The sequence below is a fragment of the Eurosta solidaginis genome, chromosome 3 (assembly GCF_040869045.1).
Source record: "Eurosta solidaginis isolate ZX-2024a chromosome 3, ASM4086904v1, whole genome shotgun sequence".
Taxonomy (NCBI): domain Eukaryota; kingdom Metazoa; phylum Arthropoda; class Insecta; order Diptera; family Tephritidae; genus Eurosta; species Eurosta solidaginis.
The window spans coordinates 287,328,537-287,561,492 of record NC_090321.1 but is presented as its reverse complement, the minus strand read 5'-3'; the positions used below and the strand labels follow the sequence as shown (position 1 = coordinate 287,561,492).

General features: G+C 36.5%; 4 protein-coding genes across 9 annotated transcripts; 3 read left to right on the top strand and 1 right to left on the bottom strand.

The window, feature by feature from the left end:
* Positions 1-27,894: 27,894 nt before the first annotated feature.
* Gmer (GDP-L-fucose synthase-like protein) lies at positions 27,895-33,072 on the top strand. 3 transcript variants are annotated; one of them, XM_067777004.1, is made up of 5 exons: positions 27,895-28,080; positions 28,132-28,246; positions 28,352-28,909; positions 29,286-29,472; positions 32,718-33,072. In XM_067777004.1, the coding sequence occupies exons 1-4, from the start codon at positions 27,899-27,901 to the stop codon at positions 29,451-29,453; spliced, it is 1,023 nt and encodes a 340-aa protein (XP_067633105.1). In that variant the 5' UTR covers positions 27,895-27,898; the 3' UTR covers positions 29,454-29,472; positions 32,718-33,072. The 3 variants fall into 3 exon arrangements, with proteins under 3 accessions (XP_067633105.1, XP_067633106.1, XP_067633107.1); XM_067777005.1 differs by lacking the exon at positions 32,718-33,072 and adding an exon at positions 31,075-32,528; XM_067777006.1 differs by lacking the exon at positions 29,286-29,472.
* scaf (scarface) lies at positions 31,723-126,382 on the bottom strand. 4 transcript variants are annotated; one of them, XM_067777001.1, is made up of 8 exons: positions 126,184-126,382; positions 125,445-126,130; positions 75,691-76,059; positions 64,373-64,546; positions 34,646-35,395; positions 34,416-34,570; positions 34,075-34,343; positions 31,723-32,974 (listed from the first exon to the last, which is right to left on the bottom strand). In XM_067777001.1, the coding sequence occupies exons 2-8, from the start codon at positions 125,586-125,588 to the stop codon at positions 32,676-32,678; spliced, it is 2,160 nt and encodes a 719-aa protein (XP_067633102.1). In that variant the 5' UTR covers positions 125,589-126,130; positions 126,184-126,382; the 3' UTR covers positions 31,723-32,675. The 4 variants fall into 4 exon arrangements, with proteins under 4 accessions (XP_067633102.1, XP_067633101.1, XP_067633103.1 ...); XM_067777000.1 differs by having other exon boundaries at positions 126,188-126,382; XM_067777002.1 differs by having other exon boundaries at positions 126,213-126,382.
* LOC137245806 (uncharacterized) lies at positions 118,623-122,370 on the top strand. Its single transcript, XM_067777008.1, has 3 exons — positions 118,623-118,719; positions 118,785-119,122; positions 122,244-122,370. Exons 2-3 carry the CDS (start codon positions 118,830-118,832, stop codon positions 122,359-122,361), a joined length of 411 nt encoding a protein of 136 aa, XP_067633109.1. The 5' UTR covers positions 118,623-118,719; positions 118,785-118,829; the 3' UTR covers positions 122,362-122,370.
* Positions 126,383-129,156: 2,774 nt separating the features above from the next.
* LOC137245802 (uncharacterized) lies at positions 129,157-223,474 on the top strand. The gene is made up of 13 exons (XM_067776999.1): positions 129,157-129,786; positions 133,517-133,599; positions 133,670-133,816; positions 133,871-133,963; positions 134,039-134,247; positions 134,317-134,482; positions 147,824-147,986; positions 148,105-148,162; positions 148,225-148,308; positions 148,379-148,511; positions 205,149-205,248; positions 219,685-220,468; positions 222,348-223,474. The coding sequence occupies exons 1-13, from the start codon at positions 129,577-129,579 to the stop codon at positions 222,992-222,994; spliced, it is 2,877 nt and encodes a 958-aa protein (XP_067633100.1). The 5' UTR covers positions 129,157-129,576; the 3' UTR covers positions 222,995-223,474.
* The last annotated feature ends 9,482 nt before the right edge of the window (positions 223,475-232,956 follow it).

The window sequence follows — 232,956 nt, the reverse complement described above, 5'->3', positions numbered from 1 at the left end:
ATTGACGAATTACATTGATTTCCATAAGATTGGTTGGATCAGCTGTTTTATATGGATATGGCTACGTCAAGTTTAAACGGCCCTTATATTAAAGGGAGGTAACAAAACAACTAGGTTTACTCACAGATTCTAAAAGAACAAAACGTTTGCTGCTTCATTGTCACTAAGAAGATGAACAAATCGACGAAGCACCGAGTTCATGACTGGCGTTAACTGTTGGGACTAACCAAATAAACGGCTACCACTCTTCGATTCAGCAGGTACAATGGAGTTAAGTTGATGACGCCGAGCAATATAGGCACTTTGGAATAGGTGAAGGGACTTTTTCCAACCTTCGAAGGCAAGGCCTGAATCCAATGTGTGGTGAAATTTAAGGACACGCCAAACCGGTAGCAGAATCAGAACAGTAGTATACCGATTCTGCATTTAAAGGTGCGTCGCATACATCCGTCCTCTAAATTAACAAGAAGGCGAAGAAAATGTTGTACTGCATGTTGCATTGTAAGATTAATGCCCTTCAAAGTAGCGTCGAGCTATGTAACTCCTCTTTACAATTGAGGAGGGTTCGGTGTGGTTTTAATACACCATCCAAGGCTCTGATCCAAAAAAAAGGTGTCTGGAAATTTTTAAAATGTATTGTTACATCTATACAAACAAAGATTTTCCATTCTATTGGTATCTGCGGATAATCTTCGTACCCATCCCCAGGCTTTTTCAGCATTTAATAAATTGTATTTCTGACAACTAACGCAGTTTATGTCAAATACGTCAAAGTGGAACTACCTTGTTTTTTTTGCATTATGGTTTCCACTGATCGAGTTTCGTGTGAATTTTTAAAAATTGAAGAGTGTAAACAGAAGTGTGATAGTTGCATAAAATTGGTAGACTGCACACTTTCGAAACGACTAAATTTTTGTTTTTTTGCGTCACTGCATTCGTTTACATTTCGATACTTATAAAATCTATTCTATCAATTTAATTAGATTTAAGTTGTTTCCAAGGTTTTCAATATAAACTTTGATTAAAGCATAGCACATCCGGAAAATAGGAGACCTTGTGAATTGCCTATATGTTTATGTGAAAATGCGATCTAATACTATTTCTGGCAGGCAAAATTAGATTAATTTGAAAAATTGTTGTGCCTGAAGAAATTTAAGACCCCCAGCAGGTTAGGGGGTCAGAATATACCAGCGGTTGGTATGCTTGTTGTAAGAGGCGACTAAAATACCAAATAGATTCAAGGGGTTGTGTAGCGCAACCCTTTCAGGTTGCCAGCGCAATATATAATAGCTTCTCCAAACCCAATTGTCAACCTCACCTATCCGTGGCGAATCCTGTTTCACTAACAACCGAGGCTCTGACGACCCCGAATTCATCATGGATCTAGGGGGTGGAAGGGCGGTATGGCCTAGAAGGTCGTATGTCGTCATAACAAATCGTTCCCGAGATGGTCGGGCTCGGTACCGGAACGTACCGGATCTGCATCCGGCGAAGGACCATCAACATCGATAACACTCCCCAAGACCTTCGGGAAGTGTCCTATCGCTACAACAACAACGACAAATTTAAGTACAAATTTTTGTTCATTAAAATTTTGTTTAAAATGTTATTAATTTCCTTCCTTTTAAGTGACGTTTCGTTCGTTCAGATAATATTAAAAAATAACGATGGAACGGCTGAATCCATGATAAAAACACCTACGAGGTATATCCGTTATCTCTTCTAGTAGGCCATAATTTTTTACTGAAGTTTTTGTGCAATTTAATATTTACAAATAAACAATGTTAAATGTTCAAATTTGTTTTTGTTTGAGAAATAAACCCATATATGTAATTATTCTATATTGCTAATAGAAAATGCTCGCAATGAGTTTTGAATTCGAAATCAAAACAAGCTACCCTACAAAATTTTTGTGATTGTAGCAGCATAAGTGTGACAAGAAAAAATCTTAATTTAGGGATATTCGATTATTGAATACAAAAACAAAAACATTTAAACAACAATTTATCGGCACTCTGATGTTTGTGAGTGTACCTAGGCTGTAGTAGCAATATTAGAGTATTACATATACATATGAAGAAATAATAATATAGATATGTATGTGTACAATTGAGAAATTTAAAATTTTTCATTGCGGTAAAAGTTAGTAATGTCAGAAACGGGTTTATCTTGTAGGTGTTTTTATCATGGGTGAATCAATGGTATAAATATTACAACCCAGCCAGCATTTTTTGAAAATTTTGATCAAAAAATATTTAAATATCATACCCCAAGATGACTAAAAATGTTCAAACTTAAAAGGATTTTTTACTCGAAAATTAATATAACGTCGGGATAAAAATGTACCATAAATGTGATTATTCTTGAATAAACATTTACGATTCCTATTTCGAAACGCTTTTCATTCATACTTGATATCATTGTAAAATTGAGCTTTAATAGTTTTAGAGTAATATTTGATTGCTTTTCACAGTCATTTTCTGATCATATTTCAATCGGTTTTGGTTGAGATTTTTGAATCATTTTTGAATGCGATTGTCATGCATTTATTTTTCATATATTATTCAAAATAAGGTAAATAAATAAAAAAATTAAATTTAAGGCGCGATAACCTCCGAAGAGACCTAAGGCCGAGCTTCTCTTCCAATTTGCGTCGTGCTCCTCTTGATTTTCCCTACAAATTGGCCGGACGGGACCTACGTGTTTTATACCGACTCCGAACGGCATCTGCAAGGCAGATGAGATTTTCACTGAGAGCTTTTCATGGCAGAAACACACCCGGAGCGCTTTTCAAGCACTGCCGAGGGGCGACCCCGCTTAGAAAAATTACCTTCTAATTGAAAAACCTTATTTCTAAAATTTTGATGTTGCTTTGCCCTCAATTTTTGAGATATCTTGATAAAATTTGGTGAGCGGGTGTATTTGGGTGTCCGATTAGACATTTGTCGGAACCGGCCGGATCGGACCACTATAGCATATATCCTTCATCCAACCGATTTTTCAGAAAAAGAGGATTTTTGTCATATCTTACTCAATTTAACAGATCGAAGCTTCAAACTTCACCATATAATTTCGTATATTGCACATATTGTAGCCTGAAAAAATTGATGAGATCGGTCGTATATATATAGTATATATCCCCCACAACCGATTGTTCAGATAAGAAACTTTTCGTAATTACTGCCCTATTTTAAGAGCTAGAGGCTTCAAATTTCAACGAATGCTTACGTATATAGCATATATTGTTGTCTGAAGAAATCATAAAGATCGGTGGTATATATAGTATATATATGGTGGTATATATAGTATATATATTAGTCCGGATTGATTTGTGGGGAGGCAAAAAATCGCCCATTGCTCTATGAAAATTATATTCTAGGGATCAAAATAAGAAACTTTGCCGAAGGAACCATACCTTTAAAACGAATTCTGATGTCACCCTTTTGGGTCGTAGGGGCAAATTTTGAAAAATCCCACTTTGAAATGCCTATGTTTTTTTTCTTTTTGGAGTTTATTTTTCTCTTTAGAAATTTATTTAGTCCATTATATTGGTAACTCATTTTTTTGCCATATACATAAAAACCGATTTCAAAACTTTTCGAAATATTTTTTCACTTATTTCATAAGCATTTTATTTTTTTGGTATTAAAAAAAAATGAAAATGTCAAACCAACAATTTTTTTTGTTTTTACTTTGGTGTGGTATTTCCACAAAGTTTAAGAGAGTGATTTTAAAATGTTTTTTTCAAAAAACCATTATGGCCGCCAAGAAGAGTAAATGGTTTTACCTGGTAATATTTATACCATGGGTGAATCAATTGTTTGCCACAAATTTTACTTCTGCCACTGAAATTGATTATGAAAAATTTTAGTTACATTTCCTACTTGATACAATTTTTATGCCAAATGCACAAAACTGAAAATTCACCCTATTTAAATTATTTCACTCAATATTGATCGGATATGCATATTTGAAGAAAAAAATTTAGTATTAATAAATTGATAGATTAGAGGCGAATATAAAATATTTGATTAAGTGTCCTCGTTAGTAATCCGAGTCGAGGCACATAAAACTACGTGGTGATATTCGAAGTATCATGTAGCTCAAAATATATTTATTGAGATAATATCTCATAGTTAATTTGTATTTGAGTCCTTTCCTAATTAAAGTTTTGTTTAAACTTATAACAGAATTAAAAATTTGTTTTAAACGTAAATTTATATCACTTAAAATTTAGTACATAATTACACAACTTAAAATTTTTGTATTATTATTGATTTAATATAATCTTTATCGGTTTTATATTATTGCTATTAAAAGAATAATATTTTTACCGATCAGCCCTTGCGTAACACTTTTTATTTGGGTCACACCTAAAGTACTAATATTCAAACTGTTAAACTAATAATGACTCGAACTGTGGTCTCAAGCATTTTTGTTCAAAAGTGCACACGAAGGCGATACGATGGCAACTGCGGTCAAACCTGTTGCGCGGTGTTACTTATTTAATAAGGACAACATTGCAAGGAAACACACTCGAACAACGGTGCATATCGCGAAGAAGAAAAATGTGTACATTGTAGGTGGATAGGAGTTTCTGTTGATAGTGAAAGGGGAGTAGAAAGGAATATCCCATGTGCATAATATAATAATCTACTAGTATGTATTGCTAATACTACCAAGCATAATGCCAAATGGAATGGGGGAGGGCAAACATATTTTTGTTTTAAACAACCATAAGCATTCCAAATCCCTAACCTAATCCAGAGTTGAGGGTAGTGCATTAAATCGCGCAGGTTACGGGCGGAAAACGGGCAAAAACCGGAAGGTCGTGCTTCAAATTGCTACACTCGTCATGACTATCCACTCATATCTTTTGATTGATGAGAGTAAGGCCGGCTTAACTTACAACTGTTAACACGCTGTAAGTTAAAAATATCTGAAATTGTTGCTTCGCTTTATATTCCACAAAATTTGTGAAGCAATATGTTTGTGCGGCCATACATTGAACTGATACTGATCCTTCTCCGTGGGACGAGATACATGAGTTTTTTTTTTTTCAGTTAAATAAATAAAAAGTGCCGTCTTTAGCTTTAACATTAAAGTACGTGTATTTAGAATATGATATGAAAAAGGTTACATTAAAAACTTAAGCGCATGCGTCGGCGTTTCTTTGCCATTTCATCTAAAACTTCATCAATGGTAACAATTTGATCACGGTGGATGCTTAGTGATGCACAGCCATTCAATCGATTTTCACTTATCGTGTTTCTCAAATAGTTTTTAATCAGCCTAAGAGTTGAAAAAGATCTCTCGTTCGTTGCCATTGTTACTGGAAGCGTACACAAGATTTTCAACAACATGTGAACATTAGGAAAAGCCACAGAATCGCATTCCTGTAATATTAATCAAAGATAAATTGATAAAAAAAAACCGAAGTACCTCCTTCAGGAATAAGTAGAATTCATGCTTTTTGAACCTGTGCAAGAGATCTAACGTATAGGTACATATATAGAATTCAAAAGAAAGAAAATGATCAAAAAGAAAAAAATTGAATTTAAAAAAGTCATATCTACACGGAAAAAACACTAATGTGTTTTTTAAATTTTAAAATGTGAAAAACACATTATTTTTCATTTATCTAATAATTTGAATTTTACATTTTTGAAATGCGTCTTTGACATGCAAAAAAATGTAGATATTACATTAGAATAATGTGTTTTCCACATGGAAAATAATATAAAATTTGCATTATATTTCAAAATAGGAAATGTGTTCTTCAAAAAAATGCTGTAAATTTAACATTCTTTAAATGTTAAAAATATTTGCCTTTTCATTCCGATGAATGTAATCGCTGTTGAGGCAAACGAGCCAACGCCTGAATTGATTATATTCACGCATGCAATAAGTTGGTTGATTTTAAATCAATGTCGATTATGTTCGTTTAAGCGAGTTGGATCATTGAACACGATCATGTTGCCGAACTTAGTTGTGTTCGATTTTTGCTGTTCTCTGATATGTATGAAGATGGTCGTTAGGCAAATTTACAAGGAAACTTCTTTATGAAATTATAGTAAAAGTTGACATGTACATTTGTATATTTAATAAATTGCAGAATTATTATGAAACAGAATATGATTAAAATATTGTAACGAATTTACTGAAATTCCGCTTATTCCCAATCCTCTGCTAACGTTCGAATCGCTAAACTGTTGAATAAATAACTACAATATTGAATAATGCAAAAATGGCCTTTATTAAAGTACTTCACAATAACACTTATACTTCGCAACCAATAGCGTGCTTAAACAAAACTGATTCTCGTGACTCTACTGTTGCTGCCTTTTATACTCTGTGATTTCTTGTTCGGATACTTCTAGGCGCTTCCATTTCTAGAATTTACTAGGTGTATGTGTGAGTGATACTAGCACAATTATCATTGCCTACTTTTGGGAGCATCTCAGATAAGATATGTGCATGTGTTTGTGCGTCTCTTCTCCGCTGCGTGTACGTATATATGTGTAGATATAATGATTAATTTGGGTATGTGCATGCAAGTCACTGCTTAGCATCGGCTTAGAGATGATAGTGTCCCTTAGTGTTGCTAATATTCGTCACAATATATAAGTGTTCACTTCGTACATACATATAAAAAATATAATATCACCAACAAAGTAAATTTTTTTTCGATTAGATTTATTCATTCTTTCAATAAGTTTTTTACATATATGTATACAATAGGAACTTAACTTAAAAAATTATTAAAAAATGAAAGAAAGTTAAGGCATTCAGTAAAATAGTATGCAATTTTAGTATTGAATGCCGTCACAAATTAAGATTAATGAACATGTACGATATGTGTGAGTTGAAGGTAAAGATAATCCATAAGTTCAATGAGTTAAATAATGAAAAAAATAAAGCATTTAAAATAACAATTTTGGTTTCAGTTCACTAAGTGACAGGGTTCAGCAAAGTTTTGATCTCGTCGTGTGACAGCTCTAATAAAAATGATTTAACATTTTTTAAAAATTCTCGCAAATTCCTAATGGCACGCATAGTCGCAGGTATCTTATTGAAGACTTTACAAGAAACGATAGTAAAGAAGTTATTAAAATGAGTAGTACGAGAAGTGGGAACAACAACAAGTCCCAGTGAGTTTTGCCTTAAGTTATAATTATCAGAGACGAGGCTGTGTAAATACCCACAGCGAATAAAAAATATTTTTAACGTTTTATAATAGTACATGTGTTTTACCGGAAGAATTTTCATTTCCCTGAATAAGTCCATCCTGTGGTGAAAACGGTTAACGTTGCATATCTTCCTTATGAAAAATTTTTGAGTAATAAGAAGTTGCTGGATATTATTGTGAGAAGCACCCCCCAACAGCATATGCCATATTGAAGCCTTGAGTGTACCAACACGTAGTAGATTGTTCTAAGCGTTGCGTTTGAACATATCTTCCTCAGACTATAAAAATAGCGAACTGTGGATCGCATGTAGGACTTCAGGCGAGAAATATGTGTTGACCAACTTAAGGATTGGTCCACATAAATTCCCAGATATTGGAAGACTTTAACTCTTTCAATTGGAAAACACTTGTCGCTACAAGTTGTTCCAGAATTATACCACATTCCAGAGCACAACAAATTGTTTAGAGCAAAATGTTCGCAGTCAGTGGCGTGGAATATAATATCAATATCGGGAGAGGTTTTTGAATGTAAATCGAAATACATCATCTGTGTTTTCCTGCTAACAATCATTTTATGTGTAGCAAACCACACTCTCAACAGATGAACATCATAGTTGACACCTGCTACCAAATCTAGATAGTTCGTTGAACTATAGGCTATAGCAAGGTCATCTGCAAACGCGGTAACCTTCCCAAAAAAGGGCAAGGAAAATAAGGAATTCAAATAAACTAAGAACAATGTCGGACCTAAGACAGAACCTTGGGGTACTCCCAGGTTAATAGTAACAGAATCACTGAAACAACTGCCAACCTTAACTTTTTGCGCTCTTCCTGATAAGTAAGATTTCAACCAGTTATACATAAAGCCACGAAAGCCCACGCAATGTAATTTATTTAACAAGATTTGGTGATCTACCATATCAAATGCTTTCGTGATATCTACGAATAGGCCAGCACAGTTCTTTTTATACTCAGTTGAGCAGCGCTCACAGAGTATATTAAGTTTGATTGGGTAACGGTTGGTTGTACATATATAAAGGAATCGAGATAGATATAGACTTCCATATATCAAAATAATCAGGATCGAAAAAAAATTTGATTGAGCCATGTCCGTCCGTCCGTCCGTCCGTTAACACGATAACTTGAGTAAATTTTGAGGTATCTTGATGAAATTTGGTATGTAGGTTTCTGAGCACTCATCTCAGATCGCTATTTAAAATGAATGATATCGGACTATAACCACGCCCACTTTTTCGATATCGAAAATTTCGAAAAACCGAAAAAGTGCGATAATTCATTACAAAAGACAGATAAAGCGACGAAACTTGGTAGATGGGTTGAACTTATGACGCAGAATAGAAAATTAGTAAAATTTTGGACAATGGGCGTGGCACCTCCCACTTTTAAAAGAAGATAATTTAAAATTTTGCAAGCTGTAATTTGGCAGTCGTTGAAGATATCATGATGAAATTTGGCAGGAACGTTACTCCTATTACTATATGTACGCTTAATAAAAATTAGCAAAATCTGAGAAGGACCACGCCCACTTTTAAAAAAAAATTTTTTTTTAAGTAAAATTTTAACAAAAAATTTTATATCTTTACAGTATATAAGTAAATTATGTCAACATTCAACTCCAGTAATGATATGGTGCAACAAAATACAAAAATAAAAGAAAATTTCAAAATGGGCGTGGCTCCGCCCTTTTTCATTTAATTTGTCTAGGATACTTTTAACGCCATAAGTCGAACAAAAATTAACCAATCCTTTTGAAATTTGGTGGGTGCATAGATTTTATGACGTTAACTGCTTTCTGTGAAAATGGGCGAAATCGGTTGATGCCACGCCCAGTTTTTATACACAGTCGTTCGTCTGTCCTTCCGCATGGCCGTTAACACGATAGGTTAGGTTAGGTTGGGTGGTAGCTTCCCTGATAGAGGAAGCTCACTTGGACAACATGACGGACCGTTGTGATACCACATATAATAAACTAAACTAACGGTGACGTAGATATAACTACTTAGAGAATCGTTGGGTAGCAACGATAAAGTTCCGAATGATCCCGATCTCAACCTTGGATAGCTCCTCGGGAGATCCAAGTGAGTCACGACCGAAATACTTTCGCCTAGTTCTGGCAAAAGCTGGGCAGTCAAGCATAAAGTGATTTGGTGATTCCACCTCATCATCCTCCATACAGCTGCAGCAGGATGGGGTTTCCAATATATTGAGACGTACCGCATGGATACCCATGGGACAGTGCCCTGTCAAAGCCCCAATGACCATTGATAGGTGAGCCTTAGTGAACCCAATTATTTCAGCAGACCTCCTGCCATCCACTTTCGGCCAGAAAGATCTTGATATCCTACAAGACGTAGTGTCCGCCCAACGTTTGCTGAGCTGACTCGAGGCCCAGCTATGGAAGAGCAATCCACAGGTGGCTAGCGGAATCCCGAAATCCCTACAGCCATCTTCATCCGGTTCAGTTGTACCGATTCGGGCTAAGAGATCCGCTTGACAGTTACCCGGAATATCACTATGGCCCGGGACCCAGATAATCTTAATTGTAAAATAATTCGATGCAATCGCAAGTGTGGTCAGGCACTCCCAGACCACCCTCGATCGCACTGTAGTTGAGCTCAAGGCCTTTATAGCCGCTTCGCTATCAGAGTAGATGTTAAATTCCCTAACCGTAGTAGCGCTGGATAGCATTTCATCCACCGCATCCTTAATCGCAGCAACTTCCGCTTGGAATACACTGCAGTGATCAGCCAACTTAAACTTGCGGCTTACATTTAGCTCTTGACAAAAGACCCCCCCGCCAACCTTTCCGTCCAACTTCGACCCATCCGTGAACAAGTTAACCGGTCCCATGCCCCAGATAATTCCTCTACTCCACTCCTCCCTCGGGGGAATGACTGGGGTGAAGGTTGTATAGGGAGCGGCCACCGGCATGCAATAGTCCGTCCTGTCCGGGATAAAGTCGAAACTAGTAAGAAGGCTAGAGTGTCCGAAATCAGAAAGCATATAACCAATATCACGAAGCCTGACCAACGACCGGGCCGCGGCTGCCTTTCCCGCAATATCTACTGGATGTATATTCAGCATGACATTCAGTGCCAAGGTAGGTGTTGTTCTCATAGCGCCGTTAACACGATAACTTGAGCAAAAATCGACATATCTTTAATGAACTTATTTCACGTGATTACTTGAACTCGCTTTATCTTGGTATGAAAAATGAACGAAATCCGACTATGACCACGCCCACTTTTTCGATATCGAAAATTACGAAAAATGAAAAAAATGCCATAATTCTATACCAAATACGAAAAAAGGGATGAAACATGGTAAGGTAATTGGATTGTTTTATTGACGCGAAATATAACTTTAGAAAAAACTTTATAAAATGGTTGTAACACCTACCATATTAAGTAGAAGAAAATGAAAAGTTCTGCAGGGCGAAATAAAAAACCCTTAAAATCTTGGCAGATATTACATATATAAATAAATTAGCGGTATCCAACAGATGATGTTCTGGGTCACCCTGGTCCACATTTTGGTTGAAATCTCGAAAACGCCTACACATATACAACTACCACCAATCCCTTTTAAAACTCTCATTAATACCTTTAATTTGATACCCATATCGTACAAACATATTCCCAAGTCACCCCTGGTCCACCTTTATGGCGATATCTCGAAAAGGCGAACACCTATAGAACGAAAGCCCACTCCCTTTTAAAATACTCATTAACTTCTTTCGTTTGATACCCATATTGCACAAACGAATTCTGGAGTCACCCCTGGCCCACCTTTATGGCGATATCTCGAAACGGCGTCCACCTATGGAACTTAGGATTACTCCCTTTTAGAATACTCATTAACACCTTTCATTTGATACCCATATCGTACAAACGCATTCTAGAGTCACCCCTGGTCCACCTTTATGGCGATATCTCGAAAATGCGACCACCTATACAACAACCACCACTCCCTTTTAAGACCCTCATTAATACCTTTAATTTGATACCCGTATCGTACAAACAAAGTTTAGTCACCCCTGGTCCACCTTTAATGCGATACCTCGAAAAGACGTCCACCTATAGAACTAAGGCCCACTCCCTTTTAAAATACTCATTAACTTCTTTCGTTTGATACCCATATTGCACAAACGAATTCTGGAGTCACCCCTGGCCCACCTTTATGGCGATATCTCGAAACGGAGTCCACCTATGGAACTAAGGATTACTCCCTTTTAAGATACTCATTAACACCTTTCTTTTGATACCCATATTGTACAAACAAATTCTAGGGTCACCCCTGGTCCACCTTTATGGCGATATCTCGAAACGGCGTCCACCTATGGAACTAATGATTACTCCCTTTTAGAATACTCATTAACACCTTTCATTTGATACCCATATCGTACAAACGCATTCTAGAGTCACCCCTGGTCAACCTTTATGGCGATATCTCGAAAATGCGACCACCTATACAACAACCACCACTCCCTTTTAAAACCCTCATTAATACCTTTAATTTGATACCCATATCGTACAAACACATTCTAAAGTCACCCCTGGTCCACCTTTATGGCGATATTTCGAAACGGCATCCACCTATAGGACTAAGGCCCACTCCCTTTAAAAATACTCATTAACACCATTCGTTTGATGCCCATATTGTACAAACAAATTCTAGGGTCACCCCTGGTCCACCTTTGTGGCAATATCTCGAAACGGCGTCCACCTATGGAACTAAGGATTACTCCCTTTTAAAATACTCATTAACACCTTTCATTTGATACCCATATCGTACAAACGCATTCTAGAGTCACCCCTGGTCCCCTTTATGGCGATATCACGAAACGGCATCCACCTATAGGACTAAGGCCCACTCCCTTTTAAAATACTCATTAACACCATTCGTTTGATGCCCATATCGTACAAACAAATTCTAGAGTCAACGCTGATCCACCTTTATGGCTATATCCCTAAATGGCGTCCACCTATAGAACTATGGCCCACTCCCTCATAAAATACTCATTAGTGCCTTTCATTTGATACACATGTCATATAAACACATTCCAGGGTTTCCCTCGGTTCATTTTCCTACATGGTTATTTTCCCTTATGTTGTCACCATAGCTCTCAACTGAGTATGTAATGTTCGGTTACACCCGAACTTAACCTTCCTTACTTGTTTTTGTCTAACTCGCTATATATAAAGGAACAAAAGTTCAAGAGGGCATCTTCGTTGGAAAGTCCACATCGGAAACCAAATTGCATCGGGCTGAAAAAATTTTTGTTGTTAAGAATTTCAAGAATTCTACGTTTAACAAGCTTTTCAAAAGTTTTCGAGATGGAAGAGAGTAAAGAAATTGGTCGGTAATTATTTATATATTTTTTGTCACCCTTTTTAAATAAGGGAATGACTACAGCACATTTCAAGTCAGTAGGAAAAATTCCAGAAAAGATGCTTTTGTTAAATACGTAGCAGAATTATAAAGAAATTTATTAACATATACATAAAACATCAAATATTTGAATTGTAATGACCTAAAAAATCAAATGATCCGTAGACAAACCCCCGCCCCCCGTCTCTACGCCCCTTGTCACACCTATTCGATGGGGCGAAGCACTGCTACAACAACAACAACTCCGAGTGTTTGCCATATGACTGCCGAGGGGCGACTTCGCATAGAAAACCTTATTTTACTTGAAAAAACTTGTTTCTAAATTTTTGATGTTGGTTTGCCCGAGTCGTGAACCCGAACCACGTCGGCCGCCAAGCTCTTAATTAATGGTAATTACCCAACTCCATAACTCGTTATTTGAGTGCGAATGTACATATTTTTGCCATGAGAAGCTTATCAGTGAAAAAGTTTGGAGTCGGCGTAAAACAATTTGTACGAAAAATTAAAAGGAGTATATTCGAGTTCTGATACTACAGCAGAGCATCCTCCGACTTGTATTGTTGCGATATTATTGCACGCTATGAACTTAATCCCACTGAACCAAAACCTAAATCCTTTGGCGTTCATACTCTCTCTAATAAGGCAAATTGCCCTTAGCTTCTTTCCTTTCTGACTTACAGCTTCGCAATTGTTGCTTTCTCGTTTTTAGGGTAACTCTGCCTTCCATAGTGGATTTATATTACCCTGAGAATGAATGCTCTTCGCTTCTTAAAAGCAGGCTGATAGCCTTAAATTCTGCTCGTAGCTTGTTGCTCATACCGATTGCCGTAGCGACGACTCCTCAGTGTTTTTGTCAGCGTCTTCATGCTCACCCTCACGGTCTGTGGAGTAGACTGCCGATGCTAAGTGCGGACCACTTCTTAATGCTGCCCAGTACTGTAGGAGGGTCTATTTACTCTGGGTCTGGTTCTTATGCCCGGTTTTTCAGTGTGAGGTTAAACTACAGTTAAAGTTAGAAGGAAAAAAAATCGAGATAAGAATGAAAAATGGGAATTTTTAGGGACATATTTCAGCCCATGACCGCCGCCGTGCTGTGATCCTACCGTGACCCACTTACCACACCGAAGATCCTTAGAAACAAGTTTTTTCAATTAGAAGAAGGTTTTTCCAAGCGGGGTCGCCCCTTGACATTGATTGGAAGCTCTCCGAGTATATTTCTGCAATGAAAAGCTGCTCAGTGAAAACTCCTCTGCCTAGCAGATGCCGTTCGGAGTCGGCATAAAACAAGTAAGTCTCGTCCTGCCAATTTGTAGGAAAATTAAAAGGAGCACGACACAAGTTGGAAGAAACGCTCGGCCTAAAATTTCTTCGGAGGTTATCGCGCCTTACATTTATTTATTTTTTTATTTGCAGCCCATTTGCTGTTACATTTGTAGAAAAATGTAAAATCTAATCAATGTTTTGGTCCTTAATTTCTCTTTGTCCCCCAAGTTTGAGGTCCGACGAAAATTCGCTCTTTTATTTTGGCGTCGCTTAAATGTGAAATTTTACTTCGCAAGTATTTGAAGTCTGGTCCATCTTCGTTGAGAGGCTTAACAAAGTTCTTCATTAACCCCAATTTAATATGCAATTGAGGGAGAAGGATTTTATGAGGATCGACTATAGGCAGATATTTAACGTTCCTTTCTCCAGGAAATACTTCAGAGTAGTCTACAAGTGACTAACAGGGGTAGCGTCCCTAAATATGTTGGTCCAATTTTAAGCAATGGTGCTTGATATCACATTGAGTTCTGAGCATGATATATCGGGCTATGAATGGAGGGTACACCATGACAGGCCATCCTTCTCAGACCAGTTCATAGCATAAAGAGGGTAGAGAAGGGGAAACCTTCAGAAACCCTAGAGCAACGGACTGGTACAAATTTCAGAAAGATGTATCAGGAAGGCTGGGGCAGCCTAAAGAGGTTGCCAGCGTAGAGGAGTTGGAGGAGTGCAATAACTTCTTATCAAAGGCGTTGACAACTGCATACAACAGAGCTTGTCCTTTGAGAAGATTCAAGGGGAGAGCAAAGCATCCATGGTGGAGTAAGGAGCTGAGTCTTCTTAGCGGGCAGGTAAAAAAGATTTTTAAGCTGGAAAAAGTTACGGAAAGCGAGGAGTGCTGGGACGAATGCAGAGATCTGGTGAGGATCTATAAGCGTGAAATCAACAGGTCAAAGCGGTTTTCATTGAAGAATTTCTGTGCCGACATGGATCGCTCCAGCGGAACCGCTAGACTGAAAAAAGTATTCAAGGTTCGAATCGAGCTCAAGGCCAGAACAATAATTTTTTTCTAATGATAATTATTGTTATTTTTTAATTTTTCTAAATTTGAAAAATTGTATTTTGTTTTTGGAATAGTAAGTAGAAAATTTTTCGGACAACCTGCCATAGCTGCGCAGATAGATCCATTTCGAAGGGTGCTAAGCCTTCATCAAAGGAAATGAATAATAGAATGAGAAAATACATATAGAAGAAAAGAAAAAGTTTATTGAGCATTTTCTTATGATCATGATACCTTTCTTAAAGGTTAAGTTGTGTGAGAAGTTGTCGCTTTTTGGTGGCAATTTCGTAATTCAGCTACAAATTTATATATTATACGTTATGCTAAGATGTAAGTTAAATTTTTATTATCGAAATAATAATTAAATTCAAAACATAAAAAAAAATCTTTTCATTCAATGGTTACCTATAAGTTTTGTAGTAAGTATACAATTTCTTCAAGTTTAGCAAAATGCAACCTAAATTACAAATGGAAACACATTCATATACCTACATATGTACATACACCTAACTAAACTCATATTGACTTATCAAAAAATATCCAAACTACAAAATCGTTAACAAAGGCAAAACCAACAAACATTTGCACATATTTGTACAAATGTCGTTTAATATACATATGTACCTCTACCGCACTAACCCCTCTTCTAACATGCAACATACATACATACATTCCTTCAACCAACCACTAAAATCTGTATCATTTTTACTTATTTGCAAATGAAATAAATTCGTGAGGAAGAAAGAAATGTTGCAACATAGCTTCTTGCAAAAGTCCAAACATTTCATTCATAAAGATGCTTCCTCTTGAATGTTGATTCATAAAAATGCTTCTTCTTTACTTCCAAAAACTTCATGATGAAATTTTGCAACACAGCATTCTTACAAAGTCATCAAAAGTCCAATTTTGTGATTTTTATAATTTCCAACTTGACTTCATATTAGGGGCTTTCACTAAACCGCGCATATGAAGCTAAGTTACTTTATTTCAGATATTTATTTAGAAATATGCAAGCAAGGTTTAGCTGAGATGTTCACTTTACCAAGTGAATGCAATGTATGGTTTAGGTGCGGTGTTACTACACAAAGCTTTCCAAATGTAAAACGAAGGAAAAAGGTAAAGTATTTTAATATAAAACAAAGTTATCTTTAAAAATTAAAGATTTTTGCAAAGCAATAATGATTAAACGGTCATACGGCTGTGTGGAAGTAAGTATTTCGGAAAAGGTGTATCACCCAAAGAAGCATAGCTATCGCACAGCAAAGATGTATAAAAAATAATACATAAATTACCCCCTATTATGCGAATAAATTAAAATAAATTTTTTTTTTTTTAATATTTATGTAAAGTGCATAATTTCGCGGGTTCACCGCTTCATATTTTTCATCTTTTATATGGATACGCTTATTATATTCTTGCCATGATTTTATGCGGCAATGTTGCTGTTGCGGTTGAAGATTTCTAGTTTGCCCTCTTATGGCACAAATTCGCACTGACACGTCGATGTCAAAATTTGCATTTGTTGCTATTTTTCTTTCTTTAACGAGCATATTTGCGCTAATTTTATAATGTAATATACAAAAGAAGGTTGCGAACAGTCTTTCCAGAATAGTATGGATGAATTAAATAGCCTTATTGCTAAAAGCAGCTAGAATTTAGTTAATTGTAGCAATTATTTAATTCCCTTTTTTGTCTCCCGTTTTCTGAAAGCTGTAAAAGGGCAGCACTTTTGACACCCGACAACTTTGCCAGCCCTTCGTATTCGATTGTATTCGCCATTCGTATACGTAAATTTGTATTTATAAATATTATAAATAGATATATGTATATGTTCAATGGCAGCTGACACATGTCCATATGTACATATATTTAAATGCAGCCATGCAACCACCCCCAAATCCCAATGAAAACGCTTAATTCGTATTGTTGCGAATAAAATAATTACATTTTTATTTATTATAAGTACATACATACATATGTACTTTATGCAATGTATGTCAATTTTAGTGACCAATAATATGGTTTGCCGTCGGCAAATGCAACACCTCCCCTTGATTAAGTAAATTGTAATATGGTATAATTTATTTATTTAAGTTAAAATTTTCAATATTGCATAAATATTGAACATAAATTGTGCATAAATATTTTAGTAATTTGTAAAAAAATATTAACATGCTATTTTGCATGAAATCGCATTTTGTAAGCATTTGGACAAAGTTAACAAAACTTCAAAAAGCTCAAATGCAGAAAATAACTCAATGTCTAAATGTCACTCATTTTGACTTATTCTCTACTTAATTTTCGTCAGGCGAAACAAAAAATATGAGACAAGAAATTACGAAAAATAGGAAGAGACGGAATGGCCGAGCCCATGAAATAGGTACATTGGGAAATTGCAATTCTGCCCGACATTGTCATCTGGTGTCTCTTATTATCTATCCTCTTTGTCAGTACGCTTTAGGCATGCTGCGCTAACCATTTAGCTATACAGCGGTGGTTTGTTTGACTGGCAAATTTGCTACTTCTATTCCTTTTTACCAATTATATTTATTCAGTGTTGCGCCATCTGGTGCAAATCACTGGTAATGCTGGATTTTTGTTTATTGTCAATTACTTTGTTTGACATTCCCAAGTGCTCATGGTTTATTAACAATTTTTTTTTGTTTTTATCGGCCTATTGATAAATCATTCAAGGTTCGAATCGAGCTGCAGTCAAACAAACCACCGCTGTATAGCTAAATGGTTAGCGCAGCATGCCTAAAGCGTACTGATGATGAAGGCTTAGCACCCTTCGAAATGGATCTATCTGCGCAGCTATGGCAGGTTGTCTGAAAAATTTTCTACTTACTATTCCAAAAACAAAATGCAATTTTTCAAATTTAGAAAAATTAAAAAATAACAATAATTATCATTAGAAAAAAATTATTGTTCTGGACTTGAGCTCGATTCGAACCTTGAATGATTTATCAATAGGCCGATAAAAACAAAACCAATTGAAAAAGTATTATCTAAAGGAGATGCATTCCAGGGACTGATGGACGACGGGGAATGGTCACACAGTAGTGAAGAGTCCCTTGAGGTACTACTTAACACACACTTCCCATCAGGAGACGATGCGGAAGAGTTATGTAATGTATGACAAAAGACCAAAATTGAATGGGCAATAAAAACGTTTGATATGTTCAAATCGCCGGGCCCAGATGGGATATTTCCTGCTATACTGCAGAAGCCGGTGAATGATTATAGAATAATCTTTGAGGGTTGCATAAACCTGAACCACGGCCGGCAATCTTGGAGAACGGCTCGAGTAGTCTTCATACCGAAAGCGGGAAACGCCAGTCATCTGCACCCGAAAGACTACTGGACTATTAGTTTGACATCTTTTCTACTCAAAACTCTAGAGAGATTAATACTCTTAGATGTGTATATAAAATCAAAAATGAGCGAGGAATTATTCTCTTCAGCACAATATGCTTGATACTGCATTGCATAGGGTGGTTATGAATATAGAGAAGGCCCTGGAACACCTGGAATATACCCTAGGTGTTTTTCTGGACATTGCCGGAGCTTTCAACAATGTCTCGAAATCGAGGCAACGAAATCTGTAAACAGAGGAACGCCACAGGATGGGGGATTGGGGATCGGGATTCCCGGGACTCGATGCCATAGGTTAAGTTCATGATCGAGCGTAATCGCATCGCGCGATGCGACGAGAATCGCTGTTAGCGATCAATTATATTAGTGCATATGGAGATGTTTATGACAAAGCGATTTAGCGTAAAGCGAATTGAGCGATTACAAGCGACAAAAGCGACGAAAATTTGCAACCAAAATATTTTGATTTAGTTGAGCGAAATTAGCGAAACAATATGGATGTTTTTATTGAAAAGATACGTGACAAGCAGTGTTTGTGGAATTTGCGTCATGCAGTTTACCACAATCGCGATTGGATGCACTTCATATTTTTTTCTTATGTATGTATACTTTTTAAATATTTTTTTCGTAACAAATAGCCATTTTCTAATAATGAAATTTTACGAGTTAATGTACACTGCCACAACGTGAATAAAAAGATGTTGAGTTATATTGTTGGGCGTTCCATCGCTTGCGATTTCGCTCTACTATAAACACTCAATCGCCAGCGATAACGCTAGCGAAAATGTAACAAGCGATGGAGAGTTTCTCGTCGCATCGTGCGATGCGATTACGCTCGATCATAAACTTAGCCTTAGTGGGTATCCACCAATCTATTGATCATATGATTTTCTTTGAGCATTTTACAAATAGATGGTTGAATTTAAATAAATGCAATTTAATAAATATACGAGAGTTTGTTTATTTCATAACGTCTCTTTTAATTTTTCATATAGGGATGATGAAGTCGACACCATGCTCCTAGCATCTTCGAAGTAGGTAATAAAGGGCACAAGAGATTTGAATGTATGGTTTGATAAACCTTAAAAGACATGCATGTCTCTTCTATTCTCTTTATAAATAAATAAATGCAAAGTGCGATAATCTCCGAAAGGATTTTAGGCCGAGCTTTTATTGGAATTTGCGTCGTGCTCCTTTTCAAGTTTTCCTACAAATTGGCTGGACGGGACCCACATGTTTTACGCCGACTACGAACGATTTAATCAAATTTTATATTGGAAATCATAGAAACAACTCAAATCTTTAAATTTTACGTGAGTGCGAGACCATTGTGAGTTTGCCAATTGTTTTAATGTTTGTTTTTTATACTCAGCTGAGCAGAGCTCACAGAAAATATTAACTTTGTTCGCATAACGGTAACCCGTAACGGCATAAACTAATCGAGATAGATATAGACTTCTATATATCAAAATAATCTGGGTGAAAAAAGAAATTCATTTAGCCATGTCCGTCCGTCCGTCCGTCTGTAAACACGATAACTTGAGTAAATTTTGAGGTATCTTGATGAAATTTGGTATGTAGGTTCCTGGACGCTCATCTCAGATCGCTTTTTAAAATGAACGAAATCGGACTACAACCACGCCCACTTTTTCGATATGGAAAATTTCGAAAAACCGAAAAAGTGCGATAATTCATTACCAAAGACGGAGAACGCGATAAAACTTAGTAGGTGCGTTGACCTTATGACGCAAAATAGAAAATTAGAAAAATTTTGGACAATGGGCGAGGCACCGCCCACTTTTAAAAGATGGTTATTTAAAAGATTTGCAAGGTGTAATTTGGCAGTCGTTGAAGATATCATGATGAACTTTGGTAGGCACGTTACTCCTATTACTACATGTGTGCTAAATAAAAATTAGCGAAAACGGATGACGAACACGCCCACTTTTAAACAAAATTTTTTTTAAAGTAAAATTTTAACAAAAAATTTAATATCTTTACAGTATAAAAGTAAATTATGTCAACATTCGACTCCAGTAATGATATGGTGCAACAAAATACAAACATAAAAGAAAATTTCAAAATGGGCGTAACTCCGCCCTTTTTCATTTAATTCGTCTAGAATACTTTTAATGCCATAAGTCGAACAAAAATGTACCAATCCTTGTGAAATTTGGTAGGGACATAGATTCTATGACGATAACTGTTTTCTGTGAAAATACGCGAAATCGGTTGAAGCCACGCCCAGTTTTTATACACAATCGACCGCCTGCCCTTCCACTCGGCCGTTAACACGATAACTTGCGAAAAAAACGATATATCTTAACTAAACTTAGTTCACCTACTTATCTGAAGTCACTTTATCTCGGTGTAAAATATGGCCGAAATCCGACGATGATCACGCCCATTTTTCTGATATCGAAAATTACGAAAAATTAAAAAAATGCCATAATTCTGTACCAAATATGAAAAAAGAGATGAAGCATGGTAATTGGATTGGTTTATTGACGCAAAATATAACTTTAGAAAAAACTTTGTAAAATGGGTGTGACACCTGCCATATTAAGTAGAAGAAAATGAAAAAGTTCTTCAGGGCGAAATCAAAAGCCCTTGGAATCTTGGCAGGAATACTGTTCGTGGTATGACATATATAAATAAATTAGCGGTACTTGACAGAAGATGTTCTGGGTCACCCTGGTCCACATTTTGGTCGATATCTCGAAAACGCCTTCACATATACAACTAAGGGCTACTCCCTTTTAAAACCCTCATTAATACTTTTAATTTGATACCCATATCGTACAAACACATTCTAGAGTCACCCCTGGTCCAACCTTATTGCGATATCTCGAAATGGCGTCCACCTATAGAACTAAGGCCCACTACGTTTTAAATAATCATTAACATCTTTCATTTGATACACATGTCATACAAACACATTCCAGGGTTACCCTAGGTTCATTTTGCTAAATGGTGATTTTCCCTTATTTTGTCTCCAAAGCTCTAAGCTGAGTATGTAATGTTCGGTTACACCCGAACTTAGCCTTCCTTACTTCTTTTTCTTAATATCATTGGGCGCTTTCAACAAACCCAATCGTTTGGGCAATCGTTGAATGATAATTTTGGGAACGTTGAGTATATTTGATCGACTCAAAGGTTGGGATATTACGTCATTCGTAATTTTGCTACATTCGCTGAGGGTGTTTATTTGGTTATGTGACAGTTCTTTGGCATTTTTAAGTGTTGGTTATGAATAAAATTGTTTCCCTTAAAATTATAGTGAAGTTTGAAAAAGAATAGGGGGTCTCATTAAAGCATATAAATTTATAAGGTGTACAATTATATCCATTTACACACGCTGTTATATGAACGCACCTAGTAATATTATTCATAAACTTAATTGTCGATCAGCTGTATTATTGCCAAAAAAAAAAGTTTTTGATTGTTATACAAATTAAAAAATGGCAAGATTAAGTGAAAAATCGAAACTAAAATGTCTTTACTAAGATATTCCTGCAAATGACTTGCTGATGTAGAAGATTTCTGATGAAAATGACGACTGTTATGTTTGCAAGGTTGCATTCTTTGAGTTTATCGCGTTTACACCATGAAGTGTGCGTGTAAATTTATACAAATTGTGTAAATGATTTTTCATACAAAATTTTACAGTTCGTTTACGCACTGTATAAATTTATACGTTTACACACTTTATAACGCATTTATAAGGTTAAATGAGTCCCCCTAATTTAAGAGGTCCTTTTCCTTAAAATTTGGGGATAATTATACCAAATTTTCTATCACTTAACTAGCGGGAACATGTTTGCAAATTGTGTCCGCGCATACTGAAAATCCTATGAAATTTGTGGCTTACAAAATGACGAATGTGCCGGGCTACACTAAAATGTATGTAATCATCTCAATATTCAACGCGGTAATAAAATGCATTTATGATTGGACGACGAAATGTGTAGAGGCCCTTAGACCTAGTTAAATTATAACGAAATTGCCTTAATTTTAGTATCTAACTCCTAATCGTTAGTTATATAACTAAATTTTCCACATACATTTTTCCATTCGATAATCGGTAATTATGAACAAATTTTAGAATTGCAGCTTATTCTTTCATAGAAAAAGTTCCACCTCTAGGATGTAATGCCTTGTCGCTGGCGAGGGGGCTTAAACGACTGCCTGAGGAATCTCTCTATTAGAGAACCTCAGATGGTAGTGAACTAAGAGGAAAGCCTCTCGTGGCTTGCAACCGTGGGATTGTAAACAGATCTCAACAGGTCAGTTTACGTCTCCTGCGACTGTAAGCGATGGGAGGATTGCCGCACCAGCACCACCACAATCCGATGGATGAATGGTCAGCGGGTGGGTTAATACAATTGCTGATCCCTAACGGTCCCCTCCGACGCCCGGGCAAGGTCGGTTGTATAAGTGCCTTCTCAACGCATACCGGCTCTGCGGACGAGTGACCAACCTTTTCCGTCTTACTCGTGGGACCAACATGAACCAAAACACAAATTATCAAACAAACAAAAAAAAAAAAAACAAAACTCGGACGAAACGACACTGGACGCAAACGACTCTACAATGGACGTTACCCTGACGAAGACGGAGACGGCGACGCCGATAAGGAGAACGACTACGGACATTATTTCGCACAGGGCCCCGTTGCCACATGCGACGGAGTCTGAAGAGGAGACGCGTCTCGCCTCCAGTCAGGAGACGATTACCAGCGCTGGCGGTAGTACCATCCACAGTACACCAAAGGCTCAATCAGTACCAACAACAACAGTAAAAAAGGTCCAGATGGGTACCAACCACAGCACCCAGGGACCAACTTCCAACCCTAAAGAGGCTGGTGGTACCAACCATAGTACACAGGCCTCCAAAGGAAAGAAGAGGAAAAAAAGTCAAGGACAGATTAGGCGTAACAGGTACCAACGAGCGCTGTATACAGCATCTGACTCCTCAACAAACTAGACAAACAAGCTCGGCTGGGGACGTTTCTCAAAAGAGAAACAGATCCGGCCTTGAAATTAGCAGTGAGGCTGTTTCCAAAAAGCCCAAACAGGCGGACACGGAACAGACATCCAGGAGACACTTCAGTGAAGTCGCCAGAGACCACCTTCAAGTGGCCATAGTGGATGCTGACAGTCGATCGCCAGCAACAATTCAGCGGGCGAGGTCGGGCTGTCGAAACTTGCCATGCGGCACGTGCGCGACAATCCGACTGGACCTCTCCCAGTCTTTGACTCCTCCGAGACCCTGCGAGGATACAGGATAATCAGGTGTGCGGACCAGGTCTCGTTGGAATTTCTGACAAGGTGTGTAGCACAAATTAGCGGAGAGGTAAACAACCTCCAGCTAAGGCTAATACCTGCCTCAGAGGTTCCGAAGACCTCGTACGCGCATTTGGCTTCCCCCTGAAGGACTCGGGAGAGGAGTTGCTTGATTGCATCAAGCTTTACAACAGCAACATTCCGGCCATTGAGGAATGGCAGCTAATAAAAGAGGAAACGCCGTCGAAAAACATCAAACCAATCCTGGTGGCCATTTGCGAGGAGTCCCTAAGCACTCTAAAAGTGCTACAGATAATCTTAAAATCCTTCTCGGTGAAGAGGACATCCACATCACCTTAATCCAAGAGCCCTGGGTCCACAATCAGGAAATCAGGGGGCTAAACATCATCACACACAATCTGTTCTTCAAAACGGATGCAGGTAAGCCAAGAGCAGGCAATTTAATAAAAAAAGGTATAAATGCTTTCTTATGTTCAAATTACAGCACAGAGACCTAACAGTGGTAAAGCTAGAGTGCGTGTCCAACCAGGCCATCTACGTGGTCTCGGCCTACATGACCCATGACAGGATGGCCCCAACTCCAGAGCTGGCACACTTTATAAATAATAGCGGCGGGTGCAGCATAATTATCGGCTGCGACGCGAATGCAAGAAACACGATATGGGGCAGCTCCTCAACCAACGAGAGAGGTGAGTCCCTTCTACACTTTATTCTTAATTCTAACCTCAGTATTTGCAACAGCGGCCACAAGCCCACTTTTATATTCCCTAGTTCAGACAGGTTTCAGGGCTGGGAGGAAGTCATATATCTAACTTTGACAACCGACGATGATCCGGCGCTAGTGGAAAACTGCAGAGTGTCAGACAAAGCCTCTCTCTCGGACCACCGCTGGATCTTCTTCGACATCAAATTTGGATCTGGCGAGACTCACCGCTACAGAAACCCAAGAAGAACAAAGTGGGATAAATTTGTAAGGCTAACTACGCCAGCTTTAGAAATACGCGAACCTAACATAAACTGCCCGCAAAAGCTTGATGAGCTAGTCGGCAAGGTAGAGCTCGCGTTAACTACCTCTCACAACAAGTGCACCCCATTTAGTATTCGTAAAAAGAAGTCCCCCCCCACCCCCGGGTGGAGCGGGGACCTTAGGAAACTTAGAACGACAGTACGGAAGGCATTTAATGAGTGCCTCATAACCAAGGAGTGGCAGCCATATAGGGAGGCGCTCAAAGCATACAAAAAAGCTATAAGTGTAGCGAAGGCTGTGTCCTGGCAATCCTTCTGCTCCTCAATAGAGAACACTCGTGAGTCCTCCAGACTGAGTAAACTTCTGTCCAAAGAACACCACAACAATCACCTCGTAAGAAGTGAGGCAGGCCTATGAACAAACTCAGCAGAGGACTCCCTGGGCACACTCATGAATACTCACTTCCCTGGATGCGATCTAGCACCAGTAAAAGAATCTCTCTGCAGGGACTCTCAGCCCCAGAAGGCTTACTGGACAGGATAATAGACAGCGAAAAGGTCAGGTTTGCCATAAATGGCTTCTCTCCATTCAAATCGCCCTGTCTTGATGGCATTATCCCGGTAATGCTATAAAAGCTAGGTAATCCAATAATCCTCTTGCTTGAAGTGGTATACAGAGCGAGTATCGCCCTGACCTATATCCCACAAAGCTGGAGAAAAACAAAAGTAATCTTTCTGCCAAAAGCGGCCAGACGCACACACGAAAATGCCAAAGAATACAGACCAATAAGCCTCACATCCTTCATGCTCAAAATCCATGAGGGGCTTCTGGATATATATATTAGATCAATAATAACAGGACCAAACCTTTCAAAGGCACATTACGCCTACATGAAGGGAATATGTACGGATACCGCCCTCCGTGAGCTAAGGGCTTTGTGGAAAGATCACTACACTACAAACAATTCACACTAGCAGCTTTCCTAGATATAGAAGGCGCCTTCAACAACATCGAAACCGGCACAGTTGTGAAAGCCCTGCAAAGGGCCGGAGTTGACAACCACATTTGTGGATGGACTCAATCAATGCTGGAAAACAGAACCATACAAGCGGATATGGGCTCAGTGACAATGACCCGCAAAGTTGGTAGAAGTGCACCCCAGGGCGGGGTCCTCTCGCCACTACTCTGGGTCATTGCACTGAACGAGAGACTACTCGAACTCGACAAGAATGGTGTTAAAGCAGTAGCATACGCAGACGACGTGGTCATTGCAGTCTCGGGGGATTTTCCCTCCACGCTAAGCGACATCCTTCAGGGTGCGCTAAGCAGGCTACACACCTGGGCGGCATCGTCCGACCTCAACATCAACCCTAGCAAAACAGAACTGATACTGTTCAGTAACAGAACGAAAATACCAACATTTCGACTGCCCTCACTAGATGGTACGGAACTCTTGCTCTCAACTTGAGTTAAGTACCTAGGCGTCGTAATAGACAACAAGTTAAATTGGAAAAGCAATATCGAAAAAAGAATAGAGAAGGCGTATATCGCATACTACTTGTGCAAGAGAATAGTCAGCAGAAATTTGGGGCTAAAGCCAAAACTCATGATGTGGCTCTATACGGCAGTGATAAGGACCATCCTGACGTACGGAGCCATATCACGGTGGCCTGCCCTGAACAAGCAGCACAACACTAAAAAACTAGACAAAATACAAAGGGCAGCATGCGTAGGGGTAACAGGTCCACTTAGATCGTGCCCGACGGACGCACTAAATGTCATACTTAACCTGCTGCCACTGGCGCTCCACATCAGATATACAGCGATCAGCACAGCCATCGCGCTAAGGGAGTCTGGATGCTGGACAGAAAAAAGATATGGCCACAGTGACATCCTAATAAGGCTCGCCGATGTGGATTCGACAACAGATTACCTATCAAAAATTCTGATCTTTGACAGAAATTACAAGATGCAGATACCTTCTAGAACATATTGGTCGGCCGACAAAGTTGACAGGGAGGGGTCACCTCACTCTACACTGACGGACCTAAAATGGACTGCGGCGTCGGCGCAGGTGTCTTCTCCAACCAACTAAATGTCGCAATCCCCATCCGCCTTCCAAACACAGCTAGCATCTTCCAAGCAGAGCTGCAAGGAATAGAGGGGGCCTGCATCTTCGGCTGCAGAGCCGGAGAGACGGTGAGGTAGTCATATACTCCGACAGTCAAGCGGCGCTCAAAGCGCTAGAATCACCGTACACATCCTCAAAAGCCGTCGATAACTGTAAGAGGGTGCTACGTGAAGCAGCTAACCAGGCAGCTATCACACACAGCTGGGTACCCGGCCACAGGAACATTGACGGCAACGAAAAAGCGGATAAAATAGCAAAGGCGGGAGTATCGTTAGACATCACGGAAGCAGTCGCGGTGCATCGACCACTCAAATCAATTAAAAGAGACATTCTCACCTATCTTAGGAAAATAGCAATCCATGTTTGGTACTCTACGGACACCTGTAGAACCCCCAAACTAATCTGGGCAGAGTACAACCAGAAAAGAACCGATGATCTACTAAATAGGTCTAGGCAGGAAATATACAGAACCACGGCCACTATTACAGAGCACTGGCCGTTTGGCCCGCACGCTAGTAGAATGGGTATCCCCTACAATGAGAGGTGTAGGAGCTGTAGACAGGAGGGTGCCGAGGAATCGGTTATCCACTTCCTCTGCGAGTGCCCAGCCCTCGCGAACTTTCGGTCCCGAACTCTAGGCAACTATGTGTTTCCCGACTTAAGGGCGGTGTCAAGCATCAGTAAGTTTATAGTTTTAACCAAGTGATTTGAGTAAAGCAATACGCAGGGTACATCAGCCCACATATAATTGGTTCCAGGAGAAAAACATCAAAATGGCGCCTAGAGCACTACTTGGGCCCGGCTCCATAGCCGGGCAGCACAGCAACCATTGTAAATTTTACCAAGTAGCGCAACTAACAGCTGATCGGTGAAAATTCTCACATTCACACGCACAGTTCTCGACTCAGTTTCAAAAAAAAACTTTAGATTATTTAATTCAAATTTTAAAGTGAGATAATCCTTACAAATTTATGTATACAGAATATATATGGCGTTTTTGTTGTTATTAAAGCAATAGTTTTATTTATATTAAAGCTTTTATCATTTTTTTTTTGTAACTTTGAAAAATCTCCGAACACTTTCCTTCATTATATGACATTCGACTGCCTAGTCCACTGCTTTCCACTCTATTCGCAACATAACCTCAATTTAAGCTGCCAAACTATATAGTATACAATGCTTCTATAATTCCATCATGGTTCCTCATCATTTTATGTCGATTAAGCAATTTTTTGTTTTGTTTTTTCTAAGCGGCATGAAGAAAGTTTTGGTAACAGGTGGGACTGGATTAGTGGGAAATGCGTTAAAGATCGCTATTAATGAGACTTCACCTGAAAATGAATGGGTTTTTGTGGGCTCACGAGACGCGGATCTAACGTGAGTGATAACAAACTTTGGTATGAACAACTATAATGCTAAACATTTTAGAAATGAAGAGGCTACAAAGGCTCTGTTTGACCTAGTTAAACCAACTCATGTAGTACATTTGGCAGCCATGGTCGGCGGCCTTTTCCACAACATGAACAACAATTTGGATTTTTTGGTAACTATTTGAATATACAATTTCCGCCTTAATGGGTTTAATCATGACCACCTTTGTACGTATGTTTATATGTATGCTATAAGACATGGCTAATTATTGTTTCAGCGAAAAAATTTACAAATCAATGATAACGTTTTACAAAGTGCATACGAGCATGGTTGTCTCAAAGTAATTTCTTGCCTGTCCACATGCATTTTTCCGGACAAAACCACTTACCCAATTGACGAGACAATGGTTCATAATGGCCCACCACACCCTTCCAATTATGGATACTCGTATGCAAAGAGATTAATTGATGTGCAAAATCGGGCTTATCATGAAAAATATGGATGCATATTTACTTCAGTAATTCCTTGCAATATTTTCGGACCACACGACAATTATAAACCAGAAGTTAGTCACGTTATTCCTGGAATGATTAATCGAATGTATAAGCTCATACACGAAAATGCGGATATACAAGAGAAAGAAAAAATGTTCGTTGTCTACGGAAGTGGGAAACCTTTACGTCAATTCATATATTCGTTAGATATGGCCAGGTTATTAATTTGGGCCGTTGATTGTTACAAAAGCATTGACCCCTTGATTTTAAGCGTAGATGAAGAAAATGAAGTAACTATTTTAGAAGCTGCGGAAGCTGTTGCAAAAGCGTTTGATTTCAAGGTAAAGTCTACATATCGCTCATTTGCGAAAATATTGTCATAATAAAACAATTTTTGTTAGTTTTGTATGCAAACATGACATGTCTTAACAAATGTTATTCCATTAAAAAGTCTGAGCTAAGAAATGTGAAACCTTTGAAATAGTCTGTCTGTTGCTATAACTAAAAAACTATTCGCCAAAGGTTTAAGGTCAGCCTTAGCATCAGGAAACTCTTTTGCGTCAGTGGTGATTTTTTAACTTTCAAACGCATAGTTCTGTGGATTTTAGTAGTCTCTTAGGCAAGCCTGAAACCGGATTGAATTATGGACCTCTTGCACATATGAGCGATATTTGCATATTTCATTATTCTATCTATTTTATTCTTTCTGTTTTTAAGGGAAAATTAATTTGTGATACTAGTAAAGCTGATGGACAATACAAAAAAACTGCTTCCAATCGAAAGTTGCGCAGCCTCCTGCCGAATTTCCAGTTCACTTCATTTCAAGATGCTATTAATGATTCTGTAAAGTGGTTCATTGAAAATATGAAGAATGCCAGAGTGTAGTTGAAATAGTTCATTTTGTGTAAGTTATTTTTTTTTTTACATGATATATACGAATATAGTGCCTGTTCATGCCAGTATATTAGGTCAAAAGTGGTGTAAATATTTGAATGCACAAAGCTTCTCGTATGATACATAAGTATAGCCTTTTAATCACAACCTCTTCTGTGTTTGAAAAGAAATTAACTTTAGTCGAACATTTATTTAATAATTTATTTAATAGTCTACAAATTCATTAATTAATCAGACTAAATATGATTAAAAATAGAATGTTCAAAGCGATCGAAATTTATACTATAGAATTGTGATGCTGACCAACCAGAACTGATTATTACTAATGCTGTCGGAATTCACTTTGTTGCTGTTGTAGCGATAAGTACACCCCCCCCGAAGGCATTGGGGACACTCCCCGAAGACATTGGGGAGTGTATCGATGTTGATGGTACTTTGCCGGATGCAGATCCGGCACGTTCCGGTAACAAGCACCATAAAGGTATTACCCCGACCATCTCGAGAACGATTTGGTGTGACCATATGCAACCTTCTAGGCCATCCCCCGCTCCCACCCCCTAAATCCACCAGGAGTTCGGGGTCGCCAGAGCCTCGGCTATTAATGAAACAGGATTCGCCACGGGTAGGTGAGGTTGAAAATTGGGTTGGAGAAGCTATATATTGCGCTGACAACCCGTTGAGAGGGTTGCGCTACACAACCCATTGAATCAATTTGGTATTTTAGTCGCCTCTTACGACAGGCATACCTACCGCGGGTATATTCTAAGCCCCCCAACCCGCTGGACGTAATTTCGATAAGCTAGTTGATTTCTATTTATCTCACAATAATTAGGGCTGCATTGTCTGGAGGTAAGAAGGGACGCGATTCCAAGCCACCCGCCCAATTGGTTGGAGCAGGGAATTAGTGCGGGACGTTGGAAAGGTCGTGATTCCAAGCCACCCACCCAATTCACCACGTATTTAAGGTGGTCAGTAAATTTTTTTTTATTGCCAACAGCGAATTGCAGGTGTCAACAATTTTACAGTACTTATTGAAATTAGTACACAGATAACGAACAGGTCCGTGCGTTTCGAAATTCGATCTGCACGTGCTTATATGAAGTGGTTGAAAATTTTTCGATGGTCTAAGGGAACATTAATTATAATTTCACGAAGCAGAAACGGCCTATTTACCAACATTCTAATAAGTTGTACAAAAAATAAAACACCTAACATTTCTCTACGACTCTGTAACGTAGGAAGCTGTAGAAGTTTTAAGCGGTTGGAGTAGGACCACACGATAAGTCCCTTTGCGCGAAACCGCTTCTGAACCGATTCTAATTTGTAGAAGTGGCTCTGATTATCGGACCATATTCCAGTATTGGCCTCCCAAAGGTATAGTTTTAGTAATATATGGATCATTGAATTCTTTAGAGCAACGTTTGACGAACGCCAAAGTGCCTTTGAGTTTAGGGTCCATTGTAACGCCTAAGCCTACAAAGCTAATGACTTGCTTAATGGTATAATCATCAATTATATACTCCTGGGATTGGTAGGATTTTATTATGAAGCACATGAACTTGCATTTCGGCAGGTTTAGAAATATTACATTTACGTTACACCATTCAACTAGGCTATTCAGATATGCTTGAAGACTTGATCTATCCTCTGGTGAGCGGATCGCCATAACAACTTTGACATCATCAGCGTACATTAGCGGCTTGCAGTACTTAAAAAAAACATTTGAAAGGTCATTAATGAATAGCGGAAACAACACGACCAAGGTGGCTACCATGAGGAACACCGGAAGTAACATCGATAGTTTCAGACCAACAAGTATTAAATATAACCGCGGGAAGCACAAACGATCGAGTATTCCAATTGTTGACATTTTGTCCACATAGAATTTAGGAATTATTATGAGGGAAATTATATGTACATATCTAGGCTTGAGTTGAATATCATCACTTCGTCCGCCTGTGCGAAAACTCCGTATCTCAGAATATTTTTCAAAAACAACACTTTTTCCATAAACGCCCTACCCGACGTGAAAAAGTATCGAATTTATGCTCAGATAGGGAGATTTAAAAATAATTCTGAGATGAGTGTCTTTCAAACAAATTCTGAAATAGGCGTTTTTTAAAAATTCTTCGAAGAAGGACGTTTTTGAAAGGACAGCGGAGCCAGCGCGATTTTCCACTCAGTAGTCGATTTGTAGCTGTAAAGTTAGTCCCTGAATATTGCATTTCTTGCTTTAATTTATAACGTAAACCAAACAATATATGTATATTTTTTTATTTAAATACATTTGACATAAAATTATAATTTAATTACATATATAATCTCATACAAAGCATACAATATTAGTTATAAATAATTTTATTTTTGGGAATAGGCGTTCTTTTAATTGCATTTAGTGAAGTCGATTATTATAAAATGTGTTTAACTCATAGACTGTAAACAAAAATGTTTTACACATCATTGAATCAGGTACATAATAGATATGTACATATGTAAGATACATCCGATTAAAGTTTTGATTTAACTCGTTACATATTTGATTTTCACTTCTTACGTGCTTTTTATGTGTTGTATTAAATTAAAATGGAAGGCGAGTGTCTAAAAACAATAAAGAATCGTTCATTAAGGAGTGCTTATTCGATTTAAGTATTTAATACACTTTTTTTTTTTTATTAAAACAGCAATTTAGCGCTTTTCGTTACACCGCTTAAATTAATTTGTAATATTCTATATTGATAGTAATATTCAATACAATACAATTTTTAACATTCAGTTAGGTCCATTTCCACAACAGCGAATTAGCAAGCGATAATTATTTAACGATTGATTTTCATGCTTAATTTCGAGTAAATTCCAGAAAGAAGTACAAAAAATACACGTTAACCTGCTGCTGTGGAAATGACTCTTCATACGTTGGTAATTGACTATAATTTAAAAGAGAAATTTACTTGTAATTACACAAAAGAAAAATGCATACCTTGCATTTCGACAGTTCATATTATACATATGTATGCATGTATGTACGTATACAAGTATGAAGTATATACATTAATTTAAAACTATTGAGATATTGTGGTTTATTTTTAAAGCCTTGCTTAATGTAGAAGATGGTGGTGGGTATGTGATACTAGCGATGTCTATATGTACGGTGTATATTGTTGATATTTGCTAAGCTAATTACATTCAACTTTCAAGTCTTTAAAATAGAGCCACTCACACCCGTCTTTTCTTAAGGACTTTATCTTTATTTTGTAGCGTAAAGAAACCGTTGACCCATTTTAAATCTGGCTTGGCAAAACGCACAGTTTGACCTTCACCACAAGCATTCTCAGCAGTGTAAACACCTTTAAGCATAACATTTGACCCTGTCCCGCATGCCAAGGCGCCACCAACATCAAACAAGCAAGGATCGCTAACAATTGAACTGCAAACACTGGTTTCATCAGCACCGCAGCTCTCTCTTGGCTGGGAAATTGTATTTGAAACATGCATAATGGCACCTTCCTCATGACCTAAATAATTATAAAAAAAGGATTTACATGAACGTCCGGTATAAGTAAAAAAATATATTTGTATGTGCATTGTTCACATGTACATAGAATCAACATTATATATATGTGTGTTTATTGGAACGCCTTACTCGCACTTAAAAGGGGCTTTGGCTAAAATATCTCGGAAGAGAGCCGAGTTCAGTAATAGTCTTAAATTTTCGAATTTTAGTTCACATTATAATAATCATAACAAATATAACTGCGTAAATTAATATATGTAGGTAGATAAATATCTGGCAGTTCATCCAATTATTATTGTTGTTGTAGCGATAACCTGTTATCGATGTGATGGTCCTTTGCCGGATACGGTACGTTCCGGTAAGACACACCATTAAGATGCTAGCCCGACCATCTCGCGAACGATTTATATGGCCACATTAAACCTTCAGGCCATCCCTCCGTCCCCACCCCCAAGTAAGTCTATAGGAAAACCACTATAGAGTTTAAAATGATAAGGTTGCATTTGCAAGCATATAATAAACAAGAAACAAAATTAAAAAAATCTTCCGAGACCCTTTTAGCATAAGCTTTGTATTTGTATTTGTATTATAAAATTTTTCCTAGCAAAATAATTTGGCAATTTGGATTTACGGGCGGTTGTTGTTGTTGTTGTTGTTGTAGCGATTAGGTTACTCCCCGAAGGCTTTGGGGAGTGTTATCGATGTGATGGTCCTTTGTCGGATACAGATCCGATAAGCTCCGGTAACACAGCACCATTAAGGTGCTGGCCCGACCATCTCGGGAACGATTTATATGGCCACATTAAACCTTCAGGCCATCCCTCCCTCCCCGCCACCAAGTTCCATGAGGAGCTTGGGGTCGCCAGAGCCTCGTCTGTTAGTGAAACGGGATTCGCCGCTCGAAGGTGAGGTTGACAATTGGGTTGAGAAGCTATATATTGCGCTACACAACCCCTTTAATCCCTACGGTACGAGCGGTCTTTTGCATCTTTTCCGTTTGGTATGGGAAACAATCCAGTCTTTGGGCACCCTTACGATAATTGTAATCAAGAACAAATCTGATATATGTACATACATATGACCATCAATAATGACACTTACTCTTGATAGCTTGTTTACCCCAGCCGGTAGTGATGCATTTCTCTCCTGGTTTTGGATCTTCATTAGTTACGCAAATGGGCTTAACGTGCTGTGCAAACTCTAATCTCTTGTCCAATCTCAAAACGGCCATATCGTTCGAGCCTGTAGATGGATTATATTTAGGGTGTATATCTATCGATTTTACACCAACTATTTGGAAAGGCAGAGGCTCGCTATCTCGCCCCAGTTCCCATTCGCCACCTTTCACTTTTAAGTCATTTGGTAATACTCTGAATAGAGAATAAATAATGATGAATTTTTATTAGGTTTCAGTTTTTGGAAAAATTTCAGTTAGTGTTCACCCTTTGACAACAGAAGCTGCCGTCAAAACAACTTGATCTCCAATAATTGCACCACCACCGAGTAATGTTTTTGTGGATTCCTTAAGGATCATCGCCTGCCAGGGAATTTCGCCAAAGTTTGCGTCAACATCTTGTATTCCCTGTGGTTTGGTATTCTTTATACAAAATCGAATAAAACAAAAAACGTTAATAATTTTTATAAACTAAAACCTGTTTAATGTTTTACAAACCGAATTTCTGGTTGCACAAACTCCAGCTAAGTTAATGGGCCATGGATCAACATAATTTGCATCGCGACAACACTTGCCTGCTAAGCCATTCTCAAGAACGCAATCGGTGAGAGGAACGCGGAACGCTGACTCGGCTGATGATGTGTCTACGGGTTGATCAACTATTACACCAATACTGTTGCAGAAATTTTCCGGCGTGCATTCCAAAGCCGATGCACATTTAGATAAATGTTGACGATGTAAGGGAAGTGAAAGAATATCTTCACCACGTTGTGGAGGTGTGGGTTTTGCTATTTTTGGAGGAGCCGCTGTAGTTACAGTTTGGATTACTGTATTTGAGGGTTGTGTTACATGGTAATCAGATGGTTGATATTCTGGGTTGGGTGGTATATAAACATTTTCTGGTCTTAGGCCTGGTTGTGGGCGTTGTGGTATTTTATTTGATGCAGCGTCTTGATTGTAAGGAGGTTGCTGGGTGAACACTTGACGAGGTGGGGTCGCAGCTGTTGGCGGAATGTACTGATTGCTTGGAGTTATCGGTTTAGAAAATGTATTTGGAGGTAAATAATCTCGTTGTGGAATTGGTTGATGAGGTGAAGAGATCTGCTGTGACGAGGATGAGGCCTGATAGGGTCTGCCAGTTGTTGGAATTATGAATTGAACTTCTGGAGTTCGAAGGACATAACCGTCATCTGTAAGTGTAGTGGAAGGTATTCGGCAGCATATATCAGGATAATAGCACCGATCACTCTGAAAATAGACAAACCAAATCTATCAGAATCGGGGTCGTAACAACATATATACATACATATATGTACGTTCTATTATGAAATTCACTTTCTAATAATTATTTTCGATATATGTACATAGCTATTTCCCAATTTTGTATTCTTGCTTAGAAACATTCATTATTCAATTTTTTTTGGTAATAGTCTAGTTGAGGGGTCGACTTTTTTTGGTGGGTACCACACAACAACAACCACATGAAAATCGCCAACTTCAACTGCAAATATCTCCGGACAGAGATTGTTGGCAACCCTTAATTGTAGATTAAATTCCGAAAATGTTCACTTGTCAAATGTATTTGTATAAGTATCTACTATTGTATTGTGCCGTTCATTTAAATATGTATGTGACATGGCTAATGTATAAATAAGTGTCAAAGGACATAACGTGACATATTCCTTTTCTGTGCCGAACATCCAACAACTGGTAATTAAATACGCGGTAAGACTTTATGTTTTTTATGTAATTATGACCTGTAAATTGTATGTTATTTTATGTTTAATAAAGATTGAGATACGGCTAACACCCGACAAACATAACAGTGGCGACGAGATAAAAGGCTCTTAATAAAAGCAGTACCAAAATTGACAAACCCATTGGAGCAAGTGGTAGCAACACTTCTGGCGCGGCAACAAGAAACCGCAGATCAACAAACACAACTATTGGAGCGGTTGATCGCTGCAACATTTACAAATGAGCAAAATGGTAGGAATGCAACACAAAGCACAACGGGCAGTTCCGAGGCTATTATGGAAACAATTTCGAAAGGTATTCGTGAATTTTGCTATGATGCGTAAGAAGGACAAACCTTTGCCAAATGGTATGTGCGCTATGAAGATAACTTCACAGTTGATGCTGCATTATTAGACGACGCTGCTAAGGTACGTTTGCTTTTACGCAAGGTAAGCACAAATGTGTTCGATAAATACCGGGACTACATTTTGCCTGCACAGCCACGCGATTTAAATTTTGAAGACACAATTGCTACATTAAAAAAATTGTTTGGTAAGAAAGAATCACAATTTAGTACGAGAGTAAAATGTATGCGAAATGTGCGCGAAGAAAATGAAGACATTGTGACGTATGCAGCTCGAGTAAATAGGTTATGTGAAAATTTCTCGCTACAGAATTGCACGGCTGATAATTTTAAATGCTTGATGTTCGTTCAGGGTATTCAATCGACACGTGATGAAGATCTTCGCGCTCGACTTTTAAGCATGCTCGACTCTGAAACTGTAGATAGACCACTAACACTAGATAATTTAGTCGCGGAAATTCAGCGTATTAGAAATTTGAAAAGTGATGCGGTCGTAGCTGAACAGCAATCCAAGGTTCAAGCAGTTTCACAAGCTCAGCATAAACAAAGTAAATTACCTAGCAAGTCAACTCCAAGTAGACCTTGTTGGCAATGCGCAGGTATGCATTTCGTGCGTGATTGTAATTTCAGTAACCACAAATGTACTCAATGCGGTAAAATCGGACATAAAGAAGGGTATTGCACGTGCTTTTCGGAACGTAAAACGAAGAATGCTAGTACGAAGAAAAAGAGTAAGAAAACGCGTAAATCAATCAAAAGCGTATTTACAATGTGTGGTAATGGTGCTAAAAATCGACGTTTCGTGGCAATACAAATTAACAACACAACAGTTAAATTGCAACACGATACCGGGTCGGATATCACCATTATTTCCAAACAAAACTGGGCCAGCATAGGCAGTCCACAATTACGTTCGGTTAGAAAATTAATTCGCGACGCTTCAGCAAATCCACTTTCAATTGCTGGCGAATTTGATGCGAATGTCGTGGTGAATGGAAAAAACAAGCGAGCAACCATCACAGTTTCTACTAACCTAAATTTGTTAGGCACAGACATAATTTCTCTGTTTCACTTCATGCAGAAGCATCCAAACTAGCAGTCGATTAGTCGAACCGAATTTACGTCAGATGTTTCCAATTGTTTTCAGAGATGAAATAGGTCACTGTATGGCATACAAAGTTCACTTACAGCTTAAGCCTCAAGCGGTGCCGGTGTTTCGCCCAAAAAGACCAATACCTTATGCAGCAAGGGAACAAGTCGAAAGGGAATTGAAAAGATTAGAAGATGACGGTATTATTACTCCAGTCAATTTCTCCGAATGGTCATCTCCAATCGTCGTAGTCAAAAAAGCTTCAGGTAATATTCGTATCTGTGGTGACTATTCTACAGGCCTCAACGCACAGCTTGAGCCTCACACATTTCCATTGCCACTACCAGACGAAATTTTTGTTAATTTCAACGGCTGTTCATATTTTTCTATAGTCGATTTAAACAATGCTTATATGCAAATAGAAGTAGACGAGAAAAAAAAAACTTCTCGTAATCAACACACATCGCGGGTTATATACATTCAATCGTTTGTCACCAGGAGTTAAATCTGCACCCGGAGCGTTTCAGCTTGTTATGGAATCATTACTTTTGGGACTCTGGAGTATTTCCCTATTTAGATGATGTTGTAGCTACTAAAACTAAAGAAGAAAATATAAGCGCAGTAATTAAACTTTTTGAACGTTTTAAACTCCACAACATTACGGTCAATTTCAATAAATGTAAATTCTTTCAACAATATTGTACGTATTTGGGATATCACATCGATCAGAAAGGCGTAAGGCCAGATAAGAATAAAATCAGCAAAATTTTGGAACTTCCACCACCGAAAGATGTCAGCGAATTAAGATCCTTTTTAGGTGCCATAAATTATTACGGGAAGTTTATCCGAGGGATGCGCGTTCTTAGGAACCCTTTGGATAATTTACTAAAAACGAATGAAAAGTGGAACTGGTCCACACAATGCCAGAATAACTTCGATAAATTTAAAAAACTTCTTTCATCAGATCTCTTACTAACACACTACGATCCCAAACTGCCAATCAAGGTAGCAGCGTACGCTTCTAACGTGGGTCTAGGTGCATATATTTGTCACTTGTACGCAGATGGTAGTGAAAAAGCAATCGTGCATACTGCAAGAGCTCTGACACAAGCTGAGAAGAATTATTCGCAAATTGAAAAAGAAGGCTTGGCTTTAGTATTTGCAGTGGTAAAGTTTCATAAGTACCTGTATGGAAGAAAATTTTATTTACATACAGATCATAAGCCATTACTTGCCATATTTGGTAATAAGAAGGGGATTCCTGCACACTCTGCAAACCGCCTTCAGCGATGGGCCTTAACGTTGATGTCATATGATTTTATCTTAGAATACGTACCTACCAATGAATTTGGTGCAGCTGATGTACTTTCACGTCTTATTAGAAGCACATCAAAACCTAATGAAGAAACAGTTATAGCAAGTTGCCAGCTTGAACGTGATATTAAGCAAATTACAATTGATGCCATAGAATTTCTGCCAATTACTTTTCAGATGGTACAAAAAGCGACAATGCAAGACGCATTTTTACAAGATGGTACAAAACACGTGAAGACTTGTAAGTGGCCGAACACAATCAGCAACGATTTACGTAGTTTCTATACACATCGTGATAGTCTGAGTATGGTTGAACATTGCATCATGCTAAAAGATCGTCTAGTTATTCCCAAGTGTTTTCGCAATCGAATCCTAAAGCAACTGCATAAAGGTCATCAAGGAATTGAACGCACAAAAGCGCTAGCACGAAGTTATGTATACTGGCCGGGTATAGATGAGGATATAAAGCAGTATATTCAATCATGTGAAAAATGTGCAACTGTTGCTAAAACATTACCAAAAACAACTCTTTCTTCATGGCGTAATGCAGAGCATCCGATGCAACGCATTCATATTGATATTGCAGGTCCGGTTAATCAAATTTACTATTTGGTAATAATCGACGCATACTCGAAATGGCCTCAAATATATCAAATTAAGTCGATCACATCATTAAAGATTTTAGAGTGCATTTCAGATTTTACATCACAGTTTGGAAATCCTGAGCTAATTGTCAGCGATAATGGTAACAATTTTCCAGTGAAATGTTTGCGGATTTTTGCAAAAGTCATGGCATCGCTCATACATTCACAGCGCTGTATCACCCGCAGTCGAACGGTCAAGCGGAACGGTTTGTGGACACACTTAAGCAAGCTTTAAAGAAATTGGAGGACACGGGAACGCCAACCCAAATTTTACAAACGTTTTTGCAAACATATCGCACCACACCCAATCGCAATGCACCGCAAGGGAAATCGCCAGCTGAATTATTCGTTGGGAGAAGACTACGTACAGAGTTCGACATGCTTAAAATTTCGAAGCCATCCAATGAGTCACGTAACGAACACATGGAACAACAGTTTAATAAGCGACATGAAGCTAAAGAAAGAAATTATGAAGTTGGAGATCTAGTTTACGCAAAGTTATATAAACTTAACCAATCTTATTGGGCACCCGGAACAATCATAAAGGTTCTAGGCAAAGTTAACTACGAGGTTAAAATCGAAAACTCTAACATATTTAGAGCGGTAAAATCTCATTCATACCAGCTTCGACCAAGATTCGTAAAAACATCAAACAACACATTGGATACTTTCTATGATTATTTTGAGCTTCCACCTAAGCCAACAACTTCGAATTCCGATTCAACCAATTCAAGAGTTCAAGAAAGTGACATTGCCACAGGGCAAGAGTCAACGCTAAGTAATCCAGCCGAGGAACAGACACAGTCTCCGAATATAGAAATTCCTGTTAACGAATCATTAACAGCAGTTAGCAATGATACACCTACAGATGCTCGAGAGTCAACTACTGCACCACCTGCAGTTTCTCAAGAGTTAAGAAGATCAACGAGACGCAAGACACCTCCAGCTTGGACTCCAGATTACCATCTAACTAAAAGAAAAAGGGATGTTGGCAACCCTTAATTGTAGATTAAATTCCGAAAATGTTCACTTGTCAAATGTATTTGTATAAGTATCTACTATTGTATTGTGCCGTTCATTTAAATATGTATGTGACATCGCTAATGTATAAATAAGTGTCAAAGGACATAACGTGACATATTCCTTTTCTGTGCCGAACATCCAACAACTGGTAATTAAATACGCGGTAAGACTTTATATATTTATTTGTTTTTTATGTAATTATGACCTGTAAATTGTATGTTATTTTATGTTTAATAAAGATTGAGCTACGGCTAACACCCGACAAACATAACAGAGATAAAATTTTTCTTTTCCGCCTTCGGATTATTGTTCTCGAGATTAATACGCGTCTTTTGATACCTCACTCGAAAATCTTCGCCCAACTTTAGGGTGGGGCCCCTAAACTGCACTACTACCGCACAGGGTTATTTTTTATAAGCGCGGCCGAAGGCCGCCAACGCAGAAAGGTGTTCTGCGCAAAAATACTATGGATCCCACCCTCGGTTTCGGAGGTACCCGCGGGTCTTTTTTCGGTTTTTCGTTAATATCTTTTGAACGAGTTAAAATTTTTATTTTCCGCCTTCGGATTATTAATACTGATGTCAAGACGCGTCGTTTGACACCTCTGTTGATACGCGTATTAGCAGTCGACCCCTCAACTAGACTATTACCATATCTTTTGAACGAGTTAAAATTTTTGGTAGCGTATTAGCAGTCGACCCCTCAACTAGACTCCCTACAAGAAACGCTGATAGTTTTGCTAATACACTCACACTTGTAATTGACAATGCTGATCCTGTGATGATGTAAACATTGATACTCAAATTTATGTATGTTCCTTTGTTCGCTCACGCATGTCCGCATGTTCCCAACGACAGCCTATAATCATGAAAAAGGACTCAAACTGGGAAAGCTTCGGACACCTGGTACAGAACAAAAGAACATACAGCAGATGCCATTACTGTTTATCGTTACGACGGTAAACCAAAACACAATTGGTTGGCTACGATACGGTTACGACCTTAGCGGTACCAATAATCGATTGCATTGATTCTCATAAGATTGGTCGAATCAGCTGTTATAAGGTTACCGATACGGTTACCGATAAAGCACCAATGTCTCCAGCTTAACTTTTGGTCATTGTAAATTTTACCAAGTAGCGCAACTAACAGCTGATCGGTGAAAATTCGCACATTCACACGTACAGTTCTCGACTCAGTTTCAAACAAAAATTTTAGATTATTTAACTCAAATTTTAAAGTGAGATAATCCTTACGAATTTATGTCTATAGAAAATATAAGGCGTTTTTGTTGTTATTAAAACAATAGTTTTATTTATATTAAAGCTTTGTCATTTTTTTTTTTAACTTTGAAAAAACTCCGAACACCATTCCTTCATTATATGACATTCGACTGCCTAGTCCACTGCCTTCCACTCTATTCGCAACATAACCTCGAATTAAGCTGCCAAACTATATAGTAAACAATGCTTTTGGTACTATACCGTAAGCATCTTTCATATGCCCTTTTATATCTTTTCCTTTTAACGTTAATCCTCTATCCTTCATTCTCCGCTAATTGTTAGCGGGTTGCTACCGAGCAACTCTTTGTTGTTATACTCCCAATACCAACAATTTATACAAAAAATATTCGTCCGGCAACACTTCAAAAGCTCTACCTTCGGTGAGTTTACTAGTTGCCATTGTTTTGACATTCGCAACGAGTAAATTCACGACCGTACCAATTATGAGCTTTACCAAGTAGCGCAACTACCAGCTGATCGCTCACACTTTGCACACACCCCCAAGCCTCACTAATGTCTTTATTATGGAAATCTTATACTAATTTCACACAGACGGCTTATTGAATAATAAAGGCAATTTTCTACATTAAGACGCTTATTGAGCTCAATCTTCCCTACAAAATTCGAATCTATTATTATTTCATTAGTAGCTAATCGAATGCCTAATGAAGTCAAAAGCACAATGCAACTCTGTTGGCAGCGTTCCGCTTCCGTTTCCGCTTCTTAGTTTTCAAAGCAAATGTCATTGTCTGCATGGCGGAACGATACAAGGTGGCCGCATCGAACAGCTGATTATAACCTTTTTTATTTGATTTGATACATCAACTACCGGCGCAGTACGATTTTGACATTTGTCCATCGAATTTACAAGTACATGGAATTTTTTTTGTTTGTAGGTATGTCACCATGCTCCCACCTTGTATCGTTCCGCCATGATTGTCTGTCTCATCCTTCATACTAATCGAGAAGTTACTTCTGTGTGAAAGCAAAAAATTTACGATTTCATTAGCAGGTGAAATGAGATCATTAAGTTTCTGTGTGAAAACAGTATTAGGGAACTTGAAGTTAAATTATTAAACGGACGTAATATGTTATAATTTTGTAATATATATCTCTAGGACACCTTAACTGCAGTAACTGAAAGAAAATCTTTGCTTTGATTTCTTGCAAGAAAAAAATAAATGTTAATTAATAATAATTATAATTAGATTATTGGGAAGTTACCGCGTAACTAGCGCCATGGTGTCCTTTCTTATGCCCAGATACCACCACTGTTTGACCTGCAAATGCTGAAGCTGTGTCGCGCTCCATGACGAGCGGTCCCTATTAAGCTGGTAAGAATTCCCAACGAAAACATTATGCCAGCCCAACGCGGGGAACACCCACCCCTGACAATTTTCTGAATTTAAATGGAACATTCTGAACTGGAACTCTTATAAAACTATTTATTTTAAACAAATAAAAACACGTATGCTTTTATCACGTTCAAAATTAAAAACTTAATGAAATAAAGTAAATAAAAAGCAAAAATCATTGTTTCATTTTTGGCGGAATATAACAATGGTCATTTATGATAGTATAACAGTCAAACCTGATATCTACAGTAAACTATCATTTATGACACTTTTTGATAGTTACAGTGTCATCACTGATCCAGGAAAAGGAATGAGAGTGAGCAGTACGGCTATATACTTAATCAGTAGGCCATGTTGGTGTATAAGAAGGAGACAAAAACTCACACGTACATACATAGTTGTTTACATCACATTTGCGCAAGTCCCCTTAAGTTTGTGATAGAAAGTTTGTATGAGGCGCTGATCGTTAGGTTGACATTGCTGACAATCAAATGATAGTCATATGATAGTCAGTATTCTTGTAGGGCTATTACCCACTTTTCCCACAGTTTTTTTTCTGGGTATCACAAAATGATAAAAATTACAACAACCACATGAAAATTTTCATTTTAGTTGAATTTGGGCACATGATGTCCTTCGACTATGTTACAACTCTGCCATGCACAGTGTTTCGTGTAGAACAAGCTAGCTGGACAAAAACAAAGTTCTTATTCCAAGAAAAGTGTAATGAGAAATGAAAGAAAACAAACAAAATAACGGGATTTTTGCTTTTTTTTTATATTTTTTCTCATATATATTGAGTAGTGGAAGTAAGAAGGCAGGAGTGGCCGTAAAATGCATTGATTAATTTGCAAAATTCTTGTTGAATATTAAGCTTCATATTTCTTTTAGGTGAACACTTTTATATAATTTTTTTTATGGATTCTAAGCTCGACGGTAAGTAAAATTTTTTAATAGTAATTCTTTCGCAATTAGAGTATTTTCACTATATTTAACATTTCGTTATTAAGAAGAAAAGCTATTTTTTCTCTATATTTTTAACTTTAGGGACAAAAAAGTTACATACATCCGCCGACATCCGGGCTAAATTTTACATATGTTATAGTCGCAAGTATTCTCTAATAGCCTAAAGAAAAAACCATTGCGAATTCTTTGCACATCTATTTTAATTTTTTTTTTGTAGATTTAGTTATCTCTACATATAAAATAGGATGTCTGTACGTACCAGCTCCGACGAGATATTTGAACCTTTAAAGCTGATCTACAAACGGCAAAACCAATCCCCAGGTACTGGGAACAAACACGTAGCCATAAAACACACAAAAATAAACGCGCAAGGTTAACAAGAGCACACCAAAAGCAAAAAGGCGAAGATCACTGACTTCAACCTGCCACAACCTACCGCACCAGTCACCAAGGCATAAAAACAGGTACATACAAAGCAATTCTAATGCAGGTATAACCACACAGGAACGCTACACAAAACAACCCCATTTGGTAGCATCTACACCAATACCTGAATGTAACATAAATACTGCGCAACTGATAACAAATCAGATCGATCAACGACACTTAAGATGGCAGCACAACAATCATCAACTATTCACCCTGTCGGAAAATCAAAAACATAAAGCAGTTTAGTTATAACCGTACCAAGAACGGAGTTTTTTGACATTTGGGTTCAACATTCGAAGGAAATCAGATATAAAGAATTATTGAGTTTTGTTGTACTTAAGTACGATTTAAGCGAAGCAGCCGAGTATTCGATAAAAAGTTTAAGCTTACAAATATCGGCATATTCGTCGAAGCTGGATCAAAAGTGGAACACTTCTGGAAGACATAAGGAGCGATTTTTTAATAAAAACTCGGAGTGGCTTTCGGGTCCAGACTTCACATTTACAATAACGGTGGATTCAAAGTTGCCATCAGACCAACCAACCACTTCTTCAGGTAACCCCGGCCCCGGAAGACGAATGAAGGACATTGTAAGCTGCAGTGAAAAAACCAAACGGCGTCGAGTGGATGACCTCTTGCAAACTAGAAGTCCTGGTGAGTTACTTTATGCGGCAGAAGTATCAACGCGTATGTCCGGCAACAGAAATGGTGCTAACATTATAAAAAAATCACAGGAAACCACTCAAATATCCGGCAAAAAGATGACATGTGAGCCAGATGCAACATGCTTGAGCAATGTAGAAGCTTTAGCATACTACGTAGATAGCAAGTCGACTACTCATGGGTACAAAACGACTCGGAAGTGGAGCATGAAGGCAGGCCATAAGGTGTGTCCATCATTTTATAGTCTAAGAAAAGCTAAGGAAGAATGCTATCCAAATGAAATTGATGTGGGTGAAACACGTGCGGAAATTAAAGTCCAGTCCGTATTAGATAAAACTGTTGAGCGTTTAGTTTTAGCAAATCAAGAAGTTTTTGTTAGTTTATTACCTACAAACTTGACGTATACTTTAATCAGCAAGTGGGGTTGCGATGGAAGCTCTGGCCATAGCACATATAAGCAAAACTTTACATGCAGTTCTGACACTGATGAATTTTTGTTTATATTTTCCTTCGTTCCTCTTCAATTACAGGATGAAAAAGGTAACATTCTACCATGTATTGTCGTCCAATTAAATTTATTTTTTCTAAAGAAACAAAAGATTTTATTGTTTTCGAAACGAACAAAGTTTTAGAGGAGATAAATGCGTTGTTGCCAACAAAGTACATGCTCGAAGAATACGAAGTTTCCGTAAATCACAATATGCTTCTAACAATGATTGACGGAAAAGTTTGCAATGCTTTGACTGAAACTTCTTCCGCACACAAGTGTTATATTTGTGGTGCCACTCCAAAAGATATGAATAATGAGTTACGGGATTCTACGCCTAACCGAGATAATCTTGATTTTGGTTTGTCTACTCTCCATGCATGGATAAGATGTTTTGAATGCTTGCTTCATATAAGTTATCGCCTCGAAGTGAAAAAGTGGCAGCTTAGGAATGAGGCAGATAAAGAGAGTGTAAAGCTACGTTCCAACGATTTCCAGAATAAATTTAAAAGTGTACTTGGATTGATAGTAGATAAACCAAAACCAGGTTTCGGCAATACCAATGACGGCAACACTGCTCGTAGGTTTTTCGAAAATTCTGAGGCTAGTGCTGAGATTACGGGATTGGATGTAACGCTCATCAAAAGATTCGACACTCTTCTTCATTGTAAATTTTACCAAGTAGCGCAACTAACAGCTGATCGGTGAAAATTCGCACATTCACACGCACAGTTCTCGACTCAGTTTCAAAAAAAAACTTTAGATTATTTAATTCAAATTTTAAGGTGAGATAATCCTTGCCAATTAATGTATACAGAATATATATGGCGTTTTTGTTGTCATTAAAACAATAGTTTTATTTATATTAAAGCTTTTATAATTTTTTTTTTTTACTTTGAAAAATCTCCGAACACCATTCCTTCATTATATGACATTCGACTGCCTAGTCCACTGCCTTCCACTCTATTCGCAACATAACCTCTACTTAAGCTGCCAAACTATATATTAAACAATGCTCTTCTTCGCGCATTAGCATCTGGGTACAATATAAATATCCAAAGATTTGAAAAATTTGCGGTCGAGAATAAAAAGCTATACATAGATCTCTATCCATGGTTTAATATGCCTGTTACAGTTCATAAAATCTTAGTGCATAGTACTGATATAATAAAATCAGCAATCAACTTTCTGAGGAAGCACATGAAGCCCGTAACAAAGATTTGAGACGATTCAGGGATGATAACACACCAAAGCAGTCGCGTGAAGCCACGAATAGAGATCTTATGAATATGTTGCTTATAACATCGGATCCTTTAGTTAACAGTTTTAGGGAGATACCTAAGAAAAAATTTAAAAGTCTGACTTCAGAAGTCTTAAATTTATTGTCCCCCGATAATGTTGAGGAGTCAATAAATACCCCAGTTGTTTCAAGCTTTCACAGTAGTGTTGCTGATGCTCATGACTATTCCACAAGTGACTCATCGAATGAAAGTGATGATAGCGAATAATAACATAATTATAAAAGATAACCTACCCTATAACTTTTTGTTGGATCAGGTTTTATTTAATATAAATCTATTGTCTTTTCTACTTTGTATGATACTTTAATTTTAAGTTTTTGTAATAAGTTATTTTCACATAATTAATTTAATTATCTATATTGTTGTTATTATTATTGTAATTCACTTTTACATTCCTGACTGGTACTATAAAATAATTTTGTAAAAATTGTAGTGCCAGGATAAATACTCAAATAAATACAAAATATGTACATATGTACATATGTACAGTCACTCACATAAATAAGTAGACACCCCTTTTTGGACAATTCTTACAATCTTCGCTTTCGCAAATTTATTTTAACTAATTTATTATAAGAAAATTTGTCACGATCTATAACAAAAACTAAATTATATTTAAAAAAATGTTTGAAAAATTCGACAAATTTTCATAAAAAATTTTAATTTTTTTTCGGAATTTTTTAGAGTATTGAGATTTGTAGTCCATTCAATTTAAGTACAATAAAGTAATATTCTTAAGTCCTTTAATTTTTTTTTGGATCTATGTCACTTATTCACATTAGTTACTGTGTATGAAATAAGCAAATGTATGCATATGAAGTAAAATTTTGGAAAAAAAATAAAAAAAGAACATATGCCTGAAAAAAATGACGTAGTTGTAATAAATGACTGCATATGAAACGGAAAATCTCATAAAATAATTTTGTCCAGCTAGCTTGTTCTACACGAAACATGGTTACAACTTGACTAAAAATACCTTGCCACCCTTTAACTTTTAAGTGGAAATAAAAATATCGCTGAAAGGGGAATAATCCGTTTTCATAAAAAAAGGCTAATCTGGTGGCAACCGTGGTGTGATGGTAGCGTGTTCCGCCTACCACACCGAATGCCCTGAGCTCAGACCCAGGGCAAAGCATCATCAAAAATTTAGAAATAAGGTTTTTCAATTAGAAGAAAATTTGTCTAAGCGGGGTCGCCCCTCGGCACTGTTTGGCAAGCACTCCGAGTGTATTTCTGCCATGAAATGCTCTCAGTGAAAGCTCATCTGCCTCGCAGATGCCGTTCGTAGTCGGCATAAAACAAGTAAGTCCCGTCCCGCCAATTTGTTGGAAAAATTAAAAAAGGAGCACGGCGCAAATTGGAAAAGAAGCTCGGCCTTAAATCTCTTCGGACGTTATCGCGCCTTACATTTATTTATTTATTAATCGGTTCAAAAAAAAAGTTCAAATTTTGTTGTAGTTTGTTATTAAATATACATACATATTAATATTAACTTTTCATTCGTCATCACCCAACAAACAAAGTAAACGTAATGTAAGTGTACAAAAAGTTTTCTCAAACAAACATTAAGTTTAAAGGCGTTGATTTTTTGTTTACAAATTGTTTAAAAATAAGCGTGAAGTAATCGAAGCGGCTCGTTGCAGAGCCAGATAAATAATTTTGCATGTAAATGCAGCAACAACGATTTGAGCCCGATATATCTAAGATATATTCAATTTGTGAGCCAGATAATTTGTTAATTACTTATTTTTAGTTTGGCAACGCTGCCTTTAATAAACCTACTTTTTCAAAAATAGATGTCGCTGATTAGCCTTTCGCCGTATGTGTTAAATGAAAAACAGCGGCGACATCTGCCTATCACATTTCACGTGTGCGAAAATTTCACGACATCTGCTTCTCAAGTCTCTCAATGATCCAGAGCATTCCCGTGAGAATTGAGCGTGAGCCGGAACTGTAAAACTCACTGGATGACGGCAAATGAGTGCAAAGAAGTGTTTACAGGGTGCCCCACATACATAAATAAAGCGTTTTTATTTATTTATTTGTTTAAGTCTATGAATTTCAATCCTTACAGACTATGATACAATGAAAATTTAAAAAATACTTATGCCTAAAAGTAATCGGTTTACTTAGAAAGCAGACTTCAAAATATTCATAAATTCAGCTCTTTGTATAGAAAAATCAAGAGCAGCGGAATTACTTATTAGGGGGACTCATGTAACCGTATAAATGCCTTATAAAGTGTGTAAACATATAAATTTATCTAGTTTACGCACGAGCTGTCAAATTTTGTATGAAAAATCATTTACACAATTTGTATAAATTTACGCGCACATTTCATTGTGTAAACGCGGTAAACTCAAAGGAATGCAACCTTGCAGACATTACAGCCGGCATTTTCATCAGAAATCTCCAACATCAGCAAGTAAAGGCGTTTTAGTTTTGATTTTTCACTTAATCTTGGTATTTTTTAATTTCTATAACAATCAAAAAAAATTTTTTGGCAATAATACAGCTGAAAAACAATCAAGTTTATCAATAGTATTACTAGGTGCGTTCATATAACCGCGTGTATAAATGGATATAATTTTACACCTTATAAGTTTATATGCTTTTATGAGTCCCTCTATTGAGTTAAGCTCCCGAATAGCACGCGTAATGGGAGCATTGCCAGCGTAATTCGTTCTGAAATAATCGTAATAAAATGGAAAGGAATTTCTGAGAGATCTTTGGGGAACATTAAATCGAATCATTTCCAGCAAATAAGGGCAATCAATGTATCCATTAATAACATTATACATGAATGACAAGCACAGTATAGATCTACGATTTTCCAAAGACTTGAGGCTTAAAAGTAAAAGACGTGCAGAGTAGGAAAGAATCGGCTCCGAAAAGTTTAACGGGCGAAGGGCATATTTAAGGAACATTTTTTGAATTCTCTCAATTCTACAAATGGCCGTTTGGTTGCTTGGTCTCCAAATGAAGACAGCATATTCAATATGAGATCTAACGTATGACGTGTAGAGCAGCTTAAAGGTATAGGGGTCTGAGAATTTTGAAGCATTGCGCCGTACAAATCCGAGCATAGAATATACTTCCGATGCTACGTAGTTAATGTGATTAATGAAGGAAAACCTTTTGTTAAAAACGACACCCAGGTCTTTAATCTCATCAACACATTGAAGTTCATAGTTAGATATACTGTATTTTGTAGATAAATTGTTAGTTGATTTTGAATAAACAATTTGGAAGCATTTTTGCGTATTTAAAGAGAGACAGGAATTCAGGCACCATTGGTGAAGCTTATTTATATCATCCTGCAGCTTTATGGCATCTTCTTGCGATTTAATAGCTGAGAATATTTTTAAGTCATCTGCATAAAGTAAACACTTTGCAAACGAAAAACAACTACTGATGTCATTAATAAATAATATAAATAAAAGTGGGCCTAGTATACTTCCCTGGGGAACGCCAGAAGTCGCTACGAACGGACTAGACATTTTCCCATCAATGGTAACAACGCAGTGTCTATTACTTAAATAAGAACGAATCCACAAAAGAAACGTTGAATGAAAACCGATACAACTTAATTTTTTTATCAGAACTGTGTGAGGAACTCTATCAAAAGCTTTTGAAAAGTCAGTGTAAATGCAATCAACCTGTAGTCCAGCAGAGAAAGAATCTACACAGTATTCACTAAAAACAGCAAGATTTGAAACCGTGGACCTATCAGCAACAAACCCGTGCTGGTGGGGTGATATAAGGGATTTAACAGCAAAACTCAACTTGGCATTCACAGCATGCTCAAAAATTTTAGAGATTGTGGACAGCTTGGATATTGGTCTATAGTTACGCACATCGTTCTTATTTCCACATTTGAAAACGGGCGTAATCGAGGTGAGCTTCCAATCATCGATGAACGTCCCAGATGATAATGATTTATTGAAAATCAAAGTCAACGGATAGACCAAGGCTGGACAGTTTTTTAACAAGACAGAAGAAAACCCATCAACGTCAGTTTGGGATGAGGATTTAAGTATAATAATAGCCTTACTAACATCCTCACAGGAGAGAGTAAGCGTACCGAAGTTCAGGATACTAACGGCATCCAATGAAAAATCAACCGCTTTATTATTATCATCCTGAGAAAAATTTGACTTAAAAACTCAGCAAATAAGTTCGCTGCCTCACTTAGAGATCGCGCAGGTTGATCATCAAGGAAAACTCCAGAGGGTACACTGGAGCCACCTTTTTTTGACTTTATATAGTTCCAAAAAGTTTTAGGATTCGATTTAATATTCGACCCAATATTATAAATATAGTTATTGTACAGAAACTTATCTAAATGATTAAATATCTTTAAATAGTGCTTGTACTTAGTAAAGAATATATGATTCTTTGACAGTTTGAAGTTACGCAAATATTTATTTTTCAGTTTTTTTAATTCTTTCGAATACCACGGAAGTTTATACGGCCTCTTTCGATTTACCGGAATTTTATCCAAACAGTGACTAAATAGAATGGATTTGAACGTGGCGAAGCAGTTAGAGGTATCAAGTCCCTCCAGTAATTCGTCCCAGTTTATTTCCATTAAAAAATCGTTAAATCTAGGAAAATCGCACGAATTGAAGTTGAACGTTAATCTGCTATCTGAAGTATCCGACGCATAATAATAAAAACTACAAGTAATGACCAGGGGTAGGTGATGCCTATCCTTGGGAATAACTGCATTAGAGCTTTCGCTGACTTCACAATTAATGTTGTCACTTATAAATACTAGATCCAATAATCTATTTAGGGCATTAACACTTTTACTAATTTGCTTTAAATTGAGACTCAATAAATTATCAATGAAATACAGTTCGTGATTCAAAGAAAGATTATTAGGTGTGAGACCATAACTAGAATTATTTGTTGACCAGCGAATATTACAAAGGTTGAAGTCTCCAAGCACGCAGAGGTGGTCATCATTAAGGTTTCGTAAAACAAGAGAGATTATGTTATCAGCATGTGCTTTGTATACATCAAATGCGCTGCCTGGTGGAACATACGAGGCAAGCAGATATAGGGAGCCTTGCGCACCAGAACCAGAACCATTTATACACACGCAGATTTGGTCAAGTAGCGAGTCGTCATTGTTGAGCGGAAATAAAAATGAACGCAGCTGGCGCTTGACAGCAATTAAAACACCACCACCGCGAATGCAACCAGTTTTCCCAGCATCCCGATCCTTGCGATAGACATTGAAAAGATTTGGGTCAAAAAACTCACTATCAAAAAATTTTTCATTGCACAGTTGCTTACAAGCTATAATAATTCGTTTAATATTAAGTTCCAGAATTTTGCTGTCTGCAAGAAACTTGGCAAGAGAGTCCAAATTATATCCATTTAAAATAGCCATATCTAAAGTTATTTCCCCAAAATACCCTGCAAAAATTGTTGGATTACGTGTTCCATTTTCTTCATGTTGGAGTACTCTAACAATACTCCTTTGCAATACGTTTGCGGACCACCAACAGTGATCACGACACGATGACGATCGAACAGAGTTGCCAAAAGTAAAATATTGCATGCAAATAACTAATAATAAAATTTTACTTTGGCAACTCTGATAAAATGCAACAGCGCACTGGTTTTATGTATACATACTATAGTATGTATAGAGAAATATCAGTTTCTTTATTCACGCAAATGCTAAATAACATAAGAATATTCGTAGTATAAAATATAAAAGTTGTATTGCCCGTCTTCATTTACTTTCATTTTCAATTAAATTCACTCCGATAATTCTTTCCGACACAATTCCTCTTTAGTACTTTGGCATATGATCGTCTGTGGGTGCTCCATGGAGTACTACAGTGAAAGTACTTTGGAAAGTACTCTCATGTATGTACTCTATGGAATACTCACAAACAAAGGGGGTTGGGATCACCTACTCCTCTCCTAGGACATCGCAATGTTAATTGGAGCAAATTTTTTGTATGAACACAGATTAGATTTGGAGCAGTCGTATACTCCCAAAGGAGTATTCCTTACATTATTTATAGAGTATTCGCGTTTTTTGAAGGGTAGAGCAAACGGATATTGTTATATATAGGACATGAACCAATAAAGTGATAAGCGTCTTCTGCCACCTGCAAGTTACACACTGTGCAAAATGGAGACGATATGTTTTTGTAAGCTCTTGCGTTTAGGTTCAGCAAACCTCCCCTTGCACGTAGAATTAAGCTAACGGCATAAGCGGTGAAATCATCCGTGAAATATGAACTCTCTAATGGCACTAACATAGGGTACAGATCGTGGGTAGTAGACTTTTGAGCCATTTCTAGGAACATACTCGTATTACTCTCAGCAAGGCAATTTAAAAGCGAAGACGTGAAAACCTGAATATTAGCTATTGAAAATTCCGTAATGAAAGGTAAATTTACTCTGTTAGCGAGTTCTTTCCAAACGTTTGTCCAAGAGATCCCCAAATTGGCTGTCTCCAGTGCCAGGATGCGAGGTAGTCTGTCATGAGTAAGTCTGAGACAACGAGCAATATAAATCATGTGTAGACGGAGCGTGTGTAAATATAGGGGTTGCAAACCTGTTTCCAGATGCAGCATGTAATTTGGCGTGTTAGAGGGAAGGAAAATCTGTTTTTTTATAAAAAAAATCTAAAGAGTTTCTCGACTTGGTCGAAATTGGCGACTCCCCATACTTGTGCGCCATAAAACATGATGGACCTGGAAGCAGCCTCAACGATTTTTATTTTCTGGCTCAAACAGATACGGGGGTTGTTAATGTAGCTCAACCACGTTGCGTTAATAGCGGTTTTAACATCCACCAACTTTGAATCTAAGTGCTTAGTAAAAGATAACTGAAAAGTGAGGAGAACACCTTAGTACATATTTGTATTCGTTAACTATTTCAATGACTTTGCTGCCATAAGTACATTTCCAGGATCCAGGCATTCTACCACTAAATATCATGATTTTCGACTTGCTCAGGTTGACAGTTAGTACCCATTGGCAGTAGTCGCAAAGGGAGTTTATCATTTCCTGAAGCTGTTCGGGAGATTCAGCAAGTAGGACCCAATCATCCGCAGACATAAGCACCTTTTACGCTTAGAAATTTTTCTTCTCATTGAAAAACCTTATTTCTAAATTTTTGAAGTTGCTTTTTTTCCAAGTTGAAAAATATTGGCAAATAGTTTTCTCGTTTTTTTTTTTCTTGTAAACATTTATAAATTACTCTCACAGCTAAATTATTTATTAACATTTGCCTTCAAAGCTTATAAAATGTTTTTTGAAATTTAAATATATTTATATATATATATTTAATATAAATATATTGTGACGAATATTAGTAACTTAGGCATACTATCATCTCTAATCCAATACTAAGCAGTCACTTGTATCTACATAAACAAATCAATCATAATGTCTACACATATGTGCATACAGCAGCGGAGAGATACTCACAAAAGTATGCAATCAGCAGCAAAGTAGTTCTCACACACACACATGCATATATCTGAGATACTCATAAAAGTATGCAATCATCGCGCATATTGCTATGCGAGAAGCTATAAACGTGCACCTGTAGTTTATAGTTGGTGAGTTTATTAGAAGGAGAAACGCCTAGAAATATGCAAAAGAGGAAACCGAAGAGTATAAAAGCAGCACCATCTGAGGCATGTGCAATCAGTTTAATTGAGCACGCTATTGGTAGCGAAGTATAAGTGTTATTGTGAAATATTTTTAAAGTAGTCTAATAAAGACCAGTTTGCATTATTGAATATTGGAGTTATTTTGTTCAACAGTATACGCGATACGAACGTTAGCAGAAGGTTGCAAATAAGAGGAATTTCACTAAAATCGTTACAATATTTAATACTGAAAACGTTTATATAACGCTTAACACAGCAAGTTTAATTTAAATTACTTTTTAAAACATTTACAGAAATGCCTGTTGGGCACATTGAGGTATGATATGTAAATATGTATTTTATTAAATATATTAGCACTGAATATTAATCAGCAGAGCAATGAGAAAACGGGCTAAAATTGAAAATTTTCTGTGGAATGCCCTCAAAAAAATAAATCATTATTTGGTATTTATGAATGTTCATTCATTTTAGAGCAGATAACAATTGTAGCAATTAATCAATTCATGAAAGATTTTCAATTTCTTACAGTTTTTTGTTTTGTCATGACAAGCCACTGGTTTTTTGTTCACAGCAAATATGTATGCACTTTTGGCTATTTGACGTGTTTTACATATTATTTTATTCAACATTTTAGCCACTTTGTAGTGTCTGTCTCTAAATGACAAGATTGCAAAAGGCATTTGAGGTAATTTGTTAATAGGGGTTATTTTTAATGTCATTACTGAATGACATCCAGGTGCTTAATGAAGCCGTCAAGAAGGTGTACATACTACGCAGGTTCCATTTGGACATACCCAACAAAAATTGGCATACGGGATTGTAAGCAATAAGCGACGGAAGAGACGCTGACGAAAAAACTGTTTAATAAGGTAGATGGTCTAATACTGACACCTTATTTGAGCCATATTATTGTTAAACAAAAGCCTGAGAGAGAAAGAAACATCCGCCTGCCATGCCGTAAGTCCTGGGTTCAAATGCGGGGTAAAGCAACATCAAAAAATTGGAAAAAAAAGTCAGAGCTTGCATCCTTATATCCATAGGCAAAAGCAGATGGAAATCCTGAAGTTTTTCTCTTGAATTGACAAAACTATAGAATGTTTCGGCTTTAAAAAATTTAAGCTTACACCGGTTTAAGTAACATTTATAGCACTGCTGATTAAGACGATGAAAGTTTGATCTAACAACTAAATATTTAGAAAAATCGGATCATGATCCTGATATTTTAAATCGTTTGTATAGCCTAGATTTAATATTATATAGTCTCACAATATGTCTTGAGAACCACGAAGAGGCACACAGCATTCAAAGAAGCCATCGAGAGAACTGTAAAAAATAGAAGTTGCTAACTCGACATCATTACAAGCATAAAGTCATTGGTAGAAATAAGATAATTCAGCTTATTAAAATTTGCCTTATAAAAACATCTTGATTGAAAATTATATTTTACTTTTGCTGAATCAAACAAGACAGGCTGAGCATAATCAAGCATTATCTCAAGTGTAGGATGTATTGGATCCTCTGGAAGTGATAATGGAGGAATTCGCTTGAGGACAATACCCACAGGGCCATCCGCAAATACCAAATCCAGCATTTTATTTTTTCAATTTAATATATTGTTTAATTGTAGTAAATGTGTCTTAAGCTGGCTTTCACTGAGTGATGGACGTAAAAAAGTTTAATTCGCTGTTACTAATCCAATTTACTGTAGGCAAATTGAAGTCACCAAGCACCACCAGGCGGTCCCTGTCTCGCAACTGAGAGTAAACACTACGTATAGATAAGCTACGTTGAGTATAAATATGAATATCCGAACGTGGCGGTATATAGCAGCAGCAAATAAATAGACTAGCACTACGTAATGAAATCATAACTGCTATAAATTCAATGTCGCAGCCGTTGTCCAACGACAGTAATTCCGACGGTAGGCTAGAGTCTACGGCTATGAGGACACCACCCGCTCTAGATATACGATCGCGCCTATACACAACATAGTTACACGAGAAAATCTCTGAATTATAATTCTCTTCCTTAAGCCAGGTCTCAGCAAAGGCTATTACTTGCGCTGAGAACGAAAAACTGTTTAGAAATAACGAACTTAACTTGGATCGTAAGCCACGAACATTCTGATAATGAATAGATATGTATATAACACAAACCCATATTTACGTCAGTGGTATTCTTGCCGAGTCCGGTAAGTTTTTTAAATTTCTTATATTTGCCTTTTTTGTGAACAAATGTACCACCGAAAGTTTCGGCCAAAAAGACTGTTCACGAATTTTATCAAGGTATGCATCAGGCACTGGATATATTGAGAGACGAGATGTGCCTTTCATACTTAAAATTAAATTTGTAAACACTTAATTTAATAGGTCTAATTAATAATTAATTATGTCATCTTCCGTCAACGATGCGTGCAGCCGGGATACAAAGATCGACCTACGAGGCGGCATAGTAGTCACCTCTCTGGGGGCCTCAGATTACATTCCAGTATTAACATAATTAATAATATTATCAGCGTTATCAGCAGTTACAATATTAGCGTAATGAGGCTTATCATTGGTATTTACAGCATAAGAGATACTTGAAGTGGCGACGGCATCATTATTAGCATTTACATTATCATCATTATTAGTATGTACATTATCGGCGACGGTGAAATTGTTTGAATTAGCGGCGCCAGACTTTTCAACAATATAGGTCCCGTCCCGCCAGTATATATGATACGTTAATAAGGAGCAAGACCAAATTTTGGAGGAGAAGCTCGACCTAATCTGTTGCAAATCACAAAAGCTTTGGAGGTTACTGATTTGCACGCAGGCCGGGCAAAATATGAGATATTTACCATACGTACAGTAACCTGCGTGGCCAAAGGAGTTAATGTTTAGCAGTGCATCCAACACTAAGATCAATGTAATCCAGAGCCCATAAAATCTCTTAGATGTGCCTTCTTGGGCACTTCCTTTCCTTTTTTAATTTTTAAACTCAGTGTTATTTGCTTTGCAATCCCACGGAAAATTGTTCATCCTGCAATGTTGATTCTAGCTCAGAAGAAAACGAAGCTATAAGAGATTACCATGCTGTTTTCATATGAAACATACCAAGAGCGAAGAGAAGATCGCTTTGGTTTGTATATGTAACGAAACAAGTCGTTTTCAAGCAGTCAGTTTATTAAACGATATTGTTCAGCATTGAACGAGAGAACAGTGGCGATCAAATTTGACTTTAATGTACAAAATTGGTTAAATTACAAATTCTTAATTGTTTTCAAACTATTTCGATAAACAATTTTCTGCACACAATTTTTGGGGACCTGGTGTCCATGTTGCCCAAATGGAAAATTCGCTCCTGTGCATCATACAATTATATTTGCATGCATGTGGGTTAAGGCCGGGTTTTTCAGTAGTTGGTTAAGCTAAGCTTAAACTAAGTTTGCTTAAACTCTAGTCAAATTTAAACTCTTGTTAAACTTCAGAGCAACTTTTCAGGCATAGTTTAAGGCCGCCTTTGGGATAGGCCTTTTTGTACGGCAACATTTGTTTTTTATCAGCTTAATAATCTGTAGATACGAAAACAGCTGGATTTTCTTTATCCGAAAAACACGGAAAAAATTGATCCTGCCTTAGAAAAATATATATCTAGTTCTGAAGTTGATATCCAACGTCATTCTCAAATCCCCATTCAACTTTTGTTAAATTTTGTAAAATTTATAGTTCTCGAGTTGATCTTTAAGGTCATTCTTAAATAATTCTCTAACCTTTGAGAGATTAACGGTTCTAAAATGAATAGTGTGAGAAATAAACACCTGATTGGTAACAGCGTTATAAACTAAAAATAAATTATACATGATTTATTTAATAATTTGGGAAAAATTTAAACAACGTGACATCAGGACGGACAAGGCGACAGCTATTTCGATTATACCTTGTAAATCTCTTCAGAGCCTAAATTTTTCCCAAATTATCATATATATTATTTCTAATTGTTCTTTTTATGTACGGGTCCCTTTTTCGCTCTTATTTGGAATCCAAATCTATAAATAAAGTTTTGGTCGTAAAGATGGAGATTCGGGCTATTAGCGAGCTTTGGGCAATTTTGGTCGTAGCGCTTTTGTTTAGCTATATTTTATTAAAATAATTTGTTAAAAATAAACGATTGTGAGCACATAAAGAAATCTATTTGTACTATGGCACTATTGTGAATATTTGCACTGCATTACCGGCAGTTGCTACGATACGCCAGATGGCAGCGCAAGTTTTAATTGATTGATAGAACAGCTGATTTCTGTTGATATTTGATAAGAGACTTTTATATTGGTTGCGCAAGATGCGCACGGGTCCAGCTTGTTAAATAAATAATAAATTTAAAATTGCTTATAAATAAATGATTTCATACATTAAAAAAAGCAATAACGGCAACCCCCGCTCAATTCATATAAATTATACATGTTTTATCTTATTTTCGTTAAAATACTGTAGTTTTGGAATATTACATTTGAGTCCAATTAGAGAACCACACTTAAGTACAAGTTGGAAACTATTTTATTTTCAACTTAAGTTACAGCATTTTTTGCTTTATAAAAAATTCTTTTTTTGATGAGAGCGCTATGATACTCAACTTGAGTTACTGTTTCGAAACAACTCTTGAGATTTTAGAAGTATGCTAGTTATCAACATGAGCTCTTATTGTACTCAAGCCCAAATGCTTTTTGAGTTTATTGCAAACGAACGTATATAAATAACTGATGGGTAACTTTAGTTTAACTCTAACAGATCGGCCGCTTAAGCTCAGCTTGACCTTCAGTTAAAATTTACTGAAAAATCCAGAATAAGTTTAAGCGTAGTTTAACTGAAAAAGTTGAACTTTTACAGAAAAACCGGGCCTAAGTGTAACATCATCATATTACTATATTACTAGTAATTCCAATGAAATTTGAGGATCATATGCAAAGGTAAAATCCTTACTGTAAATGAGTAACTTAAGATTTATTTTGAGAAGAACAAAAGCATGGGATTTTTGTGGTTACGATTGAGAGCTCTACAGCTGACCCCTTTTATAACCACATTAATGTACGATCACTTTAGTGGCGGCTGCGGCGTAGGCCTCGTATTATACCTCTGCCTGTACTGCTACCTCTGGTTCCCCCATTAATTCAGACACACATTTTTTCAGAAAACATTAGTCTGAACCCTTTTTTAGAAAGACAAAATTCAGAAAGTAATCAGACAGCAAAAAAACATTTAATTTTGCGCAAACTTTTTTTCAGCCGTCTGGTTAATTTCCAAATTTATAGTTATAAATGTCTTTCTGTCTTCTGATTACTTTAGTGGTTGTGTTTTCTTTTTTGACATGTTTTTAGTATAAATAACTAATCCCTCAATACAACCTTTTCGAATGTATGATCATTGACCGATGAATTCGGAAATGGAATTTTATATGGATAACGACGAAAAGGAATATAATTCCGAAATATCATACTTTCTGAGTTATTTGGAGGTAACATATGTATATTGGATTACCATTTCCAGGAACACAGAAGCGTCAAAAGAAGGCGTTGTATACAATCGAATTATGGAATATGTATAATATCACCAAATTGGGTGTAGCCCGAACAAATAATTCCATTGACGGGTGGCACAACGCCATTAGAAGTGCGTTTGGGAAACACCCTAATGTATATAATTCCATAAATAAAATAAAAAACGAACAGGCAATAACAGAAAAAATATAAGGACTTCGACAAACGTTTGCTTATTATTATAAATTCATTTGAAAAAGATAAACTAGAAAACTATTAAATTAATTACATGCTTGCCATTGCACACAATTTAAAATTTTAGATTGTATTACTTTTTCTTTACACATAATACCTTCCAAATGAATAAACGTTTCTGAATTTTGAGAAAAATTAAATGTGTTTACTGCCGTCTGATTACTTTTGGAATTTTTACTTCGGAATTTTGGCCTCTGAATTTTGTCTGAAAAAATGTGTTTCTGAATTTTTTATTTTTTTGAATTTATGGGGGACAGGGCTATCTCTACCTTGAGTTAGTCAGCACCTCGACGACTAACCGACAATCTTCCCAAAAATTTGATTGAACTACTTTATATCTTGTATACCACCTCACTCCCGCCTCAAACTTGAGGTCGCTAGAGCTTTACCTGGTAACACAGATTAATGTCGTAAAAAGTCCAAAACATGGAAACGCACTGAATACAGCTGGTGGCGGCGGCTGCTATTATTGGCGGCACGAACCTCTAGTATGTACATATGTTTATGTTAACGCAGTTGGAGTCGCCAGTGATGATTACAAGCTGGTACTTTATGTCGCTTTCAACGACCTTGTCTTGCATTTTTTGAATATTTTATCAACGTACATAATGCTTCACATAAAAACGTGTTGATACATTCACACATACATCTGCACATATGTATTAACGTACAAATGTGTTTAAATCTATGTGGCCGAATCGTCCCCATGCTCCCAAATGTGGTCTGTATATTTCTTCCATAGTTTGTCTCGCTGCGACTTGGATTTCTCCAGTCATTTGACATTTACCCTCCTCGCACTTTTGTGAATAAAAATAATTTTGGATTTTTGTTTAACTCATCACCAGTTTTCATTTCTTTTCAGAGTTTCTTTGTATAGCTTTTCAACAAAACGTGTTAAGGGCACTCAATCTATATGAAACCTTCTATACCCAGGTGTACTTGTACACAGGGTATTATAACTTTGATTGGATAACGTTTGGATATCTTCACCAAATACGGTATACGGGCTTATCTGGACCCAGAATCGATTGGTATTGAAAATGAGCAACCTGCTTTTTCGATATCGAAAATTTAGAAAAATTAAATAGTTCAAAAACGAATACCGCGAAGCTAATGAAAGGTAGGTGGATTAATTTTATGACGCAAAACATCATTTCCAAAAAATTTTGGAATATGGGCGTGGCACCACCCACATTTGGAAGAAGAAAACTTGGAAGTTGTACAAGCCGAAAATCAAAAGCTGTTAATGATTTTACATTGAAATTTGACACTCCTTGCCAAATTATATAGACTGAGTCAAGATAGTCAAAATCGGTTAAAGACCTCGCTCACTATTCCTAAATGTCTAACCTTAACAAAGTTTGCAATAAATCTTTAGTATTTAACTACATTTGACTGATATTCTACTTCAGTAGTGGTATGATTGAGCCAAGAACAAAACTTGAACAAATTTTGAAATTAGGCGTGACCTGCCCCGTTTCTTGTTACTCTCTCCAAGATACTTTTAATGCCATAAGTCGAACAAAAATCTTCCAATCCGTACGAAATTTGGCATACAAATTTTTTTCATAGGTAAAACTGTATTATTGCGCAGCTTTATAACACTATTAACCACACAAAGCAAACAACAACAGCGCACAGCTGGGTATGTAATGTTCGGTTTCACCCGAACTTAGACTTTCTTACTTGTTATTATTATTATTATTATTGTTTTAATTGGAATTTTCTCTCTTCGCTTTTAATCAAACGGGTATGTGGCAAGAGCCACCAGGAGCTCCCACCGTCTCTTTTAAAAGTAAACCGAAACAACATAACAACATAATATACCTGCCAAGCCTTAAACAAAAACTGATATCAAGTCTTCTGCAATTTTTTTTACCTACACATGTATAGACATACATACATCCAATTTAGGTGCACATATGTAAGGATGTGTGTATGTTTATGCGACGAAACAGTTCCCAGTGTTTTTGTTTGATCGGAAGGCCTTTAATGTGCGGTTTGAAGTTTACATATAAGGATTTCTTTTATCCAACTTCCTCAAATCCTATTCTGCTGCCCCTTTGTCATTACAAAATATTTATTTTCATTTCAGTGCATCCATATATTCGCCAAAAATAGCGAAATGAATTGGAGATAGATGTTAGATACCTTTTTGCATATAAAATAGAAGCAATAATGGTAGATAAATCAGATATTTTGTGTCCCATTTTCTGTCCAATATGCGGAGGCATTCTGTAAGGGAGTTTGAGTATCTTATAAGATTTGTTGAAAAACAAAGGAAAAACATAGCGTAGAGCTTAACATTTTTTTGTCATGAAGTCAGTTTAAGAGATATAAAATTTATATTTGGTCTGAATATAAAACTGAGGCTGTTCTTTCTACTGAGCCGTTTTACGCACAGAGGGAGCATCGGAACGTGACCCTTTTTTGCACGCCACTTCTCATTTGTATGCATATGAACTGTTCGAATGTTATCGCCTGAGTGGTTCTGTAGTTGAGAAGGCGAAGGAAAAACCCAATTCAATTTGCAACAATTATCAGCATGTTTACCTGTCTTTGACTTCATTACAGCAAGTACATATGTATGTATGTAAGTACCATGCAGCGAAAATGGGAGATAGTCACGCCAAGCACCAGTTTCATTACAGGTTTAAAGAACGAACTGGTGCTAATCGGATACAGAGCTGGGTAGTTGTTAGCCACACTTGTACCAACAGCGCTAACGCCTTAAATATACTAATTTAAATTAATTACTCAAAATGCAGCGACTTTTTCCGAAACACCTACTACTGAACCAGTTAAGAGCGCTTTCGAAAGGTCTGCAAACGGACAACTAGCGTTTCGAAGGACACCACAATGTTAAAAATGTGAGTTGAAAGCACTGTAAGGAGCAGAGTTAGAACTAGTACCGTCTCTTAATGATATATTTTTGGGCTAGTTCGGAACTAGTGTGATTCGCTGCAGACTATACCTACACTACGTATATTCTGTTCAAGTTTATATATGTATATCTTTGTTTATATAATCGCTCAAATTTCAATCAGCTTCTAACAAAACCCTTCTGTAATTTCAGACTCGTATTGTCACAATTAAGGGATGCGGCCAACCTTTTCAACTGGGAGGTGTCCCACCACCAAACATCTTACTATAACTTGGCGGAGGCGGTGGTATGGGGATAGCAATCTTACAATTCTGTATTCCAGGGATATGTTTTGATTACTTTTTCAAAACACTTCTTATTAACGAGTAGTACAATCTTAAAAATAAAAAATGAGTATAGCCCGAATCATGAGTTCATAATGTTACCAGAAGTTTGCTTAACCACCAAACTGAAAAACTATCAAAAACTAGGTCCTATGTAACTCCATGTTCTTGGCAAATGCTATAATATATGATACACGTCGCTCTATATAGCTGTCTCACTCCGAATAGGTGGAGTCTTAGTCTGGCGAGCGCCGTAAAGAAGTTTAGACCGAGCTTCCCTCCCAATTTGAGTTGAGCTCCTTTTAAACTTTTTCTACAAATTGGCGGGACTGGACCTACATATTTTATGCCGCAATACACTCCGCACTGAAACACATTCGGAGTGTTTGCAAACCATTATCGAGGGACAATCCAGCTTCGAAAAACTTGTTTCTAAATTTTTGTGGTTGTTTTGCCTTGGACCCTGACCTACGGCGGCGGCCAAGTGGTTCGACATAGTTCGATAAAAATATAACTATCTGGATCTTGGCTATTTTACAGGTTTAGTTGTTACAAATTGTATTTACAAGGCTCCTTAAGTTTTTCCCAGCAAACATATTTGTTTGATATCAACTTGAGATAAGGCTTGCCATGTTTTTCAGCCTCAAGTGCGAGATAAATGCAAAATTTTTCATGAAAACACGAAAACTTCAGAGAGTTAGGTTAGCATATAAGGCATTCATATCGTACTAGGGGAATAAACTCTACGGACTCGAGGGTTCGGCGTGTCGAAAAACCGTATCTGGGGAGAGTACCAGACTCACACTCGGAAAAAGACTGCCAATATGTGCAATACCTAAGAGTTCGGCTTGCAATGATATTATGCAAGACCATTTGCACCTGATCGCGAACTATCCCATTGTGCTAATGTATTAGTATATCCTTATATGGCAATGAACTTACCTTTGATTTTCGAACATATTCCTCTAAATCTATTTCACCATTGCTGCATAAACGAGAAGGAACACAATCGTGATCACCTGAACAAACATCGAACGGTCTCTCGGTTGTAGTTGGCGGTGGTGATGGTGGTGGCGGGCGATATATACAGCAAGTATGCGTACTTGGCCTACAATTCTAGAAGATCAAACAATTCATTTATTATTTATATAATTTAAATTGCATTAGCTTAAAACACATAAAATATATGTCGGCATAATTGACCTAAATAAATAACAATAACAAATAGCATTAAGTGTCGGTTGAAAAGGTTAATTAAGTTTGTAAGTGGTGTTTTCACATAAGCCTGGTTCCGGTTAAATAATTTACAAAAACGCATATATAGATACTGAACTTATGTACAGAACGGAAAACAGATCCAATCCCACAAGAGAACTGGGTGCCGTCATACGGATGGAAGCATATTTGGGAGTTAATGTTGTTGTTGTTGTTGTTGTAGCGATAAGGTTGCTCCCCGAAGGCTTTGGGTAGTGTTATCGATGTGATGGCCCTTTGCCGGATACAGATCCGGTACGCTCCGGTACCGCAGCACGATTAAGGTGCTAGCCCGACCATCTCGGAAACGATTTATGTGGTCAAATTAAACCTTCAGGCCTTTACCTCCCTCCCCATGGAGGAGCTTGGGGTCGCCAGAGCCTCGTCTGTTAGTGAAACAGGATTCGCCGCGGATAGGTGAGGTTGACAAATGGGTTTGGAGAAGCTATATATTGCGCTGGCAACCTGAAGGGTTGCGCTACACAGCCCCTTGAATCTGGTATTTTAGTCGCCTCTTACGACAGGCATACCTACCGCGAGTATATTCTGACCCCCTAACCCGCTGGGGTTACTATTACTTGGGAGTGCATCGTCGTACCTGTAAAGCTGAAGAGATACATACATATGGTGCGTTAATTAAACAATGCGTATTCTGGAAAAAATATAAAACGATATTCTGAAGAAGTTGGATGCGGCCTGACGAGTTTCAAAAACTGTAAGCATCTTTTAAAAACCATAAAAGAAAACTAATACAACCAAAACATACTCAATGCCAGTCAATAGTGGAATTATTAAACAAAACTGGTTTTTATCTATGTACATAAGTGCGACAGTTATTAGACCCGCGGTGTACAAATGTTATTTGAGGGACCGAACAACCTAGGCCATGCCTCAATTATAGTTGAACCATGAGCTAGGCATTTCTATAAGCAAACTACTTTCCGATCATGATGTAGTCAGTGAGAATTAAGTTTTCGCTACTTTTAGCAAGTTTTTTCAAATCAAAAGTCAAAAATCTCTATGACTCTTTACTGATTTTTTTGGTTTTAAACCCATTTTTTGGTATAAACTTTGTTGGTAGATTTAGTATTTAAGCAGTAAATGTCAACATTCGAACGCTACAAAGTATTGTCAAGTTTCTATCATTTTTATTTTTTATTATTTGCATGTAATTAAGCAAATGAGTTACTCATATAATTCGCTCACGGCTGCCTTATATAACCAAAAATAGTCAAACACGCTAAAAATATATTTTAATGTCACTCTTATTAGCAGCCTACTGGATGAATATTTTTGCTCCGTTTGCAAATGGTGTGCGATTTACCAGGAATGTGGCGAATATTAACATCTGCCTACGTAAAGGCGAGTGGCTTGCGACAACGGCCCAAGGCTCCTTTGTTGCTAATAATATAATTAAAAGCGAATTAAGGAAGAAATTTATAACGTCAAACCACAATTTCAGAACGAGAATAAATCTTATGACTGGCTTAGAGAAACTTTTGAATATGAAATCTGGAAGATTGAAAAAACTGAAATTAAAGCAAATTGAGAGCCTATCTAAAAAAATGGATGAACACGTCAGCTAAAACTCTTCCGATTAGTCGAAAACTGAAGCAAATGGATATGGCTGGCTATTGGATAAACAAAAAATTTATAAAATTTTTTGTATCCCAATTCCCTGAACTGTCTCCAATCTACATAGACCGAAATTTAACCGTTTAAAGGAGTGAGACTACGAAAAATTGGTCACTTAACTTTTTAAGGACCACCCTAATGAACATACACTCCAGAGATGTAACGGAGGTTCGACTTCGATGAGTGGGAACTTTTGATTGATTTAAACTTACAATGAGAAAAAAAGTATTAGCCTTAGCTCATTATCATCTTATTTAGTGAAAAATATAGCCACATAAGCAGACAAACTTATTACCAGAGTCACGTGGTTACTCCAATAGAGCTTACGAAAACGTGTGTAAGTAATTCAAATAGTTGTTTGCCTGACATGTAAATTTTTTTATGTTGGTTAGCAGGGGCCGAATCGTTACATGCGATAACGGGTAGAACCCCCACCGAGTTAGGGGGTTAGAATATACCCGCGGTAGGTATGCCTGTCGTAGGAGGCTTCTAAAATACCAAATAGGCTCAAGGGGTTGTTTAGCGCAACCCTTTCAGGTTGCCAGCGAAATATATAGCTTCTCCAAACCCATTTTTGTCAACCTCAACTATCTGTGACGAATCCTGTTTCATTAACAGCCGCGGTTCTGGCGACCCCGATCTCCTCATGGATCTAGGGGGTGGGAGGAAAGTTGGCATTGAAGATCGCATGTGGTCATAACAAATCGTGCCCGAGATGATCGGGCTTGGTACCGGAACGTACCGGATCTGCATCCGGCAAAGGAGATTCAACATCGGTAACACTCCACGAGGCCTTCGGGGAGTGTCCTTATCGCTACAACAACAACAAAAACATGACGGGTAGAACACGACAAGAAAGAAAATTATGTAAATGGGATTATAGGACAATGTTTTTACGTGACGAGCTATACGATCACGGATGTTACGATTCCATAGCAGATTTGCACTCTAAGCTGATGATATGATATTCAGATGTATACAATTTTATGGTATTATTTTATTTGTCGTCCTTTTCAATTAACCACATATGTTTTAATTTGTCTCTTGCATCTTGCATTCACTTTCGAGTAGCATCTTGTAAGATTCGATTCCGGTTCCGGTTAAGTCACATCCGTTACATTCATATAAGCAGGAGTATGCAAGCATATCTTTATTTGAATACTTTGGCTGATGCAAAAATTATGTATGTACATACATATGTATGCAAGTATTGATATAATGCTATTTGCTCATATATGTACATACTGGACAAGTTATGTAAATAAATTAACCAAAATCACATTGACCCCAGAAACTTTTTATGCAGCAACGATGACCAGAAATGTTGTCAAAATGCAATAGAATCAGCAGCGATTAATATTCAATTGCCATTGGTGTTGGCATATGTCAGATTTTCTTGAAAAAGCCATTACTTCTAAATTCTAGAAGTGCTAAGCACGTAACCATGATATTCACATATAAATACTACATACATACATACATTTATATGGATGTGTACATATTTGAAATCCCCTTCAGGATTATCTTCTGCATTACGGATAAACGTCATTTCAGTGTGCATATACATACATATGTACATATGTGTCTAATCTTCATAGATACGAATGTGTACAAAAACACTATTTAATATAATACCTAGTATGTGTGTATGTAGATTAGGGTGGGCATTATTAAAAAAAAAAATAGCATTTTTCAGTATCACCCCTTTAAACAGTAATACCAAGGTCAAAAATGTCACATACAGGTTTTGGTTCTGATTGGAAGATTAAGCTTTCTCCATGGGGACTCAAAAATCTATAATACTATATTTGGCGGTAAGACATACATATTTGGGTCCCCATTGGAATGGGTTAAGACGTGTTGCAGAGGCTTTGAAGTACAGGCTAAGCTATGAATACATTAAAATATGAATTTTAAGCACTGTGCGATAACCTAAACCGGTACGTTCCTATAACAAGCACGATTAAGGTACAATACCGTCCATCTCGGCAACGCTGTATTTGCATAGGTAACTGGCAGCAGCTCCCCCTACAGGGTTCTAAAATCACCATAGAACTGCGATAGTGAAAAATGTATGCAAATAATTTCCCAAGCGGCCAAAGTCTCATCAGTATTTTAAATATCAGGCGGCCACCGTGGTGTGATGTTAGCGTGCTCCGCCTACCACACCGTATGCCCTGGGTTCACACCCCGGGCAAAGCAACATCAAAAATTTTAGAAATAAGGGTTTTCAATTAGAAGAAAATTTTTCTAAGCGGGGTCGCCCCTTGGCAGTGTTTGGCAAACGCTCCGAGTGTATTTCTGCCATGAAAAGCTCTCAGTGAAAACTCATCTGCTTTGTAGATGCCGTTCGGAGTCGACATAAAACATGTAGGTCCCGTCCGGCCAATTTGTAGGCAAAATCAAGAGGAGCACGACACAAATTGGAAGAGAAGCTCGGCCTAAAATCTCTTCGGAGGTTATCGCGCCTTACATTTATTTTTTTATTGGAATTGACTTACATTGGCGCCAACATTTTTAATAAAAAGTTTCTCAAGAAAAATCCTTTACTTAAGTAAATAAATACATACGTCTATAGGTATATGTGGATGCAAGTTTTGCTGTGAAATCTTAAATAATGTACTGTTATCACCCATCTGAAAAGGGATCATTTGTAATTTTCCTATTTAGTATGAAGATTATTGCATCTTTTTGATATTGTTTAAAGAATTCCTTCCAACGTTGGTTTTCAAATATATTATATTAATACACATACATACGCGCATACATATGTACTTACATATAGTGCCTACTTATTTATATAGATAGATATGTATGTAATATATGCGCCGTCTGTCAATTACCAACAAGTTTTTGTTGTCAAGTCACTGCATTTCTACATACATAAAAGAGCTTTTGGCTTTTGAAACGGCTATTGAAAATGCTTATTAGCTGGAAATTATGCCCCACTGGCTTTGTGGAGTAACATCAAGTTATAGCCACATCGATATGTATATATGTACATATATAAAAGCGTTTAAAAATAAATCGTTTGTTTTTCCTTGGAGTAACGCACAAAACTTTTGTTTAGATGTCTCAATATACACTTAAACCAATGTGCCCCTAATATTGATATTGAGATGGTCTGGGCTTTTCAAAAAAACTTGGTGCTGTGGTTATCCGAATCTTTGACTTCATATCAATTTGCTTAGAATTAGGTGAAATTTACATATTCAAAAAGAGGCATAGAAATTCCCAACTGCACCAAGTGATAAAAGTATGGGCCCAGGTCCTTACGGTCCAACTAAACCACGGAGAGTATCATATTGAAGACAACGAGAATCCACCTTCTCCCCTGCATATCTTTACTCTTTGACCTAGGCGAAGGAGTAGTAAATAAATCGAGCCAAAACAGCTAAAAACACTTAAGCAACAACACAAAGACATATAGTGGAAAAATTGACTAAAAAAGGAAACAATAAAATGAATGCGAATCGTTGTTTACGTCCAAATTTCTTTGAGCTATGATGATCGATTCCTATCAAAGGTAAAAACTCGAAATCGATAGTTTTGGTGTTAATGGCTCGAATGGTGTGATCAATTTTTCATTATTGTCTTTTGTCTTAAAAATCGGTCAAATTGATTGTATGCTGATATGTAGGCTTATGCAGGGCAGCATGTAGGTATATACCCAGCAGCCAAACAAGTAAGTTGTATACAAGCTTGATACCATTTTGTGACAAATCTCATCTGGCCCAAATTCCTACGAAATATCAATTGCCAGCCAAATGTATCATCATTATACCCATCAATATGGAAGTTTATCGCTAGTAGTATTCGAATTGAAGAAGTAGACCGAAATTGACTGCTTAGCTCGACGGCATGATGTGAAGTAGGTACTCATCAGCCCTAGGCAGTTAGCCAACTGTGCTTCATTGCTACGAGGAGGGTTACATCGAAATTAAAGCCTTTGGTTGAGTAAAGCCGGAGTCAATCTGGCGACGTATATTTTTCGATTATAGTATTTTCGTTATAAATCCTTCATTTAGAGAGCTAAAGCTGTGAAGCTTTGAAATTTGTTTACTTAGAGATCATACACGGGTTTTTAGGGATATAAAAAAGATCGATGGAATATAAATTTGAATGTGTAGATGTCCTATTACCAAGGAAAAGAATAAAGTGCATTACATTCTAAGGATTTTTACCTGGATGCCACTGAGGTTGTCTTTACAAAGTTGCCATCTATTTAATTTTTTTTTACTATACGAGATATGCCTTAACGAGCATCACACGAAAAATATTTTTCGTCCACTAGGGTTACCAACTAACCCTAATTTTTTATATCTTATATAATTCTGTTCCATGTCATATTTTAAGATTTTCTATCTGTGTGTTGGCAATGAGGATGCCTTGATAAGGCTCCCACATATTTGGAACGTTTTTTGTTAGCATAAAGTTATACCAAAGAAAATAGAATTTTTAATAAGGGCTGCCACCTACCATTGTAAATGTTATCCGCACCATCTCAAAAACGAGTTAAGCCACTTGAAAATGCTAAATTCAAAGTTCTTTCACTAAGGTGTTGTTGTTTTTATATTATTAGATAACACCTATTTTGAAATAAAAACAAATATGAAATATGCGAATATGGCTATTAAACGAAAAGTTCTCCACATTGTTAAAAAATAATGCGCAGGGTTGCCACATAACTTAATGAAATAATTTGAAAGTGTATCAGTGGATTTCCTGAGTCAAATTTATGTCACGCCGAGCTAAGCTTATTTGCCCAAGTTCTAATAACTTCAAAGTGTTTATCAATGGATAAAGTAAAATAACGTTAATTATTAAATAAATAATAAGGTAGTTCAGGATTTTGTGCATTTGACATTGGAAACTTTGCATTAGCAAACTTAAGCTACGAATCGTGAACAATTTTTTTTCTTTTTTCTGTGTACCTTTTTTTTTTGTATTGACAGTTTTTGATGTTGCGTTTTTGCAATGGTGTAGCAAATGAACAGTCTTATATTTTGTTAGTTAATTGTGTTAATATCCTACATTAGTTTGCAATGCAATGATGATAGATCATTTGCACAAAATCCTCAACTCCCCTTATATAAAAATGTATTGTTTGCACTCTTTTTTGTTTTTTTTTTAAGAATTGTATCAACTCTACTCTCAAACTAACCACAACAAATTCTAGTTATTTAATTCACATAATGTTTTTTGACTAATTTTGACTTTTCTCTGCTGGGTCTGTGCGAAAAAATATTCGTAAAACATTAATATTCATATAAAATCCATCCACAGTTTCATGGGTTATTGTTGCGAGAAAAAATCAAGGGAATTTTTTCCGTCCAATTTCAGTTACAATATAAACGCTACTTATATGTAAATCATAATTGATGATATTCAAAAGTTTTTATATTTTGGCTGAGATGATCCAATTCGAACACTTTGTAGTTTTTTCCTGAACCTTCAACAACATAAATTTAATTATGAGAAAAAATGAGCCACATTTTTGCTTGCTTACCATGAGAACCAAAATAACTTTTTGCACATATGTAATTCTTTTATTAGGAATTCAAATTTATTATAAATTTATATTTCCCAACATTTGTCATAGTCAAGTATAAAAAAAAAACAAATAAACAGATGCACATACATACATACATACATAAACTCAGAAAAAAACTTCGCACAAATAAATTTCTATTGCGATAGAAATCACTTGCTAAAAAACAACAACAACTTGTGAACCGAATAGCGTGGGCATTTCCAAATACATGAATCGAAACAAGTTGCAAAAGCAGAACAAAAACAAAAAAAAAAGAAAAATTCTCACAATGGTTTGGAAAGGCCAGCGTTGTACATAAATTAAACGTGTGACTCAAGTCTACTACAAGTACAGTTTAAATAGCAAATGAAATTGCAAAATATAGTTTGTAACTTTTCTTTAAGCATAACTAAAACTTAACAATCTGTGGGTTTCTTTTTACGGTTTTACTTAGTGTTGCACAATTGAAATGTGAATTACATTTAAACAACAATAACAATTACTTGATCACAATGTCAAGTTTAATTCTTTGCTTATTTCCCTATTCGGTTATTTTTGTTTTTCTGAGATAAATGCTTACTTCTAAAAGCCATTAAAGCAATTCTCTCAAGTGGCATCGTAAAACGAAATGAAATAAAAAAAAAAGTTTCCAGCGCCTACGAAAATTGCCACCAACATGACTTTTGCAAAATATACGAAATGTAAAACAATATTTGAGTGAGTAAAATGTTTAAAGAAACTGCGCATTTGATGTTGTTATTGTTCGTGTGTTAGGTTAGATTGAATATTACAAATGGAAGCATCATTTAAATTTCGTGTTCTGCATAGAATCAAAACAATTATGGACAAAACATTTCTACTTAACACACTCAAGTGTACATATTATATGTATGTATGTGTGTGTGTCTATTTAAAAATGCACATTAACGGAATCGGGATGGAAATCGGCAGAGTAGGCAAGGCTTATTTTGTGTTTCGGAAACAGTTAAGCCGATGTGAATGAAATTTGATAGGAAGAAAGTGCATTAGATTTCAAATATTTCTGAGTGTTCTAGGTGTTGCTAATATGGATGGTTTTACAAAGTTTCCACCCATTAAAAATGTGTTAAGGAATGCCAATATGGGCATCAACCGAAAAGTATTTTACTCCATACTTTACCAAAATATTTCTAAGTTTTACCACTCATATTTCCACTTATATTTCAATATGTGACTTGTATATTCCATAATTGTTATTTGGTGGGATGTAACTAGTAATAAAGAAAATTTAATTTATACTATCAAGGAACGTTTCTCCTATATTTACAGATATACAAATTTGCTCAAAGTTGGCATCATTAACGTGTAGTTGCACTTCACGACTTGCCAGAGAAGATGCTACAGCCTCCAAAATACCGCCCCTCTTGTTACTCCTGGTTGCAGTATTCTGTCTTTTCGATAGACATTATCAAAAAGCTCTGATTATAAAAAATCTGCAATTAGCCAAGTTTCCACGAGTATGATGACATCAAAGTCGTGGGTCACTGCCGATTCAAATAGCTCATTTGGTAAATAGATTATGAATTCCATTCTTAGATCGTTTTGTAGACTGACATTAATAAAAGGGTTGTATGACATTTGACTAAGGAAAGATGTGTCACAGTTATACAAAATAAAGGCAATACAAACAAATATTGATGACTTCCTTTAGGAAAAATCAACTACAAAGGAAATATGAATTAACTGTTACTTCGCCTTAAATGGAGTTACATTTTACTTCTGCTATTTTGTGCTCCAGCACGTTATGCTCCCTTTTAAAAACATATTTGTTTTAAATAAAATATTCGCTGGGTCAATTTAATTTTCGTAAATAAAATTTGTTTCCTTCACATTTTGCGAGCCGGTTTCGGCATTTTTCGCGACACTGATCATGGCGCAACGCCGCAACCAACTTGTCTCCAAACCCAATTGGGCAAGGGGTAGCGAAAAATCGTTCCAATATACATCATTAACTTAGAATATTTTTATAAAGTTCCTTTACTTTGAGTGGGCCACTTAGCCTTTATTATTTAGTTATATATCGTAAATCTGTAGGTTCTTGGAGCTAAACAAAGTCACGCAGAGCTAAATTCGGTACACCCAAGTACAATACAAATAAAATGGTATGTCAGCTGTTAGGGCCGGTATTTTGGACTTGCGTGCTATTTATCTATTAAACCTTTCTATGAATCTACTTTCGTTATTAAAATTCGGTTCCAAACAGTCGTAATCGGAGCCGGAGGTCTAAATCAATCGAAGTTTTGATCTCTACGAGCGGTTAGTGTTATTGCATTGTTCTGAAACACTGAGACACGGAGAAGTATTCTCGATGTCTTTACTTTGATTACGCCATATTTATGTATATATGTACATATGTATGAACATTCCGTATGAAAATTCGAGATTCCGACTGTTTGGTGGAAAATATGAGGCTTGCCGTTTTTTCTTTTAATGTCACTCTTGGCTCAAGACTAATCTATTCCACTAAATAATCAAAATATTGATGCAGATTAAAAATATATAAGAATTTTCTTTTTATTTTGAAACGCTCTAATGTGCGCATGCTGCATCTACATACAAACGCATAAAGAACAAGTTTGTTGCTTCAGTCTTTCGTTACCCATAACGCACAAGCATTTCAAACTGTTAGGAAATCACCAATTACATATGTACATACCTACATAATCCACATGCATGTTGCACATTAGGGTGGGTCGGTTTGTATGGACGAAAGTTAACCGATATTGCGCCAACGTTTTTTCGACAGTATTTGGGCTCAGGAAAAAAAGTTCCACTACGCATACCCAAAAAAATTATTTTCGAGCCTGCGAAATTTCATTTTTTGACTTTTTTTCGACTTTGATTTTTAAGGTTTTTTTTCATAACCTACTAAAAAAATTTTCATATGTATACCCTGTCCGATCCGGGCCGGACAAGGTATACATGAAAATTTTACAATCAAATGAAAATTTGAGCCCAAATACTGTCGAAAAATCGATGGCACGATATCGGTTAATAAATCGACCCAGTCTAATGTATGAACATCCATATTTAGTTTTTACATACATATGTACATACATTTAACATATGTATATGAAAAAAATTTTGATACAAAATTGTTGTCTAAATTATTTGTTAACTTTTAATTGATAGAAATTACACGGGTTGTTTCCGACACATAATATACATACATACATACCTACATATGTACATACTCAATACGGTGGGCATGAACTGAGTTTATATGTAAACTTTGGGTTCTAAAAGGCTTATATTACAAGAATTCTGTTATATGGTCATTTTATTTTGGAATAATTCCAACTTCAGACAGAGGACAAATGCAATAATTAGTCAGGTTTTCTACATTAAAGCCATTAGTGAACTCAATCCTCCATACAGAATTTAAACTCTTACTCGTTTTTCCTTCTTACTTCGAATTTTACTGCCAATGTAACAAAAGCCAATCAAAAATAAATTATTTTCAATAACTGCGGCATTCACAGCAAAAGATAATAAGGCTTTTTTTTTTTAAATAGGTACATTTTGGGGTTAGGTGCAACATCTAAGAATAGTTGCACAGGCATTTTATTTTGATTTCCTTTAAAGTAAAAGAGGAAGCGGCTACTATCCATTTAGAAAATTTTTTATTAAAAGCATACTAATTTTTTGGACAGATATTTGTTAACGCAGGTAAAAGCTCTATGTGAAAAGATAAAGGTGATTATTATTATAAAAAATTGTCGAATAGCATTTAAAAAATTGGTCGATCCATACACTACATACTCGTACACATACATAGTTAAATATAAATATTACTTACTTGAGCTTTTAGCGATGGATTGGCAAAATTTCCATCTACGCACTGCTCCTTTAAAACGCATTGCTTGCCTGCAGAACATTTTAAAATTTCCTCAGGTGGCAAATAAGTGGGACCTTGGAATGGCGACGCTTGGCGACTTATAATTGCATGCTCGAGGAAAACATTTGAAGCAGGATTTATTGATTGTATTTTACTTGGATTAGCTTTAATACTGTTCTGATATTCGCCATTGAGAAATATGTTAGATGAAAACTGAGCAAAGCTGCAGCCCCAGCATAACGCGATCGAGAGGCCAAACAAAAAATGTTTAGACCATAACATTTTAAATTGTCTCTGCTCTGTTCGAGAAATACTCTGATTATGGTGTAACTGTAATTGAAAATCGAAAATCAAAATTCAGTTTTTGAAAAATTTATTAAAACGCCCTTTCCAGGATATTCACAGGCGACCTAATCGCAACTTATTCCCTACATAAATGTTGTAGCTTATTCGGATTCCTTACTATAAGTAAAAAATTTCTTTTGTCTCAAAAACCTAAATGTAATGACTACTAATTCGTTAAGTAAAACTATGAATTCTTGCAAATTATAAAGCTTTGGTTTGGCGAATTCGTATCATCATAATAAATTTCAATGAAATGAAGTAGCGCACGAAAAGGTGTACTATTTTTTTATTCCTTTACTTCTTCCGATTTCAGTATCAAATTTCAAATATGTATATATAGAGCAAAGATTTTAGAATACAAAGGTATTGCTTTTGCGAAAGTGAGTGTAAAGCAGCGGAGCGTAACAAAGATCTAGTAGGACACTTTCAGGGACAGAAAATACACTGATTAGTGTTTTAGGGAATTAAATTTAAATTCTGAACAATTGTTAAATAATAAATATAGACAGTGGTAGTTAACACATTTTGCTGTGGTGAGCGGTGAATGTGTCCTACAGAATCAAATACTGTTTTCACGCAGACGGCTTATTGAATAATAAAGGCAGTTTTCTACATTAAGACGCTTATTGAGGGGAGATTGAGCCCTACAAAATTCGAATCTATAATTATTTCATTAGTAGCTAATCGAATGCCTAATCAAGTCAAAAGCACAATGCAACTCTGTTGGGAGCGTTCAGTTTCTTAGTTTTTGGTGTGTTCAGTGCTTAAAAATGTCATTTGTCAAAGTAAATGTCATTGTCTGCATGGCGGAACGATACAAGGTGGCCGTATCGAACAGCTGATTATAACCTTTTTTATTTGATTTGATACATCAACTTCCGGCGCAGTACGATTTTGACATTTGTCCATCGAATTTACAAAAACAAAGTACATGGAATTCTTATTTATGTATGTAGGTATGTCACCATGCTGCCACCTTGTATCGTTCCGCCATGATTGTCTGTCATATAGCATTGTCATTTTATTCGCTTGACATTTCATCCTTCATACTAATCGAGCAGTTACTTCTGTGTGAAAGAAAGAAATTTACGATTTCATTAGAAGGTGAAATGAGATCATTATGTTTCTGTGTGAAAACAGTAAAAGGTTAAGTTCATTTGTTCAGTTAAAAACCAATTTCATGGAACATGCGCAAATGTCAAATTCTTCTTCTTATGCTTTGCTTGTAACAAAATTTTGGAGTTGGCTACTTTTTCATATCAGATGGCGCCAGTGTCGCTCATTCTACCGTTCTCCACAAAAATACGTGTAATACACTCATAATGCATAAGCTTGTGTTAAAATCATCTATATGAATAACTGCTTATGTGTCGGGGCTTTAATGCATGTCGTCTGTGTTATCTTTGCCGTCTATTCTTTCTTCTAAGTTTACGCCTCTTCTTGTATCTCATTTAAATTATACGGGATGTGTTTCTTTTTTTACCATTATTTTCATACTTTAAGTGTTTCGTTGAATTTATGGTTTGAAAAAAAAAAAATCATTTTATTTTGTCATAAATTAACTTCCCTGTTATTCAAAAATGAAAAAAAAAATAATATCAACTCTAAGAGACTACTACGTAGTTATAGCCCGACTGCTCAAAGTGGCAAAAAGGCACCATCCACTTTGGGTAAGAGTCCAATAAGGTGCGAACATTTCAAACGTCACGAATGCTGTTAAACAAGAATTTTCAAATGCTTCGAATTTTATCAACCAAATTAGTATGGAGTTGTGCGTAAGCAAAAAGGAAACATAAGTTTGCATGTATGTATGTACGCACCATATATTTAGGCATATATGTATGTATGTGCACACATTTTCTATTTATTTAGTTAAAGTCTATAAATCAAATCATCAAATGTTGGTGGAATTATTCGAATAATGAACACCAAAATAAAGTGATAATATGTATTATTTTTAAACTTCTTGTAGCCGGCAATTCGTTTTTTTTCAAACTAATTAATAAAAATAGGCTTTCTTTGACCAATATGTGCTATAATTTGCCCCTAAATAAAAGTTTCTCTCACTGTAAGTTTTTCTTACAGATCCTGAATCTGTGTAATTTTCTGAGTAGTTTTCAAAATTAGTCTCGAAATTTCATGTGACCGCTTCTGGAAAATGCTTTTTTTGCTTCCTTTATATTAAGTCGGTTTCATATTTGTCCGCAAATTTCAGTGCGAAATTTGGTGAATCTTACAATTAATTTTTATGAAATTTCTCGTGTAATATGAAGGGAAAAAGTTGCTGGATGGCGCCGTAAACGTGATATTTAAAAAACTCGTACAAATATGGAAATTCTGCGATCGAGTTTTGAGTAACTTTCCAGTGAGCTATAATTTTGCAACCTTACAGAAAATTCCAGAATGAGAGTATTATTGAAAACGAATTTAGATGTTTGTTCTGATAGTCCATAATGCAATAAAACCAGATAGGTGAAGTCATTAGTACAACAACAAATCTTTGACAGTCCTAATAATCCGGTCATGAATTTTAAAGCAGTAAATTTTTGGTACTATTTTTTTACTACTTTTTTACTACTTTAGTAATGTAATGTGCGGAAAAAGCGAAACTCGATATATCTCCATATTGAAAACGGGGACATGAAAGAAAAGGGAAGAGAAAGCAGAGCAAATGGGAAGAAAAGGTAGAGGAAGTTGGAGGGAAGTCGAAAAAGTAAAAATAACAAGAAAGATGGAGAGTGAGTGTAAAAGCAAGAATAAGGGTAGTACTTTCAGACAAAGTAAAAAGAGGTTAACAGGAATATTAAGAATAAGGATAAGATTAAGAGCAATGGTGAGAGATAGACTTGGATAGGAGCAAAAGGGGGATGATTAAGATGAAAAGCGGGAAGATTTTCGGAAGAATAAAAGGGATAGGGAAATTGAACAAGCCGAATAAGGTAAACCAGATACTGCATAGGGAAGAGAGAGAGAGAGAAATTGCATAAGAAAGGAGGAGGGTAAGACACAGGAGAGGCAAGTGCACAGATAGAGAAACTCAGAACAATGTCTTTATCATACGGCTGGGAGTATTTCATGTTTTTCTAAATATTTCCAGGGATAGCCAGATGTTTGATAAGCCGAAGTTTTTGGTTTGTTCTGTATTCTTGATCGTTGCTGTAAAACCTCTGCCGCTTTATATTTTTACACCAGCCACCTATTTCTGCTCAATGAGCCAACTTCAACGCTTGGTTTACATAGATGAATGTTGGGTACTGGGGCCATATACCGTCAATACCGAGTTTTCGTAACCTCCCAGATACTCATCCGCAACCTTTTGATTGTTCCAAGTCGTCAGTAATCTCATTGACGTCAGCAATATCTTTCCATGTTCCTTAGTTGTGGACAATGTAAAACTCTGAAGAGTCAAACATTCACTTCCGTTGACTAAAACTTTTTCATTTCCTCTCAGGAAACAGAAATAATGATGGTTGGTTGCTGTGCTGCCCGGCTATGGAGCCAGGCCCAAGTAGCGCTCTAGGCGCCATTTTGATGCACTTTCTCCTGGAACCAATTATATTTTGGCTGATGTGCCCTGCGTATTGTTTTACTCAAACCACTTGGTTAAAACAATAAACCTACTTATGTCCTTGATGCGGCAGTTTGACACCGCCCTTAAGTCCGGAAGCGCATAGTTGCCAAAAGTTCGGGACCGAAAATTCGCGAGGGCTGGGCACACGCAGAGAAAGTGAGTAACCGATTCCTCGGCACCCTCCTGTCTACAGCTCCTACACCTCTCATTGTAGGGGATACCCATTCTACTCGCGTGCGGGCCAAACGGCCAGTGCCCTGTAATAGTGGCCGTGATTCTGTATATTTCCTTCCTAGACCTATTTAGTAGATAATCGGTTCTTTTCTGGTTGTACTCTGGCCAGAGCCGGGTACCCAGCTGAGTGTAACAGCTGCCTGGTTAGCTGCTTCACGTAGCACCCTCTTACAGTTATCGACGGCTTTAGAGGATATGTACGGTGATTCTAACGCTTTGAGCGCCGCTTGACTGTCGGAGTATATGACTACCTCACCGTCTATCCGGTTCTGCAGTAGGAAGATGCAGGCCCCCTTTAATTCCTTGCAGCTCTGCTTGGAAGATGCTAGCTGTGTTTGGAAGACGGATGGGGATTGCCATTTACACAAGGCAACCATCTTCATTCAAATTTTCATTTCTTAAATTTGTTTCTAAAAATTGTTTTCTTTATTCAAAAATTTAAAAAAAAACACCAAATATTCATTATTTCAAATAAAAATTAAATATTAATGCAAAAATAGTAGCAATTTTGAAAGGAGTATTGAAAATCCTAAAAAAATTAGAGAAAACAAGACAATGCAAAGCGAGTTGTCGAGCACATGCGACTCGGTGCCCGTCCGCTTTCTTCGTCACCCTCCCTTCTTCAAATAACTAGTTCCAGCAATAAAAGAATTTGTTTGTAAACAGCGACTTAAGGTACACAGATAGATATTTTACTTATTTAATAAATTAACAAATTTTGTATTTCCAAGCAGGTTAAAAAAATAATAATTCTCAATTGTACCGCAAAAGTATTAGTTAAGGCCCAAATGTATCGGATAAAGAAACACTTTACAAATAACTCTGACAAATTTTCGACTTTTTCATAAAAAATAATGTTAGTTTGTTCTTTTGCGGAAATATGCAATCATGTACATACAAATATGCATATGTACGTGTACATATGTATGTAATTATTTCACAACAATTTCGTATAAAACTGGAAATGAAGATTAAATTTAAACAACAATGTTAATTTACTTTTAAGACTTGTAAGATTTATTACTTGACCCAATTGATAAAATTAACAAATACAGTTACACATTTTGGATAGTTATGTGAATATATCACCAAATATTTAAGTAGAATGAAGTCAGTCAGTGTTTTTTTTTATTGCAGAATTAGAGTATAGGTACAATCTAATGCTGGCGATTTAAACTGAACAACTCGTTAGCAAATCTTTTTAATTAACTCGTTAATTTGTTTAGTTTTTAGGCTATAAATATTTATAAATTATTTGAATTGCAGCAATCTAAGTATAGCGACCTAATATCTTCGTATTTCTGATATATTGCATTTGAACAACCGAACAACTCAACAATTTAATCAATTTTGTAAAACTAACAAAAAATGATGTTAAAATAATTAATTTATTCATAATCAGCAAAAATTATTATGCTCTACTTCTGCTTTCTTGGGCAGACTTAGCAGCGTTTTCCAAATCTAAATTTAGCACAGTGCAGTGGTAGGGTTTCGTCCAAGGTCGAGAATGCAATATAGCAAGTAAAAACTTTTAGAAATTTCCTTACATTAGAAAAAAAAAAAACTATCGGTGGCAAAACACAAGAAGTGATTTAAATGATTTTGTCATACTTAATACATTTTTCATGCAAGTGGAAAATTGTGGGGCTTATGTCAGAATTTTTGTCAACACACATGTCAAATTTACTGGGGATAAAATACAAATGTAAATAAACGAACATAGTCGGGGATTTAAACGAACAAGTTTGCTCCTTTTGCAGGCAAACAGTTGCTATCAGTGCACGGACTTTACCACTTTATTGGTAGATCTACCAACTTTTTAGCCCATTTTCATTTTCTACCACTTATACCACCAAAGCCCAAAAATCTTCCAACATTTGCATTTGTAAGGAAATTTAGTAACGATTCAATTTCGAAGACGAAAAATTACACCTTTTGGAATATTTTGATGCAAAAAATATTCAATCTAGTCAAATGACAACGATTTGTGCCTTACTTAAAGGTTTCCCATTTCACAAGGCTTCCGGAAATTCTTAACAACGAATGGCGATCATTAATGTTATATGATAAGGAAAAAATAGAAAAGATATTTTCCGACGATATTCTTGAAGGATGGATAAATTGGGAACTGAAAAGAGTCTTCTAGAAGAAAATTTGTTTGAAAATTGGAGTGAATAAATGTGCAATATAACCTCACATTATGCAGCCGCAGAAAGGCCGTTCTCTATATTGAACGACATAAAAACCGCCAAACGTAATGGATTAAAAATTTCAAGCATTTCCAATCAAATATTAATAAAAGAGTATTGTATCGGACGGACTTTATTTCAGCCTCCAATTGAATTAATAAGATTTTGTACAAAATTTTAATTTTTAGAAGATGATTTTGTTCTTTGTATTTAATAACACTCATATGGCACTAGATTTCTCTTTTGTTTTTTTCTTAGAATTTTTTTGTTTTTTTGTTGAAAATTCGGTTTTTATTTTGAAAAACGTGTGCACAAATTCAAACAAGAAATAAATTTGTTTATGAAAGAAATGTGGTAGCCCTCTACTCGAAAATATTGTCCTGCGCTATTTTCACCAGTTTTTTATGAATAATTTTGAACGAAAATAAAAAAGTTTTAAGTAAACGATAACATGCCAAAGTCGGTTATTTTGTGGCAGAATAATACTAGTACATTGGAAAATTGTTGTTGTAATTAGACGTATCGGTAAAGTTTCCTCAGTATTTCAAGCTCAAAATACAAGTATCATATAGGCATAAGCTATATATATACAAATTTACATCAACTTTTTGTTTTGTTGTAAAATATGAATTGTTTGTACAAATATAAAGTGTAGCTATTGTTTTCTTTGAAAAAAATCTAGCAACTTCTACCACTATTTTAATTTTTCATCCACCAACATTCTCTTTTTAAGGGTTCGTACACTGGTTGCTATTATAACAACAGCAGAAACAACAACAATATATGATAGCTAATCAGAACTCTATGTTATATCCCAACAAACATCGCAATAATATTCGAACAGAAAATGCTTTTAAATTTGAACGTTTTTAATCATCTTAGGGTATGATATTTGAATATTTTTTGATCAAAATTTTCAAAAAATGCTGGCTGGGTAATTGCTCCTTTTTTCTATCGCTTCAAAATAATTTTTTGCTCGAGTAGAACTATGTATGTATTAGTTTGTTGCTGCTTTATAATTGAAATTTTTTTCTTAGCAAGCAGAAAAAATTTAGAAATGATAGAAAACAACGGCCTATATTTTCAGCCTTCGAGAAGTATATACTTCTCAAATTGATAACCAAAACGATTCTCCAATCATTATTCAACCTTAGAGAAATTTATTAAAACTAAATGTTTGCCTTTCCCTTTGTGATTATTGATACTGAGGTTGAACCTCTCTCGATATTTTTAGACATGTCTTAGCAGTCGTACGAAATAAACAAACACGGAGTTTGGTTTTGGTGGAAACGTCGTATTGCGAAAATTTTTGTTTGCACGTTAGATAAGAAGTGTGATCTCGACTCGAGATAATTGCTGGAAAATTAGTAAATTAATAATTAGTTTCTGAAACACCACAAAAATCCCGCTACACCCTTTTTAAACATCTTAACAAAGTTAAGTAGTTTAATGTATTTCTCTCTCTGTAACATACATAGATACATATGTACATATCATTTATAAGTTAAGAGAAGTGAGGGCATGCATTTTCCATCTTTATGTAAACTCAAAAACAAAAGCTCAATAAATTGGATTTTTAGGAAAAGATAAATCACAACTGATAAATGGCAACATTGTTTTGGCCATATTCAAAGAAAAAAACACAAATCATAGCTTTTTAATTGGAAAATATTTTACTAACAGCAGGGTGCCAAATTTGAGTTTATATAAATATTTATGCATATGTGCACATTAGACTGGTCCCTCTCTTTCCCTTTATTCCTTATCTAAAACTAGGATCGACAACTTTTTATAGTACATACTTCATTGCCTTGCTTTTCATTCGGATTCATTACCGAAAGAGCTATCAAATTCCCAAATCAAATGTAAATGAAAAGAAAGAAAAAATTACTAAAAATAACGATACAAGGTTCGATTCGAGCTCAAGACCAGAACAATAATTTTTTCTAATGATAATTATTGTTATTTTTTAATTTTTCTAAATTTGAAAAAAAAAATTGTATTTTGTTTTTGGAATAGTAAGTAGAAAATTTTTCAGACAACCTGCCATAGCTGCGCAGATAGATCCATTTCGAAGGGTGCTAAGCCTTCATCATCAATACGCTTTAGGCACGCTGCGCTAACCATTTAGCTATACAGCGGTGGTTTGTTTGACTGGAAAATTTGCTACTTCTATTCCTTTACCAACTATATTTATTCAGTGTTGCGCCATCTGGTGCAAATCACTGATAATGCTGGATTTTTGTTTATTGTCAATTACTTTGTTTGACATTCCCAAGTGCTCATGGTTTATTAACAAAAACAAAAATAACGATAGTTAAAATTTAAATGAAAGACAACTAATCTCAATACTTACAAAGCATCTTTTTCGTGCCTTAAATGTTTTGTTTATTCTTATAAAATTGATATTTTATATTTCGTTTTCCAAAACCAGAAATATTCTTCATTTTCCCAAGACAGTACTTAATGAGTTTTACCTGAATCAGTATCATAATAATAGAAAAATAATAATAAAAAAACTATTTAGATAATTATACATGAAGCAATCTTCATTCGTTTTACTAATACAAAACTCATTATCATTAAACAAATAATGAAAAAGTGTTAAGACAAAAATAAAAATTAAGCATCTCGTTAATGAAATTTAAAAAAAAAGGTTTGTATAAGTCAGTAATAAAAACAATAAATTAACTCAACTTTAATACTAAATAGTTTTAGGCCAAACTTCTGTTAAAATTTATGCAGTGTTGAGTTAATATTCAAATGAATGTGGATTTATATATACAAATGGTTTGGGCGCTTAGATGGGAAGAAAGTGGCAAGACGTTTCATTGTTGTTATCTTACGGTGCTGCCAAAGCGTCAGAGCGAAGCAACGCGACCACATCGATATTAATGTGCTTGGTCAATGGTGCCGTACCATAATGCCCTAGCCATAACCAAACCATAGCTAACCAATTATTTTTTTGGTTTTTTGCCATATCCATAACCTATAAATATTTGGGTTGGCGAGTTTATAAGCTTTTTGTACATTTTATTTTTTGTTTTGGATACATTTTGACTCCATGGCTAATTAATTATTTGTTATTGATTTTTTGCATTGTCCTCTTTTTCAAAACATTTTTTACGTTGAAACACCAATAAATATGGTTGAGTAAAACTATGGTTTGACTAAGGCATTATGCCTATGTTAACTTTGCCAGGGACTTAACTTAGGTAATACTGTAAAACGTGTGACGAACATTTGTGTTAGGATCTTGCCACCGGGATTTCTTCATTTACAGGCCGTTTGTAGTTGTTATAAAGAAATGAAGGTTACAGCAGTTAAAAAATATCACATCATAGTTTTGAAGAGAATATCGGATCAAAACTCATTTGAGTTAAATTTGGGCCAATATTTTATTTTTTGATTATATTTGTTTCTTGTTTAAATATAATATCATTGTTCATATTCTCAACCCACAACTGTTTAGTACGACGATGACAGCAAATTGAACGCCAGTTGAGTGACAGAAACGGTGTACTACGCAAGCTGTCAAATGAAATAATCATTCTCAAATATTAAGAAAAATTACTTTAAAATTACATTAAAACGAAAAGTTGAATTCATAAGCAACATTTTGAAATATCAAACAGACGAACAGCCGAACATAAAAAGTGCATGACAAGAAAACTGTCGTAAACGGCAAGCCTGTTGAGTGAATCGGAAATACTTAATGGTGCAATTTTGGCGACATTCTATGTCATCACTAAACAGTTGTCTAACAGTTGTGTATTCTAAGCGCATCTTTATTTTTAAATAATTCTCACTTCTAATGTGATATAAGTTTTGAGTTGGCTAAGATCAAAAACAAATTGATAACATAATAATATAATCCCCTTTTATTTAAGTTTCATATAAAAAATCTGTAAAATCTTCTCATCGAGAATATACTCATTAATAACTAAATAATTACTTTCGGGCTGACGGAATTAAAAAAAACTAAAATTGGATTAACCTATCATACATACGTACATACAGCTTTAAGGAGAAATATGGTGTTAAGCTAATCACTGTTAAAGTGATTTGTTAGATAGAATTCCAAATAAATTTTTCAAATCCCATTTCAACTTTCTAATTCTACTAAAAATGACGCATGGAAAAACCGATTTGAATCTACAACCAAAATTATCTATTATTTATATTTATTTTATGTGTGTTTGTGCAAAGTTTGCGTAATATCTCCATAACAGCAATGGATTCGCCGCGAAACGAAAGCGAACGCTGTTTCTCTGATATTTATCTGGATCAAATTGTTGTTGCCATGTTAAATTTTTATCGGGTTCTTGATCACTGTGGGTTGAAATGCACGAGCTATTGAAGTAATACCAAGCGACGATAGATCGGCTGATCCGAATTCTGAGTCGTTTCACCTATCAATAGTGTTGCGAAGAATGTTTACTTCCTCGGATCTTTGGCAAATAAATATTTTCTGTGAAACCGAAAAGGACGCTTGTGAATTGTGAGAATTGAAAATATGTCTTCGCGGAAATTTATTGCTTTGAGTTTGCTTCATAGTCTAAATTATATCATAAATTTACTCTTTCTCTTACTCTCACAGTTTCCCTTCTTTTATCTTTTTTCCATTTTCCTAGCTCTACCTTGGCCTCCTTCGGTATTTTCTTCACCATTATCTCTTTTTCCATTCCCTCTATATTGCCCACATCGTATATACCTACGTGCTTTTCAGCCGATCTTGCTCCCCCATCTCTCTCCTCGCTTCTGCACCTCCTACCATTGGCCTCATATATAGGTAGTATTCTTCTGATACCGCCTTGGTCTCGAAACCGGTACTCACTTAAAGGAATCGAGAAAAATAATCGATACGAAAAAAGGATCGGGGGAAAGTACTCGATAACTTCTCGTATCGCACTCACTAAAATCACATCGGATTATGATGGAGGCGTTTACTTATTAGAAAGAATACCTATAGCAAGTTATATTAACACACTCTCAAAATAACTCAGTAAAATCAACTTTAAAACGGTTAAAAAAGTTAGACTCCAACTCCCGCTTTTTAGTCCATGAAAAAATGCAAATTGAAAACACCACAAAAAATTTTAATTTTTTTTTTAAATTTTGGTGGTGCGCGGACCTCATATTTGGATTCAGTATGTTTAAATATTTTAGTTTTTGTGTGTCCTTGTATTCAGTTAAAATGGGTATTCCGACGGCTTTTTGGGCAAGCCAATTTGTGAGAGGAATACGTTATTTAGAAAAATCGGTAGGCTGTTTTTTTATACGGGAACGCAAAATTGCCAAAATTTATAAATTTTGAAAAATTTACATAAATAGTTATTCGTAAAGGAACAACAGTGTCCCAACGCCTACACCTAAAGACCATCAAACTCAGCCATTCGTGAAGGGACCTCAATCCCCTACTTTTATTACTTATTTTTGATTTCTTTCGATATTCGAAATCAGCAAGCGAAAAATTCAGCTAAACTGTCGCTACATCAAATTAAAATCATCAGTTGGTAATATTTCTCAGGCATTTCGAATGAAGCTATCAACTGAAAAATGGTATGAGTTTTTAAGCGGGGATTACCCTTATTGCTTTAAATGTATGAAAACATTTATTTGAAGCAATTTTTAATTTATAATTTATTTTAATAATTTGGGAAAGATTTAAACAACGTGACATCAGGACGGGCAAGGCGACAGCTGTTTCGATTATATCTTGTAAATCCCTTCAAAGCCTTTTCTCCCGGGAGTGGGATTTGAACCCACACTCTTACGATGGTTGAAGTGTTACAAACGCATTCAGCCACGTCATGCATTAGTTGTTGTAAACCTTATCCGAATTGCCTTCTTTGCATATTTTCTTTATTCATATGGTAAAGTTGTGCGTTGGTAAGGCGGTTTTTTCAAAGAAACTTGGTGTTGTTGCTTTTGTTCTATTTTATAGAACTACCAATGTTGTCTATTTGTATGAATGGTGTCATTCACAATTTATGTTCGTTACTGTTCTGTTGGAAAATTCTTCTTTGCAGTATGAACTTTCTATACAAAAGTTTGGTATTTACAAACAGTTGCCGATAAAAGTAAACTTTTGTCTGGAAAAGAAAATAGGTTAGTAGTAGATCCAGAGTGGAAAAAGTGGATAATACAAATTTTTTAGATTGGCTACAATACCAATAAAAGAGATTATAAATTATGCTCTCGTTAACCCTTTTTGCGATATTGTTGGCACATGGCAACAGTAAATTTTGAAAGGCCGTCAACAGTCTCTTGTAAAAAATATCAACTTTTTTCGTACATATTTTCAAAAATTGAAGTTTAGTGGTTAAATTGAAATAAAATAAATTATAATCGCCCCTTACATATCGGTAATATAAGGTTTTTTAAAGAAAGGCTTCTGCATATAGCACTTTACTCTGAAATTTGTGTATTGTATTTTTAAATTTTTGGGGTATTTGGGCAAATGTTTTCAACAATTTTTGATGTTGAAAAATGGCCACTCTGTCGTTTGGCATATAAATATTTTTTCGCTTGAAGCTTTAAAAGCCGTGCAAATTTTTAAAACTAAGCTTGTTGCCATATGGCAACAAATTTCTCGTAAGATGTTAACTTGCATTAGATTGCAGGGAATTTATTTTCGTTTGAAACTGGTAGGATAGAGACGTGTTCTTGTTTGCGGAATAATATTTTCAATATGGGAAGAAAAATAAGCGACAGAGTTATAGAAAAGATTTTGGAGAATTTCGAGGACTCAGATCTGAGAATTCGGAATCGGAAGAAATAATAAGAGGATTTATTTGAGGCATTTGACAATAATGAAACTTTCATGATGGAGAAGCTTTCTCATCAAGGTCCCTATGATATAAGTATTATAAATATCAACGAAGAATATAATGACGAACCAGCTCAGAAGCTTGTGCTTCGGACTATCAACCAAAACAAGTTAATGACTTTCGATGGAAAAAGACTTCGTTGGACGTCTGAAAAGGAACTGTAAAAGGAAGTTAGAGATAGTTTTGATTACCGCATCGAAAGGGAGGACAATCTTTGTGTCATAAGATGGCTTGATGGAGGTATTTTCCGATTGATTTCATCAATATATGGCATAGAGCCGCTTCAAAATGTGCAAAGATTTTTCTTCGAAAAAAAAAAGACGAAAGTTGAAATAGCTCAGCCAAACCTTGTGTTAGGTGGAGAACACTGAGAAAAAAACAGATGCAAATTAAAAGGATGTTCAGAATTTTCCATACACAAATGTTCAAAGTGTTCGGTTCACCTATGTCTACCCAACGGGGATCGGGATTGATTTAAGGACTATCACTGCAGCGACTAAGTTCTTTGTAAGACACTCCTTCCCTTTGTATTATTTTAAATAATTTGTATAGCTGTAGTTTTCTATATTACTTTTTAGTTTCTATCTTTATTAATTTTTTAACATGTAAGTATATATTTATAGTACTGAATCGATTTTTTTTTTTATTTAAAACATTTTTCTATTGTTTTAAGCTAGTTTAGAACTCTTGATTTATAAAAAAATTAAAATTTTGATTGTGATTATTTGGAACTTTTCGGCAGATAAAATAAAGACAAAACACAAGGTTTCTCTTTTCCTCCTACGCGTTTCGATGAAATTTTTTCATCTTCATCAGGGAGACTGTATATATTATCGGCCGAAAAGCTCCAAATAATTACAATTGTAACAAAAAATTGGCCCAAAATAAATATATTAAAATTTTGATGTCAAACCAAATTTCAATAAACGTACGAACCTTTATTCAAAAATCAAAAAAATACTGCTTTCCTTACCATACGCAACATTTGTTGCTACATGGCAACATAAAAAAATAGCACTTAACAAAAAAAATTCCAAAAAAAGTTATTTGTATTGTTATTGGTGTTAAAACAAATATTCAGACAAAAATTTGGATTTTTTGAATGGCGCAATAAAAAGATGTAGCGAAAGGGTTAAGTAGTTTTTTGTAACCCGCTCCACTCTAAAAAGTGTAGTCTTTAATAAAACCAAATGAATTCGTAGCCTGAGTTCATTGTCTTGAATTGTGGTGCATAATTAAGCCGTTATATAGTTTTTTTTCATAGTCAGTTTGCATTACTTATGTCAAATTTCATTAATAACAATTAATTATTTATTTATTAACCGTAAAATTGAAATATCCTAGTATGCATAATATATGTAGATGTATATGTATATATGTATGTACCCAGTACAAAATTGTGGAAGTGATCATAATCAGAAATATGGAGTACAGAGCTGCTGGTTCCGATGACAGAAAGATTTTACAATAAAGTAAGGAGTTTGCACGGAAAAAATTTTCGCGTTTTCTGCTGGTTCTAAGACAATGCTGGTGATCATTTCAAAAACGACACTTCCCGAAAATGTGGTATGAAGTTGTTTGTGGTTAAAAAAGTTACAAAGCATATTGACGGCAATTAACTAAAGTATTGGAAAAACTTTGCACAATTTACAGGAAAAATTACCGTTAACATTCTCATGAAATACTAAAATGTTTCATTATTTGCATATAAGCCCACCAGAGTTCAGCTGTGTTTTTTTTTCCACGCAAATCCAACTTTAAATTTTAACGTTGTCTCGTAGAGAGAGATAAGAGAGAGTTTGACTAGACTCACACTTAGATTATTTTGGCCTTAATCTTATTTTGGCATAAACTACCCATATATATTGGTAACTCCGCCTTTAAAATCTGTCCAAAGAATAAGAAGGAAACAACATATTTGGTTTATAATAACTCAAGAGTAAACTAGGAACAGATTCGACGTAAATCTTATTTTTTGACGCCGTCGTGTGGAGGTAGTGTACCGGCATACCTTCAGTACCCAAGTTTAAGTTCCGGGTAAAGTTGTACACGCCAATAGTTTGCCAAACGCACCGCGTGGTCCACGAAAAACTTATCTGCAAAAAGACATCTACAAATTTCGAGCCGAATATGGAGCAACTTTTTTATGTATAATTGAAATAAGCATTTGGATGATTAAATTTCTAATATTTCTCCATACCAATACAATTTGACCACTTCTTGTGATTGAATACTGATTTACAGTTGAACAAAAGGAATAAACGAATATGATTCCTTTCTATGATCAAACTCTGAAAATCATTTTTCAATCACCTTTTGGAACCATTTTTGAATACCTTTGCAAATTAAATTTTAAGTTTTCAAAAACTGATCATAATTTTATAATCAGCTTTGGGCATTTTTCCAACTGCTTTTGTTGGTTAAATGATTAGTTGCGTACCTATTTAAATTAAACTTTACAATGAAAATTTAATTTTTCTTCCTATGGTATATACATTTTTTCAATTACGAAATTCGGAAATTATATAAAGATATGTATGTATGTATATATTTTTTTTTTCAAAACTAAAAATGTTTGTTCCCATTGCTTACTATAATGTTAATGTATACAATCCCACTCAGCATTTAGATGATTAAATTTTTAATTTCCCTACATATCAATGCAATTTGTTTACTCTTTCTGACTAAATAATGAGTTATCATACAATTGAACAAAAGAAATAATCAAATATGATTTGATGATCAAAAACTGAATATAGTTTTTCAATCACATTTTGGAATCATATTTGAATCACACGTGTTTACTCTAGGTGATCAAAAATTTATGATCATTTTGAATTCAGTTTTATGAATCTTTTCTGACTATATTTGTTGACTGACTAATGAATTTTATACTTGTTAAAATTTTACTTTTCATTAAAAATTTTATTATTAAGATATTCTTGAAGACAATACAATGCAAATGCTGCTCGACCGAAGATTTCCCCAGCCATGTCTCCACCTTCGGCTTCCCAGAAAATACATAATAGTTGGACAATACAAAGGTTGTGAGCTATTTGAACCCCAGGTAAGTGAAACTCTCTTGACATATGTACATGGATATGCCTTCAACATCCCGTACCGTATCGTATTTTAAGATATTGACGATCATAGCTGATGTTGGATGTTGTAGTCGCAGGTGTATATCGGTCAAGTTTGTTTGCGAGTGACCTGTGGTTCAAATAGCTCACTTCCGCATGCTTTCTTCCCCTGATGAAATAAGATTACTATGTAGTATTTTGAATGAGATATGAAGAATAAATGCATCATAATCGCATTCAAAAATCTCAACCAAAACGATTGAAATATGTTCACGAATATGATCAGAAAATGACTGTGAAAAGCAGTCAAATCTATTATACATATAAAATTCTTCTGTCACGGTGTTAGAGGCTTAACTCCTCTGAAACGGCTGCCCCGAACCTCATGAAATTTTGTGAGCATATTGGGTAGGTGTGAGGATCGGCCAACGTCGACCTTTTTTTTTCGCTACGTGCCTACGGTCTTGAGATCAAAACGTGGACCTGGGTACCCCTAGAATGTGTTTATACAATATGGATAACAAATGAAAGTTGTTGATGAGTGATTTAGTAGAGGATAATTTTAATACCCCTGGGTGACTAGGGTCTGGAGATATAGGCCAAACGTGGGCCCGCGAACGCCCAGACAATGTTTTTATATTGTGGGTATCAAATTGAAGCTTTTGATGAGTGCTTTAGTACAGGGTAGTTTTCATACCTATTGGTGACTAGGGTCTCGAGATATACGCCAAAACGTGGATCAGGGTAACACTAGGATTTGTTTTTACATTATGGGTATCAAATTTAAGCTGTTGATGTGTGCTTTAGTACAAAGTAAGTTTTACACCGCCGAGTGACTAGGGTCTCGAGATATAGGCCAAAACATGGACCCGGATACCCCTAGAGTGTGTGTGTTATGGATATCAAATGAAAGCTGTTGCTGAGAGCTCTAAAGTTCATTGTGATATTCGATTTAGTCGCATCAACCTGGCAAAACTGATAAATATGCATGCGAAGCCGAAATAAAGACAAGAATTAATAATACCCACATACCTATTTACATACGTCCTATTCGATTTGCCTGAAATTTCGTATATAAATTTGCCTATATTAGTATTTACGATACTTTTTTCCGGGAAGTACACCAGAGACGTACTGGGACTGGGATTGGGACTAGGACTGGGTCTGAGACTCGGAGTGGGACTGGAACAAAATACATACCACCCTCTGGGACTGGCAATAAGAGATGAAGAAGAAGGAGAAAAACTTGAGAGAAGAGAAAAGAGAGAAGGGGACTGAGAAAGAGATAGAATGAGACGAAGATGGTGATGAAGCGAAAAAGATGGTGGGAGGAGCGAATAAAAAGATTAGGAAAAAGTGTAGAGGGGTAGGGCAGAGTTAGACGGAAAAAGCTTATTAAAATGTGTGCAGATAGGACAAATTTAGGCCAGAACAACGTCTGCCGGGTCTGCTTGTATTACTCTAAAACAGTTAAAGCTCAATTTTACAATGATATTAAATATGAATAAAAAGCGTTTCGAAATAGGAATCATAAATGATTATTCAAGAATAATCACATTTAAGGCACATTGGTGTTTATGCAAATCGCTGCTCGAAACCAAGATGTCCTGAAGATTTCGCCCTTTTCCCTGTCCAAGTCACCCAGAGAACCTATAGAAGGAATGAGAGCTGATTGAACTGCAGGTAAGTGACAATAGGGAACTTGCCCCACATACGTGAACATCTTCAACATCCCTCATGACTTGTGGTCAAAAACATTAAATTATGATCAATAATTGGTGCGAAACAATAAAAATATGATTTCTTGCGGGCTTTTGCAAGTAACTTAAGAGTTGCATTATCATAACTGATGCTGGATGTTGAAGTCGTGTGCAGACATATTCGTATGAAGGGAAAGATCTCATTGTAATTTACATTTGGTTCAAGCAGCTCACGACGTCCGGATGCTTTCATTACATTATCAAACACCATTTCCAAAAATTATCAATTAATGTATTAAATATTATCAAAAATTATAGCAAACAACCCTCAAAAAAGATTAAAAAAATGTTAACAAAATCAAACAATGATATTAAATATGATTAGAAAATGACTGCGAAAAGCAATCCAAAGTTATTCCGAAACAAGCTAAGTACGATTTCTTGTTGACATCAAATATGATCAAAAGATTTCATTTTCGAATAGAAAAAACTTTTAAATTTGAATGTTTTTAATCATCTGGAGTATAATATTTGGTTATCTTTTGATCAAAATTTTCAAAAAATGCTGTCTGGGTCATAAGATTTGAATTTTTTTATACATATGTATGTATGTATATGTATACAGGTTTTGCATTTCATTATGATCGTGTGGAACTAAAATAAAAAGCTATTAAAAGGATTATCCTCAATAAGCAATCGCTTCGGATGTTTGTTATGCAACGAACACGAGATACAAACATACATATGTACATATGTATGCGCATACATGCACTCAACAGTACTGTATTATAATAAACAGTTTATGCACAAGTTATATGGGCATTTCCAGTGTAACGAAATTTAATGAGTATGAAGAAAGATGTTACGGTTTCATAAGAAATGAAGAAGTTTTATAAAGCTCTTATACTACCCAGCTAGAATTAGTTAGCTTTGGAGAGAAAACCGATTCGGCTTTGTATCATTTTCGAAATAAGCAAATTTTGCAGTTCACAATCACTCGCTAGCTTTAAATGCCGTTTTCAATAGTGCAGCCGCTAGACTACTTCTGTACACACGCTCACACTGTAATAAGCCATCAGCAAGTGCATTTCTGTCGCGAGACAATATCTTACGGCGAATGCATGAACTTCCAAATCACTTATAATTAGGTTGCTATATTAAAGCACAAATAGCTTACACTTGGCAATCGAAGGCGAGCTTTTCGGTAAGGTAAGTCTGTACCACAAATCTTGTTTTAACGGATAACTTCCTTTATCCTGCATCAGCCCTTCCTTCTCTATAACGACATCGTTAGCCAACTATTTTTAGTGCGTCAGGGGACTAGAAGTGAATGCAATGTATGGTTCGCACCTGCATCAGCTCCAAAATACTGTTTTTTCCGTCGCCATCGTGCGTATGTGGCCATGCTACCAAATAAACTTGGGTTATTTTCTTGGGCTCACCGAACACCGATCCACCAGATATTTTTAAACGTCTGTTGATCGTCCACCGATCTGTCCAGATGTTTCACTCTCCACATGCCGACCCCCACTATTCACCTTCCAGTATCCACCATTCATCTTCCATCTGTTTATCGTGCACATTCTACCTTTGGTAGCTTTTGAACCGATCCACCACTATTCGCCGGCTCTTCGTATATCAGTTTCGCCCTTCTCCATCTCCTGGTAACTTTGGTACCAACTAATCACTCATCGCTCAAACATTCACTATATTCCTCGATCTTATAATCAATCTAAATTGTACTCGTATGGTTTAGTTTTGCTGTTCTGAACTTCCAAGAATTCACATATTTGGAATTCTGTACTTCCCACCACAGGCATCATTGTAACCGTGGCAGTGCCCTATTGATCTCATCGCATTTTCAAAGGGCCTAAGATGCCAGCTTTGCATTTACGAGTATTTCTCCCACTACTGAACATCCATGGGCTTACATCGCAGTTCTTAGACCGATTATCATGGCTTCGAGTTCATGGTTTGGTTGTTGGTTTTACATGGCGGCTGTGAAGTATTACTTTTTTCTTGCTAGTTTGGTATTTTACTGCGGGGCATATCCGATTACATTTTTAAATATGTAAATATTCTCAATCGATACAAAGATGTGGAGAAGTATTTGAACTTAAGGAATCGTTTGTGCCCTTGCATATGCAGAGCTGTACATACCCACAAAAAATGTGTTACCGCTCATAAGAAATATGGAACATAGAGATGTGTGTGCAATCTGTGCAGTGGCTTAGTATTGAACGTATAATCAGTTTAGTAAACTTTATTAAGTTCTTATCATAAGACTTAACAATTTATTGCCTACTAGCCTTATAAACAAGCCGGCTCTCAGAGAGAGAAAAATAGCTGTAACGAATGATGCGCACAACTGAACTTCATACAAAACGCAGGCCTCATGTTGTAAACCCATCAGAATTTGGGGTATGTGCCGCACATATTTTTGTGGGTATGTGTGTAAATATGTATATATACATTCTATGCGTATATATATTTATGTAGTGAGCACGTTCCTTGAACAAAATTGGCCTCTAATTTAAATTTGTTAATAGTGATCAGCTCGAAGAGTTCTTGATCAGCTGCAAAAGGACAATCATGACAGAAAAATGCCAATTCATTCTTGCTTGTGATCTACAGTAAGTGAGCTTTGATCCAAACTATTTTCAAGTTCTGTACAGTTCTATACAATTAAATCTTTTTTTTTAAGTTTCTACAGTATTGGTAGAACTCGTTATTTGTAAGATTTCATGAACATTACAATTTTACGCGCTATATCTATCGTTCGATTTTAAAAGTTTTATTTTGGAATCGAATCCAAATCCTAAGGCTAGGTATACCGCGTTCCGTTGTATTACTTACTTACTTAATTGGCGCTTAACCGTTTAAACGGTTATGGCCGTCCAACAAGGCGCGCCAGTCGCTCCTTCTCTATGCCAACCGGCGCCAATTGGTCACACCAATGGAGTTTAAATCTTTTTCCACCTGGTCCTTCCAGCGCAGTGGGGGCCGCCCTCTGCCTCTGCTTCCATAAGTGGCTTCCGATAGAAACACTTTCTTGGCCGGAGCATCATCTTTCATTCGTATAACATGACTTAGCCAGCGCAGCCGCTGCGTTTTAGTTCGCTGGACTATGTTGATGTCTGCGTATAGCTCGTACAGCTCATCGTTAAATCTGCTTCGGTACTCGCACCGCCAAAGCGTAGAGGTCCATAAATCTAGGAATCATAAGAACAGGTCTTTAGAACACTTCCAGAGCCGTTTCATCTGATACTGTCATGGTCTATGCTTCTGCACCATATAGTAGGACGGGAACGATAAGTGACTTTTAGAGTATGATTTTTGTTTGCCGAGAGAGGACTTTACTTTTCAATTGCCTACCAAGTCCAAAGTAGCACTTATTGGCAAGAGTGATTCTTCACTGGATTTCAGAGCTGACTTTGTTGTTAGTGTTGATGCTGGTTCCCAAATAAACGAAGTCTTTTACTATTTCGAAATTATGGCTGCCAACAGTAGCGTGGTTGCCAAGGCGCATATGCGATGACAGCAGGTACTTCGTTTTGTCCTCATTCACCATCAAACCCATCTTTACCGCTTCTTTTTCCAGTTTGCAGTAAGCAGAACTAACGGCGCGGGTGTTTAGGCTGATGATATCAATGTCATCAGCATACGCCAGTAATTGCACGCTTTTATAGAATATTGTTCCAGAGCGGTTAAGTTCTGCAACTAGTATAATTTTTTCCAGCATCAAATTAAAGAAATCGCACGATAGGGGGTCACCTATTTATTTCCTTTCCGCATTTTCAATACAAATTTTGCAATCGATTTTTATGTAACTTCTAATTGAGCTACAAACGTGAAACTTCATATATAGGTTAAGACACCGAGAAAAAGGAACAAAAGGGAAAGCAGTTCCGTTAGGCGGTGCACGGATCGAAATAATTAGATGAGTTTGGAAATTTGAAACCGGCTTTTTAAGTAACTTCTCGATGAGTAAGAGACTTGAAATTTCAAACTAAATTCAGAGGACGATGACAATAGCCGTGCTTTTTTCACACGCGTATACGTTTACGTTTGCGCGTGAAAAAAACGCCTATCCTCGCTTAGATAATGCTTAGGAGACCCATCTAGCGGCAGTGGTTAAATAACTACAGCTACAGCACAAGGTATACCGAAAAGCGGAGACACAACCCTCTGACGGCCATATGGTATAACATATAGCTGAATCAGTTGCGATGAATTGTGGGCACACATAGAATACATAGAATTAGTGTAGAGGGTGAAACAAAGACACATATTTCAGTTACATCTGAGTATAATGCGTATTGAAATTTAGTAGGACAAATTTTATGCGCAGCAATTTCAGAGGTGTATTTAAAGTTTGTCGCTTAGCAGTCCATATAAAGTTTAAGCGTAAACGTATAAAGAAGTAAAAACAAACACAGCTAATATAAAACATAATAAAAAAAGTTTCGATAGCGAGCGCACGAATTAAGAAAAATCGTACAGAACGGGGGGAATCTTGCAATCGATTTTCCAGAGACTTCCCATTGAGCTACAATATTGGAACTTCATCCACATACTCACTTGTAGCAATTCAAGCTTGGCATATATGAACAATTTTCAAGTTGCTTAAAAACTAAAGTAGCTTGACGAATTTTTCTGATATGTACTATATTTTATACATACATACAAGTATTGTATGCCTATTGAATTAATGAAAGTAAGTTTTTCACCTTGTAATAAATAAGGTACTACTCTATTCCACCTAGAACTAAAAATTAGAAAATAAAAAAATTTTAAGCAATTGCTTTATATAAATGGACAAAAATGTGTCCTTATATAAAGACATATTCTTGCTGAACTTTTATTTTAAAATCTTGACGTAGAAATTGTAAAAATATTTATGAAAAATAAAAATATAGAGGTGGAGCGCAATTAATTGACTATATATTGATAAGTTGACTCCTTTTCTGCCAACTTTCCAATTCAAGTAATGTGCGCTTCACTTTTATATTTTTATTTCTCATAAATATTATTATTATTTCTATGTCAAAATTTTAAATCAAATTTCATCAAGAATATGTCTTTAGTTAAGTATACATTTTAGGATAATTTTGTCCATTTATATAAAGGAAATGCATAATTTGTTTTCTTTTTATTTTCAGTATTCTTTTATTATATATTAATTTCTTCACAACAAACACTAAAGGCCGCGGCACAATGACATTTTTTATATAGATGCGTTTAACACAAGCTTATGCTTTCCAATAACATCGCCACAATCAACCAAGATGCTGCGATTGTAAATATGAAGGAACTTCAGACTTGGCAATTAAAGTTTATTTCGCCTTGCCCATTCGCATACAAAATTTCGCGAAGCACTGGTATAAACATTCTCCCTATACAGCAAAAATACTTGCTAACATATTTTGTGCCGTATTCATTTGTTATTGCAGTTTTTACTTGCGAAAAATGTTATAAAAGTTACCAACGAGTGGGAAAAAAAAATTTCACTTGCAAAGTGTGCCAACACCCTTAGTTAAAGCAAATGTAAAATTCTTCTTCTTATGCTTTGCTTGTAACAAAATTTGGGAGTTGGCAACTTTTCAATATCAGATGGCGCCTCGCTCATTCTACGGCTTTCCATAAAAATACGTGCAATCTACTCATAATGCATAAGCTTGTGAATAACTGCTTATGTGTCGGGGCTTTAACCAATCTCAAGAAAATTTAGTAAGAACATTGTTTTTATGGCGGTAGCTGTTTGCTATGAAAATCCGAGCATTTGGTGGAATGGCGCAATCTCAGTAAGTAAGGAAGTTTCCCTTTAAAATTAGCTGATGCATTTGCATAATGAAAACAGTTCTTTTAACTGAAAAATCAGCTAGATTGATTGAGAATCCGCCATTTTTAAAGAATATTGGTGAAGCAATACTTTTTCTTCTGTTGAAATAACTAAACAAATTCGTTTTCTTGACAAAAACTCGGTTGAAATAACCACAATGTGATCAATATTACTGAATGTCTGTTAATTGAAGACCAAAAAAGCTGATTTGTTGATTTTACTCGCTTCATTTCTTTCGGGGTATGAATAAAAATATTTTAAACACTTCAAAGCTTTCTCGAATTTGCTACTTGTGTGGAAGTATTTGCGTATAGTATATTCGGGTCAAAGGCCTAGTTTCGTAAGTGATGCACAATGTATATTGTTTTTTTTTTTTCAAAAAGGCGTAAAAAAATTAAGTAGGCAATTCACATAAACTACTATTCCTCGTATGTGCTATATTTCAATCAAATTTCATATTGAAAATATGAAACATAAGACTTAATAATCAATACGATTTGTGAATTGCCCAAATATTTTATTGAATTCAATACTTTCAGGCTTGTTCTGAAAATCCTGCGATTTGAAATAGTAATTTATGCGATTTTCTTGTGGGTATTCTGAAAATCGTTACATTTTAGTAAAACTTGAATTTAAATTTTGTTGTTGGTATATATTTATTTATTATTTGATTTTTGTTTGTAATATTGTAAGTTAATTGCTGTATTTATTATATGAAACTACTTTTTTTTAACTAAATTTTTTTTAAATATTTTGCTCTGTTTTAATTAGATAATTTTGTTGTTTTTTTTTTTTTCAAAAACGTTTGCATTAAAACCGCTAATGTTAAGTTGCCAAAATCGAAACGCAAGCTTTAAAGATTCCTACTATTAGAACAGATTAAAAGACCGATTTGCCCATGTTCAAAAACATAAAAACGGTACGATTTCCAGAACATGTCGAGCAATTTAAAAACGGAAATATGAAATGAAAACGATTTGCAGGATATGCCTTAATTTCGATACCGTGCTCTTGAAAGACAAATCCATCACTGCTACATTATTTTGCATATCATTTGGTGATAAATAATCCAATATGTAAATATCACTTTCTACTGATACATATATATGTACATATGCGTATTTTTTTAAAGTCCTTTATACACTAAAGTCAAGGTAACGGCTTTGTTATTATTGTTTTTTTTTTATATATATTTAACATTAACTTGATATTTATTTTTTACATGTGCTTTTTTTTTTGCATCCGCACAAATTCAAATTGACCGAACTAAACAAAAATATTTAACTCACTTGTTTATTTATATTTTTCACGAAAATGTTAATTAAACCAGAGCACGATCGCACTTCACAGACAACTTGTAACGTTTGTATAAATATTTTCATAAGACCACCCTTTTATAAGCCACAATGGAATTTCGTGGGTGAGCAACAGTCGGCAGTCTGCATCATCTGTTAATTTGCTACCAGTTTGCCGAGCCGACAACGTCACAGCTGTGAGATTTAACCAAAACCAAATTATTGAGAATTACTCGCTCTCAGCTCTCAGTTTTATTGTTTATATATTCGCAATATCAGAGGCTGCAAATTACGGTGAGTGGAAAAAAATTACATTTCTCAGTTATTATAGTAGGGGGACTCATTTAACCTTATAAATGCCTTATAAAGTGTGTAAACGTATAAATTTATCAAGTGCGTAAACGAACTGTCAAATTTTGTATGAAAACAATTTGTATAAATTTACGCGCACATTTCATGGTGTAAACGCGGTAAACTCAAAGGAATGCAACCTTGCAAACATAATTGCCGTCCTTTTCATCAGAAATCTCCGACATCAGCAAGTCATTTACTAGAATTTCTTAGGAAAGATGTTTTAGTTTTGATTTTTCACTTAAGGCCCCATTACTGATACTTAGCATAGACTTGACTTGACTTGGCGTAAACTTGGCAACTTAGCCTTGATTATACTCCACTTAGCGCATACAATCTGGCATCATAATCAATAAATGTCAATTTGTATGACAAAATGTCAAAATGAAATGGAAACAAACAAATGGCATCTCAAAATGTAAACGTCACTTAGAACTTACATAGAAAATCAAAATTCAACAGACTTCTAAGTCAAGTTAAGTGTTGCTAAGTTTTGAGTAAACTGTAACATGCAATGTTCATTTAACAGATCTGTAAGTGACAGTTCTCAAGCCAAGTCAAGTCTATGCTAAGTATCAGTAATGGGGTCTTTACTCCTGGCATTTTTTAATTTGTATAACAAAACAAACATTTTTTTTGGCAATAACATAGCTGATCGACAATTAAGTTTATCAATAATATTACTAGGTGCGTTCATATAACAGAGTGTTTAAATGGATATAATTTTACACCTTATAAATGTATATGCTTTAATAAGTCCCTTTAGTATTTCAAATAAACATTTGTTATTGTATTAAGGGCTATTCTTTTCACGCTGAATATGTACTGAACGAAGTCACTGTTTTATATTTATTTTTTTATTTTTCTATTGGAGGAAATATGAATTTGCGCAAATCAAAATGGTGTAGCATTCGATCAATTTCGGTTAAATGTAACATGAATTTTTCATTTTCATTTCAAACTAGCGCAGGGACTAAAGAGATTTGAGAAATGCTTTGTGGTAACTTTTCGGGTCCAAATAAAGAGAAAAATAATTATTAGCCAGATTCTTTGATAACCCAAATGGTATTTTATTTTCAAAATTATTTTTTTAGCGACCTCTTGTTTTCTTATTATTTTATGCAAGCTTTTAACCACTATTCGTATTTACGAAATTTCTAATGAAGTATCTTCGTTTTTATATTTCAAAGCAATTTGGACGAAAGAATTGCTCGCCACAGAGCCAAGATAAAAGTAAGAAATTAGTACTTGCACTGATGGGAAAATCGAGGACAGATTATTTGGTAGACACACTAACTCGTTCTGTTTCGGATTAAGGTCCTGACCTACATATATTTATTTTAAAATTGTTCCCGTTTTCGTTTATCCTTTACCTATGCCGCTTCGAAACTGTTCAATCTCAGAAACTTCCGAAAAACGCCCTATTTCAGAGTTTGCTTGAATAGCGATCTATTCCAGAATAGCAGTATATTTCAGAACTCCCTTCGAAAAGACTCATTTCGGCATTAATTCAATACATTTCAAGCACGAAATTTTGATATATGGTGTTGTTGAAACCAATTCTGTAATAGAACGCTTTCTTGAAAAAATAGCTTTAAAAGGCTATTTTCGCACTGGCTTGCCCATACCTTTCATTTGATGGTCATTTTGTAAAAAACAAATTTTACTGCAATTTGTGGTACACATTTAGGTAAATATTTCCGAAAGAAAATAAACTAATGAAATAAAATTCATCCATGTTAATATCATTTGTTCAGTATTTTTTAAAGTTCAGAGATATGGAAATGAAAGTAAAGTGATGTGAGCTTTTAATTTCACACCCATTATATCCAAACTAATTCGAAAATTACCTGGGGCGATATTTTGATGGATACATCAAGACACTATGGACGTGACGATTAAATATGTATCCTAAGCTACAAGTTATATCCAAACTGATACAACGCTAAAGGTTTCACGAACTTCTATACAGTAGTTTCTGAGTGATGCGCGGCAGAACATTCAGGGTGACAGACAGACAAAAATTCGAAAAACTATAGGTTTGGGGTTCATTGTACTTAATTCCTCCGGCACCTGTTATGTGCAGCCTATGGTAAATATCTTTAAAAGCGGCACACAATAATATGTATCATATGTACATACATATGTATGTATGTAGATATGTATACGCTCCCGCTTTTTTAAAGCCACCAAAATGAGACCTAGTGGATGACTTAGATTTTCTTAGACAATCACTCTTAGGTACTACTTAAATTACATTAATTAATTTGTTTTGCGGATACGAATTTAAATAATTTTCCATTCATTCATTCGTACGTAGACACACACACAACAAAACAATATGACGTCGGCAATGAAATGAAGTCAGATTTAAAGGCAAGAAAGGATCTAAACACCTCAAAGTGTGTGTTCGAAGAATATATTAATGGGCATTTAAATAGCGGGGAAGACTTTTAGTTCGCGACTAACATAAGGAAAAGACGTGAAAATTTTAAATTTCCTATCGCTATTTCGATGTGTTCTAAAGTGTACAAAAAGTGTAATTGGAATAAACAACTTTATGACAGAAAAGATATGAACTAAATTACGTTTAATTCTTTAACGACTTAAAATGTTAAACTATACTATAGTCTGAGATACGTTATTCTTAGGAACAATTTGTTTGTTATGACCTTTCTAAGCGTGACCTTTTATAACCGTTTCAAAAGATCTGGTAAAGCTATTGATTTATCTAAATATTTAGTGGCGCGCTCCAATTTTCATCGTCTTAACCAGCAGTGTTATAAAGGTTACTTATCATGTTGCAAATTCCAATTTACTAATAATCCGAAACGTTTCTACAGATTTGTTAATTCCAAAAGGAAAATTTCTGGTTTCCCATCTACTTTATTATGGGTGCAAAAACGCAAATTCTGATCACGAAATCGCTGATTTATTTGCTGAATTCTTTAAATCAACCTATTCATCCCAATGTGTCCAGTCTAATCTTTACCCATATTGCTTGGAAAGTTCTAATAATATTTTAAACCCATTTATTGATAAAAATACTGTTCTTAATAAACTTCTTGCATTGAAACCGATATCTTCGCCGGGTCCGGATGGTGTTCCTAGTTGTGTACTTAAGTACTGTGCTGTCAGCTTATCAGAGCCTATCTTTAAATTATTTAAACTGTCTCTGGAATCCGCATCATTCCCATCTATTTGGAAACAATCGTTTATTATACCTTTGCATAAAAAAGGTAGTAGGTCTAATATTGAGAACTATAGAGGCATAGCTAAGCTCTCAGCTATCCCTAAAACTTTTGAGCAGATAATTACATACCAGCTTCAATACTTGTGTAGCTCTTTAATATCACCTTGTCAACATGGTTTTGTTCATCGGAGATCAACTACTACCAACTTGCTTGAATTTACGTCTTTTGTTATGAATGGTTTTTTAGTTTGCAAACAAACAGATGTAATTTACACCGACTTTAGTAAAGCATTTGACTCTGTTAATCACGAGCTCTTAGTTACCAAACTTGATCTTCTGGGTTTTCCAGCGCCTTTATTAAGTTGGATTTCAAGTTATCTTGAAAATAGGACTCAGCGAGTTTTCTTTAACAACAATCTTTCAAAGTCGTTTGATGTAACTTCTGGCGTGCCCCAGGGTAGCCATTTGGGTCCATTACTCTTTAACCTGTTCATTAACGACTTACCAAAGGTTATATTACATTCTAGAGTTTTTATGTATGCAGATGATGTAAAACTTTGTTACACATATCTGCCTTCGAACTTGTTCTGTTTTAATCAGCTTCAGGCCGATCTGGACTCATTTCAAAGCTGGTGTACTGCAAATTTACTTTTTTTGAATTACTCTAAATGTAAGCAAATGACTTTTCACCGTGTGAAGCCGGTCATATCATCTTATACACTTAACGGCGACCCCTTGGAACGGATATCTATTGTTATTGATCTAGGAGTTATTTTTGATCCGAAATTAAGTTTTACCACACATATTTCAACCGCTATAAACAAAGCAACTGGTGTATTAGGTTTTATCAAACGTTGGGCTAAAGAGTTTGATGACCCTTATTTCACAAAGATCCTTTATACCTCGCTGGTACGTCCTATTCTCGAGTACTGTTCATGTGTCTGGTCTCCGATCTATCAAATCCATGTTGATCGGATTGAGTCGGTCCAGAGACGGTTTTTAATTTTTGCATTACGAGGTCTCAACTGGGAATCAAGTACTCATCTTCCACCATACAGGAATAGACTTCTTCTAATTAATTTGCCATCTCTAGAGAATCGTAGAGTATTACTTGGCGTTATGTTCATTCACAAGATCATCATTGGTGTGATTGACTCCCCTGACCTAATCAGTCAACTAAATTTTGCGGTTCCTGCTAGGGCGTCCAGGCATTTTGTGCCTTTTCATTTACCTCTATGCCGGCAAAATTTTGCTAGAAACAGTCCCCTGCGCCATTGGTGCTCGCGGTACAATGATTTGTATAACTGCATTGGCTTTGAATGTTCGTTTGCTGCTTTACATACTGCTATACTCTTATGTTTAGCCTGATATTTTAATTTTATTTTTTCTTATACAATGCGATGTCAAATGTTTATAACATACAAATTTTCTATGTACCTTTTTTGAATTTTTTAATTTTAAGAATGGCTCTGTATTTTACATATATATCTGTCTATTACAATAATTAGTCGACCGCTTTGTGTTTGCGTCGACTTTAAATAAATAAATAAATAAAATTAGGATAGCTCGAAAGACAGTATATTTATGTATGTGACAGTTTTGTTACGTAAAGAACCAGATCTTTTTCGTTTGCGAGCAAACGTTCACTTATTACATTTTTACATTGAATTCACATTCACAAATCTCTTCCTACACCATGACCACCGTTCTGATCACTTGTTCTTATTTAAAGTTACTTGTCAGGTTTTTTTTTGAATCATGATGTTACTAATAAATTGACCACATAATAGGTATACATACATACATACATACATACATACACTTGTCCATAAATTATACAAAATACAAATGAAACAAATACTTTTCTAAGAGAGCCAATCTTTTGGATGATTTTATTTGATGTCAATAAATTTTTGCGATTTTAAAAAAAAAAACACATTATTATGACCGAAGCCATTTAAGGAAGGCCATTATCAACAAATCAAAAATTTTACTGAAGAAGCAAAAACATGTAATTTTCACATTCACTGTTTCCAGATGTAGCCTTTTAAAAGTGGCATATGCAACTTCGTTACTTTAACATTTATGTTAGTGATGATATATTTCATTAGGGTTTTTGTGCTCTGCTAACACACCCATCAGAAATATTTACATTTTGGCTATTAGTAATGTGTTCTCCCCAAGAATTACATAATGGAAGGAATTGGTGTTCTGAATACAAAACTATTAAATAAACTATTTCGCTATCCGTTTTGCTTTTTAGGACAGCAGGGAAGAAACTACCAAACGATTTGACAGATGTATAAATACATAAAAAAAAATGTTTTTAAAACAAATACACACGCATATCGAATGCATTTAAGTAAAGGGCTAAGCAATAGTAAAAGAGGAAAAAATAATACACGCACACAGTTTCGGGTCGGATTGTCAACTCCTTTTAGAAACTCATAGACACTTTTATCGAGGGCTGCAGTAAATCTAGCATCTATATCTCATCCTATCTATCCGTATTCTAGTAGGCTAGTGTGTTAGGTGTGCATTCTCAAAGTAAATAACAATGAAAGGCGGAGTGTCTTCAGAAGAATTTGCCTGTGTACTTTATAGAAAAAGTTCTTCATCCCTTTGAAAACGAACTCAGCACAAAAATAATATTTGATAACAATCCATCCACATTCCACTAACGAAACTTTTCAATGAGAAATTATTTGAAAAACATAACAAAAAATAACTATCGGGCAAACATTTTTAGAAGCGTGTTGCAACAGCTTTGTCGCCAAGTGCTGGCGTTCACGCCTGTGGACGAGCGTCTCGCCGCTATTCGAATAAAAGCAAAATTTTTTAATATATCATTCATCTGCGCCCATGCGCCGACAGAGGAGAAAGACGATGAGGTGAAAGACACTTTTTATGAACAATTAGAACGCACATACGAGCGCTGCCCCCGTCATGATATAAAAGTCGTGCTTGGCGACTTTAACGCCAGGGTGGGCAAAGAAGGTGTTTTTGGCCCTACAGTCGGAAAGTTCAGCCTACACAATGAAACTTCTCCTAACGGACTGAGGCTGATTGACTTTGCCGGTGCTCGAAACATGGTCATATCAAGCACGAGGTTCATGCATAAAAAGATACATCAAGCTACATGGCTGTCTCCTGATCGAAATACTCGCAATCAGATCGATCACGTTGTGATAGACGGACGGCATGCCTCCAGTGTTTTAGATGTGCGAACGATCCGAGGACCTAACATCGATTCGGACCATTATCTCGATGCAGCCAAAATACGCACCCGCCTCAACGCGGCTAAAAACAAGGAACAAAAAACACAAGGAAAGCTAGACGTCGAAAAGCTTCAATCACAACAGACTGCCAATGATTTCGCAACTCGACTCTCACACCTGCTCTCTGAGGGCACAACTCATCCTGACGGAATACAGGAGCAGTGGGAGCATATCTCCAAAGCACTTCATACTGCCGCCGAGGAAAAAATTGGTTACCGGCGGCCACGAAAAAACAACTGGTATGATGAAGAATGCCGCGTTGCAACCGAAAGAAAAGACGCTGCCTACAGGGCTACGTTAAAAGCGAGCGCGACAAGAGGAGTGTGTGAACGCTATCGTGAGTTGAAAAGGGAAGCGAGACGCCTTTTCAGGAAGAAAAAAGCAGAAGCAGAAAGGCGTGAGTGCGAGGAGCTTGAGCTGCTAGCCACCAGGAATAACGCCCGAAAATTCTACCAAAAAATACGGCGACAGACGGAAGGTTTTAAGACCGTGGCAAACTCCTGTAGGAATGAAAACGGCGACCTTGTAACTGATGTCCAGAGAGTGCTTAGATTATGGAGGGAACACTTCTCTGCTCTCCTAAATGGAGGCAGCAATTCACCGCGCAGAGATGAAGAACCCGATCACGCAATCGATGATGATGGAATATATGTCCCCCGCCCGATTATGACGAAGTTAGAATAGCAATAACCAGATTGAAAAACAACAAGGCCGTGGGCGCTGATGGATTGCCTGCGGAGCTATTCAAGTTCGGCGGCGAGGAGTTGGTAAGGCGCATGCAGCAGCTTCTTAGCAAAATATGGGCGGACGAAAGCATGCCCGACGGTTGGAATCTAAGTGTTCTTTGCCCAGTCCACAAGAAGGGGGATACTGCAAAATGCACCAACTATCGTGGAATCAGCCTTCTTAATATCGCATATAAGGTCCTTTCAAGTGTATTGTGCGAAAGATTGAAGCCCACCGTGAACCGGCTGATTGGACCTTATCAGTGCGGCTTCAGACCTGGTAAATCTACCATCGACCAGATTTTCACAATGCGCCAAATCTTGGAAAAAACCCGTGAAAAGAGAATCGACACACATCACCTCTTCGTCGACTTTAAAGCCGCCTTCGACAGCACGAAAAGGAGCTGCCTATATGCCGCTATGTCTGAATTTGGTTTCCCCGCAAAACTTATACGGCTGTGCAAAATGACGTTGAGCAACACCATCAGCTCAGTCAGAATTGGGAAGGACCTCTCCGAGCCGTTCGAAACTAAACGAGGTTTCAGACAGGGTGACCCCCTATCGTGCGATTTCTTTAATTTGATGCTGGAGAAAATTATACTAGCTGCAGAACTTAACCGCGCTGGATCAATATACTATAAAAGCGTGCAATTACTGGCATATGCTGATATCATTGATATCATCGGCCTAAACACCCGCGCTGTTAGTTCTGCTTACTCCAAGCTGGAAAAAGAAGCGGTAAAGATGGGTTTGATGGTGAATGAGGACAAAACGAAGTACCTGCTGTCATCGAGCAAAGAGTCAGCGCATATGCGCCTTGGCAACCACGCTACTGTTGGCAGCCATAATTTCGAAATAGTAAAAGACTTCGTTTATTTGGGAACCAGCATCAACATTAGCAACAACATCAGCACTGAAATCCAGCGAAGAATCAATCTTGCCAATAAATGCTACTTTGGACTAGGTAGGCAATTGAAAAGTAAAGTCCTCTCTCGGCGAACGAAAATCATACTCTACAAGTCACTTATCGTACCCGTCCTGCTATATGGGGCAGAAGCATGGACCATGACAACAGCAGATGAAGCGGCTTTGGGAGTGTTCGAGAGAAAAGTTCTTCGAAAGATTTATGGACCTCTACGCGTTGGCGATGGCGAGTACCGAAGAAGATTTAATGATGAGCTGTACGAGCTATACGCAGACATCAACATAGTCCAGCGAATTAAAACGCAGCGGCTGCGCTGGCTAGGCCATGTTATGCGAATGAAAGATGATGCTCCGGCCAAGAAAGTGTTTCTATCGGAACCCGCCTATGGAAGCAGAGGTAGAGGGCGGCCCCCACTCCGTTGGAAGGACCAGGTGGAAAACGATTTAAACTCCCTTGGTGTGACCAATTGGCGCCGGTTGGCGGAGCGAAGGAGCGACTGGCGCGCCTTGTTGGACGGCCATAACCGTTTAGACGGTTAAGCGCCAATTAAGTAAGTAAGTAAGTTACAACAGCGTGTAGACCAAAGTAGTCTGAAAGCGATGGGAAGAAAGCAATGGGGTTGTTTTAACAAATTCATCTCGCCTTTCCGAAAATAATATTAAGGAAACTGATTTTATCACCTGTCCGTCAGATCTGAGTATTTGCAAACGTGCTCGGTTGTATCCAGGAGATGTTCCCATTCCAATTGAACCGAGTCCTTCAAGTTGGGCACAATGAAGCAAAATACCATGTATGTTTCCGATTTGGAAACTCAAACAGAAAGCCCTTTCGAAAGGAGAAGATATGAAACATGGAAGTAAGGCTCGAGGAGGTTATATGTATAAACTTAAAAGTCCTAACAAAGAGTTCTGGAAGTGGGAAGATAACTAATTGAAAAAATCATAAATATTTGGCAAATAAATACAACAAAAATGGCCCCAAACGGTTTTGTAAACGGATTTTTATACCTTTCATGAAAATGAAATGGTATATTAATTTCGTCACGAAACCCAAAATATGTAAGTCCTTAAAGGAAAATAGATAGACCCACCATTAAGTATACCGAAATAATCAGGTTGAAGAGCTGAGTTGATTTAACCATGTCCGTCTGTCCGTCTGTCTGTTTGAATGCAAACTAGTCCCTCAATTTTTGAGATATCTTGATAAAATTAGGTGAGCGGGTGTATTTGGGTGTCCGATTAGACATTTGTCGGAACCGGCCGGATCGGACCACTATAGCATATATCCTCCATACAACCGATTTTTCAGAAAAAGAGGATTTTTGTAATATCTTACTCAATTTAACAGATTGAAGCTTCAAACTTCACCATATACTTTCATATACTGAAAAAATTGATGAGATCGGTCGTATATATAGTATATATCCTCCACAACCGATTGTTCAGATAAGAAACTTTTCGTAATTACTGCCCTATTTTAAGAGCTAGAGGCTTCAAATTTCAACGAATGCTTACGTATATAGCATATATTGTTGTCTGAAAAAATCATACAGATCGGTTGTATATATAGTATATATTTCATACAACCGATTGTTCAGATAAGAAACTTTTCGCAATTTCTACCACATTTTAACAGCTATAAGCTTCAAATTTCACCGATTGCTTACGTATATAGTATATATTGTTGTCTGAAAAAATCATAGAGATCGGTGGTATATATATTATATACCCCATATAAACTGTAATTTTTGCCCCTTTTTACGGCTAGAAGCTTCAAAATTCATCAAATTTCATCAAATAGTTACGTTTACGTCATATATTGTTGAAATACGTGATTCGTAGTTATAGTGTTTAACGCAGACCACAAAAAACCTGAAACTTTGCATCCTCACACAAAGTACCTACCTGTTTTTTATTTTATATTTATCTTAAAAATCGTTTAGGTATGTAGATCTGTTCACTATATATTTCTTATACATCCGATTATTCGAAGATTACGAACGGGATAAGATTATTGTTCAGCCCCATTCATGAAAGGTATGAAGTCCCGTCCTTACTTGTTTATTTTTAGAAAAGTATCCTTTTTTATAATGTCAGATAGACAAATGTAATTTGTATGTTTGGTTTTATTGATATAATTACGGTCGGCATTAAAGAATCTCATATTCTTTTCTTTTTAGTCATAAATAATTCTGTCACACAAGTTGAAATGTAAAAAGAACGGGAGTGATAAAATGCTACATGCACCTCAGGTGTTAAGGTTAATTCATTTGTTTGCGTTTATTTGACATAATAGTCCCTTACAAGAGGATTACATTGAACCGTCAATCACACTTTATTAAATTCAATTTGCTAATTATGTATGTATGTTTCAGCCAAAAATGATGTTTAGTACCTGCCAGAGATTTTCTGACAGTAGTCTCTCCCAAGTAGCGTTTCCGTGGTAGGGTATATTCTATAGACCAACAGATGACACGAGGTTGGGAACTTGTTTAGTAGTCAAGTTTTTCTTTCTGCTTAATACTTTCCACTTAGTGGAAACTGAAATGAAGCAAAGCCAGCCGTATGCTGTTGACACGTAAAGCGTTTTAAGGCCTACAACGTGAGGTCATACAAATAAAATATCCGGAACATTGTCGGAAATTGTTCTACAGCCTGCTATTCAAATGAGATACACAGCCGGACGAGCTTTTCGGGCCACATGCGGGAATATCAACAGGGTTTTACCATTGGAATGTTGCTGTTAGAGGCATAGGTTTCACATTACAATTGCAAAGATGGTTGGTGTCATACGGGCATAAATTAAGTATGTCGGAGTAAAAATAAGAGTTTAACCTTCTATGTCTTGTTTTTCTTTGTTCAGTCCGTAAATTATGTGGGTACTTATGGTGTTTAGCGCGGTGGTAGTGCTATGCATTTTTCGGAAGCCATGCTGATGAGTGGCTGAAGGATGATTTGCAGTGAAATGAGGGAGCAGGACCAATGTCTTCGCTACTGGCGAAAGGAGTGATAACGGTCGATATGACTCATCATCCCAGGCTTTAGTAGTGGAATTATCCTTACCATTTTCCATCGTTCGGGTATGACAAAGAATTTCAACGACGAGTGAAAAACGTCCGTCAGGTAGCTACTCCGTCTGCGCAAAGGTGTTTTGTTGGCTTTTTCAACCTCTGTGGGGGTGGAACGTCGCGTTTGTGTTTATGTGCCCGTCTGTTTGTACGACGTCTGATCTCATGCATCACCGTCAGCAAAACTTGTAAATAAAGTTATTTATAAATATTTAAAACAATACGTATCGGATTATTTAAATAATAAAACATCTTACCATCATTAAAGGCCAACAATTTGGCAAATTTTAATAATTTTGATGAATAAACAATTAATTTTATGAGAATTGTTACACGTTTGAATTATAGAAAAGTCAACACCAAATAGTATAGGAGGAAAAAATTATGCCGTTGCATACTTTTCCAGGAAAATTGATTTGTATGGTTTTTACTACAAGTTTTCCTCTTAATTGAAAAGTATTTTCGCAAAGAGGCAAATTGAGTTTCAGAATGGGAGTTCAAGATGGCCGATTAGAAAGATATGCTGCCAGCGTCAGTCACCTGTAGCCCAAACGAAGACTTGTTTGTAAATATTAAAAAATGTTAGCAAATCTTATTAGATTTTTCTACTCTATTATCTTGTAAGAATATGCCTCGCATTCTTATTTATGCAGAACAAATTCATTCGCATTTTTGGATTACCTGACTTCGTAGTGGCGCTTCCTGTTAACCCAGCTTTGGCAAGACATTAGCGACGGTTTCTCTCTTTTCCTCAGAAATGACAACCAGACAAAATATTTTCTCACATCATTATGAATCTTCGTTGGCAATTTCAACTTCCCAAATATTATATCGAATTAGTTACTTTTGCGATAGAAAAATACGAAACTTTTCGTTTTACGCTTTAGGCTCTTCTATTCCCATCGAAATAGTTTCTAAATGCTGTGTCGCTTTCGTATCTAAATATCGTTTCGCACTGGGGGAAGAGTTCTTCCCAAAGGATGAAAAGAATTGGAAACAACGGTGATATCACCGACGAACATTTTTTCAGAAATGTCATATTGAATAAGTGACTTTCGCGATATAGAATGCTGGCAGGGATATGTCTATGATAGACCAATGTTTCGAGCGTTATTTTCGATCCAAGCACGATTTTAATTATGACGCGGTTTAGCCAACGACTATTATTATAAATGAATAATTCCAGTGAGAAGAACGATGTTTTTACGAGACATCACCATGTATGTATGTATGTAAATAAATAATAACTCACTTATAAATACATATGTACCTATGTATGTATGTATGTAAACTCAATTTATGTACATATATTAAGGTGATTCAATTAATTTTTAACAATCAATCATTATAACATAGTTAAGTGGTGGCGTTGTGATTTTTGAAGTATTGTTTTTACACAAACATACATTCATACACACACATACATACATGTATGTAAATATGTTAATTAATTGAGATAAACCAGTTCATAAATCTGCGAAAATTCCAAAGAGTAGCAAAAAGTGTAAAGTGTCATGTTTACAGTCATAATTATTAAAACCTAATTAAAAGTCTTTTAGAAAACAAAAAAATTAAGGAAGCAACAAAAATTGTTTAATTAGAATTAAAAATGTTTTGTCATAACACAATAAAAAAGTACAAATGTTGAGTGAAATGTAAAAAAAAAAATGTTGCTGAGCTAATGCTGTGATGATGCCCAAACGGTAACGAGGTCCAGTCGGTCAGTGGGAGTTTAACCTCAGTTCAAGGTGCTAATCGGCCGAAGCTGTTTGGACAAACTAAGTTCATTTTTACACTGTCTTCAAATTTTCAATAAAAAAATTACTCTAAATCAGCGGCGGGCATATCTATGGAGCTTTGTTTTGTACTTGTATGAGTTTATTGCTGTCCATAGTAAAAATCAGACATAATATTGAAAAAAATGTCTAAGAATACTCGCAGTTTTTATCGGAGTTTGATGTTAGAATCGTGGGTTATATGTATTTTGTATAAATAAAATTTAGTAGTGTCTGATTGATGAATGAGCGGGATTTGAAATCCACAAAAAGCTCCTAAACTCAAGATGTAATGAACTTATTTGTAACCTTAGTATTCGATGAGAAATTTATAACACTTCGACAACAAATCGATAAATCGCCGATTGTACATCTTTACAAACCTTTTCATTATTTTTCCTATATTTACTTCCTTTTTTCCTTTCCTTTCCTTGATTTGTTGTCTGATTTCTTTCATGTACGTTGTTCCCAAATCACGCTACAGTTTAGTGACTGTACTTACGCTTACATTTTGTATTACTCCATACAAAAAACCAACACCACTCTCTACGCCTAGCTTACACATTCCCTAGGACCCCACACGGCTTACCAATAGCACACTACGCCTACACTTACATTCTACATATGTATATATATCCCTCGTATAGCATACCACTTACAAAGACTTCGTTGATGCTTACACTTTACACCTTACGCTTACATTTAGGACTTATGGTGGAGAACTGAAGCGTTATTATGAAATGCTATGTTTAGTTTTTGCAAAGAAAAAACTCAAAATGCGACGTCCCGTTTAATGGAAAATCGATGCTCTGTTCTAATTTTCTTGGACTATCTTATTTTTTGATGGACAGCTTATTCAGGATGTCATTTGTCACGTTCCCATCATACTTATACCAGTCTCATACTACTAAAATAAGGACAAAATAGAACTCTCTTTCAAGGTCGATACTACTCGGTTCACAATGAAGCGGTAGTGGATTCCTAAACTGATGAAGAAACAGAAATATTATCATATGAAAGCAACCTCCTACACCTTAATTATTTACAATACTTTAGATTTCTAGTTCGAAAAAGTTCGAAGACAGAATTGTAAACTGGTGGTATGGTGACTATTTTGGTGTTTTACTGCATTGAATTCATATAAACATACCTCTGTATTAATATGCGGACAATCTAACTGAATTGGCGGCCACCGTGGTGTGATGGTAGCGTGCTCCGCCTACCACACCGTATGCCCCGGGTTCGCACCCCGAACAAAGCAACATCAAAATTTTAGAAATAAGATTTTTCAATTAAAAAAAAAAATTTCTAAGCGGGGTCGCCCCTCGGCAGTGTTTGGCAAGCGCTCCGGGTGTATTTCTGCCATGAAAAGCTCTCAGTGACAACTCATCTGCCTTGCAGATGCCGTTCGGAGTCGGCATAAAACATGTAGGTCCCGTCCGGCCAATTTGTAGGGAAAATCAAGAGGAGCACGACGCTAATTGGAAGAGAAGCTCGGCCTCAGATCTCTTCGGAGGTTATCGCGCCTTACATTTTAATCTAATTGAACATGAAATATACAAACAACAACTGACAACATTATTAGTCATTTTAGCAATGTGTTCCACCCGCATCTACCAACGAACGATTGTAATTGAAAAAAAAAAAAAAACAAGTAAGGAAGGCTAAGTTCGTGTGTAACCGAACATTACATACTCAGCTGAGAGCTATGGAGACAAAATAAGGGAAAATCACCATGTAGGAAAATGAACCTAGGGTAACCCTGGAATGTGTTTGTATGACATGGGTATCAAATGGAAGGCATTAATGAGTACTTTAAAAGGGAGTGGTGGTAGTTGTGTATGTGAAAGGGTTTTCGAGATATTGACCAAAATGTAGACCAGGGTGACCCAGAACATCTTCTGTCGAGTACCGCTAATTTATTTATATATGTCATACCACGAACAGTATTCCTGCCAAGATTTCCAAGGGCCCTGCAGAACTTTTTCATTTTCTTCTACTTAATATGGTAGGTGTCACACCCATTTTGCAAAGTTCTTTCTAAAGTTATATTTTGCGTCAATAAACCAATCCAATTACCATGTTTCATCCCTTTTTTCGTATTTGGTATAGAATTATGGCATTTTTTTCATTTTTCGTAATTTTCGATATCGAAAAAGTGGGCGTGATCATAGTCGGATTTCGTTAATTTTTTATACCGAGATAAAGTGAGTTCAGGTAAGTACGTGAGCTAAGTTCAGTAAAGATATGTCGATTTTTGCTCAAGTTATCGTGTTAACGGCCATGCGGAAGGACAGACGGACGACTGTGTATAAAAACTGGGCGTGGCTTCAACCGATTTCGCCCATTTTCACAGAAAACAGTTATCGTCCTAGAATCTAAGCCTCTACCAAATTTCAAAAGGATTGGTAAATTTTTGTTCGACTTATGGCATTAAAAGTATCCTAGACAAATTAAATGAAAAAGGGCGGAGCCACGCCCATTTTGAAATTTACTTCTTATTTTTGTTTTTTGTTGCACCATATCATTACTGGAGTTGAATGTTGACATAATTTACTTATATACTGTAAAAATATTAATTTTTTTTGTTAAAATTTGACTTAAAAAATTTTTTCTTTTAAAAGTGGGCGTGGTCGTTCTCCGATTTTGCTAATTTTTATTAAGCTTACATAAGTAATAGGAGTAACGTTCCTGCCAAATTTCATCGTGATAACTTCGACGACTGCCAAATAACAAAACTTGCAAAACTTTTAAATTACCTTTTAAAAGTGGACGGTGCCACGCCCATTGTCCGAAATTTTACTAAATTTCTATTCTGCGTCATAAGGTCAACCCACCTACCAAGTTTCATCGCTTTATCCGTCTTTTGTGATGAATTATCGCATTTTTTCGGTTTTTAAAAATTTTCGATATCGAAAAAGTGGGCGTGGGTATAGTCCGATATTGTTCATTTGAAATAGCGATCTGAGATGAGTGCTCAGGAACCTACATACCAAATTTCATTAAGATACCTCAAAATTTACTCAAGTTATCGTGTTAACGGACAGACGGACGTACGGACGGACGGGCATGGCTCAATTTTTTTTCGATCCTGATGCTTTTGATATATGGAAGTCTATATCTATCTCGATTCCTTTATACCTGTACAACCAACCGTTATCCAATCAAAGTTAATATACTCTGTGAGCTCTGCTCAACTAAGTATAAAAAAATGGAATGCATAAATCGATGGAAATGTTGCTTGCGATCAACGTACTTGTTCTTTGGTTGATATCGACTTTAGTGACAAGTAACAAATAACGGCTGTAATTTGTAATCGCAAATTTATAAGCACTTATATCGTATGTTTGTTTGTATATGTAATACATATATACGTATATTTGTGTGTATGTACATATGTTATTATATCGTAAATGACCGCATAAAATATTCCTCAATAGCTTTTACTAGACTTGTCAGATTTTGTGTGAGAAATAATTTTTAACTTTTTAAATGACAAAAGTGAACCTTGATGAAAATGCCATTAGCCGCGATGTTGGAAAAAGACAGCAAAGCAATAGTTTACTGTAGCTCTCCAAAAGCCAAAGATGAATTGTGTTTGCCATTCAAGTATTTGTATGTAGTATATTATTGATCAGTTTGACCATGACGTAGCCTTTGACCTCGTTTACAATAGTTAGCATAAGATTTATCATGTAACAACTAGATGTTTAATTCTCCTGCAGCCGAATTCTAGTAAGTGCCAACGCCAAAGTGCTAAAGCCAATTAACTCTCAAATGGGCTTCTGAAACTTGATTTGGATTGCTTGGATGAATTAATTGGGTTTATGGTAGAACCAAAAACTGCAATTTTGCCCTATTATTTGTATTTCATGGGTTCCTCGGAGGACTACCACTTTTAAAAAGATGAAGAGAGTACAGCGGGTAGCCCTGGCAGGGTAACAGGTGCACTAAGGTCGTGTCCTGAAGCGCTAAACCATATACCTCTGGACCTACACATACCTGAATCGGCAACTTGTTCGGCAGTAAAACTTCGTGAGTCTCTCTGCTGGAACTCGAGGCAGTATAGCCACGGTAGTATGCTCCGGAGTCTTCCCGGTGTTGCTCCGTCATCTGATTATCATACGCCCTCATTTAGTTTTGCCAGGCGTCATAAGGTGGGCGCGAGAAAGCAGGCGAACTTCCATCTACATCAATCAAAAGAAACATACATAGCAGATTCAAGGAGCAACAGACTCCAACCGGCACTCCTCGGACGCCTGTAATATAACGAAGCAAACATGACCGCATTACGAAAGTAAGAGAACAGAGGATCTGCTAAATATGTAGGTCAGGGAATGGAATTTTTATGATCGCTCCCACAATCACGGGCCACTGGCCACTCGCAATGCATGCTGAAAAAATGGGGATCCCTTTTAACAACATTTGCAGGAGCTGCGGCGAGAAGTGCAGCAAAGAAACAATCGCGGACTACCTGTGTGAATGACCAGCTCTAGTACACACTAGGCTTCTAACTATGGGCATAATTGTAAACCGACACTGTATGTTTCTGAAGCACTATGACATCAACAAAACCTAAGCTTTACTGTACGTTTTGTTTTTACTAAAAGTTCTTTCTTAACTTTGACACTGATGTTTGATTTGTTTTTCAGTCTTTATACTTTTTTTAGAAAAATATTTTATGTGCGTACATTGTGATGTGTGAACCGAACTTTTATTTACCGCAAACGCTTAGTGAAATTTTTAAAACCGAATCAAAAGTAGTTGAAACGGAAGCAAATAAATCAGATGATGCCAATCAAAGCCAAAGTATTGAATACGAGACTGGGTTTTACAGAGTTCTCCCATTGTTGTCTTTTAAAAATGATCATCAGAAAAAGGTGTTATCACTGAAGGAAAATGAATATTTACGTTTACGTTGGCAGAAGTATTTATCCAAAATACCGAGTGAATATATACGAATTCGTCTTTACACCGATCAGAAGAAAGCGTAAGTAATCTGCCCAACTAATCAAGGCGCAGTTTTTCCAAGGTCTTTAACCCACAAGCGCAGAGTCTTGAAGAATTACAGCTCTGTGCCCAAGATTCTTCTGAAAAGATATTCATTTTAAATGACGCTCCATCATAAATCCGTTCATAATTTTTTTACTAGAATTAGAAAAGCTTTGGTTCGAATTTCTAGCACACGGGTTGCCCGAAGAACGACGTAAGTCATTTTATACACAATCGAACTGCTTGTAGATTAGCGGCAATAGTCCTCTCTTTCATTGCTCAAATATCAATTCTTCCAACGTCATATTTTTCTTTCTCCATAATTTATAGTTTGTGCATACATTGAAAAAAGGCCAAAAATAAACCGTGTTCTATTTCACAATAACTTGACAAATTTTCACTGGCGCAATCCATTCACTTCTATTAAAATCTATTAAAATATTCCCAAATTTTTAAATAATATTAAATCAGTACAAAAGACTTAAGAAACGAACTTGCGTTTACATGTGTGTTCGTTGATAATTTTGCTATGAAGAGCATTAAAGATAATAATAGCACACGATTTGATTTTACCCTTTTGAGCCTTCAAAAATTTCTTGGAATTGCGGTAACTCCTAAATTATTTTTCAATAGCTTATATTTGTAATTTACCATGCCTTGACAAATTGGGGACTGAAGGAAGCGTGTGAATAAAAATAATCTGAAGGAATTAAACGTCACAAAAGAGCTGGATCAGGTAGAAATCGATCTTTTAATATCTGTCATACGTCGGTATGTCCAGCATCGTTTGTTAAGCTAATCTATGTGCCGGCAGTTATGCTCCGTAGCATAATCGTTGTATCTTTATCCAATTTAAAGGGCACATTCCTGCAATGATTAGTGCTACATCGTCAGAAATAGTCTCATAGCACGTACAGGCAGTGAATTGATTTTATCAAGCGGATAGACGATTGGTTGGTGGTGTGGTGCCACGCGGGAGCTCCGTATAGTATTGGGCTCTGTACAACTCCTGCCAGTAGGTGGCTTACACAGGCATCACAGAGTTCTCGAATAATTGATTAGTCGATTTGTAAAAGTTGCTTGGTAAAAAAAACTATCACTAATCGACTAGTTGTTTGCATTCGATTGGTGATAGATTCGGCTATTCGAAAAGTTTTGTAATTTTTCAATATGTTCTGTGATGCGTAATAACGTTGTGAAGTTATTGTAAGCCGTCTGCAGCTCACGTATTTTGTATTTTGCATTTTGGGAATCCTACGATTTCGGTAAAATTTAATTTATGAAACCGTCAGTATTCGAATAACGACAGTTTGTCGATTGCATGCTATGTTGAAATCGAATATCGGCTAGTTGATTTTCAATCAATCCAAAAGTTGATACTCGACTAATCGACTAGTCGAATAATCAATATAAAGAATATTTATATAAGCCTTTTGTCTATCATAACCCCAAGGTATAAACTGCTGGCAGCGTGTAGATGTTGTTGTTTGGGTTTGTAGCAATGCTTCGCCCCACCTAATAGCTGCGACCAATCACAAATTGTCATCAATATCCTCTAGTCCAAGGAAACTTGCTGTTTCAACAGGGGTGGACCATAAGGAAAGGGGTGTTAGAGGCGTTGGTTCCACATTACAATTAAAGAGATGGTTGGTGTCATTTGGGGACACATTGCAAGCGGGGCATACATTTTGTATGTCGGGGTTGATTCTGGATATGTAAGAGTTTAACCTGTTACAGTATCCAGAACGAAGTTGAGCCAGAGTGACTCGCGTTTCCCTGGGGAGTATGCGTTCCTCTTCCGCAAGTTTTGGGTAGTGTTTTTTGAGTACTGGATTCACCGGGCAATTCCTGGCATAAAGGTCCGACGGGTGTTTGTGGAGTTCACCAAGGACCTGCTTGTGTTTTTTGCTTCATACGGCTGAGTTATCAGGTGCCGTATTTCCTCAAAATGCTTACGGAGATGACTCCTTAAGTCCCTAGGCGGTGTTGGCTCATCAATCAGATGTCTGTTGGGATGCCCAGGTTTCTGGGTATTCAACAGGAACTGTTTGGTTAGCATCTCATTTTTCTCCCTGATGGGGAGTATTCTCGCCTCATTATGTAGATGGTGTTCTGGGGGCATACGATGACAGCCCGTGGCGGTTCTGAGCCCAGTATTGTGTGTGTCGATGTCACGACTACCGGTTTCTATAGTACTTCACCTTCTTCCCATTTGATATGAAGACTGAATCTGTTTTTTGTTGCTCAAGCTGCAAAGTTATGTCAACTAAACAGGAAAATAGATACAGTGGTTATAATCACGTGTTAATTGACTATAATTTCTTATAATCTCGGCCCTACTAAATTAAAACCTATTTAAATAGTAATAATCTCAAGCACACAATTTTCAAATTATTATTATGTAGTGTGTTTATCTTAAACGAATTTTTGTTTCTGTCATCTTAATTAGACTGTTTGTTAGGGAAGTTGATTTAAACTCATTTTAGAATATATCCAAATTTGAACCTTTAACTTATCCAATGTTATGCCGTTCCTTAAGTTCTTTAAGTTTGTGAAGTTATGCATACACACCTTTAGGCGTTTTTACATATCCAAATGGTTTGTATATATCATGGCGGAACCATACAAGGTGGCAGCATGGTGACATGCCTACAAACATAAATAAAAGCGCCATGTACTTTGTTTTTGTAAATCGATGGACTAATGTCAAAATCGTACTGCGCCGGAAGTAGCCACCTTTTATACTTCCGCCATGGTATATATCGAGCTTTCCTTTTCTAATAAGAAGTCGTATTTCAGCGGAATTATTAATAAATTCGTAACTAAGGTTGTAACTGAAAAAGTAAATCTTTTGGCAGAGGATATGAGTTTAATTTAATTCCATAAATTTTAAGTTTACCAATCTAAGCCATTTGCAAATTGTGGAAAGGAAAAAATAAATTAAATTCAAATTTAATTCCTCAAGAACTTTATCTTTTCAATCTCGGCCTTTTTAACCAGCTTCCTGAGATACGACCTTTTTAATAAAATGCTTGAGGTACGACTTGTTAAGGAAACTTTCCAGTGAGGATAAGCCGATATACAAGGTATTGATACTCATGTTTGGATTTTATTTTCAGTCCTCCGATCCCCCGTCGAATGACACTGAATGGAAGATTCTATGGCATAGATAATAAATTATCACCAGTTCCAATAATTCCTGACCCAAGAATGACTGCAAAAACAAATTTCAAATAGATAAAGAACTAAATAATGTGATGTCTTAACTTGGCTTATAAGTTTATTTACATAAATTAATAGAGATGTATGTATGTATATACTAACTGTCAGAAGAATAATGCTAATACCAGGCTGGAATAGAGGGGTTAGTTGAACATTTGAATAGGCTCAGTCAACAAGTATCTATCCTTCATAGCATTTTCAACAGGGATCATATGACTTTTTAAACTAGTTTTTAGAATATTGCTATGAAGGATCGCTGATACCAGTTAGCCTGTACTATAGAAAGGTTCACTATCTCCGTTTAAGTACTTATAGCTAATGAAGTTTGGGTTTTTCTTATGTGGTTATCTTTAATCTGATAAAAAAGTCATACCCTTTTCAGCTTTAAAGCAAAGTTGCAATTGAAGTTCAAAAATTAAAACTGATTTCAGAAAACTACAATTATAGTTCAGAATTTCTATTTCTAAGCTACAAATGTAAAATTCTGACTTTCAGCTTTAATCTTCAATTGTAACTTTCAGAGCTAAAACTGAAAAAAAATTGTAATTAAGTAGAGCATGGAAAGTAAGTTATAAGCTAAAGCCTAGTTGTGCGAATATAAAATTTAGCTAACAAAAGTAAAATTGCAGCAAACGTAAGTTTTCTTAATGCCTGGTTAACTTTTTCTTCCACTTAAACTGACTGAAATCGTGCATTGATTTCTCAAATACTATCCGTTAAAATGCTTAGCCGAACATTGAGAAAACTCCACTCAATTTAAATCAATTGAATCCGCTTCAATGATTTAAATTGTGTATGCAACAGCGACGTATTTTATTTATCTTATTTGAGTAAGCGTGGTAAATTTCTCTGGAACTATAATCTCTTTTATTACTAATTTTCAGCGAACGTGTGTTCTGATATGTCACTATTATTTAAAAGCGGATTTTCTAGTGTTCTAGTCGATTTTTCGAGGGTTTCTTTGTAAAAAATATTGTTTTCCGTGCTGGGTATTGAGTACTTAGAATCATCTAAACGCCATGTAATACCCAAGACTATGTTGAAAGCTGAAACGTCATAAGCATGGCAACCTGAATATCGATACTGTGGTTTTTTATTGTATTTACAACCATTCGCTTGTGCACCTATAAAATAAAATTTATTTGTTTAAGTTTATGATGATCAAAATCAATAAATTGCTTACCTATTGGATCAATACATTCCAATGTTAATACACATTTTAGCCAAGGTAGCATAATATGTTTTTCTACGAAGAAACTGTCAGAAAATAAAGCAACATCGAGGTCAATCATACGCAAAAAAAGGAAATTATCAGCATCGGTTTGAAAGTAATCAAACATTTTTGGATGTGTTCGTGTTGATACAGCAGTTGGTGTATTCCATCCCAGTACCCCAGCAGCTGCAACTTTTCTGCGCAACTTTTGCAAATCATTGTTACTGCCTCGAAAACGAATAAAGTTTTCAGCAAACAAAATATATTTCGATCGGGTTAAAGCATCTTTTATCACAATCGGGCGATAAGCATGCATTCTCTGATCTAATGCATGTGATGGATAAAGAGATAAATCATAATTTATAACGGAACATTTAGAGATGTTGCAATATGCTGTCAAAGCACGGGAATCATCATTTGATAGCCCTAGATCATATATGAGTAGATGCTCATCCGGAAATTTCACAGCCATATTTTGCGCGAATAGAATCGCAGAAGGAGCTTGATCATCTTGCACGTATGTTACCAATGAAAAATTTGCCTTTGTCCCATTGTACAGTGTTGTAACAATCCGTGATGTGCTGCTATGTTGGAAACGCTTAACACTGTCAATGGTGTCCCTCTGATTCTGTGCTGCTACTTGCTCGAGTGGGAGAATATTTACTGCTATAGGTTCACCGCTTATTTTTGAATTATCATCATCGGCGACTTTATATTTATTATAAGATTGTGAATCTTTTGTAAAAATTGACTGTGAAAAGCCAAGTAAAGTTAAATATTTGGAATCTATTTGCAATTTCTTTTTCTCAGTGGCTCGCAGATTTTCCTATGTTAGAAAATGTGGAATTACGACTTTGGCTTAAAATGGGTTAATAAACAAAATTTTGTTTCCAATATATACAGCATAGTAAGTAACGGTTATAAACGATACACGTCCAAAGGGAAGTTGATCTCTCGCTTCGCTTTGCGCTCCGCATGAGAGAAAAGATGATGAAATCTTAGACTGAACAACGAATGAAATGGATAGCCAGAAAATGTTAGGCAGTTCAGACCATCATCTGGAAAAACAACATAAAGGCGACAAAACAAAAATACCAAGAAAACGAGTTCCCAGATATTTTTCCAACAACAACAACAACAGCAGCAAAAATTCAGCCTTTGCTTAGCAATAGATATGAATAATATTTTCCAAAAAAATTATTTATTCTTTCTTTCTGCTTAAGAAAATATAAAAAAGTAATATCTGGATTATAACCTAGCAAGAATTGTCACATTAAACAATTTCACGACTCTTCACAGCGAAATCGGAGTACCAGCCGCTGTTCTACATGCATTCAGAAGTGAAGCAAACTGTAGAGATATGTATTTCGCATAAAGAGCTTCGATCATGTGGGGATATGACAAAAAACTTGAAGTAAATGCTGATTGTTTTAAATTACCAAATCGCCAGTGTGACGGCTACTCTCAAATAACGTGCGAAGGAAATTGGCAACAAAAAGGAATATAAATATATATTTGAGATTGAAGCAAACCTCGTTTAATTTATATATAAAACTATTCATTATTACTACACAACGAACAACAGAGCTGTCTTATAGAAAGGCCGTAAGTAATTTTGTTTTATATTTCTAATATCAATAAAAAAATAGAGAAATATATTTTCGAGAATGATAAGAAAAGAAATGCAAATTCAAATCGCGATTTTAGAATTACATATGTATATATATTTTGTTTGCGAACGTTACACATGTTTCTCAAGTGTTTCTTGCATCATCCTCCAACTTAAGAGAACAGTGGTATCTATATCTAAATTTAGTATTTGTTGGACTTATGTAGTGCCTTTTGATGGCTCGAACTATTTAAGAACAGCAAATCCGTTTCTTACCTGTAGTTTGTTTAATTGTTGATGTGTGTGTGTTACTATACTTTTTAGAGAATCGTTCGGTTCACCTGCTGGTCCCAAAATTATGAAAAATACGGTTGTAACTATAACACAGCAAAGCAATAGGATAAAATGCTTTGTACGCATCGTCGTTAATTTATAGTAAAGTTTTTTCGAAATTCGTAAATTCCTTCGTATAATAGCATTTAAACCCTCCACAATAGTAAATAATATTGTATCCTATGTTTCAAAACTGTGAATTAATCTCTTGGGACCGAATATTTATCAGTAATCATTAAACGTCCCATAGTGGATATTTTATGAGTTAAATGAATACCGATGCACTGAACTATGCATTTGTTTTCGAACAGGTATGTGCTGTTGCGAGTGTGACTCACTATTATACATTCAGGCGTATAAATGGTATTTGAACTCGGAACTTGGCACGATTTTAGTAAGATAACGACTTTTTAGTATTATTGGTGATGTACTAAATAATGCTGTTATCTACATTTTTGGAATGTAAATATTGAGTTATATGTAATTATTCAAGAGGATGTCCCGCATTGTACAAGGAAAACACTTTGACCCCAACGGACGTTCACCTCCAACCAGCGAGTTATGTTGATGTACATTGGATGATTGAGTTCAGCTAACAATCATAAGTTCGCAGCACATAGTAAATAAAACTGTTTAAAAAGATTAAAATAAAAAATAATAAAAATGTGAATGGATGGAGTACTTGCATTGAGACCTAAATTTTTTCATTACATAACAGCTTGCATTTCCTCTAATACAAAGAATGCGAAATTGTGTGAATACCGCTTTAAAATAAGAACTATAAATCAACTTTGAAAAATATTAGCTATTATTATTGACTGAAATTCTTTTAATTAAATGTTTTGATTATTATTAGATTTGCTTGTGAAAGTTTTGACAATTTTAAAATGTAAGAAGGCTGCCAGTTCGAGCAATTTTTGTTAATATTACCTCGTAAGAACTTTTTCATTAAAGTTAAAGCTAAGGCACATTGAGCTGCACTACACTGCGCTTCACTTTTTTGCCTATTTGATCAACATGGCCGCGCCGCGCAGTGCTGCTGCCGCTAGCTGTGATTTGCTTAAAAATACATGCGGAGAAAATTTTTGCAGAGCAGTGTAGTGCAGCTCAGCGTGGCCTAGCTGTTATGCAAGCCTTAGCTGCACTACACTGCGCGGCAAAATATTTTTTGCATGTATTCTTATTCAGCAATTCACGCCTACCGACAGCAGCACTGCGCGGCGCGACCACGAGCGGCAATGTTGATCAAATGAGCAAAAAAGTGAAGCGCCGTTTAATGTGGGCTTAGCTTAAAAATGAAAATATATATAAGGTGTGATAACCGTCGAAAAAAGAAAGTGTTTCTAAGTCCCCTATTATGAGCATTATTCGATCTATGCTGTATCGAATAGAAAAAGAATTGTTTAAAATGTTAGTTTTTTGTATTTATGTTCTATTTTTTTACTACGTACTAGTAATTTTAAACTATTTGAATTAATTTTATAGAGGTTCAAGGTCGTGAGTACAAAACAACATTTTGAAAGACTGGTTTCATTTATGGAACAAAATCCCCATATAGCAAAGGAACTTCCACATTATAGAAATGCAACTTTGCTTAATGCAGCTCAGCCTCCTCGTAATTCAATTTTATCCATCTTTCACAAATAAAATTTTCCAAGACATTTAACACCTCTGATAGTACCACAGACACAGTCGGCTGGGCAAGTCCGAATGCATTTGTAGGTAGTTGGTAGGATCCCTGACCACAAAATCGGAGAACTGTTGCCAAAAATAAAAAATATTAGGAATAGACTTGGCTCTTGTGCATTGCTGCAGCAGTTCATCTCTACTGGACAACAAGTCCATGAACGCTTTTTTGTACAGTCTGAAATTTTGAATAAATTTATAACAAAACTTATAATTTCAAAAATTTATCAACTTATTTAGAAAGCTACACTTACGTGGTGGAATTCATTTCCAAAGGATTTGAAGCATCTCCCCCGTCTTCTACTTCTGGCTAGCTCCAGTAAGTTTTCCTCTTCATCTGACGAATCATCAAACCACAATTCCGTTGTAGTCATACTTTTATTTTTAATATTTGCATTTAATAACTAGTTCTGTTTTTGTTTATTTATTTTATTTGACAGAGTATTGGAAATGTGCTATTGTGAACTTTTGAATTTATCGAAATTCACAATAACGCTTCCCTTCATCGAACGCGCGTCGTAATACCGAATGAAAACTCGTTCGATCAGCTCTTTCGACCACAGTCGAAGATCGAATTTGTCTCATAATTGGGGCCTAAATTGTTGATGTTTTATTAAATAATTTGGGAAAATTTTAAACAACGTGACATCAGGACGGACAAGGCGACAGCTGTTTCGATTATACCTTGTAAATCTCTTCAAAGCCTTTTCTCCCGAGAGTGGGAGTCGAACCCGCACTCCTACGATAGTTGAAATGGTTACAAACACATTCAGCTACGTCATGCCTTAGTTGTAAAGTTTTTCCCCAATTGCCTTCTTTTGCATATATTATCTTCTACACATCACATAATTCGTATGCATGTTTGTAAGGCGCTTTTCAGAGAAACTTGGTATTTGTTGTGGTTTTCTTTTTTCTTTTTATAGAACTACAACGAATTAACCAAATGTTGTCTAGAGTAGGCAGATTGATGAGAAGAAGTCTACTTCTGTAAGGTGGAAGATGAATACCAGAATCCCAATTAAGACCGCGAAGTGCAAATATTAAAAATTTTTGTAATAAGTTTCCCCTCCCGTAGAAGAGGGTGACAATTTACTTTTTTAGTTTATCGATGTTGAACGTGGCGGAGGTGCTGGCATGATGGAATCTGCTTAAACTGAAAAGCAGTGAAGAGTTTAAAAGATTTTTGATGTTCTCGCTCAACGGCAATTCTTCAGTTATACCCCATGACTCAATAACAAAATTCATGTAATGTTTTCGTGCCACAGGCATGCTATAACCAGTTTACACAGAAATGGCCTTCAAAGCATAAACCAAGCAGCCGGATGCAGCGCCGTTAAGCAGCATTATTCCTACTAACACAGCTGCAGACGGACGTGCTTGACCAAATCTTTCTGGCCTTCTCCTGAATATTTCTATGTCATATATGCATAAAAACGGGAAATTGATCAGCATGTCGAACCTGTGCCACCCCCAATAGGGAAGATAAACAGTTTCTAAATGCAAATTTCAATTCAAATTCATAAAATATTTTTGTTATGTTAATAATAATGAGCTTAAAGGCCGTGGTTAAATAAAACACAATGTTTAAAATTTCATTGGTTTCTTTTTAATTTGTCAATATTTCGGCTTCAGAAATTTTAAAACTGAAATTTTAAACATTGTGTTTTATTTAACCACGGCCTTTAAGCTCATTATTATTAACATAACGTAAACGCATAAGGCTATAAAAATTACCAAAAATAAAATATTTTCATCAACCTTGAAATTCAGCTGTCGGAATGCGCATAACAGCAATCTGTCGAGGCAAAAACTTAAACTATATTTTATCTTGTTAAAGCAATTAAGAAATATCCGTTTGTTCATGATATAGAATGATTTTGTAAAAAAAAATCTAATATAAAAAAAAAAAATTACCGTATGGCAGCCCAGATACCGTCTGACGTATCTTCACCTGTGAATGGTTGTTGACGAAGAGGAAGCAGTACGTGTAAAAATTTTTGCATCATTTATTATTGCCTAACCACGATTTTTTGCAAATAATAGCACCATCGGTGAAGTTAAAACAATTTATTTTTAAGATGCCAACAGAACTGCAGCAGCAGGTTTGTGTCCGATTTCATCTTTCGTTTTCGGGGCCGAATTAGAGGCTCATTGGCTGGAAATACCACATCATCAGCACTGTTTGTCGCCTCGCAGACAAATAGATTTACATATCTAGCCACTTTAACTATTTCTAATGAAAATAAACTTTAAAATACCATCAGACATCGAGGGAAAGCTTTGTTGGTGATCCAAAAATAAAAAAAATCATATAATTGGTAGTGCTACGATAAAGACTGACAAATTTTCAACGGTAATCCAGCGAAAAGAGGTGGGGTGTTAAAAAACAATGGCAGACAATGAAAACAATGGAGGGGATATACCTACCGAAGCAACACCTCCCCAACCCAACCCATCGGCACCCCAAATTCAGCAGCCTGCTGTGGGTGGAATAAATGCCAACATAAATTTGAACGTGCCCAATATTGCTAATATGTGGAATGTAAATTTGACAGCAAATCCTTTTAATTTTAACAACAATCGTAATCGTGGCGGAACAGTAAGTATTCAATGGTCAAAAAATTTGCTTAAGTGAAAAACTGACAGCTGGCAACGTGACAATCCCAGCCACCCCAGCGGGTTAGGGGGTCAGAATATACCCGCGGTAGGTATGCCTGTGTAGCGCAACCCTTCAGGTTGCCAGGGCAATATATAGCGTCTCCAAACCCAATTGTCAATCTCACCTATCCGCGGCGAATCCTGTTTCACTAACAGACGATGCTCTGGTGACCCCAAGCTCCTCATGGAACTTGGTGGTGGGGAGGGAGGGATGGCCTGAAGGTTTAATGTGGTCCTATAAATCGTTCCCGAGATGGCCGGGCTAGCACCTTAATGGTGCTGTGTTACCAGGGCGTACCGGATCTGTATCCGGCAAAGGGGCATCACATCGATAATACTCCCAAAACCTTCGGGGAGTAACCTTATCGCTACAACAACAACAACAACAACAATCCCAGCTACTATTTAACCCTATTTTATTTGTGTGGTAAAATAGGCCTATGTTCCAGTCTGAACCCATTATTACCGATTTCTTAGGCTGCTTTCATGATACTAGATAAGACTCAAGGCAACAGTGATGCAGGGTGTTTATGTTGAAGTTACGTTGGTAACAAATATGTATCAGGCGATACTCTTGTTGTTGTTGTAGCGATAAGGACACTCCCCGAAGGCTTCCCACATCCGAGATCCATGAGGAACTTGGGGTCGCCAGAGCCACGGCTGTTATAGAAACATGCTTCGCCACGGGTAGGTGAGGCTGACAATTGGGTTGGAGAAGCTATATATTGCCCTGGCAACCCGTTGAAAGTTTTTGGAAATTTGGTATCTTAGTCGCCTCTTACGACAGGCATACCCGCCGCGGACATATTCTAAGCCCCCTAACCCGCTGGGGATGCGATGCTCTAGTCGATCATTAAAGCGTCAACATCAACCCCACTCAAAGCAATGCATACGTATTGGATGCGTCTCCTGCAATAAAGCATTCCAAGAAAGAATTAAGTGTTCTTTGCCTATAGAGATGCGATACATTCTGAAAACTAGGATCATTGCCCAACATTTTGGGAACGATTTGATATGACTGCGTTCCACCCCCAAATTAGCTGGGGTGACATCAAAATTACAGCATTTGGCCGGTAAAAATCCCGAGTTGCTCCGGTACTTGCCGCGGAAAGAACTGGAGGAAACTACAAGGCTTTCAAAACACCGCGCTCAGAACTGCTACAGGATGTCTTCTTATGTCAACAGAACTCCGTTTACACAGCAAAGCGGAAATACTTACTACCAACAGAAAGAGAAACGAAATGCTGAACAAACAAGTTGAATACCCAGACTTCTGGCTATCCCAACAGACACCTGTATGATCTCCGTAACCACTATGGAGAAATCCGGCTCATAAGAACTCAGCCGTTTGAACCCGATGAGCATTACCAGGCCCTCAGTCTCATCCATGATGAATGGCCACAGGTTTATACCGATAATTGTCCGGTAAACCCCGATAATTGCCGAATACCGCGAACTCGCAAACTTCCTGGGACGGCGCGTGTCACTATGGCACGACTTTGATCTGGATTCTGTAAATGTTAAACTCTTACTTATCCAGGATCAATTCGATAAACCCAATATGTGTCCCGCGCGTAACATTCCCCCTCATGATACCAATTGCAATGCGAAACCCTCGCCTTTAGCACCCAACCCTTTCAAACCGTTAGTTTGCTTAGACTCCCGTTAGAGCGACTTGTGGCCGTTGTTGTTGTAGTAGCTGTTGTTGTTGTTGTTGTAGCGATGAGGACACTCCCCGAAGGCCTTAGGGAGTGTTATCGTTGTTGATGGTCCTTTGCCGGATGCAGATCCGATACGTTCCGGTAACAAGCACCATAAAGGTACTAGCCCGACCATCTCGGGAACGATTTTATATGACCACATGAAACCTTCTAGGCCATTCCGCCTTCCCACCCCCTAGATCCATCAGGACTTCGGGGTCGCCAGAGCCGCGGCTGTTAATGAAACAGGATTCACCACAGGTAGGCGAGGTTGACAATTGGGTTTGAGAAGCTATATATTGCGTTGACAACCCCTTGAGAGGGTTGCGCTACATAACCCCTTGAATCAATTTGATATTTTAGTCGCCTCTTACCACAGGCATAACTACCGGCGGTATATTCTAAGTCCTCTAACCCGCTGGGGGTGACTTGCGGCCGTCAAAACCTCTGTTGCTAAATATGGTACTAATATTCATATTTGGAACGAATTGGCCTCGCGTAGTTATGGTTGAACATTGGGTTGAAGATATAAATTGTGCTCCACAACCCCTTGAAGCGAAATGGAATCTTATTTACACCTTTCGTACAGTTTTAGATACATTTACTTTAAGCTATTTTCACCTAAAGTCAATTGAATTACCTACCTATCTAATGAAACTTTTTTTTATCCGAAGTCAGATTGTTTTTGCGCCTTGCTGCTAGCTTGCTTAATATGCAGAAATGCCTCTCATTGATAGATCGAAGATTATCGCTAAGATAGTATGGAAGTTAACCGTTCTTAGACCTTGCCAGGTGTAGGGAGTGCAGGTTAGAGAACTAAACGATCGAGGACGTTTTGGGCTCGTGCCCTGCGCTCGCAAGGCTAAGAATTCCTACAAAGCTTTTAGTATTTGCCCAGAGGACGAAGTTATTTTATAACATAGGTGCTTTTTATGATAGGGGTTTTCAGTTTAGTCGTTGTGCAAACTTCTGGTAACACAATGGACTCACTCAATCTATGCGGGTCCTTACGGCCCAGCCTGTTGGAGCTTACCTAACCTAACCTAAAAGTTCTTACAAGTTTGGGCTAAGTACGGTACATGCTGACAACAACAACAAATGAATTCAAATACATGGATTTGTGTGTTGTTGTTGTTGTTGTAGCGATAAGGTTGCTCCCCGAAGGCTTTGGGGAGTGTTATCGATGTGATGGTCCTTTGCCGGGTACAGATCCAGTACGCTCCGGTAACACAGCACCATTAAGGTGCTAGCCCGACCATCTCGGGAACGATTTATATGGCCACATTAAACCTTCAGTCTATCCCTCCCTCCCCACCCCCAAGTTCCATGAGGAGCTTGGGGTCGCCAGAGCCTCGTCTGTTAGTGAAACAGGATTCGCCGCGGATAGGTGAGGTTGACAATTGGGTTTGGGGAAGCTATATATTGCGCTGGCAACCTGAAGGGTTGCGCTACACAGCCCCTTGAATCTGGAATTTTATCGCCTCTTACGACAGGCATACCTACCGCGGGTATATTCTAGCCCCCTAATCCGCTGGATTTGTGTGTAACATAGGCGTGTGCCTACATTCACACATACCTAATAAATAAATTTATTTCAAAAAAGTCCATAATACTTACGTACTTAAAAAATAATTGGACGAAGCGTACATTCAAGAAAAAGCATCCATCCAAAGAGAACAGCAATAAACGTTATGATTATATTCAAGTTTTATTTGATGAATATTTTTCCAAAATAAAATATGAATGTCTGTTCTGAAGTTGCTTTGTAAGCTGAAGATTCTTGGCAAAAGGCTGAAATTTTTCATATCGGAGTCATAAAATACTCCTTTACGATAATTTCTGAGGTTCATATTTCACACATATTTTGGACTCATATTGAATTCCTAAATTATGAGCGCTCCGAGAATGCTCGAGGGGAATTAATTGTTAATATCAAGTTTATATTAGTTTAAAATGAATTGTATTTCTTAGAACAACTTAATGAATGTACGCGATCGGCTTTTCCATGCAATTTACTTCAAGGTGGCACTTATGTATGCACAAATATTTCCCAAGTAAGTCAAGATTTCCAATTGAAACTTCTTTTTATTTTTAATTTAAACATTTATTCCCCTCTACCAAAAGACCTCTTCAGCGAGCTTTGGAATATTTTATTTTACTTAAAGCACTGCTATTCTTTTTTGCTCTGGTATATATTCACTTGGCATTCATAAAAAATCCCGCTACATGTCTGAAAAATGTCACAGATTGGCCACGCGATGGAGTTCTAAGGTAAATATTATATCTAATATCTGTAACTAATATTAATTCAAACCATTTCCATAGAGTTGAAGTTATACCAAACTTGGAGAAGCAGCGTGATTTATTGTCAAAGAGCAGAGCCAATGAAGAATTAGTACGTTACCTTCAAAAGTACTAGTAAGCATTGTTACATTTATCCTATGATGCTTCGATAACCATACTATATAAATCTATTTCTTTTTCTGGTTTTAGTCATTATGGTATCGGTCCTCAAACCAAATTAAATCATTATCGCTTAAAGGAATATGAGCGAAAGCTCATTCGTGTTGGATATAAATTACGACCAACTTTTACTTACGCAAACGAAACTTTAATTTATTATTTTAAAACAGAGGCAATATCTGAAGATGTTGCGACAACTAAGCTTGAAGATAAGACAGAAAAGTCTGAACATGATGATGGTAATTTAGTTTATGTCGAGTTTTGTTTAAATAATATTAATAATAATTTATATATAAATACATTTTTAGACGAGCAATATATTGTGGAATATTCATTAGAATATGGACATTTACGTTTATCGCCATCAACTCGCAAACGCCTGAAAATCCCTGTTCGAGTAGTGCAATTAGATCCCATGACAGATAAATGTTTCGGTGATAAATTTAGCAAATTTTTGCTCAAGCAACTTTTGGGGTAAGAAAACCTCTAGTTATACATTAGGGTGGATAGCGTACATCTTCTGTCTTTTTTATTTACTTCACCTGGTGATTTCACCATGGGTTCAACTATATGGTTGGCGCATCTGTACAATAGCAAAATATGTCTGTTGAAATTGTCCAAATCTGTGTATTGGTGTTGGTGCGAATGGTATGGAATGGAAACATAAAACTTAGCAGTTTTTGTATGTGTCAGAAAATGTTGCCAATGTGTTGGTTTCATTTTGAGATTGCCATCTCCTTTTGAGAATTCCATCGACCATGCAATGAAATAAATAAAATCAGCTGATGAGATGAGCCAACCATATAATTGAACCATGGTTGTTTCTTTGCGAATTTTCGAAAAATATTAGTAGTAGAAATAAGCAATCAGTTTACAAATACCCGATAAGTACTTAACTGCTTAATTCCTTAGAACATTTATTTTAATTTTATGATGAATTTATTAACTATGCCATGATCTATTAATGTGGCTGAACTTAGGTTTTATGAAAAGTACGGACACCAAGGAATCGTGCACTTTCGTAAAACTATGAACATACGAAACCTAAACCAATACAAAATTCATCGTTCAACGTCAAAACCTCGAATATTAAATCGATTCACGTAAAAATGTCATTAGTAAATAATGGAGATGCCATAACGAAATGTACTCATTGGGCTTGTTAAGCTATTCAGGTAATAGTTTAGAACAGGAGTCTACTGCTAATACGCGTCCAAAAATATCGAGAGGTGACCTCGACAACAATAGAAAAGAAAATTGTATCTCTGTCCGGAGATATGTATTTGCAGTTGAAGTTGGCAATTTTCATGTGGTTGTTGTAATGTTTTTGTGCACTGAAAAAGATTTTGTGTGCAAAGGGTTTTGGCACGCATTTAATTTTGATCCCACCCCATTGGTGGACCGGCCAGGGTAAGTTTTTATAAGCTCGGCTGAAGGCCGCCAACGCAACCCCGGGTCATTTTTCGTCAATATCTTTTGAACGAGCTAAAATTTTTATTTCCGCCTTCGAATGATTGTTATCGAGGTCAATACGCGTCTTTTGACACTTCTCTCGATATTTTTGGGCGCGTATTAAAAGTCGACCTTCTGTTCTATTAATTCCGTATGTTGGGAACATTTGTCTCCATTTAAGAATTTGGAGAATCGGTTTATATTTGGAATATTATGCATATTGGGACCTCGTGAGGTAGTATAAAATAAGCGTATTCCGAATATTCTAAATTAACGGTTTATCCGGAACGCTTCCATGAATACTTAACGGAAAAGAGCTTTCCGAAATTTCAGAATAAAAAGGTGAATATTCCCTGTGTAGCACAAAAGCTTAAATCTTCTGTCAAAGTCAAGGTAGGAAAGTTCTAAGACAATAAACCATTTTCTTTTATTTTTGTTTTTGGCAGTTCATTGCGGCTGCTGAGTAGCGTATCACCCCACATCAGCTGCCTGTTCAAAATCATGCTATCTAAAAATATTCTTCAAAATTTCCCAATTCACGATTTGTCACAAAACCGCCTTATATTAGAGTTAGATTGAAGAACGCTTCATCTCAGAATGCTTTTCATTAACTCCCTCTTATGACAAAATGCATTGAACTTGTGCTCATGTAGGGCGTTTTGGAAACAAATTTTGAGATAGTCCATTTTTGAATTCAATTCAATTCACGAAATATTTAGTAGAAAATGAATTATTTCCCCAAAAAATTTTGGCATTTACAAATTTATTATCACTACTAATATATTACTAAAGAGACTTGTCTACTACAATTTCACTGAAGGGCATTTAATTATTCCCCGTTTTCCTTAGTTCGTGAAAGCAACCCGTCCAGATTTTTCAATTTGGGAGTGTCAAAGATCTGTCATCATTGAAGAACAAACCTCTAGTAATTGAATCATGCTTGTTTATCACAAATGTTGTCAAAGCGACTAAGCAGAATTTTTGTGTGCGGTTTTGTGCTTTCTCCGAGAATATCAGCCCAATTCTAAACCAAAATTCCGTGCGAGTTTTTTCCCTTCTCCCATTCCTCGTATTCTAAATAAAAATTCCTTGTGAGTTTTTTCACTTCTCCCTTTCCTCCTATTCTGAACAATGTTCGAAAAAGCGGAAACCGGTTATGGGAGAAAAGTAGGTATTATGAATGTGAGGGAGAGGGAGATTTCTCTGCCATTTCATAGGAGTTTTTTCACTTGTTAAATTAAAGGGAATGCATCAAAATAGGTAAAGGAAATTGGTTCTTTTAAGAAAGAACACTTATTTGTACAAATTTGTGCTAAAATATTTATTTACATTCTACCACAATATTCTCACTATTAATACAACAACAACTACAACCACAATATTCTTTATTTTAAGTCGAAAAGTATATCATAAGCAACGGTAGAGCTCTTGGTATACGTATTTGATGCAGCCATCCACAAATTGCGCAAGTATTTTTTAATAAGGCTTAAATAGATTTTGGCATATGACGAAGGACGAATTCAACTCAACTTGGCCGCCAGAAAATTGCTTTGCTGAATGAAAGCAGGCATCTCCGGCAGATTTGTGTTATGTGGCCGTCTTCTTCTTATGTTCCGCTGTTGATGTTGCTGTGGCACCAATTCATTACTCATTTCAGTGAATACCACATGAAATGAAATAAATACTGTGCATTGTTTATATTTTATTTCTTAATTTCCAACAAATTTGCAACAATAATTAAACTTTTAAATTTTTTAAACAAAATAAGAAATGTGCAACGAAATTTCAATTGACAAAACAGCTGACTTCGAAAATTCGAAATTCCTATTCCCCAATTATTGTTCTCCCTAGGAGAACAGAATTGGAGGAATTTTTCCGCGGGAATAAAAAAATCCGCGAGAACAAAATTCCGCGAGAATATTTAGAATTGGTGTGTATATAAATATTTATCACCCCTATTCTGCATTTCGACTTGGATTGAAATTTTTTCGATTTGGCAACTTTGGTATTCTGTGTTCCAATCTCTTTCGATCCAACTTCGAATTGTTCAATTTTGTGTATTCTGCATTTCGATCGTAGTTCCGTTTTTCTTTTTGTTTTTTTATGAATTTATAACAGAATTTTAACAAAAATGTAAATAAAACTTGTTGAGAAACGTAAAAGGCTTGATGGTGATTGTTTTTTATATGTTTCCAACGCAAGTTCAGTATGAGACGTTGGCTAATTTAATGGCAACAAAGTGGGATATGATGACTCCTGGGTAGCCAGCCTTCGCATAAAATTCTTGCTTCGCTTGTATTTTCTCCTCTTCACTTTGTTCAAATGTTATCCACTGAGGGCATAATTTTGGTTGCATTACATCCAGAAACGTAGACAGTGACTTTGACGCTGTTGACTATCCCATTCCTACATTATGATCCGCCCCTATTCCATGCTGGTAACTGCCTTCTGCAAAAAATCTCAAAGCAGCTACTACAATATTAAGGGCAGATGTCGATGCCGAAGTCCTTGGACGAATTTGCCCCGCAAAAGTATCTAAAACATACTTGAAAGCATCCTTATTAAGTCGAAAGTTTTTTTTAACCTAAATAAGGAAATAAGTCATTAAATTCTACCACTTTTAAGTTCAATTTCTTACAATTCGTCACTCATCTCAAATGGATTATACAAATCTCGCAATATTTGCCTTTCCATTCTCGCCTTGCCACTTTCGTATGCGTTGCTTTCCAACTCCACAAATAATGCCGCGGCTATTGATTCCATTATAATAGACAGCTATAATTTGTGTCTATTCGCTGGGTCCAGTTATATGCCAAAGCAAGCTGCCGGAGTAGAGGAAGGTGAAGTGCAGGAATCCGTTTTAACAAAACTTGGTGGCCAAGGCAGGGAATTGGCCAAAAGGACGACAAAAACACACAATTATGAAAGCACTTCACTCAAAAAATATAACACTGTGACAATATAATCTATTGCTTTTTTGTACAAAATGGCGTGGATAATAAAATATAAATGTTTTCAGTATTTTTTACAAATTTTCTTTAGTTTATTTTGTTCCAATGTTCACACATTCCGTACAAACAGCTGATTTCGAAAAATCATTTGCTCTTCCTCTTTTCGTTACAATTCCGTCGTAATGCAGAATACCCGACTTCGATTATAGTGGAGCGTAGAACGGGAACGTAATCGAAATGCAGAAGAGGGGTGTATATAAGCTATCATCCGGTGGCAAAATCCTGAGCCAGATAAATAATTTTGCATGTAAATGCAACAACAACGATTTGAGCCAGATAAATCCAGATAGAAGTCTGGTTCAATTTGTGAGACAGATAATTTGTTAATTACTTATTTTTAGGTTGGCAACGCGGCCTTTAATATACCTACTTTTTCAAAAATAGATGTCGCTGCTTAGCCTTTCGCCGTATGAGTTAAATGAAAAACAGCGGCGACATCTGCCTATCACATTTCACGTGTGCGAAAATTTCACGACATCTGCTTCTCAAGTCTCTCAATGATCCAGAGCATTCCCGTGAGAATTGAGCGTGAGCCGGAGCTGTAAAACTCACTGAAAGACGGCAATAGATATTTTTTTTCAAGTCGGCTTTGAATTTTGAAGCAAGGTGGATCGTCATGGTTCAATTATATGGTTGGCTCATCTCATCAGCTGATACCATGGTAGATCGTTGAAAAATTAATTTTTCATTACGGAGAAAAAAAAATATAAGAAATTTAATAAATTGGAAATTTTTTTGATTCGTTCTTCTTTTGTGATATACATATACTGATTTTTTAGTGTTTCTTTGCATTGATATCATTTACTAAACTGATTTTTGCGATTTGCATATATGTAATACTCCTATATTGCTAATATAAAATGCTCTCAATGTGTTTTGAATTCGAAATCAAAATAAGACAGCGTATAAAATTTTTGTGATTGTAGCACCATAAGTCTGACAAGGAAAAATTTAAATTTTGGTACATTCGATTATTGAATACAAAAACAAAAACGTTTAAACAGCAATATATCTGATGTTTGGGAATGTACCTAGCCTTTTGTAGCAATAAAGGAGTATTACATATATGGCGATTTGTGTGTTGATCTGGGGCCCTATTCAGTAACTATGAGTTCTGAAATTTACATTTTTCTTTCATACAAATTATATGAAGAAAAAGTGTACATTTTAAAACTCACAGTTACTGAATAGGGTCCCTGGTGAGTTACTTTGGTGTCTTATATTGTTTTTTGTTACATCTTTTGTTTGATTTGTTTTAGACATTAAAAAACTTAAAAAAATTGTTTTTAAAGCCCCTAAAAAGAGCAAACGTGTTATGACGTCACCGTCTCTAAAGTCGTTGGCGTCCTTCGCCGATGTAGTAGATGATGCTAGTCAGTCAAAAAAAATTAAAATTAAAAATGTCACAAATTTGAATGAATTATCAAAAAATGGTCTAATAAAATTTGGTAATAACAGTCATATGTGTGATTCACTGAGGAGTTCAGCAATGGAGAATAATATCTACGAAAAAGATATTGATATCGATATTGATGTAGCTAGTCCTCCCAATTCTGTTAATGATAACTCTGCAGTTGACAATACTGTTACCGATGTTAATGAAACTACTTTTGTTGATAATAATATTTCTAATTTACCTGGTGAAGAATTAACTAGTAATGATAATATTCCCTTATTAATTTTATATCCTCCGTCTTTTAAAGTAGATATTTTTGTTCTAGTGGATTCTTCAGACTGTACGGCTATAACGACTGAAAAATTTAATAATGGGTTATCATTACATTGTCAAATTAAAAGCCTGAGGTTTTCAGATATAGAAACTATTACTGCAGTAGGGAAATCTTCGTATAAGGTTTTCTTCAAAAATATGTATGCTGCTAATACTTTTGTAAAGGATAAACCACTATTGAAGAAAGGTTTAAAGCCCTTTATTCCCAAATCAGCATTAGAGCTTTATGGTGCTATTAGGGGTGTTCCATACTGTTATAATGAAAATGATATTTTAAAGGATGCTATTTCTGCAGTTCCGATAGTTTCTGTTATAAGATTTTTGCGCAAAAATGAGAAGAATGAAAATTGTCCTACTACCTCTGTTAAAATTGGTTTTTCGGGAGATCAGCTACCCAAATTCATAATTTTTGAATTCACTAAATTGGAGGTTGATTTTTATATTCCTCCTTTGAGACAATGCTTAAATTGTGGCAGGTTAGGACATACTCAACTAAGATGCAAAGCTAAAAAAAGATGTATTATTTGTGGCAATAATGAATGTAATAGTTCCACATGTCAAACCAATGTTTGCATATTATGTGGAAAGTCCGGTCATAATGCAAAATATAAAGATAAATGTGAAATTTGTTCGAAAGAAGATATGATTAATCAAGTCAGAATCAATAAGAAGCTTTCGAGAAAGGAGGTTTTAGATATTTATTATCCAAAGTCTAATAGATTTAATATTTTATCTGCTGATGATGAAGTTTTTCCAGCTCTAACTAGAAAAAATGTTATGAATGAATTTATTGATATGGATGTGTTAATAAATCATTTACAAAAAAATCATATTCTGAGATTGCTAGTAAGGGTGATGAAAGGGTTAATTTTATAAATTCAAAAATAAACGTGGCAAGAAATAATAGATCAAAGTCATCAAAAAATGTTCCAGTTTACAAAACTTTTGAATATCAAAAAGGTATTGTTTCAGAGTTAGATAATCTTCTTTCAGAATTTATTCTTTTTACTCAAAAAATAACTCTTGAAAATCAAAATTCTTCATTAATGAATGACTTTTTTAAATTAAAATCAAAATGTGATAGTGTTTTAGCTAATTGTGACGAAAATAAAAGAAAATTATTATCAAATCATAATCCTTTTAAATGAGGGTCTTACAATATAATTGCCAATCGCTTAAAGCCAATGCAGATTATATTGAATATTATATTAATAATAATGATATTGATATTGCATGTTTAAATGAAATTGTTTACTCCAGATTAAATAACAACAGACATTTTATTAACTATAATTCAATTAAAAAATTTAGACAGGATGGTTATGGTGGTATTGCTTTTCTAATTAAAAAATGTTTTAAATTTAAAAGAATTAACTTTACTCCTGACTATGATGTTCTTATAATGCAAACTTTAAATTTAAACCATAACTTAATTATTGTACTGCTTATTTTCGGCCTAGCATTTGTGTTTCTGATTTTGTTAATGAAATAAATAGACTCATTGGTTTTTTGGAAAGCTATAGACATTTTCTTATTGTGGGTGATTTTAATGCTAGATATATTGGTTGGGGAGATAATATTAATAACTCAAGAGGTAATCATCTTTTTGATTTAATTCAACAATCTTGATTTCAAATTCTGAATGATGGTAACTTTCTTTTTTTTAAAGATTTTAAATCCACTATTGGTTCTGTTCTGGATCTTGCTTTTTCAAATAGTAATATAAACTTCAAATTTTTTATTGATGGTATAAGGATTGGTGGTAGTCATCATATGCCAATTATAATTGAAAGTAATATTGCTACAAATAACTTGAATAAATTTTTGGCTTGTAACAAACTTTTAGATTCTCTTAGTAAGCTTCAAATTGAATTAAATATATGTAGATGATTTTGAAAGTAAAATAAATAATGAAATTAATTGTGCTACTTATACAGTTAGTCATTCGAAAATTCCATGAAACTGCTAAAGCTTTTATATTTTTAAAAATTGCTTATAAGAAAGTTAAACTTATTCCTAGTCCATCCAATTTTGATGATCTGATTCAACAACAAAAAAATTGGAAAAAGGTTGTTAAAAAAGCTAAGAAAAATCATTTTAATAGTAAAATTGATGACATTAATAAAGGTATTGGTAAAAGTGCTTGACGTTTTGTTAAATCATAACACTCAAACTCTCCTTAAAAAAAGTCACACATAATACCCGTCGGGTCACAAAATGACCCTAGTTTATTGAATTCATTTTTTTTGTAATTATGTATTATTTTCTGAATACTTATTTAATGCAAAATTAGTAAATTTAAAATTAAATCTTAAAGTTGAAGAAATTTTATGGTATATGGTGTCGGCAATAAGTTGTCTTTTCTGTTTTAGTTTGACTGCGTTGTGAACAAACTGGAATTTTACATACTACGCAGTGGTTGAAAGTTTTTCGGTCAACTCCAGGAGGGCTAATGCTACAACGTTTTCGATCTGATCTCTTTTTCTTACACAACGATGGTACGAGCTCGTTAGCTCCTTCAGAGCTTCTCACGTTATGTACAATAGAAGCAGATGATGGTGCATGTGGGAGACGACTTCGATTGGCTATCCAAGGACGTACTAGTTCGTCGCCTAGTTCCTCTAAAAATATGCGGCGTTTATGAGACTTATTTTGTTTCCAGGCGGGATTTATTTCTGTCCATATCACGTAAGCATTCAAAGCTGACAAATCAAGGAAATTTCCAAACGGGGCTACCGGCCAACGATTGGTGCTAATTTATCTCCGCGACATTGAGATCTACGCAGTTCTCTATTATCGAATGTGAATGTGTTGAAAGGGGTAGTGTGCCATACAATTTCTTTGCTTTTGCTTTGAAAGTTAGACTGATTTACAGAAATTTCAATATCGTTTTCAAAATCTTCACCTTCGCCAATATCCTCATAATCATCATGATCGCTTTCCACTTCAGGTATATAATCCATATCGATATCAACGTCGTCGTCGCCGCTAAATAAGTTATTGCTGGATTCAGATTAATTCAGAATAGCACGAATTTCTTCGTCACTGATACGTTGCTGCATGAAAAGTTACCACTTTTATAAAAAATTCAGCATAAAAACCGTTTTACTTACCCTTGCACCTGTTTACCTCAAATGCCAATTTTCATCCGCCATTTATTCCTATTTTACAATTTTACTTTCCAAAGTTCCGAAGTTATGCACCTGTTGAATTTTTTTGCAAAATAATAACTAAACGGTTTGATTTGCAGGAGCTGACCAAAACAACAAATTGAAACGGGTCACAGGGTGACCCAAAGAAATGTTTCATATGGGTCACAAAATGACCCGAAGGGTAACTAATGTGTATAGTGTCTTTTTCTTCTAAATTAATATGCTTTTTAAAAAATGTATGACACGTTTCAAATTACTTTTGGAATTTGTGCACTGGGCTTATAGGAAAAAAACATTGAAATAACGATGTAGAAAAAAATCGAGATTGAAGTTGCTTTGGGTCGCAAAATGACCCTATGAGAGTTTGAGTGTTAAGGGGTGATTTCAGTGTTAATAGAAACTCTGCATAGTGTAATGATAATAATTTAAGTTTTTTGAATATGTTAAAACATCAAGTGCCTCAAAATTCTGTGAGTATGCCTTTAAATGAATGTGTTGAAATCTATATTAATTTGGCTTTTTCTTATGATGATATTGGATGTTTTAAATAAGAAAACTAGAGATTCTGCTGCTGTCTAAATAGAATTACATATAAAATGATTAAAGCTTTTTCTGATAACACTTTAAATAATTTTAAAACTGTACTTTCGGATATTTTTCTCAGTAATAATATTCCAGATAATTGGAGAAACATTAAAATAGTCCCTATTCCAAAAAAAGATAAAGAAACTAGTGCTTTTCGTAATTTTAGACCTATAGCTCTTATTTCAGTTCCACTTAAAATAATTAGTGCTTGTGTTAAAAATAAAATATATAATTTTCTTGAGGTAAATTCTAAATTTCCAAGTACTTCTTTTGCTTATAGAAAAAATAATTCAGCAACAATGTGTATTAATCATATTCTTCATCAAATTCGTATATTTAAAAGTCAAAATAAAAATATTATCCTTTGCTCGACTGATTTTAGTAATGACTATAATTGTGTCGATATTAGTATTCTTAAAAATTTATTGTTTGAGTTTGATATTGAGGTAGGATATATTAATTGGATTATTAACTTCTTAGCTTTCAGAAGACTTAAAATTAATAATGATGTTGAAAATTTTTAATTTAATAATTTAATGGTTTACCAGAGGGTAGTTGTTTATCTCCTATTTTATTTAACATATACACTGCTACATTTCTTGATTTAAATGACTGTAATACTTCTGTTTTTCAATTTGCTGATGCTTTCTTTATTTTATCTGTTGGTAGCAAATTTGAAAATGCTAAATTAAATCTTCAAGATAAATTAAATGAATTTTTAAATTTATCTTTCAATGCTTCTAAAACTAAAGTTATGCGTATTAGAAAAGGTTGTAAAAAGGATGTTAATGTTGTGGTTAATGGTATTACTGTGTCTCAAGTCAATTCTATTAAAATTCTTGGTCGTATCTTAAGTAAGTCTCTAATTTATTGAAATATTTAACTAATATTAAGTCTGGTCTGCGCTGAATTTGCACAAATCCCTAGTTAGATCTAAAATTGAATACTCGAATACATCTTTGGTAAATAACTCATCTGCTTCTATTAAGATACGCACTTAACAAAATAAATTTCTTAGAAGGTGTTTGGGAGTCACTCCTTCTACACCTATTCATACTATTTATGCTTTATCAAATGAATTACCACCTATTGAACGTTCTAAATTGCTTATGACTAAAGAATTAGTTAAAATCTTTGCTTATAATTATCCAATTAAATCTTCTATTGTTGATTATATGAATTGTAATTCTAGCTAGTCTTCTATTTATAAAGAATATAAGTACATTTTTGATAATATTGATATGACTATTCAAGATTTCTCTCGATCTAATTTGTTAATTATTGATAAACTTTTACCAATGCAAAAATCGATCTTGCCAAATAATATTATTAAATATCATTATAATGAAATTTTAAATGATTATAAATCTCGTAATTTTTAAATTTTTTATACTGATTCTTCTCTTCTTGATGATAATACTGGTTGTGGAATTTTTTATTTAAATAATGGATTAGAAGTTTGTTTTAATGTATCATTTAAAGCTTCTTCTTCTTTTGGTAAATTGCTAGCCATTGAAGAAGCTATTGATGTTGCCTTTGTTAATAACTGCTCTAATGTAGTTATTTTTACTGATAGTTTAGTTTCATGTCAAATTTTAGAAAATAATAATACTGTTAATTCTATTGCTATTAGAATTTATGAGAAAATTATTGATAGCAAATTTGATAACATACATATTATTTGGACACCTAGTCATGTTGGCATTTATGGTTATGAGAAAGCTGATGAATTAGCTAAAAGGGCTATTTATGATGGTGTTTTTAAAAATGTTAAATTCACTGTTGATGAGACTAAAAAAATTTTGAGAAATATGATTTTTGACGCTTTTTATTTAAATATTTTAAATTATTCAAAGGATCACCCAAATTTGTTTGCTTCCATTTTTAATATAAAGAAAAACTTTTGTTGGTTTCGTAAAATTAGTTTGTCTCCTTATGTTATTAAAAGAATTAACAGAATTTTAACTGGTCACACATATGACAAATCATATCCACAGAAAATTGGAGTTTTCAGTTCTCCATATTGTAGGTGTGGTTTGACTTTTGTTTGTCGCTTTTTGAATGAGATTAGAAGATCATATGATCTTTTTATTAATAATTTTTCTTTTAATGATATTTTTATTAATATGAATCTTACCAAAGTAACTCAATTGATTAACTTCTTTAATGAAGCAAAAATTGATTTTTAATAAATTATAGTATTATGCCTTTTTAACTTGTTGAGGAAATTATAAAATTTTATTTTTTCCTTTGTCGTATCCACCTGTTTCTTTTCATTTATCCGATTATTTTTATACTTTCATAAAAATAAAATGGTATATTAATTTCGTCACGAAACCCAAAATTGTAAGTCCGTAAAGGAAAATAGATAGACCCACCATTAAGTATACCCAAAAAAATCAGGATGAGAAGAGCTGAGTTGATTTAGCCATGTCCGTCTGTCTGTTTGTATGCAAACTAGTCCCTGAATTTTTGAGATATCTTGATAAAATTTGGTGATCGGGTGTTTTGGGTGTCCGATTAGACATTTGTCGGAACCGGCCGGATCGGACCACTATAGCATATATCCTCCATACAACCGATTTTTCAGAAAAAGGGGATTTTTGTCATATTGAAGCTTCAAACTTCATATAATTTCGTATATTGCACATGTTGTTGCCTGAAAAAATTGATGAAATCGGTCGTATATATAGTATATATCCCCCACAACCGATTGTTCAGATAAGAAACATTTCGTAATTACTGCCCTATTTTAAGAGCTAGAGGCTTCAAATTTCAACGAATGCTTACGTATATAGCATATATTGTTGTCTGAAAAAATCATAAAGATCGGTGGTATATATGGTATATATATGGTGTTATATATAGTATATATATATTTTATATATATATATTTTCGCAATTTCAGCCCCATTTTAACAGCTAGAAGCTTCAAATTTCACCAAATGCTTACGTGTATAGCATATATTGTTGTCTGAAAAAATCATAAAGGTATATATAGTATATATCTCATACACCTGATTGTTCAGATAAGAAACTTTGCGCAATTTCTGCCCCGTTTTAACAGCTAGAAGCTGCAAATTTCATCAAATGCTTACGTATATAGCATATATTGTTGTCTGAAAAACTCATAAAGATCGGAGGTATATATATTATTTACCCCATATAAAATGTAATTTTTGCCCCTTTTTTACGGCTAGAAGTTTCAAAATTTATCAAATTTCATCACATAGTTACGTTTACGTCATAAATTTTTGAAATACGTGATTCGTAGTCATAGTTTTTACACGCAGACCACAAAAAATTTGAAACTTTCCATCCTCACACAAAGTACCTACCTGCTGTTTATTTTATATTTATTTTAAAAATCGTTTAGGTATGTATATCTGTTCACTATATATTTCTTATCTTATACATGCGATTATTTGGAGATTACGAACGGGATAAGATTAGTGTTCAGCCCCATTCATGAAAGGTATGAAGTCTTCGGCACAGCCGAAGACAGTACCGTCCTTACTTTTTTTTTTTCAAATTATTAAATATCATATATATATATACATATAATTTAAAAAATTAAATGGCCAACTTGCTCTGGATATAAAAACAAGGAAGAAGATTTACAAGAAGAATATCAAGCTTGGAATTTTTGTCAAGAACTATTTCTATAATTAATATAAGAACACAAGAACATTTTTAATTTTGCAAGATTATTCGAAACATATCAAGATTAGAATTTTTGTTAAGAACTAATTCTACAATAATATTTTTGAATAATTTGCCAAGTTAGAAGAATTACCTGGCAGTGGAATCAAACGTTCCAGCCATTATATCAAATCTCAAAAAAAAAAAAAGATACATATTTAGGGAAAATTAATGTTAATTTCAGATATGACGATTTATTAATGGCTTCGGTGCGTGTTATCGCCGAAAAGGAAGATAATAAAGGCTATCTGCGAAATGTAATAACTGGCGAGCATTATCGATTTGTGTCAATGTGGTGGGCGGCATGGAGTTCATATCTAACTGCATTTTTTGTAATGGTCCTATTTGTAAGTATAAACTTTTATTGTAGCCATAGTTTTAGTTTTCTATATTTTCGTTAGAATAGAGTACATTTTATTACAAAAATTTTGATAAATATTAAACCATAATTAATATATTGTTTAGACATTTTCGATTTCGATGCTTTTGCGATTTTCCCATCATCAAATTTTCGTATTTATCGGTATGTCTAATGTTAATCTTATAGTTTCTTGAAAAATTTAATAACAAATCGATTTTTAACAGTTGATCTCTTACAAATGTTGGAATTCAATGTGACTGCCCGTTTTCCTATCGCACCGCTACTTACCGTTATTTTAGCATTAGTTGGTAAGTTTTTGATCTGTTGAGTTTTCCTTAAATTACGATATTTCCTTAATTTTCACATCTATTAACAAAGGCATGGAATCAATAATGTCTGAGTTTTTTAATGACACGACAACGGCGTTCTATATTATATTGATTGTTTGGATTGCAGACCAGTATGATGCAATTTGCTGCCATACAAGCATTACGAAGCGGCATTGGTTAAGGTAAGAAGTAACTTAACTTATTTAACAATATGTCGAATCCACAGAGATAGTGATCAATTAATTTTTGTCATACTGTTTTAGTCACAGTACTCCGCCTTGCCTTGTGAGTACTATAGTTAAGATAAAAACTATTTCTTTAAAATATTTTTATTTTATATGTATTTAATTAGCGAGCTTTGCTCATATTGCTTTATACAATGGTTTTTGTAATTGATATTAGAGAAAAATTGTAAGTTTACAAACGGCGATGGTTACTAGGACATGTTTCTGAATTTCACTTCTTCATCAGCTAGCTTTTCGGGAGCTGAGCGTTGAACTCGAATCTCCAACATTCATATCAGAGCAAGCCTTTTAGCTGCTAAGCCATATGAATGTCCCGTTGTTCGCTGTACAATTGGTCTCTAAGAGTTGCCTTTTTGTTTATATTCCTTTTGATCACCATGTAGGCACATACACTCTGTATGTAGTTTATTCCTAATGGTGTGGATAGGATTTTTAGGCGCGCTTTTTGAAAGCTTAGTAACATTTGTTCGGATTTTTACAGTATTTATTTTTAATACTTCCGCTGTTACTATTATATCAATATGATCATATGTATTTAATTAGCGAGCTTTGCTCATATGCAATATGCAATATGCGCAAAGCTCGCTAATTAAATACATATGATCATATTGATATAATAGTAACAGCGGAAGTATTAAAAATAAATACTGTAAAAATCCGAACAAATGTTACTAAGCTTTCAAAAAGCGCGCCTAAAAATCATATCCACACCATTAGGAATAAACTACATACAGAGTGTATGTGCCTACATGGTGATCAAAAGGAATATAAACAAAAAGGCAACTCTTAGAGACCAATTGTACAGCGAACAACGGGACATTCATATGGCTTAGCAGCTAAAAAGGCTTGCTCTGATATGAATGTTGGAGATTCGAGTTCAACGCTCAGCTCCCGAAAAGCTAGCTGATGAAGAAGTGAAATTCAGAAACATGTCCTAGTAACCATCGCCGTTTGTAATTTTTATTTTATTTGTTGAATATCAATTTCATTAAAATTATTTATTTTTATTTAAATCATTGTGTACGATACCAAGTGTGTCAACTAAGCGATACACGTTAAAATTACAAACAGCCTCACTCACCTGATGCGAAGCTCAGGTCTAGAGTTGCATTTTTAGTACGTAAGACTACTTTACGCTGAGTTGCATTTGATAGTTTAATAAAACTTTGTAGTATTTTTTTTAGCTGAAATAGTAGCATATATTTTCGCGGAAATATAAATAATAAAAGATTTGTACCCTCCAACAATACGGAAACATGCGGGAAGCAAAATTTGCTTAAATTAGAGCCAAACAAGTCTAGAGAAACGTAACAAAATACAAAGCGCCACACGTGTAACAAGTTTCCCTCAGGAAAAATTGTACTTATATCGCTGTTTACATAAATGCATAAGGGCAAAATTTTATAAATGCTTTGATATCTTCAAAGCAAAGATAACACAAGGCGTTTCATTGTTTTTCGTATGGCGTCATCAAGCGTTTATTTAAATATTGCAATGCTTCCGATGCTCGACAGATGAGTTAACCCTCGAGAACACGCGCCTCGTAAGATAGCACGGATTCTCGCGCATGAACATTTTGCTCACTTCATGTTAGAATGTAACCTTTTAATGGATTACGATTTTTAAACATTTCTTTTTTAACATAGTTATAATACCAATTAATTTTTTTGCAATTATGTTTTTTTTTAAGAAATTCAAACTGTAAAATTATATAAATTCATTCAATCAAAACATAACCAAAATTTTTACATTCATACTTTAGTATATTGTAACGAATGTTAGCAGCACTGAGCGATGCTATCGTCTCTAAGCCGATGCTAACCAGTGACGTGAATGCACATCAATAATTCAATCATTATGTATCTACATAAACGAATAAATAATTGCGTCTACACATATGTACGTATACGAGCAGCGGAGCGGCAATGCACAAACACATGCATATATCTTATTTGAGTTGTCACAAGAGAGAGCAATAATTTGTGCACGTAGTTGTGGCTGGCGATTTTGTAGCCGAACTAACTAATAACTTCTGGAAATCGAAGAGCCTAGAAGTATGCAGCGTAAACTATAAAAGCGGGGCAGGCGAGTAAGAAGTAATTCAGTTTGATTTGAGATTGCGATTAAGCGCTATCTAGCGAGCTATAGCAGAATTATTTTGAATAGTAGAGTTTCATTTGAGCTATCAATCAGTTTGGTTATTAAGCTTGCTATTCGTTGCAAAGTATAAGTGTATTGTGAAATACTGTAATAAAGGCCATTTTTCAATTATTCAATATTGGAGTTATTTATTCAACAGTTTAGCGATACGAACTTAGCAGAGGGTTGCAAATAAGAGGATTTGCAAGCAAATTTCGTTACAATTGGTGTCAGAAGAGGAATTGTTGAATAAATTCCAAAGGACTACAAGGACATGGCAAAGTTCAGTGAATTGAAGATCCAGCAACTAAAGAAGGAGTTGGAGACCCGTGGATTGAATACAAGCGGCGTTGAACTTGAACTTCAGGCACGGCTACGAGAGGCAATGGAAGCAGAAGGAATTGATGTGGAAGAGCATGTCTTTCATCTTGATAGCGAGGAGACAACAAAAATTGAAGAGAAAAACGAAACATCGCAGACGGTTACCAGTACAGACTTGAACATGATTTTAGCTGCAATATCTGCTCAAACATCGACAGTGTCATCTCAACTGGCAGAACAGTAAACATATATGGAATCGCAGGAGAACCGAATAATATCGAAGATTGAAGCACAGGAAACAAAAATTTCTTCACAACTTGAAGAACAGAAGACGTATATGGTATCCCAACTGGAGTCGCAGGAAACCCGTATAACATCCAAGATGGAAACGCAATTGGAAGAACAGAAGACATATATGGCATCCCAACTGGAATCGCAGGAGACACGCATAACATCAAAGATGGAAGAACAAGAAGAGCGCTTATCATTAAAGGTGGCACAAATGTCTTCACAGTTAGAAGCACAGGAAGCAAGGGTAACATCAAAGCTGGAAGCGCAGGATGCAAAAATCGCTCAATTTCAGGCAGAAGTCGATGATTTGAAGGGTCGTATGGAGCAGTTACAATTAAATCGTCCAGCAGTTTCAGCGAGTAATCCAAAGGTAAAAACACCATCCTTTGACGGTTCTGTTCCTTTCCAGGTCTTTAAGCTACAGTTTGAGAAGACCGCAGCAGTGAACAACTGGAATGTGGAAGATAAAGTTGCCGCGCTCTTCGTAGCATTGAAAGGACCAGCTGCCGAAATCTTACAGACTATTCCAGAGTACGAACGGAACAGTTATGACGCATTGAGGGCTGCTGTAGAACGGCGATACGGAAGCGAACACAGGAAACAGATATTTCAAATAGAATTGCAAAACCGCTACCAAAAAGCTAACGAGACTTTGCAGGAGTTTGCTTCTGACATTGAAAGATTGGCTCATCTTGCAAATGCGGATGCACCCGTGGAATACACGGAAAGAGTGAAGATTCAGAGCTTTATAAATGGCATACGGGACGTCGAAACGAAGCGAGCCACATACGCGAACCCAAAGCAAACATTTTCTGAAACGGTATCCCATGCATTGACTCAGGAAAGGCGTCATTATTGAGTAAACCAGCATACAAAGCTCATCGTGTGGAAGTAGAAAGGCCAGAGTGGGTAGATACAATTTTGGAAGCTCTGAAGGGATCACAAAATGCCGGAGTTATGAAATGTTTCAAGTGCGGCAACCCAGGTCATATTGCACGGCATTGCAGCACCGGTCCTAATAGTTCCAACAATGTGGGTAGCCGTAAACGCAAAGCTGGCGGAAATGAGCAAGAACGTGTCGGATGTAAAGAACGAAAACTTGCCCCGGCTATTGAATGTCCTGTGATATCTGTGTCGCAGATTGGAAGGAAATCAAGCAGTCTTACCATCAGAGGGAATGTGGATGGTAAAGAGCGTGTACTGACTGTAGATACGGGGGCATCTCATTCCTTGATTCGATCTGATTTGGTCTACAGGAGAGTAAAGTCGTTACCTGGAGCAAGGTTGCGTACGGTCACAGGCGAGTATAATCAAGTCCAAGGCGAAGTGGTATGTGAGGTATTAATTGGAAATTCATGGTTCTACACAAATTCGTTGTGGCGGAGATCGTTGATGAAGTCATATTGGGAGTGGACTTCTTGGTTGACCATGACGTCAGGATCGATATGCGGAGAAAAATTATGCGCTATAAGAACCAGGACATACCACTTAACTTTAGTTTGGAGAAAGGTTTCAGCAGTAATCGAGTACTGGTGGAGAAAAGTCGACAAAGGCCACGAAAGTCAAAGGTAAAGGTTGATGAAACGAATGGGCCAAACAAAGCGAAACCAAAAGTACCTGCGAGAAAAACACCGGCATTGACAAACCCTAATGGACGCCACAAAACGACTGCAAGAATTTTGCAGGAAGCATGCAAGGGTGGTTTCAAGCCATCGCGCACTTCTGTTGGGAAACGGCGGAACGATACTGTCAAGCCAATCCGTCAAGCGCAAGCTCTGCGAAGTGGTTCATTGGTCAAACAACAGAGTGCGAGGAAACGACTAAGGATAATGAGTAGTAAGACCAAACGCAGGTACAATGAGAACAATAATTCGGAAGGGTTCTTGGAGGGAGATTTGGTACTGTTAAACAACCCTCACCGGCGGAAAGGTGTTCCAGCCAAAATTCGGTGCATTTGGGAAGGCCCGTACAAGGTTGTGAAGAAGATCAGTAATTCCATCTACCGCATACAAACCATTGGGAAACCACGAAATAGAAAGGTGGTTCATTTGGAGAAGCTAGCGGCGTTTAGATCGAGAGATTTATCTGATCGGGACGATCAGACTTAGGTGGAGGGCAGTGTAACGAATGTTAGCAGCACTGAGCGATGCTATCGTCTCTAAGCCGATGCTAACCAGTGACGTGAATGCACATCAATAATTCAATCATTATGTGTCTACATAAACGAATAAATAATTGCGTCTACACATATGTACGTATACGAGCAGCGGAGCGGCAATGCACAAACACATGCATATATCTTATTTGAGTTGTCACAAGAGAGAGCAATAATTTGTGCACGTAGTTGTGGCTGGCGATTTTGTAGCCGAACTAACTAATAACTTCTGGAAATCGAAGAGCCTAGAAGTATGCAGCGTAAACTATAAAAGCGGGGCAGGCGAGTAAGAAGTAATTCAGTTTGATTTGAGATTTCGATTAAGCGCTATCTAGCGAGCTATAGCAGATTTATTTTGAATAGTAGAGTTTCATTTGAGCTATCAATCAGTTTCGTTATTAAGCTTGCTATTCGTTGCAAAGTATAAGTGTATTGTGAAGTACTGTAATAAAAGCCATTTTTCAATTATTCAATATTGGAGTTATTTATTCAACAGTTTAGCGATACGAACTTAGCAGAGGGTTGCAAATAAGAGGATTTGCAAGCAAATTTCGTTACAATATTAAAAAAAAACCCTTGTAACAAAATAAATAAATAAAATACAAAACCAATCTTCGGTAAGATTGCCATTAACGTTACTTTCGAAGCAAGATGGGCACATATACTTAACGTGTTCCGTGCAAAGTAATTTTCCACATAAAATGCAGCCGTTTTTCGAACGTCTGTTTTTACTTCTGGGCCAAAGCTCGCAAAAGCCAGGTTGTAGGTGTTGGTTTTTAGGTTCTTTTGATGGTACAATGCCATAGTATCCATAGTATTCCTTAAATCAGGAGGTAAAGTTTTTATGGCCTGCCGATTAGAAATATGTGGCTTTATTAGCTCGAGGGCAATTACCTTCAGAAACGTCCTACTCTGAGTTAAATTGCCTGTATTTGGTTTGTAAATAATTTATAACTTCTGGCAAGTATGTTATTATATTACTCTGCTCGTACGAACATTGCGAAGGGGTTGAACAAGTGCCCATTTGGTGCACTTATCTTTTCTCCAATATACACTGCGTCTACCTCGTGGTGTTTTAGTATACTCACAAACGCTTCCCTTCTCCTATTGATCCTCCTCATCCTCAGCGGATTGTTCAGAGTCAGTGTTGTGGTCACTATGTATGGTTTCACCATCACTATCTGGAAATAATTAATTTTCATCATAATCCGAGCTATCATCATCTAAAATTTCTTCCAACCATGAAGCAAGTTGTAAAGTATCTTTTGCACAACGAGGACGTTTGCGTTCAATTTCACCAACACTAGGAAATAAAAAAAAAAACCAGCTACCATACACGTCCGATCGTGCACTACTCGAAAGAAATGCTCGTCAAAGTACGAAGCACAATTACTAGTGAAGGTACTCACCACAACTAGTGCCAGAATTCCATAGAACATAGGAATTTCGCATAATTAAAAATTGCTTGAGCAAAATGCTCATAGCGCGTGTTCTCGAGGGTTAAATTTATGTCAGCTCCTATTTCTTGCTAAGCAAAGTTTGTTGAATGTCAAGGGACTCAAAAAGTTGAGAAATTCTTAAAGGAGGATTTACAACTCTTTCATGGCTTCAAAGCGAACAAAATAGCAAGGAGTCTAATTTTTGTATTATGGGCCTACCAAGGCCTCAGATCGATGCAACACAACCAAAGCGTCTATGTAAATCTGCCTTAGTTTCTGTCGCTGTGAAAGTCTCCCGTAAATAAAACGGTGAAGCAAACCAAAGGAGCAGGCAAAAATATGAATGAATGAACGTTTGATTGGTTTGACTATTAGATACGTTTTTTTGCAATAACATTGTTGTTTTTTCATTTAAAAATGCCGCTACCAGATTCTTGAATTACAAAATATAATGAACTTGGGTACAGAATTTCAGAAATCCTAGAAAATATTTTACTGATATACTTTGTTGTTGAGTTTAAAAAGTTTTTCACAATAATTTGAAAAGCTCTACATTTTCTATGCTTTAGAGGAGTAACCCTCCGTAATAAATTAAACTTTTAATGAAAATCAATAACTCTGAACTGAACACTTTTCGCCATGATATAAAATTAAAATGCTGTGGAACAGGAGCAACACTTTTTTGACTACATAAACCCTGTTTCAATCTTTTACATCTCTGCCCAGAACCCTAATTGACCGTTTTCAACCGAAACAACAATGGCAACCCAGATTTGCCCGTTATGCTAATTTAAGCGAGTGCCTGTCAGAAAGAAGTCAACACACTTGTACTTATCCACAATGATTTAAATTTTCTTTTTTGAATGATTCAAAATTTTCTTGAACAAAAGTTTATACGATAAAACAAATAAAATATACAAATTAACGAATTACAAAATGAACAAGTGAAATTTAAGAACAATATAAACCCTACATATACTCTGCACGAATGAGGTAAATTTTTGAAAATATGTTTTTGTTTTTTAAATCTATGGTAAGATGGTGAATATGAGGTAAGGGATACCTATCTGGTATTGTTATAAAATTCAGTCATCTGTAATCTCCACAAGGTCTCCAGTGATTTGGATCTTTTTAGGGACCAGATGGAGTGGAGAAGCGATGTGAGAGTTAGAAGGCCTACATATAACAGTTTTGACTAAAAATTCAAATTCAGTTTTTGTTATTTTTAATTTTATAGGATCTAGAAGACGAGGTTTAGAAAAAGGAGATACTCCTTTAATTTATATTCGGTAAACTGTTTTGTGTTGTACTTTTTCAGTATAATTAAGTTCACATGTAATAAGAGGAAATTCGTTTGAAATATTTGTAAATTTATTTTCAGAAATAGGAATCTTGAGAGAAAATATGTCGCAAAAACCAGAAGATCCAGAAACTTTTTCAAATCTGTAATTTCTTTATTTTTAATATCTACCAAAATACCGAATTTTTCTAAAAAATTTGCACCAATAATGGGAGTAGAAACATCTGTAAGAATGAAAGGGAATTCAAAATCTCTTCTAAGACCTAAATCAATTTTCAAAAGTTTTGTTCCAAAAGTTTCTATGCAAGATCCATTAGCTGCCGACAGTTTAAGGTCAGAAAAACGTTTATATGTTTTAAATTTTGAAGAAGGAATAACTGAAACTATAGCACCTGTATCAATTAAAAAGTTTAATTTATTGAATTTATCAAATATGAATAGACGGTGGGATGTTTGACTATTAACTTCATTATTACCCACAGTCATAACGGATTTGTTTACTTTAAAGAATTAAAATTTGAATTTGTATTGTTTTTATTTGAATTAAAATCACAGGGTTTAATACATTTGAAAGCATTATATTTAAATTTTCGATGATACCAACATATATTATTATCATTATCAAAACTTCCAGATCTAGACAAATTTATAAAGTTAGATCGATTTCTATCTCTAGATCTGGATCGAATTTTTAATTCATTAATATCGGTAGTAATTTGATTTAAATTTTGAAAAATTGTTGTAGTTAAGTCACTTCAAGTTTTTACACATTGTGTAAGAACATTATTTTCAATGCTAGCTATTGAAGAAATTTTAGAAGAATGTGGTTTATTAATTAAATCAAAAAGTTTGTTTGCAAGAGAAATTGTATCAGTAATATTTTGAATATTACTAGAAGTTAAATGTATTTGAATATCTTGTGGTAATTTTCTGATCCATAATTTAAAAAGTAATTCTTGACTAACAATAGATTTGGAAATTGATAGTGACTTCATGTATCTAAAAAGTTCAGATGGAGATCGATCACCTAACTCTGTATTTGAAAATAGTTGTTCTAATATTTTCTCTTCGCTAAGAGAAAATCTCTCAATTAATATTTTCTTAATAGTTTTATATTTATTTATAAGAGGGGTGGGTTAATAATATCAATAATTTTGGAAATAGTTTCTCGTTGAAGAACAATGAGAACATTTTGAAATTTAACATTGTAATCTAAAATTCCGTTTAATTGAAATTGTCCTTCAACTAATAAAAACCATGCCTCAGGACATTCTGTCCAAAATTCAGGTAATTTAATGGATTTAATTAAAGTGGACTAAAGTTATTTTTATCTTGTGTTGAAGTATTTGATTGTATATTTGGTGTTATGTTTAAATCTGTGTTTTGTTGTTGGATATCTTCGTGTTGATTTTCTGTTGTTGTTAAATTTCGTGTACGTATCGGTGATCGATACATTTTAAAACAAATTGGAGAAGAAGTGTACAAAAGTAAAAATAAATTTGAAAATATTTAATTGAATAAATAAAAATTCAACCCAATAATAAGGTAATAAAGAAAAAATATTTTTTTTTTTTTTAATAATTAAAAAGTTAAATATTGATAAAATATTAAAATAAATAAAAACTATGATTAAATAACTTGCTGTGAATTTCAATTAAAATTTTAATTATTGATTGTTGTTGTTGTCAAGGAATCTTCAAAGATGTTGCAATGGCTTTAAGTCTGAGATTATTGATTGTTGTTGTTGTAGTTGTCGTTGTCGAGAAACCTTCAAAGATGTTGCAATGGCTTTAAATTTGTTATTGTTGCATATGAAAATCGTTTGGCATAAATTGTTCCAATATGATTTGGTGTTGCACTTAAGTTAATTGTTATTGCGTGTACTTTGACTCAAAAAATACAACGGAAATTTTGGGAAGTTTTAAAGTCTGATGAAAAAATTAAATTTCGTGAAAGTGATACTAAATGATTTTGTTGTTGCATATAATGGTAGTTGTAGTAGTTGAAGTTGCATTAAATTTGAATGATATGTTCCTCTATGAGTTACTCTTTTATATTTTCTGCGTTATTTTGTCATCCATCCAGATAAGATACATACATGCATAATGTAATGATAGAAGGTGGAGGAAGATTTGACAGCTGTCACATCGAACGCCCTTAGCTCCAGTGAGCTCCACAGTTTTGAAGGGGTATTAGCAGTCTACCCCTGTCCTGTAGTATAACTTACTTAATTGGCGCTTAACCGTTTAAACGGTTATGGCCGTCCAACATGGTGCGCCAGCCGCTCCTTCTCTCTGCCAACCGGCGCCAATTGGTCACACCAAGGGAGTTTAAATCGTTTTCCACCTGGTCCTTCCAGCGGAGTGGTGGAAAAATTTAACAACATACAATAGTAGGACGAACTAGACGACAGGTTTATAAATTACGTTGGATATAGTAAGTTGAATTTCTGAATTTGAGTATTTATCCCGCAAACTTGATAAGTTTCCGCTGTGAGAAGATTCAATGTTGGTCACCCACCATTACAATTCGACGCTCAGGTCAACTGTGGGCAGGGGTTCGGAGCCAAAGGGATCATCGGTCACCAGACTACACATCTATCCAAGCCTTCGCTGACAGTACAGAAGAAAGCGTTGTTTTAAACAACATTTCATCTACATTACATAGCATACATTGTTTTTGCTTTTGTCTTAACGATAAAAGATACTCCCCAAAGGTTTTGGGTAACGTTATCGGTTTTGATAGTCCTTTTCCGGATATAGATCCGGTTAGTGCCATTAAGGTATTAGCAGAAGTAGCTCGGAAACGAATTGATGTGGCCAAGTTCAGCCTTCTAGGTTATACCATCCTCTCCACACAAGCTTCTGATAGCCATTCACCTGGAATGACCATCATGGGTGGATGACTTGTACATTAATCGGGTTAGTATGTAAGTGTAATATAATGCGCCCACCTATCAAAGACCGGTGTATCGGTAAACATCTCTGAGGCTGACGGTCCATCAGCTTTATTCATCAATAGTGACATACTTACCAATCTCAAGAAACCCGCAATTTGTTACTACGGACTCGTATAAAACCGACAAACACATTTATTCTGATTACGATTCGAAAATAACAGTTTCTACTGATTATATCTAGAAAAGATATATTCAGGATCACATCCACAACCACAGGGCACAGGCTGTTTAGCCTACACACGGAAAGTATGGAAGTCCCCTTCAACGCTAAGTGTAAGAGCTGTAGTGAGGACGGTTGATAGGAAACAGTCACCCATATACCCTGCAAGAGCTTAGTTCCAGGGAGCATTAGTTCCCGAACATAAGTCAGTATTATGCTTTAAGGGCGATACCAAAATGCTCTATAAAGGATATCAGGAGGTATATTGACCTAACCAAATGCTTTTGAATTAAACACTAACGGGGTATATCAAGCAACCAAACAACCATAAATGACTCGGATACTGCCCGACCACGGAAAACGTTTTAACACCTATGATTTGAGGTCATGCATTTAAAATTTCCGGATCATTGACGGGAATGATGTCACTGCCCGAATGGTTCCTTAGGGAAAATGCTGACAATATAGCCATCCATTAGGTGCGATATATAAAGCAAAGAAAAGCGCAGAGTTGGTCTGAGAAGCATCTGGAAAGCACAAGTTTTGCCCACGCCGTTGTCCATGGCGACGTGATTGTCAAGATATTGAGAAAAGGTGCATTTGGCTCAGTTGTTGCAATTTTCAGCCAGCACAACGAAGCCTCACGTAATGCTTTAGGAATCACATTTGCACATGAAATATCCGTCCTTCTATCGTCACAAATAAAAATATATTTTAAACAATTATTATCGATTTTATATTAATATTGCTACATCTTACCATCATTTAATGCAGAATATATGCGAGTTTTAATAATTTTTTTTCAAATAAACAAAATTTTTAAAAAATTGTATTTTAATGCAGTTTTAAAACTGAATTCAAATTACATCGATCACAAAAAAAAAATATAAAAATTTTTAATTTTTACGTGCTGTGGGCAATGATGTGTAAATGTGCTAACTCGTCAGCTGTAAAAAAAAAATTTGCTAAGTCAAAGGGAGTGTTACCGATGTCGATGGCCCTTTGCCGGATATAGATTCAGCACGTTCCGGTAACAAAGCACTATTAAGGTACTACTAGCTCGGGAACGATTTATATGATCACATTAAATCTTCTAGGCCATCCCGCCCTCCCCACCCCTTGTTCCATGAGGAACTTGGGGTCGCCAGAGCCTCGGCTGCCAATGAAACAGGATTCGCCACGGTTAGGTGAGTTGACAATTGGGTTGGAGAAGCTATATATTGCGCTGGCAACCCCTTGAAATTGGATTTACCCAATTGAGACATGCCTTTGGTGTATGTTAAATGCTTTGCGCTCACTAGAATCTACTTCAATTCTCACATGTCGATAACTACATGCTTTCTTACAGACTAGTTAAAAATAGAATAGAATTCAAGCTTAAACTTATATACGCTGTTGTTAAAATTAATAACACTACTGAATCGATTTGCTAGATGTATAGTCCTAGTTATAGGTTCATTCATAGCATAATTCGTTTTATGAGTTATTTCGATAAATAATCTATTATGCCGAAGATCACGGAGTGGAAATCAACAAATTAGATAAATCAGAGCAATTCGTGCTAACGTTTATTACATTATAGGCAAACATGAGTGAGATAAAAGTTCTTCTGTCATGCGGAGCCTTAAGACCAAGCAATTTGTGACTGCTGGTATATGATGGGAGGCCGTCTGGCCAGTGAAGTATAGGTAATGCAATTTTGTAAAAATTTTTAGAACTCTCTGAATTTTATAGGAGTTATATTCATAGAAAGGATTCCATATTATTGAGCAATATCCAACACCACTTCTGACCAAGGATATATAAAGTGCCTTCAACGTCATAGGGCCCTTAAAGTCACTGGTATTACGTCTACTCAACCCAACCATTGCAACAAATTTTGAAACAACGAAATCAATGTGACTAGAAAAAGTGAGTTTGGAGTCAAAAATTACACCAAAGTCTTTACTCTCTTGACAACGATTAAGGGATTTAGCATTTAGTTTGTAGATAAAGTATGTGGCAGTTGTCTTTATGGAATAAGACGCAACACAGCATTTGTTTGAATTTAAAAATAAATTGTTGTCTGCGCACCATCCGGCAAAAAAGTCCAGATCAGAACCGTTAGAAATAAAATAAATAAATAAATGTAAGGCGCGATAACCTCCGAAGAGGTTTCAGGCCGAGCTTCTCTTCCAATTTACGACGTGCTCGTTTTTTTAATTTTTCCTACAAATTGGCGGGACCTACTTGTTTTATGCCGACTCCGAACGGCATCTGCGAGGCAGATGAGTTTTCATTGAGAGCTTTTCATGGCAGAAATACACTCGGAGAGCTTTCCAAACCCTGCCGATGGGCGATCCCGCTTAGAAAAATTTTCTTCTTATTGAAAAACCTGATTTGTAAAATTTTGATGTTCCTTTGCCCGGGGTGTGAACCCAGGGCATTCGGTGTGGTAGGCGGAGCACGCTACCATCACACCACGGTTGCCGCCAATAGTTAGAAATAGTTTGGCAGATAAATAGTATTTTTTGTAAAATATTTAGTTTTAGTGTTATATTTCAATCATTAAAGGGTAGAAGTGATGGGGAAACATATTGAGTAAAAAGTGCTAAGTCAGGAGAAAAAATTTGTTTTGAGTGAAGAAATTGTGCTAAGTCTTAAAATAGCTGCTGGGCTGGCATACATGATTTTTATTTATCTTTTTCAAAGCTTCTACACTCAAAAGCATTGCAATTAAGGTATCCTCATTCACAGTTTTGAAAAGAAAGGTTATTTCAAAAATTATTCAGTTTTTTTCGTCTCCTGTAAAATTCGTAAAAAGTGACTTAGCACATTTTCACATTAAGCTAACGTTATAACTTAATTACGTACATTTAAGCACGATCGCCATTATAGTTAAGATAAAAACGATTTCTTTAAAATATTTTTTATTTTATTTGTTGAATATCAATTTCATTAAAATTATTTTTATTTAAATTTTCTTTTTTTGAATGATTCAAAATTTTCATGAATAAAAGTTTATACGATAAAACAAATAAAATATTCAAATTAACAAAGTATAAAATTAACAAGTGAAATTTAAGAATAATATAAACCCTACCATTCGAGGTATCTGTATTCCTTATTGTATTCAAAAAGAATAACACACACAGAGTTCACATAAAATAGCGCAAAAAATTCGAAAAACACCCAAGTAGTACTCCTTCGGCAACGTCAGTCTAGAAATGCAGCGACGAATCACTCTTGCTCTATAAGTCACATATCATACCTGTCCTGTGGCGGCTCTGGGAGTGTTTGAGAGAAAAGCTCTATGGGCTGTATGAGCTTTATGCAGGCACCGACATAGCCCAGCGAATTAAAACACAGCGGCTACGCTGGCTAGTTCATGCGAATGAAAAATGGTGCAGAGTAGTAGGGCGGCCCCTACTTCGCTGGAAGGCCAGATGGAAAAGGATTTGTATTCCCTAGGTGTCTCGTTCGACGTAACCGTTTAATCTGTTAAGTAAGTGAGTACCCCTTAAAACTACTTTTCTACTACTCAAAATAAAAATTAATACTTGGCCCGATTTACCTCCAAGGGGATTTAGGCGGAGCTTCTTTTTCAAATTTCGTCGTGCTCCTTTTAATTTTTTATAGCCGACTCCGACCGGCACCTGCAAGGTAGATGAATTTTCACTGAGAACCTTTTTATGGCAGAAATGCACGCGCAGTCCAAAGTAGCACTTGTTGGCCTGAGTTATTTTACGTTTGACATCTAGGCTGACATTGGATTCGCTGTTAATGCTGGTTCCCAGATTTTCGATTTCCGTCCACAGTGATGTCTCTGAGAAGGCGTGAGCGCGCCGATTATTTCCTGGCTGACAGCAAATACTTCTTGTCCTCATTTTCCTAAAGACCCAGTTTTTTGCCTATTTGTCCAGTCCGGTGAAGACAAAACTTTCGGCGCATTTGTTAAGGCCAATGATATCAATATCATCAGCATTTGACAGAAATTGTATGCTTTTATAATAGATGGTACTATCGCTGTTTAGGTATACTGCTAGAACTATGTTTTCCGGCATTACGTTAAAGATGCCGCACGAAACCTTGGCTGAAGCCTTGCGTTGTTTAAAACGGCTCGGAGAGGTTCATCAAACCCCTTACGGAGCTTTTTATTCATATTTAGTGCGCTATAATCATATTTGAAAATTTTCATATTGTTATAAAAAATAAAATATAAAAACCCAAACAGCGAACGACTGATTTCAATCAACGACTTTACCCCCAAGCTAACCAAACCGTTAATTGGATTTCAATAAAAAATTTCCTAAAATAATTTCAGAGGATATAGGCATATGGGCTTGCTTTTCTATCGTAGCATTGTTTAGTATGTTTTATTATTAGTGAAATCTTAAATGTGATCATTGAGGTTAAAATCATATAAATAACACTTAAGAATATGCTCAAGTTGTGCTTTTGACTAACATTAAATGAAATAAACAAGAAAATAACATCAGCCCATTTGTGGAATAAGTGATGATACATTTATAATAAAATCTGCCTAAAATGGACCAAATCCTGCCATAACAACTTGATATTTCAGGACAGGGGAAAAAGTAAAAAATACATTTGTTATAGGTGGCTAAAAATCACAACAAGAAAAGAAAGAAAGCTCGGCGTCGAAGGGCTGCTATCTGAGAGCACAAGTAAACTCGGAACATGGAATGCATGCGCAGAGGGACCATATCTCTATAAACCTTGGCAACATAAAGAAAGCTCGAAAAGGTGCTGACTATATATAATAATAAAAGTTGCAGAACAACTTTGTTGTTGCGATAAAGACATCCCTACCCGTATGATTCATTATATTTGAAACAGCGGAAGTTGTGAAACTATGAAATCTAGTATTGCGCTTACCCACATTTGACTACGGCTTCGGCGGCCACCGTGGTGTGATGGTAGCGTGCTCCGCCTACCATACCGTATGCCCTGGGTTCGCACCCCGGACAAAGCAACATCAAACTTTTATAAATAAGGTTTTTCAATTAGAAGAAAATTTTTCTAAGCGGGGTCGCCCCTCGGCAGTGTTTGGCAAGCGCTCCGGGTGTATTTTTGCCATGAAAAGCTCTCAGTGAAAACTCATCTGGCTTGCAGATGCCGTTCGGAGTCGGCAATAAACACGTAGGTCCCGTTCGGCCAATTTGTAGGGAAAATCAGGAGGAGCACGACGCAAATTGGACGAGAAGCTCGGCCTTAGATCTCTTCGGAGGTTATCGCGCCTTACATATTTTTTTATTTATTACATTTGACTACCGCGCTCTGCAAAAATTGCTGGCATATCCTGATGGTATAGATACCTATCATTGGCCTAACCAAAGGCGCCGTAAGAGGAGAAAAGTGGATCTTGTAGAGAATGTACGTAAAGAAACTATAAGAATTTGTGACACCCTGTATCATCACAATCCGTTCACGTTTCGATCACTCTTTTACACAGGTGTGATACCCTGCTTTTTTTGTTCGAATTTCATGGAAGGAAGAAATGCTTTATGCACTGACCGAGATATTTTAGCTCTCCGAGCGCAGGGCTCCCTTCTTCCATGAATGGCTACTCACTAAAATCGAACCTTCCACGGTCCGCCCAATTCCCGTACTCTATGGCTATTCTCATGTTAATCCTGTTGTTGTTGTTTTGTAGCACTGCTTCACCCATCCAATAGGCGCGACCGATCACAAATTGTCAACAATATCCTCGAGTCCAAGGAAACTTGCAGTTTTAACAGGGATGGACCATAGTGAGAGCGGTGTTAGAGGCGTTGGTTCCGCATTGTAATTGAAGAGATGGTTGGTTTCATGTGGGGACACATTACAAGCAGGACATATGTTTCGTATGTCGGGGTTGATTCTGGATAGGTAAGAGTTTAACCTGTTACCGTATCCAGATCGAAGTTGAGCTAGAGTGACTCGCGTTTTCCTAGGGTGCGTTCATCTTCTGCTAGTTTTGGGCATTGTCCTTTGAGTACAGGATTCACCGGTAAATTCCTGGCATAGAGGCCCGACGCATGTTTGTGGAGTTCACTGAGGACCTGCTTGTATTATACGGCTGTGTTCTCAGGTGCCGTATTTTCTCATAATGCTTACGGATGTGACTCATTAAGCCCCTGGGCGGTGTTGGCTCATCAATCAGATGTCTGTTGGGATGCCCAGGTTTCTGGGTATTCAACAGGAACTGTTTGGTTAGCATTTCATTTCTCTCCCTGATGGGGAGTATTATCGCCTCATTATGTAGATGGTGTTCTGGGGACATAAGAAGACAACCCGTGGCGGTTCTGAGGGCGGTATTTTGGCAGGCATGTAGCTTCTTCCAATGAGTAGTCTTTAGGCTTGGCGACCATTTCGGGACGCGTATCGTGCAATCGGCTGGCCAATTGCTTTGTAAGTGGTAATGAGCGTTTCTTTATCTTTACCCTAAGTACTGCCAGCAAGAGATTTGGGGATTTAAATGCGGCTCTGGATTTTCAGTGCAATTGCGGCTGCGTGCTCACCAAAATGTAGGTCCTGGTCAAACGTCCCACCCAAGATTTTGGGGTGTAAGACAGTCGATAGCGTAGTGCCATTGACGTGGATGTTCAAAATGGTCGTTATTTGGGACGTCCATGTTGTAAATAAGATCGCCGATGATTTAGTCGGTGATAATGGCAGGTTTCGCGAGGCGAACAAACTGTAGAGATCAGGGAGGTAGCCCTTTATTTTGTTGCAAAGCTCATCGGTCTGTGGGCCTGGACCTGTGGCCACTCATCGGCGTAGGAAACGATTGTAACTCCTTCAGGTGGTGAAGGTAGCTTAGATATGTAGAAGTTAAACAAAAGTGGGGATAGGACACCACCCTGTGTCACCCCTTGTTTAATTCTTTTTGGTTTGGATGGTGCGTTTCTAAATTGCACCGATGCCTGCCGACCACCTATATAATTTGCGGTCCACCTTTTACGACTTGGGGGAAGGGTAGCCCCTTCCAGGTCTTGCAGTAACGAGCCATGGTTGACCGTATCAAAAGCTTTTGATAGGTCTAGCGCTACGAGTACTGTGCTATGGTGGGGGTTTTGATTTAAACCGCAATTTATCTGGGTGCTGATGGCATTTAGCGCGGTGTTTGTGCTATGTAGTTTCCTAAAGCCATGCTGATGATAGGCTATTTGCAAATTTACTTTGAAGTATGGGAGCAGAATTGCTTCAAGTGTCTTGGCTACTGGCGATAGGAGAGATATCGGGCGATAAGAATCTCCTATGTTAGCTGGTTTCCAATGCTTTAGTGGCGGAACCACCGTGGCCATTGTCCATTTTTCGGGGATGACAAAAGTGGAAAGGGACAGGTTGAAGACAAAATAAATATTTGAAACCCTCTTTACCTAGGCTTTTAAGCAGCGGCATGGCGATGCCGTCTGGGCCCACTGCTTTAGATGGTTTAGCATGACCGATGGCATCCTCAACCTCTTTGGCGGCGATGGTAATTGGGTACGCGCTGAATTTATGTGTATGTGCGCGTCTGCTGGCCAGACGTCTAACTTTGTCCACCGTAGAATGCATTATGTATTGTCAGCAAAAGGCGCTCGCGCATTTTTTCGCATCTGACAGCACTTTATCGCCAAAGGCGATGGAAATTTTGTAATTGTGCGTAGACGGATTCGATAGGGACTTTACGGTGGACCAAAGCTTACCCACACCGGCAGAGAGGTTACAACCACTTAAATGCTCCTCCCATTTCGCCCGATTGTGTTCACCCACAAGCAATCTGATGCGTTCATTTATATCCCTTATTTGGGGTCGCCGAGATGGAGCTGTCTTATAAGGTCACGTTCTCTCGCTAAAATGAGGCGGAGTTTCCTGAATTCTTCCGGCGGGAATAAAACGAGCCGAGGCGGGTTCAATGACCTTGCACGTTCCCCTTGACGAGCATCAGTCGGGATAGGGAGGGCTGCATAACGATTGTCAGTATAAGTTTTGTAATCTTCCCACTTTCCTTTTTTAAAATTGATGAAAGTGCGTTTTTCAGTAGTCATGAAATCGGTGGATCGCTCGAGCGAAAGTAGTATGGGTAGGTGGTCGGACGCCAATGTTACCATCAGCTTGAATCGCAGCAATGCAGATGTTGTGTCGCATCACGGAGATCATCCCAGTTAACCCATTACAGTTTAACTGCAGTATTCTGAAGTGCAACGGGGAATGCGTCGTCATTCTGGGGGTAAGTGGGGAGGCCAGGACGCAAGAGCTGTTGTGGCCCTGGGATTGAAGTACCCGATGTAGTTGGGTTTGCGGCCTGGTAGCATGTCGCGTTGAAACCCGTCGGGGAGTCGCCGTCGCTGAGATCAGAACATCTAGGAAAGTGGCACCGTTTAAGGTAGGAACTGCATTGGCCAGATGTCTATATATATATTCTGTGCTGGTAAACCGTGCACAAGGTGGTATGGACTAAGAGTCTGAGTTCTCTGACCTATTCGTGTGCTAGTGCTGGAAAGAGGGGGAGAAGAATAAGGGGGCAGTCCTGATGCTCGACATTGCTACCTACTCTGCTACGGAGATTGTAGTTATGAGTTGGAGCGGGTGTAAGAGCTGATGGCGCCGTGGGGCGCGAGCAGCAGCGGGCACTTGTTGTGGCTTGCTGAGCAGCGGAGCTGCTAGAGGGCACTAGGGGGAGGGCGGCGTTAAGGCGAAGACTACGGGACGCATTTGAGCGTGAACAGCAAGGGGCCACAAAAGATGTGTAAAAGTTACGATGACGACGGATTTTGGGGTCTAGCCCAGAACATGCAGTCCGGTGTAACCAACCAACCACGTGACACGCTGATAAGAGTGTGATCGTCCTAAAAAGATTCTTTTCTGGTAAACGCATCAAAACAATTTCTGTGGACAGGGATCAGGTACAGGCCCCGGATTGTGTTCGACACCTTCCCGGAGCTGGAGAATATGGCGGAGTCCCGGTGCAAAGATCTGCTGGGAGGATGAATATTTTTGGAAGGACTCAACAAATTAAGGATAGGTCGCCAAGTATCTCTTCTACTCCCCTACGCTGTTCGAATAAGGTTGGCGTCCAATCCTCCAAAGCGGTGGAGGTTTATGTTTTCAACTTTGCCCATTCTGTGCAGATATTTGCCGAACTAACCATATCAGGTTAGAAACTGGTTCAGGTAACCTCAATTATGGGTTCAGTTCAGGAATTAGTACCGAGTAGAGGGGAGAAATTTTGTTCAAAAAGTACCAGGTATCCCGATACGAATACCCGTAATAGCCCCTCTTGAGCGCCTTTTTATTATGTTACGCCAATTTTCATTCTTGGTGGTAAGTGGAAACTGTTAACTCCATATTTTTTGAATACATTCTGAAACTTAAACGTTTTCATTCAATTGAATTCTTTCGTTCTACTGTAAAGTCTTGTTAGATGGTAAATAAATCTCGTTTTATCCCGTTCTGCTTTATTAAACAGCTTTGAATAAAATTACGCCAAAAACTGTAAATGGGTTGGCTATATAAGTATTTCGCTGTAACCCTGCTGAAGAACCCTGAAGAAGAAAAATATTATAATAAGGTCCATTCAATAAGCTTATCAGGAAAAATATGAACAAAAAAAAGTTTTTATATTTCTAAAATTTATACTTTTTTCGTCTCCTGAACCACTGTGCTCGCTGCCCCATTCCTTGTTGCTTACAATCGAATTTTTGCTGGATTTGTATGGGCGATTATGTTAATGTGTACAGTGCTTTTTTGTACCCTTTTTCAAATAATCGACAGCCATGTGATAATTTAGTCCTTTTTCGTCAGAAGCGCCATTCGCTCGTTTGTCTTATGACATATTTGCAAAATTAATAAAACAAAAAAAAATAAACTGGCACAGTATTTAAAGTATTTGTTTGCAAAACCTTCTGGTTTTATAAATAAGTATTGGATAGAAAAAGATTAGTAGAACTCCTGAATTGCCACACACAAGAACGTCAAGATCTATTCTGATACAAATTGTTATTACCGGAAGGAAAAAGCCACAAACTGATATCATTATTTCGAAGTATTCTGACTTTAACTTAAATAGGGGTCCTTTTATTGGGGTTCTGGTGCCCAGCGGCAGAAGCATCTCGTTGTCTGTCGAAGATGATTGGGGTATTCGGCGAGAATTGCCAGTTCGAATTGGAAAGCATTAAAACTTATAGCATAAAAGAAAAACATTTGCCAGAAATCTGCTTTCGTTTACGGTTACTTACTTACTTACTTACTTACTTAATTGGCGCTTAACCGTCTAAACGGTTATGGCCGTCCAACAAGGCGCGCCAGTCGCTCCTTCGCTCCGCCAACCGGCGCCAATTGGTCACACCAAGGGAGTTTAAATCGTTTTCCACCTGGTCCTTCCAACGGAGTGGGGGCCGCTCTCTACCTCTGCTTCCATAGGCGAATAGAATAGATAGAAACACTTTCTTGGCCGGAGCATCATCTTTCATTCGCATAACATGGCCTAGCCAGCGCAGCCGCTGCGTTTTAATTCGCTGGACTATGTTGATGTCTGCGTATATTTATTAATAAATCATTAAATTTAACCAAACAAATTTAGTTCCTAGATTTGTTGACTTATTATACCCAGCGTGTACTTTTACACAAGAGCATTACAACTTTCGTTGGATAACGGTAGTACGTAATGGCTTAAAGGATTCGAGGTAGATATAGACTCTGATATTAAAATTACCAGTATGTAAAAATATTTTAATTGTGATATGTCCGTGATAGCTTGAGCAGAAATTGAGGCATCTTTACGAAATTAGACGTACTGGCTTATCTTCACCTAGAACAAATTGGTACTGAAAATGTGCGAAACCGAACTACGACTATGCCCACTTTTTGTGATGGAGATTGATACGTGCATTGACAAGAAATATAGATTTTGAAATTTTTTTAGAAAATGGGCACCACCCATATTTCGACTAAAAAAATTCAAAAGTTTTTCCAGCCGTACATCAAAAGCCGTTTGAGATATCATGTTGAAGCTTGGCATGGAGGTTGTCCGAGCTATTATATATGTATACGAGGTGTGTTCAGAAAATAGCGGGCAGTTTTTTATTTTCGCGGGTTTGGAGTGTCCAATTGTCAGAAGTTGAAATATGATAATATATTCAGCTGAATCCATGTTTTACTTTGTCATTGACAGCTGCTAAGGTAAGACGTGTTTTTATGAGGTCAGCGATTTTCGTTTGTTAAAAAAAGTGGATCAAAGGATTTGTATCAAATTTTGCGTAGAGAATGAAATGTTAGCAAAAGCCTACGGTGAGTCTGCAATGAGTAAAACAATGGAGGCATTCTGGATCGCCAAGACCGAAAAATGCTCGACAAGTCCGGCTTTTCATGGCTTTTGCACCACGTTAATGCACCTGCTCACATTTCATTGCTTGTTCGTCAATTTTTGGCCAAAAACAATAATGTAACGATGACCCATCCTCCATATTAGCCAAACATGGCTCCGTGTGACTTTTTCTATTTCCAAAAATAAAGAGAACCTTGAAGGGTCGTCATTTTACAAGCATAGATGAAATTAAAAGCGCATCGTAAAAGTGCTGAATGCTATCCCAAAGATCAAGTTTGAGAAGTGTTTCGAGAATTGGAAGAAGCGCTGGCACAAGTGCATAATATCTAATGGCGACTCTTTTGAAGGCGACAACATTAATGTAGATGAATAAATTTCTTTTTCAAAAAATGAAAATGCCCTTATTTTCTGAACACACCTCGTACACTTCGTGATAATTACACACAATTAAAAACAAGTAAGGAAGGCTAAGTTCGGGTGTAACTGAACATTACATACTCAGCTGAGAACTTTGGAGACAAAATAGGGGAAAATCACCATGTAGGGTAACACTGGAATGTGTATGTCATGGGTATCAAATGGAAGGTATTAAATTGTATTTTAAACGGGAGTGGCCCTTAGTTGTATATGTGAAGGCGTTTTCGAGATACCGACCAAAATATGGACCAGGGCCACCCAGAACATCATCTGTCGGGTACCGTTAACTTATTTATATATGTAATACCACGCACAGTATTCCTGCCATGATGCGAACAGAATTAATATGCTCTGTGAGCTCTGTCCAGCTGAGTATAAAAATGTTTTCAATGTCTCATGGCGACAAAAAAGTTTAATATCTGGGCGATATATAATTATTTCAGTAGTGGCACGGAAGAAAAGGGGTGTTGCCTCAACCTTTTTTGGGTAATATCTCTATAACACTATTAATGCCATAAATCGAATAAAAATCGCTTGCTTTTATGACAAAAGCTTTCAGGTAAAAATGGGCGAAATTGGGTGGAAACCACGCCCACTTTTTATATCCAGTCCTTCGTCCGTCCGTCCGTAAACACGATGACTTGAACAAAAATTTAGATACCTTCACCAAATTTAATACACGGGCTTAACTGAGCTCAAAATATATTTGCATTGGAAATGGTGGGAATCAGAAAATAAACACGCGTACTTTTTCGATATCGAAAATTTGGAAAAATGTAAAAAGTGAAAGTGCATTTAAAATACTGGTATATTGATGAAACTTGGCGAGTCGATTAACTTTATTACGCAAAACCGAAATATAGTTCGATTTTGTGTCACGCCCACAAATAAAAGAAGAGAATTTAAAAGTTTGGCAAGACGTAAATCAGAAACCGTAATTATGACTTTGTAACTTTGCAGAATATTTGCATTTGGAATTATATGTATATACATACATATATATATCTGAGCAAAATTCGTTAACAACCACGTGCAATTTAAAAAAAAAAATAATTGCCCAAAGTTTAAGTGATGGTTAAAAATTGGCAATATATATATATAAATATAAATATTTATCGCATGTACCTATTAGAGATATACGCCTCCGCCGAATGTCAAAAAAATCAGCGCGGCGGCGGCGTTCGACGCGTTACTATATTTTCTACTCATTTAAGACTGTCTAGGCCATTTATTTTTCATCTCGAAAATTGGTTCGATATGGTCGAAAGGGGTATAAAGGGATGCGCATCACTGCCAGTTATGAAAATCCAAAATCCTTTAGTAGGCTCCAGTGGTTTAAATTCTCCTTTGAAATGATTCTCAGCTCACACTTAAGTTGCATATATCTTCAACACGTATGAGAAGGGTTTGAAAAATCCCTTTATTTGCTTGGCTATAAAATAGCGTCTGAAATCTTATTTTGATTTTCACACTTCATCATTCAACACCCAAGGCGCCCGGTTTGATATTTCCTAAAGTTGGTGGCCCTATTTCCAACTAGTATCTTGTAGTGAATCACATTGGATATAGCCTATCAACCATGTTTAAATATGACCAGCATGTGACGGCTCCTGTTACAAATGTGAATACGTAGGCACATTTTTTAACCAGGTTAGGCTTTGTCCTTCGCAAGAACACTCAAAGTGGTGAAGCAAAAACTTTCTCAAGACAGTCGAACAAATGACCTGGTGTTCTACTAGCCTAACGTAGAGGATAGTCGAACTAGTCTGAAAACTGAAGGCTGTCATCCATAATGAGCTCTCATATCATAAGGCCGGAAACGAAGTCTATTGAAGTCAATGTATCGAACACAAACGTCTGCGAATTTTTGTCTATATTTTATAACTTTTATCCACGGTCGTTGTAAAGTTTAAATTATGTAGATGCGCCAAGGATTATATGGTTTTCACCCATGAGTTACGCCATGACATCGACTTAGACTGCTTATGATTTCAAGGGCGGCATCCTTGGCCGAATAAATACTCTCTAACATTTCAAGGTGTTTTTTTTGGTGTAGCTCGGAAGCATAGCGCGACAAAAACATCCTTCAGAATGTCTTCGGAGCTACACCTAGAGCTTCTAGGAAAGTGACGTCGACGAAGGTATGAGTTCGAAGTCGCAGTCCTACAGCTTTTGTGCTGGCATATGGTATAAGGGCCAGGATGCGTGGTAGCGACTAGTGGTCGGGATTGTTACTGTTCGCACGTCGGGAATTGTAGCTCCTAGAAACAGCCGAAAAAACTGAGAGTCATGACTATTAGTAGGTAATTAATAGCAACCGTAAGTCGCCTTTGTACGTGACCAGCATGTAGCCACAAATGATTTAAGGAAATCGTGCCGACGACGGGTATTAGAGTTAGCCCAGAACATCTCCTTCGGTAAAACTACGCTACAAAAGTGTGATCATTTTAAGTATTTCTCCCTTTCTCTGCAAGGAGCAACTCCTGAAATTGTTTGAACGATCCGCGAGATTTTGACCAAAAACCGCGGATCTTTCCGAAATGGCCGAAACGTCGATTTCCTTAAATACTTATAAACAAACCCTTTCCAAATATATTTTTTTTTATTTTCGCTTTACTAGCCTCCCAGATACTCTGCCGCAAGTTAATGATATTGTTCCAGATCGTCAAACATACTCGTACCATTGACGTCAGCAGTCTATTTCCATATTCATTAGTTGTGGACAATGTGATACTCTGAAGTCCAGCCATTCAATTAAGAGGTTTACGCCGATCACTTTGTCGGCGCCGGTATATAATAGAGCCTACGCCGCCGCCGCCGATTAAGTGACTGGCGTAAACCTCTAGTACCTATGTACTTACATTACCATTATATGTAGAAAGATATGTTAGTGAAAAATACGAAAACTTTAAAATTATTGCTCTTCACAAAATTTTCAATACCAAAGTTGCACAAAAAGCGGCATATTTTAACGAGGTTTTGGAAGAACATTGTAATTTCCAACCATATTGCACACGGATCAATAGACAGCTAAGTCAAAAATCTGAAATTTTTAAGGAATACATAATACTAGGTCCCCCAATTCAATACCTACCGATCTGTATATGTATATTAAATATTAGTTTCACTACTTACCCAGATAGGGTTCAGTAAAAAATAAAAGTGCATTGAAGCACGTGTGGAAGTCTAAATAATTTTTTGCTCTTCCTGAACATTGTGGTTTTTTGAGTTGATTCCTGCTTTGATCTGGTTGTGCGATATGTTTTCCTGTTCGTTGATTCGTGCTAGAAGAAATTTTCCATTCTCCGAGTTCAAAATGTCAACTTTTTTGTCTCACCGAATGCAGTTCAGTTACAATTTGCATCTACACCTTTTTTGTTCGCCGAACTCACCTGATCCTATCATATCAGTGGTTGAGGGAACATTTCAAAGATCATCCCATTATTGAAAAACTCTTCATTTTGATTCATACTACTTAATAAAGATTACAATTAACCGCAATAACATCCGTTTAACTCTTCATTCATTATTTAGGGTCGCATGAAGAATCTAAAACCCAAATGCCACATTTCCTAGAAGTATCTAATATGAAATATTTTAATCGCGCCATTAAGATTCAAATGAAACGTTTCACATTCATTAGAGTACAATAGCGGAAGGTACTTAAAAATAAAATTAACATTACTTTCTCAAATGAGCATAAAGTTGTTTGGTTTTGTATGATGCTTGTACTACCTACTACATAAATGTATGTATGTATGTATGCAGCTGTTTGTCATAAGCTGGTGTTGCGTGTGAAAGGTTGTGTATGCAGCTCGGGGCTTAGAAGCAAAGCGATGTTTGTATATAGACAAAGGTGAGTAGAAGAGCGAAAGCATTGCTGTGCCGTAATACAAATTTTACAAGCCAGGCATTGTGAGCTGAGATTTTTTTAGAAATGTGCGTTGAGAAGCTGCTACTTAATTATAATAGTTTAATGTTGGAAAGTTTGAGGCCTTGCTTCCGTACTAGTTTGTAGTATAGTGGTATACATTTGGGTCTAAAAATTCTGAGAATCTTATATTTTCATTGCATCCTCAAAAGGGATCTTGCGCCATGATACCGGATTCGGAATCTGAACCTCGTGATTATGAGTAAACGCTATTCCAATTCATTGTACATATTGTATCTACCACTTATGACGACTACTTATTGCTTCGTATTCATTAGACGCCTGCTTCCTGTATAACATAGAAGTATGGTGATGGCAATGGGTATTTTGTTGAATTCCCTTACATTTGTTATAATCCTAGAATTCTAATATACAAAGATACGGGTGTATGTTTGTTAGGCAGGCACCATTTGTGTGACAAAATACGTCGTGTCGTCCTTTTGTTATGACGAATAAAAAATGGTTCTTCGTTTCTTCTTATTCCTCTTGTAGCTGTAAATCGAATCTAGCTCGTATTATTGCAATAGGTTAGTCTTATAAAATACCAGCCCGGCTTTCTCAGAGAACGTACGAACGTACTGTTACCAGAATTTGTTTGACGACCAAGCGGAAGAACTGCAATCAGGTGACAGGACTTATAGAATTACTCCGTCCTCTTTGCAAATATTAGAAGTTTTCTAGGACCTAGCTTAATTGCTGCAAGTCTGTCGCCCCTAATAGTTGGAGCCTTGACCTGACGAGCGCAGGACACGAACGTGCTCAGCAGTTTCTTCCTGCAGCTCGCACTTCCTACATCTGCTGTTAATGCCTAACTTATAAGCATGTGACGACCTACGGTACTGTCCGGTTAGTATGCCCATCGCAAGCCTTAAGTGTTCTCTCTTCAGAGATATGAGCCACTTTGTGAGTCTCATAAAAATAGTATTTCAGCCTCGCGCTTTTTTTCTCACCTTTCCTGCTTGATTGATCATATGCAGCTCCTGTCTTCTTTTAATTCCTCCCAAACGAATTGGGACGTCTATTGTCGTTTCAGCGAGTGTTGCACCCTCCTTTTCTAACTCATCGGCCTTTTCGTTACTTTCTATCCCTTAATGACTGGCAACCCAGTATAGATGTATGGTCCGGCCTGAGCGAAGTTTTTCCGATGTTCCTTTGCATTCCAGAATACTTCTTGATGAAGTACTGTGTAAGATTATTGCCTTAATATCTGATCGACTATCAATATATATATTGACGCGACTGCAGCTTAAGCGCCCTTGAAAGACTGTGCAGTAATCTGGCAGCCTGTCGGATCTACTTATTTCTGGATCGCCATAGTAAACAGCATACCCGACCCCTTCCATTAATTTGGGACCATCCGTATATACATGTCTAGTATGTTCTGCCATTTCTGCACCCTGGCCCCAACATCTCTTTCTAAGCTCAGGCATGGGGCCGTATATTCCTTTTGCCCGATATTAGATGGCGCCGTACTGCTATCGTCATAAGGCCTGCACTTAAGCTGCCCCGAGGCTTTAAGCCTTGTTGCAGTTGCTATCGCTATGTCTTTGGCCATTAGGTCTGCAGGCGGGATGTGTAGAAATGGCATGCAATGCTGCTGTCAGGGGAGTTTTTAATCATTGGGTAAAAGCCAGGTGAACTTCTATTCCTATATGTCGAAGAGGGTCGCTTAGAGCGGTAAGCATGGTATATTCTGCCATGAATTCGCAATTGGCAACCAGTTTTTCGCTACCCAGTCAAGGTCTATATTTGGTGGCGGAGGTCCCTTCTATTACGAAAATTCTTCAAATGGGGCTTCGAAATTCTCTAGTTAGCTGATCAACCACTGCACTGCCATCTCTTGTCGGAAAGTCAGATTCTTCTGGTCAAGCATTTTCGGTAAGCGCACAGTCAAACTTCTTGCGTTTGCTAAGATATATTTATCCAACAACGAAAACAGCAGTGAGGTACAGTAGCTGATTTTAGTTTTTTGTTAAAAAAACGCAATTTGAATCCTTTCATCTTATTACACCGTTTTGATGTCGGCTGCATTTCCTTCCTGTATTTTACGTAACACCTAATAATTCTAGGAATGATGTCGCGAAACAATAGATCATCCCTAATGTTCATACATTTATACGCATATCCGCTTGATAAGCAGCAGTTCAGCGGCAGCTGGTGGCATTGATGATGATAGCCAATACCAGAGTTCGAGTTATGCGGGTGCCGTTGGTGGTTAAATTGGTAGTAATGCAAATGTTTCAGCGATGATATGGGATGGATGTTAGTGAGGTCATGCTATACTTTCCGTATGCTTCCTATTGACTTCTTACCCGAAGCAACTTGACAACGCAATGTGCCAACGTGTATATGCACATATGTATGTATGTATATTGCATGTGTATGTGCTGGATCTTGTAGTTTTTTTCTGCTTTTATGGCTTTTGTTGCTTTTGATATTTGTTATTGTTGCTGCTGTTATAACTGTTTCCTTTGGTGTTTTTGTTGATTGAGATCACGTTACGTAAAGTGAAATTGCGTTAAGTTGTGTCGTGTGAAATGCCAAGTGCTTAGGAATGGCCGTGACTTAATAAAAGGGGAGGGGCGGGATTGTGTTAGTAACTGAAAATATGAATAGGGAATTGTTATGTATTCTAAATATGGAATAAAGATTGAGCCCTCCTTTCCACTGCATTTATATTTGCTGTTTATACCTTTCATGAAAATGATATGGTATATTAACTTTGGCACGAATCTCAAATTTGTAAGTGCTTAAAGGAAAATAGATAGACCCACCATTAAGTATACAGAAATAATCAGTATGAAGAGCAGAGTTGATTTAGCCATGTCCGTCTGTCCGTCTATCCGTCTGTCTGTTTGTATGCAAACTAGTCCCTGAATTTTTGAGATATCTTGATAAAATTTGGTGAGCGGGTTTATTTCGGTGTCCTATTAGACATTTCTCGGCACCGAGCGGATCGGACCACTATAGCATATATCCTCCATACAACCGGATTTTCAGAAAAAGAGGATGTTTGTCATATCTTCCTCAATTTATCAGATTGAAGCTTCAAACTTCACCATATGCTTTCGTATGTGGCACATATTGTTGTCTGAAAAAATGGATGAGATCGGACGTATATATAGTATATATCCCCCACAACCGATTGTTCAGATAAGAAACTTTTCGTAATTACTGCCCCATTTTAAGAGCTAGAGGCTTCAAATTTCAACGAATGCTTGCGTATATAGTATATATTGTTGTCTGAAAAAATCATAGAGATCGATAGTATATATATTATATACCCCATATAAACTGTAATTTTTGCCCCTTTTTACGGCTAGAAGCTTCAAATTTCATCAAATACTTACGTTCACGTCATATATTGTTGAAATACGTGATTCGTAGTCATAGTTTTTATATGCAGACCACAAAAAACGTGAAATTTTGCATCCTCACACAAAGTACCTACCTATTTTTTATACTCAGTTGAGCAGAGCTCACAGAGTATATTAAGTTTGATTGGATAACGGTTGGTTGTACATATATAAAGGAATCGAGATAGATATAGACTTCCATATATCAAAATAATCAGGATCGAAAAAAAATTTGATTGAGCCATGTGCGTCCGTCCGTTAACATGATAACTTGAGTAAATTTTGAGGTATCTTGATGAAATTTGGTATGTAGATTTCTGAGCACTCTTCTCAGATCGCTATTTAAAATGAACGATATCGGACTATAACCACGCCCACTTTTTCGATATCGAAAATTTCGAAAAACCGAAAAAGTGCGATAATTCATTACAAAAGACAGATAAAGCGATGAAACTTGGTAGATGAGTTGAACTTATGACGCAGAATAGAAAATTAGTAAAATTTTGGACAATGGGCGTGGCACCGCCCACTTTTAAAAGAAGGTAATTTAGAAGTTTTGCAAGCTGTAATTTGGCAGTCGTTGAAGATATCATGATGAACTTTGGCAGGAACGTTACTGCTATTACTATATGTACGCTCAATAAAAATTAGCAAAATCGGAGAAGGACCACGCCTACTTTTAAAAAAAATTTTTTTTTAAAGTAAAATTTTAACAAAAAATTTAATATCTTTACAGTATATAAGTAAATTATGTCAACATTCAACTCCAGTAATGATATGGTGCAACAAAATACAAAAATAAAAGAAAATTTCAAAATGGGCGTGGCTCCGCCCTTTTTCATTTAATTTTTCTAGGATACTTTTAACGCCATAATTCGAACAAAAACTAACCAATCCTTTTGAAATTTGGTAGGGGCATAGATTTTGTAACGTTAACTGTTTTCTGTGAAAATGGGCGAAATCGGTTGATGCCACGCCCAGTTTTTATACACAGTCGTCCGTCTGTCCTTCCGCATGGCCGTTAACACGATAACTTGAGCAAAAATCGGCATATCTTTAATGAACTTAGTTCACGTGCTTACTTGAACTCACTTTATCTTGGTATGAAAAATGAACGAAATCCGACTATGACCACGCCCACTTTTTCGATATCGAAAATTACGAAAAATGAAAAAAATGCCATAATTCTATACCAAATACGAAAAAAGGGATGAAACATGGTAAGGTAATTGGATTGTTTTATTGACGCGAAATATAACTTTAGAAAAAACTTTATAAAATGGTTGTGACACCTACCATATTAAGTAGAAAATGAAAAAGTTCTGCAGGGCGAAATAAAAAAACCCTTAAAATCTTGGCAGGTACTACATATATAAATAAATTAGCGGTATCCAACAGATGATGTTCTGGGTCACCCTGGTCCACATTTTGGTCGATATCTGGAAAATGCCTTCACATATACAACTACCACCACTCACTTTTAAAACTCTCATTAATACCTTTAATTTGATACCCATATCGTACAAACTTATTCTAGAGTCACCCCTGGTCCACCTTTATGGCGATATCTCGAAAAGGCGTCCACCTATAGAACTAAGTCCCACGCCCTTTTAAAATACTCATTAAAACCTTTCATTTGATACCCCTATCCTACAAACATATTCTAAAGTCACCCCTGGTCCACCTTTATGGCGATATCTCGAAAAGGCGAACACCTATAGAACGAAGGCCCACTCCCTTTTAAAAATACTCATTAACACCTTTCTTTTGATACCCATATTGTACAAACAAAGTCTAGAGTCACCCCTGGTCCACCTTTATTGCGATACCTCGAAAAGGCGTACACCTATAGAACTAAGGCCCACTCCCTTTTAAAATACTCATTAGCACCTTTTTTTGATACCCATATCGTACAAACAAATTCTAGGGTCACCCCTGGTCCACCTTTATGGCGATATCTCGAAACGGCGTCCACCTATGGAACTAAGGATTACTCCCTTTTAAAATACTCATTAACACCTTTCATTTGATACCCATATCGTACAAACGCATTCTAGAGTCACCCCTGGTCCACCTTTATGGCGATATCTCGAAAAGGCGACCACCTATACAACAACCACCACTCCCTTTTAAAACCCTCATTAATACCTTTAATTTGATACCCATATCGTACAAACACATTCTAGAGTCACCCCTGGTCCACCTTTATGGCGATATTTCGAAACGGCATCCACCTATAGAACTAAGGCCCACTCCCTTTTAAAATACTCATTAACACCATTCGTTTGATGCCCATATTGAACAAACAAATTCTAGGGTCACCCCTGGTCCACCTTTATGGCGATATCTCGAAACGGCGTCCACCTATGGAACTAAGGATTACTCCCTTTTAAAATACTCATTAACACCTTTCATTTGATACACATATCGTACAAACGCATTCTAGAGTCACCCCTGGTCCACCTTTATGGCGATATCTCGAAAAGGCGACCATCTATACAACAACCACCACTCCCTTTTAAAACCCTCATTAATACCTATAATTTGATACCCATATCGTACAAACACATTCTAGAGTCACCCCTGGTCCACCTTTGTGGCGATATCTCGAAACGGCGTCCACCTATGGAACTTATTTCCACGCCCTTTTAAAATACTCATTAACACCTTTCATTTGATACCCATATCGTACAAACGCATTTTAGAGTCAACCCTGATCCACCTTTATGGCTATATCCCTAAATGGCGTCCACCTATAGAACTATGGCCCACTCCCTCATAAAATACTCTTTAATGCCTTTCATTTGATACACATGTCATACAAACATATTCCAGGTTTTCCCTCGGTTCATTTTCCTACATGGTTATTTTCCCTTATGTTGTCACCATAGCTCTCAACTGAGTATGTAATGTTCGGTTACACCCGAACTTAACCTTCCTTACTTGTTTATTTTATATTTATCTTAAAAATCGCTTAGGTATGTACATCTGTTCACTATATATTTCTTATACAGCCGATTATTTGGAGATTACGAATGGGATAAGATTATTGTTCATTCATGAATGGTATGAAGACTTCGGCACAGCCGAAGACAGTCTCGTCCTTACTAGTTTCTGTTATATATTTATGTTGTTTTGTAATTGTGTTTTCTTGTAAAGATGGCTGTTTTAACTTTCACTGTTGTTGTTTGCTTTTATTCTAAGGTGCAGTTGATGAGTGTACATAACTGGAAAATCGCTTCATTATCGTTAAAGTATACTTAGATTGTTGTTGTTTGTTATCCATTATTTAGTGTGTTTTTCTGTTTTAAAATTTTGCGTTTCCACCATTCTTTGTATGTATGTATGTATATGTGTAGGTATTATATAGAAAAAATTAATCAAATTAAAAATAACGTCACTTCCCTTGTATTTGACCTCTATTAGCTAACTGCCATAGTGAGGGCCTCGGCTCAACGTCTCAGGGGACCCTTAAACTATTTGAGAAGAAGAGTTAATAAAGATGTTATCAACATTACTGGCAAAGAAGTGGAATATCAACTTTCTTGTCTGAAGTTTCAAAAACACCCCATCTCAGAAAACTCTTTAAAAACGTCCTATTTTAGAACTTGTTTAAAGGACGTCCTACTTTAGAATTGCGTTCGAAAACTCAATATCTGACATTAATTCATTACAAGTGAGAAAGGACGTTTATGAAAAAATACTGAGACACTGCGTTTTTTAACCGAATTTTGAGATAAAGCGTAGATAGTATAGTCGGAGAGTCAGTCTCATAAATATAAAATACTTCTTAAAGGCTATTTTTTCAGATTATCCTGGCTAGACTCGTAATATAAGGACGATACGGGTGAAGTTTTTTTTTTTGATTTTTGGCAGGGCACCATTTCAATTATTTCTCTATCCTGAAAAACTACAGTGGATTATTATTCTTATTTCTTGCAGCTACAGAGCAAAACTGTTGAGCTATATAGAAAGGAAACTAGTGACAGTGTCAAAAAACTTCAAATGCACAATTTAAAAAAAAAATATGCTCTTTTTATTTTCTTATTTAGTTTAGTACCTCGTATGACCACCTTTTTGTTAAATAACATCCTCAAGATGATTTTCCATAGATGCAGTTAGTTTTTGAGGGGCTTCGCGTGGTATGTTATGCCTTTCTTCGACAATAGTAGTTTTTAAATTTCTAATCTTACTAATCTGCCTTTGCTGTGTAGCCGATTCCAAAATTGACCACAAATTTTCAATGAAATTTAAGGCGAAAGATTGTGGAAGTGGATTCATGACTTGTGAACAGTTCCATATTACCCGTGCCTACACAATCTCGGATTTGTGTTAAGGGTATTTATCTTGGTTATTGCGAAATCGATCACGTACACCTAAATTAGGGGAACTTTGCAACAAATTGTCTCTTCGCAAGGTTGAATACAAATGTTTGCCCCTTGTGTCATCAAAGAAAGTTATTTTGCCAACTCCAGAGGCAGCCAAGTAGGCCCAAAACCATCACACTTCCACCGCCATACCATAAAGTTGCCTTCAAATTTTTATTTTCGAGCTCTAAAATTGTTTCCCTTGTATATAGCTCAACAGGTTTGTTCTGTAGCTGCACGAAATAAGATGTGAGCCAGTATATATCAATTTTTTTGAAGAAATTTTAGAGGTCGCTACCGAGGATTGAATTTTGCATGGTTCCTTTTACGGTACTATTTACTGTTTTACCCTTTCTAGTAACTTCCAACGCCAATTTTGTCTTAAAATAACTTTAAATTATAAGCAAACTTTTGGAAAACCTACATTAAAAATTTAATATCCGTTGTTTTTTCTGTTTTATCATTATACCAGCAGACCCGGCAGACGTTGTTCTGCCCTAAATTTGGCCTATCTGCATACATTTTAATAAGCCTTTTCCGTCTGACTCTGCCCTACCCCTCTACACTTTTTCCTAATCTTTTTATTCACTCCTCCCTCCGTCTTTTTCGCTTCATCTCCATCTTCGTCTCATTCTATCTCTTTCTCAGTCTCCTTCTCTCTTTTCTCTCAAGTTTTTCTCCTTCTTCTTCATCTCTTATTGCCAGTCCCAGAGGGTGGTATGTATTTTGTTCCAGTCCCATTCCGTGTCTCAGTCCCAGTCCCACTCCGAGTCTTAATCTCAGTCGCAGTCCTAGTCCTAATCCCAGTCCCAGTCCGTCTCTGGCATACTTCCCTGAAAAAAGCATCGTAAATAATAATATAGGCAAATTTATATACGAAATTTCAGGCAAATCGAATAGGACGTATGTAAATAGGTATGTGGGTATTATTAATTCTTGTCTTTATTTCGGCTTCGCCTGCATATTTATCAGTTTTGCCAGGTTGATGCGACTCAATCGAATATCACAATGAACTTTAGAGCTCTCAGCAACAGCTTTCATTTGATATCCATAATACATACACATTCTACGGGTATCCGGGTCCATGTTTTGGCCTATATCTCGATACCCTAGTCACTCAGCGGTGTAAAACTTACTCTGTATTATAGCACACATCAACAGCTTCAATTTGATACCCATAATATAAAAACATATTCTATCCGGGTCCACGTTTTGGCCTATATCTCGAGACTCTAGCCTCCCAGCTGTATGAAAATTATCCTGTACTATAGCACTCATCAACAGCTTTCATTTGATATCCATATTGTATAAATACATTCTAGGGGTACCCAGGTCCACGTTTTGATCTCAAGACCCTAGACACGTCGCGAAAAAAGGTAGACGTTGGCCGATTCTCAGACCTACCCAATATGCTCACAAAATTTCATGAGAATCGGTTCAGCCGTTTCGGAGGAGTTCAGCCTCTAAACCCGTGACAGAAGAATTTTATATATTAGATAATTACAATGATTTTTCTAAAAGTTTGACCTTCGGTAGCGAATAAATTATGATTTTAAGGGGTCCCCGTTAATATTTTTTAAAAGTCGAAAAATAAGGACCATCTAATATTCATATTTAGTATATCAATGACAGGTAAAGAATTTTATCATTTTATGCGTTGCTGCTGCATTAAAGCGACATAAGAATGGCAGAAGACGTTTTTAAAGACACTCTTTCACGTAAATTTCTGCGTTAATGGATTGAACATTATTCTCGTATTGGGCGTCAGATGATCCCTTGGGGCCACCACTTAATGGCTTGTTCTTCACTAAGCCTTCCTTGAAGTGCAAACCCGTTCTTGATGCAGTGTCACAGGATAATCCTGAGAATTTTGTCAACTTTTTGTAACTAACATTGAGATTACCCGTCCAAATGTACAATTTTTTTACGTAGCTCTTCCCCCTTACTCATTTTCCTCGTTGTTGAAGGCTTGACCTCGAGAGCTTATATATTTATAAAAATATTATGAAACACCAATTCCGAAATAATTGATTAAAAGCCCACTATGTCGTTACTGAAAAACTTATAAGAGTTATGAGTCTTCAGTTGGATACATCGATGCAGCAACAAAATAATATAATTAAAAGTCAGAATTCGTGCATATTATTTACTATTACCTAACTACAATTCTGCCATCGTAATGAAGAATGTGGGTAGCTACATTTTTTTGTTGAGTTATTTACATGGGCGAACTTGGACTTGAAAATGCGAATTTATGCGCGTGGTTTTAAATTCACACTTTTTCAGTATCAACACACATTTTCCACAAATCCTAATGAAAAATGTGAGTATCTAGGAAAAATAGCAGTATGTACAATTTTTGAAGGAAATCGAGTGAAATCACAATATGTTTCCTAATAAAAAAAAAAAACACCATATTTACGCAGATACGTTTTTTCAAAAGTATTCTCAGCTGTTTTACGACTATTTTCCATTTAAAGAAAAATTTACATACACAATTGTAGATACTGCTCCCAAATAGGTTTTGTAACCAGTTCTTCGTTAAGCGAGAGTACTATCTACAGTTACGCGAAGGAAGCAAAGTTTTAACTTTTTTTGCATTAATAAAAAGATCACATCAAAATTTGTATATTATCTTTAGTTTTTAATTGAAAAAATAGAATATTGTAACGAATTTACTTGCAAATCCTCTTATTTGCAATCCTCTGCTAAGTTCGAATCACTAAACTGTTGAATAAATAACTCCAATTTGTAGTAATGCAAAATGGCCTTTATTAAAGTACTTCACAATAACACTCCAACTGTACAACGAATAGCTTAATAACCAAACTGATATCTTAAAGGAAACTGACTTTCAAAATAATAGTGCTATTGCTCGCTAGATATCGTCTTACTCGTAACTGCTTGACAATTCAAATCAACTGAATTACTTCTTACTCGCTGGCGCCGCTTTTATAGTTTACGCTGCATACTTCTAGGCTCTTCGATTTCCAGAAGTTACTAGTTGTTTCGGCTACAAAATCGCCAGCCACAACTACGTGCACAAATTATTGCTCTCTCTTGTGACAACTCAGATAAGGTATATGCATGTGTTTGTAGTTTACAGTCTCCCGCACACACATAAGCGTATAAGTAAATTCATCGGTGTGTGACATCTCATCTCTTGCTGCCTTGTATGTAAATGTTGCTCGTCGGAATGTGTACATATGTGTAGACGCAATTATTTATTCGTTTATGTAGATACATAATGATTGAATTATTGATGTGCATTCACGTCACTGCTTAGATCGGCTTAGAGCTGGCAGCACTCCTTAGTTTTGCTAATATTCGTAACACTGCCCTCCACCTAAGTCTGATCGTCCCGATCAGACAAATCTCTTGATCTAAACGCTGCTAGCATCGCCAAATGTACCACTCTTCTACTCCGTGGTTTCTCAATGCTTTGTATGCGGTAGATGGTATCACTGAGCTTCTTCACAATCTTGTACGGGCCTTCCCAACTGCACCGAAATTGGGCTGGGACACCTTTCCGCCGGTGAGGGTTGTTTAACAGTACCAAATCTCCATTCCGGAAACCTTCCGAATTATTTTCCCTGTCGTACCTGTGTTCCATCTTACTACTCATTATTCTGGATCGTTCTCTCGCACTCTGTTGCTTGGCCAATGAAGAACTACTTTGTAGAGCTTGTTCTTGACGGATTGGCTTCACATACTCAGTATCGTTCCGACGTTTCCCAACAAAAGTGCGCGCTGGCTTGAAATCATCCTTGCATTCTTTCTGAAAAATTCTTTCAGTGAATTTAGTGCGTCCATTAGGGTTTGTTGATGCCGGTCTTTTCCTCGCAGGTACTTTTAATTTCGCTTTATTTAGCACATTCGATCCATCAACCTTTGCTCGATCTACTTTCCTTGACTTTCGTGGTCTCTGTCGAATCTCCTCGACCAGCGCTCGCTTACTGCTGAACCCTTTTTCCAAACTGAAGTTAAGTGGCACATCTTGGTTCTCATAATGCATCACCCTTCTCTGCATATCGATCTTGATGTCATGGTCAACCAAGAAATCCACTCCCAATATAACTTCATCAACGATCTCCGCCACAACGAATTTGTGTAGAACCATGACCTTCCCAATTAGGACTTCACATATTACTTCTCCCTGAACTTGGTTATATTCGCCTGTGACCGTACGCAACCTCGCTCCAGGTAATGACTTTATTCCCCTGTAGACCAAATCAGATCGAATCAAGGAATGAGATGCCCCCGTATCTACAGTCAGTACACGCTCTTTACCATCCACATTCCCTCTGATGGTAAGACTGCTTGATTTCCTTCCAATCTGCGACACAGATATCACAGGACATTCAACAGCCGGGGCAAGTTTTCGTTCTTTACTTTCGACACGCTCTTGTTCATTTCCGCCAGCTTTGCGTTTACGGCCACCCACATTGTTGGAACTATTAGGACCAAGATCGCAATGACGTGCAATGTGACCTGGGTTGCCGCACTTGAAACATTTAATAACTCCGGCATTCTTCTGTTGAGATCCCCTTAGTGCTTCCAAAATTGTGTCTACCCATTCTGGCCTTTCTACTTCTACACGATGAGCCTTATATGCTGGTTTACTTAATAGGGAGGCAGTTTCCTGAGTCAATGCATGTGATACCGTTTCAGCAAATGTCAGTTTTGGGTTCGCGTATGTAGCTCGCTTCGTTTCCACGTCTCGTATGCCATTTATAAAACTCTGGATTTTTACCATCTCGGTGTATTCCACGGGTGCGTCCGCATTTGCGAGATGAGCCAATCTTTCAATATCTGAAGCAAACTCCTGCAATGTTTCATTTGCTTTTTGGTAGCGGTTTTGCAACTCAATTTGGAATATCTGTTTCCTATGCTCGCTTCCATAACGTCGTTCTACAGCAGCCATCAATGCTTCATAATTGTTCCGCTCTCCTTCGGGAATCGTCTGTAGAATTTCCGCTGCTGGCCCCTTCAATGCCACGAATAGTGCAGCAACTTTATCTTCCGCATTCCAGTTGTTCACTGCTGCGGTCTTCTCAAACTGTAGCTTGAAGACCTGGAAAGGAAGAGAACCGTCAAAAGATGGAGTTTTTACCTTCGTATTGCTCGCTGAAGCAGTCGGCCGATTAAGTTGCAATTCCTGTATACGACCTCTCAATGCATCCACCTCTGCCTCGAATTTTTCTTCAAACTGCGTTATTTTCTCGTCCATACGCGCTTCGAGTTTTGATGATATACGCGCCTCTTGCTCTTTCAGTTGTGTTTCCATCATTGATGTAATCTGTGTCGACATTTCTGAAATACGTGTCTCATGTGTTTCCAGCTGGGATGCCATATATGCCTTTTGCTCTTCCAATTGTGATGTTATACGGGTTTCCTGTTCTTCCAGTTGTGATGACATGTTGGTGGATATTTGTGATGACATTTCTGTTATACGTGCCTCTTGCGCTTCCATCTTAGATGTTACTGTCGATGTTTGAGCAGTTATTGCAGCCAATATCATGTTCAAGTCTGTGCTGGTAATTGTCTGTGATGATTCGTTTTTCTCTTCAATTTTTGTTGTCTCCTCGCCATCAAGATGAAAGACATACTCTTCCACATCAATTCCTTCTAATTCCATTGCCTCTCGTAGTCGTGCCTGAAGTTCGAGTTTAATGCCAGTTGTATTCAATCCACGGTTCTCCAACTCCTTCTTCAGTTGCGGGATCTTCAATTCACTTAACTTTGCCATGTCCTTGTTGTCCTCTGGAATTTATTCAACAATTCCTCTTCTGACACCAATTGTAACGAATTTACTTGCAAATCCTCTTATTTGCAATCCTCTGCTAAGTTCGAATCACTAAACTGTTGAATAAATAACTCCAATTTGTAGTAATGCAAAATGGCCTTTATTAAAGTACTTCACAATAACACTCCAACTGTACAACGAATAGCTTAATAACCAAACTGATATCTTAAAGGAAACTGACTTTCAAAATAATAGTGCTATTGCTCGCTAGATATCGTCTTACTCGTAACTGCTTGACAATTCAAATCAACTGAATTACTTCTTACTCGCTGGCGCCGCTTTTATAGTTTACGCTGCATACTTCTAGGCTCTTCGATTTCCAGAAGTTACTAGTTGTTTCGGCTACAAAATCGCCAGCCACAACTACGTGCACAAATTATTGCTCTCTCTTGTGACAACTCAGATAAGGTATATGCATGTGTTTGTAGTTTACAGTCTCCCGCACACACATAAGCGTATAAGTAAATTCATCGGTGTGTGACATCTCATCTCTTGCTGCCTTGTATGTAAATGTTGCTCGTCGGAATGTGTACATATGTGTAGACGCAATTATTTATTCGTTTATGTAGATACATAATGATTGAATTATTGATGTGCATTCACGTCACTGCTTAGATCGGCTTAGAGCTGGCAGCACTCCTTAGTTTTGCTAATATTCGTAACAATATGTTAGTACAGATGGAATTCAGTTTCACTTAAAATGTAAATAACCACATTCTTAATCAAGACGGCAGAATAATTCTATAAAGGAAGAGATTTTACGTAAGATTTTATTTATGAGGTCTGAACTTAAGGTAATGGAAGGCTTAACGCATTCTGTCGATATCCCAAATTAATGTTGAAGTGGAAACTCAAAAATGACGAGGTATAATGCAAAACATCAATCAACGTTTGAAGTTGGTAGAAGTACGAGTATACCTTTCCATCCACGCAACAGTGCGGCACGAAGAGAAAAAATGTATGGATCTAATCGTGAAACGTCTCCAACTTTGTTTAAATGACGCTACTCAAAGAGTATGCACTTTCTTTTCGCAAAGTTCCTCATATCCCTCCCTTTTTCGTCGGCTTGCTGGAGCCTTGTTTTGTTTTAAATGACCCGCAGACGCCTTGGTCGCACACTAAAACTTTCGCAAAAATCAGAGAATAGAGTACCAAAAAACCTGACTGATTCTGACTGTACGGGATTGAAGTCTCAACTGGCACGCTTAACTTTTTTTCGTGATACAATTTAATATATAATATTTGCATATCTTATGAATGTATGTAGTTTATATATAAATCAGTGTATATTCACCCATTATAGCTGGTAGGCACTTGTAAATTGGTGTCGTGGGGCTTCTTCTTTCAAATTCAAATCAACATTGAACGGTTTGACGTCTTTTCGCTACATTAACAAAGTGAATGAAATGGAAAAGAAAACGACATGGAAAGCCAGATTGTATGAAATACCACAGAGGACGGGTTCGTAATGATGTTGAGTGCATGTCCAATTGTCCTTTCCTCCTAAGACTAGCGCATCTACTACATTCGTAAGAGGGAAAACAAATTTGTGAAGATTTTGTTGTCAGCCACTAACATAATCGTACAATTTCCAATGTTGTGGATAAAAAAAGGTGTGAAAAAGAAGAAGAAAAAAAAAACAAAGAGAGGGTAAACAAAAAATCTGCAATATTGTACAACAGGAAGAAGCTTAGACACTGTAGATGTGACAGTAATTTCTTTAGGGTAGGTAGGTACTAAGCAAGAATGTCGCGGTCACAAATAACTAAACTTTAATTCAATAATATAATTCACTCGACCACAACTCAGAATTATCGGCCTTTACATCACATATGTAAGTGCTTATCGTTAATTTAATCAATAAAGGCCGTAACCAAAGGATTTTTCGGGACTGCGTTTTTTTTACAGATTTTAGTATACGAGTAGTACATTAAAATACACCCCAGTAAAAATTGTATAAAGTTAGAACCAATAAGAACGAAGTTAAGACACTTTTGTAAAGCCATTTCTGCATGTATTAAATGTAAAAATAAATTGTTTTTGCTTTTCCTGTAAAATTGTAAATTTGTTGGTTAGGACCTATGTGAATTAAGCTTACGTTATGTAGGTTTGTCCGTCTATCTTATCTCCATTGTGTGCGGGGGACCGACAATGAACGCAAACAAATATCCCATTTATCTTAAGTTGTAACTAAATTAAAGTGAATTTGGTATTCGCTTCAAAGTGTTTTCGATGGCCATTATTTATAGTTATTATTAAACCTGAAGTGTTATCCAGTTATTTGTTTAACAAAGGTGTATCCTTATTTTATTGCAGGAATTGCGTAAGCTCTGCCAAAACAAATGTACACAATACTGCATATCCACACATACATACATATGTATATATCCATACAAACTATTATACCTTTTTCCAATCATTTTACTTAAATTCACATCATGTGGGATTATTTTTGTTTTTAGTCTAAGAGACATGTCTAACACTGAAGTTAAATTTTTTGTATTATATAATACAGGATGTGAATGTGAGGGAATAAAGAAAATTAGATAAGAAAAGCCTAAGATTATAAGCGACTCTTCTTAATCGCGCATGTCTCAAAATAAATCAATTTGTTATTCTAAATATATTATTAGCATTTTATTCTCTTTCGGATTTATATTACAGATCTGGTTCTGTTCGCCAAGAGGTCCAAGGTACCGAACTTGAATATACCCTAGCTAGGATGGGTAACCCTGTCTCGAGACACATTGTGCTCAGGCCGTATGGCCATATTAGTATAGCACCATAACAAATACGGTGAAGGGGTGCCACAAGGACGGGGATATGATGGAAGATATAACGAGGGTAAACTGTAAACTGTGGTCATCCAAAAAAAAGCAGATCGTACAATCTGCCTGATTTCTGTAGATAGTCTTTCGGCCGGAAGTGATAGCCGTGACCAAGAGCATAGCACTAGAAGTGTGTTAAAGTGCAAACGGTTTCTCTCTTAGAACCCAAAGTTCTTGATCATGTGGGCTTAATTGCTAACGAAAAAGGCAGAAAGCAAACAGGGAAGGTTTGGTACTGAGCGCGGAGCTTCAAAGTGTCAAAGATCATGTGCAAGTCTTATGACATTATACTAACAAAGTTAGTATAATAATATTAACATGACGCGCTAGCTTCACTTCCTACTTGCAACGTGCTTTTTTCTTATTTTTCCAACAAATTGGCTAGGCGGGACCTTCATGTTTTTTTACGGGCTACGAACGGCATTTGCTGATATATTCAGTCTATGTAATATCCTTTCGCGCCGCCGGCCGGGTATAATGTGCCGTACATATGTGCATATGAATTTGCATATGTTGCTTTATGTAAATGTACGCTATGTGTGTGGGTGTGTGTAATATATCTTTTTTTGTAACATTCGGTATCAAAAGAGATAACAATTGACAAACCCATTGATATAAATGTATATGTATGTGTATATGTTAACATTTGCATTCCCACCTTTCTAATGCTTTTTTTCTACTTTTTGTTTTGTTCGAAACAATTTATTTTGCTAGAGCTGCTAAGACCGACCTGTTGAATGACCCAAATAAATACAAATAGTATTGGAAAAATTATCGAGCTTATCGTCGACGACGCAGTAAAACCTGCTATTTCCATCATACAAAGTTTTAGAAGAGAATAAAACAAATTTTTTCGAAGTTAGCAGGTGTTATTTTTTTAGTAACTTTTATCGATTCTGGAACTTACACACGCACCATGGACGGAAATCGTCTCCCATTCCATCAGTATCAAAACGTTTTGAGTAAAGTGGAGTTAGCAGCTTTTACTGTGTCGTCGACGTTGTGCTCCTAGTACATCGCCAATGACTCGTGCTTGTTGTGTGCGGAGGTGTAAAATCTATTATGAAATCAATTTAACAAAGTGAGTGGTATCCACACACACAAATAAAAATGCTTGAAAAACAGTGCCCAGCAAAAAATTTGAGTCTTATGTAAGGCCTATTTGATATGGCCAAAAGGCTTTTGGTATTAGGCCTTTATTCTACAAGGATGTCGTGCTCATTATAGTGCTCCTTATTTTGCTGTACTTAGGTCATCAGGCATAAAGTTGATCTGAGAGATAACGTTATATATAAAGCTTATAAGCCATGTTAAATAAGGCTAACATATGGAATTATTATAAGTCTTAGGTAGATTATTACAAACTTATTATTTAGGCTTATGGACCAAATTATAAGACATGCTTGCTGTATTAGAAATTTGGTTTGGAGACAAACCGGTTTCGGCGTTGTGCCATCATCAGTGTCGATTTTCGAATGCCATATTACAACCTAATTATAAGTCTTATTGAACATATAAAATCAGTTTGCATAGGACTTATAATAAGACACCACCGCACATTACATTCCTTTATTCATTTTTATAATAAGTTATTTCAAAACTTTTTAAGTATAGATTGGTAATCTATCATCCAAAATTTAATTTCAATTCCTGCGTTTAAGTTACAGGACAAGTACCATTAAAAATACTTTTTGAAAGTTTTTCTAATAGGGGTCACTCTTCGACAGTGGTTCGGCCAGCCTAGAAGTATATATCAGCCATGAAAATTAAATTCATTTCGCATATATCATTCGGAGTCGGCATAAGACACTTAGCTTCCGCCAGTGCGTAGGAGAGACAAAAAAGCGGTATAACAAAACCCGGTAAAAGATCTCCTCGGACAGCGAGAAATATAGGATTTACGCATATATGTAATACTTCTATATTGCTACAAAAAGCTAAGTACATTCCCCAAAATCAGAGTGCCGATATATTGCTGTTTACATGTTTTTGTTTTTGTAATCAATAATCGAATGTACCAAAATCTAAATTTTTCCTTGTCACACTTATGCTGCTACAATCACAAAAATTTTATAGGCTGTCTTGCTTTGATTTCGCATCCAAAACACATTGCGAGCATTTTCTATTAGCAATATAGGAGTATTACATATATGGATTTACGTCTATAATGAATTTTTTGAAACGATAACAAGTAGATTTACTTATTGAAACAAGTTTTGTTGGCATTCTAATTTTCCGAATAAAAAAGGAAAATCCGGTCTCCTTAGAAATATTACGAAAATCTATCGACTATAGTTAGGTTTTATTTATCACATATCCCGCTTAAGTTTGTAAAATTTTTATTTATATATTCGTATACTAGCCTCGGCGGCCACCGTGGTGATGGTAGCGTGCTCCGCCTACCACACCGGATGCCCTGGGTTCAAACCCCGGGCAAAGCAACATCAAAAATTTTAGAAATAAGGTTTTTCAATTAGAAGAAAATTTTTCTAAGCGGGGTCGCCCATCAGCAGTGTTTGGCAAGCGCTCCGGGTGTATTTCTGCCATGAAAAGCTCTCAGTGAAAACTGCCTTGCAGATGCCGTTCGGAGTCGGCATAAAATAATGTAGGTCCCGTCCGGCCAATTTGTAGGGAAAATCAAGAGGAGCACGACACAAATTGGAAGAGTAGCTCGGTCTTAGATCTCTTCGGAGGTTATCGCGCCTTATATTTATTATATTTTTTTATACTAGCTTTGGGAATAAGGCTTATTTGTAGCATAAACAAACCTAAAATAAGGTGTTATTATAAAGCATATGACGTACTTTATTTACCTTATTCTAAAGTTTATCTGTTAGGAGTGACACCTGTATTCCTTATTGCTTGCAACCACTTATCTAAGTTTTTGCTGGGTGTGTGCCCCATATTGATGTTTAGACCAATTCCGTAATAATGATTTCATAATCAGTCAGTTGAACTAGGCATCATCGTTTGATTGATAGGGGAGTGCTCCGTTACAAGACCTGCGTTGCTTACTTTGATCCCTATATTATTACTAAGTGTCTATTCGCCCACAAAATAAAAATGTGCCTTCCAGAACAAAGTATAAAGAAGAAAACCAGCAAAACAAGAACAAAAATTGGAAATTTGTTTACTGAATTTTCCGAACGAATATAGCCAATTCTAAGCATATAATTTAGTATACATATAAGTAACTGAAGAACTCCCTTCTGCCTGCGCAAAGAAAATTAAACAGTTTCTCATTATAATTTCTTATAATTATCAACCGAACAATAGACTACCTTTGCGGAGTCTCTTTAAAACCTTCCCAACTACCAACATCCCACATTCCTTCAAAACAATCAATGCTCAAGTTTTCAAAATCTCATCCCTCAAACCTCCTAGCCGAGCAATTGAAGAGATTTCATAAAATCCAAGCATAAATAAAAAGCATCAAATCGACCCACACATGCATACATACATATTTAAAACAAATGCCCGGACAAGTGAAGGCAGCAATCACAGCAGAGAAGTGGAAGATTTGTGAAGCATCACCCCTTGTAAAAAAAATGTTCCCATAATTGCATGTAGGCGAACACAAACAAAGGCCGATGCCATTTTAAGACCATATATTTGTTCCTATAGGCGACGGCGGACAACGACTGCAGGTCATATCAAATATAGCCGATTTTTTTCTCCAAAGTTAAGAAAAACATACAATATAAGTTTTTTGTTTGTTATATATGTAAAATGTAGCGGATTCTTTTTACACAAGTTAGTAAAATACCGCTTTTACACAGAAACTTAATGGAATCACAATTCTATTTAATGAAATAAAAACAGGGCCTTTTGCTTCATTAAGCGAACATCTGTCAGCAGCCCCAACAAAATATTTCGCTTTTACAAAAAATAGGATAATGGTAAGCAGCCGTTTTCTTCTTAACTATACATACGATCAAAAAAAAAAAAAAAAAATGCATGCGCAACGGTGCAGTGAAATAACTCCCAAATGAAATAAGTCCCAATAAAAATGAAATAACTCCCAACTTTAATAAATGAAATAACGCCCAAAAAAATGAAATAAATCCCAAATCAAAATTTGAAGTGGTATCTTTATACTATATAATCAGTTACAATGAGATTTGAAAAATACAGCAAACTATTATGTACATATGTAAAAGTTACAATTACAAGAAAACTTGAATAGTGTCGTCGACCTTTTCACGGCAAATTGGACAGTTAAAGCTTTCTAGTCCTTCGGAAATACTCTTAGCTTGCAGCATTAGAACACAAGCGTTGCATATTTTTAAATATTTGCACGGCATCAATAGTACATTGGGCTCAACCTCGAAACAAATTACGCATAAAATTTGAGAGCGCGGTATTTCTGATGGCTTTGTTCTTCCTCCTCCTCTTCTTCAAGATACGGTTTCTCTTCAAAAAAATCTTCTTCTGGCTCCATTTCACTGACAATTTTATTTTTTGGATATACCATTCGATTAACAAACGCAGTAGCTGTTATGATTCCAGAACGTAGATTTTCGTTGGCTTTCGCAATCAGTTCAGCTTTTTCAATAAATTTCCGTCTTTTTTTAGTTTTTCCCACAGCGCCACTACTATTAGCCAGGATATCGAAACTTCGGGACATATTAAACTCCTCTGTTTGCAAAACTTTGATAAATTTATAAAAGTTTCCCTGTTTTGGTATAATTTTTGCCAGCGCTCCATTATATCCCTCGATGGCCGATGTCGTCCGTTTTGTTGTCGCAAAGACTGACATTCCATCTGGTCCAATCTTTATTCGATATAAATAAAAAGCAAAAAACAAAACCAACAACGAACTATACGCAAGACTTGTATGAGATTTCGGTAAAAGTCTAGTTGAGGGGTCGACTGCTAATACGTGTCCAAAAATATCGAAAGAGGTGTCAAAAGACGCGTATTGTCCTCGACAACAATAATCCGAAGGCGGAAAATAAAAATTTTATCTGTGTCCGGAGATATGCAAACTGACGCTCGAGGTTTCCAATATCGTCCTTAATTTTTAGAAATGTGGCCACTATATGCTCGGCGGGCAACAAAGGAAGTGACAAAAGCTTGTGGTATTCCAATGACGCCTTACTGTTTTGTCGAATCAATTGAGCAAGTTGTTTATGCTTTGTAGTTATTTGGCGTCGTACCGCGTGGCAAAAATGAAACCAACAGCCGTACAATTTTGAATCTAAAAATGAGGCTTTAATAGCCTTCCTTAGGATCGCTTCATAATCGGCGATGAAGGTCGCACCATTTAAGTTAAAAGATTTGAATTTATGTAGTTGAATAAATGTGTATAGCCGTTTGTTGACTTTTTATTTGTCAAAATAAAAAATACTGGAAAAACATAGTAAAAGTAACACGAAATTATTTTGGAATCTTATTAACTAATATATAAAAAAGGGTGTGGAAAGGGGTTGGCGACGCGGCGCCGGCGCGACCGGGCGTAACGTTTTCACCGATCAGCTTCATTATCTTATCAGATGCAAATACGCAGTACGCAAAATCCTTCGAGTTATGGCAAACTTTATAGAAGGGTGTTTTCTGTTGACCATCGTGCAAAGTAAGTCCAAAGTTATTGAAAATATTATCTTTTTTAAACATATTAACATCAGTTGGGGTCTTCGGAGATGCTGCAAACACTTTGGCTGTCAAATATTGGAGACCACGCTTGATTTTATTAAAATCAATATTTTTCGTCGATTCCTGCTGGCTTTATTAACAAAAGACATTTTTTAACACCCAATGTGAGTTTACACATGCATGTAACACTATTAACTTACCTCATGCATATTTCTTGAAAATTCTCTCGGATTCCGCTGATGATGCACCAAAAGTACTTGTGGAATGTAAACATCTATCCTTTCTTTCATTAAGGGCTTTGAGTTCTTCATGTAGCTCATGTTGATCATTATGGTTATGCTCTATGAAGTTTCGTACCTTTCGACACTGTCCGTTTTCCAAAGGTACTCGCAATTTACAGTTTGTTTCGTAACACGTATAGAATATTTTACCATTACTTTCAGATTTTTTTAAATAAAATTGTTTTTCATTTTTTATGTACAATAATTTGCTATTTCTTCTTTTTCCACTCACTACTTCAAAATCAAGACTTGACATTTTTTTGCACTCTCACTAAGCACCGATCTATAATAGTAAAATTCTAACAAGACCTGATGGCGTACAGATTGATAATTGAAAAATAACTCATTGTTTTGATACAGATTTCTTTACACCAGTTATAGAAACTGTTAGAAGAACGTCAAAGTTTGATAAAATTGTATTTTTAAGAAAATGAAATAACTCCCAATAAAAATGAAATAACTCCCAATCTCAAAAAATTATGAAATAACTCCCAAAGAAATTTTATTGGGGATTATTTCATTATGAAATAATACCAGCAAAAATTATGAAATAAGTCCCAATGAATTGGGAGCTATTTCATAATGAAATAAGTCCCTATTTGTATGGAAAATATTTGGGAGTTATTTCATTTTTTGTTGGGAGTTATTGCATTTGGGAGTTATTTCACTGCACCTGCGCAACTACCCATGGATGTTGAACCAAATATGTGCCTATTTTCGAAAAGGCCATATTATATTTTGCAGCAAATGCAGAGAAATTTAAATTTTGAATATTTCGTGTTTTTCCATTTTTCGTAAATTATTGAAAATAATACAGTGCTATAGTGATATTGCACTTTTCAAGTGACCTAGTGTACGTTGTAGGCCATGACGAGTACATCATGATGTGTTTCAAAATTGTCTAACACCCCCAAAATTTCAAGTTATTGTCTAAAAACCATTTTTCGTCTACTGCGCGCTCTCTAACAATCATAATGTCGTCATGTTTCTTTCAATCGATTGCTTTACGGTTTTGGAAAGAAGAAGATTTAAGCTTTAAGCTGATATATATTTGTTTATACTTTATACAAAAAAATTGGTACATTTTCCAAAAGTTATTTAAGATTTAGCATTTTTCCCCCTTTTTCACAAAAAAAAAAAATAATTTTTTTACCTTCATTCTCGAAGAAATATTTATCACGCGTAAGAAAAGTCATGGTTTATCAAAATCGGTTGATAAATTTTTAAGTTACGGCGCTTATTGTAAACAAGAAAATTAATAAAAAAAATTCTATCAAAGGTCTGTACTCTGTTAGTTGCTGTGAATCACATGTATAAATTGAAAATATTTTCATACCTTCCTTGATTTATGCGTCACTTAGTTTTGGAAACACGGCTTCCAAGTGCAAAAAAGCCTCGCTGTTTTTGTCAAGTCGTTTGACAAACTGTTTCATGTAGCCCAACTTGATGTGTAGCGGTGGCGAAATAACTTTATCGTTCTGAACGAGTGGAATGTTAAAGACTTTTTTTTCTTCCTATTTCGAGTGTTTTCCTACACGGCCCTTCACTGATTTTGAAATTATCTTTTCCTCGACTGTCCGATTCGCACAGATAACAAGGATATTTTGTGCGTCCTCCTTCCATTCCGAAGGAGTTGCCAGAACTTTCAAATCACAAACGCGTGGGCGCGTGAAATTTCTAAAAATGTGAGGCGTAGCATAACCTTATTAAGGTTCAGTTGGTCTTATATATGACAATAGAAATTTGACGCGTCCAACTCTTTTATTTAATTGTATGATCAACGCCCTAGATTGATGAGGAGTGTGATGACTAGTATTTAGGACCTTATTATTAATTCATGTAAGTATTGTTTTCAATAAAACCGTTTAACTTAAATGTTTTTTAATTATTTTATTTTCAAGTTTTTAGTCTTTATTTAATTGCCTATTATTTCTCATTTTATTTAGTTTATTTAGGAACTCATTATTACAAGGACAATTTGTTACAATCTAAGTACTCAATACATAATCCTTCCAAAGACTTTACTCGACTCTGCGCCACGTATGCTTGTCCCTCCTCCAACTTCAAAATATTTCGATGTCACTTCTACCGGACTGGCGATATTTTTTCATAGGTCGCTTTCTATTCTTGTATATATGTATTATGTGTTCCAAATATGAGCCAAATCGGACCACAAATACGATTTTTTTAAATATCTCAATCCTTGCGCCACCTAGCGGCGATTTTTTTCTTAATATTGCATTCTCATCCGATTCTGAACTATATTCCAAGTTTCAAGCTTGTAGCTTATCGGGAAGTTACTTAAATTTCAATTACAAAATTCGTGCCAGCCAGTCAAGCTAAATAAAACCGTTTAAAAACCATTTACCTCAAACATATTACGAAAACTTATAGACTATAGTGGAGTTTTGTTTATCATGTATCCCTTTTAAATTAAAGCAGAAAGAACAAGAAAAGAATACTTAAAAATCATTTTGTTACATTTTTTTGTTATATAAATAAAAATGATAAAAAAAAAAAATTTTATTTTTGAAAATTTGTTTTTCAATTAAATAAAAAAAAAATATAAAAAAAATCGGCCCACTCCGGGATTGGTGGGGATAATTGCAGAATTGATTGAAGTTTTTTATGAGAAAAAAAAATGGCGAATATTAGTTGTAGCCGGTCAATAAATTATTGTAAATATTTTTGTGTTATGATAGGCTTTTCTTGACCATAATGTTGCTTTTAGTGCAAGTAAAACTCCACTATTACGTCCCAACGTTTCGCTAATCACCTTAGCTTCCTCAGGGGCGAAACTGCATTTATTTAAATATTTTTTCAATTTACCAACGTAGTTTGACATGAAATTATAAAAATAGTTGTTTAAAATTTCAACAATGTCCAAAAATTAAAAACAAACAAAAAACAATAAACGAAAATGGACTTACATACATATACATATATGTTAAATTTTCTATTGTAAAAACATATCGCTAATACCATCTATATGTGGTATATTTGTCAAACTAAACAACAGAATTTAAAGGCATAACAAATAAGCCGCGGAAATGCAATCCGTGTCTTCTTTTATGTTTACTGTTTTGTTCCTTTTCTCCATTATTCGTAAGCTCTCTATAGTGTATCTGATTTTTGTTCGTTTCCCTTTGTCTAATATTTTGACATTTTTCATATCAGCTGAGTGACCGCTTGATGTGGTGTGTTGCGATAGCGCTGTGTTGATTTTCCTTTTCCGTATGTCTGCTTCATGCTCATTTAGGCGTACTCCTAGACTTCGCTTAGTCATGCCTATGTATATTTTATCGCAGCTTTCGTTTTCTTTACCTTTGCATGGTATTTCACTAAAAGCAACATTATGGTCAAGAAAAGCCTATCATAACACAAAAAATGGCGAAATTCGAAAAATCTCGAAAAACTAAAAAATTAAAAAAAAAACTTTAAAATTTGTTTTGTATTTTTTCCGAAAAGTACATTTAAAAACAAATTAAAAAAAAAAAAGATCCCAAACGGTCAATTTTTGAAAAAGTTATAGCATTTTGAAAACAAAAACGGTGTTTTTTAAAAATTCATAACTTTTTTTGAGTTGGATGAAAAAATTCTGAAAAACGTCTTTCGTAAGCTAGAAAAAGAAGAAAAACTTTCAGCCAATTCTAAAGGGGTCGGGTTCAAAATTGGTCGAAATGGGATGGAATACCCCATATATATTTGTCGAATGGTTTGTCTTGCCAATATTTCGACTTCAATCTGAAGGCATCTTCGGGAACTTATGACTACACCTGGTCGACTGCATATGTATATATTGGCCTAGAGCTCAAACATACCTTGAATATATTAACTAAAAGGCCGGAATACAAAAAATTAAGTAAAAATTAATTTATTTTTGTCAATCTGGCATTTTTTTCTGAAAAAGATCTGGCAACAGTGGTGCTAATGGAAATAAATTAGAGACTTTCAATTAAATGTTTCACTAACATGACTTTAACTAAACGTCCAGCGACAGTCAGTAATTTTTTTATAGCAAAAATGCAGAAAAAGTTAATCATTGAAAATTCAAATTTAAAGATAGAACAAGATTTAAAATTTGTTTTATACTGGAATAGGGCAAGAAAGCAGTACAAAATAAATTTTACTGCTTTTATCCTCTGCAAATTTGTTATAATTAGAACTATTATATTTAACATTAAAATACAATTGTACTGCAATAATGATTTCAAATCATAAATGCAGTGTAAGTCGAACTATTTTATCAAAAAAGAACAAAAAAGCAGATAATTTTATTTCATTTTACTGCATTTAGATTTACAAGACATGAAGGCAGTTTGCGTATAATTTCGAACTCCAAATAAAACTATTTATTTAGTTAAAACAAACGTAAAACAGTCATTTGCTATTTCTCAGATTCCACATTTTACACTTTGCTGCCTTTTTGCTATGGAAGCCAGTATGGACGCTGTTCACACAATGGCTTTTGTCTTTTCTAAAAATATTATTTATTTATTTCGTTTACGGTCGTTAGTATTATTCAAAATGATTGAGCTCAAAGGCCATATTGTAGAATTTTATGATAAGTGCGCCCCAGAGAGAAAGCTTTATCGGAATTTATGTTTCAGAAGCTACTCGACTTGCAAATCCTATTCTATTGGCCAAATTAAGCGTATGAGTTATTACTCTCAATTTGAAAATCATATCTCGGAAACTAGCATCGCTAGAGTAGTCAAACCAACGGGAAGCTTTTGATAATTTCACTGATTATCATATACATATTTTTTCTTATTTAAGGGATCAAGTTTTTTACAGGACATTAATAGTTTGTACATCGAGTAGTTTCTGAAACATAAGTTCCGATGTATGTATGTATCTCTGGGGGCACACTAATCATTGAATTACCGCTATACCCTTTGTGCCGCAATCTGCCATTTTGTTCTTGGGGTTGTTTATATGTTTTTATTTTGATTTTTTTGTTCACTTTTCAAGTTAAAATGCTCTCCAAGAAGCCCGAAATTACATTTTGCAGGTCGCCTATTAGTTTTTTTCTTTTATTATTTTTTAATATAGTCGTTCTAATTACGAAGCGTTTGAAATTTTCCCAGCCCTTTTATATCTTTCATCATCTTCATCATTAATTGGTGCTGAATCACCTATGCAATTTTGACCTTTTCGTAACATATCACGCCAACTATGCCTGTCACGCGATAACTGACGCCAATAAGAAGCACTAAGAGGTCAAGTCTTCCTCCACCTGCCTCTCTCAACTCAGTGGAGATCTCCTGCTTCCTCTGCCTCCAAACTGCGGTATCAATTGAAATAGTTCCTTGGCTGGAGCGTCTTCGTCCATTCTCATAACATGACCTAGCCAGCGAAGCCATTCGATACTCGCCGTCAGGATAACGAACAGCACCATAAGTCTTCTTCCGGAGAATTTTTCGCTCGAACACTCCAAGAGCCATCTCACCTCGACATCGTCCATTATTCAGATCCATACATCAGGACAGGTATGATGAGCGAGGAATTTACTTTTTAATTGCCTGCTTAGTCTAAAGAAGCACTTGCTGGCAAGAGTTATTCTCCGTTTGAGTTCTAAGCCGGCATTGTTCTTGCTGTTATTGTTGCTTCCCAAATAGGCGATATCCTTCACAGTCTCGAATTTATGTCCGTCAACAGTCTAAGCAATAATATACACTCGTGCTTGTAACAACCTTTAAATAACTATGATTTCATGTTTTCGCTTCTAACTCATAATCATTTATCAGATATAAAAAATATCATTAATTGCAAGTAATTGTAATTTGCTAAACATCAACTTTTAAAATTTTAAATTAAATATTAAATAACCAATCACGAATGCTGTTAAAACAGTGACGTGCCTGCCAAGGTGCGAATGCGCCGATTCTTTATTGGATGACAGAAAGTACTTCGTCGTGTCCTCAATAAATTTTCTTTAAGTAACCAAAATGGGCGTGAGTTGAAAGATGACGTAGCTCGTTGGATACAAATTTTTCATTCGGCGGCTTTGTCTTTACATCATAATAAACGACATATCATCAGCACTGAAATATAGTAAAGTCAGGTTGTTTGCAGATGATGCGCTACTTGAAGTAAATGAAACGGACATTTCAATAGCAAGGAGCAAAATGCAAGAAGATTTGGACTCATTGTATAGATGGCTTTGCACTAATAAACTCAAGCTTAACGTTAACAAAACTAAGTTCATGGTTTTATCTAGGACGACCAATAGAGAATCACTTAATTTTGATCTAAAAATAATGAATACGAGCATTGAGGATGTCAAAATATTTAAGTACTTAGGGATCCTGATTAACAATAAACTGAGGTTTACAGATCATATTGATTATATTGTTGCCAAAATGGGCAAAAAAATTGGATTTTGGAAGAGATCGTGTAAACTTATTAGTAAGAAATATAAGTTGAAAGTTTATAGATCCATCATAGAACCGCACTACTTATATTGCCCCACAATATTCTTTATTGCCAATGAAACACAAGTAGACAGGTTTCAAATTATGCAAAACAAAGCTATGAGATTTATATTGAAAGTGAGGTACGACACTTCCATAAAGAGTATGCTTGATGCACTAAACTGGCTGAGCGTGAAACAGTTGATATTTTACCATAGTATGAAATTTGTATTTTATATCAAGCATGGTAAATTACCAGCCTACCTAAGTGAAAAACTTGTTTATGTGAATGAAACCCATTCTTACATAATCAGGGAAAATAATAATTTTAGATTACCTCTTCTCAAAACAGAAATGGACAAGCAAAATATATTTTACAAAAGGCTGAAATGTTTTAATGAACTACCTAATCATATTAAAAATTGTGAAAACTTAAACACCTTCAAAAAAAGTTTATTAGAATATTGCAAAACCCTTCCAATAAGATAAAATATTTTGTATCTGTATTTCATGTTACTGATCCTTGAGCGTACACGGCAATCCAAATAGACACAGAGGAACCTTATGCATCAGGTCAAATACATATATTGCTCGCAATCAAATTAGGAAAGAATTCCTGAAAAAATCGTCCCAGACAAACAGTTGGAGTGTTCATGTGAATCACGTATATTCCTACAACAATGATATATTATAGTTAATTATGTTTACATAAAAGGTGGGGCAGGGAGGATTGGAAACACGTCCTTTCCAACCGTCCGATAAGAGTGGCTTATTCTGCTGAGCTGCTAGCTTTTGGGTTGACCGGAATCAAATGCATTCCGACAGCGTAAATAATAAAACTGTCATACGTCTTGGAGTAGGGCAGGATTGAGAACACGTCCTTCCAACCTCCCAATGATATGACTCCAAGACTCGCCCGTTGGGACCACCAGTTCCCGTGCTGATCGGAATCTCATGCATTCCGACACCCCAAACGCTAGAAATCCTATTATTATTAAAATGTATTTAAAATTTGTAATAATCTAAGTTTTAGGCTTAAAACGCCGTAATAATAAATAAATAATAATAATAATAATAATTAAAAATGTTGGTCGCCTGCTCCCATACAACGAGCTATTGAAACAACTTTGATTGCAAGCTGCTAAAGAGGTCCGGGAAGTTTTGTCCTCATAGCAGTTATAACTCCTTTGGCTTCTTAACGTTTACCGTTTTGTAAATAAATTTCCGTTGTATACTTATTGTAAAAAAGGCGAAAAATTTTGACCTTTTGGAGGTTGGGTAAAACCCAAGTCTTTCTCCTTCAGACATGGTGTATAAGTTAAAATCAGATTAAAGCTCTAGCCTAGAGTTGACTTGAGTTAAACCTTGCCACGTTGGCCGCTTAAACCGAGATAAGCAGTAACAGTGGCTAACTCTAGTAAACTTTAGCTGTAGTAAACTCACACTGAAAAACCAGGCCTGAATAGATTAACCCTTATCTAACATAAATAATAATTCATAATTTCATCCATCTTTTCCAGATTCTTTTATTTGTACCATTTTGCATTCTATGCATATCATTATCGCTTTAGTGGGCAAAATCGTAGCTTAGCATTGGTGTCGTCGTGGCTATTTATTCAGGTGAGTAATAAATTCCATATTTTTATTGATAAGTATATGGGGCCATATTAATTTTCCTTTTGTTCATTACACCATGTTTATAAAAGCACAAAAGTTATTCTTACATGTACGTACAATCTTCCATCCCCAGAAGTTGAATTACTATCAGTCAAAATTTGTCCAAGGGTGAGCTTGTTAAAGCTATTTATTTTACGTGTCTCCTTTACTCGTGTTTTTCAATACGTACATACATATGTATGTTTATAGTCTAAAAGAGAGGGTGGTTACATTTCACCCTAGAGGAGGTGTACACCTCACACGGGCAGGCACTCCAAAATGCGTCCATATTCAATTACTAAATTAGCGATGTCTGCTCTTAATGCCTGAAAGGTCGGAATGCATAAGATTCAGAAGAGCATAAAAACTGGCGGTCGTTTAGTCAGCATACCGCTAGGTTATAAAGAACGTGTTTCGAATCCAGTCCTACCTCAAGGCTTAACGATAACTTTCATAATGCACCGTTAGTATTTTGGATCCACTCAATTGTTTGGATTTTACTTCAAATTACGCAGCATACATTTGTTTCGCTACATTCATTAAACGTGTTTGGAAATTCTTTGACATTTTATAGTATTTGATATGATTACACAAGCCTTTCTTAAAATTTAAAACTAATTATTTCGCTTAACAGTTGGCTCAACTCGCCGTTCATAAAACAAAATTTCTGTAAGTAAATTGACGGGGAAACATGTTTGCAACGTATCAATACAAGTTGTGTTCGCTGAAAGCGCCTATTGTTGTCAGACCGATCGACAAAGCTACTTTCAGTCCGATACAAGACTTTTCAGGACTAACCCTAACGGAAAGCACTCGTCGCTAAAATATTTTCAGTTCATTTAGCGGCATCTAAGAGCCTTGCTCCATCATATTGCCCGACGATGCAAAGGAAAGGAAATGAAAATGTTGTATATGTATGTAAGTGATAAGGTTTTACAGTGCCTAAGAAAACTTTTTGAATGTTTTCAAATGATCACTTTCTTGAATTATTTTACGTGAATACTAATCATCTACATAAATATCGTCCGCCCAAAATAAAATACCGTTCAACTCAAGAAGCCCGTTGTTCAGTAAACTTAAATAAGGCCTTTCTCAGAAAGTATTAGAGCTTTTATTGAATACCATTGGTGGGTTTTGAAATAAAGATTTCAGTAGTATGCTTAACCATATAAAATATTAACCCCTCCCTACATAGACGTGCATTTTATATGTACATACATTTTTTTACGTTTAGGTATAGCCGTCAGTTTTGTATTAAAACTTATTTGATTTTGTCAGCCGGTATATGCCGTCGTCTGTACAGTTATTTCTACATAGGTCACGTGCATTCTACATATGTAAATAGGTTTGCATGTTTTCTTGCATCCAGAGTTGGTTAGTTGGTTGGCCTGATGTAATTGATGCTGCCGTTGTAGATGAAATGATTCACGTGGCGCATATCGATATTCTGAAACTTCACGTGGTGGTGGAAAGTTCATTGTTGTAATATTAGCGATTGTAAATGTCAGTCCAAAATATTTATTACGATTCAGTAACTACAGGAAACTGATAATATATATCGTTAGCTTAATGTGAAAATATGCTAAGTCAACTTTTACGAATTTTACAGGAGACGAAAAAAATGAATAACTTTTGCTTTTGAGTGTAGAAACTTTGAAAAAGATAAATAAAATGTATGCCAACCCGCACTCATAACAAAATTTTATTTGTCAAACTATTTCTAACGGTTCTGATCTGGACTCTTTTGTCGGATGGTGCGCAGACAATAATTTATATTTAAATTCAAACAAATGCTGTGTTGTGTCTTATTCCAAAAAGACAACAGCCCCATACTTTATCTACAAACTAAATACTAAATCTCTTAATCGTTGTCAAAAGAGTAAAGACTTGAGTGTAATTTTTAACTCCAAACTCTCTTTTTCTAGTTCCATTGTTTCAAAATTTGTTGCAATGGTTGGGTTCAGTAGACGTAACACCAGTGACTTTAAGGAGTCTATGACATTGTAGGCACTTTATATATCCTTGGTTAGAAGTCGTCTTGAATATTGCTCAATAATATGGAATCCTTTCTATGAATATAACTCCTATAAAATTGAGAAAGTTCAAAATTTGTTTACAAAAATTGCTTTACGTATGCTTCATTGGTCAGACGGCCTCTCATCATATACCAGCAGGTGCAAATTGCTTGGTCTTCAGTCTTTGCATGACAGAACAACTTGAATCTCACTCATACTTGCCTATTAATGTAATAAACGTTAGCACGAATTGCTCTGATTTATGTAATTTGTTGATTCCATATATTTCAATGCGTGATCTTCGGCATAATAGATTACAAAGGCCGACAGCATCTCAGACTCAGGGACCGGACTATACATTTTCGAAGGATTTTGATGCGATGAATCGAAATCTGGCCTCAAAATTGCACTATCAGCTCTGATTTTCGAGATATCTTAACCTAAAAGTGCAAAAAACACCGTTTTTACCCATATTTGAGGTTTTGTAGCCTTGCAGATGTTTTCTTTCACCAATTTTAAAGGATGACATCTTTGAATACAAGTCTTCATCTTTAAATGGCGTTGAGTTTGCTCAAATATCATTTTTTTCGCTGAGATATCGTATTTGCCATCCTTTAATTTTGGTGAAAGAAAACATCTGCAAGGCTACATAACCTCACATATTGGCAAAAACGGTGTTTTTTGCACTTTTAGGTTAGGATATCTCAAAAACCAGAGCTGATAGAGCAGTGTCAGATTTGGATTCAGCGCGTCATAAACCTTCGGAAATATATAGTCTGGTTTCTGGGTTTAAATAATGGTTGAATTTTGTCGGCCTGTGTTATTTATCGAAATAAGTCATAAAACGAATTGTGCTATGAATAAACCTATAACTAGGACTATATATCTACATAGCAAGTTTATATAAGTTTAAGCTTGAATTGTTTTCTATTTTTAACTAGTCTGTAAGAAAGCATGTAGTTATCGACATTGAAGTAGATAAAAGTCAGCGCAAAGCATTTATCAAACACCAAAGGCATGTCGCAATTGGGTGAATCCAATTTCAAGGGGTTGTGTTCGCAACCCTCTCAAGGGGTTGCCAGCGCAATATATAGCTTCTCCAACCCAATTGTCAACCTCACCTACCCGTGGCGAATCATGTTTCATTGACAGCCGAGGCTCTGGCGACCCGAAGTTCCTCATGGAGCTAGGGGGTGGGGAGGGTGGGATCGCCTGGAAGGTTTAATGTGGTCGTATAAATCGTTCCCGATATGGTCGGGCTAGTACCTTAATAGTGCTTTGTTACCGGAATGTACCGCATCTATATCCGGCAAAGGACCATCAACATCGGGCCAAAGCCTTCGGGGAGTGTCTTTATCGTTAATACAACAACAACGAAGCATGCATTTTTAGACTGAATGAATTAAATAAGTAAATAAAATGGGCGCACAAGGGAATGATTGGTAAGTAATTCAGATTGATATTATTGACTGGTTGACTTAGCACATTTTTTTTTTTTTTGAACAGTTGACGACTTAGCACATTTACACATCATTGAAAACAGCACGTAAAAATTAAAAATTAAAATATTTTTTTTCTTGTGATCGATGTATTTTGAATTCAGTTTTAAAACTGTATTAAAATACAATTTTTCAAAAAAAGTTACTTAGCACATTTTCACATTAAGCTAACGATATGCATATAATTAAATTTTCATATTTTGCTGTTGGAAAACTGTTATGTATGTATGTATTTACTTATTTGGAAAGCCAAAAATTTTCCTGAACTATTTAGATTGTTCTGTATTTTTATGTCTTATCTTTACTTTGATCTACACTAGGACCAGTTTTCAAAGCTTTTAGTTTAAAAGCACAAAACTTTGAATGGCTTTTATCTCTGAAATTACGACAGTGACATCTTGAATCAGTACCACAGGACTGTAAGTTTTGTGTGTGTGTAGTTGACTTCACCAATGGCTCCTGGACTAAACTATGGCTCTTAAACGGTCGAATTACCTATCTGCGTCAACCAAAATCGCCCAAGTCCTGAACTCACTGCATTTTGTTTCACTCTATGCCAGGGGCGTAGCGACGGGGGGGGCGGGGTTTGGGGGTTTAATCCCCCCTTGCCTCAGGATCATTTGATTTTTTAGGTCATTCCCAACAAACATTTGGGTTAGAAAACAATTAGAAGACGAATCGAATTCTAATGTATTTCTCTAGGGTAGAAAGTTAGAGGACGGTTTGCGAAACTGTCGCGAATTATAGCATTCTCGACAAAAAGGGGACTTCGTTCTCGATATCGAGAAAAGGGTTAGAATTCTAATCGCATTCTAACGTCAAATTCTAATGAGAATTTTGAAGTGATGCGCAATTAAGTTCAATTATTTAAAATCAGCGAAATTTTCATTGTTTCATTTTATCAAATACGTTTATTTAATTTATAATCTTATGTATTAAGAATGAACATATTTCAAAGGCTTTTTCTATTATAATAAATTAAAACCGTACTTAAAGATTGAGCTTTGAGGTACGGATGAGGAAGCGTTTTCTTCATGCCATTCAAATAGCACTTCAATAATCTGCTCGCTTTCCTTTTTTAACTTTTTTTGATTAATTTTCAATTACTAGTATTTATTATTATAAATAAAAAAACTTATTTCGCAACTTGTAATATTTCCACTATTTTTATTTTGTTTGTATAACTCTAAGAATGAGTGATCATGTCATGCAAATAATCGATAACTGTGACAATAATCATAACATCGCATTTCTAGTGTTATTCGAATCGTTTCACAGTCGAATTCTAACCTAGTTCTCTAACCTAGTTTTCGATTCGAATTGCATTAGAGAACTACATTAGAATTCTAATGTGAAATTACAATATTACTCTCACGTTAGAAACTTTGTTTGCTGGGTTACAATTCAAATATTTGATGTTTTTATGTCTATGTTAATAAATTTCTTTATAATTCTGTTACGTATTTACTTTGTTGGTGATATTATATTTTTAATATGCAAGCATATGTATGTACGAAGTAAACACTTACATTTTAATCATATTCTGTTTCATAATAATTCTGCAATTTATTAAATATACAAATGTACATGGTAACTTTTACTATACCTAATTTCATAAAGAAGTTTCCTTGTAAATTTGCCTAACGACCATCTACATACATATCAGAGAACAGCAAAAATCGAACACAACAACGTTCGATTACATTCGGCAACATGATCGTGTTCAATGATCCAACTTTCTCCACATTTAAATAATGTTAAATTTACAGAATTTTTTCGAAGTACACATTGTGGAAAACTCATTATTATAATGTAATATCTACATTTTTTTTCATATCAAAAACACATTTTAAAATGTAAAAAACACATTAGTGTTTTTTCCGTGTAGATATGACTTTTTAAAATAAAATTTTTTTCTAATTTATTTAATAATTTGGGAAAATTTTAAACAACGTGGCATCATGACGGACAAGGCGACAGCTGTTTCGATTATACCTTGTAAATCTCTTCAAAGCCGTTTCTACCGGGAGTGGGAGTCGAACCCGCACTCCTACGATAGTTGAAATGGTTACAAACGCATTCAGCTACGTCATGCCTTAGTTGTTGTAAGGTTTTCCCCAATTGCCTTCTTTTGCATATATTCCTCTACACATCACATACTTCGTATGTAAATTATGTGTTGAAGTTATACATGTTTGTAAGGCGGTTTCAGAGAAACTTGGTATTTGTTGCTATTTTTGTTCTATTTATAGAACTACAACGAATTAACCAAATGTTGTCTGTTCGTATGAGTTAATCGGGGATTGCCCATATTGTTTTAAATTTATGGAAACATTTATTTCAAGCAATTTTTAATTTTATAATTTATTTAATAATTTGGAAAACATTTTTTTTTTTTTAATTATTAAATTTTTTTCTATTCGAGCAGTTTTTTTCTTTTGAATTTTATATACGTATACGTTAGATGTCATGCATAGGCTCAAAAAGCATGAATTTTACTTATTCCTGAAGGAGGAACTTCGGTTTTTTTTTATCAATTTATCTATGATTAATATTACAGGAATGCGATTCTGTGGCTTTTCCTAATGTTCACATGTTGTTGAAAATCTTGTGTACGCTTCCAGTAACAACGGCAACGAACGAGATATCTTTTTCAACTCTTAGGCTGATTAAAAACTATTTGAGAAACACGATGAGTGAAAATCGATTGAATGGCTGTGCATCACTAAGCATCCACCGTGATCAAATTGTTACCGTTGATGAAGTTTTAGATGAAATGGCAAAGAAAATCCGACGCATGCGCTTGAGTTTTTAATGTAACCTTTTTCATATCATATTCTACATACACGTACTTTAATGTTAAAGCACACCCTATACAACCAGTCATGACAACGAAACCGATATTCTTCAGTTTCTTGATGCTCCATGTCAATTATCGTTGCCTATCAAACATATAACACCTAAAGAAATTCGTATTGAAATCGAAAAGCTTGGCAAAAATAAGTCTCCAGGATACGACAAAATTGATGCTAAAGTAGCCAAGTGCTTACCAAAAAAAGGTATAATGTTTTTGACACTAATATACAATTCTATATTAAGGTTAAATCATTTCCCTACGCAGTGGAAATGTGCAGAAATTGTGATGGTCCCCAAGCCTAACAAACCAGAAAACGAAATAACCTCATATAGGCCCATCAGTTTATTGACACTGTGCTCAAAAATATTTGAGAGAATATTTTTACGTAGAATCTCGCCAATACTTAAAGAAAATAATATAATACCTCACCATCAATTTGGTTTTCGGCGATATCATGGTACACCTGAGCAATGCCACCGAGTTGTAAATTTCATTGTTGACTCTTTTGAACGAAAAGAATTCTGTTCAGCTGTGTTTTTGGATATACAACAAGCATTTGATAAAGTTTGGCACTATGGCTTGCTATATAAAATTAAAAAATTATTCCCATCACCAATTTATCTGATTCTAAAGTGGTATCTTGCTAATAGATCCTATTATGTAAAAGTTAATGATGATACCTCTACCATAACATACATTAAAGCAGGCGTACCTCAGGGAAGCGTTCTCGGACCAGTCCTTTACACAATTTTTACATCCGACATGCCAGAAACTGAAAATGTATTTATTGCTACATATGCCGATGACACGGCTGTACTAGCGTCCAATGTATCTCCAATCGAAGCTTCCAACCTAGTCCAGAAGGAACTAAATGAGATCCAGTCCTGGTTAGACCGTTGGAAAATGAAGGTCAACTCAAATAAATCTGTGCATGTGTTATTCACATTAAGGCGAAATGACTGCCCCCCTGGTCGTATTTATGGTAATACCATTCCAAAACGTGACAGCGTCAAATATTTAGGCTTGCATTTAGACAAGCGGCTAACATGGAAATGTCATATTCAAGCCAAAAGAACGCAGCTAAAAACTAAAACTAAAAAACTATATTGGTTACTTGGACCTAATTCACCTCTATATCTCGAGACTAAACTCTTATTATATAAAGCTATATTAAAACCCGTATGGACTTATGGCATACAGCTTTGGGGTACAACATCAAATTCAAATATAGAAATATTACAAAGATATCAGTCTAAAACCTTAAGATTGATCACAAATGCCCCCTGCTTCATCACAAATAAAGCCATCCATTCAGATCTAAATATTCCGTTTATAAAAAATGAAATTAATAGATTCAGTGCAGCATACCTACGCAGAATCAGCTATCATGACAACCTGCCGGCTATTACGTTATTAGATGAAACCAACGAAATCATAAGGCTTAAAAGACATCATGTTCTAGACCTACCGTTTAGAAACTAACTAAAAAAAAAAAAAAAAAGTAAAACATAATAATAATCAAACTACTAATTAATTGATTCTTTCTTTCTCTATATCTAAATATGTATATGTTATCATATGTATATGTACGTTGTACATTTGTCACTGTATTATTATTGAACTCACTGGAGATCAATAATACAAGTCAAACTCCCATTGTTAAATAATTTGCTTATTGTTCTATGAATAGATTGCAAATATATATATTCAAAAAAAAAAAAAAAAAAAAGGACACTGCCTTAACATCAGTAAGAATGCAGGTACTCGAGTTCGTCGCTCGGTACCCGAAAAGCTAGTCAATGAAGAAATGTAATTCAGAAACGGTAATCATGGGGAATGTTGTAATTTTTCTCTATCAACAATTTTAAAAACTTTAGAAACAGAATAGTGAAACATTAAAGGTAACGTCTTGTTATTCAAAGTGTGCTCTACTTGAACTGCATTTAAATCTGCTATAAAACTGCATACTAGAAAAGAGTAAGAAAAATGTTTCAAATCATTTTTAACACCACCAGGCGTAAAAGTAAAACATTAAATGCATCTTCCAGCGAGGACATTTTAAAAATTTTCAATTCTCATTCATACATTCTGTGGATCTTCCAATGTTTAGTCATCGGCTCCCTACATTTTGTTTTCATGTAAAGAAACATAAATTCACTCTGCTTGGGCGCCTACTCGTTGAGATCAAAGACTTTAGTTTTCTTGCACTGAAGAACATTAGTGATTTTCACGTTCGACGTAAGCCCCTCAAAACACATTCAAGTGTTTTCGCAGTTGAACCTTTTGTATTTTAGTTTTAATTCAACGCTGTTGTTTCTCATTAAAATTATATGTTAAAAAAAAAAAAATTGTTTGTGTTATTTAAACTTGAAAAGAAACAATTTGTACCTTGAAATACGAAAACGAGTTAGATAATTTTTAAATCTTTATGACCTTAGATTTGAATCGTCTGCTCATCTTATACATTCGTAAATTCTAATGAGTTGTAGACGCTTTTCACAATAGTTTGTTTTTATTAAATTAATATGCTTTATTGTGATAGAATAACTGAAATAATTAGACATGCCGGCTGATATTATGGCTAATTCCATCAAGCCTAAGATTTCATCAGCCTTTTTGGTGTTTCTGTTTTGTTGTTGTTGTATTTCATTTAATTTGCTCCATGCAGTAGAGCTGAATCAATATGTTTCTGTAACAACTCGAGTTCGAACCTGAGCTCGGAGAGAATATAATATTTAATTTGAAAATACAAAGACATTTGATGAAGTATTTGGCAGGATGGAATTAGCCACAATGTCAGCCGGTATGTTTAATTCTTTCAGTTATTCTGTCACAATAATGCCCAGTTTTTCAATGCGAGTTAAAACTACAGTTAAAGTTGACTAGACCTTAACCGCTTCCCAAGGCAGTCGGTTCTATGTACCGGAGCGACTCGGGATTTTTCCCGACCAAGGACTGTCATTTCAGTGTGACCCCATTTAATTTGTTTCGTCCGTCCCACAAATTGTCATCCTCCCAGCAGCTTCTTGCAGCAGGACTGCTACATATTCTCTTACTCCGGGAAGGTATCGAACCCAATCCGGGTCCGTCTCCTGACCCCGGTCATGAGAAATGGTTTTGCTGCATTTGCCAGAAAAGAATCTTTTTAGGACGGTCATACTCTGTTCAGTGTGTCTCGTGCAAGGGATGGTTGCATCGGACAGGTTGTTCTGGGCTTGATCCCAAAACCCGACGTCCACGTAACTTTTATAAATCTTTTGTGGCTCCTTGCTGCTCACGCCCAAGGGCGTCCCGTAGTCTACGCCTAAGCGTATCCCCACTACCTTCCAGCAGCTTCGCTGCTCAGCAAGCCACAACAAGTACCCGCTGCTGCTCGCGCCCCACGGCGCCAACAACTCAAACAGCTGATACCACTCATGACTACTACCTTCGTAGTAGAGCTGGTAGCAATGCTGAGCATCAGCCCCTGCCCCCGTCTTTTACTCCCCCCCTCTTTTCTGGCAGCAATCGTGCAGGTCAGGGAAACAGACTCTTAGTCCCTGCCTCCGTTTGCACCGTCTGCCAGCACAGAATATATAGGTTTGCGACATCCGCTCAATGCAGCTCCTGCCTTGGGTGGTGCCACTTTCCTAGATGTTCTGGTCTCCGCGACGGCAACCCCCGACGGGTTTCATCGCGCCATGTTGCCAGGTCGCAAACCCAAATCATCCGGGTACCCCAATGCTTGCCCAAGGGCGCCCAGTCCCAAGGCCACAACAGCAATTGCGTCCTGGCCTTCCACAACCTAGGCGTAGTCACCCCTCACTTACCCCTAGAGTGGCGGCGTCACCCCTCATGCACTTCAGAATTCTGCAGTTCAACTGTAATGGACTAACTGGGAAGATTACTGAGATAGTCGATTTCATGAAGCGGCACAACATCCGCATTGCTGCGCTTCAAGAGACTAAACTCACAGCAAGATCTGCATTGCAGACCTGCTCTGGTTATAATGTCCACAGGAAAGACCGCGAGAGCGGAAATGGAGGCGGCCTCGCGTTTATTATACACCACTCTGTGCAATATCATATATTTGATCCTGGCCTCGACCGCAGTGACAATGTCTTAGAACGTCAAGGCCTATCTGTCCGGTCAGGCGATGCAAATCTAGAAATCATCAACATCTACATCCCTCCTGTCACCTGTTGCCCCAGTGGATACCGCCCTAATATCGAGGCCTTACTCACTGGCAACAATCGCATTATCTTAGGCGATTTCAATGCCCATCACGACCTATGGCATTCAAACTTGCGGGCGGACAGTAGGGGTGAGATGTTGGCGGATCAAATAGACGAAACGACGTTCTGCACAATAAACGGAGACGCCCCCACGTATGGTAGGAAGCTGTCATAGCTCGCCAGATATCTCAATCGTGAGCGCAGAACTCGTAAACTGCGTCAACTGGCAGCCGATGGTAACATTGGCATCCGACCACCTGCCCATACTTATTTCGTTCGAGCGTACTGCCGACTTCATCGGCACCGAAAAACGCACTTTCATAAACTTCAAAAAAGGAAAGTGGGAAGAATATAAATCTCCAACAGACAGCAGCAGACAGTTGCCCTCCCTATCCCGACTGATGCCCGCCAAGGGGAGCGTGCCTTCCGTAAGGTCATTGAATCCGCCTCGGCACATTTCATTCCCGCCGGGAGAATTCCCGAAATCCGGCCCCACTTCCCGGCGGAGGCCGCGAGCTTAGCGAGGGAACGCGACCTTATAAGACAGCTTGATCCAGGCGACCCCCAAATAAGGGTTATAAACCAACGCATCAGATTGCTTGTGGACGAACACAAGCGGGCGAAATGGGAAGAGCACCTAAGAGGTTGTAACCTCTCTACCGGTGTAGGTAAACTTTGGTCCACCGTAAAGTCCCTATCGAATCCGACTAAGCACAAAGACAAAGTTTCCATCGCCTTTGGCGATAAGGTGCTGTCGGATGCGAAAAAATGCGCGAGCGCTTTCTGCCGACAATATATAATGCATCCTACGGTCGACAAAGATAGACGGAGAGCCAATAGACACGCACATAAACACAAACTCAGCGCGTCACCAATTACCATCACCGCTAGAGAGGTTGAGGACGCCATTGGTCGCGCTAAACCATCCAAAGCAGTGGGCCCAGACGGCATAGCCATGCCGATGCTTAAAAACCTAGGGAAAGAGGGTTTCAAATACTTAGCGCATGTCTTCAACCTGTCTCTTTCCACCTTTGTCATACCCGAGAAATGGAAAATGGCCAAGGTGGTCCCGCTACTAAAGCCTGGGAAACCAGCTAACGTAGGTGAGTCATATCGTCCGATATCTCTCATATCGCCAGTGGCAAAGACGCTTGAAGCCATTTTGCTCCCTTATTTCCAAGCACATTTGCAGCTAGCCCCTCATCAGCATGGCTTCAGAAAACTCCATAGCACTACCTCCGCGCTAAATGTCATTAGCACCCAGATAAATTGCGGTTTGAATCAATATCCCCACCATAGAACAGTACTCGTAGCGTTAGACCTATCAAAAGCTTTTGATACGGTCAACCATGGCTCGTTACTGCAAGACCTGGAAGGGTCCACCCTTCCCCCATGTCTTAAAAGGTGGACCGCAAATTATCTGGGTGGTCGGCAGGCATCGGTGCAATTCAGAAACGAAACATCAAAACAAAGGAGAATTAAACAAGGGGTGCCACAGGGTGGTGTCCTATCCCCGCTTTTGTTTAATTTCTACATATCTAAGCTACCTTCACCACCGGAAGGAGTCACAATCGTTTCCTACGCCGATGACTGCACAATAATGGCCACAGGCCCAGGCCCAAAGATCGATGAGCTATGCAATAAAATAAACGGCTATCTCCCTGATCTCTCCAGTTTTTTCGCCTCGCGAAACCTGGCATTGTCACCGACTAAATCTTCCGCGACCTTATTTACAACATGGACGCCCCAAATGTCGACCATATTGAACATCCACGTCGATGGCACTACGCTACCGACTGTCCTACACCCCAAAATCTTGGGTGTGACGTTTGATCAGGATCTACATTTTGGTGCGCACGCAACCGCAATTGTTCCAAGAATTCAGAGCCGTAATAAAATCCTCAAATCCCTTGCTGGCAGTACCTGGGGAAAAGATAAAGAAACGCTCTTGACCACATACAAAGCAATTAGCCAGCCGATTACGTGCTACGCGTCACCCATATGGTCGCCAAGCCTAAAAACCACCCACTGGAAGAAACTACAGGCCTGCCAAAATACTGCTCTCAGAATCGCCACGGGCTGTCTTCTTATGTCCCCAGAACACCATCTGCATAATGAGGCGAGAATACTCCCCATCAGGGAGAGAAATGAGATGCTGACTAAACAGTTTCTGTTGAATACCCAGAAACCTGGGCATCCCAACAGACATCTGATTGACGAACCAGCACCGCCTAGGGGCCTAAGGAGTCATCTCCGTAAGCATTTTGAGGAAATACGGCACCTGAGAACCCAGCCGTATGAAGCGGAAAAACACAAGCAGGTCCTTGGTGAACTCCATAGACAGGCGTCGGACCTTTATGTCGGGAATTGCCCGGTGAATCCAGTACTTGAAGAAAAATATCCAGAACTCGCAGAAGAGGAACGCATACTCCCCAGGGAAACGCGTGTCACTCTTGCTCAACTTCGTTCTGGATACTGTAACAGGTTAAACTCTTACCTATCCAGAATCAACCCCGACATACAAAATGTATGCCCTGCTTGCAATGTGTCCCCACATGACACCAACCATCTCTTTAATTGTAATGTGGAACCAACGCCTCTAACACCCCTTTCCTTATGGTCCACCCCTGTTGAAACGGCAAGTTTCCTTGGACTCCCGTTAGAGGATATTGATGACAATTTGTGATCGGTCGCGCCTATTGGGTGGGGCGAGCATTGTTACAACAACAACAACAACTAGACTTTAACCCTGCCACTTTAGCCGCTTAATGGCATATCTCCACCTAGATTTATTTAATCTCATATTTTAACCTGGACTGTCTCCACTGTAAAGTGGGGCCACTTGCACAGTTTCAAATTTTGTGAAGTTTTTCAGCCACACAAAATTTTACATTGTCGAATTAAGCACATACATTTTCAAAAAGCAAAAAAATATTTGAGTATTTCATTTTGATACATTTTTTATTGTATCGACGTTTGGCAATGGAAATCAAAACTTGAAATCTTCAAAAAAGATCTGTCATCTATGAATTTAAAAACTGCTCCTACCTTAAAATATTTTCCAATCAAAAAATTGCATGGCATATGAATTGTAGCCTGCCATACCTGAAATATTTGTAATGATTGAACAAATGATTGAAGATTTAATGAAGATTTAACTTAAATCTTCTGCGTTTCGAGATTTAATTTTATATGATAAAACTTATAACATTTAACGTTAAATCCTTTCAGATGTATTAATCTCGAATAAAGCTCTAAGTGGATTTATGCTATAAGCGGAGATGAGCAGCAAAATTTTATGTTTTTGAACAAAGTGGCCAGGTTTAATGGAGTTGAAACTTGCACTGAAAAATCGGACATGAAGCATAATAATTTAATAAAATTAAATTATTGTGAAAGGCGTCTTTAGCTCATTAGAATTCACTAATGTTTAAAATCTTTAAATAAGAAATTTATAAAAATACGTTAAAAAGGGTGAAGTTTCGAACTTTGAAACCCCATACCTGGGTTATGGGGTCTAACTTCGAAAACGCCGAAAATAAATTTTCTGCCTATGGGTCGATATCCGCGAAAAAAATTGGAGCCGAGGCCCTTCAATATGGTAGGCGAGCACGCTGCCTCCACACCACGGTACCAATAATAGACAAGACAAAGTACAACCCTAACAGCGTAATTATAACGGATTTATTTATCATGTAAAATTTTTATTTTCCTTCTTTAAAAAAAATTATATTTGTGTGTGAGGGTATTTAGCCATTTTACAATTTCTTTTTTTTCATATTTTTTCTATTTTCCTCTCTTTGCGACTCTTTTAGCATTCTATGCTGTTCTTTTTCCATCGTTACGAGCTGCCTGTCATTATTCAGCAAGCGCAAATTCTTATCATAACAAACAATCAGAATGTGGCTGGGAATGGGCCACCACAACAACAACAACATTTGCAGGGCCAGGGACGCCGTGCTGCCGTTCTAATGGGCCGCTTATTTCGACGTCCTATGCAGCAGCAGCAACAGCAGCAACAGCAAGAACAACAGCAACAGCAACAGGCAATTGAAGCTTTGCGAAATCAAATACCATTTTTTGGTGCCCTAATGCAACGACGCGCGGGAGCTGTAGACATTCTTCGTCGCTCTCTGCTTCAGGGTTGGACGGGAGGTCCACCTGTTCGTTTCCAAATCGCCAATTTGCAACGCATAAACTTACGTTCCATTCAGATAAATCCTGCAAATTTGAATGGAGCGACCGGTGTAGCAGGGGCGGCGGCTGCGGCGGTTGTGGAGAATGAAACAGCAACAACTACAACTGAAAGTAATAATGCAAGAATTGATGGTAATACCACAATGACACAAGAGGCAAATGTAATGGGTTCGATTAATGGAGCAACTGAAAGCAATACTAATGTTATCAATCATCCCACCATACCCACAACCACCATTGGCATAACGATCTCTTATACTACAGCAAGCGGTGGTGAAGAAGATGTGAGGCATGCAACTGGTGTTAGCAACACAGAGCCCATTTTATTAGCTGCAACTACGTCGTCTGGGGCATCAACTGCAAATGTTGCATCGAATGCTGGAACGACAACACACGCAGCAGGTAAACAATTTCTACAATTACAACATTCTTTTGACTTTTTTGATCTTAAAATTTCATGTTACATTAAATATTTCTATGCATTATATTAGACCGCTGCAAAAAAGTTTCGTTTAGCCGAAAAAAAATCCATCAATCTATAAGTAATCTTACACTTTTCGATTTTCCATAAGAGTTTTGGACAGAGGCCGTATCGCTTTTTACGTGATCGAATGTAATTTTTTAAATCCCAATAACTCTCAAATGGCGAATCGGATTAATTAAATCAGGCATGCTTAACCAACGAAACGATATCATTTCGTTACGATAATCAACGTTAATAAACGAAACGAAGTCATTTCGTTTCGTTTATTAACGTTAATATCGTCAAATTAACGTTATTTTGACGTTCTTAACGTTAATAAACGAAACGAAATGACTTCGTTTCGTTTATTAACGTTGATTATCGTAACGAAATGATATCGTTTCGTTGGTTAAGCATGCCTGAATTAAATATTCCAACTAGCGACAATGCGCACTCAGTGGATTCATATTTTGTTATTATTTTTCCAAATAGTCTTGCTATCTCATATTTATCGTTTGAGTGAAAATGATTTGCTATCCGTGATCGTAAGTGACGATACGGCCCTAGATATGTAATACGTGTTTTGAGGAGGTGAATTTCAGTGCAAAATTTTAAACTTTGTGAGCCTAGTACGTTTGCTAAAATTCCTAAATTATTGATACCCAAATCTGTATATGGCTGAATCCCAAATCCGGTCCAAAACTTTCTATTAAATTGCCTTATCTGGACCTACATATATTACGTTTTACGATCAGTGACTGAAAACCAATTTCATTCAAACTATTTCTAAAAACGAGTCCTATTTGTCCCGAGTTTCATAATTCATGAATGCGTTCCACCATTTCAAAGCCATTGCTTAAAAACATGAGTTTCGCTCACGCATTGTAAAACGTAATACAGGCCCTGATATTAAATTGAGTTTTCTCTATTTAGAGCTGAAGCTTTACCAATTTCATTTATTGAAAATGGTGTAGAAGAAAGTGGGTATAGTAAAAGGAAAGTGTAAAGAAAATGTAGATTATAGTGCAAGGTAGGATCGCAGAAAGCCGGGAAGCGAGAAAAGAAAGGTAAAGGCAGAAATTAAATATAAAAAAGTAAGATGGGGGAGGGGCAGGAAAAGTGAAAGGGAGAAGAAGCAGAAGACGAGTAGATAAAGTGTGTAGCTAAAGAGATAGGTGAATGGAGAAAGCGGGGAATGGATGAAAGGAAAAAGGGAAGGATTGACTAAGACCGAGAGGGATCTGAGGAGAACAGAGCACAAGGTTGAAAGGAGTATTAATGCATAAAAACACCCTCCTTGGCTGGCTCAACACCTTGTTTAACACAAGACGGACTCGCCATAGGAAGTGACAGAAAAAAATTAAAATTTGTAAAAATTTCAGAAGATAGAATCTGTATATTCTCGACGATGCGGTAAAAGCTGCTATCTTCACTTTTCACTGAATATGACTTTTTAATACTAATGAAACGGGAGACGACTTCTGCGTGAAAAGTGTGTGTTAAATGTATCTCAAAATCAAGCCAGCTATCTCCATAAGTTTTTATACGTTTTGAAATTGAGTAATTTCGCTCTACTCTAAAATTTAGTTTTATGCAGTTAGCAGCCTTTGCAGCATCGTCGACGATATTCAACAAGTGGAAGCCAACCGCGACTAGTTTAAGTAGGAAAAGTGCAAAATATAGGAATAATTACTTTATTCAAACTGTAAGTAATCAAAAAGGCGACTACTTAATTAATAATTTTTTTTTTTTGGTTAATCGCACAGCACAAGTTCTTGTACTTGTAATATATATTTTCTGTTTTATATTTTCTTAAAGGCCAGCAAAGCTTGAATCGTGATGATGAACATTTACACCCAAATTATACTAATACCAATAATGAAACAACAATGCCGAAGCTAAATGAAAATGTTATACAAACAACAACATTTAACGCTAAAAATAATAAATTGCTAATTAACGAGAAAAATATTTATAGAAATCATGCAACTCTAACTGATTCCACTCAAAATCCTAATTGTTTGGGACCTAACGAACCGGCAACCGTAAGAACATTAGAGAAAGCTGAAGCTGAAAATTCTGAAAAATCTACAATGACTACAAACACTTCACCTGGCGGAGTGTTAACAACGCTTCAAAGCAGCCAAGAGGTGGTGGCGATATTAAATACTTCAATCCCACAGCCATTGTTGTTAACAAAAACTGCAACATCAATAGCGAGGTCTTCATCAAGTCCACCAACACCAGCGGACATCAATACATCCATGGCACATATGGAGTCAGATGCATCACAGTTCACATCACCAGTGTCATTAATATCAAATGACACACTGAAAAGTGATGATCATGACGATAAAATCTGTCCCGTCCCTCAGTCACCCACACAAAAGCAGGCGCCATCGTGGGAAAGTTCCGTGTCATTGTCAAATATTGAATGCGTTATCAATTCCGAGGAGGCTTCTTAAATCTAGTGCAAAGTTCGTGGTCAAAATGTGGCATCCATAAAATAAGTACAGTCTCTTAACATAGTTAGTCCTTATGATTGGGGCAAGTTTGATCCATAAAAAAATTATGACGAAAGTTTTAGGCCAATGACAAAATAATAAAACGGAAACACTATCAAATTTATTTTGCTTTTATGTATGTATGTATGCTTGTATATATGTAAGTATATGCATTATACAATACACTTCATTCATATTAGATATTTTTTTTAGCTTTTAATTTGTAAAAATATTTTAAACAATTAAGAAAAGAAAACTTTGGTTAAATAATATTTTTTTGAAATCTAAAGTATTGAAGTGTTTTATTATTAGTTAATTTTTTGTTTGTTTGTTTATGATCACAACAAAGGGATTACCTTCTTTATGCTAACTAAACAGTTTTTCTTTAAATGTAGATATAATATGATGAAGATGAAAATAAAAAAATAAAACTGGAAAACGTATACCTGGTTTTCACTTGGTAAAGTTAATTCTGTCATAAGACGTCAACTGCGTTTGCCATCCGTTTTGACTAGGAAGTTACATTTATAATGACAAACAATTTGAAATGCCAATTGCTCACCAGTATGAAACATTTGGTATCAGAACCTCATTCCATCAATTGATGATGTCTCAGCATGTGAAACCACTGGATGGAATGTAACGGGATATCAAACAATTTGAATTCAGTTATGCGATACAATGGAAAAGCATTCGGCACCAAATGACCATCGTGACATATATTTTGACATAATAAAAACTACCTACATACATACATACATTCTGGGCATTCCAAAAGGGAGCAGTTTTCCCGGCATCCTATGAAAACGCTGAAATCGGAATTTTTCTGATATGTGGAAAAAACCATTTTGCCTTCCGTCCTTCGCTGAATTTTTTGTAACATTTTAAATACATTTTTTTAGTTAATTTCTTTAAATGAAAGTTATTGCAAAAAAAGCTGCCGCAAAGACAGATGAATGGATGAGCATGGTAACATACATTTTTTTTTTTCAATTGAGACTACCGATTTTTTGGTTGACTTAAGTAGAATATCAAAAAAAAATCGCTACCTGCTGTCATCGTTCAAGTCGATAAAGGCTACCGAAAAAATCAATTTTTTTTTTGTACAAAAGAATGTAAACAAACTTCTTGTTGTTCCTCTTTTCCAAGAGTACGTACGCAGCATTGCTGCACGCTGAACTACATTAAGCTTTCATGCTTTGTAGCTTGCATAGCCGACGCCTCGTATGCAGCTCTCCATTCAAATACATGCGTTCGATATCAAAGCGTACATATTTCGTGTGCAGTGTCTAGTACGCGTCTACGAAACAACGCCTCGTGTGCATCTTCCTCACTTATATTTTGCTCTTGAAAATGTTGTTTTGTTAATTTTGCATAATATTTTATGAATTTTGTATTTTACAAAATTTTCAAAACTGAAGTTGAATTGTTTTCCTTTCCTGCAGGGATTAAGCTATTTATTCGATTACAATTGAACTTAGGTGAGTGGTAACCAAGTGGCCCGTGTTCTGGGCAGCGCTTCGGATCTAGATAAAGAAACTGTGTTAGATTTGTAGAAAAACAGCCCCACTCCTGCAAGAGCTTAGAAAACACATGTGAATGATGACATTAAAAACGTACTACGTGACGGAAGTTTTTAGCCCGACGTTGGGTTACTCGATTTGTAGTTAGTTCCGAAAAGAACCTAAAAACAACCCGAAATAGTCCTGAAATAATGAATACAATAGCGAAATTGTCCAGAGTTTCAAAGTAATCCCTAAAGAGCCACGTCTGGCCCATTGTTAAGAAATTTCTTTGAAATTTTGAAAAATTTCAGGTTTGAATTGCTTTTTATTTTTTTATAATTGAAAATTTATTTTTTATTTTGGAATAGGCAGGTGTTCCGTTCCATCTTCTATTCAAAATTAAAATATAATTTTCAAGTAATAAAAAAAAATTTAAAAAACAATTAATTATCATAAAAATTATTTGTATAGGCCTTTAGCTCGAATTCGAACCTGGAAACCTTTACAATATGCCAAATAAAACACAAAACTATTGTTATTTTTTAAAATTAATAAGAAATTCGTTTGACAATAACATATTTATATATTTCATTACAGTCAATACAAAACACAGTTTCCCCGCCCCACACTTATACTTTGCTACTCGCTGGCTTAATAACCAAACTGATTGATAACTCAAATGAAACTACTATTGGCCGCCAGATCGCGTGCTTAATCAAACTGATTGATAGCTCAACTCAAACTGAATTACTTCTTACTCGCTTGCGCCACTTTTATAGTTTACGCTGCATACATCTAGGCTCTTCTATTTCCAGAACTTACTAGTTAGTTGCGGCTACAAAATCGCCAGCCACAACTACGTGCACAAATTATTGCCCTCTCTTGTCATAACTCAGATAAGATATATGCTTGTGTTTGTGCATTGCCGCTCCGCTGCTCGTATACGTACATATGTGTAGACGCAATTATTTATTCGTTTATGTAGATACATAATGATTGAATTACTGATGAGAATGTTTGTAGTTTACAGTCTCTCGAGCACACATAGGCGTATGAGTAAATGCATCTGTGTGTGACATCTCTTTCGGCTGCCTTATGTATGTGTATACATGATTTGATTATTGACGTAAATACTGCTTGGCATGGCCTTAGCATCGCCTTAGTGATGGTATATCTTAGTGATGCTAATATCCGTGACACTGCCCTCCACCTAAGTCTGACCGTCCCGATCAGACAAATCTCTCGATCTAAACGCTGCTAATCTCTCCAAATGAACCACTTTCATTTTGGTTCGTGGTTTGGTAGTGGTTTGTATGCGTTTTACAACTTTGTATGGGCCTTCCCAGTTACACTGCAATTTCGGGGACAAACCTTTTTTTCGTTGTGGGTTGTATAGCAGCACCAAATCTCCTTCCTGAAACCCTTCCGAATTAATTGCTTTATCGTACCTCGTTTTCATCTTGTCACTCTTAATCTTTGTTCGTTGCCTTACCAGATCGTGTATCTCTCTCAGCTCTTCTTCCAAGACACCAGTGGATTTCTTAACATTCCTCTCCGCATCGGCATCTATCCCATACTTCAAATCAGCTGGCAGTCGAAGGTCATTGCCAAAAATTACCTTTGCGGGAGTTTGGCCCGTTGTGTCATGTACTGCCGATCGGTAGGCCATCAAGAATAATGATATGTGTGTATCCTAGTCCTTATGGTACTTGTCTACTACTTTCCTTAAATGCTCCTCCAATGTTCTATTGAAACGTTCCACCATACCATCGGACTGAGGATGCAATGCAGTTGTCCGTGTTTTTCGAATGCCCAACTTCTTGCACATTTCTTGGAACACAGCTGATTCAAAATTCCTGCCTTGGTCAGAATGTAACTCCATTGGTACACCATACCTTGCAACCCATTCGTTTTTAACCACTTCTGCTACTGTTTCTGCTTCTTGGTTTGGGATTGGGTATACCTCTGGCCATTTACTGAAATAATCCATAACCACCAGTACGTATTTGTTTCCGCGGTTGCTAGTAGGAAATGGACCTGTGACATCCATGGCGATCCTTTCAAATGGTGCACCTGAAATATACTGCTTCATCTGGCCATAACTTCGGGTTTTGGGCCCTTTAGCTCTGTTGCATACCTCGCAATTGGCAATCCACTCGGTGACCGACTGACGGCAACCAACCCAATAGAATCTCTGCTTAATTTTCTCGAGTGTCTTGGTGATTCCAAGATGAGCTCCACTTGGACCATTGTGCAGTTCGCTGAGCACGTCAGGAATCCTCTTTCTGGGAACAACTATCAGTTTCTTCTTGCATTGACCATACTCACTTTCCCATACTCGATGAAGGCAACCGGATATCAATTCTAAACTGTTCCACTGTGCCCAATATGACTTCGCAATGGGACTCTCTGCTGACATCTCCACTCTGCTTGGTCTTTCGTTTCGTTCGAGCCCTTGCATAACATGTGACAGATCTGCATCTTCTAGCTGACACTTTCTTAGTTGTTCCTTGTCCCATTCATCCGTACACGTTATAGTCATTAGCCGGACATCTTTAATGTCTTCTTTAGCCTCGGCCTTTGAACAGTGCTTGCATTCCAAACTACATGGCCTTCGTGACATTGCATCGGCATTTCCATGGGTACTACCTTTTCGATGCTCAATGGAAAAGTCATAGCTTTGAAGTCGCTCGATCCACCGTGCCAATTGTCCTTCCGGATTACGGAACTGCAGAAGCCATTTCAATGCTGCGTGATCTGTCCTGACACGGAATCGCTGGCCGTAGAGGTATTTGTGAAAATGTTTAATGCACTCTACCAATGCCAACAGCTCTCTCCGCGTAACACAGTAGTTCCTCTCTCGTTTTCCAATCGAACGGCTGTAATATGCAACTACCTTCTCCTGTCCATCGACCAGTTGTGATAAAACGCCTCCTATAGCATATCCACTCGCATCTGTATCTAGAATAAATGTTGCTCCTGGAATCGGATATGCTAACATTGCGGCAGTGCACAAACGCTCCTTCAATGTTTGGAAAGCCACTTCGTGCTCCTTCTTCCATTCAAAAGCTTTGTTTTTTCTTGTAAGCTCATGGAGGCTATGGGCTACGCTGGAAAAATTTGGTACAAATCGGCGGTAATATGTGCACAGCCCAAGGAAACTTCTCAATTCATGTAGGTTCTGTGGTCTTGGCCAATCCTTTACAGCCTCTAATTTTTCGTTCGCAGTGCAGATGTCCTCTGTCGTTACCTTGTGACCCAAATAATTGACTTCTTTTTAAACAGCGCACACTTTTTGGGACTTAACTTCAGACCAGCACCAGCTATTCTCTGGAAAACTTCCTCCAAGTTCTTAAGATGTTCATCAAAGTTCTTGCCCAATACGATGATGTCGTCCAGGTACACCAAGCATGTTTTCCAATGTAGTCCTTTCAATACCTGATCCATGAGTCTCTCGAAAGTAGCTGGTGCATTACATAGTCCAAAGGGCATTACTGTAAATTGCCAGAGACCATCTCCGACGCTGAAGGCTGTTTTCTCTTTGTCTTCCTCCTTCACCTCCACTTGCCAGTAGCCGCTTTTCAAGTCCAGTGTGGAAAACCATTTCGTACCAGATAGCGAGTCCAGAGTATCGTCAATTCTTGGCAATGGGTAGCTATCCTTTTTCGTTACGTCATTCAACTTCCGGTAGTCCACGCAAAACCTCATTTTCCTTCCTTCTTCTTTACAAGTACTACCGGTGAGCTCCATGGACTAGCTGATGGTTCGATGATGCCGCTATCGCTCATTTCTTGTATGATTTGACTCACAACTTCCCGCTTCGCCAGTGGAACACTACGTGGAGCTTGACGGATCGGCCTCGCATCTCCAGTGTCAATTTGATGTTTCACAACATTGGTGCGGCCTGGTTTAGAACCATCCTGGTCAAATATGTTCGCGTACTTTAGGAGCAGTTGTTTTGCCTTACTCTGATATGCTTCCTCTAGCCCCTGTGTCCATACCGTGATGTCATTTGAAAGATCAGTATTACTAGCTGAAACGTGTTCCTGGAGCTGTTCACAGTTAATAACTACTTCAGCCTCTTGGCATCTTCCCAAAATAGCTCCTTTAGTCAGTTTGAGTGGTAACTTGAACTCATTGAGTACTCTTACCGGAATACGTCCATCTTGTTTTGTCATAGCCAAGGTTTTTCCTACAAGTATGTTCAGTGCTGATTTGTTTGCTGCTTCGACAACCCACAATTTGTTTGTCCCACAATCTCCATCAACCTTTGCCCAGATGATTGCTTCGGATTTTGGCAGTATTCGCTGACTCTCTTCCACCAGCACTCGTTTAATGCTGTAGCCTCTCTCGTAGCCGAAATTAAGTGGTACATCCATGTTCTTATATCGCATCGTCTTGCTTTGCATGTCGATCTTGATGCCCTGGTCGATTAAGAAGTCCACTCCAATTATGATTTCATCAACAATCTCTGCCACTATAAAATTGTGTACTACCGTGACGTTCCCAATAGCGACTTCACATGATACTTCTCCTAGAACCGTGCTGTCTTCTCCAGTGGCTGTACGCAATCTTGCTCCATTCAATGGTCTTAACTTCTTGTTGACTAAATCCGCTCGAATGATGGAATGAGATGCACCAGTATCTACAGTCAGTAAACGTTCCTTTCCATCCACATGTCCTCCAACAGTAAGATTGCTCGATCTTCTTCCAATCTGCGAGATAGAGATTATGGGGCATTCAATTGAGGGAGCCAGCTGTCGCCCCTTGCGGCTGACTCGCTTTAGTTTAACGATTGAGTGGACTTGGGGATTTGCTCATCTCCTTCAGCTCTGCGTTTACGGCCACCCACATTGTTGGAGCTATTGGGACCGGTGCTGCAATGTCGTGCAATATGACCTGGGTTGCCGCACTTGAAACATTTAATAACTCCGGCATTTTTCTGTTGTGATCCCTTCAGTGCTTCCAAAATTGTGTCTACCCAATCTGGTCTTTCTACTTCCACACGATGCTGGTTGTATGCTGGTTTACTCAATAGTGAGGCCGTTTCCTGAGTCAATGCATGTGATACCGTTTTAGCAAATGTCAGCTTTGGGTTTGCGTATGTAGCTCGCTTCGTTTCCACGTCCCGTATGCCATTTATGAAACTCTGGATTTTTACCCTTTCAGTGTATTCCACGGGTGCGTCCGCATTTGCAAGATGAGCCAATCTTTCAATATCTGAAGCAAACTCCTGCAATGTCTCATTTGCTTTTTGGTAGCGGTTTTGCAACTCAATTTGGAATATCTGTTTTCTATGCTCGCTTCCATAACGTCGTTCTACAGCAGCCATCAATGCTTCATAATTGTTCCGCTCTCCTTCGGGAATCGTCTGTAGGATTTCCGCTGCTGGCCCTTCAATGCCACGAACAGTGCAGGAACTTTATCTTCCGCATTCCAGTTGTTCACTGCTGCGGTCTTCTCAAACTGTAGCTTGAAGACCTGGAAAGGAACAGAACCGTCAAAAGATGGAGTTTTTACCTTCGTATTACTTGCTGAAGCAGCCGGCCGATTAAGTTGCAATTCCTGTATACGACCTCTCAACGCATCCACCTCTGCCTCGATTTTGTTCTCAAACTGCATTATTTTTTCGTCCATACGGGCTTCTAGTTGTGCAGAGATCTGCGATGATACCTGTGCTGAAATTTGTCCCGACATTTCGGATATACGTGCCTCCTGTGCTTCAATCCTGGATGCTATTTGTGACGACATTTCGGAAATACGTGCCTCCTGTGTCTCAATCCTGGATGTTATTTGTGACGACATTTCGGATATACGTGTCTCCTGTGATTCCATTTGGGATACCATATATGTCTTCTGTTCTGCCAGTTGAGATGTTATATTGTCTTTTGTTCATCCAGTTGAGTTTCCATCTTTGATGTAATACGTGTCTCCTGTGATTCCAGTTGGGATGCCATATATGTTCTCTGGTCTTCCAGTTGAGATGACACTGTCGATGTTTGAGCAGATATTGCAGCCAAAATCATGTTCAAGTCTGTGCTCGTAACTGTCTGCGATGTTTCGTTTTTCTCTTCATTTTTTGTTGTGGTCTCGTCCCCATCAGGATAAAAGACATACTCGTCCACATCAATTCCTTCTGCTTCCATTGCCTCTCGTAGCCGTGCCTGAAGTTCGAGTTTAACGCCGCTTGTATTCAATCCACGGCTCTCCAACTCCTTCAGTTGCTGGATCTTCAATTCACTGAACTTTGCCATGTCCTTGTTGTCCTCTGGAATTTATTCAAAAATTCCTCTTCTGACACCAATTGTAACGAATTTACTTGCAAATCCTCTTATTTGCAATCTTCTGTTGAGTTCGAATCACTAAACTGTTGAATAAATAACTCCAATATTGAATAATGGAAAAATGGCCTTTATTAAAGTACTTCACAATAACACTTATACTTTGCTACTCGCTGGCTTAATAACCAAACTAATTGCTAACTCAAATGAAACTCTACTATTGGCCGCCAGATCGCGTGCTTAATCAAACTGATTGATAGCTCAACTCAAACTGAATTACTTCTTACTCGCTTGCGCCACTTTTATAGTTTACGCTGCATACATCTAGGCTCTTATATTTCCAGAACTTACTAGTTAGTTTCGGCTACAAAATCGCCAGCCACAACTACGTGCACAAATTATTGCCCTCTCTTGTGACAACTCAGATAAGATATATGCATGTGTTTGTGCATTGCCGCTCCGCTGCTCGTATACGTACATATGTGTAACCGCAATTATTTATTCGTTTATGGAGATACATAATGATTGAATTATTGATGTGAATGTTTGTAGTTTACAGTCTCTCGAGTACACATAGGCGTATAAGTAAATGCATATGTGTGTGACATCTCTTTCGGCTGCCTTATGTATGTGTATACATGATTTGATTATTGACGTAAATACTGCTTGGTATGGCCTTAGCATCGCCTTAGTGATGGTATATCTTAGTGATGCTAATATCCGTGACAATATCTTCTAGATCACATGTCAGACCACAATGAAATATTTCTAGAACACATGCATATGTACATATGGCTTTTGGGATAGTTTTTATACAAATACTAGCGTACCCTCGCCCGCTTCGCTAGGCGATAAATTCAATGATTTCCTGAAAGAGAATAAAATTATTACGAAACAAATGAATATTGACGATGGTTTGCCTACTCGTGAGCAAGCTACATACAATTGTCCATAAGAAAAAATTGGGTATTCTAAATTAATACCGCACATTTGTAGAGACTGTCCTTGCGCCTTATTAATTGTCATAGCGGCAAAAGCGAATAGTGAACTTCAAACGTTTGAAATCGAATGGTAAATCCGTCGGAATCAGTGGAATTCTGGGTACCAAAACGTCTTCTCCTTTGTACTTCCCTTTCAAAATTGTTGCTTTGATAACGTTACCCATTAGCCTCTTCACAGTGAGTCTGGTACCGTTGCAAAGTCGTGGCACATTAATGCTGCGCAGCATAATAATCGGTGCTCCAATTTTTAATCGTAAATTATGAGGTGGTAGGCCTGGCAAATCGAGTGAGTTTAAGAATTCAGTTGAATAATTTACGACATCATCTTGATCAGTAATAGTGTCCATTGACTTAGAGCCTCCTGCGATTTACAACCAGATTGACTGAATTTTTGTATGTGTGCGTGTCGGGTATTTGACGCTTGCCCCGCGACTATCAAATAAAAAGACATCAATCAACATTTGCATTGAGAAACCATAGCGTTCGGACATGAAAATGACGTCATCGGATGATGACTTTTTTTACTTGCAACTACAGCAGTTTTATTAAATAATAAAAAAATTAATACAAATTTTATTAAATAATAATAAAAGCTTTAAATTCCATAAAGCTGGTAAACATTGATAATTTTCAATAAATTTTAATATGAATTGCTGTTCTTCCGCGCACTTCTTCATTTTGAATGTCGACACAAACTAAATACAACACTGCTGCTTAGTCAATCACACCCCGCGACAATCAAATAAGCAAGCGTCAAATGAAAAAATCAAACATTTTTGATTTTCATGAACGTGCAGCCGACAACAAATACGTGTGTCACGAAGCCACCCGACTGCACTAACACACACAAAATTCAGTCAATCTGGTTGTAAATCGCAGGAGGCTCTTATATGCAACTATGTCACCAGGTATTTGATCCAGAATAGCTGCATTTATATCATTGGCGTCCTTATTTTTCCCAGCTAAAATTGCACTTTCTCTGAGCCAATCATAGTTTTTGTAATGTTGAACTATGTTTGGAAATACACTCAGTATCAATGCCTCTTTAGGCTGTGCAAAACTGCAGAAATTGTTAGGCAATGGAATCATTCCTGTTGGATCGACAGACATTTGTCTATTTACGATTTTCGGTAATT

Coding starts and splice junctions, on each gene's coding strand:
- Gmer (XM_067777004.1), top strand. CDS start 27,899: ATGGTTCCTCATCATTTTATGTCGATTAAGCAATTTTTTGTTTTGTTT. Junction 28,081..28,131: donor TCACGAGACGCGGATCTAAC/GTGAGTGATAAC, acceptor TAAACATTTTAG/AAATGAAGAGGCTACAAAGG. Junction 28,910..29,285: donor CAAAAGCGTTTGATTTCAAG/GTAAAGTCTACA, acceptor TCTGTTTTTAAG/GGAAAATTAATTTGTGATAC.
- LOC137245806 (XM_067777008.1), top strand. CDS start 118,830: ATGTGTGAACCGAACTTTTATTTACCGCAAACGCTTAGTGAAATTTTT. Junction 119,123..122,243: donor TACACCGATCAGAAGAAAGC/GTAAGTAATCTG, acceptor TTTTATTTTCAG/TCCTCCGATCCCCCGTCGAA.
- scaf (XM_067777001.1), bottom strand. CDS start 125,588: ATGCGTACAAAGCATTTTATCCTATTGCTTTGCTGTGTTATAGTTACA. Junction 64,547..75,690: donor ATCCATCGCTAAAAGCTCAA/GTAAGTAATATT, acceptor TTGATCTTCTAG/AATTGTAGGCCAAGTACGCA. Junction 34,344..34,415: donor GCAGCTTCTGTTGTCAAAGG/GTGAACACTAAC, acceptor TTCTCTATTCAG/AGTATTACCAAATGACTTAA.
- LOC137245802 (XM_067776999.1), top strand. CDS start 129,577: ATGGCAGACAATGAAAACAATGGAGGGGATATACCTACCGAAGCAACA. Junction 134,248..134,316: donor AAAGTCTGAACATGATGATG/GTAATTTAGTTT, acceptor ATACATTTTTAG/ACGAGCAATATATTGTGGAA. Junction 148,163..148,224: donor TCAAATTTTCGTATTTATCG/GTATGTCTAATG, acceptor GATTTTTAACAG/TTGATCTCTTACAAATGTTG.